At 39.3% G+C, this 285356-nt stretch overlaps 3 protein-coding genes across 12 annotated transcripts; all 3 read right to left on the bottom strand.

The window, feature by feature from the left end:
* Positions 1–45140: 45140 nt before the first annotated feature.
* LOC106547398 (poly(rC)-binding protein 3) lies at positions 45141–94574 on the bottom strand. Of its 9 annotated transcripts, XM_087716665.1 has the most exons (14): positions 94479–94563; positions 91372–91395; positions 89359–89391; positions 84867–84983; positions 83847–83978; positions 82396–82524; positions 79967–80041; positions 70010–70051; positions 61788–61853; positions 59127–59205; positions 58406–58465; positions 55465–55517; positions 48679–48848; positions 45141–46039 (listed from the first exon to the last, which is right to left on the bottom strand). In XM_087716665.1, the coding sequence occupies exons 1-14, from the start codon at positions 94545–94547 to the stop codon at positions 46003–46005; spliced, it is 1086 nt and encodes a 361-aa protein (XP_087572791.1). In that variant the 5' UTR covers positions 94548–94563; the 3' UTR covers positions 45141–46002. The 9 variants fall into 9 exon arrangements, with proteins under 9 accessions (XP_087572791.1, XP_087572788.1, XP_087572789.1 ...); XM_087716662.1 differs by lacking the exon at positions 61788–61853 and having other exon boundaries at positions 79898–80041; positions 94479–94574; XM_087716663.1 differs by lacking the exon at positions 61788–61853 and having other exon boundaries at positions 59127–59202; positions 79898–80041; positions 94479–94574.
* A 51121-nt stretch (positions 94575–145695) lies between these two features.
* LOC148045587 (prolactin-releasing peptide-like) lies at positions 145696–153587 on the bottom strand. Its single transcript, XM_087715148.1, has 3 exons — positions 153413–153587; positions 149842–149972; positions 145696–146214 (listed from the first exon to the last, which is right to left on the bottom strand). The coding sequence occupies exons 1-3, from the start codon at positions 153532–153534 to the stop codon at positions 146051–146053; spliced, it is 417 nt and encodes a 138-aa protein (XP_087571274.1). The 5' UTR covers positions 153535–153587; the 3' UTR covers positions 145696–146050.
* Positions 153588–167235: 13648 nt separating this feature from the next.
* On the bottom strand, positions 167236–250159 carry LOC106548952 (melanophilin). Of its 2 annotated transcripts, XM_087716660.1 has the most exons (15): positions 250021–250159; positions 235647–235780; positions 227349–227570; positions 225590–225726; positions 217703–217791; positions 215744–215869; positions 214868–215069; positions 208168–208310; positions 197684–197767; positions 196802–196993; positions 178596–178748; positions 177476–177568; positions 172337–172394; positions 168798–168895; positions 167236–167395 (listed from the first exon to the last, which is right to left on the bottom strand). In XM_087716660.1, the coding sequence occupies exons 2-15, from the start codon at positions 235754–235756 to the stop codon at positions 167369–167371; spliced, it is 1734 nt and encodes a 577-aa protein (XP_087572786.1). In that variant the 5' UTR covers positions 235757–235780; positions 250021–250159; the 3' UTR covers positions 167236–167368. The 2 variants fall into 2 exon arrangements, with proteins under 2 accessions (XP_087572786.1, XP_087572787.1); XM_087716661.1 differs by lacking the exon at positions 197684–197767 and having other exon boundaries at positions 250021–250158.
* Positions 250160–285356: the final 35197 nt, after the last annotated feature.

Raw genomic sequence — 285356 nt, 5'->3', positions numbered from 1 at the left:
AATTGCAAACCTGTGTAATAACAAACTATTAAATTTGAATAGTGGCTATTCAGGAACAAACATAGCTCTCCCTCCATTTGCAGAGTAGCTGTACAACATTTTGTAATGACTTAAAGACCAGTATTTGATAGATGTTTACTGATTTCATATGTTGGACTTCCATAGTTTAATATATAAGCCATGCTGGCTGAATTCACAGAACATATTAAGAGAGCATCAAGATTTACAAACTACAGTGGCTGGATTCAGATGCCAAAATCAAATTGACCATTCTATAGTTTCATTTTGCACATGAATTTACTCTTTTGCTTTTTTTAAAGAAGATAAGATAAAGAAAATAGTAATAATGGGGAAAGTCCCTTTTTTTCCTGCCATCTACTAGGCTTCCAGAGGTTTGCAAGCCAGATGTGGTAGGCTTAAATTAGTAACAAAGTAAGATACAAACAGATTTTTCTGCAACGTATTCTGACACTGTGGGGTCTTGTTTTCCATAATTATGGAAGAACTACAGAACGGGATTAAAGTCAGAGCAGAAAACTTTTGTTTCGGCATTCAGATATAGCTTTATTTTGATTTTCTTGTAGTCGATAGGTGATACAAACTCTGAGTTTCTATGCATCAGGATCAAATGGAGAGTGGAGAGACTGGAAGGTGAAGACGTTATAGCTTAGAAAAATTCCACCTGCACTTAAATGTTCATGGGTTGTGGTTATCCTAACCTAGCTATTAATTCTTTGGTCACATTTGTATGCCTGAGTGAACACTGGCTGGGGAATTCTGATACTTAAGTCCATACATCTTAAAGTTGCTGAGGTTGAGAAACAATGTCTTAGAACAGGGGGGGTCAAACTCGTGGCCTGTGCTGGGCACCTCCACCCCCATTTTAGAAAAGGGACAACAGAATTTCAACAGAGTTGGAAGGTGGCGCAGTGGTTAAATGCAGCACTGCAGGCTACTTCAGCTGACTGCAGTTCTGCAGTTCGGCTGTTCAAATCTCACCAGCTCAGGGTTGACTCAGCCTTCCATCCTTCCGAGGTGGGTAAAATGAGGACCCGGATTGTTGTTGGGGGCAATATGCTGACTCTGTAAACCGCTTAGAGAGGGCTGAAAGCCCTATGAAGCGGTATATAAGTCTAACTGCTATTGCTATTGCTATTGCTAACTTGGGATGTCTTCTAGTCTGACCCCTTGCTCAAGTAGGAGACACTACACCAGTGGTTAACCTTTTCAGCACCAAGTGCTGAAACTGAAGCACACGTGCGTGTGGGTATGTATGCCGGAGCACTGGAACCCAGAAGAGAGCAGCTCTTACACCATTTCAGACAAATAGCTGTCCAGTCTCTTTTTAAAATCCTCCAGTGATGGAGCACTCATAACTTTTAAAGGCCAGTTGTTCCACTGGTTTATTGTTCTCACTGTCGGGAAATTTCTCCTTAGTTCTAGGTTGTTTTTCTCCTTGGTTAGTTTTCAAACATTGTTTCTTGTCTTGCCTTTAGGTGCTTTGGAAAACAGGTTGACCCCCTCTTCTTTTTGGCAGTCCCTCAAACATCGGAACACTGCTATCATGTCGCCCCTAGGCCTTCTTTTTACTAGACTAGACATACCCAATTCCTGCAACTGTTCTTAATATGTTTTAGCCTTCAGCCTCTTTATCATTTTTTCACTTTTCAAGTCCTTGACTTACGACTTGTACATTGTAGTCATAAGTCAAGGGTCACCTGTATTGCTTCAAACTATCCGAAATTATCATAGAACCATAGAATGTAAGGATTGGAAAAAGACCTGGGGAAATTATTTCTTTATTTGAATTTATTAGAAAAGCTGAATTCTAATGGACTCATCTGGTCCAACCCTTGGATAATGAAGGAACCCGCTGTTATAGTATCCCTAACAGATGGCTATCTAGTTTCTGCTTAAATATAAGGATAGTTCACCTCTACTTCCCCCCCCCCCAATCTGTTTGTTGAGCATACATACTAGTAGGACATTTTTTAGATATCAAAATCTGCTTCTCTGCAATTTAGACCCCTGTGCCTAAAAGAACAAGCTATGATGTCTCTCTGCAGTCTGCTCTTCTCCAGAATAAACATAGTCAAAGCTTCCAGCTGCACCTCTCACTAACTTTCCAGATTCCTTACCAACTTGCATGCTGTCTCCTAGATACATTCCACTCTGATAGCATCCTCTCCAAAATGCACTGAACACAATATTCTAAGTGTGATTAACTATGCAGAATAGAAAGGGGCTGTGACTTGACTTAGCATTATAATTCTACTGATGCAATCCAGGATTGTGTAGTTAGTCCTCGATTTACAACCATAATTTAACACATAATTTCTGTTGCTAAGCAAGGTAGATGTTAAATGACTTTTGCTACATTTTATGACCTTTCTTGCTGCAGTTAAGTGCAGTTGTTAAATATAGTTGTTAAGTGAATCTGGTTTCCCCACTGACTGCTGGTCGGAAGGTCACAAAAGGTAATCATATTACTCTGGGACACTGCAACCATCATAAATCCATGCCAGTTGTCAAGCATCCAAATTTGATCATGTGACCATAGGGGCGCTGCAGTGCAATGGTCGGAATTATGAAAATGGTGTTCGGTCATTTTTTTCATGTCATTGTAACTTCAAATCGTCACTAAATGAATGGTTATAAGTCGAAGGCTACCTATAATGCTTTTTTTGTAGCTGAATATACTGTCAGTTCACATCCAGACTTTAACTCCCCTGCACTCTTTTTACTTGTATTGTATGCCTTGACATTGTTGAAATTCATCTTGCTGATTTCTGTCTATTATTCTAGCTTATCAAGATCTTGCTGAATCTTGATACAATTCCTACTGCATTTACTATCCTCCTTGTCTTTGGTTGGTGGTGAACAGAATGTGTGTATGCAGTTAATAAAATAATATATAAATACTTAGAAACCCATGAATTAATTAATTATTAATTTTTATTTTTATTTTATTTTATTATTATTTTCAATGTATATTCTTACCAAGATGGCAATTGCCATTTGATTAAATTTTAAGATATGCTATACAAATAATTAAGATCTGTGCCTTTGTAATGTGCTTTCACTGAATTAGTTCTTGTTAATAAGTACACTATATCCTTTTTAATGTTTATTCCAAACACAAATTAAAACAGGGGCTTTTGACTGAATATAGAAGCTCCCTGCTTCACCCCTTCTCTTCAGTGTGTGGAGTAGGTCAAGCAAGAGCAAGATCTGCTCCTCAGATAAAAGATATTGCAGGAGGAGTCTTAATACCTCTGCGGTTTGGGGCAAATCTTATCCCATGTCAACTCTGTTTTAATAAAAAGGAATTGAATTTGGACATGAGTGACTCTTGTTAGCTATTGTATATGTTGGTAGACTGAGATAGGGCAATAGGGAATGGCCAATGCACATACTGTATGTTAAGCCATGCTTGCTTATAACCATAACTGATTACATATGGTATTGCATTCTGGTATATACAGTGCCTTCAGAAAGTATTCACACCTCTGTCAATTTTGTTATGCTGCGGCCTGATTCTATAGTGGTTGAAATTCATTTTTTTCTCATTAATTCAGTACTCCATAATGACAAAGGTCCAGGACAACCATCACTGCAGCTATCCACTGATCTCCACTGATCAAACTCCAAGTGAAAGCTCACTTGGAGTTTGCAAAAAAGCACTGAAGGACTCTGAGATTGTGAGTAACAAACTCCTTAGAGGGCTTTCATGTGTTTTGCATTGAGGAGAGGCTTCCATCTAGCTACGCTTCCATAAAGCCCAGATTGGTGGATGGCTGCAGTGATGGTTGTCCTTCTGGAACTTTGTCCCACAGTGTTAGATAGGCTCCTCGTTGGGAGAGCGAGTGCGTTCAGAGAAGCGTTGTGAGAGTTGTGTTGGAAAACACACAAACCAGCATACAGAGACACTGCAGTTTAAATAGGCTTTTACTTTCATGGAAATAGAGGTATCAGAGTCCATCAAACAGTTCAAGTCATACATGGATAAGACATTCAGTCATCAATGTCTTTCAGTTAAAGGATAATCCAAATAACATAGTCTATAATCATACAAACAGTCTGGTACTCAAAGTTTGCTAGCAGTTGCAAAACTTACAATAGCTCATGGCACTTTCTAACAGCCAGCTTCCAAAACACTCAGATCAGATCAGCATCTAACAAATAGAGAGCTAACCGTCATTCTGGCTGCCTCTTATGGCAGATTGAGGAAACAGCAACCAATCACATTTTACAGTATGATTTAAAGAAACAGGTATAGCATTGTTACATGATTTATATATTGCCAACCCAATGGTTAGATTATATGCCTAATGCTCTTTGGAACTCCATCAGAGTGACCATCGGGTTCTTGGTCACTTCTCTTTCTAAGGCCCTTCACCACCCATTGTTCAGTTTGATTGAGCATCCAGCTCTTGGAAGAATCCTGGTTGTGCCAAACATCTTCCATTTCAGAATTATGGAGGCTACTTTGTTCTTAGGAATCTTCAGTGCAGCAGAAATTTTATTGTAGCCTTTCCCAGATCTGTGCCTTGCAATAATCCTGTCTCTGAGCTCTACAGGCAGTTTCTTTGACCTCATGCCTTTTGCTTTGCTACAGTATGCATTGTCAGCTGTGATGTCTTCTGTAGAGAGGTGTGTGCCTTTTCAAATCATACCCAATCAATTGACCACAGGTTGACTTCATTCCAAGTATAGAAACACATCAGCAACGATAAAGAGAAATGGGAGGCACTAGAGCTAAATTTCACATGTTGTTGCAAAGGGTCTGAATACTTTCTGAATGTACTGTATATTATATCCCACAACTTCTGGGTTTATACAATAGGTCAGGGATGGCGAACCTTTTTTCCCTCGGATGCCAAAAGCAGTGCCCACACTGATAATTAACCCCCCCCCCTGTTGTGCCCACCTGCGCATGTGTGTGAAACCCATCGCTGCCTCCCATGCATGTACACATGGCTTTTTTTTGAGGCTGGGGAGGGCGAAAACAGCCCCCCCTGCCCCCCCAGGCCCTCTGGAGGCAGAAAACAGCATGTTTCCTGACTTCTGGTGGACCCATTTTTCACCCTCCCCTGGCTCCAGAGGCTTTGTTGGAGCCTGGGGAGGGTGAAAATGGCCTCCCCTTCCCCCTCCCCAGAGGCCCACTTTCTGACTTCTGTTGTGCCTAGTAGGTCTGTTTTTTGCCCTGCCCAGGCTTCAGGAGGCTTTCCTAAAGCCTGGGGAGGGCAAAAAATGGACCAACGGGCCCATTGGAAGTTTGTTTCCAAAAAGCCGAAGCCCCAAAGCCCCAGTGTCAGCCTGGTGGCTTCCTACCAGACTCCCATCTATGAGCCAATGCCGATCCACCCAGCCTTCTTACACCCTCTGGCTGCTGCAGCTGTCCCGCAGCGTCAATCCACAGCCCCAGGCTGAACAGGAACCGAGACACCCAAGCTGCTGGCGGCAGCAGCGGGGGCCACATGAGCAGCCATGATCCCCCCCTCCCCAGCCAGCCAGCCCACCCAGCCCATTCCTCCCCGGCGCGGCGAGCTCCAGCAGACTGGACGCGGGTGCGAGGTGCCTGGCAAAAGAAAAAAAGTTCCAGCCCGCCAGCAGAGACAGGTAAAAGACCTGCCTCTGCTGGCGGGCTGCCCCTCTCTTCTCAGACAAGCTACCCTCCCTGCCTCTCCCCCTTTTCTCTCTTCTCAAACAAACTCTCTCTCAAATTGAGAGATAGTTTGTTTGAGTGAAGTAAAGAAACACACACACACACACACACAAATTACTTACAATAAAAAATTACTTACAAATTACAATAATTTTGAATTCTTCCCCCCTCCCTCTGATCCACATACCTTTTCCAGCTGTGTCACAGAGGATTTCAACTCTGCTCTTGTCTGCCATGATGAAATTGTAAAAATGTAAAAAGAAAAAGGCAAGAGCTACTGAAGCCAGGCTGGGTTAGCTGCTGCCAGAGTCCCCAATGGATGACTCTGCTTAACTGTTTTAAAAAAAGCCTCTAAAAAAGTGCCCTCTGCAGGAGAAGGTGAGAGAACCACGTGCCTCCTCTACATAAGGAATTTTTCACCTTTTAACCCTTGCTTAACTCTACTCAAGTGATCATAAAGATAGACTAAAGGAGGCACGTGGTTCTCTCGCCGCCTCCTTTCTTTTTTAGAGGCTTTTTTAAACAGTTAAGCACTAAGCAGAGTCATCCACTGTGACTCTGGCAGCAACTACCTCAGCCTTTTTCCTTTTACATTTTTTTTCTTTTCATGATGACAGTGGTGAGGCCCTGCCTCCCCTGCCTCCCTTGACTGCACGTCCCTGAATGATAGGTTTTTGGAAGATAAACTTTTTTCCCTGGAAAACCTGCAAGATTGAAATAACTTCAGCATAATCAGTATTGATTTGTCAATAATAATTTGCAAAGATATAAAGCTATAGAAACAATTTAATCAAAGAAAATGGAGCTGGAGTCTTACCTGTACCAAATCCAACATTAAAATCTAATCCATACTTATTAAGGGAGTCCATTTCCCATATTAGATTTTCCTGCTGGTTTCATACTGTACAGAGTATGCTATATTTAAAAAATAGATACTAAAATGAAATTTGAGGAAATTTCCATAATAGAATTTGAATGATTAAAACTCTATATTAAATAGTACTTATGGACCACCAACTCTTTAACCGATATATCTAGAGGTGGGATTCAAACATTTTTACTATTGCTTCTGTGGGCGTGGCTTGGTGGGAATGGCTTGGTGGGTGTGGCAGGGGAAGGATACTGTAAAATCTCCATCCCCTCCCCACTCCAGGGGAAGGATACTGTAAAATCTCAATTTCTTCCAGATCAGCTGAGACTCAGGACTCGGGGCCAGTCCGAACTACTCAAAATTTCCACTACCGGTTCTCCAGAACTGGTCAGAACCTGCTGAACACTACCTCTGGATATACCCTAAAGAAATTGGGAAAATTAAATGGTAAAACTCAAGACAGAAATATTGTCATTACAACTGAGATTTGCTTCATTTGCCTCTTTGTAAAAGTGTCCCACAAAAGAACACCCCCCCCCCAAGATTTAGCTTATGTAACTTCAGTAGGAAGCTAGATCCAGACTTGGCCCGTTTCTTAAAAAGCACATGAAAACTCAGGGATGTATGCTAGTTATCTCTAGAACATAGAATTTACAGAACACTCATTCAAGGTCAATGTAATTTAGTGTACTTTCTTTCTTTATATCCATTATTACTGCTTCAATTTCTCTCCATGTGTTTTTCTAAGGGTATTCAGCCAAGTTCTCCAACAGCCAAAGAAGCACTCTTCTTCCATTAGGGGGAGCGCTGAATCCAAGAAATACAACTTTTTTCTTATACTGTGCAAAGATCTTTGGAAAAGTACACTATGCTGTATAGCACCCAATCAAGTGGCAAGGAACCTTGTTGAATTTGAGTTTCATCTCTCTGATTCTCTCCTGCCTTCAACCCTTATTCTCATAGTTATCTAATTACAGCAGAAAAAGAAAAGAAGCTATAATTCTGTTACTCAAACTCTGGATGAAGCGAACTTACATTTATTATTTTACAACAGCTCCTTAGGTTCATTGCAGCATGAACATTAAAACATGAAAAATAACATTTAAACAGTATGGAGAGGCTTAACATTTTAGGCTTTTCCACTTTGTTAAAAAAATCTATAAGCAAGTTTGTTTTAAGCAGTATGTCCTAGTTCTAATGGCATTATTTTTGCTGGTTTTTTTTTCACCATATTTGGGAGGTTTTTTTTTTCCTTTACATCTGGTAGACATCAAGGACACATGTTTTTTTTCCTGAAGGAATCACAGCTGGGCTTGATCCCAGCTTCCTTCAGAAGGGAAGAGTTTTCTCAGAAAGAGCCACAGCCCCACTCTTGGCTATAGATCTTGGTTCTGCAGCTGGTTGCTTAAGCACACTCAGCTGCTTCAGGACAATGTTCCCCACAACTTTAACAACATTTGAAAAATGAGTCACTTCAAATACCATTTAGCTACAGAGTTCTCTATATTTTCTGCACAACATACGATTCCTTTAGATCACAGATCCTTTAGAACTTTGATCCAAAATCTTTATGCTCAAAAGTTATCTGATGAGCCATCCCAGTCGTCCCCTTGTTTGAAAAAGAGTCTTGATTTGTATTCTGCAATGGCAATAATTAAAGTATTTTCATATTACAAAATACCTTAGAATAAGAAATTATAGTGAATCTCAGCAAAATGAGTGTTATGTGTAAAAAGGAAAGATAAACCAGGAAAGAAAATTTATCTGAATGATAGTTTTCTTAATTATCCTAAAGGGGACAAAAATATCAGAATACAGCCAAACCTATATACAAACACCTAATTTTATTTAAAATGATATGGCCACTTAGTTTGGAGAAAGAGGCATTGATGCTATAATTAAAATAGGTAAATTAGCTGAAAACAGGCAAGTCAGGGAGCTGAGGTTCCCATCATTAACACTTTAGGATGCCTCTGAAGTTGGTGTATAAATTACCTCTAGAACATTTCAGAATAGATGTCAGGAGCATAATCAATTCTAAGAACATTAAAAAAAAGACCTTGCTGGATCAAATTGGAAGAGCCATCTAGTCCAAAATCCTGAGCTGTCCAGTTGCCAAATGAAGGACCAGAAGCAGGACTTGAATACAATTGTCCTTGCTCATTTGTACTTTTTCCAGCTGTGGCTACAAGGAGTCCTACACTTTGTTCTTTGATTACAGGTAATATATAGCTATCACAATTAGGAGCTATTTATAGTCTTTAAGTCCATGACAGATGATTTTTTTTCAAAAAAGATTTTTATTTTATAATATTTATACATATCAGTGTGTGAATGGTGTGATACTGGATATCATACATTTCAATACAAACAAGCATTATATTGTTACTCATAATTATTACATTTCATTCTCATTATTTCATATTGTTTACACATACCCTTACTACCTCCCTTAAATTACTAAAAAACCCTTCTTATTCTTTCATATATTTTAATATGTTGTATGTGTGTGTGTATATATATACAGATACACACACACATATATACATACATACACACACATACATACACATACACACACACACACATACATACGTACATACATACTAATATTCTCCTCTTATTTCTATCTCTATTTTAACCTTTCTCCCCTGACGCTTTAATATTCAAAGACGTTTCTTTTCTACTTCCCATCGTCAGCTGTTTTATTATTCATTCCCCTTATTTGTCTCTTCACATCTATTTATGTTAAAGTTTCATCCTTCCTTCTTTCATTAGTCAATGTCTCAATGTACACTTCTAATACCAATCACAATCATTTGAGCATTTAAAGTACAACTATTCATATTCTTTCCAATCCTCCAATTTGTGTAGTTCTACTATTAATACACATGTTTACATTAAAATATACTTTTGTTTTCTAATTGTTCATTGTTTGATTTTATCATTTCACTGCTAATTATATTTTATACATATTTTATAATACAATCATTTAAGCTCTCATTTTCCAGTTGATACTTAATTCATAATTTTTTCATAATTCCCTAATTTCACTGTTCATATCTATTTATATTAAAATATTTATAATGTTTATTGCACTACATACAAAATAATTATCCAGCCTATATAATTCTAATATTAATGCACATTATTAAGGTATAATCCTGGAAAATCATTTACTCTTTTTCCCCTTATCCATTATTTTTTGTCCACATCCAAGCTTTTAATCTTATCTTTTTTTTTGGCTTGTCTCCCAAATTCTTCTCTTAAGTCTTTTACTCCATCTACCCTACTTCTAAGTCTATAGTCTGAGTCCATGATCTAATTTTTTCTCCCCTCTCTCCCCTTTCCCACTGTCTATTTTTAAAGCTATCTGTTTTAACCCCTCTCTTTCCCCCCCCCCCAGACACCTTCCTGTTCCTCCCATTTCTTTTTTAAACCTTTTAAAGTATTTTCCCCGTGCTTTAATTCCTTAATCATTATTAATTTTGGTAATAACTCCTCCTTGTTGTCTTCTTTTTGCTGGTTTCTCAATTCTCCTTTCCCTTCTGTTTCTTCTGATGGCTCCATTCTTTCCTCATTTTCCTGGTCTTTGCTTATTGTCCCTTGTATAATATTTTCCAGTCTTTGATCTATGTGATCAAATATTTCCACCATCTCCTTATGGTGTTCCTGTATAAGGTCCTTAATATTATGAAACATTAGCTCCATTCTGTTTAGATCTCCACTCACTTTAGCCTTGCGTTGCATCTTTATTTAATAAGTCTCCTTTTTTGCCAATTGTCCAGGAATCATTGATTCAAAAACAGAGCTCTTCCAAGTCAAAAATTTTAATGTCTCATCAATGATCAGTCAAATAAATTTAAATACATCAGGGGATTATCCACATCTCCTCACGTCACTTTTGAATATTTGATAATATTCAGGTGTCTGTAAACGAAAGTTCTTATTTGATGTTCCAATCTCCAGTGGTCATAAGGTAGATACATATAATTCAGTAAATATTTTCAGTCCTTTAAATGTTTATTCTCAGGTTGCATAGTTCCCCTTTCATCAGCTGATGATGCTCTCTGCCTCAATCTGCTTCAGCCTCTCTGCTTTGTTTTTGACAAGTCCAATTTAACTATCTTACTTATTTTGAATTGTAAATCTAGTAAATGAACCATATTGATAAAAAGTTTTTGGGATCATAATTCCAGCATTTTAATATGCTTAATTCTTAATATCACAAATTTTTGCTTTGAGAGTTCAATTTTTTATTTATTTTTTAGAAACTAATGGGGAGAGCTCGGAACAGGGCCGCGGAGCTTTCGGTCCTTGCTTCCAAAAGTGCCTAAAGTACAGTCGGAAGTCCTCAGGACAGAATTAGATGTACTTAAGATAAATGTAAAATATGTCATTTAGAAGAAAACAACATTTGTACAAGTCTACAATATTGTACAGCTTAGAAGAAATGCTTATGCAAAGTATAGTGGAGCTGAGCAGGAGCTAAATGTGATTTAGGAGTAGAAAAGGAAGCTGCTTTTAAGAGTACATTTGCTAAGCCAAGTAGTGGATTTTGCTCTATTCTGCATGGCTGGACTCCAACTCTGGCCCTGTTAAGGTGATTCCTTCATATACAGTGCTGGACACACAAGGAGTGGTCAAAGCCCATGTTTTCTCAGTATTATACCCATGGGCTAAACAAAATCCACATAAAAGTTTCCATCCCATTTCAAGATTCCAGCTCAGATGAGGTCTTGGTAACCAAATGAAGCTTCTCCTCCCCCTCCTCCATCACGTTGCAACACAACTAAAAGGCTTTGAACATAGAATATAGAATAATTGCTTGCTTGAATGCATATAATGGGGCTGTCTAAACCGGGCTGCTCATTAAGGACAAATATAAATAAGAACAGCAAGAATGAGCAAAGGAGAGACTGAGTGGACTGGATTTGTTTAGTCTTCAGAAAAGATGACTGAGGGGACTTTTCAAGTATCTGCCTAAAGGCCACATCTTTGCTCGGTTAATCTGTGGTACAGTGTTAAATTATAGAAAGGCAGTTTTGGTTTAGTGCTAGGAAAAATGTCCTAATGTCAGACCAGTTTAACCATGAAACCAATTATCTAGTGAGGTGAGGCTCTCTTTGGCTGAGTGTGTTTAACAGCAACTGAACAGACATTTGTTGCAACTGATATATTTGGGATTCCTAAAATGAGCAAGTGGTTGGCATTGTGGGCATAACTAGCTCCTTTCAATTCTAGAATTCTGTGAAGAGAAAATCCTGGCTATGTGTGCTCTTTTATGGTCATTAGACAAAGTGCAGGAACCAGCTCCCCGACATTTGAAACTGAATCTTACCCTGAGAGGTTCCCCCCCCCAATCCAATGTAAAGCATTGGATGAAATATTTTTGTTGGAAACTCAAGCTTTCCACTAATAAATTACTACTCATCAAAGAGAAATCTGCTTCACATGACACACAAAGCCACATTATGGTTTGTTTAAGCTTGTTGCCTGAAGCCAGAGTAATTCTACAAGATTTCCTAATGTGAGAATGCCTGTGATGAGAACTAACCTAGATATTTTCAGGATGAATCTAACCCACAATCCGTGAACATTTTTTTTCCCTAATGGGAGACCCAGGAAGTGCAAAACTGCTGTGAATGCTACTTCAAAAAGTAAAATGTGAGGGGCGGTGTTTGACGTCGCAACGACATGACATGCAATCTTGGGTCTCCGGGATTGCTGTCGATATCTCTGTTTCTGGATGGTCCTTTTGGACCTAAACTGTTCTGAAGGAACAGTGATAGAGAAGAGCATATCCTGCTGATCTTAGGGGCATCGCAAAGCCCCTGATTGATCCAGGAGAAAGCTCTTTTTGCTAGCTACAAGAGAAGCAACCAAAATGGCTGCCAAAAGTTGGAACAAGCCTCTGAAATAGAAGCAGTACAGGATTGTGTTGAATTGGTGAGAATTTTTTTTAAAAATTTCGGGAAAACCCAAAAGAATTGGAATTTAAAATAAAATTGAAGACAGAAGAAAATAAGAATTAACTCTGATTTAAGACAATCATGTTATCTTTTCTACCTTAACTTTGTTTGTTTTCTAAGGATGAACTCTTTACAAATGCCTCTTACTTTTAAACTGGACTGGTCTCTTTTTTCCCCTTCTTCCTCTATACTTTCTCCATTTTTTGTATTCATGGATTAAAAGCTTCTTCTCTCGTAAGGCTGGGACAGAGCGTAATTTGTACACTTTTTTTTCTTTTCCTCTCTTGGACAGAGAGGCAGAAACAGATGAAAAAGAGGTAACATTGCGATCTAGTGGCTAGAGGCTTGGCAATATCTGATAAAGCTATAAGCTTTCTTTACTGAAAGACTCAGTGAAAATGTTTTGTTGATACAGGTGTTCCTTTGAAGGAAAGAGAAAGCTTTGATTTGAAAAACTCCACTGAATTTGTTTGACCTAAAAATTCTCGGATATTTTGGCAGTGTTTATAACCTGGAAAATGGCACAACATGAAGAAGAAAAGGCACTAACTTTGCAAAGAATTTTCTTAGAAATTCAAAAACTTTTTATAATTACAGAAAGAATTGAAAAAAGACTTGAAATTATAGATCAAAATACAGAAAGTATGGGGACAGCGATGAAGTTTGAGGACAAAGCTGAAAAAATAACAGAGACATATGAAAGTGATAAGAAAATTGTTGACACTGACAGCAAACTAAGAGTGGAGGGAAATGAAAAGTGTGAAATACAAAAAGGAGAAATTGATGAACCACATCTTCATTTTGGATGTCAGAAAATAGATGAAGAAAGGAGAGAAAATTTGGCAGAAATAATAAGAGTAATCTCGGCAAAAGCACAAATGATAACAAAAGTAAAGCTGATAAAAAGAGCACACAAAGGGTTTCGAATTCTTATAAGACAAGCAATGAACAACAAGTTCTTAAGAGAAGTCCACATAACACTTATCAAGAAAACATTTAGAATACAGACTTTACAAATGGCAAGAGATATTGGACTACACTATCTCTGGAAGGATACAAGATGATGAAATGAAATGTCACAATAAATTTTAGTTAAATGTAGTTAAATTTTGAGTGCTATGTACAACATAATAATAGCTATAGTCAAATGATTAATAATGATAACAAAGCATTTATATATACTAGATTGATAATATGAAATTTTACACAATACTGTAAGTGAGGATATGGAGATGATGTTGAAAAGCCTTTTTATAAAAATTAAACAATTTTATATAGAATAGAATATAAAGATGTAATAACATTGGATGATTTCAGGATGATGTAATAAAATGTCATAATATAAATTTACTTTAAATGTAATATGCTTTATGTTGAAAGGATGTAATAATAGCTGGGCTTAATGGATGTTTAATAATTATATCAATGTGTATACAAGTATATTAGACTGATGATACTAATAATGGGGAAAAATATGGAATTGAAAATCATTAGAGAATGTTATCAATGCTAAAATAATAGAATGATGTCACAATAAATTTAGTTAAATATAGTTAAATTTTGAGTGCAATGTACAACATAATAACAGCTATAGTCATATAAATGATTAATAATGATAACAAAGCATTTATATATACTAGATTATTATCCGAAGGTCATTAGCTCCTCGCAGGATCCATGCCCCAGAGATAGTGGGGTGTGAGTCTCTTCTCCTGAAGTTGGACCTAGGGGTTCAGTTAGGCTTGTTTTTGACGTACCTACCTCCCAGCTACGTCACAACAGCCCTGCCTGCACTCCTAGGGGTGGTAGCCGGGTTGGCGGTGGAGTTCCCCAGACTGATGGTACTGGGGGACTTTAACCTGCCATCCCTGGGCGAACACTCTGATGGAGCACAGGAGTTCATGGCTTCCATGACAACCATGGACTTGACCCAAGTAGTTCAGGGTCCAACCCATAGAGCGGGACACACACTCGACCTTGCATTTCTCTCGGGGCAGTGGAGATGTGATCTTGAATTAAGGGGAATAGAGATCTCACCCTTGTCATAGTCAGATCACTTCCTGCTGAGGCTTGACTTTGGGATGCTACTACCCCATTGCAGGGAGGTGGAGCCGATTAAGTGGTTCTGCCCCAGGCGCCTGATGGATCCGGAAGAATTTCAGAAGGAGCTTGGAGGGATACCTGACTCCCTTGCCCACAACCTGACAGAGGCCTTAGTCGCAGCCTGGAATGTTGCAGTGGCTGAGGCTCTGGATCGGATTGCACCTTTGTGGGCTCTCCGCGGCAGTGGATCCAGGAGGGCACCTTGGTTCACCGAGGAACTCCGGGAGATGAAGCGCCAAAAGAGATGCCTAGAGTGACGCTGTAGGGCCAGTAACTCTGAATCTGACCGAACACTCTTAAGAGCCTTTATTAGGACTTATTTAGTGGTGATACGGGTGGCAAAATGTACATATGTTTCCGCTCTTATTGCATCCGCGGAATCCCGCCCAGCCGCCCTGTTTAGGGTGACCCGCTCCCTCCTAAAAGGTGAGGAGGTGGGGAAACCCCTGCAGGGAAGAGCTGAGGAGTTTGCTCAGTTTCTGTCAGATAAAATCACTCAGATTTGGGCAGACCTGGACTCTACTTGGGCAGCACCAGCTGAGATGCCAAGGGAGATTTGCTGGGATGAGTTCAAGTTTGTCACCCCTGAGGAAGTGGACAAGGCCATGGCAGCGATGAGTGCCTCCACCTGTTTATTGGACCCGTGCCCCTCCTGGCTGGTCTCAACCAGCAGGGAGGTAACACGAGGCTGGCTCCAGATGATTACGAACACATCTTTACAGGAGGGGTCTTTCCCACCGCCACTTAAGGAAGCGGTGGTAAGGCCCCTCCTTAAGAAGCCTTCTCTGGACCCAGCTATTCTTAATAACTATCGTCCTGTCTCCAACCTTCCTTTTCTGGGAAAGGTTGTTGAGAAGGTGGTGGCGCTTCAACTCCAACGGACCTTGAATGAAGCAGATTATCTAGACTCCTTTCAGTCTGGCTTCAGGCCTGGATACAGCACAGAAACCGCTTTGATCGCACTGACCGATGATCTCTGGTGGGCCAGGGATAGAGGACATTCCTCTATCCTGGTGCTTCTTGACCTCTCAGCGGCTTTCGATACCATCGACCATGGTATCCTTCTGCAAGGATAGAGGAGGTGGGAGTGGGAGGCACCGTTCTATGGTGGTTCTCCTCTTACCTCTCTGACAGGTCGCAGTCGGTGTTGGTCGGGCGACAGAGGTCGACCCCTAGGTCCCTTAAATATGGGCTGCCACAGGGTTCGGTCTTGTCCCCCCTCCTATTTAATATCTACATGAACCCGCTGGGCGAAATCATTCGACAGCACGGGGTTAAGTATCATCAGTATGCTGATGATACACAATTATATCTCTCTGCCCCATGCCAGGCTCAGTGTAGGGGCGGACGTGATGTGCCGATGCCTGGAGGCTGTTAGGATCTGGATAGGGGTAAACAAACTCGTGCTCAATCCCGACAAGACCGAATGGCTATGGATGTTCCCCCCGAAGGACAGCCCAGATAGTCCATCCTTGATCCTGGGGGGTGAAAATTTACAGCCCTCAGAGAGGGCACGCAATTTGGGGGTCCTCCTGGATTCACAGCTGACACTGGAACACTATCTGTCGGCTGTGACCAGGGGAGTCTTTTCCCAGGTTCACCTGGTGCCTCAATTGCGGCCCTACTTGGATCAGGAGGTACTCCAGACCGTCACTCATGCCTAGTCACCTCAAGGCTGGATTACTGCAACGCGCTCTACATGGGGCTACCTGTGAAAAGCGTTCGGAGACTGCAACTAGTCCAGAATGCAGCCGCGCGAGCGATATTGGGTGTACCTAGGTACACCCATGTCACACCTATCTTCAGCGAGCTGCACTGGCTACCTATTGGTCTCCGGATGCAATTCAAGGTGTTGGTTATTACCTTTAAAGCTCTGCATGGCTTAGGACCAGCATACCTGTGAGACCGCCTACTGCCACACTCCTCCCAACGGCCGGTAAGATCCCACAGGGTGGGCCTCCTTCAGATGCTGTCAGCCAGACAATGTTGACTGGCGGCTCCCCGGAGGAGAGCCTTCTCTGTGACTGCCCCGACCCTTTAGAACGAACTACCCCCAGAAATCTGGACCTCACCCACTCTCATGGCCTTCAGAAAATCTGTCAAGACCTGGCTATTCCGGCAGGCCTGGGGCTGTTGACCTCATTGTTGCGGTCCAGCCCCGACTGAAATGAATGTATCTGTGTTGTTTTTTAACTTGTCTATTTTATTTTTATTTTATTTTGGTTTTTTTCTTCCCCTCTCTGTAAGCCGCCCGGAGTCCTCCGGGATTGGGCAGCCTATAAATAAAATTAAACTTGAAACTTAAACTTGAAACTAGATTGATAATATGAAATCTTATACAAATTGTAAATGAGGATCATGGAGATGATGTTGAAAAGCCTTTTTATAAAAGATAAACAATTCTATATAGAATAGATTATAAAGACGTAATATCATTGGATAATTTCAGGATAATGTAATAAAATGTTATAATATAAATTTACTTCAAATTTAATATGCCTTGTGTTGAAAGGATGTAATAATAGCTGGGCTTAATGGATGTTTAATAATTATAACAATTTGTATACATGTATATTAGATTGATATACTAATAATAGGGAAAAACATGGAATTGGAAACTATTAGAGAATGTTATCAATGCTAAAATGATTGACTGACTTAGAATAGGAGGAAGCATAATAACAACGTATACAAAGATACCTTGATTGTCAATATGTGAATTTTGATAAAATTCAAGTGAAGTTTACGGAAAGGACACAGAAAGACTTTGTAACCAATCGACACACTGTGTATATTTTGAAGAGGCTTTTATGTTATGTGTGTTTGTGTTTGTCTGGAAATAAAAATTTTATTTAAAAAAAAAAGTAAAATGTGACGGTGTATTTGGGGTTAATATTAAGGGGTCAGTGATCTTTCTGCATTCTACAAGGAATTCCAAGGAATTCTAATTTCAGGCTATAAGGCACTATCCAATCATGCATATTTATTACATATTTATTCTTCCTTAACTAAAAATGATAGGTGGCTTTTATTCCTTATCACACCTATTTTACATCCTTTTCTTCCACAATACCTCATCTTTACTAAATGGGTGAGATACCAACATCTACATTCAGTATTTGATTCAAGATGAATCAAACAGTTGTGACATAGTGGTTTAACAGTTGAGTCAGCCTGTAGTAGGTTTCAGTATTCATTGTGTTGGATGGGTTAATATTTTTCCAGTTAACTGATGTTGGCTTCTGATTTTATGGAAAATCTCAAAGCATCTGGTAATAATATATCTTTAATAGCTGTCTGCCTTTGTGGAAACATTTGACTTGATTTCCTTAAAAATGAGGATAGATTTTGTTTGAAGACTGCAATACAGAAAAAGGCAGTCTAAAAGTAGGTAGTATGCCAATGAACCTCCCCAGACAAACAATATATCAGTTCATATTAAGAAAGAGGTTAGATTGGGAAAAAACCCCACCTTTGCTTTTTCAAAGCTTGCAGATAAAATGTTTAAGATAGCCAACTTACGTTAGCTACAAGAAAATAGCACAGTGGTACTGTTTTTGTTTTTTTTAAAAAATCATATTTAGTAGGGACATACCCAGCTAAGATTCTTTGCTATAAAAAATTGGGAAGTGTGTGATTTCAAATATGTAATATCTTGTTTCAAACAGAGAATAATTAAAAGATGATTAAAAGTATCTGAACTAAGATGTAACATTCAATAATTTTTTTTGAACAAACTTGCAACATTTAGTACATATTAATATGTATGCTAAACTGTAGAACTGGCCATAAATAGCTTTTCAGAATTCCCCAGGAATTTAGTGAGAGAGAAATGGGGTAGATAATTTCTTTGAATTTCTCCAGAAGGACTAATTCTCCATAAATTTCTCAAGAACAGGATTTTACATTCACATTTCTGATAGCTCTTCTCCTGAAACAATTTATCTAGCAAAGTGCATCATGGTTATTTCTTTAGAATTTAATTGAAATATGAGAAATCGGAGATGAGGACCAATGAAAAGATCATTGTATGCTGAAAAATAGGATATTTATTCCTGGAAACCTTGTATTTAAATTAAGTGCAAGAGGACAAATTAGCTGTAAATATTTTTTTCATCAGAGTAAGAATTGGAAAGAGAATTTAACTGCCTAGCACTCAAAAATTCCTTTCAAAATGTTCCATGTGTTTAATTTTCTATTTATTTATTAGATGCATTAGGTACTTTACAGTGCATAATAGTTAAAACCATCATTCTAAAACATCAGAGCAGCAAAAAAAAAACCCCATACAGTAGTAATAAAAGATTTAAAAATATTACAAGAAACTGATTAAATTTCTGTTTCAAAAACTGCACAAAGTATTTTTCCCACATTCCTCCCTTTTTGTTGTTTTTTCTTCCCAATGTAGCTTTTAGCCTGAAATTGAATCCAACACAGTTTGTCATCCGTTCTGAAGTATTTTGGTTGGTCCCCACTGAATTTTCACAGTAAACTGATTAGAAAATATCCTTGATGATTTACACTGTAATCTCAAAGAGTTGGATTCTTTTCATATAGATATTTAGGCTGAAGAGCAACCAGATAGTGACTATTTCATTTGCATCTTAGTAGCATAAAACCATTTGATAATTTATTTTTATAATCAATCCTATTGTTAGTATGGGACTAGATTTAGGCAGGGTGGGCTGCTCCTGATTCGGACCAGTTTGGGCAAACTGGTAGTGGTAATTGGGCCTGGGTCGCCAAACTGGTAGTGATGGCTGGATCGCCATGCCCCCAAACTGGCTTGCTCCGACGCTCGCCCTGCCTCGCTTTTGCCACGTGCATCCACAGAACTGCCTCCTCCTGCATGCACACAGGTAAACATTTGCGCTAGCCTAGCTTCCCTCCCCACTGGCCAGCATCTCCTGAAGCTGCTGATGTTGCAGCCCCCCCGGAGCTCCAAGCGGTGGGCAGGCGAGCTGTCAGCACTTTTTAAACTGGTGGTAAAAATACTGAGGGGGATCCTTGCTGACCTTTCACCAGCCACCTGGAACTCCAAGCAGCCAGGGGGGAGGTGGGGTGGCGGTGAGTTCCAACCAGCGTGTTTGCAAACAAGGTGCAAAGCGGCTCTCAAAGAGAACAAAGAGGGTGTGGTGACCCAGAGCCGCCGCTTCTTCACAACAGCTGAAGACGGAAGAGGTACCGGCCACAAATTGCCCACCCGCATTCAAACCAGGCCACCTCCCCCCTGCAGAGACTCTCTGGAGGGGGAGGGAAGGTTTCTCCCAAAACCGACTTCTTTCCTGCCCTCCTGCAGCGTCAGTCCCTAGGGGGAGGGCACGGACTGTTCAGCACTGAGGTAGAAGCAGCTGTGGCACCAGGGAAGGCAAGGCTTCTTTGCCAGCCTCCCAGCTGGCAAAACAATTTTTTTTGCTGGTTCGGTGGGTATGGCTGGGGGGGGGGCATGTGAATGAGTGGGCATGTGCATGAGTGATGTCAAGTTGCCCATGCCCACTCAGTCACATGCCCCCCACCTAGCCACGCCCACTGAACCGATAGTAAAAAAAATTAGAACCCACCACTGGATTTAGGGCTAGTCCAGACTAAATGGACACAATAACAAAAACTTGAGAGCTTCCCAGATTTTATCTGCAATAATTGAGGGTAGGTCTGAGAACTCTGTTACAGAGTTATACCAAACTTATTCAGTTATTCCAGCCAGCATTATACACTAAGTAATAATGGCATCATAGTCAGAATTCTGACAGAAATAAGTCAGCCTTATTTTGGAGCTTCTTAGCTTCTCATTCATTTTATTCAATTCATTCAAAAACCCAGTACTCTTCGACATCTTTATAAATGATCTAAATGAGGGGATAAAAGGGGAGCCCATCAAATTTACAGACAGCATCAAGCTGGGGAAAATAGTTAACACTTTAGAAAATAGGTTCAAAATTCAGAATGATCTTGACACACTTGAACACTGGGCCCTATCCAGAAAAATACAAAAGTATGAAAAAGTATGGCCTTACACTTAGGCAAGAAAAAATAAATGCAGAAATATAGAATAGGATGTACCTGCTCAACAACAATAACTATTAGAGGGAGCTAGGAGTCCTAGTAGACAACCACTTCTTTATGAGCCAGCAATGCAGCGCTAGACATAACAGAGGAATAGTATCAAGTTTATGTGCAATGTTAGTACTAGTTTATACTTCACTAGCAAGATCATACTTGGAATATTGTGTCCAGTTCTGGTCATCACAATACAAAAAGATGTTGAGGCTCTAGAAAGAGTGCAGAGAAGAATGGCAAAGGTGACATGAAATCGCTGGGCGAGATCATTCGGAGGCACGGGATAAGATACCACCAATACGCGGATGATACTAAGTTGTATCTGTCCGCCCCGTGCCAACTCAATGAAGCGGTGGACGTGATGAACCGTGGCCTTGAAGCCGTTAGGGACTGGATGAGAGCTAACAAGCTTGTACTCAACCCGGAAAAGACCGAGTGGCTGTTGTGTTTTCCTCCCAATAATTTGGCTAGTGTTCCATCACTCAGGCTGGGGGTCCAAATATTACACCCCTCAGACAGGGTTCGCAACTTGGGAGTCCTCCTGGATCCACAGCTGACCTTTGATCATCATCTGTCGGCTGTGACCAGGGGGGCATTTGCCCAGGTTCGCCTGGTGCGCCAGTTGTGACCCTACCTGAACCGGGAGGCTCTCACAACAGTCACTCGTGCCCTTGTGACCTCTAGGCTGGAATACTGCAACGTGCTCTACATGGGGCTGCCCTTGAAGAGCATCCGGCGACTTCAGCTAGTACAGAATGCGGCCGCGCGAGTGATTGTGGGTGCACCTCGGTTCGCCCACATAACACCTATCCTCCGCGAGCTGCGCTGGCTACCTGTTGATCTCCGGGTGCGCTTCAAGGTGCTACTTACCACCTATAAAGCCCTCCATGGTAGTGGATCTGGGTACTTGAGAGACCGCCTCCTGCCAATTACCTCCCTACGACCTATTAGATCACACAGATTAGGCCTCCTCCGAGTTCCATCCGCCAGTCAGTGTCGACTGGCAACTACGCGGAGGAGAGCCTTTTCAGTAGTAGCTCCGACCCTTTGGAACGATCTCCCCGTGGAGATTCGTACCCTCACCACCCTCCAGACCTTCCGCACAGCCCTCAAGATCTGGCTATCCCGTCAGGCCTGGGGTTAAAGATTATAATCCATCCCCTCCCGAATGGTGAATGAATGTTGCTTCTATTTTAATTATGTACTGTTTTTATACGTCATTGTGTGTACCCCCTTCCCTATACGTTGTAAGCCGCCCTGAGTCCCCTCAGGGAAAAGGGCGGCCTATAAATAAATTTATACAAATTTATACAAATTAGGGGTCTAGGGGCCTGGAAGCTAAACTGTATGATGAACGGTTGCAGGAACTGGTAGGTAGTTATAATATAGTAGTCTAACAAGGAATTATAATATAGTAGTCTAACAAGGAGAAGGACTAGGGAAGACTTGGTCGCTGTCTTCCACTACTTGAGGGGCTATCACAAAGAAGAGGAGGACCCCCTATTCTCCAAACACCTGAAAGGAGGACAAAAAGTAAAGGATTGAAGATTATCAAAGAGAAACCCAATCTAGAATTAAAGAGACATTTTCTGTTATTGAGAACAATTAATCACTGGAATAGCTTGCCTCCAGAAAATAAGGGTGCTGATGGTTTTCAGAACAGATTAGACAATCCAAAGTGGTAAAGCATCTCCCTCTTGAGAGGGGATTGGACTAGAAGACTAGGAGACCTCCAAGGCCCTTCCCAACTCTGTTATTCTATGACTTCTATGACTTCTATTTGTAATATAAACTGTTTAACTATTTTAAAAATTTGTTTACTTGTACTCTTTTGGTCAGTGACCATCATGAAAATTATTCACAGAGCATGTTTTGATTCTTTTCTTTTTTTAATAGAATGTTGAAAACATTCTACAGATAGTTATTCACTTTTTTTCCTGGTCCTCTTAATGGCAAAAATGAATTTTCTTCTTACTGTAAATGATCTTCCAAGCTCCACTATCAAGAGTTGAAAATCTAGGTAGGAGTTTCAATGTGTAAAGTTTAAATCCCAACACATGGAGAGAGAGGCAAGTTGTGTTCAAGTGGGACCTCCATTTTGGCTCCACTGTTCCTCATATGAATTTGCAATTGATCATAGAAAAAGGTTCTGAGGATACCTGTAAAGAACTCTAGGTCTCATCATGATACATCCATCAAGGTTTGATTACACAAACCACTCTCAGTTGTAGAGAAGGGTATGAACCAGTAACTCAATATTCAGTGTATGGCTTATTCTGTTCTGCTTATAAGTGGTCCTAGCAGATCTCCCAAGATCTACATGTACCTATGGAATTATAGGGTATCTTGCCTTAAAGATAAGGTTCAATGTAGCTTAGGAATCAGTGAGGATTTCTTCTGATACATATTCCTAAACATATTAAATCCTTCTTAATATGATAATCAGGAACTTCATGATGATCCTGGTGTTTGTTTTCTTCACAATTATTGGGAATGTCACCATGGCTTTTTTCTGAGTTTGTTTTATACTTCTTAGTCCTCTCTGTAGCTGTAGAATTCCTTGGTGGTCCGCATCCACAAACAAAGCCTAATTCTGTTTAATTTTTTTTGAGATCAGTCAAGGTCAGTTATAATCCTGATCACAATTACATTCTGATCTCTCTCTCTCTCTCTCTCTCTCTCTCTCCCTCCCTTCCCCCTCCCTCCCTCTCTCTTTTTACTCAAACACTCCTGTTTTTAAAGATCATACTTGGCACATAGATCTAATCTCCTACCTTATTAGGAGATGCTTAAATTGGCCTAAATCTGAAATTGTCCTAATTCTATTGAGAGATATGTCAACTTGCGAAGTATTCCTGGCTTGCTCTCAAGTTGCCATAGGCAGGGGAATGGGGAATCAAGCCTCACAGCTGCATCGAGGAACTTGCATTTCAATCAAAACAAAGCACATTCCAGCTGGCTACATCAAGGTCATCTCCAGGGTTACCCACAGTGACCGGAGCAGTGACGTGCGGTGAGGTTTATGGCTGGTGAGGCACTGATGTCTGAGCATTCTCTCCTCTCCCCCAACACCCCACTGACTAAAGCACTTTCTTTCACCTGCCTGAGCTCGCGGCAGCCCACCTGAGCTCTGCCGCGAGCTCAGGCGGATGAAAGAAAGTGCTTTAGTCAGTGGGGTGTCGTGGGAGAGGAGAGAATGCCTGAGCATTGCATTTATTAAAGAAAAAAAGGAAATTTGAAGGAAAAGAGGGAGCGTGGGGTGAGGGTGGGTGCATCAGAAACGGAGAAAGAGAGGAGGAAGAGTGAGCACGACTCTGCAGTTTTAAATAGAATGACAGAGTTGAAGCCTCTAAAAAATGTGCCCTCTACTATGAGGCTGGAGAACTGCATACCTCAACTACCTCGGGATTTTTTAGGCTTTTAACCCTCGCTTAACTCTGCTCGAGCTCCTAAAAAGTCAGACTAGATGAGGCATGCAGTTCTCCTGCCTCATAGTAGAGGGCACTTTTTAGAGGCTTTTTTAAACAGGCAGTCATTCAGGGTGAGGCAGCAGCTAACTAGCCTAACCTCAGCACTCGCCTTTTCCCATTTACATTTTTTTTCCTTTTCATGATTGACAGTGGTGAGGCTGTGCCTCCCCGGCCTCCCCTGACTGCACGTCACTGGACCGGAGGGAGTGACTTCTACAACCCACAAAATGGCTTTGTTGGGGAATGTGACTGATGGCACACCTTGGGAGAGGGGGAAACAGGGTCAGAGCCAAGGTGCGAATTAAGTGAGGTCAGTTGGCTTCACTTGATTCGTGCCAATATGAAGCCCTAATAAATAACTGGATTTCTTTTGAAGCTTGGCTTGAGACTCATGATTTAATTAGGGCATTGGTTGAAACCTTGACAAGATATATAATCACTACAAAAGTCACAAAATTCTATGGTTGAGCAATTGCATTTAGAAGATGATGGGTGACATGAATGGCATTGACCCACACTTTGACTGCCCGATTATACATGTAGTTGCTCATATATGCACTTACATATATATTCTGTATCCCCACTTTTCCCTTTTCCTCATACCTAGTTTAAGTCTTCCTTAATGTTCATGATGTCATATATTTCTATAATTTTATCCAATCATGTAAAAGCATTTAAATGAAAAAAAATTGTTGGTGATTTCAGAATATCATGTAGGAAATCTTACTTTTCAGATTCTTAAATTTGCTGTTGAAGAAAAAAAAGGAGAAAAAAGAATTCTCTTCTAGGATTGGTACAAGAGCTCCGTCTAGTGGTTACTATGGTCATTTATGTTATTCATACATCAAAGAAAACCAGAGGAAATAAAAAAATACAAGCCTTTTCACATCAGAATAACTTTAATAAGTGATTTTGAAGATTTTAAATTGTTCACATGGCTGATGATTTCATTGTCCCATCAAGTAAACGATTATATGTAAGTGTTCTTCAACCCACATGCACATGGCTGTCAGATGAGGATAAAATTCCTGATAAAAGTCTAGAATGTATGTTGCTAGTTTCAAAAGATTATGGTGCCCAAGACTTTGTATGCTATTTTTTTTCAAATTATAACAATATTACCCGGCAATATCCAAATGCATTTAGATAGGTAAGTAGAAAGTATATCCACTTGCTATAGCTGCAATAGAGAAGACCATTGATAAATGCTAGAGCAAATTACAAGAGAGTCTAGATATAAGATCAAGCAATGTAAAAGAAATCCAGTATTAGATAGGGCAGGAGTTTTGAGTAATGGGGATTAAAGTAAGGAGAAGTTAAATAAGATGGGGTGGGTTGAAAGAGACTACTGCACTGGAATGACATTGGAAAAGCTAAGTGTGAATTCTGGGGACAAACTGACATGGTAAACATTTTTCTGTGCAGTCATTAAGTATCATATCCAACTCAATAGTGTAGAACTAACTATGCCTGATTTTGTTGTATATATTTACCTGTATTTATTTATAGATTCATTCAAGACTAAGTTCTTAGATTGTTGTGTCTAATGTGCCCAATTCCTTAGAAAATATGCTTATAATTACATCCTTAATTTTTCTTCCTTCCTTCCTTCCTTCCTTCCTTCCTTCCTTCCTTCCTTCCTTCCTTCCTTTCTTTCTCTCTCTCTTCCTTCCTTCCCTCCCTCCCTATATGCTGCTTGTTTTACCAGATGATACTATCCTAGTTGATATTATAGAAAAATTTGCAAGAGCAGGAGCTCATATTCAGAGGCCACATGAAATAACTATAGCATGCTTTTATTTATAGAAAACTAACATAGGATGAACCTGGTTTCTCATTAAAGTATTTCATTAAAACAGCAAAAGGAGGCTAACATTTCCTTTTTACCTACATTAATTCTCTATGTTTAAATTTGTGGCTACATATGACCCTTCCTCTGATCGCCAGGGCCTCATCTGGACATACATTCCATCATCTGATCCTTCAGTGCATTGCTTGTTCTTTTTTATTTCTTGAGCAATATGGAGACATGTCAGATATTTTGATGAATGGCTCAAATGCCGTTCTTTCTTTAGTAGTGTACAAGACAACCCACCAACTAGCTTGAAGCTATTAAGGCACTGCTGGAATAACATTAGACTTGGTGATATGGTGCTATTTTAGAGCTTGGTATACTCTCCCAAGTTCATAGCTGCACTCCTTGAAAGAACTGAAACTATTACAAATAGCAGTGAAACCTCATCACATTATAATAATGCCAGTATTAAGGGGGAAAGTACTGAAAATACGTTCAAGATGAATTTTCCACATGGACTTTAGATGAAAACTGAACTTGGCTCTGAGCATGAAGTACAGATAGTTCTACTTCGAGCAAGTAAATGGGAGGCCAACAAACTGCATATAAATTCTGCTGCCTACCAACATTGATCTTGAATCCCCTGCCGCATCTGGTCGGAAGAGAGAAGTAAATAAAGACTGGAATGTGCAACTGTTAAGTAAACCCTAGGAGAAACCTCGCCTCACCCTTCTGAAACAGAACATTGAGAATAAACCTCTGGAGATGTTGATGGCCTTCAAGCTGTCATGCTGGCTATCAGAACTTTACCTTGGCAAGGGCATACCTCTGAGGACAGTGAGGGCTTTGACTTTCAGCAGAGTTACAAATTTAGGAGCATTGCCATTTGCAGATGCTCTAGCAGTAACTTTCCTAAACATTCCAGGAACAATAATAAAGTTCCCAGGCCAGTGCTGAATCTCCTATGTGATTTCCTCAGAACTGTCAGTTCTAGCCGTGATATATAGCACTACACCCTGGAAAGTACAAGAGGTGGCAGGAATTATAAAATTAAAAGTCCTGCTAGGAAGACAATGTAAATCTCCTCATGGACTCTTCATAATATTCTTATTCTTGCTTTGATAGAACAAAATAAAAGAAATCTGAAGAATGGTCCATGTCTTTTGATCTGGAAAACTATCCTGCTGTTTCACTTTTAATCATGTATATACTTAATAAGACTTTTCCCCAACCCAGTTGACACTACATTTTCTCTTCCATGATGAATCAATCAATCAGTGCTTAATTTTCTAATTGCACAGCATATCTACTGCAATACATCAATTTAATACAATAAATACATCAGAATAATGGAATAAAAATGCAAAACCCTACAGCTATGTATGTCATATGACATTATGTTGAAAAAGACAGGCCTCTTCCTCTAAAATCCATTATAGCATGATAGATGTGCCCTTGGTTTTGCTAGCTTTTAACACTCTTAGACATGATTACTCAGAGCTAACTCAGCCTCAGTGGCATATTCAAAGGAAGAGGTCTTCTTCAGAGCAGCATCTTGTGGTCAGTGCCTGCAACACGATAAAAGTTCTAAAGATATGGTAGGGTTGCATTGCACTTGAGTTGCCCTTTTGGACACCTTACGACCTATTAGATCGCACAGATTAGGCCTCCTCTGAGTTCCATCCGCCAGTCAGTGTCAACTGGCAACTACACGGAGGAGAGCCTTTTCAGTAGTAGCTCTGACCCTTTGGAACGACCTCCCCGTGGAGATTCGCACCCTCACCACCGTCCAGACCTTCCGCACAGCCCTCAAGACCTGGCTATCCCGTCAGGCCTGGGGATAAAGATCGTAATCCGTCCCCACCCGAATGATGAATGTTGTGTACTATTTTTACTTATGTATTGTTTTATGTCTTATTGTCTTGTATTCCCCTCCCTATATATTGTAAGCCGCCCTGAGTCCCCTCAGGGAAAATGGCGGCCTATAAATAATAAAACCATAAAACCATAAAACCATAAAACATCCCTCGGAGGAAAAGCAGCCAGCTTCTCAAACAAGGAACATTGCAGGTAAAAAAAGGCGGGGTAGTTAAAGGGTTTCTCTGCAACAATATGGCTTATCATCCTTTTTTTTCTTTTCTTGCCGCTAAGGCAAATCAAACCATCTGGTATTCAACATAGCTATCATTCACTGAACACAATTAGAAAAGACTATAATAATATGCCACACATATCCTTCATACACGCATGAGGCAGACTCTGATGGGTGTCCCAAAACTTTCATTAACAGAATGGAAAGGGGACAATTTCTCTAGTGCCCTTTTGCAAAATCTGCTCTGAAAAGCCCTGCTGGATAAATTTGGGATAATAAAGTAGTCTGGAGGGGGAAACAGAAAATGGGTATTTTGTGTTCTCATACTTACTTAGATACAATTCATAATTGTTGTTCTTTTTACATTTTCATTTAAATGCTCATTTAAAAAGTATAGGTAGCATAACCCAAAAAAGTAATTCCATACTGTAAACACATTTCTTACTGAAATTGGCAACAATAATGTGCTCTAAAATATTTTTTTTTCAATAATTCATTGTGAAAAACAAAGGACTTAATTAAAACCAGAACCTTATTAAATTCAGCCAGAATTAGCATTCTTTAGCTAAAAATGGGAATTATGTCCTGGAAAGTATGCAATAACTGACCAGTGCTCACCTCTGACCATTTAAAAAAGAACACATTTCTTGCCTATTTTGACTAGCATTTCTTTTCTGTTCCTCATAGTACAATATCCAACAGGATGGACCGCTGAAAAGAAGTGGTTTTTTAATTGAAAAAAAGTTGCAAAATAGGAATGAAAATAGTTCCACCTTACTCCTTGTTGTTTGTTACCATCTTGCTATCTTCTTCAACCAGCTGACTGATTATTTCCCTGACTCTTCTCTGGTTCCACAAATAGCCAATTTGGAAAATGCTCTGGTCTGCTTAATGAACTCCTCCTCGCTTATAAATATTTTTTTAAAGCCAGCATCTGACCATGTTTAAATGAGTTAAGGATTAACATATTCTATAAGCACTGCGATCAGCAGCAGTGGATTGAATAACTAAGAAGCTCTGAACAAGGATGAATATGATACTGTGGAGGGTAGCTATTCCTTCTAGCCTCCAAGAGAAACAGAGTGCTGGAGTAGTGTCACCACAGTAGAACAAGCCTGGTGTGTGTGTGTGTGTGTGTGTGTGTTAAAATGGCATTGCTGAAGCTGAAGCTGAATATCATTTAATCTTTAGAGAGATTGATCATATTGGCCATTAGGGGAAGAAAGAACAGAAGAAATATCCAATGGATTACCTCTTGTGTTTGTTTCTGCTGTGCTTTGTCCTGACCGGAATTCTTGGGCTGGCCACTATAGCAGGCTTCCTAGAGGACAAGTATTTTCTTTCTCTTACTTTTCTTTTCTCCCATTCTGAGGACCAAAACCTCAGAGATGCAGTTACATGTAATTCGGTGGATAAACATGGTCTTTTGCATCTTAAGCATGCCTGTAAATTTGCTTAATGAGCTTGATTCTACTGAGTCACATACCATCTTCTAATTATGGATCCCAGTCAAGGTTATCTCAACCTTTTCCCTACAAACCCTCTCTTGGCTATCTCCAAACAGATCAGGTCAGCATGCATTTGTTCTGCCAGGGGAAAAAAAGAGCAGGGAACTGACAGTGTCCTAATTTTATTTTCAGCAGCTGAGATCTGTTCTAAAATGGTTATTGTCCAATTCACTGGGTTGCTACTGACAATCATGCACTTCAAGAGCAAAAGGAGCACAGGATCTTCTATTGAAATCAATCATCTACATCACAAGCAGACTACTTAAGTAGGGGGATCATGGAAGTATGCATGTGGATAAGGAAGAATGAAGTTGGGATCATCTGGCTCTTCTCTGAACTGTCAGGGAATCTGTCTGTTTGCATAGCCTACATATTTAAGCTTTGTGTAGAAATGAGATAAATGTGCCACTATCAACATCCACAAACATAATATTTATCTAATGCATTAATTCTAGGAAAGGTGTCCCTGTTATGCACAGAAGCAGGACCCCTCAATCTGTTGGCAATATCTAGCCATTTATACAATGAGTAGCAAGGAGAGTCTTCATGTAATGCAAGAAGTCTCATCACAATAAGTGCAGGATGGGTTTTTCTTGCTGCATTTTACCCAATACTTCAGAGTTGGAGCCTGCACAATATTAGAATTGGAATTCTCTGGTGCAATCCTATTGCCTCTTCTATGTATTAGCTTACAAGGCCAGAAAATGTTTGTAAATAGTAAGAACAGATGTAATGCAGTCTATAATTTGGTGGTTCAAGATTCTTAATTATCTAGACAAGTTCTTTATTTTCAGAAACTGCTTCTGTGATTCTATAATATTGTTTTAAATCAAGAAAATTATTGTTCTATCAAAAACTACCCAAAAGCTAAAGTAAGTTCTTCTCTAAAATCATATTTCATTTTAAAAAAAATTTCTAAGAAAAAAATCATAAAGCAACACTGAGATTCATGTGTTTTAGAGGATAGAGATCAGTGGTAGGTTCCTACTGTTTTAGACCGGTTTGGCCGAACTGGTGGTGGTTTGACGACCTGGGTTGTTGGAACCGGCAGGAATTCAGGCTTGCTACGCCCCTGAACCAGTCCCCTGGACAGTGCCATAGGCACCGCCATCTTGTTTTTCAGTTCTCCTCATGTGCAGAACAATTTTAATTTTATTGTGCATATGTGCGCAGCGCGCACGCACAGCACACACACCATCAAACCGGCAGTACTGCCTGACGGAACCCACCCTTGGTAGAGATAGATAAAACCGTCTAGAAGGAAACCTGCCATTCATGAAAAGTGTGTTCATCATTTCTCAACAGGCAACGTTGGGATCTTGGTGGGATCTAAAGGAGCATATACAGAAGTGCTGTCAAGCATAGAATAAATGAGGAAAGGCAAAGTTTTTCATTTTTTTTCAGGGCAGTAATTGTCCAATTTATAGCATCCTGTGCAGAAATACAGAAATACTTTTTAAGGTTTTCTTCTCCACTGGTGTCACATTTGCCACTTGTTGTGACTTTTAATTGGAGAATATCAGAAGTTTTGGTAGCATCTTTTCCAACAAATTTTACAAAAAGAGACAAACTTTTAATTAATTTTAGAAATTAAACTTAATTAATTAAAGTTAGAAAAGGTGCCACTGGACTCATTGGATTTTCTTGCCACCATACAGTAACATAGTTCTCCTCCTATAAGAATGTTTTTGAACACAGAAATACTATAGATAATCACCATGAATACACTGAACCCAGGTAATGGTTGTGACAGGAATAACAAGTTCTTCTTTCAAAATACTTTAAACTTCAATTAGGACTCAAAATATCCACAGCAACCAGCAGAAAATATTGAAAGATTCTCAGAAAATGCCTCTCTGATTCAGGAAGCTGTCCTAAAAATTATGTGGCTGTTGTTTCAGACGAAGCCTCTGTAATGATTGGCAAGCACAATGGAATTCTGAAGCTTCTACAAAATAATCAAAGTAGGACATTTGTTGGTCTTTGCTGTATTTGCCAGTTAGCACATCCAGCAATAAAATAGATCCAAAGGCTGCATGAATCCCTGCTGGTTCTGAACGATCATTTTGAAAAACATCCCCAAAGAAAGACTTTATTTGATAATAAAACTGTCAGAAAAAGTCCTCCGTCATACTGCAAGAATGTATCATATCCTTAAATATTTTGGATAGTCTTACACAGAAGTTATCACTCATTATAATGATGATAAGCCTGTTCTACTGAAATTACACAGAATAGAATAGCAAATACTGCACAGTTCATAAACTCTATTTTTTCATGCAATTATTCCTTGATTTGAAAATTTTAATAGATTGCTTCAGCATGAAATATGTGCTAGTACTGTATATGGAAGCTATGTGTGGGCTTGTTAAGATATTTTATTAAACCACAGATGTGTGAACAAATTTAGAGTACTATTTCTTAAAATCATCAAGAGGTTTCAGACAATAAATTCCTAATTAACTTTTGTTGTAAATCAAAAAGTTGGATCTTGATAGATCATCTGGCAAGTAAATAGATATTGCTTATAAAGTAGTTGTGTTCACCCTATGAAAAGAAAATCTGAGAATGTTCTAAAATTTTATGGCAGAACATAAAACTGATATTGTGTGGCATTTTACAAGATTTCAATATTTTCTTTTTTTCTGTAAAACATGCTTTTAATATCTCACAAAAATATTTTCTGCAATAGTACCATCAGCTTGTTTAAAGAAAAACAAAAAGGACTAAGCACAGAAACTCTTCAAGGAAATTAGGCATATGGCATATATTTCTGGAGTTTATGGCTGATGAAAGTATGAAAAAGATAGGGACTGTTCAGGGAGAAGAGGGGCATCTTTCTCCATATGAAAGCTGGAGAGAGTTATAGAGCAGACTTCTTGGGCAAAAAAGCACTGGCAGTCTGAGCTGAAAGCAGTGTCTATTGGGTAAGGTTAAGGGAAACAGGAAGAAGTGGCTGGGATTAGGGCAGATGGAGGAACCATTGGGACCTGTGGTGGCTGCCAAGTCAATTCAGGGCAGTGCTGTGTGATGTGAATGAAGATGGTTTGGCTAAAGGAATGGAATTGGATGATTATAAGAAAGCTAATATTAGGTGAGGATTTACAGTAGGACATGGAATTTAGAGGTAACAATGAAGATCAGAATAGTGGTAGGCAGAAAGAATTACAGTAGGAAGTGGGATTGTGCTGTTTTATTGAAACCAGCTCCCACTTTCAATCACCTGAATTCAGCTCAGGAACTTGTTTTCCAGGACCTTGGAAACCTTTGTATTATACTGACTGTTTCCAGCACTTGGCAACTGTGATTTCATAGCATGGATGCAAACTGCATTACCACTGAATTTTCAAGTGAAAACTTGAGAAAGTAAAGACTCTTGAAATGGATTATTTCAAAAGCAACCTTTAATCAGTGAGGATGGAAACTATTAGAAGCAAAGCAGCATCTGAAAACCTTTAGGCCATGCAAATGGGATTAAGCTGATAATGACCCCTCCCCTTTGTCCGAATGCAGATTCTGACCAATATACAAGTGTGAAGATGCGTCCTTAACTCTTCTGCCCTGGGAGTCAATAAAGCACATGTTCCCATGGCTATCTCTAGTTAGACATCAAAGTTATATATCCCACATGGCTACCATAAACACCCCTCCAGAGATGTTGGGACCTTCAGTCTCCCGGTGACAAGAAACCAGTCGTAAAGTTGTAAAACTCAGTTGTTTCAGATGTAACTAATGATTTAACTCCAAGGCTCCCCTCCTCCCAATTGAATGGCAGTATCACTTTTAGGGATCTGACATGCTGCTGTTCTTTAGAAAAAGAAGAGATTCACATGTGAAAAAATAGGAAAAGAAATTGCATCATGGTATTTTAACAAAGTTAGTCAGGTATTGAGAGTGAATTTTTTTCAATAGGGCAGAGGCCCTAAAGTTGTGTTTCTCTACCCATTCATTTTGGGCTGAAGGTAAATGCTTCGAAGCAACTAAGTATTGGGTTTTCCCCCTGTGGGTCCTAGAGTCCAGGATTTCCTTAATTTCAAAATGTTGTTCGCTTTCTATCATGATAGGAACAGGAGGTTTAGGTGCATGTGGTCTGAGTTGTGAGATTACTTCTCATTTGGTTAAACTAATGTGAAACACTGGATGGACTTTCCTGAGTGTCTTTGGCAGGAGTAATTCTACTGTTACTGGGTTGATAACTTTGGTGATTGGGAAAGGTCTGATGAAATGTGACCCTAATTTTTTTGATGGTTGCAACGACTTCAGGAATTTTGTCAATAGGTATACTCTATCTCCAACATGGAAGGGTTTGGGATCTACTCTTTTTTTGTCAGCTTGAGTTTTGAAAGCCTCTCTAGCTTCCTGTAATGCTAATCTAACCACTGGCCATGTGTTTCGTAGGTTGTCTATCCATTCTTTTAGTGAGGGGATGGTGGGTTCTTCTGTGGGTAGTTCAGGCATGGGGTTGAAATCCTGGCCTGTTGCTACTCTAAAAGGGGTGAACCCAGTGCTTGAGTGCACAGCGTTATTGAAGGCCACTTCTGCAAAAGGTAAAAGATCAACCCAGTTGTCCTGTTGAAAATTAATAAAATATCTTAGGTATTGTTCTAGAACCATGTTTCGATTTTCAGTTTGGCCATTGGTGCATGGATGGTGACTGGAGCTCAGTCCTTAGGTGGTGCCCAGTAAGTTTAAGAATGCCCCCCAAAATTTTGAGGTGAATTGGACCCCTCTGTCGGAGATGATTCTCTGTGGGGCTCCATGAAGGCAATAAATGTGTATCAGGAATAACTTGGTTAGACTTTTGGCAGTTGGGATCGTTTGGCACGGTATAAAATGTGTCTGTTTTGAAAACAAGTCTGTTATGACCCAAATGACAGTATTCCCTGTGCTTTCTGGTAGTTTGACAATAAAATCCATAGCTATCTCCTTCCAGGGTGCTGAGGGCTCGGCTACCTTCTGTAAGAGTCCTGGCATTTTGCCTTGGCGTCTTTTAGCTGACGCACAAATTGGACAGCTGGCTACGTAGCTCTCTATGTCCTTTTTTAGTGATGGCCACCAAAATTGTCTTTTAATTAGATGTAAAGTTTTTACAAAACCAAAGTGTCCTGCTAGTTTGGAGTCGTGGCACCTTTCCATTAAGTACAGTCTTTGGCTGGCTGGAACATACAACTTCCCTCCCACCAAAGCTAGGTTATCTTTCATCAGACAGCTGTCTTTGTGGCTCAAAAACCATTCGTCGGTGGTTAAAGCTTGGTTAAAAGTTTGGGTGGTGTCATTGTCCTTCAGAGTGTCTTGTTTTCCCTGGGATCTGGTGGTTCCTCTAGGGGTAGTTGGTTGTCTTGTATCATAGGTTTGATTACGTTTGGCTTCATACTATTGTATTGCGGTTTCTGGATAGTGCATCTGTCAGCAAATTTTCCTCCCTGGGAGGTACCTGAGCGTAAATACAAACCATTTAAAGTACTGAGCCCATTGTACTTGTTTTGGAGAGAGTTTCCTTGGGGTCTTTAGGGCTTCTAAATTTTTATGATCCATCCAGACTACAAAAGAGGTCTTACTCCCCTCTGGGGAATTCTCCATGTTAAAAGAGCCCATCGAACCGCATAAGCCTCTTTCTCCCAAATGGCCCACCTTTGCTCAGATTCATTCAATTTTTTGGATGTGTAAGCACATGGTTGTAATTGGTCTTCCTCAAGCAGGATGGCTCCTATCGCCACATCACTAGCATCTGCTTGTATGATGAATGGTTTCTCTGTGTCTGGGAGCTTTAGGATTGGTTCTGCCGAAAACAGTCGTTTAAGTTTTTCAAATGCCGCTTGGCGTTCCATTGTCCAGTTCAAAGGCTGCTTCGGTTTCAGGTTTCCCTCCCCCTTCATTTTTAATGGTGATGGAGAGAGCAATTTGGGTAAAAGCGGGGATAAACTTCCGGCAAAAGTTTGCAAATCCCAGGAAGCTTTACAACTGTTTTCATGTTCTGGGTGGTTCCCAGTCAAGTACTGATTACACTTTCAAAGGATCCATTTCTATGCCCTGGTGTGAAATGCGGTATCCTAAGTAATCAATTTTGTCTTGGTGGAATTCGCATTTGGAGAGTTTAGCATAACGTTTTGCAGAGCGAGGTTTGTTCAGAACTGCTCGGACTAGTTTTATATGTTCTGCCTTGGTCTCAGACTATAATAAAATGTCATCAATATAGACTATGCAGCCCTTATATAGATGCTCCTGCAACACTTTGTTTATTAACTGCATAAATACTGCAGAGGCTTCTTGTAGCCCAAATGGTAGCACTTTGAATTGATAGCATTCAAAAGGGGTGTTAAATGCCGTTTTCCATTCATCTCCCTCTTTAATCCTGATACGGTAGTAAGCCTCCCTTAAATCCAGCTTTGAAAAAGGATATGCTAGCACACATAGCCAAAGGGATTCTCCCTTTGGCTATGTGTGCTAGCATATCCTTCATAAGTGGGAGGGAATATACATTTGCCATACTGATTGAATTTAAATTTCTAAAATCAACACATAAGCGTTTGGAGCCATCTTTCTCTCTAAACAACACTGGGGCTGCGACTTTTGGTCAGGCTGGTTCAATGAAACCCTTTGCTAGGTTTTTTTTTTCAATGAATGCCCTCAGTTCTTCCAGCTCCCTTGGAGACATGCTATACATCTTGGGTTTAGGGAGTTTGGCTCTGGGTAGGATTTCTATCGCACAGTCAGTGGAGCGGTGGGGTGGAAGCTCATCAGATGCTTTTTCACTAAAAACCTCAGCCAAGTCCTTATATTCTTTGGGTATGCCCTGGGTTGGCATAGTGTAAGCAGGCATTGCTGTTTCTAGATGCTCTGCCCCCTCAGTTTCTTTGTCGGGATTCTCAGCAAAAGTCACGTGCATCTGCACTCTTATGGTGCCTTGCTTCCAATTAATTTTGGGGTTCCATTTTTTCAGCCATACAAGACCCAGGACTAGTGGCCATTCCATGCCAGACACCACTATAAATGTAAGCATTTTCTCGTTTCTGATTCCTATCTGTAGAGGCTCAGTGGCAAATGAAGCTGGCTCCCCTCTCCCCTGCTATTGATCCATCTAGTTGGCAAAAAGCTATGGGGCTTTTCAGTTTCCTTACATTAATCCTCAACTTCCTTACCAGGGTTGGGTTGATCAAACAGCGGGTGCACCCCGAGTCCAGTAAAGCTGAGATTTTCATCCCCCTCTCCCAGTTGGGGATAAATAGTCTCAGGGGCAAGGTAAGTGGTTTAATTGGTTTGCTTACCAGTGGTTCATCCTCTGGATCGCTTCCAGATGAGTATGGTTCCTCCTGCTGCAAAGCCGGGGTTTCCTCCTCAAAGAAGGGTGGGGTGGAAATTCTATGGTCTCCCTGCTCCTCAGGGCCATCTCCTTTCCGCGCTGGCCAGGTTTCATAGATTTCCCCCCCAATGGCTGATCTGGTTTCTTAGCCAGTGCCTGAGAACGGCATTCTGCAGCTCGGTGCCCCTCTTTTCCACACTTGAAACAGACTAAGGATTTCAGAGAAGGTGTCATTTGCGGTTTAAAAGGTTCTTGTTTCCATTGAGGTGGGGATTTCTGCCCGATACTGATTTCTGACCATGTCGATCTCTGCCTCTTCAGCAATAAGATACCACTCATGTAGATGGGTTGGGGCATCTCGGGCCACACAAGCATTGTAGAGTTCATCACTCAGCCCATCCTTGAACCAGCTTACCAGGATATCGTCTGGCCAGTTCACATGACATGCGAGGTCTCGGAATTCTTCGATATATTCTGCCACTGGCTGGCATCCCTGCTTCACAACTTTAATGCAGTCGCATACTTTGCAGGGGGGTCCTCAAACCATTGTTGCAGGGTCATCATGAACCGATCAACATCCCGCAGTTCTGGTGCATCAGCATCATGTAAAGTCACCATCCATCTGGCAGCGGCTTCTTCCAGGGCTAGAGTGACCACTCACACTCGGGCTCCTTGGGTTCGAAAATCACAGCCATATTCTTGCATGTAGGTGAGCATGTGTGCCACAAAGAATCCCAATTTTTTCGGGTTCCCATCAAATTTTACCCCCAGGAAAGGAGTTTTCCTTTCTAACTGCAGGTTTTGGAGTTGGTTCGGAGTGGCCCCCAACCCATGCGCCAACTGGGTGGAGGGTTTTCTGGGTTCCTAGCTGTTGCTGCTGTGCCGTCAGCTTGATCAGCAGGGACCAGAAGGGGGTGAGTTTCCCTGGCGTCACCCCCGTTTGCCGCCCTTCCAACGCTTCTCGGTTGCCGGTCTGGCTCCCCCCGGATGTTGAGATTTTCCAAAATTTCCATCACCAACTTTGTTGCATGCCTCTTCAGGTGCTGGCAAGGCGACATGGTGGATTTAAACGTGGATTGGTCCAGTGCGGGGAGGCAGTAGCTTCGTAGGGCAGGCCTGACTGGAGGAAGGCTGCAGTGGCTAGGCAGTGCCGTAGTTGGTCCACGTGGCACCGCCACTGTCTCCCATTTGGAAGGCTGACCCTGTAGGAACAGGGGCCAGTTACTTGGCTGATGGTGATAGGCACCCACCGAGGGTCCCCTGAAAAATTCTTGGCATACACCAGGTCCCCCTCTCCAAAATGGCGTGGAGCTCCCCCTAGGTTGCCTGTTCAAGGTGGTCTGCAGGTGCCAGCCCATCAGCAGCTCTGCAGGGCTTTTATTGGTGAGGGGGCAGGGGTTAGTTGACCCAGGAGGTAGGCCGCCATTTTGTCCGGCCAGCCTCCTCGGTCCATACGGCCTAGGGCTTCCTTGGCCAAGCAGACAGCTCACTCCGCACAGCCATTGCAAGGTGATAGGGGGCTGTGAGGGTGTGGCAGATGCCTACCCCAGCCAGAAATTCTTGGAAAGCCATGGAGGTAAATTGAGGGCCATTATCAGACACAAGGATGTCCGGCAGGCCATGAGTGGCAAAAAGGCACCGCAGTCCCCAGATGGTGGCCTTAGTGGTGGTGGATGCTGTGAGCAAGAGCTCAATCCACCAGGAGTAGGCATCCACCACCACTAAGTCGTTCTGGCCGTGGAGGGGCCCACAAAGTCCATGTGGACCCTGGACCCTGGCCCTCGTGGCAAGTCCCAGTTCCTAGGAGGTGCGGCTGGAGGGGTCAGCCGGGGACTCTTGGCATGGGGCACAATGACCGACCCAGGTCACAATGGCCTCATCCATCTTGGGCCACCAGACATAGCTGCAGACCAAAGCCTTCATGTGAGCTATGCTAGGGTGGCCCTGATGGAGGCGGTCAAGGACCTGGGTGCAGAGGGTAAGGGGAATGACCACTCGATCTCCTCCCAACAAGCACCCGCCTTGGAGGGAGAGCTCCAGTTGGCAGGTCTTGAATTAACTGGAACTCTTTAGTTAATTTGCCTAAGAGCCACCCCCTCTGCACCCAAGTGCAAACTTGGGTGAGGATGGGGTCAGCCAGGGAATGAGTGGCCACGTCGGTAGATGAAAGGGGTAGGTCCAGGGTGTCAATGGACAGGGGTGGGGTCAGACTCAAGGATAGGTAGGGGGCAGCAGAGGGCATCGGCATGCCCCATTTGCTTGCCTGGATGGTATTGCAGCGTATATGAATATGCTGCCAGGAACTCCATCCAGCGAGACATGCAGGGGGAGAGAATAGGAGGGGCAGGACAGTCACTGGCAGAAGCCCAAGCAGGGGCTTCCCCACAACTAGAATGGGCAGTTTTCCATAGAATTGGCTGTAGTCTACCCAGACAGCCATGCTACCCAGGGTAGGAATCTCAGTCACCTGGTAGTCCTTTAGGGTGGTATCCGCAGGAGATAGCTGGTTGCGAGTCACATCTGGGCAGAGGTGGTTCAGGGTGTTCCAGAACAGCAGGGATCTTGAGGATCCTGAGTCCACCTCCATCACACAGGGAGCGCCTTCGATGAGGAGAGAAATGGTGATCTTCTTAGCGTCAGCCGATGCTTTGCTGACCAATGCTGTTGGAAGGTTTTGCTTCCGATTAACGGCAAAACAATTATCTCTGGCCGGTGGAGAGCGGCATTGTGGTCGGCTGCCACTTGGGCGGTAGTCAGTTGGGGCTGGCAGCAGAAGGGTGGCTCAGCAGACATGGGCAAGGTGCCTTTTTTTATTGCAGCGGTGGCAAACTGCTGCTTTGAAAGGGCAGGCTGTGCGGGCATGGTTGCTGCCAAAGCCCAGGCATTGCCTAGCAGGTTGTCTGGCAGGAGTTTGGGTGGCCCCCCCTTCTAGGCTGTGCCCTAAGGTGATCGACCTGGTCCTCCTTGAGGTCATCCAGAGGAACCAGTTCATCGATGAGGCAGGTGCGGGGCTGAGGGGTGAACAGTTGCTGACAATGTTGCATTTTGACAGTGGACTGTTCAGAAAGCTCCGAAGCCCTGGCTTCATCCACTACCGCTTGTAGAGTGATATCCGACTGGGCTAGCAACCTCCGCTTGAGGCGGACGTTGCGGACCCCACAGACAAACTGTTCTACCAGCGAGTCATCGAGGTTGTGGAACTCACATTGGATTGCTGCAGTGTGTAGTGATTGTAGGAATTGGCTACCATTTCTGTGTCCTTTTGGATGCACTGACAGAACGCATAGCGGTGGGCAATGCACGATGGTGTTGGTGCATAGTGGTTTTCTAGTTTTGAAATCAAGGTGTCTCACAACAAGGTATGGACAGCCAGTGGTGAAATGAGAGTGGTGTTAAACATCTCTGGCCCACAAGAGCTGAGGAAAAAACTGCATTTCCTATCCTCTGGAAGCTGGTGGTAGTTATTAGCAATCAGGAAACATTTGAAACGTTCTAGGAAGTCGATCTACGACTCTGTAGCGAAACCGAAAATGAGGCAATGAAGTCATAATCACTACCAGTTGAGGAGATTTTAAAGGGAAGAGAGAGGAAAAAAACTTTTTCTTCTTCTTCTAGATGCTGTGAGAGTGAGTCGTCTTTCAGTATCCCACCTTCGTGTTAGATTCTGGACAAAAGACAAAACTCGTACAGCTGAGGTAACTGGAATGAACAATTTATTAACAGCAACGGATCAGAGCACAACTATTTACAATTCAGCACCATGCCCTGCTTGATAGCTATTTATACTCAAACTGTCAAGCAGGGCAGCCAATAGGAAGACAGCAGAAAGCCCACTCTCAGCCCGGTGCATCTTAACCAATAGGCGCAAGCCTCTGGTTGCTGGGCTGACAGTCGGCCTGTCATTCGTATGTTGAGGACTTGCGGCTGATCGCAAGCCGAGGACTTGGGACCGGTCGCAAGTCGCGGACATAACAGTTATGCTATTACAAAAATCTATGTGGCCACTCTTGGAATACAGTATTGTTTTCTGTTGTGACACTTGCATCTTAGAAAGGGAAAGGTTGCTGGGGGGGGGGGTGCAATCTCATTAACACAATAAGGTTTTGTGAGCATATAGATTATTTTGAGGGCATGTAGTTCACCATTAAAATAAGAACATATTTTTGTATTTTGTGGGGTTATTTGGACAGTAGGTTTCGGGCATATTTAGGAATGTATCCTGCCAAATTCAGGCAGATAGGCCTAAAGGAATTTTGCTAAAGAAACATTAACAAACTTTGGAACATTGAAATCAACTGTTAATATAATTTATTATTATTATACAATTGTATCACAGCGGCCAGTTGTTTCGCCGGATTTGGCATTGGTTACTAGTCAGGCCCCACCCAGTGGTCTAGGATGTTGTAACATATTTTCCTAATATGCGTGCAGATCCAAGCAGTGCGGCTTTTTGCATTTGACTGATGATGATTTTGTCAATTTTTAACTGTTTTAAATGTAATTCCAGTGCTTTTGAAATAGCACCCAGTGTGCCAATTACCACTGGAATTACCATTGCTGGTTTGTGCCATAGTCGTTGAATTTCGATTTTTAAGTCCTGGTATTTTGCAATTTTTTCTTGTTCCTTCTCGGCGACCCTGCTATCACCTGGTATTGCGATGTCTATGATTGTGACCTTATTTTTCTCAACCAGTGTGATGTCTGGTGTATTATGCGCCAGTATTTTGTCCGTTTGTATACAGAAATCCCACAAGATCTTGACCATCTGATTTTCGGTGACTTTTTCAGGCTGATGTTCCCACCAGTTTGTTGCTGTTTTAATATTATAATTTTTGCACAAATTCCAATGGATCATTTGTGCTACTGAATTGTGCCGCAATTTATAATCAGTCTGTGCGATTTTTTTACAGCAGCTGAGTATGTGATCAACAGTTTCATCAGCTTCTTTGCAAAGTCTGCATTTGGCATCATCAGAGGATTTTTTGATTTTGGCCTTAATGGCATTTGCGCATATAGCTTGTTCTTGTACGGCCAGGATTAGTGACTCTGTTTATTTCTTTAATGTTTAATGCTGTTAACCATAACCAAGTTTTTTCACTGTCCACTTTATCTTTTATTTTTTCCAGAAATTGGCCATGCAATGCTTTGTTTTGCCAACTCTCCATTCTTGATTTTATCACATCTTTTCTGTATTTTTGTTTCATCTGTTGGACCTTCAATAGATTTTTGTTCTTTACTTCAATTAATAGATGTTCTTGATTATCTTTTAAATAATCAGCAATCACATGTTTTTCTTCTTCAACTATTTGCTTCACTTGTAATAATCCTCTGCCACCTGATTTTCAGGGCAGGTACAGTCTATCAGTATCACCACGTGGATGTAAACTGTAGTGCATTGTCATTAGTTTCCTGGTTTTTCGGTCCAAAATGTCCAAATCAGCTTGTGTCCAGTTAACTATACCAGCTGTGTATCTTATAACTGGTATTGCCCAGGTATTTATGGCCTTGATTGTATTTCCAGCATTCAATTTAGATTTCAAAATTTTCCTAACTCTGTTGGTGTACTCTCCCCTGACAATAGTTTTTATTTCTCCATGCTTGATGTTATCCAACTTCAGAATGCCTAAGTATTTGTAGGCTTCATTTCCGCTGCATTTATTTAGTTGGCCATTATTATTATTATACAATTGTATCACAGCGGCCAGTTGTTTCGCCGGATTTGGCATTGGTTACTAGTCGGGCCCCACCCAGGGGCCTAGGACGTCGTAACGTATTTTCTTAATATGCGTGCAGATCCAAGCAGTGCGGCTTTTTGCATTTGACTTATGGTGATTTTGTCAATTTTTAACTGTTTTAAATGTAATTCCAGTGCTTTTGGAATAGCACCCAGTGTGCCAATTACCACTGGAATTACCACTGCTGGTTTGTGCCATAGTCGTTGAATTTCGATTTTTAAGTCCTGGTATCTTGCGATTTTTTCATGTTCCTTCTCAGCGACCCTGCTATCACCTGGTATTGCGATGTCTATGATTGTGACCTTATTTTTCTCAACCAGTGTGATATCTGGTGTATTATGCACCAGTATTTTGTCGGTTTGTATACGGAAATCCCACAAGTTCTTGACCATCTGATTTTCGGTGACTTTTTCAGGCTGATGTTCCCACCAGTTTGTTGCTGTTTTAATATTATAATTTTTGCACAAATTCCAATGGATCATTTGTGCTACTGAATTGTGCCGCAATTTATAATCAGTCTGTGCGATTTTTTTACAGCAGCTGAGTATGTGATCAACAGTTTCATCAGCTTCTTTGCAAAGTCTGCATTTGGCATCATCAGAGGATTTTTCGATTTTGGCCTTAATGGCATTTGTGCGGATAGCTTGTTCTTGCGCAGCCAGGATTAGTGACTCTGTTTCTTTCTTTAATGTACCTGTTATTAACCATAACCAAGTTTGTTCACTGTCCACTTTATCTTTTATTTTTTCCAGAAATTGGCCATGCAGTGCTTTGTTCTGCCAACTCTCCATTCTTGATTTTATCACATCTTTTCTGTATTCTTGTTTCGTCTGTTGGGCCTTCAGTAGATTTTTTTTCTTTACTTCGATTAATAGATGTTCTTGACTTTCTTTTAAATAATCAGCCAGTGCATGTTTTTCTTCTTCAACTGTTTGCTTCACTTGTAATAATCCTCTGCCACCTGATTTTTGGGGCAGGTGTAGTCTATCAGTATCACCACGTGGATGTAAACTGTAGTGCATTGTCATTAGTTTCCTGGTTTTTCGGTCCAAAAGGTCCAAATCACCTTGTGTCCAGTTAACTATACCAGCTGTGTATCTTATAACTGGTATTGCCCAGGTATTTATGGCCTTGATTGTATTTCCACCATTCAATTTAGATTTCAAAATTTTCCTAACTCTGTTGGTGTACTCTCGCCTGACAATAGTTTTTACTTCTCCATGCTTGATGCTATCCAACTGCAGAATGCCTAAGTATTTGCAGGCTTCATTTTCTTTGCATTTAATTAATTGGCCTGTTCTTGAGCTGCCAAAATAAAGCCTTCTGTTTCTTTTTTCAGTGCTCCTGATCTTAACCAGTTCCAAGTTAGCTTTTGGTCAGCTTTGCCTTCAATATTTTTCAAGTATTGGCTATGCATAGCTTTGTTTTTCCAATTTTCAGCTCGCTTCTCAATTACTTCTTTCTTATATTCAGCTTTTGACTTAGTTGTCTTTAAAAGGCCTCCTTTATTTACTTCCTTAATCATTGGTTGTTGTTGTTGTTGTTGTTGTTGTTGTTATTATTATTATTATTATTATTAAGTCATTGTTGACTCTCTGCATCACAAAGATTTTCTCCATGTCAACCTGGTCTTTCAAATCTTCTAATGGTACAGTCATTGCTATTGTAACTGAGCCCATCCACCTTATTATTAATATCTAATGACTGTGGAAAACCCCAATATTGTAAAGATACAGGTAGTCCTCGACCTCCGACCACAATAGAGCCCAAAATTTATGTTGCTAAGTGAAACATTTGTTAAGTGATTTTTGCCCCATTTTACGAGCTTTTGTGCCACAGGAATTATGTGAATCATTGCAATTGTTAAGCTACTAATGTGGTTGTTAAGTGAATCTGGATTCCCCATTGACTTTGCTTGTCAGGTCGCAAAAAAGGTGATTATATGACCATGGGACACTGCAACTGTCATAAATACATGTCAGTTGCCAAGTATCTGAATTTTGATCATATAATATGGGGATGCTACAACAGTTGTAAGTGTGAAGAATGGTCATAAGTCCCTTTCTGGTCTCTCTAAGCTGTGCTGGATGAGGAATTCTGGGAGTTGAAGTCCAAAGGACTTAAAGTCGCCACGGGTTGAGAAACACTGTTCTAAGCAGTTTATACCTAAACTAATGCTCTGTTATATGTTGAAATTCTAGAATTCTGCTATATATAGTCCTCATGTTACAAATGTAACTGTTGTAAGTTGAGGACTATGTGTACTGGGAAATTAGACAAGGATAAGTACGTTTAGAATTGTGCTTCTTGAATTTCTGGTTTGTTTGTTTGTTTGCTTAAATAGTGCCTGAAACATTTGGAGGAGAGGGGAAGAATGTCTTCATCAGATGACATTTAGTGTTGACAAAGCCCCCTGAATTCACTGTAATTTGAACACTCCCATTATAAAAAATTACTCCAATGGCAACATCTTAAACTCTCCCCAATCAAAGTGGGAAATACTGTAAATTGAGAAGATAAATGATACACAAACCCCATCAACAAAAAGCACTGAAATCAACATTAAGACTTATTATTAGCAAAGCTGCACAGACTTTATTGAATTTAAACAATGGCAAACACAGCTGGCTCACAGAAACTGGAGCGTTCCTAACCTAAGTCCAAAAGTCGGTGGGTGACTGTTTTCAGCAGTTCCTGCCACACTTTGAATTTAATTTAGTTTCATGCTCTCTGTTTTCCACATTTCAGGAAAAGGTTTTTCTCCCCCACCCCCCTTGTTGATTCTGGTAGATTATGAGAAGGGCTTCTTCTGGCTATGCCACTGCAAAGTAGCAGGAAGCACCAGGGAACCAGTGAGATTGGCTGCTAATGCTCACTGGCTCTTGCCTGCTCTGCTTAATGGGAGAAACCATGCCAGATTCAAAGGGTACTTTTAAGGATGAGCAGGAACCCATAAGGTTAGAAAGCAAGAGAATAACGACATAACTGAATATCTATTTCAAAGCAACTCTTGCCCTAAATGAGGCTCAGTCTCAGAATTACTGCAGGTACTGAAAAAAAAGCTGAGAGAGTTAAGGTAACAAGGTCCATTTAAACTCTGGCTAAGAGAATGCCTTCTCTGAAGAATTAATGAAAGAAAATCCAAGCAAAATCTATTTAGATTAATATGCACTTTACAACTGAAACACAGACTGGCCTGGAGCATAAATTAAGTTTTAAGAAGAAAACCAGGAGCGCAAAATGGAAAGACGTTTATCAACATGAGCGTGTGAGTGTGGATGTGCATGCACACATTCCTTTTTTGAAGAAAAATATCCTAAGAGTTAAAACAGGTATGTGAAGTAGTAAATATGCAGACTGTACAAGCTGAATGAAGGATAATTAACTTGATGGAGTCAGGCGATGTAGAATTAAAGATGACAAGAGACAAATTAGAGTGCGCCCATTCCAGTGACCTCAGACGTCAGCCTAGAAGAAATAAAGATACATACAGATGAAAAACAGCAGGAGTGTTTGCAGTTCATGAGGAAGGAATCACAGGATCACCATGCTCTGTCCTTCATATAGTGAGTTATTATTATGTCCATTCCCATTGTGTTCAGTGCTGTTGCCCTATCAAAAGGTCTGAAAATGCTTCTAAACACAATGGAAATGGGCAGAATCTCAATACTTCAATGACAAATAGCCAGTTACTTGGAACAGTACATATATAGTAGTCCTCCACTTACAACAGTTCATTTAGTGACCAGTTGAAGTTACAACATCCCTGAAAAAAATGACTTATGGCCATTTTTCACACTTACATTTGTTGCAGTACCCCCTTAGTCCTGTGATTATAATTTGGATGCTTGGTAACTGGTTCATATTTATAACAGATGCAGTCTCCTGGGGTCATGTGATCCCCTTTTTCAACCTTCTTACAAGCAAAGTCAAGGGGAAAGACAGATTTACCTAACAACTGGGTTACTAACTTAACAGCTGCAGTGATTCACTTAACAGCTGTGGCAAGAAAGGTCAGAAAATGGAGCAAAACTCACTTAACAAATATTTCACTTAGCAACAGAAATTTTGAACTCTATTGTGGTCGTAAGTCGAGGACTACCTATATTACATTACAATCTTAAATTATCCTAGAACCTTGGGAAAAATCCAAGAGTCAAAAGTACCAAATCCAGTCAGAACTTTCTGAGACGGTATGCTTAAAATAATAGTATTAGGCAATAATGGTTATTTATATCCCATTTAAAAACTGTAACAAGTCCTGTTTTTGCTGTGGAACAATGCTGGCCAGCATTTTTATTAGTTGCACTACTGTACAAATAAGTTCAACAGGATGAAGGACCTCAATGAATAGCACCACATTTACTGAAATTGTCCGAGCGTTGATTATTTTTGACCATGTTATCAATATTGGGGGCAATGAGAATCTTGCCTTTTTCACCTGGGTAATGTTCTACTTTATCACGCAAATTCTGTGCAATCTCCAGCTTCTGCTTAACTGAAAAACAAGCAGGCCTGATGTAGCACCATAGGACACATTCTTAATCCTTTTTTCCCTATCCAGATATACCATATATTTTTTTGCCTGTATCATGTATGCCAGCTTCTTCTCCATGGAAAATAATTAATTGATTATCTAATTATATTTAGAAAGATTATTTTATCCTGCATCTCTGCTATGACAAACAGTTTTATTTAATCTTGCTATTAGCAGATTGTCTTTATTTTTTACGTTTTTGCTTTAATACATAGAAAGATACTTGAGAGACCGCCTCCTGCCAATTACCTCCTCACGACCTATTAGATCACACAGATTAGGCCTCCTCCGAGTTCCATCCGCCAGTCAGTGTCGACTGGCAACTACGCGGAGGAGAGCCTTTTCAGTAGTAGCTCCGACCCTTTGGAACGATCTCCCCGTGGAGATTCGTACCCTCACCACCATCCAGACCTTCCGCACAGCCCTTAAGATCTGGCTATCCCGTCAGGCCTGGGGATAAAGATTGTAATCCGTCCCCACCCGAATGATGAATGAATGTTGTGTTCTATTTTAACTTATGTATTGTTTATGTCTTATTGTTTTGTATTCCCCTCCCTATAAATTGTAAGCCGCCCTGAGTCCCCTCAGGGAAAAGGGCGGCCTATAAATAATAAACCATATAAACCATATATAAAGGAAAAGATACAGAAACAAATGAAAAGCAAACACATGGGGAAAAGGAAAAGAGAAAGAAAATATAAATAAATAATAAAATAAATAAATAAAAGATCAGCTTTAAGCATAGCATTAAACCTAATCTTGACCACAAAGTAATATTGATTACTCTTTCCATTATACTGATAAGATAGCAATTAAACATAATCTAAGACTGTAAATCTGGGAAACATTTATGGTAATGGGAAATACACTTTTGGGAAGGAAAACATTGCTTAAAGCTTATTGTGTTTTGTATATGAAAGCATTTAGTTTTCAAAGTTAAATTTATGGTACTAATTCCTCAGAAATGCTTATGCTATTCTCTTAATTGCTAAGACTAGAAGCAAAAAACATGTTTAACAGATTTTTTTAAATCTACGGAATGTAGACTAGTTAATAAATTTACTATGAAAAAGAACAGCTGTTTTAACTTCAATATTAATGAATTTTTTATTTATGAAAAAATATTGTTAAAATGAAAAGAATTTGACATATCTGGCTAAGTAAAATGATGAATTAAGGAAAAATAATGACTATAAACTGGAAAAGAAGAAACAGAGAGAAATATTTGATTTAATGCAATTAATTGAATAATCTGATAATTTACTGAATTGTTGCATAACATCAATCAAAATGGTGATGCCACATTGTTACATTACTACAATACAGAGTAGTAGTTTGGCTGCCTAAGACAGGTAGCCCATGTGGTTCACATTTGCATGCTTTCCAGGTGTACCACAGGGGGCAGCTAGCTCTGCATTATTCAGCTGAAATAGGTTTCTAAAGACATTTACTTCCTGGAAATTCTGATGCAGTGGAAATGAACGTGCTATGAGTATTATAGCCACTTTGTTTAACCAATTATGAACAAGTTGATAAAAATAAGAATGAGGGTCTAAGGAGGAAATCTCACCTGGCATTGATGAGGTATTGAGCAAGGCTGATGTTAGCTGGGGTTCCTGTGATGGTGATCTGACGCTCTGATGAGCCTTCTGTGGCATTGGCGATTTTGATCTGGGCTCCAGACATCTGCCTGATTTCATTAATTTTGGTCCCTTGGCGTCCAATTATGCAGCCTATTAACTAGGAAAAGAGATATTAGGACTTTCTTAAACTAACTCTTATGGTATTAAGAATTGTGAACAACAAATAGCACAAAACTGACAAGAAATCTTAGTATTTGTTTATCTTTTGTTTTGTTACTAAGAATATGCTGTAACTATGCTCTTTCTTATAAGATAAGACAGGGCAATTTTTAAACTACTTCTTTTTTTTAGCACTACCCACTATAACTGTGGAAATATCACTAATGGAGATTGGAGCTGCACTAGCTGGAGAAAGCTATGAATTATTAAGGCGGAAATCTTCCTAGATGTTTCCTTATTTAAAATGTAATTTTTACATGAGATTCACCTGGCCAAGTATGCTTTGTTGTGATGGAATATAGCACATATAGAATATATAGCAAATATAGGTATTTCTATATATACAAACTGAAAAACTGTATATTATTATTTTTAATAATTATTCTGCCTTTTTATATGTAACTCAAAGCGGCGAACATACTGTACCTAATATTCCTGCCTCCTATGGCTGATTAGGGATTGCATTGCTCCACAATGGTAAGGTAGGACATAAAGCGAGATTTGGACATAACATGAAACGGGGTCAGACTATAAGATCTCCTGGGAGGCCCTGTCTATCCCTTCTATCTCGTTATACATTTTCTAGTCTTGAAGAAAAACAGGAAGCTTGAACTCAGGAAACTTGAATGCCAAACCACAACATCTGTGTAAGTAGATCAGGTCTTGCTTGCGAGTCAAACGTTATAGCATAACCACATGTCAGTATGTAACTAGTGCTTCCTGCATGCCAACTGCAGCCTAGACATGAAAGGGCAATACGGTATAATCTGCTTCTTTGCTTAGAAATAAGGAATTTAGCCAATAGAAATGATTTAGAACATTTCCATGTTAGCTGTTTTGAGGAAGTTATAAGAACACGCTTCTCCCTAAGAACCTCGCTCAGACATCAAATGTGGGTTTACACTGTCTGAGCCATTTGGCCAAATAAAGCTTTTCTTGATCTCTCAGTCCAAGTCTCCTGATTTTCTGCAACATTTGTGGCGAGCCAGCCAGGAGATGAGGAGCGATATTTCGCTGAGGACGGCACGGACCGACCAGTGCCCAATTGGGTCCGTCTACCTCTACCTTCAGGCGCCAACAGAGAGTGTTTCTCTGGAAGGGGACTCACGGCCCCCTTTGGCACTTGGTGGTCACCGACCGATCCAAGAACTACCACGAGATTAAGACAAGCTCATAAATAATGCCGGCTGAGAAAAGAAGATGCCTGCAGGCTAGTATTGTGGGAATTGTAGACCCACTCGGTTGAGAGTGGAAGAGGAGGCCCGACCACCCCCCTGAGCCTGGGATAGCGTCCCTTTCTAATGGAACCGGTGTATCCTAATGAGGCTCTAGAATTATGTGTGTGGTTAAGTCACTGCAGTTCCTGAAGGCAACCGTGATACTCCAGCATCCAAGGTCAGTGACAGTGTCTTAGAAATAGAACATGGGTGGTGAAGGAAGTGTTTCTCGATCGCCTGTTCAATACATGTTACTCTATACATCTTGATCTTTAAAAAAATATGCCAGCGCTTGCTGGGAGATCCAAAAAATTAGAAAAGAGAAGACACTGAACACCCCAGAACAAAGAAGAAGGAGAAGGAGAAGGAGAAAATCCAGATGAGATGCATGTAGCAATAGCAATAGCAGTTAGACTTATATACCGCTTCATAGGGCTTTCAGCCCTCTCTAAGCGGTTTACAGAGTCAGCATATTGCCCCCAACAACAATCCGGGTCCTCATTTTACCCACCTCGGAAGGATGGAAGGCTGAGTCAACCTTGAGCCGGTGAGATTTGAACCGCTGAACTGCAGAACTGCAGTCAGCTGAAGTGGCTGCAGTACTGCACTCTAACCACTGCGCCACCTCGGCTCTGCATGTTCTTTTTGCATCCATTTTTCTGAACTTACCAGTCTACTTAGGCAGACATACGAAGTCTGATGGAAATTTTATTAACCCCAGAGAAAAGAAGGCTGGTGAAGGGAACCATGAATAAGCCTTTTGCAGAAGGATCATGCAAAAGATCCAGACTGGACATGGTTACTGAAGGAACCAGATTGGGAACCTAGTCCATTCAGCTGCAAAACTATTGGATCTTAGTTTTGTTAGGACTCAAACAAAAGTTAAGAACTTAGGGAAGGTCTATCAAATTCAACAGAAACAGGATGAAAATCCAGGGGAAATCCTAGAATGCATTTATCAAACCTTTAGGCAATATACCAAATTAGATCCTGAGGCTGAAGAAAATAAGAGAATGGTAAATATGATCTTCATTGGTCAGTCTGCAGATGACATTAGAGCCAAATTACAAAAGACCAAGAGGCCCCCAGGAAAGACATCTCTAAACTTGTGGAATTAGCATACAAAGCATATAATAATTGGGCTCAAATTTCAGAGAAGAAGAAACTTTAAAATTCAAAAGGAACACATTTTTCCTCACAGAGGCTCTTAGACAGAAAGAGTGGGAGGCCAGGGGACCTGCCGGAAGAATCAATAGTTAGAATCCCACGCCTGATTAGAGGACGAGCCCTCCAGTTGGCAAAAGGAAAGACGGTTAATGTCTACACAGACAGAAAATGTATATTTAGAGTTTTACATGCTCATGGGGCTATTTGGAAAGAAAGTGCCCGTCTCTGTTGTGCACAAAACAACCTAAAGACAGGGTGGAATGGATCCCAAATTTTGCCCTATTAATTACTCTATGAATTTACAAAGTGGGGCGAAAAAGAACCCTTTGTTGGGGAGCGGGAACAGAAACAAGCGTTTGAAACCTTGAAGTAAAAATTGTCTCAAGCTTCTGTTATGGAACTTCTCAACCTCAAGAAACCTTTTAATTTGTATGTGGACTCAAAGAATAATAACCATGCCACTGCTTTTCTGATAGAGGAAGCTAATAAATCAACTTTTGGACAACCAACTAATTTATAAGTATTAAACTCTCCTCACTCATAATCCTCAAGTGACATTGAAACAGACAAATGCCCTAAATCTGGCCACCCGCTTGCCTAACTAGGGGCCTCATGGGTGAGTCAAATGGTGGGAGAATTAAACAAGCAAAAGAAATCCAATAATATTGTGTGTCCCTTAGCCCACCGTTTCTGAGCACCTCTAGTCATAATATTCAGGTGGGAGACAAGTATAGGTAAAACACTGGAAAGGAGAAGAATTTGAAACCCAAGTGGAAGGGCGTGTATATTGTGGTCAGGTGTTCTCCACTTGCAGTAAGAGTGTTGGAATCCAAGTTTTGGATTCACTGGACTCGAGTTAAGCCAGCTGCTGACGAGTCTTGGGAGGCAGACCAGGATGAAGCCCGTCCTTTAGTGGTACACTTGAAGAAGCGCCCCCCATAACTGTCCTACTGGCAATGGGCAGACTACATATGGAGCAGAAGAGGCCTTACTGGCATCACCCCTGGAAGCTGACGTCTTTACGTATGCCCGAAGATTTGGAAAAGGAAGACAACTTTCCAATTGTTAGATAGTCGAGCATACATAGCTATAACTGCATTATCAGTTGCTTTAGTGAGTGTGCTTGCCCTTATTGTGATTTGCTGTGTTGGATATTCATTCTACTGGAATCACTCCCTCCCCAGAAAGGCAGGGGATGAGTCAAAAATCATTGATTGTGACAGAGAGCATTACGAAACCACTGGAGACACTTATGTTTAAGGAAACCTGGGAGTGGGCTCTCTGTAGCGCTATATTAGTCCTAGGTCTGTGGACATTGTATGTTACAAATAGAGGTGGTTTTGTGGTACACCTAAGACTGAAATTGCCCTTTCCCAAGTCACATATAACCCTAACCTTCTTCCTGACATGGTGATTTTGTAGATTAAGGGAATTGTGATTGGGTAGGTTCTGTGTAAAGGACAATTATGAGTTTTTGTGGCTTTGGCTGTTATTGGCAAAGGGCCTGCTGAGTGATAGTATCCTGAACAGTAGTTCCCAGTGTTGTGAGAATGCCCGAGTGACCCCCCTTGCCCTTGAGGGAGGATCCGGGGATGTTGAGTACCCCAAGGTACAGGGAAGGATCAAGGCACAGGGTGTAGATACTTTGGGACAGGTCCGCTCGCACCAAAGATGCATTATTGATTGGTGGGGTTGATAGCCTGAACCTAAGCCAACCCCAAGTCCTGTAGACAAATGCCTGACAATCCTATTAAAAAGTGGGATAGAACAAAGGGGGAACGGGCCCCTGCAACAATTGAGAAAAGGGAGCTACATGTTAAAAATACTGGAATTGGGTCAAAGCCTAATTAATCAGACTGATCCTGACCTAGGTCAGAAATGCTGGATGCGCTTGTCTGCAACCCCTTCATTTTACAATGCAGTTCCAGTTGAGCCAGATCTTTGGGAAAAGACCAGGGCCACAATAGTCCTTGAGAAAGGTGACAGATGGAGAACCAAATCAGCAGAAGCCAAGTTGCAAGGTGACTTTTATAATGCACTCAAAAGGCTGGGGATGAGCCACCTCCCCATTGTTGGCCCTTTAGCCGTGGGTGTGGAAATCATAGGGTCACCCTCCTTGTGCGTCAAACATTATCAGGAACCTGGAATTCCTGTGGGGTCACTGTCAGAAGAACAATGTCCATCAGAAGTATACCTTGGCCCTAGAAAGACACTTGTGGACATAAAATTAACCCGTAGTATGTCTCCATCTGCCCACAATCTCTTCCAGCAGAAGGTCACCTTCTCGCTTCCGCCCCCCCTCCTGAAGGTCCCTGAAGCCTCCAGAGGCCTCGGGGGGGGGGGGGGAGGCTGGTTTCTCCCTCCCCAGGCTCCTATAAAGCCTCTGGATCCTGGAGAGGTGTGAAAAAAGCATGCCAAAAATGGGGGGGAGCGCCTCTCATGCGCGCATGTGCACTGGGTGTGTGTCACACATTGCATTATGGATATGGCACACCCGCGCATGAACCCCCTGCACTCCCCCCACCCTTATGGCACATGAGCCAAAAAAGGTTCGCCATCACTGTTCTAGGCTAAACCTAGAATATATAATTCTATTGTTCATGTGAGAATATCATTTCTCTATATAGATGCCCTAATTTAGAACATAGAGATGATTTCATTTTGTACATTATTTTGGCTACTGTCAATGGAACAATTGTTTATAACAGTTAAAAGTTTTAACTTTTAAAACAACTTGAAATACCTACTGGATTTATTATTAATTAGTAGAATCTTTTTTACAATCATTTTACATAGAAATAGAAAAGAACCATTCATTCTAAAACAATAAAAACTATACCTTAGAATGGAGACTTTTTATTTTCATTTCTATCATATAAAAACATCGGCCTGTTCAACCCAGTTCAGACAGAGAAGATATGTTGCACAGCCAGTCTTCTAAAGAAATCCAAGAGAGCCATTTTTGCTCTTGCCCTTGCCCCTGCCCAATGGAATATTCTTCCCCCACTTCACAGGTGGGATACGACTGGTCACCCCGGTACAGGCATATCATGCTTGCTGGGAGCACCAGGTACCGTTCCGGTATGGTGCTCCAGAGGGCCCACCCGCTCTCCTTACCGCTATTTGAGCCGATGGGGGCTTATGCGTACGGAGCGCACGGTGCCTACGCGATGCTCCGCCGAGCAGCTGGAGTGTCGCGGGTGGTAAATATGCATGTGCATGCTGCACACATTCACATGGTGGATGCCGGGCCCCGTTGCAGCGTACCAGTTGCAACGGGATCCAGAACCCACTACTGCCCCACTTTCATGGCTTTCTGAAAAGAAGTTAAAATATGGCTCTGCAGCCTCACATGGTTAGTCCAGAGGAGTGAGCAGCTATGGGACTGGCTGTGCCCTGAGAACCCTTCTTCTAACTTTGAATTAATTTTAACAAGGTTTTATCAGCCTTCTCTCTCTCTACATTTTTCAACTCAATATATTGTTTTTATATTTTAATACTTTGTTGTGTACTGTCTAGACTCTCTACCTGAGAGAAATGGGCAGTTGAGGAATATGAAAACAGGCAAACACAATTGAGCTTTTAAAATACTTAATAAGAGTACAATTTCTTCACTAGTAATTCCAAAAGAAGTACAATATATTTGATTTCTTTTTTAAACAAGTGGTTTGAGTTGCTTTGCAAGTTTGTATTTGAAATGTGGGACTATGACATTTACATGAAGACCATTCCAAAGAAAAAGAACTATTCTAATATAAGAGCACTCAGACATACAAAAGATCCTTCCATCGCAAAAGAAGTGCCATAATGGGACAGATCAGGATTGGGATGGGTGTGGAAAACAATTCACTTCTCATATGGTAGCATGGTAGGCTTTAGATATCAAAACTGAAAGGGGCAGAACTTTCAAACTGGAGTCCTTGATTTCAAGCTGTTGTTTATCAGGAATGCTAACCAAGCAAAATTTCCAAGCACCAAGAAAGTTAGCAAAAGCAGATCTTCCAAAATCATTGTTTTATTTCTCAGTTTAATAGCTTTACGTACCCACAAATGAAATTGCATGCCTAAAGTCAATGAAAGGGCTTTTTTGACACTATGTCACAATGAGAAGTCATTTTTGGCTACATACATTTATCAAATGATAAGCAGAACACAAGATGCGATACTCACATCATTGGGAATGGTGAGTTCATGAGTACTGGCCGGGGGATTGGCATCCAAACCTGAGCATATGTAAGAGAAAATGGTCATTGCTTAAGGAGAAAGTATTGCACTTTTCATGGCATTTCACCAAAATAGCAGATCTTGTGAATTTCCAGACTGCACTAAAGCCAAAGGATAAGGAAGGTCAAAGGTTTCAATAAATAACAGATGAAAAATGGAGTTCTGAAAGCATTTGCTGTAATATTTCACTAGATGACAATTGAATAGATTCTGTGATACTGGGTTCTATGAATACTAATATCCTCACCTCATTTTTTTTTTTGCCTTTTGGAATAAACAAGCTGGCCTATACTGAATTTTCAGTTTTCAGTGTTCAAAATGTCACTATTGGTTGATGAAATAAAAGATACAGCTGCTTAGAAATATTGGGGAGTACTTGTAGCTATTTAGGAGGCAAACTATGATGTAGTGGTTATTTTAAACCCCGCACACCCCAATGAATTAATATCCTCTATGCTGCTCATTGTGTATGGATGCCATTTGCAAGGGAGAGGAATACTATATTTTAAACCCAGTTCTGGTGAAATAATGGAGTTTTATAGCAAAATTACTTTGAATTATATAGCATGAATGACAGACATATTTTGCCAGTAGGGAAATGGAATTTCTTATGATCTTGAAAATTAATAGCAAGGATTATTTATATATATATATTTGCAAAGTACAAAAACAAATTATTATAGGCAGTAAATCCATAATAGCGTGAATGTTTTTACATGTTTAGATAACATATTTTTTGTACTGAAATTATAGAGATCCAAAGAGAAATGTGGACTTTAGCAAATAATTCCCACAGGAACATGTTGTAAAGTAAATGTTTCAGAATGGAAAGCAATGACCTAATAACTTGTTAATAGTTATATGCCCAAAACCTAAGTAATATTTATTTATAATATTTTCCCCATCTTTATTACTTTATAGCTAATAAAGTCACTCAGCCAAGTTTTCATGCCTATGGTGGGACTACAATTCACTGTCTAATATCTAATAAAAAGCGGTCAATCACGAAACCTAGGAATTCTTCTTTTTTAATAAGAGTCACAGAACGACAGTAGTTTGGCCAAGTATAAGAGTGAACACTATTCTAAAAACTTTGTTATGACTGTGGATAAAAATTTGTGCAACCTGTTGGGCAACCTTTAATGGAACAGTATGTACAATATATAGCTTTCTGAAATCAATACAACTCCAAGAAAAGAATGAAAATACATTCTTAATCACCCAATTTTTTTAAAAAAAAATCTGTATTTATGTAGTGACTTTCCAGTGCCTAAATTGCTTCTTGTTAGAACTTCGCATGCAATCTTAGCCATGTGAATAGATTGAGGATACAAATTTACATAAAATCTACATATGAATTAATCACAAGACTTCCAGGGTGTAGGTACATGCAGAATTTTTTTAAAAATTTAAATGAACAAGCTCTTTGTTATGAATAATTCATAATGTGCACAAATACAAATATGTGAAGAATCTTATAATGTGTACCTTATTAAAAAACAGAGGATGTGTAAGGTATATATAGTTTATGCAATATTCTGTAGTTATGAAACTTTCCAGATCAGACAATGAAGAGTTGCTAGGGAAGACTTGATATAATTCCAACTTCATGATCTCCACTGATATTGATATTAAATATTTATAAGCGTTGACAATGATAGTTTGCAGACTGCATCTCAGAGAAAGCACAGAAATTTGAAAGTACCGTATGTTCCATTAAGACTAATAAGATTTACTTCCATGGAACTGTTCTGGGATCAATCTGAATCTGTGTAATAGTGCCCAGTAACTGAATTTTCAGCATAATACACAGTACTAACCAAAAACCAAAAAGAAAGGGATGGGAAAGAAGCCATATTCTGCTTTCCACTACCTGGGAAGAAATAAGCAGGAATACGAGAGAAGAGATTCACTAAGCAATCATCCAAAAACCTGTTCAGACTGCTGAAACTTAGAAATGAAGCTTAGTAATGCTGAAGTCTGCACCCATCTACTTACAGATTTGATTTGTAAAATTTTTAACAAAGTCAATGCAATATACAGCTGTATAGGATTGTAGCTGAAAGCATTAGGATTTTATGAAGTCTTGGGGCCTGTACAAGTGAGGATCTGAATTTATTTTAAATTTATTTATTGATAGCTGAATTTATTTTCAGAGATTCCTAGTTTCAGGAGAAATTATGTGAATTGTCAGATTGATAGAAAATGAGGAGTGGTATGCTGTGGTAAATGTGTTGTTATAATAGCACAATAATATTAATGTCTTTCATTTTTAAGACTGTTATATAATAGGGATATCTTACACAATGGTACATTAAAATATTTTTATGCACAAGTTTTTTTATATGGATATTATTTTTACTTCGCTCATTATCACATCTAATAGTATCTAGTAAATGTCTTTTATTCAGCTACAAAACATACAAAAATCATTCTATGAACCAAAGCCAGGATCTAAGTATGAGCACAATGGTTTTACTTGGATTTTTAATTTGTTATGGCTTCTGCTAAATCACCGTTTCTTTTAGAAAGTGTGTGTAGAGTGCAATGGAAAATGAAATGATGCTGTTTACTCCAAACCAAAATTTGGGGATGAAAGAACAGTTTCAAAAGCTGAAGAGAGACATAAAGATGAAAAAACTAAAGTCTAAAGAGGAGCCATTTTTACAGTAACGTATCATTCTGCTGGAGAGTTATTCTGAAAAAGGGCTAGGTTGTCTTAATTGCTGGCATTTATTTATTGTCGTGTCATTACTATTGTTGTGCTGTCTTGCCTCCTGAACATCAGTAAAACTATCCCATCAATATAATCAGAACAACTGATTTATTTATCACTTTGCCAATGACAAAAAGAATTCTAAGACTGTATTTCCTGTATTTATTTTACCTGAGGATTGGCTCATCAGATTTTGAGCTTCTTCGGAGGAATGTAAGGGCAGCTTTTCTCCTGAAGAGCAAAGAAGAAATACATTTAATTTTTTTTTTTGCCTTCAAGGAGAGAAGCAATGTTACTTCATCTAGGAAGCTCAAAATATGATGAACAAAATGGCAGAAAAAGCAAGTTTTAATTCAAATCTAATGCAATGCTATTAAAATATATGTTCAGTAACATGTAAATAATATCTGCCATCCTAGTTTTCTACAGTTTTCCCCTTTTCCTAACGTTTCTGAGTTTATCAAAAATGATTTTCAGAAATCTAGTTGAGCTAAAAGTCTGGCCTATTCTTAGTTTTCCAGTGGTAAAAGCACTGGTTCAAATGCTAAGCATTCATTAGTCATCTATATATCTTTGACTCCTAGTAATATAACTTATAATATCATAAACAATCAGGGACAAGTATGAGACATTTATCTTTGCCTCTCAGTGCTGAATGCATCCTTACCCCGACTGAATGATTGTTATGACGTAGGTGTCTTAGAGTAGATAATAGCAACACATAACAAATATATGACCTGATCTTGTCTCAACTGTAGTATCTGCCTCTTGTCCCCTCTTAATATTTCCACTGCAATTATATCTCCTATTTCTAACACACCAAGCTTAGAAAAAGAGAGAACTGCATAGGTAAAAAGAGAAGGAAATCTGTAAAGGGATTTTGGGTACGTACCAGGGAAAGCAGGGGTGGTCTGTCCAAGGGGAGTAAAGGGGGTTTGCTGCATAGCCAACTGGTGGAGCTTGGTCAACTGCTGAGGGGTAGGAGGGATATTAGAACTAAGAAGGTTATTGTTATAGAATACAAGTCACACTGAAAACCAAGAACAAAATTATAGTAGTAATGTTTTTAAGAAAGAAATCAGGAAGCCATGTGGAATCATGGCAACATACAGGTTTTATAGAAGGACTTGGCCTGGGAAATTATAATTGGTCAAATTTCTGGCAGATGTGCTCAATCAGGATCTGAAACACAGCAACCTAGTTTTGGTGTTGTGTCTTTCCAGATGAAATTGAACATATGTATGTGTTCGTCACAAAACATGAACCAAGTAGAAGAATATATGGATGTGAGATTATCATCTTCCAAGGAGGTTCTACTGCATAGAGACTATCAGTGTTTCTGGAGCTGTAATCTGGAATTGGTAGAAAGTTTCATAACTGAAACTTGAAAGTTCCAGTATGTGTTTTGGCCAAAATAGGTATGTATTTCAGATCCTGTTCATCCCTTCTTGTGCTTTTAGCATTAGACTTCTAATAACTCATTCACAAAGAGGAAGCCAATTCCAATATATTTTATGCCAAATTTATACTATTATTCAAACACCAAAATAACTTGAAACCAAATATGTTTTTAAAGCCATGCTGTATAACAGCCTGAGGTAGGAGGATGATAATTACATTCTGATGTCATTACAGAAACTCCCTACAGCATAGAAGTGGCTGTGGGAAGCTCCACTAAAGCCATCCAGGTCAGCCATCTAAACTATGAGGTTCTGATCTTTTGAATTCAGAAGGGGGGGGCACCAAACCAAACTCCTGCTCTTGTAGCATATCTGAGTGAAAGGATGCAGGGAAGTCTGACATTGGTGTTATAACAGTCAGATGAAGCATTAGAACCAGAATACCTGAGAGGCTGAAGAAGTCAGGAAAGTTACAAGAAGTTTGAAAAGTAGAGCTTTTATTAGTCAACCAAGAAGGCAAGCAAAACACGAGAAACATATGGCATCATAGAACCTATGTTGTCTTGAAATATCTTAACCGGGGGGGTGGAGGGGTTAGAATCTAAAACAATTACATTTCTATATGAAGTACTCCAAAATAAAATGTTCTGTTCTTCAAAAGTGTGGCATTCATTTCTCTCTATGCAACCTTCACTATTCCTAATCACAAATTGGATAGTCTTTAGGGTAGTGTACTGGAAGCACCATGGAATTTTGGAACAAGAAGTAACTAAGATTTAGTTACTGCTTCTTAACCAGAAGATTGTCTATATAATCTTTCTGTCTTAATCAACAAATTATGGTTTTAATTTATAGTAAAGTGATGGAATATAGAACTTCTTTACTGGAAAATTAAACTATAGTTCACACATCATGCTAAGTCATAATACGGTTAGTTTACTTTAGTATAAAGTGTAAACAGAGACAGAAAGTAACACAGAGCTGCCCTTCTGATTTCAGTTATGATTGTGTACATTGGAGGGAATACACAATTATGACTAAACCCACTGTGGGTAGGATGGGAAGATTTGGCTTCGCAAAAGTCACTATCTGATATAAGTAGGAATTTTAAAAGAAAACAAATCCATGGATGATTCAATAGTGCTTCTTTCTTATGAGTGTTTTTTTTTTTGCCAACCAAATATGTTCTTCATATCTTCTTTACAGGACTGTCAAATTTGACATCACCTAATGAATATGAATTTTATTCAGCCTTCTCCTCTCCTACAAGAAACTATATGTTCCACCAGGAAATTTGATAGGACCTGATGCAGAGGTATAGAAACACAGTCAGGAAGTTGTTGGTGGTCTAGCTGAATTTTTATTCATTATATTTGAGAAATTAGAACTGGTAAAGTACCAGATGACTGGAAAATAGCAGACATTGTCCATGTCTACTAAAATGGGCAAATGGAAAAATTCAGCAAACTACAGACTACTTAATCTGATTCTAATACAAGGGAAAATCCCAGAGCAGATGGTAAAGATCTTGAAACAATTTGCCACACTAATCTTACCTCATGTTTTGAACAAGAAGCTTCCGTAATAGATTGTTAGCATGATGCAGACACAATATACAGTATCTTGACTTTAACAAAGCATTAGATAATTATTCAATGACATGCTAAACATGGACTGAATGGCATGACATTTCATAGCTGGTTCAAACTCAACCATGGCTTAAACTTAACCATGCAAGGGGTTAAATTGGTTAAGCTAGTTAAACTTAACCATGACTTAAAATTGCCAACTTAGCTAAGCATGACAATTCATTGGTGACTCAAACTTCTTCAAAGAATGTTAATCAAAGGGTCCTCATCAAATTGGAGAGAGGTATCAAATGAGGTTCATAAGGATTAATTCTCTGTCCTCTATTTTTGCTAATGATTTCAAAGATATAGAAATGCGTACCTAATTTATAGATATAAAACTTGGATGGGATAGCTAATATCCTAGAATACGGAAATAAAATTCAAAAATCTTAATACATGGACAAAAGTATGATACATCTTGATACATCTGAAAGTAACAGAGTGAAATTTAACAGACAAGTGCAAATCTCTTCATTTAGGAAACAAAATCACATACACAGATATATGATGTGGGATACCTACTTGCAAAAAAGATCTTGGATTAGTAATTGATTGCAAACTGAATTCATTGCCAAGAGTGTGATGTGGCTGCAAAGAAGGCAAATGCAATTTTAGGTTGCATCAACAGATATTTAGTTTCCAAATCACAGGAAATAACTTACTCCATTCTATTTGATTATCTCCACTTCAAATACTAAGTTTACTTCTGGGCAACATACATTAAAGATTCAGAGAAGTTGAACAGACTCCAAAAAGGTCAATGAAGAGGGTCATGGGATTAAACACTAAGGCCTACGAAGAGAAATTGAAGCTAGACATTGCTTGGACAGTGGGTTGGACTAGATGACCTATAAGACCCCTTCCAACTCTGTTAATCTGTATCTATCTTTAGAAAGGATACTTGATCACACGATGTTCTCCTGTGTTCCACAGAGCAATAGATTTCATAACAAGATGGCAGATCTTGAATCTTGATTGAACTTTAAAAAAATATTAACAGAAAGAGTATTTGATAATGGAACCAATTATCCAAGAAATTGATGGGCACCTCTTCATTGGACATTTTAAAGTGGAACCTAGGCAGTCTTCTGTCTTTGATATATTAATTTGAATTCCTAAATGAAGAGCCAGTTGGACTCAGTGGCTTAAGTGACCTATTTTTTCTTCTTCTGTTCAGTCATGTTCAATTCTCAGAGACTACCTGCTCAAGTCCCTGAGGTTTTCTTGACAAAGTTTTTCAGAAGTGGTTTGCCTTTCCCTCTTTCCTAGGGCTGAGAGAAAATAATCAGCTCAAAATCAGCCAGTTGACTTCATGCCTAAGGTGGGACTAAAACTTACAGTTTCTAGTCAGATGCTTTAATCACTAAATCAAACTGGCTCTCAAGTCACCCTTTAAAACCAGAAAAGCCTTCTTCATCAACCAAGCTAACCTACTGTGACTTTATTGCCATCAGAAGCAGTGGCTCCATGTGGATGGATTTAACAGAAGATAAAAAAATCAGATGGAAGAGAAAGAAATAGAACATCTGTATTTTATGCATTTTAAGAAGGTGAGATGTTGAATACTACATAGGCCTGAGAAGTAGACAATTGTGATCTCTGGTTACTGCAAGTCAAATACCTATTTCACAGTGTTCAGCTCAACCCCTGTAAATTTGGTATCACCAAGTAGAATTTTCTTCCACATATAGATTGCAATCAGAAATCGATTCTGACAATTGCTTCCAATTTACAACTCCTCCATTTTAACATTCATGTTTATAGATTCTTATGCACTACATTACACACTGTTCAGTATTATAATGTAATCTAATTTTTAGGACCTGGGATCCAATGGAACATTTTTTAAACCTTGAAACTGTTGTTTATTCACCATATCATACTGTGTGCTGGACCTTCAGAAATTATAAGGGCAAGTTTATCATAATAATTCCTGATGAGAGGGCTTGTCCTTTTAAATGCTCAAAACTTCAAACCCTTTCTACTTCTAAGATTTTATGGAGAAGTTATTTGGGTTTCTAAATTCCATCCAATTCCACAAAACCTAAATATGTTACAATAATTTAGTGATTTATCCATTATATGTAAGAAAAAGCAGAAACTTATGGTTCCTCTCTGGATCCAAATTGAACTGCTCATCTCCCAAAAGAAGTTTTAACAATGCATATTTTTTTCATTTCATTTATTTGTATCCCATCTTTATTATTTTACAAATAACTCAACAAAGCAAAAATATCCAACCCACCTTCCTCCTATTTTCCCCACAATGCCAACTCTATGTGGTAGGTTGGGCTGAGAGAGGGTGACTGTCACTTAGCTGGTTTCCATCTCTAAGGCAGAACGTGTCTTAACTACCAGACCAAACTGGCTCTAGTGAGTATAGTATATTGCTAATATATTGCTTAAACATCTCTTTGTATTTCAATGACGTGCAGTGAAGCTTATGGCTGGTGAGGCAAAAAGAAAAAAAGCAGCTTTTGCCCACCCCACAGCAGCTATGTCCGAAATAGAGGCGTCCCGCATCCCGGAGCTATGTCCGACTCAGCTGTGGGGTGCGGGGCACCTCTATGTCAGACAGAAGCGGTGGGGCGCTTTCTTTCAGCTTTTGCCCGCCCTGCAAGGCAAACACTTCCACCTTGCAAGTGCCAGAGCCACAGGCCACCAGGAGTACATCCCGCCCGCAGCAGAAGAGCGCCGGTTCCTGCCCAGGCTGGAGCGAGAGCCGCGGAGGTGAAAGGCGAAGAGGGGTGGGTGGGTGGTGTTCCAAGAGGCCCCCTCCCCTTTTTGCACTCCGCAAGCCAGGCCCGCAGTGGCAAGAGGCTCAGCTCCGCTTCTATTGCCCCCCCCCTGCTCCAGAGAAGCTGGCGAGTCTCCACAGCCATGGTTCCATCTCCAAGCAGCCCCGGGAGGAAATGGGCCAGCCCCACTTCCCTCCCCGGACTTTCCGGGAGCGGAGGACCCGCATTCCACTCCTCCTTCCAAGCCCCAAGTGGCCAGCCTTGGCTCCTGCCGCTTTCTTCCAGAGCTCTGGCAGGCCGCCGAGGAGGAGCCCAGACGAGGCTGGAGCAAGAGCTGCGGAGGGGGGAGCGATAGAAGCGGAGCTGAGCCTCTTGCCACTGCGGGCCTGGTTACAGAGTGCAAAAAGGGGAGGGGGCCTCTTGGAACACCCCACCCCACCCCTCTTCACATTTTGCCTCCGCGGCTTTCGCTCCAGCCTCATCCGGGCTCCTCCTTGGCGGGCCTGTTGGAGCTCTGGGAGAAAACGGTGGGAGCCGAGGCCGGCCACTCAGGGCTTGGAAGTGGGAGCGGAATGTGGGTTCTCCACTCCCGGAAAGTCCGGGGAGGGAAGTGAGGTTTCCTCCTGGGGCTGTTTGGAGAACTCCAGCATGCCCGCCAAGGAGGAGCTCGGAAAAATAAAAAAGTGCCAGTCCACGCGCCAGTACAGGCGGGTAAAACACACACACACACACACACACACGCACACGCACACGCACACACAAATTACTTACAATAAAACAAATTACAATTACTTACAGGAATTTTGAATTCCTCCCCCCTGCCCCCTGCATCGGACACACATACCTTTTCCAGCTGTGTCAGAGGATCATTTCAACTCTCCTCTTGTCCGCCATGATGAAAATGTAAAAAGAAAAAGGCAACTTAGGCAAGAGTTGCTGCTCCCAGACCAGGAGGCAGAGAACCACGTGCCTCCTTTGCATAAGGAATTTTTCGCCTTTTAACCCTTGCTTAACTCTGAGCAAGAGTTAAAAGGCGAAAAATTCCTTATGCAAAGGAGGCCCGTAGTTCTCTCCCTGCCATTTGTACTAAACAGAGTCATCCACTGTAACTCTGGCAGCAACTACCTTAGCCTTTTTCCTTTTAATTTTTCTTTTCTTTTCCTCATGACACTGGTGAGGCCCTGCCTCCCCTGACTGCACGTCCCTGTTGTATTTACACATGCTTCGGTTAGTCAGATGCACTGAACTCTGGTCGATTCAGAAAGATTTCATGGATTCCAAACTAAAATAGGCTTTACTGAAATGGAGTGAATTCAGAACTGAAATATACTGAGTTCAGAATACATTCAGAGGATCTATTATGGAACACCAGCTTTATTTTACATGAATAGACCACAATATAAAACTCAATGAACTAATCAGAACACAATAGCTCTACTTCAAACCAATCAAACCAGTCAATGTCTCTTTCGTGAATGATACTTCTCTCAGTAAATTTTTATATAAGGAAAATGAGGAAATAAATAAATAAATATTCATTTTCCAAAATAATTATTCATTTAAAATAAATTGTTTCAGATTTCTGGTTTTATTGATTTATTCATCATATTTATTTAGCTTTCCATTTCACAATCAAATGACTGGGCAGTGTGCAACAAAGTTAGAAAAGCTTTAGCTACTTGAAAGATTTGTATCAGTGTAAACATTGCTGGTTTGTGAAGTATGGGCTGCTAATTCAATTCAAATCCCACCTGTCCGCTCCAGGCTTGCCCCACCCACCCACTTCCTTTGCTGGAGCGGACGATTCAGCGGTTGAGAGAAGCCCACGTGGCATGCACTCCCTTTTCTTTGACAGCTGCTTGGTTTACAATTGGGGGCGGGGGGAGAAATCCATGCATTAGAGAGGTAGGAAAAACACATGGATTTCTCCCCCCACCAATTTGAAATCAGGCAACTGTCAAAGAGAAGGGAGTGCGTGCTGCATGGGCTTCTTCCAACAGCCGAAGAAGGAACAGTAGGGGAGGACTCGGCTGTTGGAAGAAGCCCACGCGGGACGCACTCCCTTTCCAGTCATCGCTGCCCATTGGCCTGATTCCCCAATGCAATTCATGAACCTGCTTGCCCTTATGAAAATGCGGGGGTGGTGTTTTCAGGCTTTCAATGCTTACGGCTGTAGGTAGGAAGACGGGAGCGTCTCAGGAATGAAGTCTTCGGTGCCAAGTGCCGAGTTCCCCTTCTGCCTCCATGAAAATCACCCCCAACCCACTAACTCCAGTTAAATGTGCATAGAGTAATAGGGTTAGTTTTAAATGGACAGTGTGGCTTCTTTGCTAGTCTCCCAGTTGGCAAAACAGAATTTTTCACCAACTGGAAGGGATGTGTGTGTGAGAATGAGGAGGGAAGAAAGAGAAAGAAAGAGAAAGTGAAAGAAGGATAAAGAGAGAAAGAAAGAAAGTGGGAGAGAGAGACACAAGAAAGAAAAAAGGAAGAAGGAAGGAAGGGTGGAAAAAAAGACAGAGGAAGAGACACAAGTAAGAAAGGAAGAAAGAAAGAGAGAGAGAGAGAGAGAGAGAGAGAGAGAGAGAGAGAGAGAGAGAGAGAGAGAGAGAGAGAGAGAGAGACCTTACGATCACAATTGAGCCCAACATTTTGGTTGCTAAGCAAGAGCGTTGATAAGTGAGTTTTACCATATTTTCCAAGTTGGCCATACCCACCCGGTCACACAACTGCCAAGCCACTCCCACCTGGTCACATGACTATTGAGCCACTCCCACAAAACAGGCCACACTTACAGAATAGGTTCTAAAAAAATTTGAAACCCACCACTGGATCTCCTGCTTGAGCAGGGGGTGGACTAGAAAACCAACAAGGTCCCTTCCAGCTCTGTTCTGATGAAATCTCAGTTAAGAATCCTGGAATTCTGCACATTTTTAAAAGAACCAGAAACTGGGTTGTACTGAAATACTGTAGGGGTTAAGATAACAGAATTTCAATGAATTGCATATTCTAAAATTTGAATTGGATAATTGTGTTTATAAAAAAAGTCAAGCCCCCTTTCAAGCTGTCCAATACCGACATTTTGTATTTATGCATAAACAGTTAAATCAGACAACAAAAAGTTCCAAATCTGCAGAAAGAGAATAGTGCTGTTTTCACTGATTACAATCTAAACTGAAACATATGATCAATGAAATCTTACTCTAGCAGTTGAAGTTTTTCTAAACTGATGAGATTTCTTGCATTTAGAAAGTGTTCTGTGTTGCTCTCTCTGGTTAAGGATGTGCTTTGTAAGATGGGATAACATTTCTTATTTGAGAAATAATGACATTGATTTCCATGGGCTGATCTGCTCTTTAGTATTCCACTCCAGTTCATTGTTCTCATTTGGTTTGGGACAAATTATTAAAATGTAATTATTTTTTTCCCTATAGCTATAGGTTTTGTTTTTCATATGCTGCCACAAACACGCTTGGACCACGGTATTTTCTCATTTTTATAATATGCATGAACTTCTGGGATTTTATTAAACTAGAGGAGAGAGAGACTGGATTACCTGCCTCCTTTGTAAATAATGATCAGTAGGCTCTTTTTCTGAAGAAGAGGGACCTTGAGTCATAGCTGCTTGACATATAGCAGTCAAACTCATGGGCCGTGGGCCAGATGTGTCACTCACTGGCCATGCCCACCCCCAGTTTAGCAGAGTGGGTAAAAGTCACAATATGTCACATGACAACGTGACATCACAAGTTTGATACCCGTGGCATATAGTATATATTGATTGCTTATGTGATTAACTTTGAGGTTTTAATCTCATATCATTCAGTGTTCTGTATCACCCTGAAGCCCTTGTGCAAAGTTCTTCATTATGGGCAACTATACTACTGTGTAACACCAGCAGAGAGATATAAGGATAACTAACACTTTAAAGGAAAATATTTGTAACTCATGGTTGAAATGAGGGGTCCTTGATGCTCTCTGAAACTTAGCTGTTTTCTTGCAGGTGTTTCATTACCCAAACTAGGTAACCTCATCAGTACTAGTGTGTAATCAGCACTGATAATGTTACCTACAATAGTTTGGATAATGAAATGTTTGCAAGAAAACAACCAAGCTCAGAGAGCACCAAGGAGCCCTCAACTAGCACTTTCATTTCCATATCAATTTCCCATCTGTGCATGTTGAAAGCGTGGCACGACAAAACCGCGGTCCACTAAAGCGTGCCCGATTAAAGCACGTCGCTGACGTCAGCAGCAGCGCGACAACAGCGACCGCGGAGAAAAAAGGGCGCTTTAAAAAGCGCTTTGAAAGCAAGCCGATTCACGTTAAGGTAAGGGTTAGGTTTAGGGTTAGGTTTAGGGTTAGGTTAAGGGTTACAGTTAGGTTTAGGTTAAGCGTTAGGGTTAGGTTTAGGGTTAGGTTAAGGGTTAGCGTTAGGTTTAGCGTTAGGTTAAGGGTTAGGTTTAGGGTTAGGTTTAGGGTTAGGTTAAGGGTTAGGTTTAGGGTTAGGGTTAGGTTTAGGATTAGGTTTCGGGGGGTTAGGTTTAGGTTTAGGGGTTAATTTTAGCTTTAGCGCTCACAGCGTGCTTTTTTCATCGCGCTGTGATGACGTCAGGTACGCGGTTTTGTCGAGCATGCTTTAGTCGAACGCGGTTTTGTGGTGGAACCGTTGAAAGTCCCTGCATGAGAAGTAGGATTAAGTTTGTTTGAACATGTTTCCATATTTCTTCCATATTTTTATGTATTGTATATTTATCCTATTATGTTCATTATTATAGGCAGTTGATCAGACAAACATTTTCTAAGCAATTGTTATTTATAACTACATTTTATTACATTTCTCCTAAGACATATTTCTGATCAGAGAACAGTAATTAATTTCACATTCTCAATATTTAGGCTATACATTTTCTCTCATCCATAAATACATAAGCAAGCAAGCAAACATAAAGCCTAAACATTGAAAATAGATAAAAATGAAGCTTCATTATTTTTTCTCCCTGTATAAAATTCAGTGTGAGCATCCTTTGGCAGCATAGAAATAAAACTCACTCGTAATCTTCATTTTGCAGCTGAAAGAGACAACGGAACTAATCTCATTTAGGAAAAGCAATTTCGCAAATGTTGTTTCAGTTGTTATATGTTTTGTTTTGTTTTAAGAAAGGAAGGAACATAAAGTAAGCGCTATGGTGGCACAGTGGTTAGAATGCAGTATTGCAGGCTAACTCTGCTCACATTGCCAGGAGTTTGATTCCTTCAATCCTGGCCAGCTCAAGGATGACTCATACTTCCATCCTTCTGAGGTCAGTAAAATGAGGACCTAGATTGTTGGGGGCAATATGCTGACTCTGTAAATGGCTTAGAGAGTGCTGTAAAGCACTGTAAAGCAGTATATAAGTCTTATCGCTATTGCTATTAAGAAAAATGTTTTTGTTAAAGATGTAAAACAAATAATGGTGCCCACTTCTGGTCTGGAATGATAACTAGAGAACAATAACCAACTGTTTTCCCCTCCCCAAAATTCTAAAAATAAACGATTCAGCATCAGCAGAAATTTACTCTCCTTTTTCATTATAACTAAGGAAATATAGTGTGTCTTGAGTTCTTGGCAAAAGGTTGAATATAAATTAAATAAATTAGCAATGACTGAGGAAAATAGCAAGGATTCTGGGTATAACTACATCATAAAGTAAGAAGACGCATAAACTCAGGTTGTTTATGTTACATCAGCGTTATGGCAGAAAAAATAAAAGGAAAGGCTCTTTAATGACTAATATCAGGGAACAAAAAAATTAGCAAAGGGATAGCACAGAATTTTTTTTTGATAATTTAACAACAGGCCAAGTCCTCAATAGAAATATGATTGGGTCCTAATTATTACCAATACTACACATGGCCAATTATTTTGAAAAAAGCATATTAATATTAAATATTAATATTAATATTACTCATTTGACAAAGCATGCAGGTAACATAAAATACATTTACGAATAATAAAGAGAAACTCACATCTGGATGTGGAATTGCATATTGTCCTTGAATTGTATAGGCCTGAAAAAAAAAAGCAGTATAAGACACTGACACAGTGACCAGTTGCTATAGGCTTCACTTCATGCTAGACATGTAACACTAACCAACATGTTAGGATCTTCCATAGTCTGCAATATTTGGGTCTATCTATCAAATCAGGGACATTGTTATAACACCATATTATAAAGTGGGCGTAGGCCTATAGTATATAATAAACTGGAATTTAACTGAACCCTTTAAAATATATCTACCCAATGAAGCACTTTCTAATGCTGGCAGTAATTAACTTCCTAAGCTTTTGCCTCTGGTCTACTTGGGCACATAGGAAAGTAAAACTCATGGAGGACTTACCAACCAACAGTGAAGCCAGAAACTTCACTGTGACCAGATAGTGCTTCCAAATGCCAATTACACAGCCACCCTCCCCTCTTTATTGGGTAGCCTGAGGTTTATCCCCCTCCCCCCTTTAATGCAGTCCTTTCAGCTAATTTTCCAGAGCCAGTTTTGGACGGAGAAAATGTTTGAATAATTTCTCTAAATAGATTAAAGAGTTTCCATCAAGAGTGGTCCTTGTATGAGTGAAAAGGAGTAAGTAGTTATAACCTTACCAGTCCTCTCAGTTACAATCTGTGAAATGACCTCACCTAAGTACCTGGCAGCTTAATAGAGATCTTGGGCTGGTACCTGGGAAATGACTCAACATAACTCTTGCATAGCAAGGGGAGCTGAGTTACTGGGCATTCTTTTTTCAAAAACATGTTTGTTCCCATTCAGGCCAAGTTGAAACTTTTGCAAACCAGGCTCACAAGAATATCTACTTTCTTTTCATGCAATTAAGTATTGACCTTAATTTCCCTCTTAATTCAACTTTAACTTGTTTTACAACTCCATTGAGGAAGAGGGAGAGGGTCTTTGGCACAGACTCTGCCATATTTATGCCATATTCAGATGTAAACAAAAGTCCTTTCTGAAACAGCCGTGTCCCCAATCCAATTCTCTACTCTAACTTCTACCCAGAATAAATATTTGTCTCAATTAAGCTTTGGACTGCTTATAGAAATAGTTCTTGGGTGGCATTTGTCTTAGTCAAAGGACAGGAACAGATCAGTATTTCCTTCTGGATTTTGCAGCTAAAAATAACAATTTTGATCAACCTTGCAATAAGGACTTCAGGGAAAGACCATCAGAGCTAGTTAAGGGGGACTGCACACTGATTGTGCACATCTTCCATTCTTTCTAAGAGAGCTGCTTGACTGGATTCAATTGTGCAAGCCTTGGGCAACCATCATTTCATACATTGCAAAATTGCAGTGACTGGCAATAGGCATTCAGTTGTGAGTGTAAACAATGATTGCTTTGTAATGCCCATCCATTGCAACATTGTTGTTGGCAAGCCTGGCAAACAGTAAGATCTGACATCTGACAAGATATATTGTGGACCAGAATTCCCTCTCTATATTTAGATATTATTATAGTTGGCCATGCATTTAGCCAAATATTTAGACTGAATTTGGCAAATCCTTCCCAATGATGTGGGATAAGCAGTTGTTTGATGGTATTAAAGATATTATTACAGAATGTGTCAAGTGTTCTAAGTAATGCCCTTTGCAATTGAATGATTTTGTCAATGCCAATAATGTCCAAGTGATTCTCAGGTTGGTTATTATATAACATTATATGGCTGACCACCAGACAGAATTTTACCCCAGATTGGCAACCTAACTTATAATATTATATAATTTAATATAATTATATGATTTTATATATGTTATGACAGATATGTCAGTGATCATCTAGAACGCTACATTTGATGGGTCCTAGATAGCAGGCCTTTTCTGCTGTGGCACCCGTATTGTAGCATCTTCTCGCCCCAGATATAAGGTTGGCATCATTACTCCTAAGCTTCCAAAGATCCCTCAAGGCCTGTATATTCTCTTCAGTTCTGCTCTTTAGTATAATCCCTTTCCCAATTTTAAGCAAACAACAATGCTGTGGCATCAGTTAGATTGCAAATACTGGTACCATATTTTAAGCTCCATTGTTGAATGGTGACATTGAACAGAATAGAATAACAGAGTTGGAAGGGATGTTACAGCTTTTCTAGTCTAAACATACACCATTCCAGAAAAGTGGCTGTTCAGTCTCTTCTTAAAAGTTTCTAGTGATGGAGCATCCACAACTTCTGAAGGCAAGCTGTTCCACTGGTTATTTGTTCTCACTGTCAAGAAATTTCTCCTTAGTTGAAAGTTGCTTCTCTCTTTAATTAGTTTCTATTCATTGTATCTTGTCTTGCCTTCCTGTGCTTTGGAAAATAGGTTGACCCCCTCTTCTTTGCAGTAGCCCCTGAAATCTTGGAACATTGCTATCATATTATCCCTTGTCCCTCTTTTCAGTAGACTAGACATACTCAATTGTTATTCATGTTTAATCTCCAGCCCGCTAATCATCTTTGTTGCTGTTTTCTGCATTCTTTCCCCAGTTTCAACATCTTTTTTATAATATGATGACCAAAACTGGAAGCAGTATTCTACATGTGGTCTTCCTAAGGCTTCATAAAATGGTACTAATATTTCATGAGATCTTGATTCGATCCCTCTGTTAATGCAACCTAGCATTGGCTTTTTTGGCTGCTGCCACACACTGCTGGCTCTTATTTAACAATAGTAATAGCACTTAGACTTATATACCACTTCATAGTGCTTTATAGACCTCTCTAAGTGTTTTACATAGTCTGCAAATTTCCCCCACCTGGGTCCTCATTTTAATGATCTACCAAAGAATGGATGGCTGAGTCAACCTTGAGCCAGCCAGGATCAAAGTGCTGGCAATCATCAGAGTTTGCTTGCAATACTGCATGTTCATCACTGTGCCACCACAGCTCTTTTAAGTGATTGACCACTAAGACTTCAAAATCCCTCTCACAGTTACTGCTATTGAGCCAAGTTTCACCTAATATGTAACTGTACATTTGGTTTTCCTTGCTTGAGTGAAAACCTTACTTTTCTATATATTGAATTTCAATTTTTTAGATAGGGTCCAGTGCTCAAGATCTTGAGCCTATCTTTTGGGGTGTTGACTATTCCTGCTAGTTTAGTGTCATCTGCAAACTTGATGCGTCCCCCTTCTATTCCCGCTTCTAAATTGTTTATGAAGATATTAAAGAGCAATGGGCTTAAAAAGGAACCTTGGAATACCATACTGCTTACTTCCCTCCATGTAGATATCTTCTCAGATAATGATGTAGGCCATACTTTTTCTTTTTTTGAAGATAGGAACCATATCAGCTCTTTTCTAATCTTCTGGTAGTTCCCCAGTGCTACCAAAACTTTGAAAGATATGGTTCAATGGTTCCAAAATCACATTTGCCAGTTTCTTCAAAACTCTGGAATGTAATCCATTAGGTCCCGGTGACCCAGTAGACTTGAGACCCAGGATGTGACTTCTTTATTATTTACATCCAACCATGTATTATTCTCTTTACCTCTTTTAGATCTTCTTCTATAATTACTAATTCTGTTTAATAATATTATATAATAGTTTTAACTAATGATTGTCATTCATTTACCATTTTTACTGATTTGTTTTACACCTTTCAGATTAATTTTGTGAGATGGGCAGCCCCATAAATTTGATTAATAACATAAATACATATTTTATAATTATAAAATATAATTACATAATATATAATATAATTATCATCTGGAGCAACACTTAAACACAATCAGCATTGACAAAATCATTTCATTGTTATTATTTCATCAAGGAATAACACAATGCAGAGAACAACGAACAAAAAATCACTTATTTTCTTGTTGCTCTTTGGAAATTTGAATCTCATTGAGGATCCTATGCCTTTTCCAAGTAACTTCCTAATGTGCCCAGTGAGGTAGTTTGTTAATCCATATTTGATATAGACAAATTATTCAGCTATTGTAAAGATGTGTTTAATCTGTTATATTGTCTATTGTGCCAATAACTATAGGGTTGAGTGTTTTCCTGAAGTATCTTTTTCAATAGTTAGGTTATTATTTTCTCATTATTATTACCTCTTCACAAAAAGGCTATAATGGCAATCAATGTATAGGTATGAATACTTCCATTGTAAAGAATGAGGACGTCTGGCAGAAAAACATTTTATTTCCCAAGAGTTTATGGCTGAACTAAATAGAATTTCCAGTACCTAATTTTGTATTTTCCTTATTTAGGATTTCTCAGCTCTAAAAAGATCTACAGTCAAATATTCTGTTTCTGAAACTCAAAGACAATTATTTGATAAACAACAACAAGTACAACATAATAATAATACTGTAATCTATGACCTCATAAAAAAGAACCTGCTGTGAGATTTCTTATTGCAAGATGCTTAGATTGGCTTAGATTGCAGCTGTGGTCCAATTTGTAGGGCTAGATTCTACCCAAGTCTAAGATCTTAAACATATTGCCCAGTAAATAACAATATGCCTTCTATTGTTTGGTTGATAAAAATGTGGTACTGTACTAGCACGTTTCCTTTATGCTTGTTTTACACACTTCCGATCCTTTTTGTGAAAAAGAGAGAATCACTGATGTATGTAAGGTAATAGAATACAGTAAAAAACACAACCACAGTCACAAAACCTCTAAGCTTCTAATTCTTATTAATTCTTTCCATTGAGGAACAGACATTTTTCTCTTTTAGCTTCTTCTCTTTTGGGGATTTATAAATAAAAAGTTGGCAGACTATAAAACAACTTTCTCTTTATTGAAAAATTGAAATAAAGAACCCATTATAAGCAACAGTAAATGTGCTAAAGGAAATCGTTTTTCATAAGTGATTTAAATACAGTTCCATTTAAATAGGCTAGAAAGATGAACAATCACACATAAAGGGAGAGTAAGAACAGCAAAGGAAAATGAATGAAAAATTTCGTTGAATTTCAAAATCAAACCAACTAGGTTCCTTAACTTAAGGTTCAATACTGTAACTGCAGCAAAGTGATTAGTGCTTGGGATGAGATGGAGGGATTTTCTTTCAATGCATTTGTTAGTTTTTTCATTTCACTTTTGTTTTAATACTTATATTTTATCAGTTCCCTATTAGAAGACACTGACATCAATTAAATAGGAAAAAGAATTCAGCCATATAATATAGAAAAATGTGTCACCTTGCAATTAAGCAAAGTAATTCTCCATTTCCATTTCAACATATTCAACCTTTGGGTTATATAAGATAGGGCTATTTATTTATAAATAAAGTAAATATAGATAAAAGAAGCAAGTATCTTTCACACGGGTTATGACATATGGATGAAGATTTGCACTTTTATTTTTGTGTTACTGTATTTTTTATTAGCAGAATGATTCATTTTTGGCATCTTTTCCATCCAGCACCAAAGCATATATGCTGGCTACTTGTAAAGTGAGTGGAGGTCTCATGTTCTCTTCCAATGCAGACAGTCAAATGTTTTTTTCCCCTCAAACCCTGAAATAATTTGCTACCTGAAGGAAAATGACCTATCAATTGGTTGACTTCTGTGTTTGAGCCTATAATAATCAATTCTGATGACTGTTAGAATGGCTCAGTATGTCAGTTGTTTTGTGAAACCCTAGCTATGGCATTTCTCTATTAGATGTGTGAAACTAATTCCAAAGAGTGTTGACCTAGATCAGTGGTTCCCAAACTTGGCAATTTTAAGACTTGTGGACTTCAACTCCCAGAATTCTCCAGCCAGCTCTGCTCGGTATGTCAGTTGTTTTGTGAAACCCTAGCTATGGCATTTCTCTATTAGATGTGTGAAACTAATTCCAAAGAGTGTTGGCCTAGATCAGTGGTTCCCAAACTTGGCAACTTTAAGACTTGTGGACTTCAACTCCCAGAATTCTCCAGCCAGTTCTGCTGGTCCACAAGTCTTAAAGTTGCCAAGTTTGGGAACCACTGGCCTAGATTAAAGAGTAATAATTGTCCTTCCTGCAAGATATATCTTGCTGGCTGCTGAATTGGATTTGGCTCATGCTGTGTTTTCATAGCTTGTTGGATTCTGACTTTAAGATTAAGATCCAACAAATACCAATGTATGAAAATGTCATATGAATCTCTTATATTTAAATGGTAGCAGTTTTGTTATTACTCCATTGTATATTGAATATTTATTACTGCCTTGGTGCTGTTGCAGGAGGAAGGAAAGTTGATGTTTCTGCACTTCCTCCTTTGCTTTAGTCAACTAAATGAGCCCATAACATAAAGTATTAAGTGATGGAGATCCCTAATTGTTTCCTTCTCTTGAGGCACTTCTACGTAAGGGACTTATACTTCATTTATTATAACAGTTCCTTCTGTTTTACTCTCCCTTTTGAGAAGCAAAAGCTGGACCCAAAGCTCTTTCATCAGATTCAGAGTTACGAGAAAAGGCTACCCTGGACAAATATTTCCAATTACAGTTGGTTGGGCCATTATAGCATTTTTGTTCTTCAAAATTGAACTTTAATTATTTCTTTTTAGTATATAATTGTAACAGAGGGACTGCAAAGGTATTAAATTTTTAAGTAAGCTAGGAATGGTCAATTACTGAGGAAAAGAACATGATTTAGATTGAGAAAAAAATGAGGGTGTGTGTGTTGTCAAATAATTTACTATTTAACAATCTGGCTCACCCAAGTCTCTGTCAGTTGCAAAGGAAAATAGATAGGTACAATTTTGGTGAGATGGACCTTTTCTTCCATATTGCTACCAAATCCAACTTGCCCCACACCATCATTAAAGCAGCATTTCAGAGAAGAAAATCCCAATATTATGTGTTCCTTAGCTCAATGCAGCCAGAGGCTCTGTTGTATGTTAGCTGTGGATGTATTTCAGATTGTATGTCTGTTTGTGATTCAACCATATTATTCACTTTGTTTTAAAATATTATATTTCCTGTTTTCAAGCACTAATCTTATTTGGCCACTTGAACCATCAGAACATTTTATTTAATTAAATGAGAATGTACAATTATTTGTTATGTGGAAAACCAAGATTCATCCAGATAAATGTTATTGTTTAAATTAGCTAACAATCAAGACAGGGTGATGCAAGTATTTCAAATAGACCCTAGTGCACTTGGGATGTTTTTCTGAAGTTAACACAAAAGTTAAGCAGTGAAAAAAAAAGATGTATAATTTACAGTGATAAATTTTAGAAGAAATGCTAATAACAGGAGACGTTAACTACCTGGACATGTGTTGTAAAACCATTTCAGGCAAAACTGCAGTTTCCAAAATTCTTCTATGGTCTTTCTGACTGCTTCATTGTCAAGAAAATTGAAGAAGAAACAAGAGAACTGATGATCCTAATGAACAGGGAACAGTGTTGAAGTAGGGAATAGCCATTGAAGGTGCAAAACAAGGAGAACCTTAGATAGAATGTTGATATAATCTTGCAGTTCAAGTGTTCCAGAAATAGATTGAAGCATAATCATAAATGTACACTACAAAGTTAATTTCAACAAGCTGAGAGAAATAGATTAACTAAATCTGATTGCGTTGACAGAAATCCTTAGGTCAAAGGAAATAAAGGAGGACTGGCACTGGAAATACAATAACACATCATTCCATTGAGGGGAAAAATGGGTTTAGAAAACTGTTGTGGGTGCATTGGATAATTTTGACTAAGCTAAATGTTGAAGATAAAATCTGGGAGAAAACAAAAAGGGTGTTGTAATTTCCAAGAAGTATCAGCAAGTAGTTAATATTTGCAGGAAGAAATCAAGTTTAAATTGCAACTCAGTGCAAGGCTGACTCAGTGTAATTCTGTTGTGTTAAAATAGAAATATGGAGGACAGGCACATCGTTAGAGAACTGGAGGAAGGAAAAAGGAGGACCTGAGGAATTACAGGTTAGACATCTTGATATTGAAAATTCTGGAATAGATTATTAAGCATTTTGTGAGCATTTAGGAAAGAATGAAGTGCTTGGAAGGCTAGCAGAGACCTATCAAATATTATGAGGTTCAAAAACCTGATTTCTTTTTTACTGACCATTTAGTTGATCATGGGGATATGCTGCATGTGATGTATCTTGACTTCAGCAAACATTCAACAAAGTCTCTCATGAAATTGTAGAAGAGAAGATGGCAAAATGAGGGCTAGACTATGTTGCCATTAGTAGATTACAGAACTGATTGAATAATTGTACTCAACAACTGTATATTTGTGATTTCCCATCAATTTGAAAATTAATGTCAAATGGTAATGGTAAACTGCAGGATTCAATTCTGTTCAATGTACTTGAGATCCAGTTTGGTCTATTGGTGAAGGCACCAATCTAGAAAGCAGGAGACCATGAGTTCAGGGTCCACCTTATCCATGAAAGCCAGCTGGGTGACCTTGGGACAGTCTCTATGTCTCTGCTCACCTCACCTCAAATGATAGTTGGGGGCAAAATAGGGAGAGGAAGATGTGTTGGATATATTCAACGCCTTGAGTTATTTGTAAAAAAATAAAAGCTGGATACAAATAAATTAATAAATATTTATAAATGACATGGATGACAAGTTACAAAATGATACAAATATAGAAGGGCTACCTTAGGATTAGGGTCAAAGATCTTTGACAGGCAGGAAGAGTGAGGAGAAACCAGTAAAATGAATTTCAACAAGGATAAATGCAAATTGAAGGCACAAGTATAGGATAAAGGAACTATATTGGATAGCAGTATGACTAAAAGAAACTGATTGTGTTGGCACATGACATAAAACAATGTGATGCCAAAATTGTCAATACAGTCCTTGACTGCATCAGCAGAAGTAGCATCTAAATCAAGAGAAATCATTGTTCCTCTCTATTCTCTGATAATTACATAGCATCTAGAATACTGCATCCAGTTCAGGTCACTTCATTTCAGAAAAGAAATGGGCAAACCTGAGCATATGTTGAGGAGAACAACAGAGGTAACTGAGGACCTGGAAGTAAGGAACAGTTGGAGGCACTGGTATGTTGAGCTTGCAGAAGAGAAAACTCCAGGAAGACATGATATTGAAAGGGTTGACATTTTGGGGGGAAGAGAGGGCAGATTCAGAAATAATAGATTGAAATGGCAAGATTGGACAGTAGGAAGAATTTTCTAATCTTCAACAATGAAAGTGACTGATTTGTTAGATGATGGTCTTACTTTACTGGAGATCTTTGAACAGAAGCTGCATAACCATCAATTTAGTGGTGGATTCCTGAATTGGAGGTTTGGACTTCAGTAAATGACTTCCAAGATCTCTTCCAAATCTTATGTTCTCTGATTCCATGAAGATGAGCTTCATGAGCACTGAGAAGTAAATAAATTATGTAATACTGAATGTAGAAATAAACATAAGCTTAAATTTTTTTAGGACAAGATAAACAGGAATTACTTTTCTTCTATTTGCTAGCATCTCACTAAAATACTGTGTAAAGGCCATAGTGCAAATAGATGAACATGTGACATGATTTGGTGGATATTTTGCCCCAATTCTTTTCTTAGAAAAAAGTTGACAGAACAACCATTTGCTATGTATTGAGATCTCTGAATTCAATCTGAATGTTATTTTAGAAAGTATTCTTGCCTTTCTGTGAGGTCAGCCAACTCCCAACTATATTTATGAGTAATGAATTTATGTAGAATCAGCTCACATATATCTATTGTTCTAGATCTTAGTTGGTAACATTTATTGTCTTGTGATTTAAGCGAAGACTGAGGAGAGTCTGTCTTGTGCGATCTAGATCCCTATTTCCTTTTGTTGTACCAGATGGTATTCATACTGCTTATTCAATTGCTACCCCCAGTATTTTGCAAACAAAGAGCTTTGAGTCCACTTGTCCTGGTGTAACGTGAATGGGATGACACCATGCAAGTGAAAAGGCAACAAAACCTGAGTGCACTAACAGGCAGCGGCTGGTGCTGCAGTAAAAGGCTGAGGTTGGCAGTGGAGGCTGCAAGTGGGTCGGCTCTTACCTGACCACCTGCAAAAATGACAGGGGTGGAGGCAGGCTTTGGGCGATAGGGGATGGTGGCACCTTTCGGTGGGGACTAGGAAAAGGGACAAGGAGAGGGAGAGAGAACATTAGACCACATTTCCTAAAACAATAGCAAAAAGAGTGTTAGAGGGCAACCAAACATGTACAAATAAAACCATACTGAATATGAACTGATAAAGTTAACTTTGCAAAGTTTTGTTACCAGACCAGAAACTAGAATCATTTAGTGGACCATTAATCGTGGCCAGGTGTTCACTTGCCTTGGGATTGCTGGGCACAAATTAAAGGCTCTCCTTTCCATCAATGATCTGCTTAAGACAGCAGCAGAGGGATTGTGAGATTGCAAGGTTTCCAGCCCTCTGAAGACCACTTCCAAGAACTTTCTCTGAGCCTTTAGACCAAATTATGTCTTCTATTTTTTCTGCTGCCAGGAAGCTGCTCCTTTTTATTGTAGTATTTTTGTACAATCACAAGATACATTTCAAAAACTGTTGCAAATAGTTTAGTAATATAGCTCACTCACCCACTTCATTTTTTTCCAAAGAGCCACCAATCTGGTATGAACTGTTTAGCCAAAAGGCGTGAATATGGCTTCCTGAGACTTTCATAAATTATTACCCAATTCTAATTTTTAAATAAGGGAGAAGAAAATTACTAAATGTATGATTGGAAAGTAACTAAAGTAAGTGTATTTAATGACATTTAACTAGAAATAAAATCAAATTAAGTTTTAATGCTGGCTTTATTTGCTACTTTTGGGGGCACTGCTGCCCTTAGCTACTATTCAAAAGTCAAATATGGCCCAAGAAACAATTGCACATCCCTGTGCTAAAGTTACTTATATTTGGATTAACATTTGCTCCTCCACATAGCAGTCGAATCTAACTGTGTGGACCTTATTTTTATTCTCATGTACTGCATATTAATCTGAAGAATTGTTACTTTCTTTCAAAACTTGCATATGCAATTGTTATAATTTGATTTTTCAATTCTCCTTTAATATTTAGAATGAATGTCATTTCTGATGCTGCATAAATGAAGCATCACAATTCACAATATTTGGATATTCTAAGCAGACATATCTAGCAGGAACAAAAAAGACATATCTAGCAGGAACAGAAAATAATATCAAGTGTAGCAATAGCTCTTAGACCTATATACTGCTTCATAGTGCTTTTACAGCCCTCTCTAAGCAGTTTACAGAGTCAGCATATTGCCCCCAACAATCTGGGTCCTCATTTCACCCACTTCGGAAGGATGGAAGGCTGAGCTGTTGAGATTTGAACTGCCAAACTGCAGCTAGCAGTCAGCTGAAGTAGCTTGTAGCACTGCACTCTAACCACTGCGCCAGCTTGGCTCTTAATTAAGTGTAGCAACAATTAATTTTACCAGTGAAGTTCAAGACAGTGAAATTCATGAAGGAAAATGTAAAACAGAATTCTGGAAATAATGAACCCTGGCCTGGAGCCAATGGAGCATAATGAAGTTATACATAGAAAGGTTATTTAATTACATGAAAAAATTAACATGCTGTAGATGGGTCTAGGTAGTGTCTTAGCTGAAATATTCATGAAATGTTATCTTGAAAATTTGCAATAAAAACAGATAAAGCACTTGCTTTTTTAGATACATTTGGAAAGCCCCTTTTTTATTTTAGTGAGGTTTAAACACCCTGCTATTATTGTAGCTAGAATTACTCATTAACTTCAGCTACCAGGAATCTGCTCTTGCACTGATTTCTTCAACGTTTTTTCATAAGCATGAATCCACCTCCAACTCCCACCTAATACAATATTATCAATGCACATTCTTGTTTCCAGATTTTCATTTGCTAGCATACACATTTTAATGGTTGTTCCACAGCACATCACCTAATGGTGTTGATGCTTTATTTTATTTTTGGATAAAAGTGCTCTAAAATCAAGAGAGCTTTCATCTGAAAGCAGAGGATGGAGACAAATAGAAACCATGTATTAGTCTTATGTTAGAAATATTCTTGACAACTGAAGAATACAAATCATAGCAGGAAATTAATGAATTAGAAAAATAGAAATGATATTATTAATGCACTCCTCTTTTCATTCCTGTTTTGTTGGATTTCTGAACAATATAATTTTTTCATATTAAATCTGCAAAAATGTATCTCACTGAATCTTTTATAACTAAAGTATATTTAATGACAATATAAACCAAATGGCCTAGTAGGCATTGCATGCCTGCATACTCTTGTCTCCCTGAACTACTATTTTAGCCCAAATCCTCATAGAATTACTTTCTCGTGTAGTCACCCAGAGCTGTTTTGAACCACAGATTGATTGAATGCCTGAGTAGGCGAGGACTAATAACAATCCATTTTCAGTTATTTACTTATGGTCCTTTATACTTTACCCCTGTTACAGACTGTACCTCCAGCATCACCACACAGATCTGTTTGACGCATTGGATAATTGCATCGGGGGTCCCTGAGATGGTCACTGCCCTTTCTGTAGAGTTGGGCAGCATATCCCCTGCCACCTGAACCTGAGCACCTGTGGACTGAAGAAAGGAAAAAAGCTTATTTTTTTCTGAACAGGCACTTAAACATCCGTGTGTGTGTGTGTGTGCGCGCGCGCGCGTGCGTGTGTGTGAATCCATAAGAACCAAAATGATCAGAGTAGGAACAGCGCATGAGTAAAATAAAAAATAAAACTCAGTGAAAAATTTGGCATTAAAAAGATATGAATGTAGGCATCAAGTGAGCCTCTCTCAGGATGGCATTCAACAAGCCCACCATGCCTTCTTGTTTCAGTAACCTGGGCATGGAGGCAGCTCAATGAAAGCCTTGGGTAATGAATTGAGAGGGTAAGATACTATCCTACTTCAGGAGCCTATTCCAATGCCCTTTGGATGGCTTTAGCGAACCATCCAGGCCTTTGAATTCAGCCTATAAATGGACTGATACCCAGGGCAGATTTTAATGGATTAGTAATAATGTGGTCAGATTAGCCACTCTCAGATTACTGTCAACTGCTCATTTTGGACCAATTTTATTTTCTAGACAATTTTCAACATAAAATCCAAACAGAAGATTATAAATCATAGAATAACCATTGCAATATATTTTTGTCCAGGTTTTAATTGTATATTATCTGAAATAATTAAAAATCACTCTGCTAACATGGGCTAGCCATACAGCCATCACTGCTCCTGCCCTCTGGAATGGCATTCCTCCCTCCCCCCAAGAGACAATACCCCCTTTCTTGTGGTTATGGAAGGACCTTAAGATTTGGCTGCATTTGCAGGTCTGGGATTAATATGTTTGTGGGGTTCCCATTATGTTTTCTTGTTATTATTATGGTTGTTTTTAATCCAGACCTTCCGTTTTGTTTTACATTTTTCATTGTTTTAACTATCAGTTTAAATTCACCCAAATTTTACTAGAATGGATGGCCATAACAAATTTAGATAAATAAATAAAAGTAAATTATTAGTATTGTATTTTTTGCTGGTTCCACAACAGTGTTATATAAAACAGAATGGAGCAGCTGGAGGGCAGTTATTACCAGGGAATGTCCAGTTAATTTATTTACTTTTTTTTAACATACAAGTAATATATTTATAATTGGATTATTGTCATTAATATTAACACCATTTCAACATAGCAGAGATGAACTTAAAGAGATTGTGGCCAAATGAAATTTTCTATAAGTGAAATTCTTGCCCTAAGAAGACATGAAGGTTCTCAATATGATTCCTGCTTCACTTTATGACAATTGACTTCATGAAGATTTATGAATTAGAGAGATTTAAGGACTGCCCTTTCTTTTATTTCTCATAGAAAATAATTTTCTCTGCACATAGGGAAGTCAGAGACTTACCTCTCTGATTTCTTTAATCTTGGAGCCTCCTTTGCCTATTAATGATCCACACTGGCTTGCTGGTACAACCAATCTTAATGTAACTGGTGGCTTACTTGTAGCTGTGCTGTTACTCATTGAGTTGATTATATCCTTTAGGAAGGAAGGGAGGGAGGGAGGAAGTTTGAATGGTACTTTAGTAGAATGAACCAAGCATTTTTATCACATTGTAGAACTGTGAATGAGCAAATGGAAAAATCGAATTGGTTTTCTTCTGCCTAAGTTGTTAAAACCATCAAATCTTTCATATTTAGGAAATTTGTATCTTACATTTTACAATAGTTCTTCATCTTTACCACTATTGCATATTTAGGACGATGTCAAAGGAACAGAATATGAACAAATAATTTTTGCATTAATGTTCATTAAAGAGCATAATGGCACAGTGGTTAAAGATGCTGACCTTGTCAGCTAGAAAGCTGACAGCCTGGGTTCAAGACCCAAGCACTGCATAACTTGCCCAGCTCCTGCCTACCTAGCCATTCGAAAGCAGATAAATGCAAGTAGATAAATAGGTACCACTTTGGTGGGAAGGTAACAGTGTTCCGTGTGTTCTGGCCTATAGTCATGCTGGCCACAAAACCACAGAAATGTATTTGGACAACATTGGCTCCCTTGGCTAAGAAATGGAAATGAGCACCACCCCTTAGAGTTGGACACAACTGGATAGGGGAAGTTAAAGTTGTTTTGCATTGCATTGCTAATCTCCTGAAAAAATGGCTGTATAATTCAGTGAACAAATGTTTTTCAGTCTGATATATCCATATCACAAAATGTTCTCTGGTAGGAGTATTTATTAGAATCCATGCTTGATTCTAGACAGATCCCAAACTAAACCATAATGAAATGATAGGCCTGGTGCATATGTACCGATTGTCATTTTTCCTATAATATCTTTTTTTAAAGCATTTTGAGAGGTTTTTTTTTTTTTTTACCAAGAAAGGGTCAGTAAAAACAAACATTTCTTTTGATGTTTATTACCTCTTCAAATTTATAAGCAATCATTGCAAATGCTTTGAAGATGGCATCAGTAGGGCCTGTAATGGTCACAATCCTTTCTGGACAGTTTCCTTCTGAGATATTGATTCGTGCTCCACTCTATAATGGAAAAAACCACATCTTGTCATACATATGGGGGGGGGGATGTTGAAAATATAGGATACTCAGACTTCAGTAAGATATTTGATAAAGTAGACCACAGATATTTTGGAAAAAAATGTGGGCTAGATGGTCCCATTATCAAATGGATTCATAGTTAAATGAACAACCGTAGTCAAACGTAGTCTTTAATGGGTCTATGTCCAGATGGAAGGTGGTATGCAGTGGGGCACCTCAGGTTCTGTCCTGGGCCTGTACACCTGATAAATGTCTTAAATGAAGGAATAAAATGGATGTTCATAAAATTTGCAAATTACACAAAACTAGGAGGGAAGATAGATAAATCCCATGAAGATCCTATAAAGAGTGGTCTATAGTTAGCTTAAAGAAGAAAAAACTAAGAGGAAACATGATAGCAATATTCTGATACATAAAAGGATGTCAAAGGGAAGAGAGAATAGATTTATTCTCCCTGGCACCTGAGGATAAGGTATGAATCAATAGGTGGAAATGTTACAATGCAAGATCCAAAGCTGAACTAAGACAAAAATTCCTGACTATGAATCCAATAAGAAACAGAACAGCCTATGTCTTGAAGCTGTAGATGCTCTATTACTGGAGGTTTTAAAGAAAAAACCTGGACAGCCATTTGTCCAAAATGGAATGAGATAAAATCATAGGGCTGGAAGAGACCTTGAAGGTCTTCTAATCCAACTCCCTTCCCAAGGTAGGACAAATTATTGTACAATCTTCTCTTGAAAACCTCCAGCGATGGAGCCCCACAACTCCAGGAAGCAAGCTGTTCCATTGATTGATCGTTTTCACTGTCAGGAAGTTCCTCCTGATTTCCAGGTTGAATCATCCTCTGACAAGCTTCACCCATTGCTTCTTGTCCTGTCCTAGCAGCTGGGGAGAATAAATTAATGCCTTCTTCCCTGTGATAGCCCTTCAAGTATTGGAAGACTGCTATCATGTCTCCTCTGAGCCTTGTCTTCATTAGGCTAAATACCCCTAATTCCTTTAGTTCTTCGTTGCATAATTTAGTCTCAAGACCTCTTATCATCTTTGTTGTTCTTCTCTACACTCTTTCTAGGGGTGCAGCAGCATTTTTTGTATTGTGGTGACCAGAACTGGATGCTGTGTTCAAAATGTGACCTCACCTATGCAGTACAGAGAGATACAATCACTTCTCATGATCTTGACACTACCCCTCTGTTGATGTACCCTAGAACTGTGTTGACTTTTTGGCAGTTGCAGTACACTGCTGGCTCATACTTAAGTGGTAACTAGGGCACCTAGATTCCTCTCTCAGTTACTACCGTTGATCCAAATACCTCCTATTCTATAACTGTACATTTGGTTTTTAGGATCTAGTTTTAAGATTTTAAGATATTCTATACCTATGCATTTTGTTTTAAGATTCCTGTATTAGGCAGGTGGCTGGACTAGAAGACCTATATACAGCAGATTCTTAGAAAATATATAGATTTCTTATTTTGTATTGGTTATGGATTATCAATTATATTTATATGGAAATGTTTAGAACGGCATTTAGAACAAACCAGACACTCAAAATATATGAAAATTATAATCTAACATAAACCGCATAGATTCTAACTCAAGTAGCAGCCAAACAACAATGTATAATTAGCCTTAGATTACAACTTCTTTTGACCTTATGAAAAGAACTCTGTTCAGGCACTTAGAAATTCAGAATAGCTTGGGTGGCCTTGACCAGCTTCTTAATATCTATGTAGGAAAAATTACAGAGCAGGATCTAGGTTTTCTCTAGTAGTTCAAAATGCTTATCTGTACTTTTGTCATAGGGAAGCTAATCTTCTTTCAATGCTAAAGAATATGACTGCGTGAAGAAAAAAACCCACTGGTCAACAAATTTCAAGCCTTCTCCACTCTATTTTTATGTAATGTGAACATGTCAGCTGGGCTCAATACTTCAACTAATTCAACTTTGTGCTAAAACGCATCCCAGGGTGGAGGAATTTCCTAGTGGATGCCCTCTCCCGCATGCCACAGCACAAATACACACAGGAGCAGGTAGTAGACACCATCCTCCACCCTGCCCAAACAGCAACCGAAGAGAATATCAAACAACTACAGGACTGGCAAAACTAACCTGCAAGCGATCTAACCATGAAACTCAAAACCCAAGTGCAAGCAGAGCCCTAGTTCTGTGACAACCAAAGTATCTTGATAAAAAGGGAGGGCCTAGCATGGAAGAGGACAAAACTCTACATTCCAGAGTCCCTTTGCACCTTAATCCTTCAGAGGAGCCACGATGTCAAATCAGTGAACCACTTTGGGACTTTACACTTAATAAGGAAGCAATTCTGGTGGCCCGGCATGAAGAAAGACACGGACAGTTATGTGAAAAGTTACACCATATGCGCCACTATGAAAAAGCAACCAGGAAACACCCCCCCCCCCGGACTGCTGCAACCGGTGGTAAAGCCAAGAAGACCATGGGAGAAAATCATAATTTGCCCCACCCGAGTCTCGAATGTAGAATGCATGTTGTGTTTTTACTACTTATTTTGTTTATATATTGTTTATTTTGTATTGTACCCCCTCCCTAATGGTTGTAAGCCGCCCTGAGTCCCCTCAGGGAAAAGGGCGGCCTATAAATCTTAATAAAATACCTAAAAAATAATAATAATAATGGACTTTATAGTGGAGTTGCCAAATAGCAACTCCTTGTTGGTCTTGGACTGTGATTAACTTATTCTCCAGGCAAGCACACTTCATACCCTGCAGTGGACTATCCTCAGCCCACCAGCTTGTCAAACTGTTCCTGAAGCACAGCTACTGCCTGCATGGAGTGCCATGAAGAGTCATCTCAGACTGTGATCTGGACTGTGATTGACTTATTCTCCAAGCAGGCACACTTCATACGCTGCAGCGGACTACCCTCAGCCCACCAGTGACTCAAACTGTTCCTGAAGCACAGCTACTGCCTGCATGGAGTTCCATGAAGAGTCATCTCAGACAGAGGGTTCCAGTTCATGGCTAAATTCTGGAGGGAGTTCCTGCGGTCCATTGGGTCATCCCAGAACCTTAGCTCAGTTTTTCATCCGGCCACCAATGGGGGGGGGGATGTTTGAATGCCATGGTAGAGCAGTACCTGAGGTGTTAAGTGAACTAGCAGCAGTCCAATTGGGTGGACCTCCTCCCTTTCACTGAGGTGGCATACAATAATGCTGTTCATAGTAGCATGGGACTAACTCCGTTCAAAGTAGTGAGCAGCATGGACTTTATCCCAATGCCAAAATACACAAGGGATCCCCCTCCTCAGGCAGCTTGACAGACTGGCTGCCAACACTAAAAGCAGCATGGGAAAATGTCAAGAAAGCACTGGCTAAAGCAGCACAGACCTATAAGCAACAGCTAGACAAACATCAAGCCCCACAATGGCCATTCCAGCTGGGGGAAAAGGTCTACCTCTCCATGAAGTACCTGAGGTTAAAACTCCCCAGCAAGAAGCTGAGACCCAAGTCCATGGGGCCATTCCCCATAGTGAAGATTATCAATCCGGTTATGGTGCAATTAAAATTGCCCCGACTACTAGGGAAGATGCACCTGGTATTCCATAGTAGCCTCTTAAAATACGTGGGACCACTACCCCATGAGCTCCTGGACCCAGCGGTCATAGGAGGCCAAACCCATTATGAGTTGCAACACATCCTAGACTCGAGGTGGCACAGTAGGCAGCTCTAATATCTAATTAAGTGGAAGGGCTACCCCCTATTAGAGGTGACTTGGGTAAAGAGTAGAAACATTGAAGCTGACCACCTCATAGCTAAATTCCATGAAGACAACCCAACAAAACCTGGGGGGGGGGGCTCGCACCCCTAAAATCTATACCTGTACTCAAACTAGTTTTGCTTTGCACAAGTTACCTTCAGGAAGTGAGGGAAGCCGAATGTTAACTCACAAAGCATTCCTGACCTGTTCTTGAGTTGCCATAGGCAGGGGGATAGGGAATCGAGCCTCGCAGCTGCATTGAGGAACTTGCATTTCAGTCAAAACAAAGCACATTCCAGCCAGCAAATGTCAGGGCCATCTCCACAGAGATCCACAGTGGCTGGAGGGAGTGACTTGTACAACCCGTGAAATTGCTTTGTTGGGGAATGTGACTGATGACACACCTTGGGTGGAGGGGGAAACAGGGTCAGAGCCAAGGCTCGAATTGAGGTCAGAGTTGGCTTCACTTGGTCCGTGCCGACATGATGCTCCTAATAAATAACTGGATTTCTTTTGAAGCTTGGCTTGAGACTCATGATTTAATTAGGGCATCAGTCAGAACCTTGACAATTGCATTTATTCCCATATTATTTTATACTATGGTAATGATGCTCACCTCCTCACGCATCTTTTTTACTGTCTCTCCTTTCTGCAACAAAAACAAGAAAAGAAACAGTTGTAAGAACAAACTGACTAAAATGTCATTACTCTTCACATGACACATAATACACAGATTGTTATCTTTTACATGGTATATATGTAATATTGATAAGCACTGCCCAATCAATAAAAGTGTGGAATGGAAGCAAGGTAGAATGTTGAAAAATTAAAGTGAATTTGAAAATCTTGGAACTCATAATAGTGAATATGCACAATGTATAATCAATTATGAAATATGATTCAGAATCTGAACAATTCAAGTTCTATATGATTAAAGGAATGCAAAACTTGCATACAATTATAAAAATGGAATAGTGGGCATTTTGGTGAAAATGGATATTAAGTTCACCCTGAACTTTATCTTTAGAGAGAATTAATTAAAAATATTTTAATCACTGATTTTATCACTGCAGTCACAATTGCTAAAATTATAATTTTTTTCTCCAAAATGCTGGAAATGCAATGAACATTTTGATGGGGGGGGGGGTTCCATTCACAGTAGCAATGTTGCAAAGGTCAACAATATTGGAAATTAATTCATTGTAGAATGGAACAAATCTTTAAAGTCATAATACTGTTTCAATCTGAATTTTTTTTTACTTCACCAAACCACATTTTCTTTCAAAATACAAGGAATTGGCATTATACGTGGTAATGGTTGCATTATATGATTAATTAAATTGTGTGCATATTCTTTGATATTTTGAATAACTTCATATCTAAAAAGTAGACCTTATGTACATTTCAATCTTATTTGGAAACTATTTCTGGAATACAGTTCTGTAAATGGAATTGTGTCACATACTGCACAAGAGTTTAGAATTGTTATTTCAATCTAACATACAGTTTATAAATCATTTACAATATTCTTTCAATGTACTTCTTTTCTCTGATTAATTTGTGTTAAACAAATATTTCTTACAATTCAAAAGAGATATATTTTGATTAGAAATTGAATATGAAATATCTTAGAGTACTCTAAATTGTTAATTGTGTACTGCAGTATATTAGTCAAATGAAAATTTAAATCTCCTGGTTATTCAAGAGTTTTTTATTATCTGCCATCCATATTTTATTGCTTATATTGTGGTTTTTTCATTACTATATTTTCTATAGTTTTTGCATATTATTCAGTTAGTCATGATTGGAGCCATACAAACTAGGTTCACAGAAAAATAGGCATCAATTTTATCTGTATTATTGTGGATCCAGGTGCTTTTTTTTAATGTGGAGATATGAATGAAAATAAATATTGATTATATTTTGTTTTGGGATCCTTCTAACTGGTGGAGAGATCAGGAACAATAACAGTTTGAGAGACAAAACCTAACTTATATCAAAGGAAATTGACCAACAGAAGTATTTTCATACATTGGTTAATTGGTGTGAATATTTAACTGATGTAAATATTATATTTGATTGAGCCTGATTCCTAGCGACCTCATAGACATAGCTATTTAGTTTACTTTGGAGAGTGAGTTGCTTGATATTAGGAAAAGTATTTCCTCAAAATATTTTCAAATCAGTTTCCTATATGCAATTATTCATATTGTTCCAGGCTTTTCTACAATTATTGACCCTTTGTTTATTATAGCTATGTTCTCAGCATTTCATCAGCTCCAATTTGAATATCTGCATTTTCCTTTACATTCCATCTAAATGAATGCAGATGTTGCTTGATCAGTCTGTTGCCTTCTGCTTTTAATAAGAAACCAGATTTGCAAATAGCTCAGTGGAGAAAGCAGTTTACATTTAGGGAAAGGGGAGATGGCTGAATGCATAGCTTCTACTTCACCAATTATAGCTCTCATGCTCTAATTATATACAGCTCTTATTCTCTCAAAACCAGATAGGAAGGAAGAGGGAGAGAAGACAGACTCTCGAGCCCCTTGCTGGTCACCTCCCACATGGATAGCTCTGCCCACAAACAACATATCTGAGTTTTCAAACGTAGAGTACATCACATTACCTTCCCAATGATGCTTCCAACTTCCTGTTGGAAAAAAAATGGCAACAAAGTAAGAATGTAAAAGCTTTAATTATCAGTAAATCTTATTTATTTGGTTCATAGTGTTTATTAATTTCCGATCACAATTGCATGGGTACTCAGTGCAAAATAAACAATTTCTTTATTAGCAAGAATGTAAAACAATGAATAAAAGAACCACCTTTGTAGAGTTCCAAAGATTTTAGCATAGCCAGTTTTGCCTGCACTGATAGCTTCCCTTGGACAGCTAGTTCTTGCTGTTGTGACTGTATAGCCATATTTTGAATTAAATGAAAAGTTATTACTGAATTTAATGTTGGCTAGGTAAAACCCAAAATGAAAAATGCATTAGATATTAAAAGAGAACCTCTGCCAGCCTTTGATATCAATTAACAAAGATATATGTTTGTTACTTGCATCAGTAGGGACATTCCCTCTCCATCTCTACTACAGCAAGGTTTACATATTTGCACTTTGCTAGTAGATAAGAAAAAGAAGAATTTTACCATGTAGCTTTCTCCAGAGGTGGGCTGCTACCGGTTCATACTGGTTCAGGCAAACTGGTAGTTCTGCCCAGTGGCTGGGCCTGCCTCCCTGCCCCAGTGCTTTCCCATCCTATATAATTGGTGTGTGTTTGAAGGCGCACGCAAGAGCGAAGTGCTCACATTTTCTGTTCTGGGTAAACCCGTTACATTATACAATGCCCACCTCTTACTTTCTCCCTTCCCCATTCAAGACAAACATTTTTAAAAAAAATTGAATAGCCATGCCCAAATAACTATTCTAACCCTAACAACAACCCTGTTTATTTATCAAGCTGGGTTCACACTTTTGCCCATATTTCCAGTAAGATATAATGCATGAACAGGTTTGCGGTAACAGGAATGTTAGTGAACCCACTATATCACAATTTGGCAATCTGAGGTTCATGGACACTAGCTTTAGTTCTCCTAACATATGGCATTAGCTTCTAGTATTTTAATTTCCTCCAAAATCCCTATTTAATACAGAGACTTATCCATATTGATGAATGGTGATCAGAGCAGTATTGATACAAAAGAACTCAGATGTGTTGGCTCTGTCCAAAATTTTTTTTGATACTTTATCTCTTGCTTGATATTACTGTATTCAGAAATCTTGCCTGCCTGGAGGCGGGGAAACAAAAGAACTTCTAGGAACAAAAGGCTTTTACTCCTTTTGTCTGTATCTTCATGCACAACTGAAGAGATGTGGCTGCATATCTCCATCTCCTGTACTTGGAGAAATTCCTGCAAGAAGTATCAAAATCATACTTACATTTTAAAATAATTGCTTATTTATTTATTTAACTCATCTCATGGCAGCGATTCTGGGTAGTGTGCAATACCTAACCAAAACAATCCAGAACAACAATTTCTTTGCCAACCAGAGTCATTTATTTGAGATGGGCAGCCATAGAAATTGAATAAATTAATAAACAAATCCAATTAAAAATATTTGAGGTTGCACAAATCATGATATTTACTCAAAAAACATAATGTAAACAATTGGCTAGCAGAATTTGCTCAGCCTTCCAGCTCAAATGCAGTGGAGAAGAGCCAGATCTTTAAAGCCTTACAAAAGGCTAAATGAAATCGCCCTTGCAAATAAATATAAAATGGCGAACTAGCCAATCTAACCCCCAAAATAAAACTTATTTTTTCCAACCTATATTCTCAATGATTCTCTTTTGTTCCTAGTTAATTGTTCATATAATCAAGTCCCTCTGATCCTACTTAATATAATCTCCTTTTTAATCTGTTGCTTAAACTCCCATTTTCAGAATCAGAACTTTTATTTATTTTTCTTGATTCAATTGCAGGTCAACAAAAGACTCAATTTAACCCAATTCAGACAATGGCTTGAATAGATATATAAAAATTTCTATAATTTTTAAGGTAATGCTACATAAAATCTCATGCTAGTTGTAACAATTGGTTTTCTAACCGATATTTTAGGACCTCCAGAACTTTCAATAAAAGAATAAATATCAGTAAGGGAGTACTTTCCGGAATTCCCCTGAAGACATCAACTCTTTTTAACTCTCTGTAACAGCAACCCTAGTTCTGCATTTCTGTTTCAGTCTACTCTTTATGTATTGCATATGTTCGATTTTTTTCTGCCAATTTTTCTGCCAGACTTATATGGGATGTATCTCTGGAAATTGCCTGTAATCCATCTCAGTGAGGATCTTTGTTTTATAGAGGTACTGTAAATTCCTCTGCTTTGTTAGTATGCCTTAGCTTGCTGACTTAATGTGTCCCTACTTCAAACAGATATCTCAAGATGGGACAGATTCACTTTGATTAGCCACGTCAGTGTGAGAATGGGGGCTTAGTGCATGTAAAAGTTTAGGACTTCAAAGACAGGGACATCAGTTTATACTCAGGGAAATAGTCTCCATATATGAAGACATGTCTAATTTTTGAGAACAAGAGATTTTGAAATAACAAGAGAGAACATAAACATTCATAATCAATTTGTTGCACTTATGTGTTCAACATTTTTGTTAGCAAAAGTGTTTTTACATGATTTATTACTTCATCTTATTACACTACTTTATTACTGATTTTAGTGCAAATAGTATTCAAACACTATAATGCTTCTACTCGCTTTCTGTATCCTAAACTGGATATAATCTGTACGTCATCACTGGTGAAGACTACTATTAATTTGTCCCAATAGTTATTACAAACCTATTCACATTTTAAAGAATACCAGGATGAGTAGATATTTATATGGGTCAAACAGTACAGTACAAAAATTAGGAATTTCACCTGCAGAAATCTAAATCAGTCAAGAATCAAGGAAAATGTTACCTGAAACATCAAATTGGGATCAATCCAATTTACAGTCTATGTGACTCCCATGGTTCTAGGACCATATCTGTTATATTTGCTTCTCAATGAAATAATATTCCATATTTAGAAATAATGCATTACATGTACTTTTCAAGGAATAAAAGTGTGGCATACATGAACAGTTTTTGGATTTACATATAAACAAAGTTAGCCTTCATTACTATGCTTGAATTAGAAGTGATGACATGAAAACACTTCAGTATTGCTCACCTTTCCATGCATCAATAATCTGATGGTGAGTGTCACATTCAGACCACCTTCAGAGACTTTAGATTCCATATTTTGTCTTGGAATATTGGATAATGTAGAAAGTTTGGAGACTCAAAGAAATAAAGATATATCTCCACAGGAGATCACCTGTCAGTGAAAAAACAAATGCTCCTTTTGTAGGATAAACAAATAAACAAAACAAATGTTTGTTGTCAATATTGGGTTTCTGTCTGGATGGTCTCTTGTGACGAGCCGAAGGACAGAGAATGGAAGTGTGACCTTCCTCCCATATTTGGGCATACCAGGGGTTGTGACTTTATATATATATATATAAAATCGTTATTCGATTTCTCACATGTGAAAGCATTTTGTATTATACAAGAGTTATGATTCTAACTATTCTTTGCCTCAAATCTTTTTATTGTAATTTTTAAAAGATTTTTTTTTAACCCCACCTTGATTATTTTTAAATTGACGAACATATTTAATACTCCTTCCTCTTCCTTTTTTTTCCCTCCAACAATAATCCTACATGGTGGATTGGGCTGAGAGAGAAAGAGAGACTGGCCCAAGGTCACTCACTTGCCTTTCAAGGGAGGACTAGAACTCTGTCTGTCTCCTGTTTTCTACTGCGCTGCCTTAGCTAATAGGATTATCAGTCTTTGGTAGTGGAATTTATTTTTATTTTGAAGAAAGACACCCCAATTCTGGGAAATGTTCACATGGACTATAGTATCCCTTTTTTTCTGTCTGGAAAATATAAAGCATGAAATTCAAGCTGTTATGTAAATATTTCCAATTGATTGAAAAAGTGGGTCATGTGTTAGCCAAATGCTCCCGGCTTTAAGATTTATCATTGCTATTAAATTATACACGCTTCATGCTTCAGCATGCAGGGAAGCTACATTAGCCTTTTTTCATTGTACTGGTGAAAGATAAGCATTTTTGTCAGAACTTTAATGGACATATGAGCTACATCGATACATATATAGATACAGATATAGAAATAAAAAGGCTGAAAGCCATTTTAGAAAGTATTGGTTAGTTACTTACATTTTCTAGCTTAGACTAGAGTATTCTTTGAATATTTCATTATCATGTACTTAAATTTAAAGAAATCATGAAATGGAGTATTAGACTTTTGTTAGAAAAGCCTGAAGGTCCGACTACTGGATGCACATGCTGGAAAATACTGGGATAAGAGACATATAATCAAATGTAGTTTAATTATTTTCCATCCTTCTTTAAACTATAGTTTTCTTAATTTCTGTTTGTTTATTTACATTAATTAGACCACCACAGAAAGCTCAAACACAATCAAGAAAACAAGAGCAAGGAATATTCTAAATTCACTTCTTGAATACATGTTTTCTATATAATTTATATACAAATATATTGACATCAATATTATACCTTTAAAATCCTACTAATACAGATAGTCCTAGGTTTACCACCAGTCACATAGCAAAGTTAAGATGGATCTCCTCAGAGCTACTTATGACTCAGTTTCAAAATTTTACCCACTGCCCCCTCCCCCACACCCCCTCCCCTGGCCCAGGACATGTCATCTCATTTTGCACGCTTGGCAACTGGCCCACATTTACAGCAGTTTTCAGTGTCAGACAGTCATGTGACCTCGATTTATGATTTATTAATTTTTTTGCAAGAAATTGGCATTTACCGGTACTTCTGATTTCTGGCAAAAACACCCATTGGCTGCAATGGGTGTACTTAACAACTGTGGCATTTGCCTAATGACTGCTGTAAAAAAGGTCATAAAATTGGACAATCATATGGTGACTCACTTAATGACTGCTATAACTTACAACTCTAATTCGTAGTTCAATTACAGTTTGAAATCAAAGACATGTATTGAAAAATGTTAACATGTACTAAAGCTGTTTTTAATGTAGGCAACAGAACAAAAGTTGGACATTCTACTTCAAAGGATGTTCTGACATATACTTCAGTCTTGTCTAACATGTTTATTATATGGGGATAAGGTACTTTTTAAATTAAGATGGCATCATAGCTGAATCAGTCTTTTCCATCACCTCCTGTGATATTTTTATAACTATTTTATGGCAACTAATGGAACGGATGACTATTTTATATTTTGATTTTTTCAGAAAGCACCTGTAATTATAAATTAAATCAAACTGAATGTGGCTATGAATAGGACATCTCAGCTGGAACATCATGAGAAGTCAATTAGTTTGTCTATAATTTTTACCTGATTAACTTTTACCTGTTTTACTTGGAAAGATTATTCTGGAAAAAATAAGGTCCCTAGAATTTTATTCTTCTGTGAATAATTTATGTGTAGTTGGAATTATGGCAGTAGAGGCAAAAGACCAACAGGAATTCTTGAAGATATTTTAACACACAAACAATTGTCTTTGCCTGAAGATTATTAGTAAATTTAAGATTTCTCATGAAGTTCTAGATTCTCATTTTCATATTGGTAAGTTTTTTCAGGCATTCACTGAGAATTTCCTTGGACTTTGAGAAATGACATTTTACTTTCAGTAAAAAAGTCTATTTTTGCTTTATTGCAATTGAGAAATAAAAATACTCAAGTCATTCCTTAGTATACTAAGGAAGTTCAAAAATGTAGAAAGAGGTTTAAAATAGCATTGCTTGAGACAACAATCTTCAGTAACTTGTCAAGGTTCCATCTATTTTAGAGGAAAGTAAGATTTTTTTTTAAAAAAAACCATGTTATTGTGACTTTTTCTGCCACATTTGTATTTAGACTGCTGAACATTTTTATACCTGGTTCCTAAATAAATAATTACTTGTGGCAGCTGAATGTTTTTGGCCTCATAAAAAGATTACTACAATTTCTTTTGCAATCACACTTTATTTTCTTTCTCCCCATTTCTTCCCCATCCCTTTGCTCTTTACAGGTAGTCCTCAACATGGCCACAATTGAGAGGAACTTATGTTGCTAAGTGAGGCAGGTGTTAAGTGAGCTGTTCCCAATTTCATGTCCTTTTTGCTGCTGTTGTTAAGCAGATCATATGGTCATTAGATGAATTATGCTTCTTCCACTGACTTTCTCTGGTTGAGAAAGTTGTGAATAGCAACCACATGAATCCAAGACACTGCAACCATTGTAAAAATATACCAGTTATCAAGTGCCCAAATTCTGATCACATGACGGGATGTTGCAACAATCATATATGTGACAACTTTTGTAAGTCACTTTTTCAGCACCATCATAACTTTGAATGGTTGCTAAATGAATGCTCATAAATCAAGGACTTTCTGTATTGCTTTTGTTCTAAATGTGCCCTCACTTGAATAATATACTTTAATGAATCATAATTTTTCTTCTTCTTCCTGCTGATTCATGTAATACGTACATTCATAATTACGCAAATATTAAGCACAGGGAGCATTAAATATGTACTGCAGAATCTTTGACTAGTGCTCATCAGAATGCTTAAATTTTATTTTTAACTATATTTAAAGTTTCTTATCCTACTGTTCTCACTTGTTGGGGAAGGTGGGACTGATATTTTGCTAGAGCATGAATGGATTTATTTTTCTTTCTTCTTGCTCATTGTTTTAAAATTGATAATATTCAATGACAGTCTCCTTTGTAACCTTGAGGTTTCAAACTATATGTAGACAAGTACTGACAAAAATATGAAGATCAATCAGAAATGAAATTGTACTTTTTGCAAGAGATTCATTGTCTCCTTAACCTTTACCAAAAGCTCACGTGAGAATCGTGTATGAAAATTAATAACTATAAACATGCAAAAGCAGTTCCAACTTTGATCAGAAGAAAGTCTACATTGATTATTAAAAAAGAAATATCAGATGCAGAGGTATTTTTTTTAAATAATTGTCAGACTGGATGATCAATATCTACCTCTCCTGAATTTAAATTGCTTCAACAAATTTGTAATTGTTTTTCAAATCTTCATATTGACAATATATATTAATGAGGTGATTTGAATCAGACATTAAATTCCTTTTCATACAGCAACATGCCATGACCTGTATTCTATTTTCGGATTCATAATATAGATTATGTGTCTAGATTTAATTTAATGGATATTTAATATTCTATTAATTTGTATGTTTCTTTTTTTTTGATGATGAACATTTCTTCCTTAATACTGAACGTTTGCAAGACTTTCCTTAGTTCAATAAACGTTATAAATCATCCGCATGTCAATCTTCAGGGAGCAAGTTCTTAGGCAAACTGGGCAGCAGGGAGGATATTTGTTAAGACTTTGATGTGCAAATTAATATAATTATTAAATAACAAGAGGGCAAAATAGAGTTTGCGCTTCCATAATTGCTTATAATGATCTACTGGCCTTATATCATAGGGAAGAATTATCATATCCATTTTGGAAAAGCAGTCATTCAAATTTCTTCCAATAGTTCACACGTTTTATCACTCAAATAAGGGAAACTTTTGATTCATGCTTTTCAAAATTTTCCACATATGTTCACCACCAAGTGAAACTTATCACAGCATGTTAGGTATAATCTCGCTACCCAGAAATAGGCTATACATAAACTGTGCTTTCTTTGTTTTATTTTCATTCTATATTAGCCCAAATGGAAGTGAGGTATTGATATGTGATCCTCTAAGGTTGCAAATCTAATCTAATCTGACTAACAGCAAAAGAAGAATTGTAAAACACCTGGGAATTACTTATGACAGTCAATAGGAGAGATAAAGTTTAGATTTCTAAATCTTCTAATTTAGCATTGCGTGGAACCCAGGTGCTAGATCATTCCAAGTTGAGCAGGACTATTGGCATATTCCAGGTTCCAGTTCCAGTTGGAATGGTTCCAGTTGTCTGAAGGAGCTCAATTTATTTGTATCACTGTAAATATTCAAAAGGGTTGGAAAATGTTGGAAATATGTTTTGATCTGCTCTAGGTATATTCTGAGTATGCCATTTCAAGATTTGGGTCTTATTCGGATGCATTTTAGTTAAGACATGATGTATAAGAATGGTCTCAAATGAACATTCAGGCTCTCAAGGGTTTCTTTATAGGGCTAAAAAAAAGCAAGTAGAATTGTTACTCCCTCAAATCTAGTTTGATTCTGAATTTTATCTTTAAAAAGGGCAGCCTTCTTTCAAACTTCTTATCTCATTCCAATGCAAGAAAATAAAATGGGTGGAGTTTCTTCAGCAGAAACTGAGTAGATTACTATTATAATCCCCCCAATTGAAAAGAAACCATTATATTATTCATTTTTTAAATTGCAAATAAAATTGCTATTGTTGTAGTGGAGAAAATGTTGTTTTAAATTATGTCTGTCTGGGCAGTACTGCTTTCTACTGAGCCTATTGTCAGCAGGTTGTCTGTCCTGTGAGATTTAGGTTTTTTCCATTCTAAGGCCACCGTAGAAGGGAGATGAGGTGTCAGGCCAGGAACCAGGCATTCTGAACCCATTTATCAACTTACAATTCAAGATTTATTCTGATTCATGTTTTTAATTAAACGTGGTACATGTCTTAATTAAGAGAGAAGCTAAGAAATATCCTAAAACTGAAGGATGCCTTCTATGTAAGCTTAGGGGTTAGTTAAAAATTTGTCTTTTTGTATCAGAAGTTTTTATGCTAACTCCACTTATGTATATTGGTACCCTCTCAAGCTATTTGAATCTCATATCCTTGCCAATAAATTCTGTGCCTGATCACCCATTACACATTATGGGAGACTGAAGTTTGAGTTGTATTATGATTTTATGAACACCAAATGCCATATTCCATCCTGTTAATCAATGTTTGTGTGTTTGACTAAGGTAAAAAGTAAATTCCTTTTACTTACTGATTTTCAAGTAAAGGTAATGCTTTTGTTTCAGCTCCTCAAAAGGAGAAAACGTTGGTGTGGCCTTAAAGGTACTGTCACTAATAAGCAATGTTACACTATTTAATGTTCCTTGTTGTTTTAAAATTATTATTACCCTTATTGCTGTTGTTGTGCCCTATAAGGACTCGTCTCTCTCAAAAGTCAATGTTAAGGGGAAGGGGACAAATCAAGGCAATCCCTCCGTCCTGGAAGAGGAGTGTTTATAGTACTGTATAAAGTTATCACCCAACCATCTCCCAGAAAAATGAAATATCCTAGGAAATATTGAAAAGGCAGAATATTACATTTCCCTAAATGTGAAAAGGGAGAAACATGTTTAAAGACAAAGTAACTCCCTGTAGCTTCCTGCCCATCCCCCTTTGTCAATGGGCCATTAAGATGCCCAAGCCAATACTCACCACATGGCATCTGAGAACTCAACCAAACCTGGATTCAAAACACAGACTAGAGAGTTGCCCCTGTGGCCCCATGGGAGTCTGACAACTAATCAGAATACATTTCTTACACAGGAACAGGAAACAGAGGTGGGGCTGAACAGATTATAAAAAGCCCAGCAAGCCCCTCCTCTTCTTCTCCACCCAACATTGAAGCATGTGATCACCTTTTCTGTTTAGGACTCAAGCCATGTGGTCCTGTCCACCATTTCCAAGCAGCCTCCATGTCTCCAGTGTCTTTTTCCCCACTTGGAGCCGAACCCAGAAGGACATTTCTTTCAACAGTACTATGAAAGTCATTACCAAAAAATTGGACAAGGCAAAAGGAAGATAGAGTCCCATTAAAGCAAACATCTGAAAGCTGTCCACTAGCACAATTATTATTATTGTTGCCTTTGCAAGATAGCATAAAACAGCAAACTTAGAAAAACAGAGTTATAATAATAGTAATGCAAGAGCTGTAATCATCTTAATATTGTACATATTCTTTGTACAATAATGCACAAGCATATACCACAGCAGACAAGTGAGGACATCTTTCACTTTGTATCTTATCTAGAGTCATGACATTAATCTTAATTGTATTTATTCATGAAAAGTTGTGTTATGAATTCAGAGGTTCACCCAAACAAATTCTGTAATCTGTTTTGGATCCAAGGGTTCTTGAAGTCTCGTAATAGAATCTTGTCTAATCTGTATACAATACTTTCAGCCAGAATTGGGGAACTTGATTTGGAATACACAGTGATTTGTTTTGAAAGGAATATACCTGAGTCAAACCTCGCTAGGTAGCCTATATTTGTACAATACTTAGAAATGCTACTTAAATACCAGCATGTGAAGACTGTATTTTTTTTAATAGAAAGAAAACATTGTTCATCATAAACCCTACTATAATTCAATTATTACATATAATACTACTGTAGTGATGAGTCCTAACTGCGAAGTCGTAATTTGGAATTGAGATCTGATGAACCCTAATTTCAATGCCAGAAAGCTACAACCATGCCAAACGTTCCTGGACCAAGCTAAATATGTCTCACAATGGAACTGTGTAAAAACTATTAAAGAAAAGATTTAAGAAATACCTGGACAACATATTAGTCTTAATGACAGACCAGAACAGTCAGTTCATGTGGGAGCAACTGAGAGTGAGCCATGATATGGCACTTCTATGGGACATTCTGAGCAGGGGAGCCAAGAACAGAGAAGGGGAATGTCCCTCTCCCAGATCAAGCTGTAAGGCGATAGGCATCTGAAATACATTTAGAAACTGTTTTCCTGTTCTTTGATTATAGTATGTTCTAATAGTTATAGCAATGGATTCAGGCTAAGTTCCATTGATTCCACATGACTACATATGGATTCTAGCAAATACATTTCAAAAGAAAGTATGTTTGTATGTAAGAGTATATTTTATTTTTATGACCTCCTCAGTGCCTAGAACAGCAAGAGCCTTGGGCTGCAATTCCCTCCCTCCAGCTGCCCATCGATTATTGTGAGGTCCAACAGAATGGAAATTTATCTTGAACACTGTCATGTCATACGTTTCAGATTCCCAATATTGCAACAACTTGTACTTTTGCCAGGCCTCTCCCCCATTTTGTGTTTGCCTTCAGTGAAGATAGTGCACTCGTGATTATTCCTTGTATAAAATCTGCCACAGATCATGCTGCAGATCACTGTAAAAAATCCATATTTTCTCTGCAATTTCTACATACAAAATGGAGTGTCATTTTTCCTATGCACCCCAGCAAGTGTTGCTAGGACAGCTGAACAAGTTGTATTTCATATGTAACACAATCCCTATTACCTTTATATTATCAGAACATAATTGTGCAGCCAATCAGTGGCTTCCACATCGGGGAGTCTCTCTTATTCATTCTGAAATCATTCATGGCTCTTGCTTTAATCCTAGGCAGAGCATCGATAGAATAATCAACCCCATCTTCAATCTGTTGATCTAGTCCTGTTTCTCAAATCCTCTCAGTCCAAGAGCAAAGCAATCTCGATGGCCTCATTTCATTTGCAGATTTGCCTTGTATTTAATCTTTTGAAATGTAATGTTGCATTTGAATGCATGTGCTCTGTGAAAGTAATTAAGATATAGCTCTCTATTTAATAATCCATGCCACTTATGACCACAACATAAATTTAGTCTCAATAGGTAACATAAAACATTTGGAGATTATTATCATTGTAACCTGACCTGGATGATTTGAAAATATGTCATGTGCTATTACAGTGAATGTTTTCATGTGCAATTTTTAATGTTTTAAGTTTATTTCCTTAATAATTATATTTTATTTTTAACACATCTCCTTTTCCCAATAATTTCCTTAACACAATGCACTATTTTATATTGCTTTCATTCATATGTGTATTTTATACATATATGATAAAATATATGTATGTGTATGTGTGTGTGTGTGTATATATATATATATATACACACACACACAGAGTGTGTATGTGTGTGTGTATGTCTGTATGTCTGTATGTCTGTATGTCTGTATGTATGTACCACCTGAAAACTGAATTACACACTCTCGGAAAAGAATTAACCTCCAACGGATTCCAAAGAAAAACAATTACAAACCTAATCCAAAGGGAGACTCCCCCCCCCCCAAGAACCGAGACACAGAACAGGACAACGGCATCTCCCTCCTCCCTTACATCAAAGGCACTACAGATAAAATCAGCAAAATTCTCCACAAACACAATATCAAGACAGCTTTCAACACTGACCAAAAAATAGCCAACATCTTAAGAAACCCCAAAGACAAAATCCAGCTAGAAAACCAAGGAGTCTACAAAATACCATACAAAATCTGCCCTGCAACATACATAGGACAAACGAACAGGGGAATAAATGCATGCATCACAGAACACAAGAACGCAGTAAGAAAAAAGAAAAAACTTCCTCCCTTTTCCAGCACCTTAAAGCTACAAGACATGAAATTAATTTTGAAGGAACGAAATTAATCTCCAAAACTGAACATTTCAACAAGAGAATAATTATGGAAGCTATTGAAATAGAGAAACACCCTAACACATGACCAAACGTGAGGATACCTCCCGCCTACCAGACATCTGGAAACCAGCCCTAGTTAACAAACGAGTCCCACCCACCACCCAGGCCGTTACAACACAAAACAACAACGGACACACAGCCAGCACCAATCAGCACCAATCAGCACCAATAAGCACCAATAAGCACCAATCAACACCAATCTACCAATCATGATACAATCACACAGCCAATCAATCCACTTACTGAAACAAAGCCAGCACTCCACACATCCCCACCAAGAATTATAGAAAGATGGCAGCTCTGACCACGCTTTACTCACACAAACATGAAGCCGAAAACACCAGCCTGAAGATGGCGAGTGAGACCTCGCCGAAACGTTGCCAAGACAATCTCAATCTTACATGGGAAAAGACCCGACATTTTAATAGATAAATTAGTGTACATCAAAAATGCCCGAAAAAATGATTTTTGAATGATCACTAAGTTTTTGCTCATGTATTGCCTCAAATTATCTCCTTCAAATGCAAACTAAACACATTTCTTCTATGTTTTGAAATAGCTTCCAGAACCACAATAGGAGGCAAGGCCAGTACGACTAGCACACATATTCTGTCTCCTTCCTCTTGCTATAAATTAAAGTTGTCAATAAGCCAGAGTGGTGTTAGACAAAGATTGGGCAGACCTAAGTGCTAGTCTACCCTCAGGCATACTATGTTTCCTTGTCAATTCATATGATTGTTGTTATTTAATGTCTTCATTATTTTTTACAAATAACACAAGGTGGTGAACATATTCAACACACCTTCCTTCTCCTATTTTCCCCACAACAACAATGCTATCAGGTAGATTGGGTTGAGAGAGAATGACTGGCCCAAAGTCACCCAGCTGGTTTTCATTGCTAAGGAAGGACTTGAACTCATGGTCTCCTACTTTCTTGCTTGGTGCATTAACCCACTTGACCAAACTGGCTCATCACGTTATGGGGATAAAATGAAGATACCCAATTAAGTTGTTTTAAACTTTGGAGAAAAGGTATGTACAAAACTAACAACAAGTCTTTAATATCAGAGAATGGTACAAGGCAGATCTTTGACTAGTTTGAAGTAGGAAAACAAGGCCTAATATTCTTTCTAGATTATATTGGTGAAGTGAATTTGGGGCATGTGTTTGTATTTATGACACCTAAATCGTATTGATATTTAGATAAATTCCAGATTTTAACATATCTCAGTAATCAGTATGTATCTTTTAAATATTTGGCCTTCATAGCCATCTCTGAAAGTGTCATCTATCACTTCACCTAAGTCTCAAGCTGAATTAAAATCCTAGTGAGTCTTTGAGTTTTAAAATAACCTGCTCTTTAGGAGTTATCCAAAGCACAATTAATTCTGCTTAGCTACCATTCATTTTAGAGAGCTTCATTTTGTGTAGGATTGTATATATGTTTCAATAAGACACAGAAATATGCATAAAATAAGAAAGCATGTATCGGTTGGCTGAAGAAAATCACTGTGCCATTGATTCACTGAATTATGTACCTATAGAGTAAAGAACAATGAAGATTCAGTCAACTGATAATGTAATTTTGTTTCCAGATATAATTGTGTGTGTATTTGTTACTATTTGATTTGTGTCTAAATGGAATTTTCTGTGAGCGTCTGGACAAACTACATTCACCCTGAACAAACCATTTGAACTTGTGTGTGTCTTAGAACATGGAGTAAACTGTAAGCCCTGTCTAGATAACATTTTTTTTTTGATAAAGGTGCTGGTCATGGCTAAAAGACTCACTTGATCTGCTAGAATCGGGGTTTAATTTTTTTGCTGGGAATCCATGTTTGCCATGAATTCATCTTTCATTATCAAATGCCTCCCTTTGCTTTAAGCTGCTTGCTCAGACCTGTGCCTGAGGTCTGCATACTGACCTGCATGCTGGGGCACCAGAAGAAACACCAACTAATCAATGGATATGAAATACGTGGAATGTTCCAGCAGTGCTACATCAGCAAGAAGGGGTAGAGAATGATCATTTCTGAGAGAGGTGATAAACAACTTACTCTACTAGCAATCCCGGGATCTGGAGGAAATCCTGAGATTTCATTGTTTTTTTTTTTAAGAAATCAAAAACTAAGAAACTGAAGCTCAGGAGAGTGGATGACAGGGACTATTCTCAGGAACATTTGCCTAATTCCCTTCTTGGCTGAAAGAATTCTCCTTGTCTGGACAAGGCAGTCATTCCCAGCCATCCTCAACATAGCCAACTTAAAGCAACCAGCTCTAGGGCTACTCAGAATACCCACCAACATCACTCCATATGAAAATATAAGGACTCTTATTATTAACAGTTTGTAGGCTCTGTGACCTAGAAGTGAAAATTCATCTTTGTCTAAAGACAAATTTGTGCATATGTGGGCATGGTGCATGTGGGCATATGTATTCAGAGAAGGGGGGAGAATATGGTTGTTATATCACTATTTTAATTTAAGACATAAAATGAAAATTATAATGATTTCTATTTTTTTTAACATTTTAAAAGATAGGTGTAATGCTATCTACACCAGGGAATGCTTTTAGATATTTCTAAGATACCCTACCCTTCATGCAATCCACCTCCAAAATCTGGAATGAAATGTCTGCACCCTACCTGTCAGATTAATCTCCAGAGTTCTCTATCAATGTGCACCAGTGTTTATTTATAGAGATGTTTTATAACTACATAATTTCCATATCTTCTATGTCTCTATATGCTTAAACTATACACCAAAATCATATTTAGAGTTAAAAAAACATGAATAGTAAAATGTTTGAGATTATTTTATAATTATCTGCCATATTCTGATATTGATTCTTTGGCAAAATAACTAAAATGCCATTAACTTAATTAAAATCAGGAATGAAAAAGTTTCATATTTTCCTTTGCAATTATAATGTGAATTAGTTTTAGGTGTTCCAGCAGATTTGACAATAGGATAGTTCTATTTCTATCTCTGTTCAATCTTTATTTTATTCTATTAAAAAAAATGATATTAGATGAATAAGATATGGATGCCATTTTCTGTTTGAACTTCAAGAAACCTCTCATTTTATTTCTGCACTAGCACATACAAATAAAACCCAGCATTGTTTCTAATATTTCACCCAGATATTTAACATATTCTTTAAACTGATATTTTAACCATACTGACAAGGAATTAAACTTTAATCTCAATCAATCTGAATCCAGATTAAGGCACAGGAATTTAATAGATGTTTCTCTAATTTTATAGAACCACAAGAGTATAGTTTGTTCCAAGAATCAAATAACATTCAAACAGTTTAGATATAGAATTGATTTGGGGGGGGGAATGGAATCTTTCTATTTATAATTAATGTAATGCTAAAGTTTTAATTCCAGTTATTAGGTAATAAGAACTAATAAGATTAATTAGTATTGTATTTTGTGTATCTTATAATTCTTATGTTTCACTGAAACAGGGGAATGAGCATATGCAGCTTGCATATGCATTCTCACATTTCTTTATAATATTTGGTTCAGATTAATTTGTTATATGATATTTTAATATCAACTGTCTTAACTATATTAAGGCTTTAACCGATAAAACAAATTATGATTTTGATAGTATATAAAATCTATTTATCTATCATCCTTTCCATGTTGCAATTTCCATTAAATTTGTCATTTAAGTAAAAATTAAGTTAAACTTGTCACCAATTTTAATCTTTGTTTAACATTCTTCTGATAATATAACTGCTGCATATCTAAATTTCATCTAAATTCATCTAAATTCATTTAAGATAACTATGTAACAATAAAAATGATGAGTGAAAATTAATGAAGTAAAGAAAATGTCAAAGAAAATACGTAACTGAAATTTGATATATTAATTTCCAGCACACTTCACAAAACAATTACTTGAAAATTATTTCCGTATTCATTGAAATCAACATTACCCTCATTTCAGCTTTTCAGGTAGTTTTTGTGAGATATTAAAACAAATGCCTATTATCAAACTGATGTCATAATTGTAGTTTTTGAAATGTAATTTGATTTTATCAGGCAATTTTTAAAAAGCAACTGCGCCTCCTTTAGTACTAACTGGTATGCTTTATCCCATAAAGAAGATTTAGAGAACAAGTAAAATGCTATTAATCCCCACATGTATATAGCAATATATTGTAGCTTTCTATTATGATTTTGTTTAGATTTTGTTTCATAACTTCTTATTGTTATCATTTTGATAAATGATATATAATTTACAATATGATGCTTTCTACGTTTAGGTTAACTATATTTAATCACACATGAAAACATGTTGAGAAAGTATTTTATCCCTCATTAATTTAAACATAACATATCATAATATTATTATATTGTGTGAAGGAATATAAAGGTGGGTATCCATGAACACGCAAACTATTATACCAAAATACAAGTAGAAAGAATGACATTTATTCACTTAAAGTATTTCAATTAATTCTTTCCTGTTTTCTTTTAAATATACCTTGTTTTAAATTTCCTGCCATTAAAATTTTGAAAAAAATATTTAGAATACTTTTTAGAAGAATTTAGGATTCATCTTTTCATACTCCCTAATAAGAGGCATATTTCACTCTTTTTAAGAGAGGCATCAACAACCACCATATTCTATCAAAACAGTATATGCAATCTTCTTACCTCCAAATGGAAAAGCTGCTTTAGAAATTATTTAGACTGATGTGGGTTTCAAACAGATGGTCACTCTTTTCATATTGAGAAAAGATGAAAATGTGAATGGATAAAATTATCTTGTTCAAATGTATAGAGGTCTAAAAACCTCATTGGCCTCTCGATAGGAAACATGTGACGTGAGATGAAGTGCATGTGACCTATTTTCTCCCAAATCCTTTAGGTTCTTTGAAATGAATTGTAACCAACAGTGATGTTTTTGTCATTTTGCTGACATCTTTTAAAAGCCACTGAGCAAATAACTTGCCCTTAGGCTAAGAGGCTTCAGCATATAGGAGTTTCCTATGATTGGGCAGTAGGATCCAGCAGTTAGCCAACAATGATTTCTTCCTCATTTTTAATGTTCAAATGATCAGACGATAAACATTCTAAATTTGAACTTGTATGCGAAATAGGTACAAGCTCATTGCAATAACCAAACAATTCTAGCTAAATCAAATTTTGACAGTAGTGTCAAGTAAAATGCCTAATTTTCCTGAATACGAACATGACCACCACTACCATCTTATTGGAAATACTTACTGATTTATCCGTGTGTGTCTATATCCGTGGTGGGTTTCAAAAAAATTTGGAACCTCTTCTGTAGGTGTGGCCTGCTTTCTGGGTCCACTGCTGGAACGTCTTCTAACCGGTTCGGTAGATTTGACGAACCAGTTCTACTGAACTGGTGCGAACTGGTAGGAACCCACCTCTGGTATGTGTGTGTGTGTGTGTGTGTGTGTGTGTGTGTGTGTGTGTGTATGTGTATATATATATATATGTGTGTGTGTGTGTGTGTGTGTGTGTATGACATATATACATATATACACACATACATACATATACATACATACACACAGACACACACACACAGACACACACAGACACAAACACATAAGCAGGGAATCTTGTGACATTCTGGAAGAGCATAGAGGAGCATTCTTGCATCGAGACCTGAAGCAGACTGAAGTTGTTTTCTAGCGAATTTCTGTCCTAATACATAGATGTCTAGAGCAAACTCTGTTGTTTATAGCATCAGTAATATCTGCATTTATTGGCAGGTGACTATTATTAATTATTTTCTTATACTCTTGCAGTTGAAAGTTTTGCCTTCATAGATGTGGTGGAGGAATATGGCTCAAAACAGATGAACAGAAAGTGGGAGTTATTGTACCTGACATTATGTGCATAGTGCGATTCAACTATGTGTTGATCAGTCTGGAATGGTTACTATAGTTGTGGAATTCAAGATTTTTTACTGTGAGCGTGGCTTGGTGGGCATGGCAGGGGAAGGTTACTGCAAATTCCCAATTTCCTCCAGATCAGTTGGGACCTGGGAGGCATATAATAGATGGGGGTGGGGGCAGTCAGAGGTGGTATTTACCGGTTCTCCGAACTACTCAAAATTTCCACTTCCAGTTCTCCAGAACTGGTCAGAACCTGCTGAATATCGCCTCTGGATTACTAGATATCAAGACCAGGGAACAATATTCTGCTGTTGAAAAGACAAGGCCCAGAACTGAAGATCACAAGGTGGAAGCTGACGAACCGCAGGCAGCGCGCGCGCGCGCACACACACACACACACGTGTGTCAAATATGGTGAATGAAAATATTTCATGATTCGTTAAACCACTATTTCCCAAGCAAAGCAGCCTCCAGATATTTAGACTTTAACTTCCACTGATAGCATTGGCATTGCAGGCAATTCTGGGAGTTGAAGTTTATACAATTGATTGTTGCCAATTTTAGAAAATACTGCTGCTATAAGTATATCTTTTCTAAGACATATTTTCTCTACAATTTATTTTGAGTCCTGCAACCAATAGACTGAATACCCTAATTTTTATTTTATTTTTTTCTTCACATGCTCTTGAAAGACATCTTTAAAATCCATTACAGGGATTTATGAATGTGTATTTATAAAGACATAAAACAGCAGCAAAATAAATATTGTGATTAGAGAATTTCCAAAGAATTAGTGTTAATGTTGCGATGTTTAGTACTAAAAAAATCAGAGGACCTCTATGTATCACAAAAGAAGATCTGGAACATATAAGTAAATTGTGAAAATCTGGGTGTGTCTTATACACTGAATACAGCATTTTTTGCCTGCCGAAACCCTGCCCCCTTCACCAAAATGGCCGTGCATAGCCTTTAGGCTTCCTGAGGGCTCCAGGGCACTGGGGAGGACAGAAATGACCAAAAATGGCCTGTTTTGTGCCTCCCCCATCCCCAGGAGCACTCTATAAGCCTCCTAAAGGCTATGCATGCCCTTTTTTTGACAAAAAACTGGCCCATTTTTGGCAGGTCTGCAGAGTGCAAAAACTTTTTTTTTCTAATTTGCCTCTTCAAAATATACTCAGATGAGTCTTATATTTGGATGCATCTTATACTCCAGTGCATCTTATACTCCCCAAAAATATGGTAAATTTATAAAACACAAAAATAAAGCAAACACAATGCAGTAAGGGGTTTTTCTCCCTCCTGGAAGGTCTGAGTAAAAGGTCAGCTCTTTCAAAGCTCTGCCAAAAGCAGAGTGGATGCCATCTGGATATTGGGAGTAACCTCATTCCAGGGACAATTGCTGATACAGAGAAGGTATGCTTCTTGGGTCCTGACAGATGGCTTTGTTTCATTGAATGAAAGTGGAACACCCCAACCCTGCAGGATCAAACTGGCTGGGCAGATGCTGTGGGAGACAGATCCTCCTTCAAGGCCTTATGATATCATAAGTCTGTCTCAACTTGTAATGTTGAATGAAGTTATAGCACTTGGATGAACGGTTAGAAATGGTTCTCAAGTTTGAAAATAACATAAAATTAGGGGAGATTTGCAAACATTTTGCAGGATTACATTAGAACTCAACAGGCCCTTGATAGGCAGCAACAATAGGAACAAGCTATGAGAATAAATTCTCGTAGGTGCAAAAGCAAACAGCCTGGTATCAGAATGGGTTGGCAAAATAAGGAGCAGACAAGAACTGTATATCCCACTCAAAAGATAGTCATTTTTAGTATTTTACATCATATTGGTGGGAGACACAAGAATATGAACATTAATTTCAGAAAATATAAAATGAAACATGGCAGTTCCTAGAATTCTTTAACAGATCAGCCAGTCAAAATACAGCAGGAAGGGATCTTGGAGGTCTTCTAGTCCAACCCCTGCTCAAGCAGGAAACCCTATACCATTTCAGACAGGGACTACCCAGTCTCTTCTTAAAAACCTCCGGTAGGTGTGAAACACCTACAACTTCTGAAGGCAAGCTGTTCCATTAGTTAATTGTTGTCACTGTTGGGAGGTTTCTCCTTAATTCCATATTGTTTCTCTCCTTGATTAGTTTCCATCCATTGTTTCTTCTCTTGCCTTCTGGTGCTTTGCAAAATAAGTTGACACCCTCTTCTTTGTGGCAGCCCCTCAAATACTAGAATATAGCTACAGTAGGATGTCACTTTTAGTCCTTCTTTTCACTAGACTAGCCATACCCAATCCTTCTTCATTTGTTTTAGTCTACAGGCCTTTTATCCACTTAGTTGCTCTTCTCTGTAGTTTTTTCAAAATTTCAACATATTTTTTGTCACACGGTAACCAAAACTGTATGCAGTATTTTAAGTGTGGTCTTATTAAGTTTATATAAAGTGGTACTAATACTTCATGTGGTTTTGATTCTCTGCCTTTGTACAACCAAGGATTGTATTAGGTTTTTTAGCTGCTACCACACACAGTTGGCTCATATTTAATTAATCTTCCACTAGGACTCCAAGGTCCCTCTCACAGTTACTTTTTTTGAGCCAGGTTTCGCCTAATCTGTACATGTATCTTTGGTTTTTCCTAAGTGTAAAACTTTGCTTTTCTCCACATTAAATTTTATTTTGTTGTATAGGGCTCATTGTTCAAGTCTGTCATGATCTTTTTGGATCGTGAGCTTCACTCTGGGTTGTTGCCTGTTCCTGCCGCTTAGTATCATCTACAAATTTGATGAGTTCCCCTTCTATTCCCTCATCTAAGTCATTTATGAAGATATTGATGAGTACCAGGCCTAAGACGAATCCTTGTGGTATCCCACTGCTTACTTCACTTCATGTAGATGTAATATTATTAAGGTCGACTCACTGACTACAGTTTGTCAGTCAGTTACAAATCCTATCACAATTCTTAAAATTCTTTACAACATGGTGCACTTTAGCCTGACCAGCAAGACAAACCTTGTATCTTTGTAAAATATGGCATGTTGATTGTTAAGGCATTTTCCTATCTTTTTTCTAGAAGGATAATGTTTCTTTGTGATCTTACAAAAATACCGATAAAGGTCTTTAAAAAAATGAAATGGCAAAAAAAGCAGTAAGATCAGTTTACTGCTTTACATTTACTTTTTAACCATTTCTTAAATATTTTTTCTTCATGCATTTCCTAGTCTAACACTCAGGACCTTTCAAAAGAAAAGAAAAGTGAATACTTTTCTCCAAATATTTTCTTGCCCTCCATGTTAAGAGGGTATAGAATAGATTGCTGGTGCTACTTGTGCTATTGTTATGGTTCATAACACATAAGGTGACCAGATTTTCAGATTGGTAAAGAGGGACACCTTTGACCCGGGGGGGGGGGGTTGATTAAAAATTTTATACGGAGCAACAAAAATTTTCATACCTTGCAAAAATAGTATTGTAATGTTTTTTTTATTTCAACATAACTACAATTTACAAATATAAATTGTAACTGTTGCCAAACATCCAAATTTTGATCACGTGACCATGAGGATGCTGCAACGGTCGCTAAGTGTGAAAATGGTCGCTAAGTGTGAAAAATGGTCATCAGTCACTTTTTTCAATGCCATTGTAACTTTGATCACTATATCACCTTTCTTGCCACAGTTCTTAAGTGAATAAATGCAGCTGATAAGTTAGTAACATAAGTGAATCTGGTTTCCCCATTTGACTTTGTCAAAAGATGATTATATGACCCCAGGACACTGAAACCATCATAAATACGAATCTGTTGCCAAACATCAAAATTTTGATCGCGTGACCATGAGGATGCTGCAACAGTCGCTAAGTGTGAAAATGGTCGCTAAGTGTGAAAAATGGTCATCAGTCACTTTTTTCAATGCCATTGTAACTTTGGTCACTATACCACCTTTCTTGCCACAGTTCTTGAGTGAATCTTAAGGGAAGATGTTATATCTTAAGTGAATCTTAAGTCTTAAGTGAAGATGTTATACAGTAGAACCTCTGGTCACGAACGCTTCTGAACAAAATATTCACATCCCCCCCCCCCCCCCGCTGCTGATTTCCCCTTCTGCACCATTTTTTTTGTAAGCGCCAAATTTCCAAAATTAGGTTTGATTCATGACCAAATCAGTTTGCGACCAAAGTTATGGAACAAATTATGGTTGTGACCAGAGGTTCTACTGTATTCATGCCTTTACATACTCTATATCACCTCAAAATGTTGCACAGCCTTCATAAGTTTCTAATACAGATAAAATTAAATACAACATTAAAACCATAAAAAGTAAAATTATCCTGGCTGGAAAATCCTATGCCTGTCTTGCTATTATTACTGACACACGTGCTGCATATTTGATGGCTAAAAGAAAAAAAAATATTGTTAAAGTGTGTATTATGTTCATTCCCATATCTTGTCTGCTGCGTTGATTTTGAATTCATTAAAAGAGCTTATTTTACATCAAATCCCTCTCATATTATTCTCCTATGTTCAATAAACCCTAAGAGACAGCATACTATACATGAAATTCCTGTAACTGTATATTTAGTAAATTGTGGAGCTGAGTTTATCCAATTAACTCAGTTTTTGGACTTGAGTAATCACATACAATAAAGGAAATAAAACTATTTAGAATGAAGTGTAGTTGGTTATTTGTGATTAAGGGTGTCATGCAGAAACAATTATAGTTTTGATCAGGAAAATACCCTAAAAAAACCTTTTGTTCTTTCAGGGTTTTTTTAAAATGATTTTTCCATGGCACATCACATATTGTTTTGAATAAAAAAACAGCAGCTGCACATTTTTAAAAACCTACATTATTTTAAAATGCATTAAAAAATAAAAGAAAAAAACCCAGCACACTTACCAGCAGGCAGAAATTCCAAGTCAATCCAAAATGATATAGATGTTAATACAAAGAACTGAGCAAATTGAAACTTTCCCACCATTTTGGAGTCCTCCAACCTCCGTGCCCCTCCCCTCCGGAAAATCCAGGAAGTAACACTGGCGACCTCTCTAGCCATTTCCTGCAGCTCTAAGGTACTAGATCATTTTTTTCTTATAAAATGAGGTAAACGCGACCGGCGCGGCGCGGGGGGGGTGGGGGGGAGGTCCGTTTTGTTGCTTTAACGTTTTAATATCTTCAATGAAAGTACTGAGACAGAGAGAGGGGGGGATTAGACAGGGTGTCTTTTGTCTTGCCCCGGTTAGGATTTCTTAAGCAAATCCACTGGGCTTTCAACATGAAGCCAGAAAATCGGGACTTTTTTAAAAGGCGGAGGGATGCGGGAAAAATTGTTATAAATCGTGACTGTCCCGCTGAAATCGGGTCATCTGGTCACCCTAATTACAAAGTCAGTCAGTTGTTTAGACTGGACTGGCATTTTGGTTCACCTAGTGAGTCTTTCCCAAGGATAGGCAAATGTTGTTTGATGATCTTCAAACAACATTTGCCGTTGGAGAGCCTTCTCTGTTGCTGCCCCAGCCCTTTGGAACGATCTACCCCCTGAGATCCGGACCCTCCCCACTCCCCTGGCCTTCCGTAAGTCTGTTAAGACTAGCTGTTCCGGCAGGCCTGGGGCTGTTGATCTTGACTGAACTTCAGCCCCATTATAACTGAGTGCATGTTGTGTTTTCTGTTTTTAAGTTGTACTGTCTTGTGTTTTAATCTTTTTAAATGTTTTTTAAATTGCTTTTATGTAAGCCACCCGGAGTCCTTTGGGATTGGGCAGCATACAAATCTATTAAAATTACAAATTAAATTACAAATCTTTGAAAACTTAATAAGGAAAATTGATATTGAGGTATAGGTACCTGCCAAGAACTTGGGTGAACATCACGAGCTTGCAATAGAAACCCTTGGCTGTGTCCTCTTTGTACCAACCTCTGTGTTTCTGTGTGTGTGTGTGTGTGTGTATGTGTGTGTGTGTGTGTGTGTGTGTGTGTGTGTAGTCATTCCTCTTTGCCCCTAGCAAGGTTGGTCCTGTTCATGTTGCATGAGGGACACTGCATTGTGACTAATTACTTCAGAAGGGCGTGAAGAGGAAGCAGGAAACAATGCAGAGGAGGAAATGTTCAGAAACTCTGCCTTCCCTTAGGGCATAATATCACAGAAACAAATTTACTTTCTAAATCAATACAACTAAATATTGGCTCACCTTCAAATTTATATTAAGCAGAAGGGTCAAACTGAGTTATTAATTAGATGCCAGTGGAATATTTACTTTTTTCAGGAAACTACAATTTAAGAACCCACAAAGCCCATTAGTCTTCAGTGAAACAACTACTCTCAGTGCAGATTATTTTAGTTCATTTCAGCACACCTATTTTTTTAAAACATCTACATCTAAATCAGGGGTGGGCAATGAATTTTCCTAAGGGGCACATAAGAACCTGGGACTATTGTGGAGGCAGAACCAATAGGTTGAACTTAATTCTGCTCAATATTAAATATATTGCTTTATAAAAAGCAGTTAAATTATATGACTGTGATTAGCTGCTAAGAGTAGCTTGGGAGAATACATGTTACATCTTATTTACATTTTATTTCTAATTTCTGATTGACCTCACATAGGCTGGACAGGGATAGTCAAAGAGCTGAATGTGGCCTGAGAGCTGTAAAACGGCTACAAGTCTGATCTAGATATAGATCTGGTCCATCTTAATTTTATTCTCCTTCAATAGGAGCTGTAGTGTTATCAGCAAAGTTGTTTGAATCATTTTTTTCTCATTAAAAACCAAAATAATTTCTCTGTAAGTTTTTACAGTACAAAGAACATGATAAACCATTAACCTGGTTGTCTTATGGGGTGAGTTTTAATTTTAACAGGCAGTTTGGGTAATCTTTGAATTTAATTGGAATAATATAGACACAACAGAATTTGTTTCTTAACTGCCCTTCTAAATAGTCCTATCACTGAATATAGAGATATACTGAATAGAAAATTATAAAATCAAGTTTCTCAGATTAGCAAAAATAATTTAAGTAATTTTAGAAGTTGATATTTTACTATTTGTAATTAGATTGATATGCATTTCTTAGATAAGATAGATTTTAATAAACATTTTTTCTGATACCTGAAAGATATTGGCATTAGTAGTAGTAAGATAGAAGTTTAGGCCTCAAAGGCATTATGTATCTAAATAAGGGGGCTTTCAACTAAATCTTGTGAGAATACAAAATACAGAATATCAGAAATGGAAGGTTTTCTTGTCCAACCAAAAATTGTGGGCAAAATGCCAGACCTCCAAGTAAAAATGTGCACATTGTAGAAGAAATTAATGTTATTTTGATGATGTCTATTAAAGCACTCTGAACTTTGAAGAAGCAAGTTGGGAAGAGTACTGACTCTTGAGAATGCTATGGATATCCAAGAATGGATCATCAAACAAATCAACCTACAGTTCTTAAAATAATAGGGCTGAAAGGGACCTTGGGGGTTTTGTAGTGTAACCCACTGCCCAAGGCAGGAGACCTTATACAATCCTGAACAAATAGCTGTCCAATCTCCTGAAAATCTCCAGGAATAGAGCATCCACCACTGTGGGAGGCAAGCTGTTCCATTGATTGAAACTTCTATCAGGAAATTTCTCCTTAGTTCTCAGTTGGATCTCTCTTTAATGAGCTTCCACTCATTGCTTCTTGTTTTGACCTCAGGTGCTTTGGAGAATTAGTCAACCCGCTCTTCTCTGACTGCCCCTCATGCACTGGAAGACAGCTATCATGTCACTCCTAAACTTTCTCTGCATTAAGTTCCCTTTTATTGTTCAACTTAGTCTCCTGAGTCCCAAACCTTTATCATGTTTGTTGCTCCTCTCTGCACTCTTTCTAGGACGGCAGCATCTTTTTTTCATTGTGGTGACCAGAAATGGATGCAGCATTCCAAGTGTGGCCTTACTAATAGCAATAGCAGTTAGACTTATATACCACTTCATAGGGCTTTCAGCCCTCTCTAAGCGGTTTACAGAGTCAGCATATTGCCCCCAACAACAATCCGGGTCCTCATTTTACCCACCTCGGAAGGATGGAAGGCTGAGTCAACCCTGAGCTGGTGAGATTTGAACAGCCGAACTGCTGAACTAGCAGTCAGCTGAAGTAGCCTGCAGTGCTGCATTTAACCACTGCGCCACCTCAGCTCTTAGGATTGCAAACCTAGGATTGCATTGGTCTTTGTGGCAGCTGCAGCACACTGTAGGCTCTTACTTAAGTGGTAGTTCACTAGGACATTGAGATCCCCCTCACGGCTGTTGAGCCGTGTACTGTCTATTCTATATTTGTGAATTTGGTTTCTCCTGACTAAGAGTAGGACCTTATTTGTCTCACCTCTGAACTTCTTATTGTTGGATAGGCCCAGTGCTCAAATCTGTCAAGATCCTTCTGAATTTTGAATCTATGTTTCATTATGTTAGCAATTTTCCCCAGCTTAGTGTTGTCTGCAGATTTGATGAGCTTCCCTTCTGTCCTCTCATCTAGATCATTTATGAAGATATTGAAGATCACTGGGCCCTATACACAATCTTGAGGCATGCCACTGCCTGCTTCCCTCCCTGTAGGTGGAGTTCCATTGAGTACTACATGCTGAGTACAGTTGATCAGCCAACTGTGAATCCATCTGGTGGTGATACTTTCTATTCCACATTGTTCTATCTTACCAAGAAGTAGGATGTGATCTCCTTTGTCAAATACTTTACTAAAGTTCAAGTACAGGTAGTTCTTGACTTATGACCATAATTGATCCCAAAATTTCTATTGCTAAGCGAGATATGTGTTAAGTGAGTTTTGCTCCATTGTACAACCTGTCTTATTACAATATGCTGACTCTGTAAACCGCTTAGAGAGGGCTGAAAGCCCTATGAAGCGGTATATAAGTCTAACTGCTATTGCTATTGCTATTGCTATTGCTAGTTGTTGGTGAAGCACCATAATTGTTAAGCTAGTAATATGGTTGTGAAGTGAATCTGGCTTCCCCATTGACTTTGCTTATCATAAGGTTGCAAACAGTAATCACATGATTCCAGGATACTGCAACCATCATAAATATGAACCAATTACCATCTAAATTTTGATCAGGTGACCATGAGGGTGCTGCAACAGTTGTATGTGTGAAAAGCAGTCATAAGTCATTTTTTTCAGTGTTCTAACTTGGAACAATCATTAAACAAAATGTTGTAAGTCAAGGACTACCTGATCCAAAGCATTTCCCTTATTTAATAACTTAGTCACTTTGTCAAAGAAGGGAATAAGATTTGTCTGGCATGATTTGTTTTTGATAAACCCATGTTGCTTTCCAGTAATAGCTTGAAAATTGGAAACATCTCAGGTCTTTTCCAGTTCTCTGGCAGTTCCCCCTCTGCTCCAGGAGCTCTGAAAGATTCTGTTCAGTGGTTGTGAAACCCTGGGATGTAAACTCTGGTCCTGGAGATTTAAACTCATCTAGAGTGGAGAAGTGTTCTCTTACCAAATTCTAGCCTATTTTATATTGAATTCCAACCCTGTTTTCCACAGTGCTGCTTTTGATAGGTTGGACTATTTTTTTTCCTTTTGTGTGAAGACAGATGCAAAGAAGGAATTAAGCAGTTCTACTTTTTTCCTGCTTTCTTTCACCTTCTTGCCATCTTCTCCTATTAGTAGACTGAACATTTACTTGATTTTCTTCTTGTTCCTTACATATTGAAATATACTCCTCCCCCCATTATTTTTGGCATTTGTTGCAAGTTGTAGTTCATTCTGAGCCTTAGCTTTCCTCACTCAATTCTCGCAGATTTTGGCTATTTACTGGTATTCTGTGCTAGTTATGTGCCCCTTTCTTTTTATATATATACCTCCTTTTTGTCCCTCAGTTTGTCAGAGAGTTCTTTATGCAACTATGCTGGTTTCATCTGGGACATCTTGAGGTGTAAATTTAATCTAGTTTTGTCTTGAGGCATAGATGATCACCCTAAAATTATCATGCTTTGGCTATATTATAAAGAGACCTAGGTCTCTGGAGAAGTCTATAATACTGGGAAAGGTGGAAGGAAAGTGAAAAAGAGAAAAGTGAATGGGTGCACAATTAGAAAAGCTGAAGGTCCAGGGTTAGGAAGAGATCCTTCAGGAGTTTATCTGGTTGCTAAGAATTGATAGCACACAATCAATCAATGAATCAATTAAATAAATCATATAGTGAAAAGTCAGGAAAACTAATAAAATTCATGATTTTCCATGCTTAAACACCAATGCTCAGAATATGGGAAATAAATATGTCTTTCTACAGAAATGCAATAAGATGTAATACATGTAAAAAAAAACATTAAGGGATAACTGCCATGATTAGAAAATAGCAACAAAGATGTAATGTATTAAAAAGAAACAGAAGGAATAGAAACTGGTAAGCTTGCACTGTATATTAAAAATTATCACTCTGGATCACAAATCCAAATGAATGAAATTGACAATCCTTTAGAAGGCATCTAAGTGGAAAAACAAAATTAGTAAGTGGAAGAGTGAGCAAAATACGATGCCTTACTGAAGTAACTATCAAATGCTATTAAATATCATTCCTTATCAATTATTTAACCTCCTCATGACTACATGAATATGCAATGTAGCAAAACTATTTTTTATTTTCTGATAATACTTTTCTTTTAAAATAGGAATCATGATCACAGTTAAATCGGTCCTTTGATATTTACACTGTTCTTTCAGTTTGGAAACTAGGACAAACTGTGCACAGCTATCAGTAAAATCAATTTTGAAGTCAGCTTCTTTCACTGCCAAACAAGAGAGGAAACGATGAATGCCATGTAAAACAATTCTACATTTCCCCATACTAATTCTTATTCAGTCTGATGAAAGACAATTTGCCTTTGCACATACATATAAACAACCACCAACTGATAACTTGTCTAAAACAAAAATACTATATGCAGGACTCTATCTATTTCTTGAAGTTCGTTTGTAATTTTACTTTTTGTTTACTTTTTATTTAAGGAACTTCTCCCTTAAATAAATCACTGGTCCTGAACTCTTTTACTAGTTTCCTCCATCTTGGTGGAAGACGTCTTAAAAATTGCTAAAGTAAATTTCGAGCACATTCATTTTTTTCTTTCATAGTAGAAAAGAAATTATGTTTCTGACTTGTTGGCGAGTATATATTTAGTGCACATACATTAATTGCTGAAGAATTTGTTCAATGACTTATAAAGAGCATCAAGTAAAGAGAGTCAAGTGGCATAATCCTCTAAATATTAGTAAGTAAGTAAGTAAGTAAGTAAGTAAGTAAGTAAGTAAGTAAGTAAGTAAGTGGCCTTTGAACTATGGTGCTGGAGAAGACTCCTGCGAGTCCCTTGGACTACAAGACCATCAAACTGGTCAGTCCTAGAGGAGAATTCTAGAGGAGATCAACCCTGACTGCTCTTTGGAAGGCCAGATCCTGAAGATGAAACTCAAGTACTTTGGCCACCTAATGAGAAGGAAGGAATCACTGGAGAAGAGCCTGATACTGGGAAAGATTGAGGGAAGAATAAGAAGGGGACGACAGACAATGAGGTGGCTGGATGGAGTCACCGAAGCAGTCAGTATAAGCTTAACTGGACTCCAGAGGATGGTAGAGGACAGGAAGGCTGAAGGAACGTTGTCCATGGGGTCGTGATGAGTCGGACACAACTTTGCAACTAACAACAACAAAGTAAGTGCATCAGAAAAACTTTCTGGGCTAGCCACAAGGGATAGCAAGGTACCAATGCTGGTCATAAGTGTAACTGCCCCACTCTCCCACTCTCTTCTGGACAATTGGTAACAAGAGCCTCCTTTAACAGAATCTCTGGTGGCCTGCCTTCTTATTCTTTAAGTGCAGATTTATTCAGAAGTATTTCCTGTGTGCTATACGCCTTATGAGAGTCCAAACCAACCCCCGCTATCTTTATACTTGGTATACATTCAGAGTTTAGCAAAACAGGGTTATCCTCTGCAGAAGCCATGCTGATGATTAACATTCAAAAATCATTTACTAGACTTGAGGTCATTTTAAAAATATTTCATATTTTCAAAGAGCCTTTTTTTTTTTAAAGAAAGGCTGATCTTAAGAAGTTATCTATTTTTGTTGGAAGACATATTTCTAACAAGTTTCTTTATAACACTTTGATGGATACCATTTAGTCCCAATGATATTTTGGTTTTGGTTCATGTCTTCTTAAACTTCTTGTGATGCTGCATATGTAACTCCCACCCTGAAAATGTCAATTTAGCCAATTGCCCCTCCCCTAAATTGACTGCAGTTAAGAGGGATGTGAATCACTTGTTCCACTTCCTTATTTTCCTTTAGTGCTCCTTTAATTCCAGTATTTTGGCTTTAATTCCAGTATTTCAGATCAGTATTTTATCTGATAGTTACATTTCTATTATTGGTCCTTATATTATTAGTCCAGAATACAGAATAACAAGAGTTGGAAGGGACCTTGGGGGTCTTCTATCCAATCACATGCTCCCCAGTTGCTTCCTACCGCCCAGTTACCAGGAGAACAATCTGGTATTTTGTACTTGGTACACTCAGCTGCAGCACAAAGTTATCATATTAAAAAATTATGACGTTGATCCTGATTTAGTAGCAATCTTGTGGTATCAGCATGGAAAATGGAAAATGCCTACTTGTTTGCAAAGGCAAAATGGAAGTTATTAACTGGTGGGACAGAAGGGAAGTGATCTGAGAACCGGCTGGCTCTTTGGTAAGGTGGGACTGGGAATAGAGGAACTGAAGATTACATCAATTTCAGTTGTAAAGCTGTAATTAGAAAGTTGTGGTCAACAGTTTTCCACTGTCTGAAAATCATTGTCAGATGATCTTTTTGTGTAATCCCTTTATCCTCCTTTTCTCTCTATTCTGCACTTGATGCTGAAAGTAACCTGAAAGGCTAATTAGTTTAGTTTAGTTTAGTTTCACTTTATTTGTATGCCGCCCTTTTCCCTGGGGGGACTCAGGGTGGCTCACAGTTCAAAAGGGGGGGGGGGAAGGACAAACAATTTACAACATAAAAGCACTACATCATTTAAGAACTCAACAGTCATACAATTCGAGTAGGGGTTAGAGTCTTTAACCCCAGGCCAGCCGGGATAGCCAGATTTTAAGTGCAGCGCGGAAGGTCTGGAGGGTGGTGAGGGTCCGGATCTCCACGGGGTTCTTGTTTTGCATTTTGTATCCTAAGACGAAAAAAATAAATTTATGCCAACTGAATTTGAAATGTGTGTGTGTGTGCGTGTTTGTGTGTATATACTCTCTGTTCTGAGATATTTCATCTCAAGGGTAAATGGAAATATTGCTAGCTGAAAATCAAATTCCAAAAAACAAGTTTTATTTTTTATGCTGCAACCCCTCCAGCCACCTACTCCATGTCTTGTGGCAGGTGAAAACAAAACGAGGATGGAGTGGTATTGAAATCATACTGGGCTCACATATTTGGCCACCCAGAGTCACATTTAGCAACATGTGTGGCTATAAAATAAAATAATAAAACAGTTGGCCTTTGGGGATGCTTAAAGGAAGTTCGTGGTTCCCCAACACTGAACTCCCCAACACAAATACATTAACTATATTCTCCCCCAATACCTGAGCAGAAGAAGAATGAAAGTAACATGGACAGAATAACAGAGTTGGAAGAGAATAGAATGTGTAATCCTTCAATGACCTGTGCTCCCACCCCTTCTCCTACTGTGTATTTTTACAGAGAGAGGCAATGATTGTAAGGTTCTGGTGAACAAGCTATCAGAACAGATCAGCTTTGAAGTGCAGACTTCAATTATGTCACATTCCCTCTAAGGCACAGCCAGGGCAGGAAAACCAATTCAGCTGCTGTATCCGTGATTCATATATTTACATGAGCCAAGCTGACATCTCTTCCTGACTGGGAACTTAATCAGTGCAGACACTGTCCACTTGGCTAAAAAAGTAAAAATTATAAGATAATATATTCTTCTTCTTCTTCCTCCTCCTCCTCCTCCTCCTCCTCCTCCCCCTCCCCCCCTCCTCCTCCCTTCTACACCTCAACATAGAAAGTAGGACACCATTAGAATTTAAGCAACGATCATGCTGAGAGTCAAAACTGCATATAAGAGAGGGAAGCTAGAATCAACCTTGTATAATATTATTTAGACAAGGATGATGGTTATGGAGAGCTATTAATATCGTCCAACTACTACATTCAGCATCACCTAAAATTAATTTTCAACTTTGCTGGGAATGTGCAAAACATAAATGTCAGATAAATAAATAAACCATACTTTAAACAGAGTTGGAAGGGACCTTGGAGGTCTTCTAGTCCAACCCCTGCTTAGGCAGGAAACCCTACACCACTTCAGACAAATGATTATCTAAGATCTTCTTTAAAAACTTCCAGTGTTGGAGCATTCACAACTTCTGGAGGCAAGTTGTTCCAGTAATTAATTGTTCTAACTGTCAGGAAATGTCTCCTTAGTTCTATGTCACTTCTCTCCTTGATTAGTTTCCACCCATTGCTTCTTGTCCTACCCTGCTTTGGAGAATAGTTTGACTCCCTCTTCTTTATGGCAACCCCTGAGATATTGGAACACTGCTATCATGTCTCCCCTAATCCTTCTTTTCATTAAACTAGACATACCGAGTTCCTGCAACCGTTCTTCATATGTTTTTGCCTCCAGTCCCCTAATCATCTTTTTTTGCTTTTTTCTGCACTCTTTCTAGAGTCTCAACATCTTTTTTACATTGTGACGACCAAAACGCGATGCAGTATTCTAAGTGTGGCCTTACCAAGGCATTATAAAGTGGCGTTAACATTTCACATGATCTTGATTCTATCCATCTGTTTATGCAGCCTAGAACTGTTGGCTTTTTTGGCAGCTGCTGCACACTGCTGGCTCATATTTAAATTAACTAGGACTCCAAGATCCTTGTCATAGTTACTACTATTGAGCAAGGTACCACATATACTGTCCCTGTGCATTTTGTTTTTCTTGCCTAAATGTAAAAACTTACTTTTTTCACCATTGAATTTCATTTTGTTAGATAGTGACCAATGTTCACGTCTGTCAAGATCCTTCTGTATCTTAAGCCTATCTTCTGGAGTATTGGCTATTCCTGCCATCTTGGTGTCATCTGCAAATTTGATGAGTTCCCCATTTATCCCCTCATCCAAATCATTGATGAAGATATTGAAGAGTACTGGGCCTAAACCAGAGCCTTGGGGTACTCCACTGCATACTTCACTCCATGTAGATGCAGTTCCATTGAGGACTACACGTTGATTGCGGTTGGTCAGCCAGTTATGAATCAATCTGGTGGTGATGCTGTCTAACTCACATTTTTCTACTTTATCTAATAGTAGGTTATGGTTATTTTATCAAATGCCTTACTGAAGTCCAAGTAAATTATATCGACAGCATTGCTCTGGTCCACTAATTTTGTCACTTTGTCAAACAATGCAATAAGATTAGTCTGGCATGATCTGCTTTTGACAAACCCATGTTGGGTTAAAACCAATCAACATTGCCTCTATTGCTGGTTTTCAACAAGCAATGTCAACTAGGAAGCCAACAGAAGTTTGTAAATGGCAACTACATGACATCCTTGTGTAAGAATGTATGAGGATTTGCTTAACAATGGCAGTTGGGAGTGCTGGAATAACTGCTGCTAAATGGCAGGTCAAGTGACATCACACTTTATGACCTCTTCATTAGCAGCAGCAATTCAATTCCCAATTCCCATCAATTTACCAAGGGTTACCTATACCTTGAATAATAAAATATAAGAGTTGGAAGGTACTAGTCAAATCATCCAGTATTACTAGATCTGCAAAAGATGGTCATCCAATTTCTGCTGAAACATTTCCAGTAAAATCACTTTCTCAGGCAGCCTAATCCATTATTCAACTTTATCATTAAAGGTAAAGATTCCCCTTGCACATATGTGCTAATCGTTCCCAACTCTAGGGGGCTGTGCTCATCTCCATTTCAAAGCCGAAGAGCCAACGCTGTCCGAAGATGTCTCCGTGGTCATGTAGCTGGCATGACTAAAGCATGGAACTCTGTTACCTTCCCATTAAAGGTGGTCCCTATTTTTCTACTTGCATTTTTACATGCTTTTGAACTGCTAGGTTGGCAGAAGCTACCTGCATCCTTAAAAGGATGTAATGGTGTAACGGAGTGAGCTCCCATTACTTGTTCCAGCTTTTGCCAACTTTATCATTATGCTTACCATTAAAAGTTTTTCCTGATGTCTAACCAAAATACAGTTTCTTGTATTTGAACCCATTGCTTATTATTTTGATTTCTGAAATGATTCTAAACAATTCTGTCCTGTCTTTTACCTCCTGCGACCCCCAGGCCAGCTGTGGTGGGACCAAGAAGGTGCACAAGAGTGAAGGAGGGGGAGGAGGGAAGCCTCTGCCATGGCTTGCGTTTGCAAGAGAGTGAGAAGAGACAGGGAGAGAGGAGGGGGAGGGAACGATATCGGCAGGTGAGCATCCTTGGGGAGGGCCCTCCGGCTTTCCATGAGCCTTGACCCCCAAGGTGGGTGTGCGAGGTTTGGTGGGGCCAGCTCCCTTTTCCCACTGCCCTGAGCTTCTTAAAGCTGTGGCTTAAAGCTGTGGCAGGCTCTAGGCCTGTCCCCTTTTCCGGATATCATTCCCACCCCATCAGCCCTTGTGTTAGTGAGGCTAGTGTCAGTCACGGTCAGGTCAGGCCAGTGTCTTGAGGCAGAGAGCAGGTTGCACATCTCCCCAAGTGACCGAGGCACACCCAGCACCAACAAGGGCCAGAAGAAGCTCCAGCAAGAGTGAGGTGCCGGAGAATATTGGCTGCTTCTCCATCCCCTGCCATCACCCTGACCTTCTCAGGCCAAGCAAGGAGTGACTGGGAGGGAAGGACGAGGGGCAGGGCCAGTCAGTAATGGGTCTAGGGAGCCGCAGCAGAGGGTGCAAAGTGCGGCATGCGGCTCTAGAGCTGCAGGTTGCCAACATCCAAACTATACTCTTGGCAAAACAAATGACCAAGAGTCTTTTTTGCTAGATGACTGAGTGGGACGGATGACAGTGCCACTGTGCTTCTAATATAGAAACAATAATAAATTCAAAAAAGAAAAGAAGTAAAATAGCAAAATATTTCATTCTCGGGGTGGGGGCAGTGAGCTTCTCATAATCCATTATGGCTGTGGACATAAAAAGCAATAGATCATAGACCCATGGTTTAGCTCCTCTTACTTACACCTCACTCTGTGGGGCGTGGTGGACAGGCGAGATTTTAATAATTTCTGTGATCTTACAGTAATACAAAGCTTGGGGTCACTGAACATGAACATGCAATGCCCATACACAATAGGTGGACAAAGTGATGCACGCAACATTCTAAGATAATGGCTATATTCTTACACGATGCTTAACCACATTACTGTACTTTGTTTTAATTTGACCTAACATATTGTGCAAGCTCATGCTGTGTTCAGTGCATTTGTGAAAAAGAAAATCACAGGATGCCCTTATTCTACAGTCAGGGCAGAATACCTTGATCGTTCTATGCAATCTAACAGTTTCTCCTGATGGGGAAAATGCGGTATCCTGGAAAAGGGCAGGTGGAATTTGGAGTCTGCTTTGGAGAACAAGATCCATCTCCAGTATTGAAGCAGAAAAAATATTTATTACATTGCCCTAGTTTTTTTCCATTAAGGTTTTTTTTAATGCTGGTAGAGGTTACCAATATTCAAAATATTGTGTTTATTTCCACGCTGAAGACACAATATGGGGAAAGGATTTGCCTAATTTGTCCTTGCCTTTAGTTTAAAATTCAGGGGTCCTTTGAATGAGGAGCTCGCAATCAATCATGCTGCATAAGACACGGCTGGATGCCATGGAGAAGCTTTAACGAGGCTAATTGTGAAGGAGCATGTTTAGCCCCGATGATCACTGGGTCATATCTGGCCATGTCTGTTTGGTGAATCCTGTAACTTCTGATATCTTGGAAAGGCGCTACGTAGACGTCTTCGTTCAAAACAAAAGAGAGTTGAGCCATCCCGTGCCGTTTGGAGAATCCTAGCAGGAAAACATTGTGCTTGAAGATCAATATTTAAGAACGCCGCCCCCCCCCCCCGCCCTGGACCCAGTAGTGGGCACCTCCCTGCCAGCCCTGCCACTACCCTTTTCAATATTCCATTTTAAATTACAGTGGTGTGTTCTGTGCAGTAACGTACTTAAATCGGCATTCTTTTTGTTGGCTTCAGAACGGGGCACGTGGTGTAAAGAGGGGGGAGCAAAGGCCAAGTAGGCTAATGGTGGACTGACTCCCCCCACCATCTCATCTCAGGAATTGCATCAACGTTCCTACAAATCCTGACCCAAATAAGGACATTGTATGACTGGTACATCTGAAAAGATAATGCTGGGACAACACAGCTCCGGTAATTAGACATTGGTTTATTATGTTCTTTGTCAAATGAGGCCTTTTAGAAGAGAGCAAGGGAAGCATTTTCCAGAGGTTCTACTTTTATTTGAAAGCCTGTACTGAGGATTTAGTTGGTGCCGAAAAAGGAAAGGAATTCAGAGCATCAAATGTAGGTCAGGCCTTCAGGGGAAGGGAAGAAGTGAGGGCAGTTGTGGCATAACTGGGAAACAACAGCCGCTTCACCCAGACACGCCAGGCAATCTTGTAACGCTGCTCACTGACATTTCTGCAACCTCCTAGGATTTCATATTCAGACCTGCTATCAAGTCTATTCCACAAACAGTTTAGCCTTCTTCCACTGTGCAGTCAGCACTGAGGTTGCAACTACTAGTAGAAGTATGTATCACAGCTGCAAAACAAAACAATGCTGTTAGACCAAAGAACCATCCCAGAAAACCTCTTCCTTGCCAATAACCTTCAGTTTCTTTTCCATAGAAGGATGTACTCACCAGCTAGAGCAGAAATACTCAACATACGAAAAGCAAAATAAAAATGAAGATGTATTGGGAAAAGGCATGACTAAAACAGCTGATGGAGATGGTTCTATTTTGCATGTACAAGGAGCAATACACACACAAATACATTTGTTTTGGCTCATGCTGTATGTATTGTCTTCATATGTTCTCCATGGTGTTTGAGTTATGTTTTTAAGAAAATCCATTGATATCTTTATGAAAATCCTGTTTTACTTTAAAGAAAATAAGGATTATCAAAATAGATATAAGAATTTTTATTAATCAGATTTATATAGCTACCCAGCTCACAAAATTTACTCTGGATGTTGTAACAAGGGCTTTTTTCACTGTCCATGCAATGGGAGGCTAATGCTAAATGTATACACAATAGAAAAGTCAGTAATCGGGTCTTATAAACTTGTTATGATTGCAAATATTCAAGCTGTGTTTTGCAATCAAACTACACATATTCCCGTCCTTTGAGATAAGCCAAGGTGTAATAACAATTTCTGCCAGAATTTCTTTCTGCACCTCATATCAGAGAATCAAGGCAAAGTGAGTTGAGGAATCAAGGCACATTGAGTTTCTTTCTCATGCTTCGTTCAACTTCTCAAGCTTTACTCACTTGTTCAAGTCCCTTCTTTACAGCTCTTTCATGCCTTCCCCAAGATCAGCTGTAAATTCTTTTACATCAAACTTTATTGGTGTAAAGCTTTTGACTCATAAGTTGGGTCCCCAGGACAGCTGACCCACTGCTTCCAGATGACAGACAACCAGGGATGCCTTGGTAAAATAAGAAACATCCTCTCAGGCAGCCTAGCCACCAATATGGTTATCAAGGAAGTGAGTAGAGAGGTGTGACTGGGTGACAGCTCTTTCATCTCTCTGCTGCGACAGGGCAATGGACAAACCGTCACAAGGAAAGTAAAAGGCAACAGGGTGCAAAATACTATTAAGACATGTAGACTTGCTATTTTCAGAAAAAGAAAACCCCTACCTTCTCTATCCTGTAGGATACTCAAAGGTGATACTTTTACATACTGCACATGGAACTGATAAGAAATAAATTAGCTGTGTGTTGTCTGTTTCTTGCATTTTGTCAGATGCTCAATCTTTGCTTGTTCTTTTCACTTGATTATCACTAATCTCAGCCATCTGAATGCTTTGGGGAAGGCCACATATACATTATTAGGATCCCTCAACTAGTGATAATCACCAGTGCCCTTTAAAAACACAGTATGTTAGTAGGTTTTTTGAAAATCAACGGGATTCACTTCTAACAAAACATCAGGAGAATTAGGCTGTCTGACACTAAACTACAGTTTTGAAAATTTCTGGCTGAAACCTTGCTCCGAAACCTCATAGTGTGGCTTTAGGTAGCAGCTATTTCTTAGCTTCCTGTTTACAATCCTATTGCAGTTATTGCAATTAACATGTATTTGAAATATATTCTGGGAAACAGTGATTATTAGGATTTGTAACTTTTGGAAAAATCAGGACTCAGTTATATCAAAGTTTAGTTTTCCCTTTTCTATGTTGGCCTAGAGATGGATACAACTCTCTTCTTTAAGCCATGAAGTGGGTGGTATATAGTGGGTGTTGTATAAAGAAGCTGTTTTCTCTGGGATAGGCCCACATCAGGATTTTATAATTTTTTTCTCTCCAGTCATGCAGTCTTCTAGTTATAAGAACTATTGAAGATCACAGGATACACACACATGAAGAATAACAACGAGTTGGAAGCAACCTTAAGGATCTTCTAATCCAACCCCCTATTCAAGCAGGAGACCCTGTACCATTCCAGGCAAGTGGCTGTCCAGTCTCTTTTTAAAAACCTCCAGTGATGGCGCACACATACTTTCTGGAGGCAAGCTGTTCCACTAGTTAATTGTTTTCACTGTTAGGAGGTTTCTCCTTAATTCTATGTTGCTTCTCTCCTTGATTAGTTTCCATACATTGTTTCTTATCTTGTGCTTTGGAAAGTAGATTGATCCCCTACTCCTTGTGGCAGTCCCTCGATTATTGAAACACTGCTATCATGTCACCCCTTCCTTTTTTTCACTAGACTAGACATACCCAATATCCGCAACTATTATTCATATGCTTTAGCCTCCAGCCTCCTAATCAACTTTGTTACTCTTCTCTACATTCTTTCCAGAGTCTCAACATCTGAAGGAGGAACATCTTTTTATAATATGGTGACCAAAACTGGATGCAGTATTCTAAGTGTGGTCTTACTAAGGTTTTATAAAGTGGTACTAATACATCACAGGATCTTGATTCTATCCCTTTGTTAATGCACCCTAGGATTGCATTGGTTTTTTGTTGTTGTTGCCGTACATTGCCGGCACTTATTTATGTGATTGTCCACTAGGATTCCATGATTCCTCTCACAGTTACTGCTATTGAGCCATATTTCACCTAATCTGTACTTGTACATTTGGTTTTTCTTGCTCAGAATGTAAAACCTTACTTTTTTCTACATTGAATTTCATTTTGTTAGATGTGGTCTTATACATTTATGGACGGACACACACACACACACACACACACAAACACACACACACACACACACTCATGCATACACAGGACACTGTCTTTTAGGATCAAGTAAAGGAACCACCAGTCAAGAAATACATCATAAACTAGCACTTGGTAGAGTAGACCTGAAGGCCTGGAAAAGCCATTCAAATCCCTTATTATGTTTATACTTACAAAGATCAGAATTGTGCAAGCCATGGGATTCCCTGTAACACTTTATGGAAGCAAAAGTTGGATTTTGAAGAAGCAAAATAGAAAAAAATATTGATAATTTCAAATTTTGTCATTGGAGGAAATTCTTAAGAATGCAATGACAGCCAAGAAAACAAACAAAGGGATCACTGAAGAAAATCAGCGCAGAGATGTCATTCCAAACACAAATGATCACATTCTAATTATCTACTTCAGACACCTTATGCGAAGATAATTCTCTGGAGAAGGCTCTGATGCTGGGAAGGGGGAAGGAAAGAGAAGAGAAAGACAAGCAGTAAAGCAATTGCATTCAGTTACAGTATTAATGGGTGCACCACTGGAAGATTGGAAAGACCAGATAGATTGCCATGGAGAAAATGTATCAGTGGGGTTGCTAAGAGTTGACACAACTTGGTAAACAATCAATATAGGACACTTGGTTAGGGAAGGTTGACTTCTGTACTATAAAATGTCAGCCCCAAGCAGAGATTGGCGCAAGAATGAACAAATATAGTTTGAAAATTATTCCAGCACTCATAGCTATCTGTATTTTACCTGGATGTTTCCATAACAACCATATGCAAATCCAGCTCACAAAATGAAACAGTCTCTATTGTTAAAATTGTGGAAGCAGAGTGACACCCAGTGATACAACCAACACAGTACACAGTGAACCAGTGCATGGCTTATCTCCATGTACCCTTCCCTACACCTGCTGTCAGTGGGAAGATGAAAGGAGGTAATAGGAGGAGGCATTCTTATCTCCTGTGTAAAGAGATGGCCTTAACAATGAAGTGCTTAGAATAATAAAAATAAAAGCAATTCAAAGTGTCAGTAAAGTCTGAGGAAATAAAGAGTAAAATCACAGATGTAAGACAGTGATAGAAACTAGCAGGAAAGCTCTTTGAGATGGCCTATAAGTAGGGAGAGAAAGCAGTGCCAGGAACAATAAGTAAACTTATTTTGTCATTCCTTGTTCCCTATATTCAGAGAATTATTAATGAAGCCTACAAAAGAAAACTTCAGAAATATAAACTAATTGAACGAATTAACACATGAAACTATATGAATTGAGGTTAAGATCAAAGTTAAATAAACGTATCTTAATATTTATGATACTAAATGATGTGTCCATTAAATCATAAGGAAAGAGATTTTAGTGCTTCAAGAGAAAGAGGGGGATATTCTGCTTGAGATTGATTCAAGGGAATTCTTGCTGCAATTAAATTTAAAATCTGTGATACAACTAACCATTGTTTCTCCATCTACATCACTGAAGAGGTAAAAAAGTAAAACACTTTTTGCACTATATGATAAAAGGACCTGTGTCTGTTTATTTTTGTTTGGGCGGGTAGGTACGTTTGCTTTAACCATGGTTTGGGTTGGATGAAATAGGTAATTCCATGTTTTTGACTTTGGGAAAATGCCTCCATTGACACTGTGAAACAGGACATTCTGAGGGCATGTTGGAATGTTCACAATAGCAGTTGAGAATCTCAAAAGTCTCCATAAAGGTTAACCTGAATTGAAGTTCTCAGGCAAAGGACAAGCAAAGCAATATATATAGTCTTATTCTGAAAGATGTCAAATTTTCCAAAAAGATAAAAATTGATGAATATATGTGGGAAACAGCCACAGCAGTCCTGCCTTCCTTCTTTAGGCTTCTTTACTATGCACACAATGTAATATAGAGCATTGCTTCCTTAGTTGACTCCCACTCAAATAATATTGCCAATTTATGGAATGGAGAGCAGTCTCTCTGTCTTTAAATTTTACTGTTGATATCACCAAAGATATTAGGGGTATCCAAGGGCACAGGCTGAGTTGGCAGTCTTTACATGTGTAATCAAGGATGCATAGAATCATAGGGCGGAAAGGGATCTTAGAGGTTTTCTAGTCCAACCCCCTGCCCAAGGCAGAAGTCCTTATATCATCCCAAACAAATGATTATCCAATCTTGTCTTAAAAACCCTCCAGTAATGGAGATCTCTAAGAGGCAAGCTGTTCCATTGGCTAATAGTTCTCATTATCAGGAAACTCCTCAGTTCCTGGAGCAATGAAGGCAGGCAAGCGGGCGAGCAGTGAAGGCAGGCAAGTGGGTGAGGAGTGGAGACCAACCAGGTCACAGGTGCTGCATCATAGGCACCTGTGGCCCAGATGCTCTCTGCTCCTTGCCTGCTTGCCTGCCTTTGTCGCTCAGCCAGACCACACAGTGCTCACGGCCCAGCTGCTCTCCAGCTCCTCGCTTGCTTGCCTGCCTTCACCTACCTTCGCCACTCGCCTAATAAGTTGCTTTCTCACATGTACAGGGGCAAAGTGGGGGTCTTCCTCCCCTCCATCTTTTGGGCAGTTTTAGAAAGAAAGGGCTGAGAAATTAAAGCCAAGCGCACCCTGCAGTCCCTGCCTCACCCACCCCCTACTGGCAGCTCTGGGCTGTGCAGAGGTTCGGCTTTCCTGGCTGGCCATGTCCCTTGATCGCTGCCTGTCTTTCTCTTCCTGACGTAGCTGATGGCCAAGAGGAAGGCAAGCCAAGCTGAGCTGCTGCTGCTCAGCCCCCTTCCCCAGCCCGCTTATTATCCCTCCCTGGATTCTCTGGTGGGCCATGGCTGCCAGCAGAAGGGAGCAGCCAGGGGCTGCAAGTTTGCGCTACCCAGATCGACCTTCCACCAGCTGGCCCTCTCCCACCTGCCCGGCTGATCAGGTTGTGGAAGTGCCTGGCCTCCCAGCCGTCCCCTGCCTTCTGGAGCAGCAGTGGTAGGAAACATGGGATTGTCCACCAGTGGGAAGGGACAGGGAGAAGGGGGCAGCTGCCAGCAGAGAGGGGAGAGTGCGAGGTTGGTGCTTCTTGGATGAAGGGAGCTAGGAAGTGTCTGGGTCTGATTCACCCATCCTCTCTTCCTCTTACCACCACATGTCCTCCAACCAGCATGGAGGGCAACTACTGCCTCAAGATGTGTTGCCGGTGCTTCTGCCAGTATGGCAAGGATATCGGCTTCATTAAGTTGAGGGGGCGGGTGGCTGTGTAGTCCCCAGCCATGTGCTTTTGGTTACCCACTGCCGACTGACACCCCCTTCATTGCCCAGAGTTCCATGGCAATGCCAATGACATCTCTTGGCTCTAATGGTCATGTGCAGGCTAGAGAAGTAAATCTGAAAGTGTGTGTAATGTTTTAATGTTCAGAAATTATAGTTAAATGTATGGCAGAAAGTGGACTCTGGGTGTGTTTTTCCAAGCTCATTAAGTGAGGTTGTTTGTGTGTCCTTTAGAAGAGATCTTTTTGTATGTGTGTGTGTGTGTGTGTGTGTGTGTGTGTGTGTGTGTGTGTGTGTACACACATCAGAGGTGGGTAGAAGGGTAGAAACTGGTAGAAATTGGGCCTGGTGGGTTGCCGAACTGGTAGGGCTGGTCATGCCTCTGAACCGGTCCCTGGTTGCTCACCCCACCCACCTGCCCCACCCAGTCACTCCTCACCTCCCAGGCAGCTTGCCTGCCTAAGCTGCCTTCCCAGTTCCCACATGGTGCCTGCCCTGCGCCCCAACTCAGCTGCCTCCTGCCTACAGGTAAGTCATGCTAGTCCCCCACCCCAGAGCTTGCTGCACCCCCACCTCCATCATCCCCATCGGGCTCGCTGCCTTACTTTCCCCCATCCCTTCCAGGAGTCTCCCCGCACCCTGTCTTGCTCCCAGGAGGTTTCAGGGAGGCGTGCTAGGACCATGGATGGATGGATGGATGGATGGATGGATAGAGGGAGGGAGAGAGGGAGGGAGGGAGAGAAAAAGGAAAGGAAAGAAGGACCACAAACCTGGCACTAGATGCAGCTTCAGAGGATGCTTTGAAATAGCACATCAATCCAGAGCTGGAAGGAACCACAGAGGTCATCTAGTCCAACCCCCTGCTCCAGCAGGAGAACTTATATCATCTTGGTTATTTTGGTGCCTCTAACACAGAGGAGAAATTTCCAGAAATCCCCATGCATTGCCAACCTCTCCCCCCTAATAAAAAAAACCTAGAGTAAAAACTTCATGCAGTATTAAAAAGAATAGGAAAGGGGGCTGCTGTGTATTGTTTAATGGACTGCTAAATTGGCAAATGGATGGTTACATTGGCCACACCCATGCAGTCACATGACTGCCAAGCCACTCCCACCTGGTCACATGACCACCAAGCCAGTCCCACACAATAGGCCACACTAACAGAACCGGTAGTAAAAAATTTCGAAACCCACCACTGATACACATACAGTATATATAGTACCTAATGTATTTTTGTGTGTGCCTATGCACACTCTACACCAATGGTTCCCAAAGTGGGCGGTACTACCCCCTCAGGGGTGGTGGCATGACTTAGAGGCAAGGGGGGGTCACGGGGGGGCGCTAAGAGGCAAGAAAATCATATGGGATGTATTATCAACTATGGTGGACATGCGAGATGGCGAAAAAATACTGGACCAAAATTAAAAAGTGGCTTGAAGAAATAATAGGAAATTATATATATATATATATGTTGGAAACCGGAACTGTTTCTATTGGTTATGAGTATAAAAAATTACAGTAGAGAAATACAATACCTAATTCTTCATATCACAACCACAGCCAGAATAATGTATGCCCAAAATTGGAAAAACAATGTAGTACCAAAGGAAGATGAAGTGATAAGAAAATTTTTAAAGTGTGTGGAGATGGACAAACTGACAAAAGAAATACAAGGAAAGGAGGAGTTGGAATATTATCTAATATGGAATAAATGGTATAAATGGTTAGAGGACAGAAACAAGAAGTAGGGAAATACAAAACAGCAGTTGTAGAAGTGTTAAGATATAGTGATTAGATAAGATATAGTTAAGATATGTTAAGATAGAGTAGCTAAATGATAGCAAGTATATAATGTACAATATATGTAAAGTGATATTCTGATATAAACAGTCAAGAATAAATAAATATGGAATAATATAGCCAAAAAAAGTAAAGAACAAAGGGACCACGAATGTAAGATGTGAATGTTCAGGGGTGAAAAACACCAAATGTAAAGACATACTGATATGGAACTGCTGTATGATGGATTTTTTTTATTTTCTTTTTTTGTTGTTCCTTTGTTTTAATTTATGTCTTGTTTTGTCTTTATGTTTAAAATTAAAACATATTTTAAAAAAGAACTTATATTATATCCATAAAATATATGTTTTAAAAGCAAATAAAAAACCCCAAAGGAAAATTCTGTTTTCCCTTCTCCTCTACAAGTTCATGAAGGGCAAGGGAAAGTGTCCAGCCTCCAAACTGGAATATCTGTAAGAAACAACTTTTCATCACATTAAATGCTGCCAGAAAACTTGCCAAACCTGCAATTCTGGGATTGTAGTGTTTAATGATGGTAATAAGACCTTCATTAGAATAATAACAGAATAACAGAGTTGGGAGGATCCTTGGAGGACTTCTAGTCCAACTCATGCTCAAGCAGGAGACCTTATACCATTTCAGGTTGGATCTCTCCTTGATAAGTTTCCATCTGTTACTTCTTGTCCCGCCCTCAAGTGCTGTGGAGAATAGGTTGACCCCTCCCCACTTCAATGTGACAGCCCCTCAAATATTGAAAGACCATTATCATGTCATCCCTAGTCCTTCTTTTCATTCCTGCAATTTAGGAAAACATTTCTTTATATGTTTTATTGAATTTGTTTTGCTATATTATGCTCCTGTTTGTAGCATTATATTCGAAATAACTGGCAAGTCTATCCAATAACTCTTTTATCAAGATGCAGTATAGATTATCAAAGTAAATAAGAAGAAAAAAAACTTGAGCAGTGTTATAGGAATGCAAAGAGAGTTCTCCTAAGTCAGTGTTTCTCAACCTTGGCAACTTAAAGATGTCTGGACATCTTTCCAGTCCGGCTTCAGGCCCGGTTACAGCACAGAAACCGCTTTGGTCGCATTGACCGATGATCTCTGGAGAGCCAGAGATGGAGGCCATGCGTCCATCCTGGTTCTCCTTGACCTCTCAGCGGCTTTCGATACCATCGACCATGGTATCCTTCTGCGACGACTGCGGGAGGTGGGAGTGGGAGGCACTGTTTTGCAGTGGTTCTCCTCCTACCTCTCGGACAGGTCACAGTCGGTGTTGGTGGGGGGGCAGAGATCGTCCCCGAGGCCCCTAACTTATGGGGTGCCGCAGGGTTCGGTCTTATCCCCCCTACTATTCAACATATACATGAAACCGCTGGGTGAGATCATTCGGAGGCATGGGATAAAATACCATCAATACACGGACGATACACAGTTGTATCTGTCCGCCCCGTGCCAACTCAATGAAGCGGTGGACGTGATGAACCGGGGTCTTGAGGCCGTTAAGGACTGGATGAGAGCTAACAAACTGGTACTCAACCCAGACAAGACCGAGTGGCTGTTGTGTTTTCCTCCCAACAATTTGGCCAACGTTCCATCACTCAGGCTCAGACAGGGTTCGCAACTTGGGAGTCCTCCTGGACCCACAGCTGACTTTTGACCATCATTTGTCAGCTGTGACCAGGGGGGCATTTGCCCAGGTTCGCCTGGTACGCCAGTTGCGGCCCTACCTGAATCGGGAGGCCCTCACAACAGTCACTCGAGCCCTTGTGATCTCCAGGCTGGAATACTGCAATGTGCTCTACATGGGGCTGCCCTTGAAGAGCATCCGGCGACTTCAGCTAGTCCAGAATGCGGCCGCGCGAGTGATCGTGGGCGCACCACGGTTCGCCCACATAACACCGATCCTCCGTGAGCTGCGCTGGCTACCTGTTGATCTCCGGGTGCACTTCAAGGTCCTACTTACCACCCACAAAGCGCTCCATGGTAGTGGATCTGGCTATTTGAGAGACCGCCTTCTGCCAATTACCTCCCTCCGTCCCATCAGATCACATAGAGTAGGCCTCCTCCGAATTCCATCCGCCAGTCAGTGCCGACTGGCGACTACGCGGAGGAGAGCCTTCTCAGTTGCAGCTCCGACGCTTTGGAACGATCTCCCCATGGAGATTCGCACCCTCACCACCGTCCAGACCTTCCGCACAGCCCTCAAGATCTGGCTATCCCGTCAGGCCTGGGGATAAGACCCTAACCTCGCCCCACCCGAATGCTGAATGAATGTTGTGTTTTACTGGTTAATTTTTTTTTATTCACAATTTTTTTTTCTTGTGTTTTGTCTTGCACCCCCTTCCTATTTATTGTAAGCCGCCCTGAGTCCCCTCAGGGAAAAGGGCGGCCTATAAATGTCATTAAAATGAAAAAATGAAAAAATGAAATGAAAATGGACTTCAACTCCCAGAATTCCCCAGCCAACAAATGCTGGCTGGGGAATTCTGGGAGTTGAAATCCAGACATCTTCAAGTTGCCAAAGTTGAGAAACACTGTCCTAAGTCATACTAGAAATATCTCCATACCAGCATACATGGAAGGCTGTCTAGTTGTCCCTGGGAAGGCTCCAAGCCTAAAGTAAAGCAGGAAGTTGTTTTTTGGCAGGGTTATGGAAGGACAACAAGTTGTTATTGAATTTGTTATTACTACATATTTAGATTCTGGGATGGGAGAAGCAAGGCTTTTTCCTTCAAGTGCCAAAATAGTTTGCTGAGGCTCAGTCCTGTGCACTTTGCCTTGAGACAGAAATTCACTCTGTTCCACCTTCTCCAGCACAATGTTCTGTTTTGCCCTGGCCCTCCTTATGTATGTTTTCTTTATGTGTTGGTTACATTTCACAGTATTTAGAATGGCAAAAAATCCTGGTATTCTGAAAAATTGAGGAACAAACATACGTACATATATGTATACATACATTTTATTTGGAGAACATATTCATAAGCTCCAAGGAGAATTTGTTTAAATGTACCTTTGATATGTTCAGACATGCATGCAGACAAAAGTCAAATGATAGTGAAAAAGAACTCACAAACGCAGTCCATTAAAGTACAGTGTTGCCTTTTGAAACACTTGGAAGCATTTGGCAGAGAGTACCCTTGGAATTGGCAGAATGGAGTAGAACGTGGAAACAGCAAGAGAGAAATATGTGCTTGTTATAAGAATTTGGGCTCTAGTGGATTTTACTCAGCTGATCTTTTCAATTTGTCCAGGGCAGAATCATAAGTGATCTCCTTATTTATAGCAATTTATAGATAAAATTCCTTATTTCTATTAAAAATGTGAATTACAGTCTAGAAATTTGATCAGCAAATTTGTTTTGTACTTAAGTATGGAGATTGATTTCTTAGATAAATGAAACTATCTTGACTGCTCGACTATTTAAACATTTTTGTGGTAGTCAATGCCTCCTTAGAAAGGTTCTCATAATTTTGAAAGACATTATGATGAAAGCTTTATTTTTTAAATAACATTTCCCAAAATTGTCTTGTGTTCAACTCTTCATAACTTTCAAGTGCATTGTTATAGTTTGGTTTTGGGGTTTTCTGTGGGAAAGTAATTATCTGGATGAATCATCCTGTTATTAGCAGTGATTCTGGGAAAAAAGCTGCCTAAATACAATATATACAGCAACAGGACAAGGGAAAGCATACTCTACTCTTTTTACTAGACACTCATCAATTTCTAATCCCCACTATTGGAGAAAGGCATATGCTATTGCTCTAAAGCAGTGGTTCCCAAACTTGGCAACTTTAAGACTTGTGGACTTCAACTCCCAGAATTCTCCAGCCAGCAGAGCTGGGAGTTGAAGTCCACAAATCTTAAAGTTGCCTAGTTTGGGAACCACTGCTCTAAAGTTATATTATTTCTGTCTGGAAAGTGGTGCTAAAGAAAGTGATAGACTTTTCAATTTTCTCTCTCAAGATTTTTAATGTCAGTTTGAATGGCCAGGAGCTCTTTGATGACATAAACTGAGATGTTACAAGCACGATAATGACCAGGCTCTAAATTTCACTTTTATAATTTGGTACCAGGGGAAGAGTTAAAATATCATTTGAAGTTTGTCTACATCCTCATGGGAATTAACAAGCAGAAGCCCAATCTAGAAAAAATGTACAATCTGACTGAATAATCATGAAGAAGTGGTTTAGCAATTCCTTAAAAAGCAGATTCATCTTGGAAATTTCACTTTCAGCAGAATTGGTTTTCATTTAACTATCAAATTTCTCAGTTCCAGAATGGACTAATAGAATTCATAGCACAGCGTTTGAAATGAATCTAGAAGATTTTGTAGTTGAAAATGTGACAATCAGGATTTTGTTTGGCATTTGTGAATCAGAGTATATAATGTACATTTTATTTCAGCGTTTTTTGTTTCCAGTTTGCAGATTCAATTGTTTCAGTTTGTATGTCTAGGTTCAATTTCTGACAAACAGATTATTTTCCATATAGATCTGCCTGACCATCAGGAGAGTACTGTACTGCTGTGAGTACAGTACCAAGTATCCAGGAGCTTAAATGTCAGGACTGCCTCCGTTCAGTTCCTAGGAAAGAAAACCCTTGGCTCCATAGATTCAGGGAAAATATATTTTTAATTGAGCATCAGTGGCGCAGTGGTTAGAGTGCAGTATTGCAGGCTACTTCTGCTGACTGCTGGCTGGGTGCAATTTGGCAGTTCAAAACGCACCAGGCTCATGGTTGACTCAGCCTTCCATCCTTCCGAGGTTGGTAAAATGAGGACCCAAATTGTTGGGGACAATATGCTGACTCTGTAAACTGCTTAGAGAGGACTGTAGAGCACTGTAAAGCTGTACAGTCTTAGTGTAAGTCTAAGTGCTATTGCTATTGCTATTAGGAGAGAACTGAATGCAACAAGTTTCAGGCAAGATCTGAGGCAAAAGCGAGCAAAGCAGTAAATTGAAACAAACTATAGAGCCCAACACCCCACCCCACCCCTGGTAGCCAATCAACCAGAGAAATGTTTTGAGAAAGTCTTTGATTTAAGCGCATAGTCTCTGGCTGTTGTATACCAAAGCTAGAAGAAATGACTTTGGAGAGATATGCAAAGCCCAGACTGTAGTTGCAAACCTGCAATGAAAATTTCTCCACTAACTCTTCTATCCATTTCCATGGCAGCAAGCAGCAGGCTGGCTGACATTAAGTGAATGTGCACAAAAGATAGGCTCTTATTTGTGATAGCACAATTCCAGTCTTAATTTAAATCAGTTTGGCAGTCTTTTTCTTTTCTTTGATCCAAAACTATTTCCATTTGCTTTGAATATGTGACACCTAATTTTGTATAATATTTTACATTCACTGCCACTGGCAGTTCAAAGTTGCGGTTATCTTGTATGGAAACTATGTTAGAATGTTTTTTATAGACTGAAGCTTGCCCTTTAACACCATTCTGCAGAGCATTCTTATCGAAAAACTGACTGACTTGAATTTTCCCTCTTTCTTCTATGACTGGATTAAAGACTTTCTAATAGACCAACCACAAACAGTGAGGGCTGCGCCTTTCATATCTTCCCCCCTGAAGCTCATCACTGTCTCTCCTCAGGACTGTGTTCTCAGTCCATACCTGTACTCATTGTACACATACGATTGTATATCTTTTGACCCATGCACTGTGATTATCAAGTTTGCAGATGATACTACCGTATTGGGCCTCATTACAGGTGGAGACGAAGCAGCATTCAGGGGGGAGATTCAAAAATTATTCACATGGTGCTCAGTAATCAACCTGCACTGAACATAAGCAAGACAAAGGAGATGATGCTGGACTTCCAGAAGAAGAGAGAAGAACCTGCCCCACTTTACATTGAGGGAGGTTGTGTGGAGAGAGTCCCCTCCTTCAAATTCCTAGGAATCCAGAAATGAGAAAGCAGAAAAGTGACAAACCCATTCAAACACAAACTTTAAATTTGGATTTGAAAAGTTTGCGTTTTTAAAAGAGACTAGGAGGGTGAAACAGAAACCAAAACATACTGAGGAGATTTGCTTCATTCGAGTTTCTTCCAACTAACATATCTTAACCAAATCCAATTAATGAGAGGTGGAATATAACAAGGGGGGGGGGTCAAGAAAAAGCACCATTTTCTCACTGATAACCTAACCTGCTATAAATCAGAATTTGGAAAAGCAGGAAGCGAAGAGAAACATACTGGAGATTTGCTGTATTTGAGTTTGTTTCAATTAATATATTTTGAGCAACTATAACCAATGAGAGGTGGAAGGTAACAAGGGGAAAAATAATAAAATCAAGAACTGGGACAATACGAAGCTTTTTTTTGTCAAAGGGAGAACAAAAGATCAAGATGGCTCCTGATTCTCTTCCTCTTTACATTAGCTGAATTCGCTAAATTTAAAGTGGACCAGAACTCTGAAATAAGAAATGTATAACTAACTGTAATTTTGGAACTGGACATTAAGGTAACAAGGGGGTGGGGAGAAATGTTTTCATTTTTTTTTGCTGAAGGAAGAACAAAGGATCAAGATGGCTCCCGCCTCATTTCCTCTCCACATCAGCTGAACTAGCTAAATTTAAGGTGGACTAGAATTCTGAAATAAGAACTGTATAACTAACTGTAATTTTCGAACTGGACATTATGAAAAGGTGGGAATTTGAAGAACTATGTGAAATTATAAAGAAATATGCATAAATCATTGAAATCAAGTCTAAATAGAATTTTGAAGTTAGATATTGAGAAGCAGGAAGTAAAGGAAGAAGTGAAGGAAGAAGAGGGGTGGGATAATGAAGGGGTAGAAATGGTAGAAAATAAAAAGCAGACAAAAACTTCATTGGGTTTGACAGTGGTATAGGGAAAATTGAAAAGGGGGATGTGTCCCAACAAAAGGAAATAAAAAGCAGATAAAAGATCTCACTGAGTTTGACAGTGGCATAGGGAAAACTGAAGAGGGAGGTTATGCCCCAACAAAGGGAAATATAAAAGATTTCACTGGGTTTGACAGTGGCTTGGGGAAAATTGAAGAGGGTGGACATGTCAAAATAAAGAAAAGGGAGAAGACAGGAATAGAGAAGTGGGACAAAAGACTTACTAGGAAAAAATCAGACAATTAGAAATTGTTATATGGGAAATATTAAACTGAGATATGTAGTTTACTCCTATATAGGATAATAAAACTGAGTTGCTAACTGATTGAATATGATAATGGAAAGATAATTAAATAAAGGTTAAAATATATGGAATACAGACAAATATGAAACTGTTATGTTGAGAATGTAAAGTAGAGGTATGTGATTCACTTTTATACATGATAATTAAACTGAGCTACTACTTGATTGAATATGACAATGAAAAAGCAATTAAGTATAGGTTAAAATATATGAAATATGGACACACATAGAACTCCTAAGAGGATGAACAAAGTGAGATGTGTACCGCTTGTTGTTTTATATAGTAGATTAATGGAATTGTAATGAACATTGAACAGTATGGATTGTTATTTAAAGACAATTAAGGGTAAGCTAAGTCAAGATATGGAAAAATGGAGAGGGAACATGAAATATATTTACAATGGGAAATTATTGAGATTATAAAGACAGAACTACAAAACATATATATATATATGTTTTGTTGTATTTGTGCTGATAAATAAATAAAGGGAGACTAGTATAGATCTATTTCAAGCTATTTAGCTCTCATCAGCTAGCCATACCCTTACTAGGATTTGAACCTGGGCTATATTACATACTAGGCAGACATCTTAGCCATTAGGCCACAGGCTCTTATCCGTTATCAGCGATGTAAACATTTAACAATATGACATTGGCTATGTAATAGTACACATGTGGTTATTTGTTATGAAAATGAAAAAAGTAAAAACTTTATATAAAATAAAAAAACAAATTCCTGGGAATTCATCTTAGCTAAGATCTCACCTGGGGAAACAACACAACCCAGGTGGCCAGGAAGGCCCAACAGAGACTCTGCTTCCTCAGGGTCTTGCAGAAGAACAAGGTGGAATAACAACAGATGACCTCCTTTTACCAGTCCACAATAGAAAGCGTCCTCACTTATTGCATTACGATATAGTATGCTGGCTTGACAACCGCAGATAGAAAGACATTACAGAGGGTGATGAGCACAGCACAAAACATCATGGGCTGTCCCCTGACATCACTAGATGAAATTGCTAGGATTCACTGGCTTAAAAAAGTGAGGAAAATCCTCCGGGACGACTCACACCCTGGTCAGCCTTTCTTTACTCTCCTACCATCGGGTAGGAGATATAGAAGCATAGCCAATCATAGGAACAGGCTGAAGAACAGCTTTTATCCTTGGACTGTCAGGCTTCTGAATGCAATGTAACATCATAAGTATGTAGTAGGATAGACTTGCAGGGGTGGCGCAACGTGTTCATATTGGTGCAATATATTATAATATAATGTTACCCGCATAAATCAGAGGTGGGCTGCTTCTGGTTGCCTCCATGCACCCGCCTGGACATTTCTGCACATGCGCAGAAGCGTCATGTGTGCACACCGGTAGTAAAAAATTTGGAAACCCACTACTGACATATATGTATAGAGGATTGTGTGTTGTTAGTATGATTTATTGGTTTAGGGATTTTCTTTCTTTCACTGTGAATTATTGATAGGTATTTATGTTAGGAGAGGATGCAATAAGGGAGGCTCAGCCAATCTCATTATACACGTTTCGAGTTTCGAGTTTAATAAAATTTGTATGCCGCTTACTCCCATAGGGACTCTGGGCGGCTCACAAGAAGACAAAGAACATTTAAAATTTAAGAATAGAAAATACAATTAAAATTCCACATCATCCATTCCATCTAAGCGGGGCTGGATATCAATCAACATGTTGTGCACTGACAATAAAGGTTGAATTGAATTGAATTATCTTTTAAGAATGTTAATTTTTTTTCCTACTAGTGTTGTCCAGTTCTATGATAATGAATTATTCTACTCGTTTTTAGTACAAGAATGAATTATTATTATTATTATGGTTAGTTGCCTAGATTTTAGATTGAATTTGGCATTTTTATCCACCTATTAAATCCTTCCCAAGGGCCTGAGATAGAAAGATGTTGTTTGATTATTTTATAAAGGTATTGTTGCAGGAAGTAAGCTGTTCCAAATACAGCTGCCTTTTGCTATTGACTGTGATTTTCTCAGTGCTAGTGGTGTTCAAGTGGTATTCGAGATGATTTGGAATTGCACCCAAGGCACCTATTACTATTGGTATTATCTTTGGTTTCTTTTGCCATAGTTGTTCTACTTCACCTTGCAGGTCTTTGTGTTTTGTGATTTTCTCTTATTTTTTCTCTTCTATTTTGATGTCTCCAGCTACTGCCATGTCCACTTATTATTATTTCCAGTAACTTCAAGAATTAAAGTTGTATAATTGTGTATAATAGAATAAAATGTATTTTGCGCTATAAACTCCTTGAAGGTGAGTCTTATATTTTAATAGATAAGATGACATATTAGAATGGAAGAGGAAGGATAAAAATGCAAAATGTAGCTATGCAAAGTAAATAAATAAAAATATTTACAACAATATTTGTTCATTGAGGACTTTCACTACTTGGTATAAGTACAGTAATCCAAAAATGAATTGTATGCCTTGTAATAACACAAATGTATTTGTGAAAAATATGATCTAATGAAATTATTTAGCCAAAAGACATTCTATTTGATTTGTACAATAACAATAATAAAGATTGAAGCAAGATCCAACATATTTATTAAGGTTTAGAAAGGATAGAAGATGAAGATGGATATCTGTGCACATGTGCAATATATATTACCATTGTATTAAAATATTTATGCAGCTTCATTCATCTTGCAGAGATTCACTGCTTTCTTCTACAGGGAAACAAGCTTGAAGATGCCTGTTGCCAGACTTCTGGACATTTTCTGCAGCTGCTCGTCGTCTGCCAAACCGCCCCACAGGTCGGATCCCTCGCCCAGTGTACCAGGAAGGATCAATATCCGGATCTGCCAGGCAAAACCCAGAAGACAGTGAGAATTCAGTGGAAAGGGAAAGTGTGCTGAAACAGCTGTATTGTTCCTAACATATTGTAAAACATGGAGGCACTCATTATTAGTATTAGTATTAGTGTTACAGTATTATGAAAAACGTTTCAGTTTTGGTAGGTGGGTGGGACTATTTCTATCAGATCAGTCTCATAAAATAACCTGTATAAAGATGGTTATTGTATGTAATAATAGTCATCATAATTGACAAAAAGAAAGACTTAAAAATATGGGCATTTGTTAGCCATGAGTGTGAACTGTATATTTGTTTGAGATTATTATGCAGTGTTAAAATGCAGCCATTGTCATGTCTGGAGAAAAAAAAATTCGGAGAAACAATTCCTCATTTTCTATTTTGATGCCAGATGCTCTTCACACTTGTTTTTTCAAGTGTATATCATTTGCATAATTTTACTATTGTGTTTCCCTGAAAATAAGACAGTGTCTTATTTTCTTGACCCCCTAGAATAATCACTTGGTCTTATTTTTGGGGAGGTCTTATTATTATTGAGGTGCAGGAGCTGGTGAGCATAGCAATAGCAGTAGACTTATATACCGCTTCATAGGCCTTTCAGGCCTCTCTAAGCGGTTTACAGAGAGTCAGCATATTGCCCCCAACAATCTGAGTCCTCATTTTACCCACCTCGGAAGGATGGAAGGCTGAGTCAACCCTGAGCCGGTGAGATTTGAACCGCTGACCTGCTGATCTAGCAGTAGCCTGCAGTGCTGCATTTAACCACTGCGCCACCTTGGCTCTAAGCGTGGTCACCTCATGGCTGCTGCTGTGTTGCAATATTTTTGGGGAGGGCTTATTTTTTTGGGGGGCTTATTTTAGCATATGCGCTCAAAAGCCCGATTGGGCTTATTATCTGGGGAGGTCTTATTTTCAGGAAACAGGGTAGTGTGTGGTGAACTATATTTTAAACAGTCACTAGAAATAGTATTAGCCATTTACTAGACTTTAGAACTTTGATTTTAAAAAGTTGGTCTATACCAGGAATCCCCAAACTCTTAAGCTCATTGATCCTCCCATGAAGTTTTAGATTGTTCATCAATCCCCCAACATTTATTGCATGAAATGAAGGTAATAAATACTAGTTTATCTAATAGTACTAGAAATAATAAGAACAGTACAGGTAGTTCTCAACATGACCTCAATTGGGACCAGAATTTCTGTTGCAATGGGTTAACATGTGACTTATAACCATTTTACCATGTTTGTTAAATAAATCACAATGGTTGTTAAGTGAATCACATGGTCATTAAATGAATCCAGCCTCCTCAAATGATATTTTTGTTGGAAACCAGCTGGGAAGGTCAATATCATGATCACATGATTGCAGACATTGCAATCATTTGTAATTGTAAGCCAAGTACCTGAATTGCGATCACATGACTGCAGGCTCTGCGATGGTCTGTTGTAAATCACAAGTTGTAAAGACAGGTTATAAATCATTTTTCCAAAGCTATTGTAACTTTGAACTGTCACTAAGTGAATGGTGGTAAGTTGAGGACCAGCTCTAATGGATAGTTCCATCAACTCTTGGGGGTCAATACAAATCACTCTGGGAAACAATGGTCTCAATTGTCTGTGAAAAAGGCCAAGCTGAGTGATTCACCACTAGACTTCAGGATGGAAAGAGCAGCAGCTTTAAAAAATGAATGTATCCATATTTGCATCTAGATACTGTACTCTAATGCAGTGGTCCCCAACCTTTCTGGCTCTGTGGACCACTACCAGTGGTGGAGGGGAGAGGGAATGGTTTCATGCACATGTTCACTGTTTGCACAAATGAGCTTCATCTTTCTAATCTCTAGCCTGTCTTTTGCCTGTCTGGAAATGAATCCCAATAGGATCTTCTGTTCAGGAAACTTTACACAGGTCAGCTTGGACACTAAGCAACAATTTGACAAGAAAGAGATTAGGATTAAAAATGTTTATTTCCAAAGTTGCATTTGCTAGCTAGTGTTGCTGTATTTGGAACATCAAAGTGTGTGAATTAAGAGAGGAATTAATCAATGGATCAGAGCATAGCATATTTTGAGAACATTAGTTGCCTGAATGTAATTCTGCAGAAAATAATATTATATGTATGCACAACTGCTGTTGCAGAATGGAGGTAAATCAGTGGTGGGTTCCAGCTCCTGTCGCAACCAGTATGCTGCGCACGTGGCCGGGCATCCTCGTTGGGTACTCGTGCTGCCCATGCATGGACACGCCACCATCCTGCGACACCCAGTTGCTCGGCAAAGGTCATGCAGGCGCCGCACGCTGTGTGTGCATGCACAATTGGCCCAGTTGTTTCAAAAACAGGTAAGGAACGTGGGTGGGTGGGTGTGCCAAATGAGCCACCGTACCGGTACGGTGGCCACTATTCCTGGCTACCACTGGTACGACTGTACTGAGCCATACCGCCTGGGATCCACCACTGAGGTAAATGATGAAAAAACACATGAGAGAGATATGTTTATAATATTCTGTTTGGTTGTTTTGGTCTTGTAAAGTTTAAAAACACTGTGGTGTAGGGCAAGGGTGGACAATGTTCTTTTCCCACCAGAGACAATAATTTTCTCTATTTTGTTCCCCAGCACTTGAGACTGTCAGGTGATGTGGCAACAACTTTACAAAAACAATGGTGGCAGCATAATTTTTAAGGCTTTGAATTAATAAAAGAAGTAAAAATTAATTAGAGGGAGAAAGGTGGTGGGGAGAAGGGAGATAGATGTTTTTAAAATGCCTGGAAAGTGTCTTCAACATATTTAAGGGTTTTGCTATTAGATTTCAGGAATTAGATCCCACAGACTACGCCTCCTCCAAATTCCATCAGCCGGCCAATGTCGACTGGCGACTACCTGGAGGAGGGCCTTCTCTGTGGCTGCTCCGACCCTCTGGAACGAACTCCCCGTGGAGATTCGTACCCTCACCACCCTCCAGGCCTTCCGCATAGCCCTTAAAACCTGGCTGTTCCGACAGGCCTAGGGCTAAAAACTCGCTGCCCCACTTCGAATGGTATGATTGTTGTGTTTTTTTTAACTATGTATGGTTTCTATGTTTTTTGTAACTTTGTTTTTTTCCCCCCCCCTCCCTTTGAGTTGTGAGCCGCCCTGAGTCCCTTTCAGGGAAAAGGGCGGCATACAAATAAATTAAAATGAAATGAAATGAAATGAATAAATTTTTTGAGAGTTGCAAAAGAAGACTCTAGGGAACATCTGTGGTTGATTTCCAGAGTCTGGAACAGATTAGTCTAGATTAAGTGAAAAACATTTTTTTGCAGGTAATGCATAGCAAGATGTCCAGAGTAACACATATTAGGCATATGTAGGTGGCAAAAATCTGGACAACCACTAGATCTGGATCAAATCTAATTGTTTATGCTATCTATTGGTTGTCTAGATTTTTGCTGCGAAATGCAGTTTGCCATACATTCCATTCAGAAGATCTTGAGAGGGAAATGAGACAAACCCAACATCCGTTGGGTACTATTCCAGATTCTACCTTCAGCCCATATTCAGGTTTGTATATATGCTGGACATTTTGCTCATGAAAAATAGTTCTATCCATGCAATCATCCGGCTGTGGGAACTTACTCCTGATCTCCATGAATCGTTCAAGGATTCGGCATTTAGTCTCAGGTATAAAGGCCAGCAGCAGAAGGCAAATAACTAGCAGTCTCATTCCTTTCAGGTTCTTTCCCCCACTCTTCAAAGCACTTTGATATCTGATTTTAAACAAAGAAAAAAAAAATAGGTGACCTATAGCGACAGGGAGCAAAAAGTATATTACTGGCCTCATACAAGAAAAGCATTCCTAAAAAGAAAGTTTTAGTAAAGTACAGAGTCATTGCAAAATTCTATAACAGCAAAACAAGTTTGAATGTTGAATTTCAAGAAAAAAAATACTTCCTGAAAAATTACATCTTGGTATTCAAATGTGTTTGCCACCAAAATTGCCATCAAATTGATATAAAAAACATGGTCCATTGTTTTGATTGCTTAAGTAAGTTGCTTTTTCTGCTTTGGCTTGTTTCTTTTTAGAATCATATTCTAAATATTAATCTTAAATTATTGTATTTCGATCTGAATTTACTTTGTGGTTCCTTAGAGCCAATCTAACCTTTACACTCAGGTGTGGAATTTTTAGAAATAAAACAGGGGTAGATTTTTTAAAACTTTCACCCCCTTTTTGCTGAAAATGAGCTTTTGAAGATGATTTTCATATAAAGCTTTAGGGAAAAAACAGATAATAAAAGCACACTTTATTGCACTCCACTCCACCCTAGATTCAGATTGGTAATCTTTTACTTATTACAAGCAATCTCACTGAATAGGGACAAAGATTCACTGATGCTTTTGAATTTAAAGAGATGTGTTCTTCTAATTCTCCTTTTATCAGTTCCTAGGACTTACCTTTATAGTCTTGTGCTAGCCTGTCTGGTCCAGCACACCAGAGGCCTCCCCATCTGCTGTACCAGCAGCCCATTGTTGCCATTTCCATGGTCAGCATACCCATTTTTCTATCAGCTGTGCTACCAGGCAGTTTCTTGAATCTGCTAATCAGTTTGTGAGCAACTCACAGATTGAGTTTGTGTCCTTTTGACCTTGAGGTTTCTTAGTGGTTCTTTCACAAAGACCAACATGGTATCGGACCTGGTTACTTGAGAGACCGCCTCCTGCCAGTCACCTCCCAAAGACCTATCAGATCCCACAGACTAGGCTTCCTCCGAATTCCATCTGCCGGCCAATGTCGGCTGGTGACTCCCCGGGGGAGGGCCTTCTCTGTGGCTGCTCCGGCCCTATGGAACGATCTCCCTGTTGAGATCCGGACCCTTACTACCCTTCCGGCCTTCCGCAAAGCAACTAAGACCTGGCTGTTCCAGCAGGCCTGGGGCTGTTGAATTATCCAGCCCCATCCGAGGTTACGACTGTTGTTGAATTTTAAATTGCTGTTTTCTATTTTTATTTTTGTACCCCCTCCCCTTTTTATTGTTAGCCGCCCTGAGTCTTCCGGGAATAGGGCGGCATACAAGCCAAATAAATCTAATCTAATCTAATCTAATCTAATCTAACATGAACATCCATAGAAATTTACCTTTCACCCTGGGAATGAGACCATTGGACATCCTTCTGGACTATATCCATAAGGAAATATTTTTGTTCTGCATAAAGGAACCATGTCAGCCTGGCAGCCAATAGAGCAAAAGATCAGAGGTTTAACTCATGGCTTCATTTCTTAGTTCTGGAAACCTCAAGAGTACTCTCTTCCTGGCTGCCATGCTTGTCTCCCAGCACAAACCATCTCATGATGACAAGACGCCAAGCTTGTCAACCAGCTATGCTGTCTACTTTAGAATCCATAACACCCCAGTGAGAGAACAAGAGGATACCACATCCCAGGATAACTCAACATCTTTCAGCATCTATCATGCCAAGATTGGCATAATCAAGAAACAAGTCAGAGTTAAAACAATTTAGTAATTGTTTCCTGTTTTTAAGTTGCAGTGAAACATGTTTTTGCATGTGTTCAATGCAACTTTTCAATTGGTTCTTTGCTAGATCATTTAAGGGTTGTGATTAGTCCTTTCTTTATTTCTGCTTTAAAACAAGTGAAGAGGTAATATTTCAAAGTTTTATTCCCTGGAAACCTTTGAAGATACATACATAGATGAAACTTGCCAGGTTTAGTATCCTCTAAAAATGTACTGTTTCTGCTATTCTCACCCTGTTGTGTATAAAAAATAGTAGCAATAATTCCTGTGCTTCTTATTATAGTCTATGATCAAATATTTTTTCAAGTTCAGTCTCATCCTTAAAGTAGTTTGAATTGAACCTGTGTATTACAATGTTGAAATGCAAAACCAAATCTATATCTCACCTGTCCATTTACCTATGGACCCAAGTTGGTGTAGTAATAAATAGTGGGTTTGATTTTGTCAATGATTGGTTGAATAATTTTGTCCAAGTCCTGTTTTTTTCCTGTATTTCAAAGGTTTTTTTTCATTTTCAATAGCAACCAGTTTTGCCTATGCCCATCCAGCCACGCATCTTGCTGTTTGCCTAGTGTCATCTTTGGCTGTGCCTCTCCCTCCACCCCTTGCTGTCTTTATTATATCAAACATCGAAATGTGTTTGATCACTCACTAAGGCATCTACAGCTAGACTGAATATTTTATTTTTCGTAATTTGACTGATCCCTTCTCATGTTCTTCTCTTTGTTTGCACAAGAAATATTATTTACATGTTTAATATTTTCCTGAGCTAATCACTGCCCACTATTCATAAATGTAAATATTTATTAAGCAAAAATTTCCCTATTGTTTGAACTAATTCATCCCATTTAGAAGCAAAGGTAACTGTTTTCCAAATAGGAAATAGGAAGAAATGACTGTAAATTTGTTATATATATATATATTATATCTCATGGTAATTAAAAACAGATAAAAATGAAATGCATAATATAAATTAAAGTACATTTCTACTGTCAGGAAAAACTTACAAAATTATCTCACAATTATTTAAATCTTTTTGGAGCATCATTATCTAAATTAAATAAATAAATAGCCCCTATAGTGGCTGCAGGTAAATCATTATCTCCTTTAAGAGGATGCAAAATGAATGGAAATTTGAGATCCAGTCTGTTTTATGGTGGAGTCCATTAGCAAGCTGGAGGTAAGCTGGTTTCTTTAAACATTAGTTTCCAAATTGGAAAGCTGGGATAATATGATCTACACTTATTACTTACTGAATAAGTTGCCTTTTGAAGGCAGACAGATTGTGTGTCTGAAATAAGCACACTGGAAATTGTTTCATCTACAATGTTCTTTATAAGGAATGCCACTACCAGTATTTGTTTAAAAACCAATGGAATTGGAAAACAGAAAATTACTACATTAGTAGAATACAATAGCAAACAATTAGTAAGAGTTAAATGAACTTGCTTATAAAGCACACAAAAAATACAAACACACACAAACCCTAAAAAACTAGACAATGCAGTGGGGAAAATGGATCTGGAAGATGATTTTATTTAGCATTTCCTCCAGTAACTTGAATGGGCTACTGAGAACATGCACGCCATGCTTTGTTTTGCCTTCCTTATTCTCACCTTTCTCAAAAGCAGACATTCATAGAGCTGGCAGACTGCAATGAAGGCAATACTCACTTGTCTGTCAAGAGGACTGGAGAGTGGCACATCCAGTGGTCAGGCTCAGTGCAAGCTGGTGGTCCTTTCCCCCCTTTTATGTCTTCCTTTTGTATATGCATGGCAGCCTCTGACATCAGCATTGGGACAGGGCATCTCAACAGGCTCTCCCCTCCTCCCTTTACAACTTCAGCTCTTTTCCTTCAAGTCAAGGAAGGAGATTTATCTTATTTTGAATTACTTTCCTCCTTTAAGCAAATGAGGTAAAGAACTGGGAAACTAGATTGGCTGTATGCCTTCACTGAGATTTTACAAGTTTGAGATATTCTGAAAGATCATTTTGACTATCAAAAGACAATATTGATATTTATTTTATTTTTACAGTCATCTATTTCAATCCAATGTCTCTGGGGCTTGTACAATTCTAAAACAATTAAAAACATTTAATTTTTTAATCTCAAATTTTCAACCTCCCTCCCTTTCTTTTGACTCTGCATCTGACTTAATTTAATCTATGAGCCTCTAATGTTGATCTGTTTGTATTTTATGTCAATTTACATTGTATAAATAAAAATAAGTTAAATAAAATGCCACATTTTGCTCTGGATTTTGAAATGTCTAGTTCTGATTGAACTGTGTTTCCTGGACACTTGGTCACATCTGTGTCAGAGGCACATAGAGGAGCATTCAGTGACATTGATCCTAACAGGCACAGGATGCGTGGTAGGATTATGGACAGCTTTCCCCCATTTGATTTTCAGCTCTGCATATCTGGACCTCAGAGCTGTTCTTTTGGATGGAAGATGCATATACAAGAGTCCAGAGTCACTTTTCTTCCTAGGGGTTTTGGTCTGGGAGGTAGATGTACAATGTGCATCCTCCAACTATAGTGGGGACATTTGATATCCTAGAAATTGAAAACTTATTATGGTTCAACTGTCACTAATGGAACACAATAATAGAAATACTGTCAACCCTGGATCCATCTTTGAGTGTCTTCAGGGTTGCAACTGCAAATGAGTAGAGATAGCTGGGGGAATATGTAGCCAAAATAATATTCTTCTGAGAACCAAGGATACTCTCACCAGCACCTGGAGGGGCGTGGATGGGAGGCGTCTTGGATGGGGAGAGAGACCTGATTGGGGCATGTGAGCCGAGGTGGCGCAGTGGTTAGGGTGCAGTGCTGCAGGCCACTTCAGCTGACTGCTATCTGCAGTTCGGCAGTTCAAATCCCACTAGGCTCAAGGTTGACTCAGCCTTCTATCCTTCCGAGGTGGGTGAAATGAGGACCCGGATTGTTGGGGGCGATATGCTGACTCTGTAAACCGCTTAGAGAGGGCTGAAAGCCCTATGAAGCGGTATATAAGTCTAACTGCTATATTGCTATTGCTATGTGATGGGGGGAAGAACTTTGGATTTTGAACTGGGTGGGGAAAACCTGGGGAACTTCAGAGTTGGGTTTTCACCAGCTGTGCCAATATGACATGCCTAATAAATCTACACTTTGAGGAACCCTGCCTTGGAGTTTTGATTTCATACTCGGAACCCTGACAAATACATTCTGGCTTCTGTTCCAATGTAATACAGGATTCCACATACGCCTTATCTTCAACCTGAGAAACTCCTTTTGTTCTTCAAATGGGGAATTTACTCCTTTCAAATTGCATCCCTGTTCACCCAGCATGGTGGGTTATATGAAGGGGCCATAAGTCTCCTTCTTCCTGTTTGTTGTGTCGGTGGATTGTATATGTGCATAACTAAATACATGGGTATTCTAAATTTCCCTAATCATAAAAGACATCAATATATCTCCTTGGTTTCCAGTGTTCGCCTTTTATAGTATAAAAAAAAAATCTCTTTTTTTTTAAAAAAAGTAAAAGGCTAGTTTGTCAGTAATTAGGCAAGTAAACCGTTTGGTCAATATGAAAATGACATTTACATTTCTGTTCTACCCTAAAATAACAGCAGATACAGTGTGTACAATAAGTGAAAATCATGCCCATTCATCTGCACTAACATCGACTCCTCCTGTTACCTTTGCAGCTGCAGAGAATTGCATGTAAATATCCAGAAATACCAAGAAAATGGCCAGCTACCCATTATCTTATGGATTCCCTTACAGAGGACTTTCTGTGATGAGGTTAAAACCTGGCTTTGCCAGCAGGCCTGGGGGTGATGAGTTCCCTCCCCTCTCGACATGTATGGTTGTGCGACTGTTGCTTATTTTTATTATTTGTATTTCGTTTTGATGTTCCCCTTTCCCTTTTTGGATTGTTCGCCGCCCTGAGTCCTCCCGGAGAAGGGCGGCATATAAATAATAAATTCCATTCCATTCCATTCCATTCCAGGTGCTAGAACCGTAGGTTAGAACTTTCAATGAAATTCCTATTCAGTTTTATGGTTCACTGATTTGCCTTGGACAAACTAGCTTATAAACCTTATAGTACAGTGGTGGGTTTCAAAAATTTTTTGAACCTACTCTGTGGGTGTGGCCTCCTTTGTGGGAGTGGCTTGCCAGCCATGTGACCTGGTGGGAGTGGCTTGCCGGCCATGTGTTTTCTCCCTCTCTGTCCCTTTTTTCTTTCATCTCTTTTTTTCTTTCTTTTTTTCTTTCTTTCTTCCTTTCTCTTTCTCTCTCTGTGAGTCTGTCTGTCTGTGTCTTTGCTTCTCCCTCCCTCCCTCTGTGTCTCTCTATGTGATTCTCTGTGTCTGTCTGTCTCTCTCTCTCTGTGTATCTCTCTCCTCCCTCCCTCCGTGTCTGTCTCTCATTCCATCTCTCTGTGCCTCTGTCTGTCTGTATCACACACACACACACACACACACACATAAACAGTCACACACACACACATACTGTGGTCACCTTGTTGAGTGTTCCAATCACATTTGAAACACTCAACAACTGGCTTGTATTCATGGTTTTTTGCAGCATTCTGCAGACATGGGAACAAAACATATGGTTAAAAGTACCTGGCAGCGGCGTTCTTCCCTGGGGGGGCTCCGCAGAACATCCCAAGACCAATGGCTCTGGGATGAGGGACGGAATCTTCACCGGGGACCAGTAAAGCTTCATCCACCAGAGGCAGCAGGACCAAAGCTCCTCTCCCAACTGGCTCTTCCTCCCTCTGAGGGCAAGGGACCCAGGTGCCCCGCTGCCTCTGGCTTCCTTCTGAGAGTCTCCACTCTCCGGGGCTATAATTGTGCAGGCTGTGCGTGCATGCTTATGTTTTCCACGGGGGTGACGGATGGGCTCCGGAATAGCTCCATGCCTTGGAAAACATAGGCGCGCGCGGGTAGCGGGGCAGCCAGGACAAGGGAGTGCAACCCATGCGGCTTGTTCAAACATCAAAAGAAGGGACAGGAGAGGAGTTTGGCTGTTTGAAAAGCCCCGCTTGGAACTCCTCTCCTGTTCCTTCTTTTGCTGTCTGTACATGCAGTGCGGGTCGCACTCCCTTGTCCTTCATAGCCAGCTCGATTCCAATTGGGTGGGGATCCATGGAGAGGGATGGAAAAAATCGATTTCTTCCCCCCTCCCCCAATTGGAAACGAGCTGGCTGTGAAAGAAAAGGGAGCGCAACCCGCATGGCTTGCTCAAACAGCAAAAGAAAGGGACAGGAGTTCCAAGCGGGGCTTTTCAAACAGCCGAAATACTCTCCTGTCCCTTTCTTTTGCTGTTTGAACAAGACATGCGGGTTGCGCTTCCTTTTCTTTCATAGCCAGCTCGTTTCCAATTGGGGAAGGGGGGAAGAAATCATTTTTTTCCATCCCTCTCCATGGATCCCCACCCCAATTGGAAACGAGCTGGCTATGAAAGAATGCAATATTACAGGCTAACTCTGCCTATGACCTGGAGTTCAATCCTGATGAGATTCGAGGTTGACTCAGCCTTCCATCCTTCTGAGATCAGTAAAATGAGGATCCTGTTTGTTGAGGGCAATATGCTAACATTGTAATTCACACAGAGTTCTGTAAAGCACTATGGAATGGTATATAAGTCTAAATGTTATTGCTGTTAAGTGTGGATATAAGTGTAAACGTTCGTGGCACGACAAAACTGCGCTCGTCAAAATAGCGGTGATAAAACCACATTGCTAAAGCCGCGACATCATCACCGCCGCGACAACAGCGTGACAACAGAAGGGCGCTTTAAAACAGCGCGGCAGAAAGCCGATTTAAATTAAGGTAAGGGTTAGGATTAGGTTTAGGGGTTTGCTTTAGGGTTAGGTTTAGGTTTAGGTTTAGGTTTAGGGTACTGAGTGCTTCGGAAGGCGCGGATTTGCCCTCCGCGATTATGTCATCGTGGTAGGATCGCGTTTTTCCTTAGCGCTTCAGACGGCGTGGATTTGCCCTCCGCACTTATGTCGGTGCGGATAAGGGCTTCGCGGTTTTGTGGTGGAACCGTAAACAATCAATCAATCCAACAAACAAACATTACGGTACTAAGTCTTTCACTGTTTCACTAGAGCTTTTTTTTAGCAGTGATGCTCTAAGTATCACAAAAGTGGATAAGAGGCACACCACCATGAAAAATGATTCCGCCCCATAGCATTTTAAGTCTTGCCCTTCCTGAGCCTAGCCTTGCAGAGCTGAATTGGGGAGAGGGTATGTAAGCAGAACTGTGATATCAAAAGTCCTGAACATGTAAGGATTCAACAAGCAGTCAAGCAAATACAGTCTTTCTGGATGTTGGAAACAGAGTTGAAAGGAAGTGACCAATGTGGACGGACCAATTCAGATTCACTTGATCTAAGAATTGCCTTTTGGTATTCAGGAATCATTCGCCACCTTTGACTATATTCCATTTATTAGTGTAAACAATAGGAATACTTACATTCATTTGAAAATGCCATTATTCGGTCTTTGGGATTCAAAAATAATTCAGCATCCACATCAGGATAGGACACTGCCCAGTAAGGCAAAGCAGTTAAAGCACAGGCTTGCAGCTTTGAACATTTAGAATTGAGCATTTTTTTAAAAAGAAAAACAAAAGATATCCTATTCTTTCTGTGGAGTTTTTGAGCAATTAGCATTAATAAAGCAGTGAAGGAACATAACTTTAGGGCCAGCAGATTTTTGGAAGGACAAGTACTGTGATCAGGATGTAGGATAAAAAGCAGTCCAGAATCTTGTAGGTGATAATTCATTACATAATCTTCTGTTTCTGCATTTCTACATCTCTATTAATCACTAGATTTGGAAGATCCAGGAAAGCTATTTTAATGTAATATCTTGTGGGAAGCTAGAGCTATTAATCACAAATCAGCATCTTATCTGTTCTAGCTGGGAGAACACGGTCAGACAAACAGAGGCGAGCCAGGACTTCAAGTCAGCTAACAGTTTATTTCTAACAGGTTGCCAAACGCGGCACTTCATATTTCATGCGTTTTAGCCAACTGGCAACAGCTGAGCCCTGTTTCACAGCTCTTTATATACTCCAGCTGTCAAACAGGTAACCAATCAGAAACAAGGACACGCCCCTCTAGCCAAACGGACCAGAGAGGAAACTGTAGTACACAACACTCCTTCACACTTAGAATGCGCATGTGTAGTGGCTTGGCTGCCACCGGACCCGCCCAGACCTTCTCAGGACACCTTCCGCTGGTGGGACTGGAATAGTGCCGGCCCTGGCTGGAGACTTGGCTCTCTCAGAGTCCGGCGCCGCTGGAGCCTCACGGGGAACCACTGGTAAGTCTTTTGGTGGACTTTTAATTAATTTCTCTAGCTCCTCTAGGGAGATAGCCCGGGGCCTTGTGGCCTGTTCCTGACTCTCGGCTTCCTGCCTGTCGGGTAGGCCCTGTGACTGCTTCGCCAAATTGACATCCCCTTGTCTATTTCTCAGCTGGTTTATATGGCGCTTCCAAACCCTGCCATCCTCTACCTCTACCAGGTACGAGCAGAGACCAGTTATTTTCTGGACTATGCTGGGGAGCCATAGCGGATGGCCTGAGTAGTTTCTTGCATATACTGGCGTGTTGGTGGTGAATCCCTTGAGTTGACTGTGTGAATCTAAAGGCCGATCTGGAGCATATTCAGGGTGCAGTCTATCTAGTGTTGTCCTAATGCGCCGTCCCATTAAAAGTTCAGCTGGGCTCTTGTTTGTAGTAGTACAAGTGGTAGCATGCTGCCACAGTAGATACCTATCTATGTCCTCCTGCCAGTTTAAGGGGCCAAACCTGGCGAGAGCCTCTTTCGCTGAACGGACCGCGCGTTCAGCCAGACCATTAGCCGCTGGGTTGAACGAGGCAACAAAGGCATGGCAGAACCCCAACCGGGCAAAGAACGAGGCAAGCACTGCAGCAGTAAACTGGGGCCCATTGTCAGAGACCACTAAGTCTGGTAACCCATGGGTCGCAAATACCTGGCGTAGTACCTTAATGATGGCAGGGGCAGTTGATGCAGACAATAAACACAATTCAACCCATTTAGAGAAAGCATCAACAATGACAATAAACATTTGGCCCTTAACCGGACCAGCCAAGGCCATATGAATTCTGGACCACGGAGCCCTCGGTTGCTCCCAATTCTGAATGGGTGCTTTGGGACAAGCCGGTCGGGTTTCCTGGCACTGTGGACAGCCAGCCAGCCACCGAGCAATGTCCTGATCCATACCCGGCCACCAAGCATAGCTCCGGCCAAGTGCCTTCATCTGGACAATGCCCGGGTGACCGTCAGCACTGCTTCCTGGAGGGAGGCCAGAATCACCACTCTGCTGCCCCACAGAAGGCAATCTTGCTGCAAAGAAAGTTCATGTTGCCTGGTGGAGAAAGGTTGCCATTCAGTGCCCAGTGGGTGAGAAGGCCAACCCTGTTCAGTCCATCTGAGCACATTGGCGAGCACCTTGTCCCGGCTGGTATGTCTGGCCACATCAGCTGTGGTAATCGGTAACTGCATGTCATCGATCAGCAACACTATAGAGGAAGGCGCCGGGTCCTTGACCGCAATAGGCAATGGGCATCTGCTTAAAGCATCCACGTGGCTGATGTGCTTGCCAGGTCTGTAATGTAACGTATAGTCATAGGCAGCCAAAAATACAGTCCATCTGGTGAACCTGGGGGACAGAATCTGGAGCGTCTGCTTGTCGCCTGCAATGATGCCCAGTAAGGGCTTGTGATCTGTCACAATGTGAAAATGACGGCCGTAGAGATAGGAGTGAAACCGCTTCACTCCAGCCACTATAGCCAACACCTCCCTGTCCAATTGGCTATAGTTCCGTTCGGGCAAAGACAGCATTCAGGAAAAAAATGCTACTGGAGCCTCCAGTCCGGATGGCAGCCGATGGCTCAGGACCGCCCCAACCCCATATGGGGAAGCATCACAGGCCAACACTACAGGGAGGTTTTCATCATACTGCAATAGAACACTATCGGACGTGAGGAATTTCTTAATAGTCTCAAAAGCAGCTGCCTCATGACGTCCCCAAACCCACTTCGCCGAACGGTCTAAGAGTCTGTGCAGGGGTTCTACAATAGAAGCCTTATGTGGCAGGAAAATGTTATAAAAATTCAATAGCCCCAGGAAAGCTTGCAGTTCAGCTTTTGAGGTAGGCGTTGGGGCGTGACTGATAGCCTGTACTTTCTCAGGGGTAGGATGAATCCCTGTCTTATCTATTAAAAATCCTAAAAATTCGACTTGGGGAACCGCGACCCGGCCCTTGGATGTCTTAAGTTTCAAGCCGACGTCATGGAAATGACTAAGTAGAGACCACAGGCGGGCCAGGAGAGAGGTTAGGGAGCGGGCAGACACCAGGACGTCGTCAAAATAAGGGACGATGCCCGGTATGCCCTTTAACAGCCTTTCCATTAAATTTTGAGAGAGTCCAGGTGCCACACTGATTCCAAATTGGAGCCGGTTACCCTTGAACGCACCCCTATGCGTGACTATAGTCTGTGCTTCAGCAGTTGCCTCGTCCACAGGTAACTGCTGATATGCCTGTGCTAGGTCTAACTTTGCAAATATGGTCCCCTGTTCCAGAGAGTGCAGCAGATGCTGCACCACGGGCACTGGGTATGCGCTCTGCTGCAATGCTCTGTTTAATGTGCACTTAAAATCAGCACAGATCCTCACAGATCCATCACTCTTCACTGGCGTCACTATCAGAGTTTCCCAACGAGCATGGTCTATGGGTTCTAGCACCCCTTGGGCCAGTAATTTATCAATTTCTGCATCCACTTTAGGTTTTAATGCAAAAGGTACCCGCTGCGGCTTCAGCCTCTGCAGCGGAACCTGTGGGTCTAAAGCGAATGAAATGGGAGTACCAGTGTACTTCCCCAAACCCTCCCCGAAAACTTTGGGGAATTCCTTAATTAACAAATCCAAGTACATAGTACTCTGGATTTGATCAATGCCTGTTATGCCAAGTCCCAAAGCCTCAAACCATTCCAATCCTAATAAACTTGGCCGGGGGCCTTTCACCACAATCAGAGGTAACTTTTTGTTGAACTGCTTAAATACAACTTACAGAGATATTTACCCAGCACTGGAATGGGATTTCCTTGGAAATCCTTTAATCTTAACAGACAAGGCTCCAAACTTTTCTTGCTAAAGCCGGAATAATCCTCTTAACTGTTGCCCAAGAAACTATTGATACAGCTGATCCTGTGTCAACCTCCATCTGACAGGGTCTGCCCTCCAAGTGGACCGTAAGGAAAAATTTCCCTTTCAGACCATGGACAATCTGGTCCACTTCAGCTTCTTCCCTATCCTCATTTACAGCAAAACAGGAATCCCTTTTCCTGAAACTCTGGCCCCTGGTAAATTTGCGGTTTTTTCTGTAGCCCTGACTGGTGCTAGGGAAACTGCCTTCCTGCGCATTTGTGCAAGGAGCAGCCACCCTGCAGACTCTTGCTAAATGATCCCTTTTTCCACAACGGAGACAAATGGTATTTTTAAACCAGCACTCCATTCTATCGTGCCTACCTCCACACCCTGGGCAGGTAGTTTGGGGCAAAACCTTACCCTGTCGACCTCTGGCCTGTTCCCCCTTCAGGCAATGTACTTCATCATTTCCAATAATCCCTTCAACAGGGAAAATGTCTTCATGATGCACCTCAGTGGCTTTTTCTCCGGCTTGTGGTCTACAGAACCTCTGGATCTCTTCTGTGGATTTTGTTGACAGCTCTACTGCCCTAGCTTCATCTAAAGCTGTTTGTAAATCTAACTCAGGTTTGGCCAGTAGATGGCGCTGAATACAGAGGTCTCTAACCCCACCCCACCCCTACAAGCTGATCTGTAATGGACTCATCCAAATCTTTAAAACAACAATGGAGGGCCACAGCTCTTAAGGCAGCCACATATTAATTAATTCTCTCCCTCACGCTGAAACCTTCTGTAAAAGGCAAACTGGCGTGAAGTGCGAGAAACTGATGGAGCATAATGATTTTTTAACTTTGTCATCAAAACATCTCATGTCACATCGAGGACTGTGTGTGGAGCCACTAGCGATTCCGCAAGGTTAAACATCTCCGTGCTACACAGATTTAAAAAACACGATTTCTTTCTCTGTTCAGTTAGGTTAGTAAAGCCGTTGGCTTCTAAAAAACACTCAAATCGGGAAATATAAGAGTCCCAAGTCTGCGTGGCCAGGTTAAAACTGGCTAATGTATTCATTGAAGCCATTCTGAGGTAACTTTTTTCTCCCCTTTGGCTTAACCCCAAATCGGTCTTCGTAGTAGAAGTGACTCGCTTCTGAGGGAATTCAGCTCTAATGACTTCGCTCTTTGATTAGTGACTTTCTCAGCTCTGCCTGGGCTCAGCCACAGAGGAATCCCATCCTCGTCACCAATGTTCTAGATGGGAGAATGCGGTCAGACAAACAGAGGCGAGCCAGGACTTCAAGTCACCTAACAGTTATTTCAAACAGGTTGCCAAACGTGGCATTTCACATTTCATGCGTTTTAGCTAACTGGCAACAGCTGAGCCCTGTTTCACAGCTCTTTATATACCCCAGCTGTCAAACAGGTAACCAATCAGAAACAAGGACACGCCCCTCTAGCCAAACAGACCAGAGAGGAAACTGTAGTACACAACACTATCCCTATTACCTGATGTTTTCTTTCTATGAAAAAATTCATAACAGGAGGTTCACAACAATATTAAGTACAAGTGATAATGATAGCAACCACTCTCCAAAGCAAATTGGAAAACTGCAGAAATTCTATCTTCACTTTGTGGGGCTTCTAACCAGAGCCACTTCATTTTGGAAATGATCTAAATCTCTTTGAAATTATCTCCTTCACTGTTCTCATTTAACCTGTTATGAAATAGATGAACATCTAATAAATGATGTATTTCTATATTTTTATTTTCATTTGCATTTGGTGTTATACAATCTTATTGTAATGGCTCCTCTCCTAACTTGAGAAAGTAAAGACTCTTGAAACGGATTATTTCAAAAGGAATCTTTAACCAGTCAGGATGGAAACTATTAGAAGTAAAGCAGCATCTCAAACCCTTTAGGCAATGCAAATGGGATTAAGCTGATAATGACCTCTCCCCTTTGTCTGAATGCAGATTCTAACCAATACACAAGTGTGAAGATGTTTCCTTAACTCTTCTGCCCTAAGAGTCAATAAAACACATGTTCCCATGGCTATCTCTAGTTAGACATTAAAGTAAGTTATCCCACATGGCTCTCATAAACATCCCCCCCCCCCCAGATATTGGGACCTTCAGTCTTCCGGTGACAGGAAACCAGTTGTAAAGTTGTAAAACTCAGTTGTTACAGACACGCTAGTGATTTTACTCTGAGGTTCCCCTCCTCCCAATTGAATGGCAGTATCACTTTTAGGGATCTGGTTAAGGTCCTTTCCATGGGCTGCTGGCTTTAATGCTCCCCAAGCGTAAGATTTTCCCAGTGTTCAGCAAGGGGCCTTACCCCTCCCTCCATTAGCTGCTCACATTCACATTCTATAGGAAAGCAACAAACTCCTATACCTTGGGGAATAGAGTGATGGTGGCAAGCTTCACATGACAGGAGGGAAGAAGTGCTAAGAACTTAGAGGAAGGAATTCCCCACCCCCACCCCGGAAATCTACTCTACAGTTTCAGAGAAAATGCTGGAAAAGCTCTCTAACATTTGCCCTCATCAAGGACTGAGCTAATTGGCTGTGCTTTCCACATCCCAAAGAAATGGACCTGAGGCAGCATTTATCTCAAGGCTTTAGCTAGCTAATCAGACAATCAGAGTGGTAAAAAAGCCCTTCTCTCTCAAGCGAGGAAGGGAAACAATACATTTTGCTGCGGAGAACACAAACCATCCATTTATAATGCAGGCTACCTGGCTATATTTCTGAATCAAGATAAAAGCTGATGCGTAAGATGTACAGAGTGAGTATAATGTCTGCCTAAAGGGACGCATTAGGTGGGGTTACCCAATCCTTTTTGTTAAGGGGTCCAATAGCTATGATTGCTTTGGACTGAAGTTCTGCCTATATGTATGGATGTGGAGTGTGGGTTTCTTTTCCTTCAGAATCCCTTGTCCCAGAATTGCTTTATTTGAGAAAACATAGCCCTTAAAAAAGAATGAAACTGCACATAACATAGATTTCTCTTCCTGATTGCATCAATGAAATTAATTTACATTAACTGGAAGAGATCTGGACACATAACGGTTGATGAGAACATAGTAATGAAAGATAGCTTACAGGAGGCATTAAAAGTTCAAGATACTAAAAAGTCACAGCTGTAACTGGAAAATTCCTTCTAATTTGGTTATTTACTGAAAATAATTCAGCAAAGATTTATTAGCACTGAAAACTAGAAATTTTGGTCTGAACTCAAGATTCTTTCTCAGCTTGGAAAAAACATTAATCAGATAAACAGATATAGGAACTCACATTTTCAGTTTCTTTGGGTGTCTTTAGCTGTATTAATAAAATAGGTATGTATTGTAACTAATTGTCAAAGGCATAAATATCAGGGCCATCAACACTTTAGATTTGATTTCAAAAGGCTACGTGGCCAAAGGCATAATTATAGCACCTCTCTGCAACAGTTTAAAGCACACATGTGATTAAAAAAAAAACTATGGCTTTTAGTTGCAGAAAGTTGCTGTATTTGCATTCCCATGTGCTCCAAAACACATTGGGAATCATATTTGAAGCACTGCACAGCCCTAAATAAACATGTTGCAGATATAGTTTGGATACAATTATATTAGAGTCAAAATGATGCCTCTTGGTCACATTGGAATAAAGACGCTCAACTACTTGTGGTAAAAGATGCCTGAACTTTGCATTTCTATCATGAAACAAATTCTAAGAATACTGAACAGTAATGACTTCACAGTTTCAATGACTGCTTGATATAAGATCACTGTTGCTAACAAGAGTTCAAGTTTTTTATTTCAGAGAATTCAGTAATATCTTGATTTTCTAAAGGTCTGTGCTCATACATGACACCTCATACATTGTATATGAAACTCACCATTATAAATATTTGGTACACACCACTTGCATAGAAATTCAAATTTTAGAGTTTGAAACCATAATTCTAGATTTAAAATATAATATGAAGAGAGAAGAGAGGTGGGAGGCACCGAAACATCCCCATGATGTTTCATAAGGATGAACGACCATGGGGTTACTGCAGCCACTATAACTTTGAAAAAGGGTTATATATAGTGTCATGGGGTGTCGTAACTTTGAAAGTTCATTGTGGCCTGTCGTATCTCAAGGACTATCTGTAATATGTTGCCCTGAAATGGGTGAAGGATCCTCAGTCCTAGGACAAGCTTTTAACCTGGGCAAATCTACTGTGTATAAAACGATGAAAAATACTAGCAAAAATTGTAATGCATTCTATTCCTCGGTTTGCCATGAAATCCAGCTATAAGAAAGATGTATGCTTCCATTGCACATTGAAAGAAAACACTTAAGTAATGTGGTACTTAAGAAGAAGGCTTTACATATTTATGAGAACATTTGTCTGTGCATGTCAGCCCCACTAGATAAGCCAAACCAGGAAATCAACTTCACAGAATGGCTAGAACTATTTTTTATTGAAATTGGCTGTAGTAGCAGAATCTTGCAAGTCTGATTGCATTATGCCTCCTCCTTGAATTAAGAAGATACAGCATCTGCCTGAGCCATTTTCCAATGCTATCTTGTTCTGGACTTTAAAAATGCTTTAGCCCCCTTTTCCAAGGCAACAGATCCTACAAATCTCTGACAAGTTCATCTTCCTTACTCATGCATTTTGGATTATAAAATTTGACACCATACTCAACAATCCTCCCCCCTGGACTCCTGGTTCAGTTCTCACTCTTTATGCAAGGTTTTAGGGACACATAACCCTAGCATAAAATGAGGGAAGTCTATAGTTATCATGGCATAAATTTCCCGGATTTAAAATCCAGTGGTCAACAGAATTATGTTTGTACTAGACAAAATTGTTTCCCTCTATTTATTAGGCCAATTAATTAGTCTTACAAAGTCTTTCTGAATATTTTTTTTAACAAATAGAACATGAAGGTTTAATTCAAAAAGTGCAAGCTACCTCCAGAAATTGTTGGCTTTTCTACATTGTAAAGTAAATCAAACCCTTCTCCTTACCATCCAATGATTTAGTAATAGCAACATGACATGAATCTTGGGCAATTCCAAGCAAAAAAATACAATACAAAATGTATATATGGGTCTCATAAAGCTAATGGGCTTAGTGGCCTAGAAAACAACTCTTCAATTCACCTGGTCATATATATATTAAAGAGTGGATGAGAAAGAAAAATGCTTGAGCCAAAGTTCTCTTTAAAATATGTAAAGAAGCTGAGAAAGGGATTCCATAACATACATTGAGACCTACTGCTCTGCTGGAGAAGCTAGAGTTCAAATGTCATAGGATTCTTCCTCAGAGATGTAATTTGTTCAGATGTAATTTGTTCCATTTTCTTCTTTCATAGAACAAGTAAAAGAGAGAAAAGCAACAAAAATCAAAACTTGAGCCAGGATTTTGCAGTATTGATCTTAGAAGGTTCCATTGTTTTCAAGAACGATGGGTCATCACAGGTTTCTGTAAAGTATCAAAACACCAATGTGAACCTTTGGAGTTTTACTTACTTAAAACATGTTCATCTTCCATTCAGCTCTGGGTGGATCCCAATCAAAATCAGCAAGTAACAATCACACATAAAAATTGCTGGACTGAGATTGTGCATACATTTTCCCCATGTCATTTACAGACTTAAAAGTTTAGGAGTTTCAGTGCAGATTGAGCACAACTGCTGCTAGATGCTCCTATGGCTCATAGCAATCACTGTTTGCCTATTGACTGGCTTCAGAACAATGTAAAATGTCATGAAACCAAAGAAAGTGAGGCTAACATTTTCTAGCTGCAGATGTCTCGTGGAAAAAAAGAGATGATTGCTGCTCGCCTCTAAAATATTCCAAAGAACTGCCAGAGTAATGACAGGAGAAAAAAGATGATAAGGAGATTTCAGAGATTCTTACATACAGTATATGTATTATGTTGGAAGAAAAAGACATTAGGGTAAGATGAAAGAATATGTTTATCTGTAGGAATTAATCCAATAGTGGTTGTCTTATCTGTAACATTTTAAAAATATTCATCAATAATAAAAGACATTAGAAAGATTTGGGATCATTGCTTTGGATTATAATTCAAGAGTATTTTCAACCCAGACTTTTTCTCAGGAAGTAAGACTAACTCACTCATTTATTCCACAAAGGCCAGCTGACATGCCGCCCCCACCAGTGCACTCCCCCCCCCGCAATTCACAGAATCCAGGGTCAACTAGTTTTGTTATGATTTGTCATGTTTCCAATTTCAAATGTGAACTGTGTAGGCCTACTGAAAGGTACACATGTTTTAAAAAATAAGAGTGCTCCCTGGTGCAAATATACTGCCCCAGAAAAACACAACGGAAAAAGCAGGAGCAGGAATATTTTTGTGACTGGGAGAACAGCATCTTGCTGAGAGCGAGAGAGTGAGAACAAGCGAGAGATGTGAAATTGCCAATCAAGTAGGCTAGCTCTACCATAGCTAGTTCCTTTTATATTTCAATTTTAAAATAGGAAATCAGCCAATAGATAAAATTATTGTTGATACAGTTATCTGGTTGCATGAATTACTTGGGATTGTATGATTATAAAATTACATATGATTATTATAACATATAATATTATAATAAGATCATATGACTGATTACTCTGATGCAAAAGCATGCTATACTGCTATCAGCTGTTATTCCATTTGTCTGATTCTGGATTCTGTCTAATTTACATGTTTTCATATTAGTAACAGCCTCCTCTTTATAAACTACCACATATCTTTCTCCTACAAAAACAGTGGCCTTCTATTGGAATTTGGCTTTTAAAGGTAATGGACTCCTCTATTTATCTTCTCCATCTATTCAGTCGGGAGGAAAGCCATGAAGTAAATTCTGAATACTTGCCGCGAAGATCTCATCTGTTTTTCTGTTTCTTCCATTTGGATTTCGTTGGGTCAGTGATCCTCTGTAATAGGAGTTCCGAGCAAAGGATTCAGCATTGCCTTGAAAAGGTAAAGAAAATAATATGGATGGCTAGATGCTGCAATAAAATTATTCGTGTTTAGCTAGTATTAAAAGATAAGAATGCTTCTGATGTAGGAAGGAAGGCCACTGAGCAGCTGACTGCCCCATTCTGCATCCAGCATCTGCATTGAAGGGTCCCATCAGGCCAAAGGGAGGGCCATACAAAACAGACTGAAAGAGGGCTCTGCAAAGAGCATTTAAGATGAGTGATAAAAATGTACCTATCCACAAAATATTTAAACTTACGACAACCCTGAAAGAAGTCGGCTGGGCTATTTAGGGCTATATATAGGGCTATTTCTCATTGTGCATATTATTAACCAGGAACTTCAGATGCCAAGAAGTCTTAGGCGGATCCACCCGATGTTTCATTGTAGCCTGTTAAAACACTTACATGATTCTAAACTGAGGCCGGTTGGGGTGCTCCCTCTGCCCCCAGTCCTCATAAAGAGGAAGAGCATTACGAAATTAAGGACATTCCTGGATTCTAGACCCCATAGAAGGAAATTGCAGTACCTTGTGCAGGAAAGGCTAACCCATAGCAGATGCAGAGTGGATAGCAGCAGCAGATGTTAAGAGTAGCTAGGCTGGTAAAAGAGCTTTCATTCTAGATACCCTAACTGGCCAAAGTTAAATGAATACTTTGTACAATGGGGGGATTGCTCATGATTATGTATGTTTACATGTGTTACAGATGTATCCCTTTTCCTGGGGGTTGGCATGTCAAGAATGTCTTTCATCCAGTTACTTCTTCGCTCTCTTCTTGACAACAATTAGGAGGGGAGTGGTTGGAATTTCTGGGGTGGGGGAGAATGGAATGCCAACTCTAACCCGTTTGAAGAACATGAGACCCTGCTGCCACCAAGATCAGATTGTTCTCATAACAAGAGGAACTTGATTGGACCTCATAATGAACTGAGCAAGATGGCCAACAGGGAAAATCAAGTTTAACTATGTGAGTTTTCACATGGGAATTTTAGAGTTAGTTTCACTACTACTGTGCCAATATAGTGTATTCAATAATGTTTCCTTTTTGGGAAGAACAATGACCCAAGAATTCCTGATTTGGACTCACTAGCTGGACAGCTGGTGGTCAGGGGGTTGAGTTTTGGAAAACGAAAGAATGCTGTTTGCTTTGCACAGGCTTTTTCAGATTTTGCCTTGCTCTCCTGCAATCACTTTTTCTCAGCAAAAGTTCTTTTGATTCAACTTGATGAATTCAAGAGTCCTGATTAGCTGAGGCAGGTCCTTATAATTATATATAATAATCTATGAGGTTGTCTTTTATATATAGGTAGTCCTCATTTAACACCACAGCTGGGACAAGGTGATTTGGTCAAGTGAAGCAGTTGCTGAATGAAACTGCAAGTGTGATTATGATTTTCTTCAGCTATCCTTTCCGGGCCTGCAAAGATTATAAATGTGAATTCTGACTGCAAAGTTACTTTTTCATCCCTGTCATTACTGCAAATGTTGCTGAAAGAGTATTTGTATAACTTTCTACTTAAATATTAATATCCGTTGAAAATACACCTGGAAGAACAAAAAGTCCTCACTTAATGACCACTTGATTAACGACCAAAATTATAACAGCACTGAATTAAATTATGATTGTTGCAGAGTCCCTGTAGTCACGTGATTCAAATTTGGGCACTTGGAAGCCTGCCCACATTTATGATCACAGAGGTTGCTTGACTCCCCCTCGCCAACTCTACTCTTTCAGTTGCCCTGCATTCTACCACTGCCATCTACCCCCTGCTGCTCCCCACCAGCCCCCAAGTGTTTTTTCTCCCACTGATGTTGAGGCCATGCAAAGGTCCAGCAGCGTCTTCTGCCAGTCGGGCCTCAGCAACAGGAGGAAGAAAACAGCAGAGGTCAGTTGGGGGCAGCAGATTGAGACAGGGGTGAGTGGCAGCAGAGCGGAGGATAACTGAAATAAAAGAATTGTCTTCAAGACCCTTTCAGCATGATGCAGAAACTCTGGCAGAGTAATAGCTGGATATGTATGAAAATGACATTGTGAAATTGATCCATACATTCCAGGTATGCACATATGCAGAAAGTAACTCTGCTTTTAATCAAGTACCGTATTTTCACGACCATAAGCCGCACCGGATTGTAAGCCGCAGTATCAGTTAATGTTAATTTTGTAAACTTTTTTCACATATAAAGCGCACCGGGTTATAAGCCGCGCTCAGAGACCCGGCTCCCCTTGGTTCCTCATCGAATCACGTGCGCAGGTTGCAACTGGAACTCCGTCTGCCCGAGTTGGGGCATTTTCTGGCTTGGGACGCTCCGGCGGTTTCTTCGGGAGGCAGCCCGCCGGCTTCGGCGAAGGCTGGGACGGAGAGCGCGGCGACCGTGGAGCATGTGCAAAGTACTTTCGCCTCCACGCCGGCCCCCCTCACCGCGCGCCGGCCTTCGGGGATGAAGGGGCAGGACTTCCCGGGCGGAAGGCATGCCTGGCTCTGCGGCTCCAGCCCCGGCACCTTTCGGCCGAGCCTCTCCCGCCAGGCGGCCGCCTTCCTCCGCTGAGCGGCCCCGCGCAGCCACGCCACCCCGGGAGATCGCCAGCGCGGGGGCCTGGGGCGCCGCGGCCAGGTCACTCTGTCCTCTCCGCCTCCCGCGCCTTGCCCGCCCAGGATGCTGACCTACTGCCATGCCATGCCCCGCGCCCGCCACTGGCCCGCTCCTGCGCCTCCGCTGCCGCCCTGCTCGGAGTCCTCTGGCTGCACGCCTGCTGCGGCATGCCCCATGTCATCCGCATCGGTGAGCCAGGCGGGGGGGATGGGGGCGGGCAGGGCGCCCGGGTTGCGGTCCCCGAGGCGGGCGGGTGGGCGCACGTGGCAGGCGTCAGCTAGCGGGACATTTCTGGCGCGGGAGGCTTCGGGCTCCGCTGCTCTCCCGGCTCTTGCCCGGCCGGCGTGGTGTGCTTGGAAGACCGGCGCCGCACCGGCCACCCGCGCGCCCTTGACCGGCAGCGCAGAGCCGGCTGGGGCGCGGAGCGGAGTTAGGCAGGGCGACTGCCGGGGCGGATGGGGTGCTCGGCGCCGGCAAATCCTGAAGGGCTGCGCCGGTCTGCCGTCCCTTCTTGCGGGGGTGACGGAACAGCCCAGTCTATAGGGGCTGGGAGTTGGGTGGCTCTCTGCTCCGACTCAGAAAGTAGCGAGGTTGAAGGGAGAGACCCGAGGGACGTGTGCATGCTTGCGAGCTTCAAGTTTGAGCGTCGGGAGGGAGAGATTTTCGATCTTTTTTCACACATAAAGCGCACCGGGTTATAAGCCGCACTGCCGGTTTTTGATAAAATTTTAGGATTTTAAGTGCGGCTTATAGTCGTGAAAATACGGTAACTATTATTAAGCAGAGGCTGCCAATCAACTGAGCATTTTCCTCCTTGCATAAATGAGCAAAGGTCTTACTTGTAGTTTCATGGGAAATACTGAATTTCTTCCTCAACACATGGGGCACAGACATGACCTAAAAAGAATAAAATTCTGTTAACATGGAAATAAGGGTTGGCTGTATTTTCCCTCATTGCAACTTTCTTCATCAGAACAGCATTTTGGCCAACAAATAAATGTCAGTCCGCTCATTTATTTTGTGGATAATTCAACTATTTGGCTGATGTACTCATTTCCCTGGATTAATTCATTAAATAAATGAAGTTCAGTAAAATATTTCTTCTATTTGGATTTGATTTTTTTTAAAGAAGCTGAACATCCTGTTTCTCCCCACAACTCTCCAACTGTACAGCATTTAACTAATTGTTTGCATCAAAATATCATTTGCAATATGCAGTCATTAATGTCATACCAGAAAGGCCAAGAGAAATATTTATGAGGACTACAGGATCATGTCTACCACTAAGCACCATCAATAAGTATCGAAAGAGAGGTTTTAAAAGTATTTGAATTTCTAGAACATTTGTAGATCCCAGCTTCAGAGATTTGTTTCTGCTTCTCCAGCTTTAGTATCATGTAGAAGTATGTACACATTTAAAACAGGCAAGATTTTTGCTTTGATCTTTTGTGAATTTTATTTGGTAAATGTTATTTTTCCATCTATATTTTAAGTATGTAGTCTTAATTAAGTACGGTCTATTGGCATACATGATCAGCATTTTCACTACTATCATTGGCTGCTGGTGATGTTGGAAAAATCATGCAATGGAATTTTTTAAATGGCAAAAGCTATGGTTATCTGAGTTTAAAACTTTATGATGATATTTTCAAAATTAACTAGGCAATCATTGTAGATTTCAGAGCAAGTAGAATATTTTTTTCAAAAAAATAATAATCTTGGAAGAAATGTGCTTGTCTCTTGTCTTGAAGTCATCCAAGATTAGATTTTAAAATTGGGGAAAATCTTCTTTGGCTAAATGTCAATGAGCACCTAAATTATAGTTTCCATCGTTGCCATTTCTTGCACATACTTTCCAATCACCTGGTGATACTGTATCAGGAAAGTTTGAGTCCTCTATAGCAAGGGTCTCCAACCTTGGCAACTTTAAGACATGTGGAGTTCAATTCCCAGAATTCCTCAGCCAGCAATGCTGGCTAAGGAATTCTGGGAATTAAAGTCCACAAGTCTTAAAGTTGCCAACGTTGGAGACTCCTGCTCTATAGAATTAATTGGACCCTTTATCTAATCTCTTTACTTTCCAATTTTCTCTGCTGTTCAATTCAGTGACAAATTTTTACTAATGGACTTTATTTAGTAGCTAGCTGGATACCCGGGCTCTGCTACGAAATTATGTGATTGGGCTTGCTAAACCCACATTTACACCTTGAAAATTAATGAGTAGTTATAATCGGACGCTCCTCTCCTCTCCCTCAGGTTTGCCTCATAGAAGCCTCTCCTCTCCTATTCCCCTTCTCTCCCTCAGGCTGGCCATATGGATCTTCTCCTACCCCCTTCTTTCCCTCAGGCTGGCCCCATTGATCCTCTCCTATCCCCCTTCTCTCCCTCAGGTTTGTCCCACAGAAGTCTCTCCTATCCTCCTTCTCTCCCTCTAAGGCTGGCCCCATTGATCCTCTCCTATCTTATCTCCTTCTCTCCTTCAGGCTTGCCCCACAGAGGCCTCTCCTATCTTATCCCCTTCTCTCCCTCAGTCTAACTCCTTAGCATCAGATTCAGAGCATTTTTCAGGTGGGGAGGGAGAAGTAGAATGTCTAACTCCTTAGCATCAGAGCATGTTAATAATAATATAATAAATGCTAATGATCTGATGGTCATTTTGAAAAACCATTTCTTAGCGAGCACCTAGAAACCATTTCTTGCACATACTTTCCAATCACCTGGTGATACTATATCAGGAAAGTTTGAGTCCTCTATAGCAGGAACATATGTGACAAATTTCAAGTGTGTAGGCTTTACGGTTCTGGAGATTTCGTGATGCTGTGTGAGTGGTATTTCGCTTTTATATATATAGATTGCTACAGTACATTATATGTAATGGTTTAAGATTCATGGATCAGAAATGATCCATTTTGGAGTTATTAGCAGTAACATTATTGTGCTCTTTAAAAAGTGCTTCAGATCAATTTATGCTAACTGATTTTATTTTTACCCATGAAACCTTCCATCTGCCAGGACTCTTCTCCATCTCCTTTGCCTTTAAGTACAGGTTACTCAGTGGTTTGAATTCCTCCTTCTGCTCCAATCTCTCCTGAATTCATAGTGTTGTCATTCCCCAGGGCATATATATGTTTGCTGTAAATTCTTCACAGCATTAGAAACAGTATTCAGAATATCTAAACTCTCAAATGAGATCCAAGAAAATGTATCCAAAATCCTACCTCTGACCAAAGCAACACAAAAGCAGAATGATCTTAAAGCAAACTGCCCTTCTCTAGCTATAAAAAATATTACAGAAGGACCAAAAACCAGCAGACACAGGCTGAATGACAGTTCTCATGGATAGAATACAACAGATTTAAAAAAGCCTAACGAACTATTGAACAACAAAGATGCTTACATCTCTCTGGAAGTAAACATGCAGACACCTAGAAAAGAAGCAACATCAAATACCCCTAAAAAAGTTGCACCATAAAGTGCTTCTGTGATAGGTATAAAAATACTCCAAACCTCCCTAAGAAAAAAAAAGTGAATGTTGATAATAGGAGATTCAATTTTCATGGGAACAGAACCAGCTGCCTGTAGAACAGACAGTTAACTCAGAAAGTTATGTTGTCTCCCTAGAGCAAAAAATCAAAGATGTGGCTGAGAACCTAACCAAAATAATAAAACTCACATATTACTACCCTTTTCTACTACTACATGTAGGGATGAATGACAAAAAAACCTTGAAAACAATAGTGAGTGATTACAAGCAGCTAGGCAAGAAAGTTAGAGAGTTAGGTGCACAAGTAGTTTTTTCATCTGTACTGTCAATGGAAGGTCAACATCCAGTAAGAGAAAGGAGGATTCTAGAAGTGAACCACTGGCTAAAGGGTTGGTGTCACAAAAAAACCTTTGGATTCCTGGACCATGGTCTGCACTATATCCATGATGGCCTTTTGGCAAGGGATGGCCTGTACCTCACAAAGACTGGGAAGAATGTTTTTAGAAAATGACTAGCTCAACTTACCAGGTGGGCTTTAAACTAAAATTGGGGAGGGGGTGTGACCAATCTTTAGAATCTCCAGGAACTAATTTCACCACCCCCCCCGAAAGTCAAATAAAGAGGCAAGGAGGGATGGGAAGGAAGACAAACTCAAACACCAAATAGGAATAGTAGGAAGCATATCCAGAGTCGGACATAAAGATCTAAAGTGCCTACATACAAATGCACAAAATTTGGAGAACAAACAGGGTGAACTCAAATTATTAATATATGAAGGTAGATGTGATATAGTTGCAATTACAGAAACTTGGTGGGATGAAACCCATGACTAGAACATACTGATAGGATACAAATTGTTAAAAAAACCAGACCCCATAAAAGAGGAGATGGCATTGCACTGCATGTAAAGGACCACTGTATTGCTACAGAAATGCACGAAGCCAAAGACGAAAACCTCCTAGAATGCATATGGGTCAATATAAAAGAAAAAAAGAATGATATTGCCATGACAGGCCACCCAACTAAGCAGAAAACATAGATGTACTTTTTGCTAACCAATTAACAAATATATGTAGGAAACACACTACAATACTATTTGGGGAAAGGGGGGAGACTTCAATTACCCTGACATCAACTGGAAGACTAATTTAGCACTGTGAGAAATTGAATAGGTTCCTGACTAACCTTAGATGACAACCTTGTTGTCCAAAAGGTAGAGGAGGGAACTAGAGAGACAGCCATACTGGACTTCATTCTTATGAACAGAGAAGAAATGATAGAGCTGAAACTGCAGGAACCTTGAGTGAGAGTGACCATGTGAAACTGGAATTCAACATAATGCAAACACAAGCAATAGAACATAAAGAAAGCAGAGTCTTAGATTTTAAAAGAGCTAAGAGAACTTGGGAAAGATTCCTTGGATGAAAATCTTAAAGGGGAAAACAACTTAAGAAGGTTGGGAAAAATATGATCATAAAATCCCAGTCCAGCATAGTACCACTGAAAAGAAAAGCAAGAAATCCAAGAAGAAGCCATCATGGTTGCACAAAGATCTCCCTGATAAATTGAAAGACAAAAAGGACAAGTACAAAAAAATGAAAAGAGGGGCACATAACTAAGGCAGAATATCAGCAGATAGCCAGAATCTGTAAAGATGAAACAGATCATGCTAAATCAATCTTATTTCATTCTTCAACATAGTGACTAAATTAGTGAACCAGTGAAATAGTGTGAATATAGTATACTTAGTCTTCTGCAAGGCATTCAACAAAGTAGACAACAATATACTTCTTGGTACTGGTAAGTTGGAAAAAAATGGGATAGATAGCATCACCATCAGATGGATTTGTAATTGGCTGAGAAACTATACTCAACAAGTAGTCCTTAATGGTACTATGTCTATATGGAGGGAAGTAAGCAGTGGGATATCACAAATATGAAGTGAAATTATTTACAACATAGAATGCGCTGACTGTGAAAGTTACTGTATAGGACAAACAGGCAAGGGATTATAGAACACACTTAGTTGGCAGCCAGAAGACATGCTGGAAATTTTTTACTGGATACATGGACCAATTTAACCACCAAGTTGACTATAGCCATTTTAGATCAAGTGAAATCCAAAAATATAAGGGAGTTCCTAGAGGCCTGGCATTCTAACAGATCAGATACACAGAAAAAAAAGAGCTAGTCTACAAACTATTAAAAAGGCAAATTAAAGACCAAGAAAGAGCAGAGTCTGGGGCATTCTTCCTTTATTATATCCTCAACATATAGATACCAGATAACAAACACAGAAATAATAAAATAATACAATCAACAAATGAGATTTGCTGCCTATTAAGAGTAATTAGAATTCCAACTTTGCTTAGGGGGGCAGTATTCGTATCTCCTCAACTTTTTATAATTATAAACTTGAATTCAGAGACCATACAATTTCATTAAGGCACATCATTGCTTTTTTGTTGTTGTTGTAAAATTCAGGTATGCTCACCTGGATGCTTCTTTTTTCCTTAGGCCTTTCCACTGGTTTAACTCTCAACCCAGCAGCACTCAGTGCAGCGATTCGAGATTCTATATCAGACACCTTTATAGGAAGTAGCACATTATTCCATCATAAAGGCAACTGGACTTTTTCCTAGCATACAGCCAATACATGGTTATACTATATATACACACGCGGAGAGGCAAACATCTATCCCTAATTTAAGTCAGTGCAGCAATAGCACTATTTCATTTGGCATTCAACATGCTAATGAACTGGAATCTGGTGATAACCGTCTTCAATTATTTAAGTGCTATAGATAATAATAAATGGAACAAGCATGTCATGCTTTATGTAACGTGACTATAGCTTTCCAAACTTTCTCAGGCTTTTTTTAACAGCCTGCACCCTGATTTCACTACAGTGTACAAGTCAAGTCCTAGCAGTGAAAAAGAAAATGTACTTTTCTCTGAACCAATTATTCTCTGCCTTCATTGATTCCCAGATTTTTGAGGCAAAATTACTTTGCCTTAGCTGTGCTGAGATAGCCTGCAGAATAAAGTTTAGGTAAGATCAATTCCTAATGTGACTTATCTTCTCTCTTAATTAAGAGAAATATATTAAGAAAGGAAAGTGATTATATGTTATTTTTCTGGGTTTAAGAAATTGCATTTTATTTTAATCTCCTTTTATAATCTTAGACCAAAGTTGTTTCTATTCTATTAATAAATGCCTTCTTTTTATCGAGTCATTGTAAAAAACACTTTAGTCAATTTATACAAAAATATATGGCTATCTACCGGTAGCCCAGGAAAGTCCAATAAGGTTGTATGATATATCCCAATTAACCCATTCAACATTGTTTACTATGTATTAGGTAGATGAGAGTTATCTGAAACACTGATAGAATATTAGTGATCAGAAAGATTGTAGCTATCATTTATCTGAACAATGTAAAGAAATATAGTTTTTTAGGCTCATGAAAAGGTTTAGGTAGGCACATTTCAACTATGGTTAAAATATTTAAAACTATTCTATGGGTTCAGTTTCTGTATGGGGTAATTTTCTGGGGAATTCTTGCTTAGAAATCAACCCAAGCAGCCTTTAAGAAAAGACAACAGGGATTTACCTCAGTCTCTCTGTGTTGTACTTCAGCCACAGGAAAAGCCACTTTGTCTTCCAACTCTGCCAGTTCTGAATCTGTTGTTGCACTGTGATGGGTTTGGTCCTCCAACTCTCTTCGTCTTTTCTGCAATCTATAGATGTTCTCCATAGTAGGCACCTGTAATCAGCAGTACTAGTTATTTTCCAGCTAGATTATTGTCAATGATTTCTCTAAACTCTAGAGCAGGGGTGTCAAATTCGTGGCGTCACATGACATATTAGGACTCCCCCCCCCCCTTTGCTAAACCGGGCATTTATTAGGAAATGAAATGAAAATAAAATTGTCAGCACCATATCACTGTTCCCAAAATCAACTCTATAATTACATTTGGAATAATGTGGAGTAGGCTAATTTTAAGGTTGTAAGAAAGCCAAAAAGAAAAATGGCTTCTTAGTTAGAAAAAAGTAATGGTAGTGAACTGTGTATGACAGTAATTCAAAAGTTGAACAGAAATGGAAAGTTAACCTAATTAATTCCAACATCACATATAAAAATAAACTTGTGGCAATTAACTTGTGTCATCCCATTTTCCAATTTCAGATAGAAACAACCAGACCTAATTGGACTTCTCAACACATTTACTAAACTATGAATATTACAAAAAGTCCACAGCTGAGGGGTGCAATAATTTGGAAAGAGTGGGTCATTAAGAAAAGCTCTGGATTGAACACAAATTTCAACCGAACCCACTAGTAGGTTCCAAAATAGTGACTTCTCTGCATTTGCAGCAAAAAAGTCCCATCCTTTGAGGTGAGGCACCTGGTCAAAACACAGCTTCACCAAATGCTTCATGTAGCAGAGTGCCATGTCTCTGCACTCGAGAATTAGTCTGAGGCATATTATCTCTACTGTGTCAAGTTCAGCCTTCAGACATAGCACTATCACATCCCATAAAGAATAGCAATAGCAATAGCACTCATAGCACAATAGGACTTATATACCACTTCACAGTGCTTTGCAATACTATCTAAACAGTTTAGAGTCAGCACATTGCCTTCATCAATCTGGGTCCTCATAATGCTATGAAACATTTAAAAGAGTTGGGAATCTGAGGAAAGGGGGCAATGAAAGCAATCCTAGTCCCCAAGGAGTTGTTATTAGCCTTAAGCCAGCCTAGGGGAAAGGCTAGGTAGAGGGGTATTTTCACTTTCTAGCATATTTAATCATTTTCTATTATTTACTTATAAAAGTATTTCTGGATGTTGGGCTTATCAGACTATTACAAATGCTATCATTGAAACTATTTTAAAGCAACGTTTTAATGTCAGACTGCAACACAATACCTGCCTTCCCCATATCTAGTTTGGGAATAGTAGTATTTGCATTAAAACATTTAAACAAATAGGGAGGTAAGTATTTTTGAACTGCAGATGAGGTCCTATTAGCTTAATGGAATGGTAAACTTTTGTTTAGAAATACGTAACAGGTTTTCTGCTAAGACAGCAGTGCTTTAAGCAGATTCTACCCTCCTGAAGTGCATTCTGCAAAATGTTCTGAGATTTCTAAACCTGCCCATTAGGGCAAAGAAATTGTAGACAATTCATTCATCTAAATGGAAGTTGATTAAGAATTTGACCAGGTCATTTTCTTCAGAAAGAAATATACCAGGTATTTTAACCAAAGCTATAAAACTATTCCTAGCTGTAATACCCATTTGAACATCCATGAATTATGTTTGATTCAGAAGGTAGTTCCAAACTATAGTCCTCAGCTTTCAGAAGGAACGAAATCCTATTCAGAACAGGCCGTTCCCCCAATTGTGACAATGTTTCACTGTTGATAAAAGAACCTGTCTTTGTGTGAATTGCACTGTGCTTTGTTAAACCATAGGTAATCTGAGCCACACTCCGCATTGTGTAGAGGATTTCTTCATCAACTTGTCATATATTTTTTTAAAGTGTGCACATGTGTGTCTATGTGACTAAACAGATCATAGTGAAGAGTTTCATGAGGATTGCCCAATCAAATACTATGAGACAAGGAATTGATGTGATTTGTTTGAGACTAAATGCCCTTTGCTAGGCCCTTTCCCTTTTCCCTATTCCTGACCTTTGCAGGAATATTGAGAGCTGTAATAGAATTTGTGAAATCTTCATAAGATTTTATTCAGGAAAAATTCCTGCCCGTCATTGCATACTAATTCTATTGTAGTTATGATCCTACTACCAATTGGATTTGAGAAAGTTCACATTTTAAAAAATGCAACTGTCTTTTTTGCAATAATTAAACAGAAGTGTAAAATAAAGGGGGCTAACACCTTTTTCAAATCTGTGGCTCACACTTCATCAGCATTCCAAATAACATCCAAAATTAAATCAGAGTCCAAGGCAAAGTTCTGCTCAAAGTTCCAATTTATTAAGAGAGCTGACATATCTGGGGGAAACCCGAATCTAGAGCTTCTTCCGTTTTTTTCCCCAAGTTAAAGTTCAAGATCTTGCCCCCACACCCACAAGTCCATTACAAGGCCCAATCTTCCACCGCCCTGCTGGCAGTTCCACCCATCCAGTTCCGGCCAGGTGCAGAGGTACCAAAATAAAGGATGACCTTGGCACTCTAGAAAGGAATTTTATTTTGGCTACATAACATTCTACTCTGCACTATCCCCCCTCCCATTTTCCCACTATAGAAACAGAATAGTAGAATAGAAGTGTGGTAGGCCAAAGATCCAAAAGGAACATGGCTACAGGCCTGACACACTTCTCATTTGAATGTCATATTGGAAGTAGCACCTGAAAAATGAACAGAGCCAGAGCAAACTTAGATAACTATTATTACATTTCATTTACATCATGTGATTATGCTCATTGGTTTGGGAATCACTCCCACAATTGTAACCACAGTATTTGCACTAAATGATCTGTATTTTTACATCTGAAACTTTAAAAAGTCATCTCCTATAAGTATATGCCTGGGTACTCACGAAGAACAGTTATTAATAGTTCTTTTTTCAAAACAAATAAAAATGTAAATATTTATATTTCAGTATATTATTAATTTCTCTGATATCACAGAAAAAATAATTTTCTTTAGAAATTACTTTTCTTTCTTGCCTTTGAGTATAATCAAATCCTATCAAACAGAAAAAAAGGCTTATAATTATTTGTTAATTTCTAGTTAGCAGAAATAGGATGAAAACTTTTTGATTTCCAACTAAGATTTGGGTGGCTACCAAATTGCTTTGAAGTGAAGCAGAGTATTTTTCAAGTTGCTGTATTGGGAACAGAATTGAATCTTATGGCAAATGTGAATCTCAACTCATCCTACACTGCAACAATTTACATATCCCAGAATATCTGGTAAGAAACCTATTGTCAACTTGTAAAGCATTGCCATGACTATTATCAGGTTGGCATTCGAAGGATTCCATGCATACCTTCGGCCAGAGTTGGATCTCATATTTCTAGAACCTAGTTTATGAATATGATCTATGATGCATACAGAAAGGTGGAGATAGAGGGGTAAAGTTCAAATGCAATTAGGTCATCTTCTGGCAACTTCACATCTATGTGATAGACTTTATTATATCTATGCTGCACAGGATGGGATAAACGTTGAGAATTGTTTGAATAAGACAACCTAGTAAATTCAAAAGATTAAAGCTTATTTTTCATTAGTATTTTCCCCTCCAATTCTCCAAATCTGCTGATACTAATACTTCCAACTTATTTATTAGTTGTATCAGTTGTAACTTATACTTCAGTGACAACTTGTGGGGCCAGGGGAGACAGAGTTGTGCTTTCATACATTTCTTTCTAATACTTCCTAGGTTTGAGGCACCTGCTTCCTATTTCTCAAGCTCCGTAGAAGATCGATTCATCATCCAACATCTTCATCCTTTCAAGAAGATATTCAGGGATTTCTACATTGTTGTTAATGGGTCTCAAGTGCTTTGGCTGTATGCCACAAAAAGCCCTGGCTAGTGACCTCTAGATTTTATGCTCAACTAGAGTTACTTTGTGTGCAGGAAAGGGAAATGGGAAGCAGGAAGGTGTGTGGTTGCTTTAATTAAAGGGTTTGTTATCCATGGAGGACTCTTAACCTGAGGAAGACTAACACCCAGATAATACATTGATCCTGGATAATGCTTCTGCAGAATACAGCAGGGACAAAGGCACTACCTCAAAGCACAAGTGAAAAGCTCTCATTAGGGTAATGGCTTATGTGTGACAAGCACTTTTTGTCCCAGAAGCAGAAGATATGAAGGGACTGTTCATGGTGACTATCATATTTAGTACAGTACATTTTATTTGGGTCGGTCTGCTCTTGAGAAAGCCAGTTGGTCTCAGGAAGGAGATGTCCAAGGCGGTGGGGGAATGGAACTGGGAAAGTATATGAGAATTCACACATTCCACATATAACACTTTTAGACTTTAAACTCAACACTGAAGTATTGTATTTGTGTAAGTATTGGTATAAAATATGAGATTTTATTTCATAAGGTAGTATCATGTGTTTGCCTTAATATATTGAATTAACAGTATATGTTAAAATTTATATTGTATCTCAAATAGTTTCTGGCTATTTGAATTTGAAATCAAGCATTTCCCCCAAAAATTCAAATTCATCTTATTACACATTTAGACAGTGCCATGAATACATAATTGGTGGGTGAGAAGGATAGGAGTAAGCCTTGCCTCACATTGCCTTTCTTCTGAACTGGGCTGGAACAGTCCCAACAGATTAATTTTTGGAATAAGGAAATAAATATTTTTGGACCAACAAAATCACCATTGTTTTGTGAAAATGCTTTTCAGAACAACTCGCTTAATGCACCATGTGATGATTCATTACATAAAAAGCTTTCTGCAGAGGGGGCTTTCATATCAAACCTATGCTCCTGCCTACCTGACAGGAAAAGCCTTGTTAAAGAAGACAATTAAGAGGAATGATCTTGCCTACAGCCTATGACCCCATCAGAATTAAGACGGGGCAGTAGAACTTGCTTTTATCTGGTTTTGTATATATAGTTTATTTTTAAGGGAGTTGAAATCATAGATCAGGGGTGTCAAACTCAAGGCCCAGGGGCTGGCTCCAGCTTGCAGAGTGCTTAGACTGCGAGGCTACCCTGAAAACATCAAAAGACTGGCCCGTGGTGCCTGTGCCAACAAAAATGGAGCTCAGAAGGGTCACGGGCAGCCCTCCCAAGCTGTTTTCACTGGTAGAGGGTTGTAGAAGCCGTTGCAGCTGAAAATGGAGCTTGGGGGCCCATTTTTGCTTGCAGAACACTCGTACCACCCACCCCCCCACAACACAAGTGACATCAAGCTGCCAGACACCCTGGTCATGTCTCCCTGTCCCCCCTCTGAGGTCAAACACAACCTTGATGGGGCCCTCAATGAAATTGAGTTTGACAGCCCGGTCATAGATCATCTGGTGACCTTGATAGCCAAAGTTTGTTTAAATAAATAGGGACCATCCTCTCATCACTTGGCAACTAGATATTGAAAGTAAGCAATCAAAACAAGAAGGAAAAGTGAAGGCGGGGCTGACGTCGACACGCATGCAATCTTGGAGCTCCAGGATTGCTGTCGATATCTCTGCTGTTGGACGGTCCTTTTTGGACCTAAACCGTCCTGTAGAGATGGAGATAGAGAAGGGCATGTCCTGCTGATCTCAGGGGCATCGCAAAGCCCCTGATCGATCCAGGAGAAACTCTTTTTTCTGGCTACAAGAGAAGCAGCTATTGAAGCTGCAAAAGGTTGGGACAGATGCCTGAAACAGAAGCAGAGCAGGAGAGTGTGTCAAAATGGTGAGAAAAACTTTAATATTAGAGAAGAGAATACCCAAAAAGACTTAGTTAAATTAAAATCGAAGACAGAAGAAAGCAAGCGGCGAATCAAGTTTGGATTAAAACTATTGTGTTATCTTTTTCTCTTTAATTTCATTTCTTTTTATGGATGGAATTTTTACAAATGCCTCTTACTTTTAAATTGGACTGGTCTTTTTTTTCCCCTTCTTCTATTTTTCCCATTTTTTGTATTTGTGGATTAAAAATCTCTTCCCTCTCAAGGCTCAGCTGGATCATAACTTTTAAGCATTTTTTTCTCTTCCTGAGCTCGAAACTTAAAGAGAGAGGTAAAAGCAGAGAAAAGTAACACTGCCACCTAGAGGCTTGGTAACATCTGATATCTCAAGGCTATTGGCTTTATTTACTGAAAGGGACAGTGGGAAAACACGTTTTCTTTATACAGGTGCTCTCTGGAGTAAAGAGAAAGCCTTGACTTGAAAGATTACATTGAATTTGTCTGAAACCTAGCAAAATGCCTTGGATGTCTTAGTGGCAGTGTTTACAATCTGGAAAAATGGTGCAGCATGAAGAAGAAAAGGAATTAACATTGCAAATAATTATGCTCGAAATTCAAAAAGTACTAATAAGCACAGAGAGAATTGAAGAGACTTGAGATTATAGAACAAAATACAGAAAGAAGGGAGGGAAGAGTTGAGTATACTTACAAAATAATGATGAAATTTGAGGACAGAGTTCAAAAAATTGCAGAAAAATATGAACAAGGTGATAAGAAAATTGTTGATATTGACAGCAAACTGAGAGTGGAGGGAAATGATGAAATACTGAAAGAGGAGAAAATTTGGCAGAAACAATTATAGTAATTTTGGCAGAAGCACTAGTGAGAACTAAAGGCAAGCTGATGGAAGGAACAGATGGAGGATTTCGAGTCTTTACAAGATATGCAATGAACAACAAGTTGCCACATAAGTCCACATAAGACTTATCAAGAAAACACTTAGAATACAGATTCTACAAATGGCAAGAGATATTGGACTGCACTACTATTGGAAGGATACAGGATGATGAAATGAAATGCCACAATAAAATTAAGTTAAACTTAGTTAAACTTTGATTATTATGTATAAGACAAAGTAATAATAGTTATAGTCAAATAAATGATTAACAATGATAATAATGCATTTATATATACTAACTTGATAATATATAATTTTATATAAACTGCATGTGAGGACTATGGAGATGATGTTGGAAAGCTTTTTTTTTTTTATAAACGATAAACAATTCTATATAGCGTAGAATATAAAGATGTAATACTGGATGATGTAAGGATGATGTAAGGAAATGCCATAATATAAAATTACTTTAAATTTAGTATGCTTCACATAAAAAGGATGTAATAATAGCTATACTCAATGAATGTTTAATAATCATAATTGTATACATATTAGATTGATGATACGAATAATGGAATGGAATGTGCTGAAACAAGTAAGTTGACATATGAAATTAGAGACCAAGAAGATAAACAATTTTATAGGATATGGGATTTATTTTACCAAGTAGTTAGATTAAAAAAAAAACCATGGAATTGAAAATTATTAGAGAATGTTACCAATACTAAAATAATAGAATGATTTAGGATAGGATATAAAAATACTTTATTATTGGATATATTGAAGATGATATGAATTATTATAAAATAAATGAACCCATATTTAGAATATCTCGCTTAAAATGAAGAAACAATAGTGATAGTCAAACAAATGAAGTACTATAATAATAATGTATACAAATATATTTGATTGACAATATGTGACTTTATATAAAGTTTAAATGATGATTATGGAAAGGATACACAAAAACCTTGTAACCAATTGACACACTGTACGTAACTGAAGATGTTTTTATGTTACATGTCTTGTTTGTCTGTTTTAAAAATAAAAATAAAATTATTAAAAAAAACAAGAAGGGAAAGGATCATTGGGGAGTAGAAGACATTATGATCCATCAGTACATGACAAGTTAGACAGCAAAAGTAAATGCACTGCTATTGGTGAACTACCTATAACTTATAACTGGTCACTTAACAACCATTTGAAATTAAGACGGGCCCAGAACATGTGTGTAAAGCACTTCTAGCCATTGTAAAATGTCATGCCGTATCCTCCCTGTGATCACATTACTGCATTTTGATGGTTTGGCAATTGGCTTGCCTTTACAACTGGTTGTAGTGATCATGTGACTGCAATTTGTGACCTTTTTTGCCAGTTTCGGGCAAAATCCTCCCATTCAGAAGAATGGGTTCAGGTCTGCCTAACTGGGAATTATATCATCAGGCAACAAGCTTAATGTGAATTAAAGAATGGATAACATTAAGGAATTCTAGATTACTGATAGTAGAAGTACACGATTTATTGTTGGAATGAGTAAATTGACGTTTGAAATTAGAGAACAAGAAGATGAACAATTTTATAAGGTATGCGATTTGTTCTTATCAGTGGTTAGAAAAAAAACACATGGAAATGAAAAATGTTAGATAATTTTTTATGCTGTAAAAATAATAAGAATGATATAGGTGATATTATAAAGGCATATTATTATTAAATAGACTAAGAATGATGCAATGGAATGTTGGTATATATATGAACCCAATACCTAGAAATTTTTTTAAAAAAATGAAGGAATAACAATTATAACTGAACAAATGATGTACCATGGTAATAATATATCTATGTATATTTTGATGGATAATTTGTGATTTTAAATACAACTGAAAGTGGTGATTATGGAAAGAATGCACAAAAGCCTGTAACCAAATGACATGCTATATGTAATTGATGAAGGTTTTATGTTTTATGTTCTGTTTGTCTTTGTTTAAAAATAAACAACTTTTACAAAAAAAAAAAGAATGCGTTCGCACTTACAACCAGATTCACTTAAATACTGTGGTGATTTGGTTAACAACTGCTGCAAAAAAGCCATAAAACTGCATCCAATCACATAAGTGTCTCAACTTATGATCATGAAATCCAGTCCCAATTATGGTTGTAGGTTGAGGACTACCTGTAGAGACAGTAATAGAGAAACCATATTTGCCCCAATTTGACCATATGTAATGTAAATCAATGTAAAGGTAAAAAAAACCAACATTCTCATCTTCCATGCATAAATCCTCTTCCTTTTGTATATTCTTGTATTTTAATAAAGAAAATGTATAACTGGTCCAAATCTAGCTTCTGCAGTTAGTTACAAAACAGATAATATGATTACATGAAAACTAGTTCTATCAGGAATAGAATTTTCACTGAAGAATTGGACATAGGAGGCTTCTTCTGTTACATCATATTGTTGCTTCTTCAGCTCCTTAAAGTTACCACACAGAGGTTTTTAATCAATTCCATTGCCTGAGATACTAAGAACTGAAGACGGAGATACTAAGGACTCTACTTCGATCAATGCAAATGCTAGGGTACACACTGGTTCAGGAGACTGACTGCCTTTGAAAAGGGGTTATAGTAATACTTATCTTCTTCATCTATTTTATGATTGTGATTATTGAAATATCAAAGTTACAAGCTCCATAATTTTTCAGGCTAAAAATGTATCCATTTTCAGATTTGAAACATACATCAAGTTCCTAGTTTGTAGATTAATGGGCAAATGCCAACAGGAATCAATAAACTGGAATGCTATATTTTTATTTAATAAATGCTGGCAAATAAGAAGAATAAATATAACATCAAAGGGTTCGCTGAAATCAAATACCATCCCAAGATGCACATTGCTAAATATGGAGTTCATTTTATGCACCGTGACAGAGTAACATAAATGCATATGCTACTAAAACTTTTGCGTCTGCTTGACCTTCAACTGGGCAAAATGGGGCATCGTTGGCTCAAATCTGCCAAATTAAAGAAGGAGTCTAAAATCCATGACTTCATGGGATTGATATTTCACAAAACTATGGTCACTTCAGTACTCCCATGCTACCACAGACATGTGATTTCCAATGCTCCGTCAGCTTCCTATAATGAAAGTCAATTGGGAAGTTGGCAGGAAATCAAAAGCACCAGGGTGGCAAGCAGGTAAATGGCTGCAAGTGGGGGAGGGAGGGAGATGTGTGGGAGGTGGCACATAGGCTGGTTGTACAAGAGGTGGCACTTAGGTTGGGGAGAGTAATGGGGGAAGGTGAGAGATGCTACATTGGGTCAGGGAAGTTGCCTGGGGTGCAAGAGACTTCATGGCAGGTGCTGTGTGGATTTGGAAGGCTGCTGAGCAGTGTTGTGTGGGTTGGGAGGAGTGCACAGGAGTGAGAATGAATGTGCAAGGGTGGTGCCAACGTGGGCATGCGGGGTTGCAGCATGGCTTGGGGAGTGTGTGTGATAATCTTAAGGAGAACAGTGACGACTGGGAAGACAAATAATTATCTCTTAAAGGAAGAGCCAACAGGTCATGGTTTCTGGGGCTGCAAGTGGGGTTCTAAAAAAACCACCTTTATTATTATTTTAAAATAAGCTTTAAGTAGTTATTTGTTACCTGCCTAAATTTGTTCTGCAACACAGTTAAATCCTCATAGCAACAAAGAACAATATTTTAGATGTATGGATTGTCCTTCACAGAGAATAGAGGTTCATTTATGTATGGGATTTATAGGCTCCTCCAAGCTGCTAAAACTCTGGGTGGGGTACTTTTCTGATTACGGACAGTGTTTGGGAAAAGTGACTACCATGAACACATAACAGGCCTAACTTTATCTTCAGGAGAAAAAAATGGTACTTTGCTAAAACTTAGGGTGTCTTAAGTGCCTGCTTCCTTCTCGTACAACCCAGAAAACAGTCATTTGAAAGCATGCTGACACCATCCACTCTGACCAGCTCATGTCAGTGACAGACTCTCCCATTTTTCCAAAAGCAGCACAGGAGCATTCATCACTCCAGTTTCAGTGTTACCAGTATGCAAATCTGCATATTACTTGTTCTTTTAGGAAACCATGTGTCAGAATGTGAACTGTGATCAGATTGAAAAACACACACACTTTCTATTTCAGGTTTTTTTTAAAAACAACAACAAACAAGTCCACAATTAATGGCAAGGATGGGTTCTTGGGTTCAGCATAAACTTGTGCTCTTCAGTCTTGATGTGATTTCTGATGGGGTTCACTGTGCTTTAACTTGTGGCTGCTCATTCAATGAAGATAACTAGTTGTGTGGTCCAGCTAGCTTTTTAAGAATCACGTTCCTCCAATGATCAATATGACGCTGAACTGACAGATGCTTCGCATCTATACTACAAGATAACTGTGTGGATTTAGCTTTGATGAAAAGGATTTAAATGTTATTATCTTTATATAGCTAATTGAAACATCAATTGCAAATAATGATCAGTGTTCAAAGGCATGCTCTGCTACTCTGTAGCATTTTAAAGTAATTGTCTTACATCTTGGAAGATACTATTTATTGATATTTTGTACAATAATACTAGCAAATATTAGCAAATTTGGATTTTAAATATTTACTTTGGAATGAAAAGAACCTGTGGAAATTGGCAGCACTGTTGACCTCCTATTCTTGGGACTTTCTATTGGAATGGAGAGATGGTAAGAATACAGAATAGAGTTGGAAGAGATCTTGGAGGTCTTCTAGTCCATTTAGTGTCATCTGCAGATTTGATGAGTTTCCCTTCTATTTCCTCATCTAAGTCATTTATGAAGATAATGAAGAGTACTGGGTCTAAGACAGAACTCTGTGGTATCCAATTCCTTCCTTCCTTCCATATAGATGTAGTACTATTAAAGACTGCTCATTGAGTACAGTTTGTAAGCCACAAATATATGTAAGTGACAAATCTATCTAGTGGTAATGCTGTTTATCTCAAATTTTTCTAGCTTACCAAGAAGTAGGTTGTGGTCTACTTTATTGAATGAAATGGAATCCAAATATATTATCTCCACAGCATTTCGCTGGTACATATTTAGTCATTTTGTCAAAGAATAAAATAAGATTTGTTTGGCATGATCTGTTTTTGGCAAGCCCATGTTGGCTTCTGAGTATAATTTTCCTTGCTTCTAGATGTTCGAAAATCTGTTTTTTGATTATCTTTTCCAGGATCTTCCCAAGTATTGATGTCAGGCTGACTGGTCCGTAGTCTCTTGCATTTGTTTTTTCTCTTTTTTGAAGATGGAAACTACATCAGCTCTTTTCCAGTCCTCAGATAATTTCCCAGTGCAAGAAGAAGAGCCTTTCTGCTACTCTCAATGATTTTCCTTCTGGCTGTAATCTCTGTACTCATGAGGCAAGTGGAAGAACTAAAGTTCACAAAGACATGCTGATAAACGAACAAATTGATGTGTCCAGAAAACAATGAAAACCAAACTACAGGAAATGGAATGATAGCATTTACTTAATGAGTGCCAGTAAAGTAACTGTCAGGTTCCGAAGGGATAATGAAACTAGCCAAACAAAGAAATGGTTTGAAATGCAGTTTGTATTCTTCCTTCGGCACGAGCGACCCTGTGCTTTCCACCACTTTTTATAGCTACACTGGAAATTAAGATAAGCCGCACCCTTGTGACCCAGAGCGAAATCACCCGGCAATTAATCATGGATTGTTAGCATGAATTTCTTCAGTTTGTGTAGGTGGGACAGTGAGTCTTGGCAGCTGGCCCAGTCTTCTCCCCTGAATGGCAGCTCCAGGCCATCAACAAGAGAATTCAAGTCAGAGTGTCTTATTTGAAGCATACTACCTTCACTTTTATGTTCATTTAGTTTGCTGAATTTTTAAAACCATGTCTTAGAATTTGCTTTGTTCTGCATATCTCCACTAGACTTCTATGTATTATTTTGTAATATAGTCAGTCAGCAGGAGTTTAACAATGCCTTCGATATAATCATTAATAGATTGATGAGCCTGGCTTAACAACTGTTTTCTAGTTGCTTTGCCTTCTTTCCATATCTTGAGATTCTGGGTGAATTCAGGAAGGCCAGAACAGTTTATATCCATTCTTCAGAACCTTTTCATGTCTAGTTTTCATAGAGCACATGTTTCAGGGCTACAGCCCACCTGTTCATAAACCAAGTCCTTTGAAGGAGACAGAAACAAAGATAAAGATACAGAAGTCCATCTTGCTTTTGCAATTTGAAGAGCCTCTACTGGGATGAATGATCAAAGTTAATAAGTTGTTGAAAGCTGTGTCTATTGTAAGACTGTAATTACTGAGAAGACTATATAGGCTGTAACAGTTGCTGCTGAAAGCCTTAACTGCCAGTATAGTTGGCTTTTTATTCAATGCTCCAAAATGATTGCCTTTCTCTTTCACTGTCCATATTCACATCAGTTTACAACTGCAATGGGAATAAAGCATGATTAATGAACTAAGGGAAGATGTAAAAGTCACAATACAATAATCACAGAAAAGTTTTAAGAATTCCTTTAAGTTAACGTGGAACAATGTTATGTCATCAATGTAAGATGTCTAAATGAATGAATGTCACATCCTTGTCAAGACTGGCCATAATCTTGAGCATAAGACAAATCAGAGAGAAGGAAAATATTAATGAACTGCTAGTGCAGACAGACTTTTTAATCATCTATGTATTCAGAAATGAGTCACAGACTCTGAACCATAGACTCTGAGCTAAATTCAGATTAGCATTTTGAATTGCCTGACATATTTTCCCCCTTTCCTCTCCTTCAAGAGTCCTAAAGAACTGGAATGCAGCAATGATGTGAGTGCTGTGCAGCAGAACCTGCTTTAACTTCTAAGGCAGGGATGTTAAACTCAAGGCTCATGGGCTGGATTTAGCCCACGATGTGGTCGGATCCGGCCCTTGGGGCTCTCCTGGAAAATGTAAGGGGCCGACCTGCATTGCTTCGCCCCGGTCTACCCATGCAACGAGGAAACATGCCAACATTTGGGGAGTGTCGCCAAGCTGGTCACGCCTACCCAGCTGGCCACACCCAGTGAGTGGCATCAAGCTGGCTAGGCCCCTCCAGGCCTCCCAAGGTCAATTACAGCCTTGATGTGGCCCTCAATGAAATTGAGTTTGACACCTCTGTTCTAAGGGATTTATACGTTTAAAAATAACAACAAATTTCTTATCATATTTCCACAAGACAGAGGTGTAATGTAAAATATCTCTAGAAGAAAAATGTTTCTTCTACCTAGTGGCAGGGTAGACAATAGCCTTTCCTTAATGGATAGCCTAAGCCAAGACCAATTTCTATATGCTAAAGCTGTTAATTAGAAACATCAGCAATAGGGAGAAAGACCATTAGAACTCAAAAGCATACATATATATTTTGTTAATAGATTATTTCAAAAAGATGAGCATATACTGAAAGGCTAGGAAGTAATAAAGATAGAGACTCTTCCATCCTACAATTAAATCTGATTCTACTGTAATCAGAAACAAATGTTGCCAAAGTGCCAAGTGCCACAGATTCCTGGAATCAAAGATGAAAATACCTCATTAATTGTGGCTTGAAGTAGTAATAGTAAATAATGTTGCTTTGGCAAATCCTGACTAATGGGTAAAGCAAGGCAATTGACTAGCATTTTAAAAATTATGCTGCAGAAGGGTTACTATGTATTATTGCTTTGGTTTTACACAATCCTGTTCATTTTGATTCCAGAAAGTTAACTGGGTTGAAAGCAGTGTGTTTTGAAGTTCCACTCTTAGACTGCAATGAATGAACAATTTCACAGCTAAAGAAGTAAAGGGAAATAATTGAAAAGACATTCCCTGAGCATTTTTGGCTGCTATTCAATTTTACAAAGTAAAGAGCAGGATCATGGATTTCCCAATGATAAATTGGAACACAGGAATTAGATTTAAAAACTATATTGTATACATGGTGATTAAAATAAAATGGATTTTTGGAATGTCTGATGGGAAATTATAGTAGGCTGCTGGCTAGACAGCACCCACAGCTGTGAACTCTGACTAGAATGCATATATTACTCAGCACAATCTTCCTGAATCAGAGAAGATGAGATAAATTATGTGTGCTATGGACCGTAGTTTCTTCAGGGCTAACTGAAGAAATGGAAAAGATTTTGCAGTCATTCCAAGAGCTGAGATGCTGGGAAACCTATAACTGCATTAGAGCAGAAATGGACATTAAAACCTTGCTTTTCCCCACTTCTTAATAATTCCAGGAAGTAATTAATTACAGATGAAGAAATACTTCTTCTGCAGCAAAGATAAATTTTTGCAGTGAGTTAAACCTTTTTATGAGATTACAAAAACAACAAACAACCCAACAAGGGCAATTTAGATTTAAGAACTATTTGCAAAAAATTAAGAATAGATACAAGAAAGTTTTCAAAACAATATTTTAGTTCTTGAAATATTGAATAGAGACACAAATTATAGACATAAAGATGTAAAGAGTCATAAGAGAACTTTTGTGGATGAATTTTGGAAAACTCTGTAAAAGGAATTGAATTTTTAATGAGAAAGCTAGAAAAATTTGGGGCATTAGTTGGTATTAAGATTAATTTTAAAAAAGCCAAAGTAGTTAACAAAAATATGAAGATAAAAAATTAAATAAAATTAATAAAATGGATTTTTTAAGATTTAAAAGATAAAATATTTGAATATAACTATCACAAATATAAACACTATATTATTTCAAAATAACTATATTAAGCACTTAATAAAGTTAAAAAATATACCATATTTTTCAGACTATAAGATGCATTGGTGTATAAGACGTACCAACATTTCCATGCTCTTTTAGGGGGGGAAAGGTGCATCTTATACTCCGAAAAATATGGTATGTCAAGATGGGACTGATTACAATTGTCACTATTGGGGAAATGTGTATGGCAGGTGGGAAAACCCAAATTAAATATAAAGTTAAACGCATACAGATACAAAGGAAATGTGGGTCTAACAGATTTGAAATTATATTTTGCTATCTGATGTGCAGTTTGGATAAAAGAGTGTGTATTAAGGAATAGAAGTTATTGGAGTTAAGGACATGATTTAAGATTTGGGTGTAAGGATATTTATTATATGACAAAGCTAAGATGAATGTAGATAAAAATCATTATGTCAGGCAGGCCATTTTCAGAGTATGGAATAAATAAAAAGTGAAAGAATGTATGATAAAAATGAGCTAAAAACTTCAGTTAAAATATATAAATGGAACAATGGGAAATATATGACTGAAAGGTTTGAACATTGTGCTTTGAAGGTGCTTTGAATCTTTGCTGGAAATGTGAACAACATGAAAGGAAATTTTATTATGTTTGATGGACATGTAAAAAGGCCAAACCTTTTTTTGATACGTATATAAATATGGCAGGAATATATTTTCTGCCTGGAAGGCTCCTAGGGTGGAGTTGAAAGGCAAAAGGGAAGCAGCATGCTCCCTCCCATATTTGGCCATACCAGGTGTTTTGACATAACACTTAATTATTTCCTTGGCTCAGCTGATAAGGGAGGAGAGCTTGTGGCTTAGAGGCTAGTACAACTGCCTAACATGTAAAAACAGCCCAGGTTCGAATCCCAGTAGGGGTGTGGCTAGCTGATGAGAACTAAATAGCTTGAAATAGATCTATACTAGTCTCCCTTTATTTATTTATCAGCACAAATGCAACATATGCCATATTTTTTGGAGTATAAGACGCACCAAGGTTTTGAAGAGACAATTTTTTTAAAAAAGTAGGTAGGTAGACTGAGGGATAGAGAGGGAAAGAAAGAGAGAGAAATACAGTAGGTAGGTAGGGAAAGAGAGTAAGAGTAGTTAGGTAGATAGGTAGATAAAGGGATAGAGAGAGAAATAAAGATAGATAAATACAGTAGGTAGGTAGGGAGAGAGAGTGAGTGTGTAGGTAGGTAGGTAGAGGGATAGAGAGAGAGAAATAGAGAGAGGAATACAGTAGATAGGTAGGGAGAGAAAGAGAGTAGGTAGGTAGGTAGATGTTTCCAGGTATATTTATCCATGTGCTGGAGAAGGAAATTGCTGACAATCTGCAGCACCTAAGACTTTGTTTCTGCTGACACAGCACTTGATCAATGTAATTCTCATCAATCAGTTAAAGAGTTTTCTAAAAGGAAAAAAAAAGTTTTTGCACTCTGCAAACCTCCCAAAAATGGCCTGTTTTTCGTGAAAATGGGCATTTTTTAAAGGCATGAATAGCCTGGGGGGGGGCTTGCAGAGTGCTCGGGGGGGGGGCAAAATGAGCAGAAAAACAGCCCATTTTTTGTGAAAGGGGGGCTGTTTTTGTAAAAAAAATATTGCATGCATACCCTTATGGAGGCTTATAGAGTGCTGCTGGGGACTGGGGGGAGGGGCAAAAGCCCCATTTTTCGCTCATTTCTGCCCTCCCCAGCCCCCAGGAGCTCTCTGAAAGCCTCCATAAGGGTATTTTGGTAAAGGGGGTGGGGCTTCTGGAGGCAAAAAATGCTGTATTCGATGTATAAGATGCACCCAGATTTTCAGCCTCTTTTTTGAGGAAAAGGGGTGCGTCTTATACTCTGAAAAATATGGTATGTGTGTGTGTGTATGTATACATACACACAAACACACACACAAATATATATGAAAACTGCAATAAGGCGAATATATGCTCAAAAGTAGAAATGTCTACCTACGATGGAGCAATGATTGGTTAAGTTGATGGAGTTGATGGAATTTGCAAAGATGGTTAAATTAACTTCCTTTGATAGAAAAAGACATTATCTACATCTATGATTGAATGAAAACTCCTTATAGACTATTTGCAGAAAAAATGGACTTATGACTTGTAGTTTTCACGGGAAAAAGGAGATAACAGGAAAAAGGGGTTTGGTTTTTTTTTGTAATCATAGACTAAATATAATTTTGTAATCAAACATATATTTGTAGCAGAGGAAACTGGAAGCTTATTTCTGTTTCTTTTTATTCTTTCTACATTTTTGTTTTCTCATTTTTCTTCTCTCTCTTTTCTTTCTTTCTTCTATTTTGCATTAATTTGTGTTAATTTTTATGTTTTTTAAAACTTTTAATAAAATGTATTATAACAAATAAAAATTAAATGGAATTTTTCAATTGTTAGTAATATTATAAAAAATCCACACTGAGATTGCCAGAGTTAGCTGAATTATACAATCAAAGCAAGCTGGTTACTCTTCAAGCAAAACACATAAACTCGAACACATTACAAAAAGGCTTAACATCAACCATAGACACAAGAGGGTTGAGCCCTATTCCTCAAAGTTAAGCTTGTGAGATCTAATCTACAAAGAGAGCCCTATGTTCAGCAAGAATATCTTTTTTGGTCCACACATTCTCACTGAACACATAGATGTCTTTGTGGATGAAGTGTCAAAGAGTGGGATTTTACAGGAAAATAGGTCACATTACAAGGTGGTTGCCTGAACAGAGCTTTGTTGAAAGGAGAATAAAGACCATATGAAACAGAGGACAATACCTTCTTCGCATCAGGAGGAAGGTCATCATTGGATGAATCGATTTCTGGTTTGGATTCTTCAGTCTTCTTTCCTGCATTTTCTTCATCAGTAGAAACAGCTTTTTCAGTTATGCTACTTGTTAATTCTTCTAATTTTCTCTTCAGTTCCTTCTCTTCTGTGCTATGATCAATGTAGGGATCAATAGCTAGAGGCTAGTGAAACAAAAACAAGTCATTCTCAATCATATGTTCTAACTGGCTTATTCTAAGTCTACATACATATGAGTAAACAGATGAACATCTTTTTAACATGGGATTAAGGAAACCTAAATCTCACCATGTAGTAGGAATTAACTGATCAATTTACTGTTTGGATTATTGTCTTAACTACACAAGATATTGAGACATCCATTCCAATGAGCAGCAAAAATGCCCAATGAGGTCTAGTAATGTACAATATTTCTCTATCATCTACTTTAAATGAAAGATCCATAATGAGGCAGAAAATCTTACTGGGTTAAGCACCTATTTACATTTGGAACCTCTTGTTCCACATCCCTGGCAATGTGTTCTATTTATACTATAAAAACATCTTACTTCACTAGTTTAAAAAATGAACTCCCCCTTTTTTGAAAGAATTAGTTAAGCCTGTGAGCAGCACTGAGGAATGTTGGCCCTGGAATGTTGGCCTTCAGAGGAAGAAGGAACTAGACAATTGCCCTGAGGCTTCTGCACTAATCAAGTGGGCAAGGTGTTGAAGCACTGATAGGAATAAAGAGCAGCTTGGCATCTAGGTCTATTAAAGAGCAGCCCAGAATCAGACCTGCTGTCAAATCAGGCTGCTTGAGCATAGCTGAGTAAATAGCAACCTGGGCGTATGTATAACTCTGTTTTTGATTTTACCTTCTCAGAATGAACTAGGATCTTTTCCTCAAGGCAGCTGAGCATACTTTCAATAACAGAGATGCGTTTGTTCAGTTCAAGTATCTAAGAGAGAAGAACGAAGATAGCAAAGGACAGAGCCCATCACCACAATTTTTCTTAGCAGTTAAAGGAGAAATAAATAAATACGTAGCAATACTAGCTCTCATAACCTTGATGGACTAAAGGTCACGATTTTATTGAATAGAAAAGAAACATTTTGGAAAATGCTGGAATACTACAATAATAATTAACAATAACAGAATGTAACCATTAGATAAATGTCAAGGAGGAAGGCTGTATATATTGAATATACACATTTAAATGTATTTCCCATTTTGGTTTTTTTTTGCACATGACCTCTTAATTAAGAGCTCTCCTTTGCAAGATAGAAATAACATGCTCTTTTGTCAGGTAACAAGCCAGCTTTGCATCTTGTGTCTTGCTCTACAAACACCAATAAACAACTTTTGATATTTAGCTGACACTACTGGCAACATCCATTAAGGCTATGTTTACACACTTTTAATGTTAAATAATAATTATTTATAAAGCTGAAATTTTCCAAGGTCTTAGGTCAAGCTAATCGCGCACCAGGATCTCAGGTCTTCACACAGATTTATAAAATGGAAGGTTAACAGATTTAATTTTAAAATAAAACATGAATGAAGAAAGAGGTTTGTCTTTTTTTCCTCTTTTCTGGTCAAAGGGCCTTGATGAACATCTGGAGTGCAAAATTGCCTGTGGTGCTTTTAGCTAGATGAGGAACATGGTGAATAATACGGTTACATACACCTAAACACTAATAACATTATGAGGACTAACAACATTACAAGGAGCAGGAACAATAGAATTATAGACTTACCTCAACCCAATTCATTAAATCTTAGCAGCTATATTTCTGCAGCTAAAAACAAGATTGTTTTTTCCTCATAAATCTAAATTATGAGGTCCATTAAGCATATAATAGAAGCTTGATTCTGACTGAAACACTTTCTCCAGAGTCATTTGTATCACTGGTCAAATAAATTCATCAAAAGGTCATATACTTTGTAAGTACCATCTTAGAGCTTTTCATATTTCAATGCAATGATGTTCATGTCAAAAACATGTTCTCATTCAGTTGGCTATTTAAACCAATTAATGCTTAAAATATATGATAACTAATCTCAAGAAATATTTAAGCCATAGAATACAAAAATGAATTATAATTTTTTTGCTCAATTTTTATTAAAACAAGATTTTCCTCAAAGTTGCTTCATATCTCTAGGTAGAGAATTCCTCCCCCTTTTTCTTTCCTAGGAGAAATGATTTCCTAATCTGATTAAACAAAGCACGTGAATGATTAATAACCAATCTTTATGAGCTATTGTATTGTAACTGGCGGAGGAAATATTTTTTTTTCTCAAAAGGCTCCATTTTTTCTAGTCTAAAGTCATGCTCCTATTCAAGATGATTATAAAGCTGACATTTTCCAAGGTCTTAGGTCAAGCTAATCGTGCACCAGGATCTCCCCATAGTAAGTCACATGGCGAAAACTACACACACTTTAAAATTAATGGCTTTCACCAAATGAGCATTTCTATGAAATCCATGGACTTGCAGGGAAAAAGAAGAAAATAAAATGAAATAAGGTTTGTTTTTATGACTAGAAAAGAGCAAAGATGGAATTTGGTGGATGGAATCAAAGATGGAATCAAAGATCCGTTAGTTAGTTAATTGAAGGTCAGTGCTCCAAGGAAGAACCTGGGAAGGAAGGGGAAAGGAAAGACAACACCAGGATCCTGACTGACCAAAACAGCCACTAAGGCTGTTTTGCTCAGGACCTTTCACGCCAGCAAGGCGCTCTAACTAGGGTGGGAAGTGACTCATCCCACAGGACTTCGAGAAATGCAGTTCAGAACTGACATTCTCCAAAGTATCCTGTGGGCATGTCACTGATGGGACATACCAAAGCTTGGTGTCCATGAGAGGGAATCAATGGGCCTGAGCCCCTCAAGTGTCCAGCACTCCCTGGAGTACCCTCCTACCAAAAGAAGACTCAATTGAAGCGTAAGCATCCAGCCAGTAGTGCCTGATGAAAGGTGAGGCGAGGGCAAAGCCCAGGTGGCCGCCCTACAAATATCCTTGATGGGCACCTGAGTCGACCAGGCCGCAGAAGTGGCCGCACTCCTAGTGGAGTGTGCTGTGATGCCAGCCAGCACCGGAAGCCTGCATGCCTCATATGCCCTAGTGATGGCTAACTTAATCCACCTGCTGATGGTAGCTGGAGACACCCTTGCCCCAAAGGTAGAGGGCTGGAAGGAGTCGAAGATCGCCTCTGACCTCCGGAAAGAAGAGGTGCGTTTCAGATAGATATGTAGCACCTTCTTATATCCAGGTGATGCCAGGAACGTTCCTCTCCTTGGAGGGCGCCAGACAGAAGTCTGGGAGAACCACCTCCTGAGCCCTATGGAAGGGAGAGTTAATCTTGGGCAAGAACGGAGGGTCAAGCCTAAGAACGACCCTGTTGTCATGAAATGTGCACAGGTCAGCCCTAGATGACAGAGCGCTGAGTCAGAAATGCTCCTGGCAGAGATAATAGTCACCAGGAACACAACCTTAAGGGTGAGAAACTGAAGGCTCACTGTCCTCAAAGGCTTGAAGAGAGCCTCATTCAGCGCCTGAAGAACCATGGGCCGGTCCTATGTGGGGAACCAATGAACCACGGGGGGCCTAAGATTAGCCGCCTCCCTGAAGAAACCTCTTAATAACTGGGTGTTGCGCTAGGAAATTAGAGCCTCCCGCGAGGACTGTTGCCACTGCCACAACCTGCCTCCTGAGGGTGTTGTGGGAAAGGCCCTTCTTGAGTCCATCCTGGAGGAACTCCAGCACTAGCGATGCCAAAGCCGTCGCCGGTTCCACCTGTGTGGACCGGCACCCGGACACAAAGGAGGACCAAGTCACATTGTAAATGTGAGTGGTACATTGCCTCCATGATGCCTCGATGGTCCTTATCACTCTGGACGAGAAATTGGCCACCCTCAACTGTTCCCGCTCAAGCGGCAAGCAGTCAATTGAAACCAATGGGGCTCCGGATGACCCAGGGCCCCCGATACAGAGCCACCTCCACCCTGGAATCCTCCAATGGGGGGACATGGACAGGTCTATGAGATCCACGAACCAAGGCCGGGGGGGGGGGGCAATAGGAAGTTACTATGATCACCTCTGCCCCCTCCGCCACCAGCTTCCTCAGGATCCTGGGAATGAGGGGAAGGGGGGGAAGGCATAGAGGAGTCCCCCTGGCCATCTGCATTGCAGGGCGTCAATAGCCTCCACTCCCCAAGCTGGGAACTGAGAGATGAACCTCTGGACCTGTGCGTTCGACGGTGTGGCAAACAGGTCCATGACCGGCCTGCTGAACCTCTGGCAAATCTCGGCGAAGACTCTGCGATGCAGCTGCCATTTCCTGTCGTCCACAATTGCCCTGCTGAGCCAGTTGGCTTGCTGGTTGTCCACAACTGATGCCATTGTAGCTCCCTGGCATGGAGATGGACCCATGGAACTATCGCGATGCATGAAATGCACTTGCCCAGAAGACGAGAGAAGAGAACTACGGGAACAGAATGTGCCCTGTGAATCTGCTGAGTTATGCTGTTCCTATGGTCTTGTAATAGGAACACCTCACTCTCCACTGTGTCAATGATAAATGGTGAAGCCTAGTAGTGGGTTCCAGATGACTCTTCTCGAAGTTGATTGAGAATCCCAGAGTCTATAACATCCTAATCGTGAGCCCAAGATCCCTCTTGGCCATGCTCGGTGGCGCTGCCTGAACGAGAGTATAGTCCAGGTAGCATTGTAGGCGGACCGGAACAGACTGAAGATGGCCTGCAACTACAGTCAGCAATTAGTAAAGGTTCGAGGTGCTGACACCAGCCCTGTACTGATAATGGACCCCGATGGTCAGGTGCAATTATGATGTGTATCTGGGTAGCCACTGTGAGCTTCTTGATGTCTTGCAGAAGCCTCACCTCTGATGATGAGGCTCTCTCTTGCATCTGAGTGAGCCAAAGAAAAGTTGTCCTATTGAAGAAGGAAGCAGTGGCCGCTGCCTTGATAGCCCAGGTTGCAGCCTGGAAGGTCTTGGGCAGGGTCAGTTCCACCCTCTTATCTTCCGCCTTGAGGTTGTTGGTGATGTTACCCCCCACAAGGGATGAAGAGGATGCCAGCACGGCTACAGGAGCATCCACCATAGGCATCTGCAAAGCTTGGGAAAAACTGGCCTCAAAGCTATAAAAATGACGGTCATCTCCCCCCCCCCTCTGGAATGGGAAAAGCCCCAGGTTTGACCCATTGATTCTTTTTTTTAAAGTTTTTTTATTTTTTATTTTCAAAACAAACACAACACATAAAATCTTCCTTTTTTTATATACTGTAGAAAGTGTATCAGTTGGTTACAAAAGACTTTCGTGCATCTCTTCGACAGTCATCAAGCATAATTCATATTAACTGAAGTATTTTAACTCAGATATTTATACATGTTACCGTCATCATACCTCCATTTTCATTTGACTATAGTTGTTTAAACGTCCCATCATAAAATATACCAAGATTTATTACATAACCACATACTGGCATTTCATTTACTATTTCTAAAATCCTCCAATGACACTAAATCCTTATGTCCTATTCTAGAAAAACAGCCATAATATTTAATAACAAAGTTTTCTATCCTCCTTTCCAAATCACTGTTTACAATTTACATCCCATTTTCTTATGTTGTACCCATACATACATACACACAGACACAGACACACGCACAAGTTATTATCATTATCCCTCCTTTATTTGACTATATCCTGCATCATATCATTTTCCCCTAGTAATCAAGACTGAATCTAACTTAATTCTTTTATTATTATTATTATTATTATTATTATTATTATTATTATTATTATTATTAATAATAATAATAATAACCTTTATATATAATCCAAAAGGGTTTCTAATCTTCCTTTCATGGATACCATTCAATAATCATATCCAGTTATTACTTATCATAACACTACACATTATTACATTACAACACTATACATTATTATCATTGTTAATTATTTATTTAACTATATTTATTATCACTAAATTTCGCTATGTTTAGCTAGTTTTAAATTACACTCTTCCATCTATCAACCTTTCCAGTAACAAAACAGTGTCATATCTTCTGCCATTTGTGGCATAATCATCTCCTTAATCAACTTTGTATTGACTCCTCTTAGCAACTCTTTGCTTATAAAATCTCTCATGTAATTTTGATGTCCTTCTTCTGTTTCCTTAATCAGCTTATTTTTGATTGTCAGGGGTGTTATCAAAACTATTGCTAATAAGATTTCTCCCTTTAAATCCATAAATTATATTATTTTTTCCTCTTCTGTATCTTCCCATCTGGGGTAGGTTTCCCCTTCATTTAATTCCTCTTTCAGTATTCCACTCTTTCCATTTTCAGAAACAAACCAATCACCATAAATATCAGCAATTTTAATTTCTTTATATTCATTTTCCTCTTCAATTTTTTGGACTTTAATCGCCACTTTTTCCATTTGATGAACATCTTCAACTTCTCCATCATATTTTGCTGTTAGATGCACTAAGTAATCCAACTTCTTCTCTATCCTCTCACTTGTATTTGATAATTTCTGTATTTCTAAGAATATCTTTTGCAGATTTAAAACTTCTTTCTGGTGTTGAAATTGCCCCATGATTTCCAGCTGACAAACACTGCTGCTTTAGCTTAGAAGATTTTAACAGAATTAAGCATCACAATAACATTTCAGCTTTCTCTGGTTAAAAATCTACTTCAAAGGAACATCTGTGTCTTCTTCTTCTTCTTCTTCTTCTTCCTCTTCCTCTCTATAAACAAGCTGTGAGTCCTTGAAGTGCCAAGCCAGGATAATCAGTGAAAAAAGTATTTCATTTCCAATATACAAACCTCTAGCCTCTGAGTAGCAATGTTACAATGTTACCATTTCTTTGTTTCTTTTTGTATTTCAAGTTTAAAAAAAGGTCTGATTCTTAAATGAGTTAGAAAAACACCCACAGTAATGAAAGAGGAGAATTTTAGTCCATAGATTACAGAGAATAGTCAAAGAAAAAAAAAAATAGAAGGAAACTTAATCCATTCGTTTTAAAAGGCTTGCATAAATTCCATCCGTAAAGATAGCATTTAAAAGGTAGGATAACCCACTGTTCAAAACCAGTCCAAATTTAATTACGCCGTTTATTTCTTCTGTTCTCCAATTTAAATTAATTTTAAGGTTTTTTTATAGGCAGTCACTTTTAAAACAGTAAAAATTCCTCACCAACTGAAAACACTTTCTCTTTCTATATCCTCCCATTTTGGAGCCGCCCTGACTTCATCAGCCATTTGGCTGGATTTTTTGTCACCGGCTTGAAGAGCTTCTGTTGGATCAATCAGACACTTTGCAATGTCCCTGTGATCAGCAAGATGTATTCTTCCTGTTCACCATCTCTGCGGGACAGTTTAGGTCTGTTTGGACTACCCAGGGGCAAAAGTATTGACTGCGATCTCAGAGCATTGAGATAGCACGTTATGTCATCGCGACTTCAGCTCCTCCTCCATTGATTCTTGAGCACTTCAAGAAACATTGGTGGGGGGGGGGGAGTTGGAATTTCCTACTTCTCCACCTGTGGCTTGTGGAATTGACCTTTAGGTCGGGTACTTGTTGAAGAAGCAGCAGGAGTCTCAGTAGTGGGAGGGATACCCCCAGGTCAGCAGTGGCCTTGGCCTTGCGCATAAGTGACCCGAACAAAGAAGGGGGAAAAGTCTGGGTATCACAGAGGCCTCTGGAAGAGGAGAATCCTCATCCTCAGAAAAATCAACATCCTTCTGATCCGCCTCATCTGAGCAAGACCCTTCACTAGCCATTGAAGGGGAACCCGGTCGTTGCTCCTGAGCCATCGAGGTTCTGGGTTAGTTTGGATGACCTTGTGGGGTACCACAAGACGAACTCCACCTAGAAGGCTGGGATTTCTGCTGCATCCCTGCTGCAATGCCTTGAGCAATAGCCTGGGCAATAACATTCTGAAAATTCTCTGGGATGTCTGGGAACATTGGTGAAAGGATGGGAGGCTCCACATCTGACCTAGTGATGGCTGACTGGGGAGCCAATCCTGGCCTACTAGATCCAGCAGCCTGCCGGCCAAAAGGGTCTGCCAGATGACCTCCTGAATCTTCAGGTGAAAGAGACGGAGACAGGGAGATATCTCTCCTGGGAGAACCTGGAGACCTAGAAGGGGACCCAGCCACCGGTGATCTTCAGGAGCGAATGAGACCTGGAAGATGAAGAGCTGATGCTATCTCTAGCCCTCCTTGCAGCAGTCTTGGTGGTCCTCTTCCCAACTGTTTGCTCCTTCTGAGCACCTTCCTTCCTGGAGGACTTGGAGGTGCTCTTCCGGCCTGGGCCCTCTCCCAACCGAAGAGACAGTTCCCCTCAAATTCCCTCACCGAGATCAGAAGTCTCCGGAGAGCCTGGAGCAGCCACTCCAGTTTGCCTCGTGGCGTCTGCATCTCACCTGATCCCCCGCCTATGCAAGTACTCACAGCAGTCCTTTTGTTCTACTAGCCCTTTCCAGCTGGCTAGGGCTTCTTGCGAGCGTCCCGACCAGGCCATGCCTCGTGCATGTGGCCAAGGTGGAGCCCCGATCTGTGGCTTCATCTCCTCCGTGCGCTGCGCAGCAGGAGGCCATCTCCGATGCATGGAGAAGCTTTGCCTTTCCCATGCCCCTCCGGCACTCACAGTGGCCCTGAACAGTGCTGGTGGCGAATTGAGAAGAGTGCCGATCCTCACACTCCAGCCACATGTGTCTCCTTGGAAGCCGCCACCTCTCCAAGATGGCGGCCGCCAACCACGCAGTCCAAATCTCCAGGAGCTCTGCCTCAAAAGCACCTTTGATGAACCGGCAGAGCTCCAACAATCCCCCGATGCAATGGGGTTACACTGCCACCAGGCGCCTCTTGTTGCGCGGCTTCAACCCCCCCCCCCCCCAAACAACCATCATGATTTGAGTTGTCTCTGTCCCTGAGTTGCCAGGGGTCTCGAAGGCTCCAAAGCTCCTGGGAAAAGCCCTGCTTATGCCCAGCAACAATCACATAGGAGAAACAATAGGGAAAGAGATGGGAGAAGTTAGGATAGGAAAATTCTCAAACAAGAAGTTCAATCAGAAGAGTCAAACAAAAACAGTACTCTTACGGGCCGAGACTAAGATTAAACTGGAGCCATGCAGAAGAAGTAGAGGGGAGTGGCCTCAACTTTCTCAGTCTCTGGGCGGATTGGACATGAGAATAACCATCAGTGACTCCTCTCACAGGCTACTTCAGAGAATATGAGTTGTGTTGGTTCCAAGGCATTGTGATAGCATTTACTTAAATGTATAATGACTCCAAAAATTAATTTACAAACATACTCTGCATCTCATTTCTAATAAGGGTTGTATTCAGAATGAAAGCAGATTATTTTCTTTTATTTCAATAAAATACTAAATTTATTTTGTATCTTGTAGTTTTATTGATCAATTAAATCTATGTTCAATTAAATTTATTGCAGATTTATATCTATCTATCTATCATCTGTCTGTCTGTCTGTCTGTCTGTCTGTCTGTCTCTCTCTCTCTCTCTCTATCTATCTATCTATCTATCACTCAGATCTATATACTGCTTTACAGCCCTCTCTAAGCAGTTTACAAAATCAGCATATTGCCCCCAACAATTTGGGTCCTCATTTTACCCACCTCAGAAGGATGGAAGGCTGAGTCAACCTTGAGCCTGGTGAGATTTGAACTGTCAAATTGCAGGCAGTCAGCAGAAGTAGCCTGCAGTACTGCACTCTAACCATTGTGCCACCGTGGCTCTTCATATATATATATATTGTCATTAAAATTCAACAAATATCTGCATATCAAAGAATGAGATTAACATTAAGAATCATGAAAGAGGTTATAGCTTGTAGCCATTTCAATCTATGAACTGTATTCTTTGCCTCTGAATATATAAAAGTTTTGTCATCCGAGTGATAAATAAAAGCACCAGAAATTATTTAATTCATTATGTGGTTGAGAAACATACTTTTGTTAACATGTTCTGTAAAATAAGGCTTGGACTCAACCAATGAATTTTTATATTGATAGTATTCGAGCTATGACCATTTGTTCAGTGATAGTTCAAAGTTACAACACCAACCAAATGATGGTTATGACTGGTCCTTGGAGTTCTATCCATCCACCAACTTCATGGTCATGTGATCATAGTCTGGGCTTTTGGCAACCAGTTCATATTTATGATCAGTTGCAGCATCAGAACAGATGCAAATTATTGCCGTTTGCAGCCTTCTTTGTTGGCTTCTCCAGAAATCAGTAAAGAAGCTGGCAGGGAAGGCCACGAATCTGCTATAAATCAAGAGTTACCTTTATTTCCACATTTTTCCATACATGAAAAATATTATAACATAATATTGAATAAGTGTTCTGAGGAAACAATCATGGTCTTGGTAATAAATATGGTTGTTGGCAAAGTAATATCTGTACATATTAAATTTTGTCTGTATTTCTCCAAGAAATAGATGTCACTTTATTTCACGGTTATGGTTAGCTTCCCTTTCAATTTTTGAGCCCAGATACTACTTTCACTACTTTTACAATTATTGTACAGGTGTTCTTCAACTTACAACTGTTAAATGAGCCTAGAATTTTGTTCTGTAAGTCGTTGTGGTTGATGTTGAGGTATCACGTGTAATTTTTTGATCATTTTTGTGGTGGCTGTTAAACAAATAGATTTTCCTCGATAGGTTTTTTTTTGTCAGAAACTGGAAGTGAATGCCAGAAACTGACAAAAAAAAGATGGGAAGCTGCAAATGGCCATAAAAGTGAGTTGCCAAGGGCCCAAAACGTGACCATGGCGTATCTTTGTGCAGCCTTAGCAACTTTGAACAGTTGCTAAGCAACCTGTCAAAAGTCAAGGTGTACTTGTATTTGCACTGAGCTGGCACTCATAGTTAATAAAATTGGGTTTATTATGTAATACTGAGCAACTGATTGATTTTTGTGCTTTGTCTTTCACCTTCAACTAGGGTTCCTTAAATCTTTTCCATTTCCAGTCACTAAACTAGTATTCATCGACTTTGCTTAACAAGTGTGGCAAAAAGAGATAATGAAACTGGGCACAACTCACTTAACAACTACCTTGCTTACCAATGGAAATGCTGATCCCAATTGTGGTTTTAACTTGAGGACTACCTGTATACTGCTATCTGTAATTGTTTTGTTCTACTATTCCCTATTTTCTTCACCTTGGTGTCCTTTCATTTTGATTTGAGTCTTATCATAGTTTTCAAAACAAATCTCCAAAAGAGAAAAATATAGCATAGAAGCATAGAAGCTACCCAATATCAATTTACCTGATTTCCAGAATGACTTACATTTTCTTGTGAGGATGCTCTGCTCCTGTGTTTTGTGTTCTGTGGTTGATAGATGAAAGTTTCTTGAGCCGCCTTTTCGTCTTCATCAGAAGTATCCACCTTAGCTGAGCACTGGAGTTGGAGTTGCACATTCCATGGACTGTCTTTAGGAACAGAAGAGGGTTGGACAATTGGTGATCAGATCAATAATTAACAGATTCACCAGTAACATTTTCTGTTTTCACAAGAATTTACAATACAATAGCAGAGTTGGAAAGGACCTTGGTGGTCTTCTAGTCCAACCCCCTGCCTAGGCAGGAAATCCTATACCGTTCCAGACAAATGGCTATCCAACATCTTCTTAAAGACTTCCAGTGTTGGGACATTCACAATTTCTGGAGGCAAGCTGTTCCACTGATTAATTGTTCTAACTATCAGGAAATTTCTCCTCAATTCTAAGTTGCTTCTCTCCTTGATTAGTTTCCACCCATTGCTTCTTGTTCTACCCTTAGGTGTTCTACCCTTGGAGAATAGTTTGACTCCCTTTTCTTTGTGGCAACCCCTGAGATATTGGAACACTGCTATCATGTCTCCCTTAGTCCTTCTTTTCATTAAACTAGACATACCCAGTTCCTGCAACCGTTCATGTTTTAGTCTCCAGTCCCCTAATCATCTTTGTTGCTCTTCTCTGCACTCTTTCTAGAGTCTCCACATCTTTTCTACATCACGGCAACCAAAACTGAATGCAGTATTCCAAGTGTGGCCTTACCAAGGCATTATAAAGTGGTATTAACAATTCACGTGATCTTGATTCTATCCCTGTTTATGTAGCCTAGAACTCTGTTGGCTTTTTTGGCAACTGCTGCACACTGCTGGCTCATATTTAAATGGTTGTCCACTAGAACTCCAAGATCCCTCTCACAGTTACTATTATTGAGCAAGGTACCACCTACACTGTACCTGTGCATTTCATTTTTCTTGCCTAAATGTAGAACCTTACTCTTTTCACCATTGAATTTCATTTTATTAGATAGTGCCCAATGTTCAAGTTTGTCAAGATCCTTCTGTATCTTAAGCCTGTCTTCTGGTGTGTTGGCTATTCCTGCCAGCTTGGTGTCATCTGCAAATTTGATGAGTTCCCCATTTAGTCCCTCATCCAAATCATTGATGAAGATATTGAAGAGTACGGGGCCTAAAACAGAGCCTTGGGATACTCCACTGTATACTTCTCTCCATGTAGATGCAGTTCCATTGAGGACTACACGTTGAGTGCGGTTGGTCAGCCAGTTACGAATCCATCTGGTGGTGATGCTGTCTAACCCACATTCTTCTACTTTATCTAGTAGTAGGTTATGATCTACCTTATCAAATGCCATACTAAAGTCCAAGTAAACTATATCGACGGCATTCCTCTGGTCCACTAATTTTGTCACTTTGTCAAAAAATGCAATAAGATTACTCTGGCATGATCTGTTTTTGACAAACCCATGTTGGCTTTTGGCTATTACTTTGTTTACTTCTAGGTGTTCGCTAATTCGTTGCTTATCTTTTCTAGTATCTTTCCCGGTATTGAGGTCAGGCTGATAGGTCTATAGTTTCCTGGATCTATTTTTTTTCCCTTTTTTGAAGATGGGAACCACATCAGCTCTTTTCCAGTCCTCTGGCAGTTCCCCGGTGCTCCAGGATCTCTGAAAGATATAGTTCAGTGGTTCTCAGAACCACTGAGAGATCTCATCTGCTAGTTCCTTCAGAACCCTGGGGTGTAATCTGTCTGGTCCTGGTGATTTGAACTCGTCTAGGGTAGACGGGTGCTCACTTACCACTTTCTTCCTTATTTCAATTTGTGTTCCTAATCTGATTTTTGTGGTGCTGTTTTTGATAGGTTGGACTGTTTTTTCCCTTTGTGTAAAGACAGATGCAAAAAATGAGTTAAATAATTTTGCTTTCTTCCTGTTGCTTGTCACCTTCTTGCCACTGTCTCCCAGCAATGGACCAATTGTTTCCTTAACTTTTTTCTTGTTTTTAACATGTTGGAAGCTTTTTTTGTTATTTTTTACTTTTGTGTCAAGCCTTTCTTCATTGTGAGCCTTAGCTTTCCTTACTTCATTTTTACAGGCTCAGGCTATTTGCTGATATTCTGCCTTAGTTATGTCCCCCTTTCCACTTTTGATACTTATCTTTTTTGTCTTTCAAATTGTCAGATAATTCTTTATACAGCCATGTTGGTTTCTTTTGGGAGTGTTATTTTTCTTCTTCATTGGTATTGTGCTAGACTGGGCCTTTGTAATCTCATTTTTCAAAATTTCCCAAACTTCTTGAGTTGCTTTCCCCTTGAGGATTCTCATCCATGGAATTCTTCCCAAGCTCCAAGTTTATTGAAATTAGCTCTCTTAAAGTCCAAGACTCTAGTTTGACTTTCTTCTACTACTTGTGATTGCATAATGTTGAATTCCAATATTGCATGGTCACTTGTCTCCAGGGTTCCTATGGCTTCAACACCTTCTATCATTTCCTCTCTGTTAGTGAGAATTAAGTCCAATATGGCTGATCCCCTTATTCCCTTCTCTACTTTTTGGGAAACAAAGTTGTCTGCTAGGTTCGTTAGGAACCTGTTGGATCTTCCACTTGGTGCAGAGTTTGTTTCCCAGTCGATGTCAGGGTAGTTAAAATCTCCCATTATTATTGTGGTGTGCTTCCTACATACCTTATTAGCTGACTAGCAAAAAGTTCATCTACTTCCTCTGCTTGGTTGGGTGGCCTGTAGTATAGACCTATGGCAATATCATTTCCCCCCCAACCTTTCATATTGACCCAAATTTTAGGCAAAAGAGGGGAATGAAGACAATAGAGAAAAATCAGCAAATACACTTTATGGTATTACAGGGCGCACATAAGATTTAAATTATTCTTGAACTGGTATTGTAAGCCCTTCAAGATTCAGGTTCTTTTTTCAACAGGGACAACTCAAACCATGATGCAAATTAAGAAAAATATATATGCACATGTAACAGAAAACCAGTTGAGTGAATTCAAGCCAGTCCCTTTTCCTCAATCCTAAACCACTTCCAAAAATCTTGCCAAGAAATCTGCAGGCACTTGGCCTGGGCAATTGCCAGGAGTCAACAGTGGTTTTAAGGCACCAAAAGGGGAAAAACAATTCTCTGCAAACAAGCAATTTAGAAGAAATGTTCATTACAGATGCTAAGATTCAGAGAAATACGTTTTTTAGCTATAAATTTTAATTGGAGTACCATTAATAAAGGCAGTGTTGTAAAATTTCCAAGACTGTTTTCTGTAAAGAAGTGATAAAAGATGTACGACTACAGATCTGAATTTGCTGGGTGATCTATGCCTGATTACCTGAGCCATATTTTTTCCTTCCCACTCTTGCAGAACTTTTCCCCTTGCAGTGATTGCTTAAATAAGCTATCTCTTGTTAAACTGCTTTTCTTCCCAGCCCAGGGCTCACTTAAAAGGTACCAAAGGGCAGGATAACAAGCTCAGCTCTGTGACCTTACTTGATCAGCTGTCCCTGTGTTCTGAAACTGTCATGACCCTAATCAATTTCATTCTAAATACTTTCTTTGGCTTCCTAGCTGCTCAAGGGTCAAGCTTGCCAGTAAGCTAAACCAACAATTGACGCTAAGGTTTTCCTTTCAATGTGTACTCACTATTGTGTGTTTACTTACTATCTTGTAATCTCTTCTCTCCAATGAGTTCCTACTTTCTCCACACCCCTTTTCCACCTGGCCCGACCTCTGAAAGACTGAAGCATCACCAGTAGTGAGAACCCAACATCAAAATGCAGAAGCTCCTTCCTTTTAGAAAAATCTCTTAAGACTTTTCCTCATTCCCTTCTTCCCTCTCTCCTTTCCTTCTCCCCTTTTCCTCCCATAAGACACTGAGCTCTGCAATTATTTCCCAAATTTCAAATGCTCAATATTATTTGGTAATCAGCTAAGTTAAGAAGCAAAAGAGTTAAATTTGTGATTCTTAAACTTTAGGTCTTTGTTCAGAGGTTGTAGTCTGTGGTCTTGTTTGAGAGTAAAAAACAGATGTAAATCAAATAAATGCAAGCTACCAGTATTTAGCAGGAGATATTCATGAAAAGAAGAAGTGACTGATAAGTCCAGCTGCTAACTGGGGTAATTCAAAAGGGCAATTTCAGAGTGTGGCCCAGTGATGGACATCAGTGGTAAATATAGGTAGCCTGATCAATAATGTATTCAGAGATTGAAGTAATTATATATGGGAAGATATCCCCAGAACTCAGGGCTAACTGACAAGCCCATAGTAGGTGTATAATACTTAGGAGTGGGATTCCAAGAAGGCAGAACCAATTGACAGGTATTGTTATCTTGCAGCAACATAGGCCACAAGCAAATTTAATAAATAATTAAGTTATTATGGATATCACAAAGGATAAGAAAAAGTGAGGGAGGGGCATTATACTCTAGAATAGTAAAAAAAAAAAATCTGCATTTTGTTCCTACCAGTTCTTATGGTTTGTATGATGAAAGAGAATTTGCTTCAGAAATACTCTGAGGGGGAAAAATAGTTTTAGTTCCTTGGTGGAATCTGGGGTTGTTATTTAATTATAGAGTGGTCAGGATGTGTATACGTATACGTGAATATTTTATCTTTTATCACTTCCTATTTGCTTGCAGGCTCCCCAGATTCCTATGGTTAAGTTAAATTCAAATGGAAGAAATTGTAGAACAGTTTTAACAGCAACAATATTTTTACCACTATCAGAATTTTTCGTTCAATAACTTCTTTCTCAGAAGAAATTAGGAGCAATCCCCCATCTAATTTCTATGCTCATAAACTTGGAGAATTTTGAATGGCCATTTCTGCTTAGCTCTCTGTGTGTGGGGCTCTGCAGTGATTCATTTGCATGTTTGAAAACATGCACCTTGAAGTATCATGCAAATAAAGCCATATCTATTTTGAGCTCCAGTCTTAAGGTTACTTTGAATATATGATACTATCTTTTATTGAGTGTGACCAGTGATCCATCTAAGGTGGGTCCAGACACATAAACTAGAATCTATTTTATTTAGCATGCAAAACTTAATTTTTTGAGCTGTAGCTTCTTCCTTCCCTGTTCTACTTCTCAAATATCCTATGATATGAGACAAGAATTTACAGCAGATTGACATGAACTGTCCAAGCAATCTGTTTGGGCCAGGATCTCCAAATACTTTACCTTGATATGAGTTATCTCATATATTTTTACAATCTCTGTAGCTAAATTGGAAAGCTTTTGTTAAAAATGGGAGGTTCTGGAACTTTGCCTCTTTATTCCCTAATCCAGGTCTGAGGCTAGTTTTCATCATTTTAGTCATCCAAATCACCTGTAAGTTAAAAAAAACCTATAGCAAATTAAAAAGACATTATTTGCAACCCGAGGAAAAGCAGATGGCTGATCACTGCTCATGCACTTTCCAGTGTTTGTCACCTTGTTATAAGAAACAACATTAGGGATAACTTGGTTTCTGATAATTTCATTTCCTAGATATTTATAGTACTGATAAAAAATGAACCCTCTGACACAACAAAGACGTGGAACATAACTAGATTGTACCTATTATACAGAAAATTTAATTCTCTAAAATTCTGCAATGTAGTAACCAGTGTGAAAATAAGAAAATATTTCTGCCCTGTTCTATGATGATGAGAGGTACATCAAAGCAATTATATTTCACCATCTGCCTTTGTCACGAATCTGGATGCATTCAGATTCAGGCATTCGTTTCCTATGTCCAATGGGCTGACTAAGACTGTTTTCAGCAGGAAAGCCTGCTATAGATCTGGAAAACGTGGGAACAGAATTTTCCCAACAGTATTACAGAATAGCTGATAGGAACGGAAGCAGTAACAAGCTCATCATTTCTGAAAACATGCAGTACATGAATAAAGCTAGAAGTGTGAAAAACAAATGTCTCTCAGCCTGGGAAGAATTTGTACTCCTTTGCAAACAGAACACCAACATTTTTTAGTTGGATCATATTAATTTTTTAAAATTCTTTTCATGAATTCGATGTGGCATATATAACATTCCCTCTTCTTATCTGTTCCTGTAACCATAACCCTGGACAATAGGCTGAGCTAAAAAATAATGAGTTGTAATATTTGTTGTGACATGAAGAGCTGCATTGGTGGCTGTAGGTAGTTCATTTATTTCCCTTCCCAAAAATACTCTCAGTCAAATTAATCTGACAACTAAATGGATCACTTATAATTGTAATTTTGAAACCAAATGTATTCGTAGTTTTCACGGGTATAGATATGCTGGTCTTGTTGTATTTGGGTCTTTTCCCGTGTAAGATTGAGATTGTCTTGGCAACGTTTTGGCGAGGTTTCATTTAGCATTTCCACTTTTGAGTCTTGAAGAAATATTTTCTCTCTATGGTTTTGGCCAACTGTTCTAATATAACAGAGAATACTTTAAGTTCCAATATAAAAATACCTAGAATTTTAAAACTTCAATTTCATTTACATGACAGTTTTTATTTTGCTGGAAAGATTGTGAGAAAACTGTTAATGATGGGACAACTTTTTGTGAATTATGAAAGAAATATAAAATCACTGCATGTATGCAAAAGATGATATATTTCTGAAAGTTTGAGCTGTCCCAAAAATACAGGATTCATTGTTAGGTAAACACTGCCTCTAACACTGGCAATTTAAAATTGTCTCTAATGCAAGAAGCACCTACCAGCCTTGGGGATTGTTTCCAGGTTTTTGGTATGTGAGTTGCCTATAAACTGGACTTCCGTGCTGAATTCCTGTTCTGGAAGAGCCGTGTGCTTTCCTTGCTCTTGTAAGATATGATGGAAAACTGCAGCCAAGTCTGCTTCTGCTACCATGGAGTCCTTCTGCATGGAGACTTCCTCATCATGTGGAAAATCTTCAGTGATCTAAGAAGAATCATCTGTTGGTATTAATAAGCAGGCTACATATTCTCTCATTTGCACACTTACAATTGTTCTTTTCCAACAACTTCTTAATCCAAGTGCATTAATCCAAGAGCTTTAATCAGTTGTGGTATAATACGCCCTGTGTGCCAAAAACATGCGAATACATTTTCATGGGGCATAGACAGGGTAGAACCTGGTCAAAGTCAAAGACTACATTAAAACTGAAAGTTGACTCTTAAGCCACATTTCTTAATATCTGACAGAAATTCAACCCGTCTACCTACATTCTGAAAATGTAGGAAAACTGAACTCATCCAAGATGCCAAAGGTAGCAAACTCTGATGTAAGAAGCTACAATCCCAAGCTATGTTCTCTCATCATGAAAGAATCTAAAAAGGTTTTTTGCCCAGTTTATTGCGTTAAGATGGTCATTCCAGGAGGTGCTGCAGATACAGTTTCTGCTGAGAGACTCACACTACTAAGTACATGGAACGTTTTGATTTTTTCTGAAAAAAGCAAAGAGCCCCAGGCATCTCAGTTTTTCAATAGTCTTAGTTTAAATATATTGCTCACATTTAGGCTACACATTAGACTAACAAAGTTCAATGAATAGAAAAGAAACTGAAAGAACAGAAGAGGATCATAGATTCATACCACCACCAGATCCCTAATACCTGAACGTCTTCTTTCCCAAGACATGGAGAAAACTGGACAGATTGACGACGAGATTGGGAAGAATATTCTGAGTCGGTTTCAAAATCAAAGGAATGTACAGAAAGTAGGCGCTTTTGTTTGCGCATCTTAGGAAGCACAAAAAGCAAAAGATTTAAATTTTCACTGCAAATACAAGATATTACATTTCACATGATCTTCAATAAAGGATAACATCCATCCTGATATTTACTGTATGATAGTAATAGCACTCTAGGCTAGAAATGCTTCAGCCAATATATTCCATTTTCATCAGGCCTCTGCATGTAGTCATACCTGGTGATTTTATCTCAAGTCAAGAGGTTAAATTGCAAGAAGCATTGCTTAAACCTGGGAATATCAAGACTGTAGGTGAGAAATCAAAAAGTACTGTGTTTTCCCGAAAATATGACATGTCCTGAAAATAACGCCAAGCCACATTTTTCGGGTGGGCAAAAATATAAGCCCTCCCCCCAAAATAAGCCTTATGGAAAACTCCTCCTCCAGCCAGGCATAGTGCCACTCACCAACCTAGCGGTATCCTGAAGTTGCCAAGCCGTGGCAACAGTGGGGGGGAGGCGCTCACGTTGCTTGGCGCCTTCGGGATACTGCTAGGTTGGTGAGTGGCACTGTGCCCAGCTGGAGAGGGGGGTTGCCGGGCAGCTGCTCTCTTGTGAGCAGGCTCCCAAAGAGCCAGGCACAGCCTCGGGCGAACGGCTGTGTTTCGCTGTCGCAGCAGCGCACTATAGCAGCCATGAAGCGACCACGCTCATGAGCAGCCACCTGACAAACCCCCTTTCCAGCTGGGCACAGCGTCATTCACTGACCTAGGGATATTGTCAGCTCCCGCAGCTTGGCGCCTGTGAATTGCCAGTGAATGGCGTTCTGCACGGCTGGAGAGGGGGGTTGCGCAAGAGCTGTGCCTCCCAGCCTCACGATGCCCTTGCCCAACTCTCTCTGCCGAGCCAGGGCACCTCTGCTGCCACCCACCACCGCTGTCCCAGCACAGTTTTTTCTTCGGCTTTCAAACCACAAAAGTAGGATGCTGAGTCTTCCGGCAGTGGCCGCTCTGGAAGTACGCTCTATGGTTGTGGGTCAGCTGCCGGCAGAGCGTACACCCAGAGTGTACAACCATAGAGCGTACACCCAGAGCGGCCATTGCCGGAAGACTCGGTTTGGAAGCCGCAGAAAAAGCCATGCTGGGATGGTGGTAGTGGGCGGCGGCAGCGGAGGTGCCCTGGTTCTGCAGGGAGAGCTGGGCAAGGGCATCGTGAGGCTGGGAGGCGTGCGAGCGGAACAGTCGCTCGTGCAACCCTCCTCTCCAGCTGTGCAGAGCGCCATTCACTGGCATTTCAAAGGCGCCAAGCCACGGGAGCCGGTAAACAGGCGCTCAAGCGGCTTGGCGATACCCCTAGGTCAGTGAATGGCACTGTGCCCAGCTGGAAAGGGAATTTGCGGGGTGGCTGCTCATGAGTGTGGTCACTTCATGGCTGCTGCTGTTCGCCCCTGAGGCTGTGCCCGGCTCTTTGGGAGCCCACTCGCAAGAGAGCAGCTGCCCGGCAACCCCAAAACAATAAGCCCTTCCTTTGATAATAAGGCCCAAGCCATATTTTGTTGGCCAAAAGAAAATAAGACCCTGTCTTATTTTCGGGGAAACACAGTATCTTGAAAGAAGACAGTGGAAAATATTCCTTCCTTGAGAACTCAGACATGCATGAGGCATGAGCACATTTCTGGAAATGTATCGAAGTTACCAGAACTTTTGTCTGGACTGTTCAAAACCAAGAGAGATTTGTGTCAGAAAGCTACAGTAACCAAAGCACCTTTCCTCAGATAAACTCGGAGAAGGGGGCACAGTGAGGAAAAGGATGATATGATTTAATAATGAAGTTCCACATTATGTAAAACACGAATGGAAAAAAAATTACATGAATTATCCTTACCCTGGCATAAGACTCAGATTCTGCTCCATCCACATCATCACTTGTTTCCCCCTCCTCATTCTCGTTATTCCTGTACAAGTGATCATCACCTGGATAAGAAAGACACATGCTTATATGCAAACAAATATATGTTGATCAGATGCCTACCAGAGAGGCTACAGCTCAGTTACAGACCAATTTTACATTCCAAAAGATGTCAGATTCAATTGTTGCCATCCTCTTTTATCAGAAAAAAACAGGATATTCCTCAAGGTGATTATATCTATAATTTCCTGACCACTTATAGTAATCCACAAGAGACCACAGAATTCCATTTAGAAGTTTCTCCAGGGCTCAATTGGAGTCAGTCTATCTACTTTAAGACAATAGCCAAATCCAAAATGAGGTTCAGAAATTGGGCTGTTGTTTGTTCCCTTGGCAAGTATGGAACAACATAAACAGCTCTAAATTTTATCTTATAATAGACTTGGATTTTTTCCACACACATTAAAGTGCATGAGGGAATGCATCCTGCCAAGATTCATTGAAACATGTTTAGGAATTTTAAACTATACTTCTGTGATTTTTGATTGTTTGAAAAGAAAATGCCTATACGTAGGTTGTTTGAGGACATAATTTGAACACATTTTCAATCATAGAGTTCTCTGGAAAACCATTGTAGCCAGTTTCAGATCAATGAATAAAAGATTTCTGGCTGAACAGAAGGATCTCCAAGAAAGAGAACTGATTCCCAAATAATATGATGGTGTTCGTTGGGGGCAGGGAGGAATGAGAAATTAAGAGAAAGGAAGAGATTTAATGAAAACTCTGAATGGAAAAAAGGGAGAAAAATGAAATGAATCATTTGCTGAACTAAACTGAACTAAACTGCAAGGAAAATGAAGCAATTAATAATAAAAACAAGACAACTTAAAACACAAATCAGATCTCAGAACCAATAGGTAATGGTGCAATAATAGCTTAACAACATGTTTATGATGATACAATTAAGAAATTAGGAACAAAGGCCTGGAGCAATCTGAATAAAGGAATCAAAACACTGAATGGAACGGCCCTTTGGTCCAATTCTCAAATGGTCCCCACCCCACCCCGAAGCTATTTTCTTAAAAAAGCATTTTCCTTTCGGAGTTCCCCAAAGCTGTAAAATCCTATTTTGCATTAGCAAGCTACTGAACAAACATCTTGGAAGTGACCAATGGCAAACCACTTCTGCATCATGCCAAAATAAATGTTAGGCAATGTTACAATTTTTGTCCCACTTCTGCTCAGGACATCAACATCTGATGTCCATTTCTAGGGGTTTGGGGTTTTTCGTTTCTTTGTTTTGAATGGATGAATTCCTGCCTACAATATGGACTCAATGTCTGAAATCTGAAATAGTAAGAGACTCAATTTTCAAGATTCTTTCAAAACTACAACACTATTTTAGCATCTTAAAAAAATTGTATGTTTTTCATGAGCATGAAAAAAGCAACTTACTGGTGACATCTGGCAAACTATGTACTCTGTCACGCAGACCTAGAATAAAAGAAATTAAGCTATCTTAAATGAGTAAACATGATGTAGGATCAAAGCTAATTACATTTATCAGAGTTTATAGCTAGTCAACAAAAAGCAATAGAAAATAGCAGCCCTTTTCCATATCTGTGAAATGGCGTACAAGCCATTAAAGGAATGAACTAAATAGTTAACAATAATTGTGCACACTTGGAATGTGATAGGGACATCACTGCATTCCACTGATTGTCCCTGCACTATGAAATGTGTGCAAGAATGAGAGTGATACCCCCTAGACACACTCATGTAATTGTGCCAGCCTTTCTCAAAGCCTGTTGATTTAGCACAAACATAATGCACCCAATAAATTATTAGAATGACAAAAGGACAGAGTATCTGAGTTTTTCAAACTTGAATCTGTGAGGGACCTACATCTGATGGTCCCAGGAGGCAGGGCTTGATGCCGACCTTATGGAATATTTTCCCTCCAAATTTTGGTTTCCTTCATCACTGTTAATATGCAAGAAGGCCCTTAAGGTTTGGCTTTGACACCAGATTTGGAGATCCTAGGAAATCAGTGACAAGTTATAGTAGTTTCCTTAATATGGGTGAAATGTGGTTTTCATATTTCCCCCCGTTTGTGGTTTGTATGCTTCACTTTTTGATGATTTTTAAATAATAATTGTTTATATTTTATATTTATATTTTATAATGATGTTATAATGAATGCTTTTATATTGTGATTTTATTTATGTTTGGATGTTGCAGAGTCACTTCTGGTGAGATTGGCAGCTTTATAAAGACAGACAGACTGACTTTAAGATGTTGGGACTTTCAGAATTTCCCAGTAAGTATGTAAATCCAAATCAGAATATTCTCTTGAATTTTAGCTGAATTTCCTCAAGATTTCCAAAAGTTAGTTCTCAGGCAGATTGCAGCTAAATTTTCATTCAGATTGTAATAAAATTTCTCAACACACCTATCTTATGGCTACAATAGATATAATTTTTTCACCTATTTCAACCATATAGACCAGGGGTAGTCAACCTTTTTATACCTACCGCCCACTTTTGTATCTGTTAGTAGTAAAATTTTCTAACCGCCCACCGGTTAGAAATAATATTCCGACTCTTCTTTGTCTTTTAATTTTAGTGTTAATTTGTCCATCTCTGCACAATCCAAAAATTTTTATATCACTAATTCGTCTGAGGGGATATTATTTTGTTTTCAGCATTGGGCAAACGCTATTCTAGCTGTGGTCAGCAGATGTGCTAATCTGTCTGTCTATCTAACCATTTTCAATAGTGTATTGGGATGTGTCGTGGCTTCCATAGTGGAAAGCCATGTCAGTATTTTCATGTAGTATTTTTCTCTAATTTTATTCCAGATCTGTATCAGTGCATCTCTAATATAGTGTCTATGAAAGTATTTTTGTTTCTTTTTACCCTCTTCCCATAGGAAAAAGTGCCACCCCATTTGCAAATCGTGGCCCTCTAATGTTAGTATTCTTTTATTTTTTAAATTTATCCAATCCCTGATCCATGTTAATGCTGCTGCTTTGTAATAAAGCTCCCAGTCAGGGAGTCCCATACCATCTCTGCTTCTGTCATCCTGTAGAACTTTCAACTTTATCCTGTCTTCCTTCCCTTGCCATATAAATTTTAATATAATCTTGTTCAATTCAATTAAATTTTTTTTTCTAATTTTATGTGAATTTTTTTGAAATAAGTATAATAGTCTCGGTAATACATTCATTTTTATCGCTGTTATTTTCCCTAATAATGATAATTGTAGTTTCCCCTATAATTCTAGATCTTTTTTTATTTGTTGCACTAATTTTGTATAATTATTTTCTTTTAAAGTTGAGTACTTTGCAGTTAGCCATATTCGAAGATGTTTAACATTCTTTGTCACTTGCAGTCCTATTATTCTTTCTAATTCTTTATTTTGTTCTTCCTTCAAATTTTTAGTTATTTTAGTCTTTTCTCTATTAATCTTTAACCCTGCTACATCTCCATATTTTTCTAATTCTCGCATTAAACTATTTCCTGTTTCTAGTGGATCTTCTATAATGAATACCAAATCATCTGCAAAGAACTGAATTTTAAACTCCTCTCTTTTAATTTTAGTTCCTCTTATCTCCAAATTTTGTTATTAGCAGACTTTCAAGCATCAGGATAAATAGCAGAGATGATAGTGAGCAACCCTGCCTTACTCCTTTCATTATTTTAAAGGTCTCTGTACTTTCCCCATTTAATAATATATTGCCCTTTGGGTAGAGTATATCGTTTCTATTAATCTTTCAAATTGGTCCCCTAATTTCATATTCATAATTTGTTGCATCATGAATTCCCAATTTAAATTATCAAATGCCTTCTGTGCATCCAGAAAAACAAGTGCCACTTGTTTCTCTGGATGCGCCTCATAGTACTTTAAAATATTTGCTACTATACTGGTATTATTCCTAACTTGTCTTGTTGGGAGAAATCCATTTTGGTCTGGATGTATATAGTCATTTAATAGTTTTTTCAATCTCTCCGCTATTATTGTTGTGAATATTTTATAGTCGGCATTTAACAATGAGATTGGCCTATAGTTTTGAATCTATTTTTTATCTGCACCTTCTTTAAATATTAATGTAATATGTGCTTCCCTCCAGGAATCTGGTATTTTTGCTTTCATCAGTGCTCATTATGCATCTCCAACATCAAGGGTTCTATCAATTTGTTCAATTCATCTATTATTTTATACCATTCTACTGGAAATCCATCTGGGCCTCGCATTTTATTATTTTTCTGTTTTTGGATCGCCTGTTTCAATTCTAGTTTCGTTATTTTTTTTGACAACATTTATTTCATGTCTTCTGTATTGATGGTGTTTCTTCTCCATTCAGATATTCTTTTGTTTTTCATCTGCTTGTTCTCCTTTATATGGATTCTCAAAGTACTTGTATGCAATCTTTTTCTTTCCTTCCATTGTATGTTGTAATTCACCAGTTTCCTCTTGAATATGATATATTAATCTTTTTTCTCTCTCTTTTCTCAATCTGTATGATAACCACCTCCCCGGTTGAATTGCTTGCTCAAAAAAGTTTTGTTTTGTTAGTTTTAGGCCCTTTACCATTTCTTCTTGGTCTGATATATTTAATTTATCTTTTGCTAACATCCAATCCTTTCTAATTTTGTCATTCTGTGGCTTATTTTGTAAATCTATTTCTAAATTTTTAATTTCTTTTTGCCGAATACGCTATAATAATTCCGTGGGAATAAGCTTTCATAAATTTTGTATAGATGTCTGTTCTTTTGTGTTTTCCTTAAGGAATAACTCCAATTCGTTTCTACATTTTTGAATAATTTTTTTTTTCAATATTTGCAAATTTAACATTTATCTTCGTCTAGGTTTTTTTTCCTTCCCGGTTGTGATCCGCCCACGTATTTGGTAATATTTCAATTTTATGCATTTCAACACCAATTTCCCCATTCATCCATGCCATATCAATCTGTGACCAGGATTGATGTGGATTGGAGTAAAAGGTAATTATTTTTTTCTGATTCCATTTTTCTCCAAATATCTATTAAATTTAGCTCCTCCATCATCTCAAAGCAAGTTATTGGTAATACCTTTTTATCTTTAATTTTTTTGACACTTATGTAATCTTTTTTACTGTCCACTATGGCATTATAATCTCCTATTATACAAATATTCCTCAATTCAATTTCTCTAATTTTTTCATGTAGTTTTTTAAATAAAAGTCCTTCTGATTTTCATTTGGGTCATATATTGCTACCAGTAGTACTGATTTTTGGTTTATCCCTATCATTAATATTCTTCCTTTTTGGGTCTGCATAAATTAAATTTGTCTTTATCCCATCTTTAACATATATCGCTATCCCTTTTCTTCTGCTGATGCTGTATATAATTTTCCTAATTTAGGACATTCCAGGTATTTTATATCTTGTTTTTTAATGTGTGTTTCCTGTAAGCATATTATATCTGCCTTTTGTTTTGTTAATTTTGCCCATATACGCTTTCTTTTTGTTGGCAAATTTAAACCATTAATATTTACTGACAATAATTGAATTTGTTCTTTCACCCTCCTAATTCTCTGCCTGTCTTGTTTTTGGTCTCACTTCCTTCTCTCTCTGTTGCTCTTTCTCCTCCCTACTACTTTCTCCTTGTTCTCCTTCTGTTATTCTCTGTTGTTGTTCTTCCTGGCTTCTATATTCCAACTCCTCCTTACTGCTCTGTTCCTCTTCCGGGCCTACTAGTTGCTCATATAAATCTTGTGCCTTCTCCAGATTGTCAACTTTAATCCTTTTCTCCTGCCAAGTTACCAGCATCCCTTCAGGTACCAACCACCTAAATAGTATATCTCGTTTAATCAGTTGTGTCGCCAGAAATCGATAGTCTCTCTGTTGCTCCCTCACTCTTCGCAGGATTTGTATCTTTTTTCCTTTGTACACCATCAGCTTGTCTCTTGTTATTCTATAAATTATATCTCTCACTTTTTCCTCGCGAATCTAATATGTACTTCTCTAGGCAATCGGTGTCTTCTGGCATAATTAGTGCTTACCCTGTATATATCATCCAATTCATTTAGGATCTCATGCTTGTCTCTTTGTAACATCTCTGCTATGAATTCTGATATATAGATAGATAGATAGATATATAGATATATAGATATATAGATATATAGATAGATAGATAGATAGATAGATAGATAGATAGATGATAGATAGATATAGATATAGATAATTATAATTTCATTTTAGAGTTTCTAAGAAACATAAATATATAAAACTACATATAGTAAAATAAATAGTGTCTGAAAAAACAGAATATCCATGAAGCTTATCTGTGGCATGAGGGGTGGTGAATACAACAAGCAAGTATCAAACAATAAATAGGATGTTCACTAAACACAAATAAGTAGCTTTGAGAAAACTCTGGCTATACTGAAGAATGTGTTAAAGGGAAGAAATTGGAAGTTAATGTGTCCCAAGAAACCAGCAGAAAATCAGTGCATTTTGACTAAGAGAATGAAAATGAAATTCTAAATTGGACCCAAAGAGCCATAACTGGAAAGAAAATAACCACAAGCAAAGTTCAATAAATGCTTGTACACAGACATATGACAATTCTTTTGTGGCTATTTAAACAAAAAAGGATACAAATCCTTAAGGCTTTTACAGAAGCAGATATTTTTATAGTATGAAGTATATCATATGAAGAATATATTTACTCAAATCCAACTCCATAATACTAGGCTGTTTACACCAGTGTTATATTCCTACAACCCTCTCGCCCAGTTTAAGCCCTGATTATCTGTAAAACAACGTGACATTTTCAGTTCTAAAACTATACCAGTGTTCTAAAAACATACATATTATCAAATGGGCTGTGCAATTCTTTGCTTTCAAGTGCACAGACTTATCTTAAATTTCTTAAGTTAAGAATACATTCCCCTGGGATTGTGCAGCTTCAATGATGGAGCTATACATGTCCCGTCACATTGTCTGAAGCATTTTCTTCCCTTGCCAACTGAAGCACCCTATACAGGACTACTATATTTACAAGATGCTTCCTTTCAATAAAAAGCATAGCATAATGACAACTTCTTACATTTTGCAATATTGTTGTTTAGAAACTCCTGCTTATCAATCAAGTATATTTTTGTTACAATTTTCAGTTGTATTATTTCTGGTAATTATTCTGTGGTCATTGAGAAAAAAAGGATGGTAGAAATCAATGATTTTTTAGAACAGAATATTCCTAGTTTTACTAATCTAAAGTATAGGTAAGAGTAAACACTGGAGCTCATAATTAGACACTTTCAATTATTATATTGGAGGCAGTATGACTGTGCCACAAAACTTTATTTGAAGCAATCAAGAAAGTGATATTATATAGTCATTATTACATTATCTCTCCATATATTATTATTATATCTCCTGGCACAACATACCAAGTTTGAATGCTGGAAAATATGAAAGACCATTAAATACTTAGTTGGTATTTTCACTGTTACAAACAACTTATTCTTTCAATTTTTTCATATTATTATCTTTAGAATAGTGGGTCTTTTTACTTTCAGATGGATATCCCTAATTTTAAAATGAAATACTTACCAAATAACTCATTCCAACTCACTATTTCCAAACCATTTCCCAGTAGTGATTAACTTTCTAAAATAAAGTTAATGGGGATCAAACCAGCTGGAAAACCACATTCTTTGGCCTGAGAGTAATGTAATATGTGGAAATAGACTGCAGTTATTCAGAGATAATTATAGTGATGTGCTATTTAATTCGGTATCCCGTGATTTATAGAATCTTCCAAGCTCTCTAAAGAAAGTTACTGAGAAGATCTCAGTAAGACCATTGCTCATACCAAGCGAAGTAGAATTTGTTTTTGGTCCATGAGACATCCTTCCATAGAGACATCGCATCACCTTAGCACTCCCAAAATGCTTGAAACGAGTTCTGACATGTTCATAATACCATTCCAATGATCCAGTTTTGACAATCCTGTCCAAGAGATGAGAGACGGTACACATGTTAGCCAGGATGAATTCTTCCAAATCTTCTATCAGTTAAAATATCGTGACTGGTTTCAGTGAGGGAGACTGAAAATATTCTAGAAAATGATAATGCTTTCAAATGTAACTAATAAACCTGAGGACTGTCAATACATTACTTATATTCAGGGTAGTCATCTAAATAGAAAAAACAGGGTCCTGCTGTTCTTGAATTTGTTTCAACACCAATGTAACCCGCAAGCCAACCCAAAGTTGTCTTAAAAGGCAGATGGTGACATAAAAAGTAATTAATAAATTAATTAAATACAATTTACATATTGACTGTTCTCATTTTAAGAGGGAACTCTTTAAACAACCAGTTACTCACATTTTTCTTAACTTTTGACTCAAAGTATCAAGATTAAGGGTTTTTTTATACAATGCATTAATTATCTGTGTATGAATAATGCAAACATAAGGCTGCATTTTCTCAAAATTATTCTAGGTAAAGAGAATTGCCTTTAGGTTTGAAGTAAGATAATGTGATATTGAGTCAGAAAGTAAGAGCCATTGTTCAGAAAAGTTCTAAACAATATCCCACATTTGGTATTGTTTAGATATGGAATAGTCCCTAACTGATGAGGATTATTCATATTATCTGTGTGTTTCTATAAGATTATATGAATAATACTCTTCAATTAAGGACTATCAAGGCAATGATGTTGCTGAAGAAATTAGGGTAAATCTGATTAGTTACTTAGTATTGCCAGTTTTTGATGGCCTAGGAAGTAAGGAACAAAAAGAAAATGGCTGCTAAAGTATAGCAGAAGAGGCAGATAAAACAGAAGTATTGGCCATAAATAACAGTGGAAAATCCATAAAAAATAGGATTTTTAAAAAGATTTTAAAACTTTTATTGCTTTAGCATTTTAAAAGACAAAACAAGGACAAGGCACAGCTCTTATCTTTGCACATTTAACTTTGAAAAATATGTCATTATACATATATTTTAAAACATTTTTAACATAGTGTTAAATATTTGCCAATCTAGAAAGTGGATCAAACTCTCATATTCTAAGAATGGGGGTGAGGGGGGAAGCTGCTTCAAGCTTATCCAGAAGACATGTGTTGTGTCCTCTGGATAATTATAGTTTAAGCGTCTCCTTCTTTTAATAATGGAAGATGTCAGTATTAGTATCTCTCTCTCTCTCCCTGCCTCCCCGCCACCCAATCTATTCCTTCCTCTAATTTCTACTCTCATAGATGTCCACAGAGAGAAGGGATAACAAGTGATGAAACATACTTTATAACAGCATGACACAAATTTTATATAATTGCATTCAGCATTGGATCACAAGGTTAAAAGGATACAGTTTGTAATTCATCACCATGCAGGCTTTATATTTTTTCTCTCATCAGGACTAGTTCTCAGTTCTGGATATACAGCATTACTAACGGGAGGTAAATTCAAATGAACCAAAACTAAACACAATATTCTTTGTAAGACTTGCTAAGTCATGAAAGCTATGCTTCACATGAGAAATTAAAAAGTTTCAGAAAGTTACCACTTAATGTCTAGTCAGAACTGTAATAAAGAAAGGAGATCACAAAACTCTTGTCTAGCCCACTTACCTAACTAGGCGGCATGGATCACACATCCAACCTTTGTCCTTTTTGTTGTACTGGCTGCAACTTTTGCATATGTACAACTGACAGTCCAAACACTGGCGTTTGCTGTTTAATAGAAACTTAAAGGGCTGCAGGCAATGGATACAGAGTCTTTCGTTGAGGTGGGATTGACTGGACAATAGCTCCCGCTTAGTGCTTTCTTTTTCAATTTTGCATTTTAGATCCCTTTGGGGGGGGAAAAACAAACAAAACACCATCATCTGTTTATCACACACCACTCACAGTCATATATAAGCATGAATTTCTGAAAACTGCAAGCCCTCCAGAGTGTGCAAATGTTAGAAACGATCAGTCCAACTAAAGGCTCCAGGAGAACTCAGGGGAGATGACATTGACAACTCATGACATCAAGGACCATCTCCAACCCACCATCCAAGCACATTCCCTCCCGTCAACATTAACATTTCTATGTTATGATTCAGGCACTGTTTCCCAACTCTTCTCTACCTGGGCCTTCCACTGCCAGATGACATAGAACGTCAGGTCTTCTAATCCTGCTCTGTTGGCTGTATCTTCACTTTTGCAAGGCTGAATAGGAAGGATGCAACAGCATTTTCTGGAGCATGACCATATACTTGGTAATGAAAAGAAACCCTGAAACCATATTCAGCCAATATTCATTATTTTTGTTTCCCACTTTTGCTTGGGAGCAGGAGGTTAGATTGGAGACAGATATCTGTTGTTTCCTAATCAGAATTATAGAAAAATTATTTGAAATGATATGGATGGGAGGCCATTGTCACACAGTCATCAAGATTGGAGTCTGGTGCAAAGAAGTAAATTTATCAACTTGGATAATGCTCTTAAAAAACTCTAAAGTCTTCTATGATTCTGGATGAAACTGACCCAGGCTGCATTTAAGGAAGATAATGGAATGAAATAATCTAGTACAGGGGTGTCAAACTGGCGGCCCACGGGCCAGATGCATCAAGTGCAGGCCATGCCCACCCGGGCTCAAAGGCAAAAAAATGTCATGATCACGTGATGCGACTGATTTTGAGACCTGTGATCTAGTACTTTCCTTACTTCTCTCTTCCAAAATACAAATCTGTGGATCCTGCTGGATCTTTAACTGTTTTTGATAGTACTGACTACAATGAGACAACGCAGCAAGGCCCGATGGGCAGGGCCAGCTTATTGCAGTCAGTTTGCCACCACCAAGTTGCTTCTGCCAACTTGCCACTCCCAAGTCACCACAGGGCAACTCACACAGTTAACTCACCACGGGGACAACTCGCTGTGGGCAGCTGGAGGCAGAGCTGGGCAAGTGACTGAGGGAGCAGAAGGGAAGAGCACAGAGTGGCAGCAGGTGATATGGGGATGAAAAAGGCCACTACTCTGTCCATCATTTGCTTGCTTGCCTGGCTCTCCCTCCGGCTGTCCACAGTGAATTGTCCCTGCAGCAAATTGACAACGTGGAGTTGTCCTACGGCAATTTGGCAGTGATGAGTTGGCAGAGGAGACTTGGTGGTGACACGTTGGCAGAGGTAAGCTGATCCTGCTGAGCTGGCCAGGCCGAATTATCCCATTGTAGTCAGTACTATCAGAAACACTTAGTGTTCTGTTGGAAGTGGCAACTAGCTGCAGTGAGCCAGCCATGTCAAGTTGTTCTGGACCCTAAAATATCATTTTTGGATTGGCTTTGTCATTTGGGGGCACAACATAGTAATGCGGTGGTTTCCCTCCCACCTATGAGCCATTTTCAGAAGACAGAATCTTCCTTTCTTGCCTTCATGACAGTTGAACTTTTATGTTCATGCTGTTTAACCTTTAAATAAAGCCACTGACTGAATCTGATTTCTTGGACAGAGATTACACTAATTGGGTTATTATTATTCTGTGGTATCAACTGAATAAAGAGACTTCCCCTAAAATATTCACAGAATCCTACAACATAATCATTCCAAGCACACTCTCCACATTTCTTATAGTAAGAACACTCTAAAATTTTCTTACTGTTTCTCCAAATACGATATCCCTAATGATTTAATAGTTATATCTATCTAGTTTTTTTCTGTAAGAAAACAAGAATGGTTTCCTTCTGAATTTTTTTTTAATAATGTACAAGCCTGGCATTGACTAGTCATCCACAAAGTTGTAGCCAGGTTCAAATTAACTTTTTAAGGTTTACAAAGGTTGGGCAGATACCACCGAGCTGTGCATGTAAAGCTGAACTCTTAAAATCACAGAGAATCTCCATAGATGTAATTCTGCATAATTTTGAATTACTTTTAAAGTTTGGCTTCAGTTCACTAGAAGGGAAAGGGAGACTAATCCAGATAGATGAGTGTTTCTCAATTATGGCAATTTTAAAATATGTGGATTTTAATTCCTGTCTCCTAGGGAATTCTGGGAGTTGAAGTCCATGCTTCTTAAAATTGTTAAGAGTAAGAAACTCTTAGACAGAAGAAGCCACTGAAACAATCCCTCCACTTGGTCTGAGATTTACGTTTGCTTTTTAACTTGTTAGATGTCAACTCTGTGGCTTAGCACATCAAAAAATGTGGGAACAAGAGACTACATTTGGGTATTACTTTGAAATGACATTCATTATTTAGCTTAGTCATCTAGACTAAATGAGAGAAAAAATGGGTTTCCCATGGAACATGATTACTATCTACATCATACTCTAAAACCACAGAAGTATAAAGCAGACATCCTCTGAATAAATCTGGTGAATCTATCTTTTGTGATATTTCCCTGTAAAACAAATATTTAGAAGTTCATATTTTTTATTGATGTCATTATTGCCCTATGTGATAAACTATCATCATCATCATCATCATCATCTTTGTCTTATTTACTAAGTTGGTGGATAGCTAAGGGTAAAAAAAATATAGCTTCCTAGGTCATATTAGCAGAAGTCAGGTTCAAATTAGGGGCTTCCTCTTGATGGTTCTTAATTGCTGAATAAGAATATGCCTGAGTCACAAAATTTGAATGCTACTTAAGACCCACTAAGAGTAACATGGATAGCTCTGTTTCTTTCTGATAGTGGTTTAGGCATCTGAAGAGTATTTTCAGCACAAATCCAGTAGAAAGGTTTTGCACAGTAGATGTCAGGCATGAAAGAGCAAGTCCACATATGAAGGTTCAATTAAACTGATTTATTGTTGAAAGCTTATGTACAGAAATCTACTCAACTAACAATCAGCATCTACTTAGAATTAAATAAGGGTCAACAGCACTTAAGCGATGACGGCTTTAAATCTTCCTTTCCTGCCCTGGGCTGAAGTCAAAATCTTTGCCCCGTAAAGGAATATGGAATAGTACCTTCAGTTTGTAGGAACTAAAAGTATATTACAATCAACATCTCACATAAATGAACACTTTTAAGCTGGATTTTACCAGCACAGATCCGCCAGGTTGTCTGATAGACTTCTGCTTGCTTTCAGCACAGCTAGAAATACACAGCATCTTTTGTTTGCCTTTGAGGCGAAGATTAAAGAATGTAGTATTTGCACTGTAGGACAGGTCCTTGATGGCTTATTTCCAGGTGGGTAGGACTGGAAAGTATAACTGGAAAATTTTCATATACATAGTTAATGTTGCTCCTGTGGTATACTATCCAGCAACAGTGCACTGAGATGTTTGCTTTTTCTGTTTTCGCAAATGTCTGGAGGTATGACCAAATAAGCAAACACATTGTGTACACAGACAAAAAAGGAGATTAAATTAGGGGCTCAGCAAGTCAAATATAGAAGTTAAGCATGTGTATATATGAAAAATATCAGTGCCTAAATAGCTGATATTTTGAAACTGTTTTGTCTATGGATATCTGCACAATAAAGTAATCTTAGGTTTCTACAGTACATTTGTTTACATAATGAGCAGCTTGGGAGAGTAAGCATGCAAGAGTTAAATGTGAATAATTTCATAAATGCTGAACTTTAACTTGATTATCAGTTTAATTTTAAAATGTAAGTTTTCCATGTAGTAAGATAACATCTATCAAATCATTTGCATTTACTTTTTACAACATAAAAGAACCCAATGAAAAAAAGAGAGCTCTGCTTTGAGGAGGTTATATTCTGTTTTATTATAGTATAAGAAATAACTTAATTGAGTAACTCGAGAAAGCTCCTACTATCTGTCTACTCATGAAACCCAGTTCATTTTATGGTAGTGATTTAACTGGCTCCATAATTAGATGGTAGGAAAAGACCTTCTGCATCTTAAGTAAACATGATGGGAACCACCACATTTATTTATTCATTACATCTACCCAATTCTGGTAGATCAGGGCATCTTGCTTCTATGTAGGGGAATCTGGTACTTCACATCTCACATTTCATCATTATTTTTGTCTCACTTTATCAAGCTTATAGCTACAATTAGGATGGTTAAGGTATATGGCCTAGGACCGTGATGGCAACAGGTGACACACAGAGCCATTTGTTAGGGCATGCAAAGAGTTGCCCGGTCAGCTCAGACTTCGGCCTTCTTTTAAGGCTTTATTGAAGCCTCCGGAGTGCAAAAAATCGGCCCTATGGGAAAACCAGAAGTTTAGGAACAGACTTCTGGTTTGCTTGTAGGGCCATTTTTTGCCCGCCGGAGCCTTCAGGAGGCTCCGGAGGGTGAAAAATGGCCATACGGCCAAACCAGGTCATTTCACTTCCCTGAACCTCTGGAGAGCCTCTGGGGGGAGGCTGTTTTCTCCTTCCCCAGGCTCCTAGAAAGCCTTTGGAACCTGGGGAGGGCGAAAAAGGTGCGCCAAAAGGGGAGTTGTGTTGGTTGCGCGCACATGAGTGCTGTGATCGTGCATATAGCATTATGGGTGTGGACATGCCTGTGCACAACTCCCCTGTGCTCCCACTTTTGGCACGTGATCCAAAAAAGTTTAGCCAACACTGGCCTAGGACCTGGTCACCGGTTGCCTGTTGTTGGTAACAATCTAATCAGCCAATTTAATCCTGCAAGATTGGTATCCTATGGGTTACTCTGATTAACAATGTCATCTATTGGGACCCTGAAAGCCCACCTTCTCTATAAACAGCACCTACCCTGTGAGAGATTTCCCGAGATCTGGCAGCAATCACTAATTCACTAAAACCATTAATTTGGCAAGGAAAAGGAAGACCCCCCCCTCACTTCAACCCATTAGCCAACTTTATTGCTTTTATTGTAATTTTTGTTTGATTGTTGTGATGGCATACAAATTTAATAAATTCTTATTACCCAATAGTCTCTTGAAATTTCAGCACAATTGATACTTGTTCTCAAATTCAGATTAAGTTACATTAAGGTTAAGGCAACTAAGTACATCTTGCCTAATGAAGAGAAGGATTAGAGGTGACATGATTAACTATCTTCCAGTACACGAGGGTCTGTCACAGAGATGAGGGGGTTGACTTATTCTCAAAAGAGCCGAGGTGGCGCAGTGGTTAGGGTGCAGTACTGCAGGCCACTTCAGCTGACTGTGATCTGCAGTTCAGCGGTTCAAATCTCGCCGGCTGAAGGTCGACTCAGCCTTCCATGGTGGGTGAAATGAGGACCCAGACTGTGGGGGCAATTTGCTGACTCAATTTGCTAAAAAATCTGTAAACCGCTTAGAGAGGGCTGAAAGCCCTATGAAGTGGTGTGTAAGTCTAATAAATAATAAATAAATAAATAAATAAACAAACAAACAAATAAAAAAATAAAAGTACTTGAGGAGCTAAGAAGAAATTTTCTGACAGCAATTAACCAATGGAATAACTTGTCTCCCAGAGTTTTGTGTGTTCCATCACTGGAAGTTTTCAAGAAAAGATTGTACAACCATTTGTCTGGGACAGTATAAGATCTCCTAACTTGAACAGAGGGTCAGACTAAAAGACTTCCAAGGTCCCTTCCAGTCCTAGGATTTTATGATTCTATGATTTCATATTCTAATATATATCATTATTGGAGCAGCAATACAGAAATTGCAACAGGTAGCAGTTATCTAAAGACAAAAAAAGACAGAAGAGACCTAATTTGGAAAGGAACAAGACAAAAGCAAAGATACAGATGATAAGTGGGAAAGCTAAATTTTGGAACTGGGTTGAATCTGAATGCACAAATCATTATTCCTGCCAAGAAAATGTTCTTCTTCGCCTGATGCATTTAGCTATGCCATTTGTTGGAAGGCCTGGATTATTTGCAAGTCTCTTGTTATTTGTAGCCTCTAAATGCTTATAAATAATTAAGAGGGGATCTGGCTGCAATCACTAATTCAGGCTGGATACAGCATACTCTGAGTAGAAAAGTCCTCATAAGGTATTTAGAAATCTCAGTTATCAGAACTAGTTTTTGGTGGAAATCTAGTCTATTTTTGGCCCAGCTGAAGTGATACTTATTTCCTAAAACAGCGATCCCCAACCTTTGTGACGGTGGCCCAGCTGGGGAGGAGAGAACTCCTGGGCCATATGAGTGGTGGGCCAGTACACAGAAGCACAGCTCCACTCACACAAGATATAAGGGAAACCTTTGAGGTCTTCGGGGCTGTGGTCTTGTATTCCTTCAGACTCACTGAGGCTGCCTGACACTCCAAAAGCAGATTGGGTGTCCTGCCCAGGACAGCCTTGGCGAGTCAGCAAAGCTGAGCAGGGTACACTCATCCTACTCAGCCTCTGCTCTCAACACTCTGCTTCTGGAGTATTGGGAGCAGGTGACTTGGCAGCCCAGCAGGGGGAGGGGAACCAGTCTGTGAGAGTGGCGGGCCAGCCCACACCTCCATTCACACAAGAGAGAAGCCTTTGGGATGCCACTTGCACAAGTGGGGCTGTGTCGAAGCTTGGGAGGGACTGCAAGTGCTGCCAACTGGCAAGTAGACGTGAGTGGGGCTATATGTGCGCCAGGCCACCACTTACGCAGCCCAATTGCGAATAGGCCACGGCCTAGCAGTGGGCCATGGTTTACAGGTTGGGGGCCCTTGTCCTAAAACATAGTTATTTCTGTTCAGAGTGTTGAAAACAATATCTTCTCTCACAAAAATGATCACTACCAGAGCTTGTTTAAGAAGCAAGGAAGATCCTGAATGTAGGAGCCAAGACATTTGGCCAACAGTTAAAAGGATTCTATTTCAGCAGATTTTTGAATTATTTTAATTTTGTACTCTACATGTTGCACTGGTATTAACTCTTGGCTTTTTAATACTAAACTGTGACATTGTTGTTATGATTTTATTGCCTATATTTATTCTACACAGTAAGCTATATTGATTGCTATGGTACTTGAGACAAACAAAAATAAATCAATAAATTGACTGAATTACATACAGGATCTAGGGTCTATAATTCAGGTTGCTGCTTTTCTCAAAAAATGTGAGGAAGAGCAGAAGCCTAGCTTAACACTGAAAGTCAGTGGATAGTAGAAGCAAAAGGGGCAGCTTTCCAGGGTCCCAAACAATTCTAGATAGATAGAATAACCCATCTGTTTTTTAGAAAGGCCTATGAGACCTAGTACAAAAATCTATTCTGAATTATTCTGCAATGTGAACATACAAAGTCAAAATTGCCTAGGGAGATTTAGAATGATTAAACTACAATGATTTCTCATTTTTTTGCCAAATGTTTCTCTTCCTGAACCACACAGAGAATACAGTCTGCTCACCATGGACATAGGAAAATATTATTTTTCTGATTATGGATACTGTAGAGTTATTAATACAAATGTATACATTAAGGAGCCTCCCATTTTGATGAGTCATTTCCAGTCTCTTCCCACAAAATAAATAAAACCTTTAACAAGGCTGAATTGGGCTTTCTTGTCTCCTCAATATTTATCCCTTTTATTTCCCATACTGACGTTAGATTTTCAAGACAAAGCCCAGCACTCAAAAGCATATATTTTGTGATATATGGCAATGTGTCCTGTCTAGCCAAAGCCTCTATCAAATCAAACAACACTTTCACACATCAAACCTTACTATAAGTCATTCAAATTTTTCTCCACTCTCCCTCATATTCTTCTTTTATGGGTTCAGAAAACAATCAAACATATCAAAAAAGCAATGGCTGTTAGAGGTGTTTCTAGCATCCCAACTTCATGGTGTGTGTGTGTGTCTGTGTCTGTGTGTGTGTGTACAAACAAACAGAGAGCAGCTTATTAAATGAGCAATATTATAAATATGAATAAATCATTTGCAATGATAATATTTGGATTATATTCCTTAATATTATTTTTATATGGTTCAATATTAAAAAACAGCTTGAAAGCAATGCATATTAAACACCCACTTTGCATTTTCATCTGACAAGTCACTATGTTTTCAATACTCACTTTAAACGCTCTTCCTCTTTTTTGCGCAGATCAAAGTCCCGCTGAACTACTTCCCAGACATGTTCAACTTCTTCATCTGTTAACCTGGAAAGGTCGAGCTTCTTTCCCATTTTCAGAAAGGAAAATGCCTAAAACTGAAAGAAAAGACAAATGTAATCAAATTGGACATACCTACGATTATATTTTGAGATACTTGGGTTTTTTCCAAGGCACATTTAGTGTCAGCTCTACTTGGTTCGGCTTGCCGTCTCACAGGTATCCTACTGTCTAGCAAATGGAGAGCTAACAGAATTTTGACAATAAAATTCAGCATGGAAACTCAAGTATGAGACACCTAAGAAATTTCCAATTAAGGTAACAACACAAAAGACAAAAGAGAAAATAACTGCAGTTAAGATGTATAAAATTGTGGAGCATTTTTTTTCTTATCTTGAAAGAAAGTATGCATATTCAGGAAATATAAACCCATTATAAGTACTCAAAAATGAATACAGTAAATATACCTCAGGATAGAGGTCTTTAAGATTGAGATACAAATAGTCCTCCACTTATAACAATTCATTTAGTGACAATTCAAAGTTACGATGGCACTGAAAAAAGTGACTTATGACAGTTGCAGCAACCCATGGCCATGTGATCAAAATTCAGATGCTTGGCAAATGACTCATATTTATGACACTTGCAATGGCCCAGGCTTATGTGATCACCTTTTGTGAACTTCTGACAAGCAAAGTCAATGAGGAAGCCAGATTCACTTAACACCGTGTAACTAACAGCTGCAGTGATTCACTTAACAACTGTTAAGAAAGGTCTTAACTAATGTCTTGCTTAGCAACATAAATTTTGGGCTCAATTATGGTCTTAAGTCGAGGACTACCTGTATATGAGGTGACAAAAAAGAGCAAAACAGAGGTACAGTCTCAATGAATTAGAATGAGAAACAGATTCAGAAGAAATTTTACCAACTGGAACTCAAAGCTTTTAGTTAGTTAAAGAAGAAACAAAGGGGAGTAACTAGACCCCTGCTGAATGTGAAATGAGTTGGTGTTACATTCCAGAGGAGAGGGAACAAAAATTTTGATGGTCAGTAACAGAATAACAGAGTTGGAAGGAACCTTGGAGATCATCTAGTCCAACCCTCTGCTCAAGTAGGAGGCCCTATATCTGGGATGGCGAACCTATGGCATGCATGCCACAGATGGCACATGGAGCCATTTGTCCGGGCATGTGAGGCGTTGCCCTGTCAGCTGGCCAGCGCACATGCGCGTGCTGGCCAACTGAGTTCAGCCTTTTTTTTTGAGGCCATTTTTCGCCCTCCCCAGGCTCCAGAGGCTTTTTAGGAGCCTGAGGAGGACAAAAACAGCCTCCCCCCCCCCCCCCCGGAGGCCCTCCGGAGGCTTCAGGAGCTTCCCTGAAGCCTCCGGAGTGCAAAAAAACAACCCTATGGGCAAACCGGATGTTTGGGAACGGAGGCTTCCCTAAAGGCTCTGGAGGGCAAAAACCGACCATACGAGCAAACCAGAAGTCACTTTCAGTTTGTCTGTAGGGCCGTTTTTTGTCCTCTGGAGCCTTCAGGGAAACCTCTTGAACGTCCCTGAAGGCTCTGGAGGGCTAAAACCAGCCCTATGAACAAACCAGAAGTCTGTTCCAGGGGAGGCTGTTTTCGCCCTTCCCAGGCTCCTATAAAGCATCTGGAGCTTGGGGAGGGCAAAAAAAGCATGCAAAAAATGGGTGGAAAGCACTGGTCATTCATGCATGTGCATTTGGGGTCGCACATTGCATTATGGGTGTGGCATGCCCATGCGCAACCCCCCTGCGCTCCCCTTTTGGCATGCGAGCCAAAAAAGGTTTGCCATCACCGCCCTATATCATTCCAGACAAGTGGTTGTCCAGTCTCTTGATGACTCTTTTCTATGACTCGTCTATGAAGAACAGAAATAAATATTTGCTGGTTGGGCTTGGAAGTACACTGTTTTCTGGGAGTATAGATCAAGGATATGACAGAAAAGCTGCAAAGACATCTAAAGTCTACAGACTTGGAGTCTTTTCTGGTTATCTTTTGAATATCAGGAGGAAAGCTGATAAATAGGAGCTCAGATGTCTTCACTCATCCTTCTAGTCCAAGAAAGAGAACTGAAAAGGAAAAAAAACAGAATGCTGCAGATGAATGATTAGCTACAGAAATGGTACGGAAAGGCAAGATGTCAGTTTCTGGGACCAAGGCCTGTATTACCAGGTTGATGGATGGATGGCTAGCATATGGTGCACTTCTCAGAGACACTGGAGTTAACGAAAACAGTTTCTTCAATAATGAATGCTGTATGGGATGGAAATTAAACTTAAAATAAGGACTTGTGAACTACCAAAGGAAGTGAAAAGAGAAACTATAGTAGTATCTATTAAACATTCTATGAAAAATTAGGAAGGCATATTCTTTGTCTTTATATAATAATGCTCAGAGTATAGAAAATGCTGAAATAGATCAAATGTGTTCCAAATCTCATCATAGGAAAACAAATATGATTTCTTAGATACAGGTTTTGGGATAACTGAAATTCAACAGTTGAAGGATATATAGCTTGTTCAAAAGAAACAAAAAACTTTGGAACACAGTGATAATCTTTGACTATCTTCACTGGAAGCTTTCAAAAAGAGATTGGACAGCCATCTGTGAGAAATGGTGTAATGGGTAGGTGGGGTGTTGGACTAGATGACCTACGAGGTATCTTCCAACTCTGTTAATCTATTATCTGAAATGATATCACATAGAATACGTCCAATAACTGTTCACTATGATGGAATATTAGATTTAATATTAAATATTATGAAAATATTGCTGAAGGTAAGAGTAGCTCTACCCAAAGGCCAAAGGCCAAGCATGGGCTATTTAGCATGATAAGGAACAAATTCCCCTAATTCCTCTAGAACTGTTTTCAAATATTTTATATCTGCGAATTGATATCAACCAACCTATAGATTTTTTAAAAATAGATCACTGTTCAGTGAATATGGCTTTCCCATTGACTATGCTTGTCAGGTCCAAAAAGTGATCCCATAACCCTGGGACACTGCAACCATCATACACAAGCCAGTTGCCAAACATCTGAATTTTGATTATGTGACCATGGGGATGTGACAATAGTTGTAAGTGTACCTTCAAACAGTCACTAAATGAACTGTAATTTCTTTTGCCAAAGTCTTTGTAATTTATTTGAAACAATAGCAAGAGTATTTCCCACAAAAGGGGGCTCCTGTCACAAAATATTCAAATAAAAAATGGCTAAATAAACATCATACTTTGACTGCACATTTTATTGAATTCTCTCCTAAAATAACCAAATTGATACATTAAAAAAAATTGAGGTTAGAAGCTCAGAAGTCTCCCCCCCCCCCTTAATGGATCTTTCATAAATATTGTTAGGAAGTTATGAACTTAAGACCAGTCACTTGGCCATAAATTCAAAGTTGCAATGCACATATCAGGAGGGTATTAACAATCCAAATTTAAAATTCCAATGGTTACCCCACCACAGTCACATGATCACACTTTGGACACTCGACAACCACATTTACACTTATATTTGTTTCTACTACCATACACAGTCAATGACTGCAGTTTATGATGGCTTTGCAAAAAACTGGCATTTCTGTTTTTCAGGAAAACTGGCCCATAGCTTAACAACTACAACAAAAATTCCATGGTTAAATGGTGAATTCCATTTTTCTGAATAAAACCAAATAGAAAATACAGACATTTGCTATTGTCCAGTGCTGAAGATCAAAATGATCGCTCCAAAGTAAATCAGGCTGACTCCAAAGCTGTCAGTCAGTTTCTTGCATTACATCAATACATTTTCACAGCAAAGAGAACCAGTTTGGTCTAGTGCGGTGATGGCAAACCGGTGGCACGCAGAGCCCTCTCCACGGGCACACCAGCTGTCGCCCCAGCCCAGCTCCACCAGGCATGCGTGCAAGCCTCCCGCCGACCAGCTGCTCTTTGGGTCTCTGCCCTGCATGCGCGAGGCCTGTTGGTGTATATGGGGGAGGCGCATGTGAATGCGCAGGGGTGGATGCATGCTTGGGGGGGGTGCTTGCATTAATTCTGCATGGTGCTCCACGCCCCATTTTGGTTTCCAGGTTGGTGAAGGAGGCCTTCTAGGCCCAGGGATCCCACATGAGGGCCCCCCGTACCCCATTTTGGGCCTGGAAAGCCTCCTGCATCAACCTGGAAGCCAGAAATGGGTGAGAGGGGGCAGGGTGCATGTGCAGGGTGCATGCAAACATGCATGGGGTTCATGCACTCATGTGCGGGGATCGCACGTGCATTACATTATGGATGCGGATGTGCAATTTTGGCACGTGACGACCAAAAGGTTAGCCATTACTGGCCTAGTGGTTAAGGCACCAGATTTGAGAGATTGCATGAAATCTCTCTTAGGCATGAAAACCAGCTAGATAACTTGGGGCTAGTCATTCTCTCAGCCCAACCTACCTCACAGGTTTGTGTGGAAGGCTATGTTGGAAGGAAAATATCAGAAGGAAATTATTTTGGATATGTTCACCACCTTCGATTATTTATAAACGTAATAAAGGAAAGATACAAACCATCAAATAAATAATCATTATGACTTGTAATTCCATTGTCTGTATTTACAGACAATATACTATATACCAGGAGTTTGCCTAATTCAATGAGCATTTCTGGACCTGAACACTACATGGAGTACCATATTTTTTCGGAATATAAGCTGCACCTTTTTCCCTCAAAAAAGAGGCTGAAAATCTGGGTACATCTTATACACTGAATACAGCATTTTTTGCCTCCCGAAACCTCACTCCCTTCATCAAAATGGCTGTGCATAGCTTTTAGGCGGCTTCCAGGGGGTTCCTGGGGGCTGGGGAGGGCGAAAAACAGGCTCCCCCAGCAGCACTCTGGAAGCCTTCTTAAGGCTATGGATGCCCTTTTTTTTGGACAAAAAACAGGCCAATTTTTGCTTGTTTTTGCCCCCCCCCCCTTTCCAGGAGCACTCTACAAGCCTCCTAAAGGCTATTCATGCCCTTTAAAAAAATGGGCCCGTTTTCACGAAAAATGGGCTGTTTTGGAGAGGTCTGCAGAAGGCAAAAACTTTTTTTTTTTAATTTGCCTCTTCAAAATCTTGGTGCGTCTTATACTCCAGTGCGTCATATACTCCAAAAAATACGGTAACTAAATAGCAATTATTTGTCATAGAACAGAACTTTCCTCACAAGAGAAAACCTCATTTAATATGTTGCAGATTTTCCTTTGCATCTTTTAACACCTCTCAGATTCTAAATGTTCCACAATGATATTCTATTTGCCAGAAGTGATTTAACATTTTGGTTTTGTTTGAAGTGTATGGCGGGCCGGGGGGGGGGGGGGATTTAGAAGGAATTTGTAGGGAAAACTAGGACCTCAAGCTTCCAAACAACGCAGAAGTGTCTAACCTCTGATCCCCTAGGGTAGGCCTGTGAAACTGGTGGCCCATGGGCTGGATGTGTCATGTGTAGGCCACACCCACCCCAGCTCCAAAAACCCATGCCCTAGGGCCTTCCCATCACAAAAGGTAAGAATTAATTAATAATGGATAAGAGAAGTTATGTCAAGGGTCCAAATCCCACAAAACATATTAAATATGATTTTTAGTGGTACATCTGTCATGCATTATTTAGCATATGTGGGCACTACACTATTATTTGCAGGTTCTTGTAATATAAACTCTACACAGTATTCCCAAGAATGGCATTTTAGAGATTTATTGGATCATTTTATATCCAATAAAAACATTGTCATGACTATCAACTGACGTTTTATCCATTCTTTTTAAGGAAAAGATTAATCCAAAGTTTATTTATACATCTGACTGACCTTGGGATTAGATTAGTATTATATTCTTTTTCAATGTTTATTTTCACTGGATCTGTATATAGAAAGATGGCTTAAATATCCATTTATAAATGGATGCAACAGAAGGAGATCAATGGTCATCTCTGCTCAGATGCATAATTCAATGCAATGAAACCCACAAACCTTGCCAACAATTGCCAAGTCATCCCATAACTATATAGTTACTCACTTCTATTTAGTCTAGACTCTAGTGTAAGTGAAGACTTAATCACTTAACTCTTTCTTGCAGTGAGCATTTCTTTTGTCCCAAGCAGTTTCTACACTCACATGAACCGTGTTCAGGATAGATCCTTGCAATGTTTAGTAAAGCACGGACATATTGAAACTGTGCCAACTAGGCCTGGGTCTATGATTCCCTTCATCTTACTTGATTTCTCTGCTGGTCAAAAGCGAATAGAAGAAATGAGTTCATGCCACTGACACTTCAACTCAAAATGGTAAAGATTTCCTCTGTCCAGTTAGGTAGTTACAGGTAGCCTGATTGCACTAGGATAGGAGACCATGAAAAAATCTAGCAGTTCAGTCACTCAAGAGAGAAGCCTTTGGGGCTCCACAAGTCAATGAAGAAAAACAAAATCCACAACACACAGGAAGGAAATGGCAAACCATTTCCATTTTGTTCCCAAGAAAACTACTTGAAAGTGTCTCTAGAGCTGAGTTCCACTTGCAGCATATAATCAAAACAAAATGTTAGTGAGACCAGAAGCTGACGTCGTGGTGACACGATGGTCAATCTCGGGGCTCTGAGAACGCTGCCAAAATTCCAGCCACAGGACGGTCCAACTGGACGTAAACCGTCCCGAAGAGACAGTGATAGGAAGGGGCATATCCTGCCGATCCCAGAGACACCTGCAAAGTCTCTGGTGATCCAGGAATAGCCCTTTTGTCAGTGGCTAGGAAGCAGCCATTAAGGCTGGTGAAACTGCTGACAGCTTTGAAAGTGAAAGTGCAGGAGAGAGCATGTCGTTCATGGTGAGATTTTTACCTTTTTTCTGATTTATGAGAATACCCCAATGAAGAGAACTAACCTACAATAAAGACTGATGAGAGAGAACAAGCGGCGAATATAAGGCTACAGTCAAAGTGAAAGTTTTTACTTTTTTTTCTCCTTTTTATTGTTAGAAGCCTGACTGGACTTTCTATTCAGCGTAGTGTTAAATGGAGTGGGCTTTTTTCTTTTCCGTTTTTCTGCTTTTTACTTTTGGGACTGTTTGATAAATAAATCCTACTGTTCCACTGTTTAAGAATCTTTTTTTATATACAGTGGTTTAAAGTTCCTTGTACTATTTTCTTTTTTCTCATTTGGCTTTTTATTCTTTTTTTCTTTTCTCTTAATAAGGCGGAGAATGCAATACGGAGAGGGAAAATTTTGGATAAGTAACCTAGAGGCTTTGAAACTTTGTTTCTATTTTTTGTTTTTTGTTTGAATGAATGTTTGGAAAAGGTTGCTCTCCAAGGTTACTGGCTCAGCCAGGACTGATAGGAGAAGAGTTATTTACATAGGTGCTCACTCTGAAATTTTCAATTCTTGAAATTCTGCCTGGAGAGAATAGATAACAACTGTAGGGGGAAGTCTGGAGTGTTCGCATTTTATAAAAAATTTGAATTTGTTTTTCTTTTGCTTAGAGAGCTTTAACTTTACAAGAAAACTTGAAACTATTTTTTCTTTTTTTTTTTGCTGGTCACAGTGTTTACTTTTTTTTGCTGTGAAGTTGGTTGTTTTCAATTTTTGATTTTTTTTTTCAATTGGATTATGGCATAGAAAAGATTGAAGATTTTTATTCTCTTTTATGTTTTTTTCTTTTTCCCATCTCACATTTTTGATAGTAGATCTACCCACTGTCTTTGTCTTGCCTTCTTGTTTTACTCTTGGCTTTTTCTCCAAAGAATCTTCTTCCATTTTTTTCCAGCCTTTTTGTTTTCTTTTTCTTTTACCTTTTTTCTTTTTTTACCTTGGACCACCACATGGTCACTTTGGATTATAATTGATTTTTTATACCAAGTGGATTATAATGCAGAAAAATCTGGAGATGAGTAAAATAATATCCACCGGCTCTGCAACAACAACACCCTCCTCTTTACCAGCAGGAGGACAAAGATCAATACAGACAATGTTGCAACAGGAAAAAGAAAAGGGAGAGAAGGCAGTTACCTTAGAGATTATTGTGCAAGGAATTCAGAATTTGCAAGTAAAAACAGATGCCATCAAAAAGAGAACAGAAAACATGGGAAAAAGAATTGAGACAATAGAACAACGAATGGAGAACATGGAACAAAAAGCAGTTAAAACTGATGAAAAAATTGATAGCAATACAACAAATGGTGATGAAATATGAAGATAGACTACAAAAAATTGAAGAAAAGGGTGACCAAAGAGAGAAGAAAATTGGTGAGATTGATAACAGACTGAGTGTGGTCGAAAAAGATAATATTGGAATATGGAAAGGTCAGAATTTTTTCTAAGATTCCAAAACATAGAAGAAGAAAAAGATGAAAACCTGCTACAAATAATGGTAGAAATTTTGACAAATGTCCTCGAGTTAACCCGAGAAGATAGCTGATGCTATAGATGAAGCATTTCAAGTTTATACAAGATATGCAGCGAGAAATGACCTGACAAGGAAAGCTCATATAAGATTTACCAAGAAAGCAATTAGGATGCAAATACTTCAAAAAGGAAGAGATGGAAAACTGGAGTACAAAGGCAAGGAGATTGTAATTTTGAAGCAAATACCAAGAAAGTGAGAGAATCGAGAAGAGAATATCAATTTTTGACTAAAATTCAAAAAAGGTGTTAATTATAGATGGTTGATATCAGAAGGTTTAATGTTTGTATGGCAAGGACAAAGATACAGAATAGATTCGATTGAAAAAGCAGAAGCATTTTTCGAAGAACATCTCAGAGGGAAGGCTAAGGAGACTGGACATAAAATTTGGTGGCAGAATCATGAGTGGTGTCTTTAGCCTCGACTGAAAAAAAAGGAGCAGTAGGTGGGATCAAAATAGAAGAAAGTGCTGTATGGATATTAGAGATATGGATATATCTATATGGATATTAGAGAGCTATGAGAACCTAGAGCCACCAGAGCAATAAATCCTATGTATAAAACATAAATATGGAAAAGAAGAAAAAGATCTCAATTAACATAAATGGACTTATTTCAGCAAATAAAAGTAGGATAATATTTCACAAACTAGGGAAACTAAAATTGGATATAATTTGTCTACAAGAAGTGCAGATTCAAAAGCAACATGAATACTTATTAAGGCAACCAAAGAGAAATGTTTACTTCATTGGCAACCCGTAAGAAAAGAGGAGTGATACTTTACATCAAAGATACAATCCCAGTGGAACAAATTTATACAGATGATGATGGAAGAATTTTGATGGTGGAAATTACAAACAATAATAAGAAAATGCTCCTAACAGCAATCTATGCACCTAATGGTAAGCAAGATGAATTTTACAGAAAACTATTTGTATGATGGGAGATTTTAACGGAATTGTAGATAAGAATATGGACTATAACTCACAAAAAACAACAAAGTCAAATAGAAAGATACTCCCTAAATCCCTTTTTAAAATGATCGATGAGACAGGTTTAAAGGATGTTTGGAGAGGGAGAAATCCTATTAAAAAACAATATACTTTTTATTCAAACAGACATTTATCTTATTCTAGAATCGATATGATATGGGTAGAGACTGAATCGGCCTACAACATACAGAAAATTGAGATTGAAACAAGTACTTGGCCAGACCACAACCCAATGATAATTAAATGGAAAAGACACAGAAAAAGATCTAGGTGGACATTAAACAACACTATATTAAAAGAGAAAGACTGCACAGAAAATTGAAAAGGAATTGGCCTTTTTCTTTAAAGAAAATAGAATAGAGGCAACATCAATGAAGAACCTCTGGGACACAATGAAGGCCTATACCAGAGGCCTGATAATTGACTATACAAGAAAGAGAAATATAAAGAAAAGACAAACACTTAAAGGACTTGACAATGAATAGAAGGGTCTTGAAAAAGAACTACAGAATTCCCCACAAAAGAAGGACATTAAAGTAAGAATGGATACGATTAAACATAAAATTGGGTTAATGGAAAAAGAGGAATTAGCCCTAAAAAATTAGGGGTGCAAAACAGAATTACTTTTAAAATGCTAATAAACCAGGCAGATGGTTGGCATACAAACTTAGAAAAGAGGGAGACTCAAAGAAGATACTGCAGTTAATGGATGATCAAGGATAAACCTGTTATGGGAATGAAGAGAAGAAAAAATATATACAAGATTACTACTGTAAACTATATGATCATGAGAATACAGAAGAGGCAGGAGTGAAATAATACTTACAGGAAGCCAACTTACCCCAGATACCCAAAGAAACTGTAACAATGCTAGACAGCAAAATAACTATGATGGAGCTAACCAAAGCACTTAAAAAACGAAAGAACGGGAAGGCCCTGGGCCCGGATGGGCTACCAGCGGACCTTTATAAGACCCTGCAGAAATCGTTGTCTCTTCCATTATTAGAAGTTATGAATGAGATGATGTCAGAGACAAGAATACCCAAATAATGGTCAGAAGCATATATTACACTTTTACCAAAAGAGGCTGATTTACTACAAATTAAGAATTACAGACCAATCTCCCTGTTAAATTCAGATTATAAATTGTTTGCTTCAATATTGGCAGAACAACTTAAAAAATACTTAAGTAGTTTCATTCACTTTGATCAAAATGGATTTCTACCAAAGAGACAAATTAAAGATAATATGAGGATAATCTTATATACTTTGGAATATTATGAGGCATATCCTGAAAAACAATTGACATTGATGTTTTTGAATGCTCAGAAGGCATTTGACAACGTGAATTGGCGCTTTATGCTGTTACAACTGGAAGAGATGAGACCTTGGGAGAAGGGCGGCATATAAATCGAATAAACCTCAAACCTATATATTATAATTAAACAGCTAAGATAATGATAAATGGGAGATTTGACAGAGTCTATTGAAATAAAGAAAGGGACGAGACAAGGCTGCCCATTATCGCCATTACTTTTTGTCTTAACATTAGAAGTTTTAAATAGAAATGTCAGAGAAGGAAAAGAAATAAAAGAAATGAAAATCAAAAAGGAAGAATACAAGCTCTTCATTCTAGAGGATTCATTAGAAACAGCATCTAAATTGATAGGAAGAATAGAAGAATATGGAAAAGTGGCAGGATTAACAATAAATAAAGACAAAACGAAGATCTTGACAAAGAATATGCCAACAAGACATAAAGAAGAGTTGGCGGAAATCTTAGAGATGCAAGTTACGAACAAGGTTAAATATTTGGGGATATATTTAACAGCAAGATGCAGCACTCTTAAAGACAACAACTACTATAAACTCAAACAACAGATTGTGATGGATTTGAAAAATGGGAAAATCTACCACTTTCGATAATAGGGAGAATATCTAAAATGAACATTCTACCTAGAATTTTATATCTGTTCCAGACGATTCCAATTAGACTAGGAAAATAATATTTTGATGACTTAAATAAAATAGTGTTGAAGTACATATGGCAGGGGGGAAAGCAAGAATAAATCTAAAATTGTTACAAGATACAAGAACAAGAGGATTGGGCCTGCCCAATTGGGAACTATATCATCAGGCAGCAAGTTTGACGTGGGTTAAAGAATAGATAACACTAATTATTGATTATTAATTTTTAATTATTATTAATTATTGATTATTGACCCTTGAAAGACATGATCTATTGTTGGGATGACATGCATTTTTATAGTACAAGGGAACTAAAACACAGGGGTATTTTAGAAGACATAGCAGTAGACTTATATACCGCTTCATAGGCCTTTCAGGCCTCTCTAAGCGGTTTACAGAGAGTCAGCATATTGCCCCCAACAATCTGGGTCCTCATTTTACCCACCTCGGAAGGATGGAAGGCTGAGTCAACCCTGAGCCGGTGAGATTTGAACCGCTGACCTGCTGATCTAGCAGTAGCCTGCAGTGCTGCATTTAACCACTGCGCCACCTTGGCTCTTAAGACATTACCTATGGAAGGCTTTGCTACTAAATTGGGAGAAGATTAAAAGACAATATTATTTTAAAATTCCAGTCTGGCTATCAACTATTGAAGCCTTTTCATGCGCAATGATATACAAAAAGGAACAAACAGATATGGTGAAATATTGAATGCAGAGGGTGTACTTAAATCTATGCAAGAACTGGAAAAGGAAGCTATAAAGATGAACTGGTTTTCATATGTGCAAATACAATCTAGTTATGACAAGGACTGTAAAGAGGAAGGTTTTTATGATAAAACGACTGAGTTAGATAAAATTTTGATGGGTACTGATGAAAAAGTAATTAAAAAAATTTATGGACACTTACTAGAGGTTAAGTTAGAAGAACAATGTAAAGGAAATATAATAGCTTGGGGAAAAATTTTTGGCCATGGGATTTGATTTAGCGCATGGGCAGAAATTGTGGTCTCAAAATTACAAAATGACAATGTCAACATCATATAAAGAAAATTTGTATAAGATGTTTTACAGGTGGCATCTACCCCCCCCCAAGAGAATAGCAAGAATGTTCAAGAATAAATCAGAAAAGTGTGGGAAATGTTATCAGACACCTGGTTCATATTACCATATGTGGTGGACAGAAGCTAAAAGATGTTGGATTAAGATCCACACGTGGTTGGAGAAAATGACACAAAAACATATAGACTTTAAACCAGATACTTTTTTATTGGGAATTATACCAGAAATATATAATAGAGACTTTAAATATTTGATTGTAAATGTTTTAACCACAGCTAGAATTGTATTTTTAAGAAATTGAAAAAATGAGAAAATACTAATTCAGGAGGAAATTATTCTAAAAATTATGGAATGTGCGGAAATGAGTAAATCGACATTTGAAATTAGTGAACAAGAAGAACAATTTTACAAGGTTTGGGATTTGTTTTATCAATAGGTAAAAAATCATGGTAATGGAAAAAGTGGGAGAACTTTTTATATTTTAAGAATAATAGAATGATATATGCAATACTATAAGGGTTTAGCACTGTTAAACAGATTAGAACGATGTAATGGAATGATGCTGTATGTATGATTTCAATATATAGAATATCAATAGTTAGGCTTATATACCGCTTCATAGGGCTTTCAGCCCTCTCTAAGCGGTTTACAGAGTCAGCATATTGCCCCCAACAACAATCTGGGTCCTCATTTTACCCACCTCGGAAGGATGGAAGGCTGAGTCAACCTTGAGCCTGGTGGGATTTGAACAGCCAAACTGCTGAACTGCAGTGCTGCATTTAACCACTGCGCCACCTCGGCTCTGGGTCTATGAAACATTTATGAATATTTTGTTTAAAATGTAGGAATAATAATTGGAGTTGAACTATTGATGCAAAATGATGCTGAATGTATGGATTCAATATTTAGAATATCTTGTTTAAAATTAAGGAATAATAATTACAGTTGAAAAATTGACATATAACAATAATATACTTATGTTTATCTAATGAACAATTTGTGATTCGATATATAATTGTAAGCGGTGACCATGGAAAGGACGCACAAAATCATGTAACCAAATGACACACTATATGAAATGGAAGGCTGTATGTGTCTTGTTTCTGTTTGTTTAAAAATTAAAAAAATGTTAGTGAATTTTAGTAAAATAATTTACTTTTAATTAGTTTTACTATGATAGTAAAAAGTACTGGATCTGCAGGCCATTTGCTCAGACTTATTGGATTTGGACCAATTTGCAAACACTTATTAGGTCTCAATTTTCTATTTGCCATTAAGTATTTCTGGCAGGCTAATATATTTGCAAGATCAGTTTTCTTGATTAATTTGTAAATAAGCAGGGTGGGCCTGCTGATGGCCTTTCCAAGCACTCTGGCCAGTTTTTCAGATAAAGCACTTGAGAAAGATTTGTTTTCATGCTTTGCATTGATTAATCAGGAAATATTAGAAATGGCTAATACAATGAACATTTAGTAATAGTTAATATATGTTTTTCGTTTCCGGAAAAGAAAATGAGCAGAAACATTCTTTCACATGATCTCCTGGATAGTCTTTCCAATACTCCCGTTTAGCTGAAATCTACTATGTAAAGGGGGATAATCCTTTTTCTGATCCTAAAATCACAGAACAATGCTGGTTACCAAATGTAATACTGCAGTTGGTGCGAGGATTTCAGAGTTAGCCTCGGTTCCCGAGGAAAAAAGACACAACGAGTGCAGGGCCTCTACCTACAAAGGTTCCTTGCCCGTCACCTACTTCCAGTCACAGAGCCTTACCTTTACTCGATCCTCCGCATCTAGGCTCCTGCTCGCTCAGTTCTACTGGGCAAACGTCTTTAACAAACAGCATTTTAACTTGACACGGACTGATTCTCTTTCTTACCTGGTGCTACTCTCTGTTGGCTGCGTATTGGCCAGACCTCTGTCTCTTTCCTGCTGTAAATCCCGCGAAAACACGCACAAAACAAAATCTCTATCACATGCTTTCCACACTAGACTTCTTCTCTTCTAGCCTGTAGCTCCCCAGAACAAACCTCTAATCAGGCACAGCGATCACATGGTCCGATTAGCACTTGACTCCGCGTGAACTTCCTGCAGAGCTGCCTCTTTGTCTAGAGAAGGCGGCAGGAGGGCCTTGCTCTGTGGTTCATCAGCTGCCCGGCATTGTACGTCCCCCTCCCCCCAATTCCAATGAGCATGGCTAGCTGGCAAGTAATTTTGCACAAAACGATTGTGAAGGTTGCAGAGGTTGTATGTATGATCCAAACTGGATTTTTGCTTAATGCTTTGCAAAAGAAAGAAGGAACGTTTTGTTGTTTTACTAGAAGAGAACTAGGGTGAGCCTATCAAAGGCCATGGGTCATGATGGTTACTGAAGCTTTCTATTCAGAGACGATGCAGTTCTGAATATAAATTGGTGGACCAAAACAACAGAGGAGACTCTTCATGCCCTGCTTTAGTTTTTGGAAGTATCCAATTGCCCCACATTGGAAACAGGATGCTAGATCAGATGAATCCTGAACTTTTCTTTGCACCAAGTTCTGTCCTTTAAAATATAAATACAGCAAGGCAACTGAAGCCAGTTGCCAGATTGTTCCGACATAAGTGGCACACTGCACATCTTTGGATGTAAAGGTATGGGAAATTACCTTCCCAATATTATTCTGCAACGTTCTTTTGAACAAGTAAATGTGTACAAGATAATTAATTCAGACATTCCATTGATTTAGAATGAAATCAGATCCTGCACTTCAAATCAGGAGGGAACAGGGAATTCCCAATACTTTAAACTGGCTATTCCTTAGGTCTTTTGAAGAGTCAAGGCAGAGTAGCAGAGGACTTTTAAATTAGTTTTTTTCCCCTTTAAAAATGTGCTTGAGGCTGGGCAACAGAAGAAGAACAAACATTTATTTATAGTATTCATTGCTAAAGAATGTGGAATTAATTGTCTGTAAGCTGTGGGCTTCCTTGTGTAGGAAGTTATAACCCAGCCCTCTCCCAGAAAAATGAAATATCCTACTGTAGGAAGTTATCACCCAGTCCTCTCCCAGAAAAAATGAAATAACCCAGGAAATATTGAAAAGGCAGAATATTTCTCTGGATGTGAAAAGGAGGAAACATGTTTTAAAAGACAGAATAGCTGCCTGCAGCTTCCTACCCATCCACCCTTTCTCAATGAGCCATTAAAGCTTGAGCTAGTCTACTTTTCATAATAAAGAGTTCTCCCCTTCAGCTCCAGAATGATGGGATTAAGGCATGATAATATTGGCCCTTTACCCAACTCGTCACATGGCATCTAAGAACTCAACCAAACCTGGATTCAAAACACAGCCTAGAGAGTTGCCACTGCATGGCCCCATGGGAGTCTGACAACCAATAAGAATACAAGCTCAAGATCAAAGGTCAGAGGGGGCATAAAACCAGGGACTCAGCTTCTCTTCCGCCCTTCTCCACCAACATTGAAGCATGTGATCACCTTTTCTGTTCAGGACTCAAGCCATGTGGTCCTGTCCACCATTAAAACCATCTTTCCAAGCAGCCTCCATGTCTCCAGTGCCTTTTTCCCCACGTGGAGCCGAACCCAGAAGGACAATTCTTCCAACACTTGACAATAGTATTTCTTTTTTTATCCATCCTTGATCAAATGCAACATACAAATTGATGGAATGACTTTATGCTAGAAGCACTTGGCTTCAGAAGAGGAAATTCTGTGTAAGTAGTACACCGAATTTCTTCGATATCACTCTCATATTCATTATGGGCAAAGCTTGTTTGGAACATATTAATGCAGATTTTTGCAACATATGGAGAATATGTTGAACAGTAGAACAGTTGGGTTTTAGTTAATTCTTCAGTCACAAACAACACTGAGCCAGCCTACATAAATATATCATGTAGGAGGCTCCCAAGGGCATCTGGTTTAATACCCTGCTCTGTGCAGATAACTAAGATGAGCACCTACTGAGACCAGTTTTGGCTGGAAATTCTCCATTGAGAGAGCTTAGCAGTTTTTACATCATTTCTTTGGCCAAATGACTCAGTATCAAGAGGCTTTCTGTAATGTTAAATTAAACTTCCTGTAACCTGAGCCTGTAAGACTTGTTCTTGACTTCTAGGTACAGAAGGCAAATAGGAATACATCCCCGTAGTACAGTCTTGTAGATAATATAGAGTGCTGGAATGTTTATTTTATTCGTTTCTCTTCCACACTAAACCTACTCTGTACCTTCGCCCTTCCCTCTTACAGTGTTTTATATAATATAGTAGTAGAATATTTTCATTTACTTATTTTTAAGTTAAGCCTAAGAGAGATGATAGCAAGTTATTAGATGAGCAGCCCTGAGGACCCTCTCCACTCAGTAGATATTAGGTACACTATAATCAACCTATTGAATACCACCCTCTTAACCAGTCACTCATTTCTCTTCTCACATCATTCCACACAAGCAACATTTTTTCTTCCTTGACAGGGCCTCTAAATCTTGCCTAAGGAGAAACTGTCCTTATGTACACCTTATCTCACTGTTCTGGATAAAGTATTTTAACTATCTGTGAACAATTAGGTGTGAGAAGGTTAACAAAGAAGAGAGGGGCACCAGAGGGAAGGACAAGGAGTTGTGGGTGCTTCGTCACTGGAGGTTTTTAAGAAAAGACTGAATAGCAATTTGTCTCAAATAGTATATTAATTTTGGGGTTCCATTTTTTTCAGCCATGCAAGACCCAAAACTAGTGGCCATTCCGTGCCAGGCGCCACTATAAATGTAAACATTTCCTCGTGGCTTCTGATGCCTATCTGTAGAGGCTCAGTGGCAAATGAAGCTGGCTCCCCCCCTGCTATTGACCCATCTAATTGGCAAAAAGCTATGGGGCTCTTCAGCTTCCTTACATTAATCTTCAACTTCCTTACCAGGGTTGGGCTGATCAAACAGCGGGTGCACCCCGAGTCCACTAAAGCAGAGATTTTTATCCTCTCCCAGTTGGGGGTAAACAGTCTTAGGGGAAGGGTAAGCAGTTTAATTGATTTGCTTACCAGTGGTTCATCCTCTGGATCACTTCCGGATGAGTATTGTTCCTCCTGCTGAGAAGCCGGGGTTTCCTCCTCAAAGAGGGGAGGGGTGGAGATCTTACAATCTCCCTACTCCTCAGGGCTATTTCCTTCCCACGCTGACCAGGTTTCGTGGATTTCCCTATGCTCTGGTTTCCTAGCCAGTGCTTGAGAATGGCATTCTGCAGCTCGATGCCCTCTTTTCCACACTTGAAACAGGCTGAGGGTTTCGGAGAAGGTGTCGTTTGTGGATTGAAAGGCTCTTGCTTCCATTGGGGTAGGGATTTTGTCCACATTCGCCCCGTTTGTTACTGGTTCCTAGCCATGTCGATCTCTGCCTCTTCAGCAGTGGGATATCATTAATGTAGGTGGTTTTGTATCCCTCAGGCCACGCATGAACTGTAGAGGTCATCACTCAGCCCGCCCTTGAACCAGATTACCAGGTTGCTGCCCTTCCAATGCCTCTTTGTTGCCGTTCTGGTTCCACCCGGATGTTGAGATTTTCCAAAATCCCCATCACCAACTGGGTTACATATCTCTTCAGATGATCCTCTCTCAGTGAGGCTTCATTTAGCTCCTCCTGGTCAAAGGGACCTTCTAACTCCAATTTCCACCCTGGTTTTCGGCTACCTCGGGTAAGAGTGACTCCCCTGGTTCTCCCATCCAAGCCGTCTTTCGTCCCGATGCAGATTGACCAGTGGGGCTTTTTGGGGTCCTCAGGCTCACCTCATCTTCTCCGACAGGGTACATGGAGCAGGTCTCTGGTTTGGGGTGGTGGTGGTTGACGTCTCCCTCCAGCAGTCAATTTCCCCTTGTTTGCTGTTATGCTCAGACATAGTTTGCAGGGTCCCCTCGGTAGAGCAAATGTTGTCTCTCCTGCTTGACCGTTTTGCAGATATTGCTTTATCAGTTGAATTGTAGTCTGATTGATATATCTGATAGGTTTCACACATCTGAAGAAGATTAGAAAATCTAAGCAATGTATGAAATATAAACCACACCCACCTGAATTTAATGCTTAATGTAACAAAGGGAGATTCCTGTTTGTTTTTTAAATAACTGTTGCAGAACATTTTGGGAGAATGAAAAGTAACTGCAAAAAAGATAACCAAAATTCTTTTTGGATCTTACAACCTGGCAGTTCTTGTTTTTGCCAGTTCACAAATACATGTATGTTTGAAGATAAATGCGCTCTTCAATTAATGGAATAGAAGCATTTAGATGTTCATGTGATTTGAACAAGCTTCTCTTTGTATTTAATAATTTATCATTACTCATAAATGGAATCAAATTCATTATGCTTTGATTTAGCAAAGAGTCCCATGATCTAAAACCAAATTAGACAGACATGAGAAAACTATTATCTGAATACCAAACATTTATGACTTTCTTTTCTTTTCTCCCCAGCTTTAGAGCATTCTCACAATAGGGATTCTACTTTGGGAAATGCTAGGTATGGTATATGCCTAGACAATGATAGTTGTTTAGACATAAATATCTGTGACGCATTTAGTTACTGGCTGACAAATGCATTCTGATAACTGACTATCCTCTGTGCTTTTCAACCAGAAAGATCAGGTGCCAACTAAATGATGGTTCTCTGTAAAAAACAAAACATGTAAACATATCCTTTAATCAAGGCTTTAATCAAGTATTCTCAACCTTGGCAACTTTAAGGTGCTGGGAGTTGAAGTCCACAATCTTAAATTTGACAAGTTTGAAAAACATTGTCTTAAGTGATCTGAAAATAGTCAGTATGGACTAAACCAGTGATGGCATGTGCGCACAGTCCCCCTCCCCATGCTCCATTTTGGGCCTAGTAGGCCTCCCTGCAGCCTCCTGGGAGCAAAGCAGGGGTGGGTTTCTCGCCCCGTTCCAACTGGTTCGGTTGGAACGGGGCCAGCGGCGCCCTCGTGCGTCCACGCATGCGTACTAGCGTCTGCGCGACGCTCCAGCTGCTCCTGGAGGATCGCGCAGACGCTGTATGCATCCTGCGCATGCGTGGAAGCGCAGAACTCGTCAAAACAGGGTAAGGACCGCGGGCGGGCGGGCGCACCCTTCGCCATTCCCAGAAGTTACTTACTTCCGGATTCGCCGACCAACCAGTTCGTAGGGACCGCCGCGAACCGGTTGAAACCCACCCCTGGAGCAAAGATGTGCTGCAGAGAGGGCTATGCCGCACCCCCTCTCCCCGTGCCCCATTTTGGACCTAATAGGCTTCCCTGCAGCCTCCTGAGAGCACCTTTAGTTTGACACCCCTGCTTTAGTCTATATTTTAAACACTGGATGTTCCAAACTCTCAAAACAACCACCCAATTTACTTTGTAGCTACTAGCATTTAAGATGCAATTATTGTCTTTAAATGTCTTCAGCCACTAAGACGGGGTTGTTGATAGACCTTTCTTCCATTAATCTTTTTATTGTTAACTTTTAAAGTAATTTGTGGAGACAATGTGGAGAAAAGCAAAGTTTTACATTTAGGCATGAAAAATCAAAGGTGTAAGTAAGACCTGGCTCACAAATACTAACTATGAGAGGGACCTTGGAGTCCTAGTGGATGATCACTTGAATGTGTATGCAACAATGTGCGCAGCCACCGCCAAAAAGCTAATACAATTCTGGGTTGTATAAACAGAGGCCTACAATCAAGATCATGTGAAGTATTAGTGCCACTTTATAAACCCTAGTAAGACCACAGCTGGTATGCTGCAACCAATTTTGGTCACCATACAACAAAAAACATCTTGAGACCTTGGAAAAGGTTCAGAGAAAAGCAACTAAGCAATTAAGATGATCAAAGGCCTGGAGACTAAAACATATGAAGATCGGTTGCAAGATTTGGGTTTTTTGTAGATTTTGTAGATTGAAGGCGGACAGAAGACGCGAGAGCCAGGACTACCAAACAAGCAAAAGGTTTATTGCAGAACGGAACAGATGACAGTGATTCAAAAGAACAGAATCTGCGCCAAGGTATTTATATGCGGTTTGTAAAACGGGGAACCAATAGGGAGCCGGGTACTGTCCAGCAACTGCTGACGTAGTACCTTGGCCAATCAGAATGTGTTAGCTGGCTAGCAACAGGCTATGCTGCGTCCCAGCCAATAAGGGCGCAGCATAGGCTGTTGCTGGCCCTTTAGGAATATTCTACAGACTACTCTAAAGAAAAGAAGAATTAGGGGTGACATGTTAGCAGTATTCCAGTATTTGAGAGGCTGTCACAAATAGAAGCGCATCAATTTATTTTCCAAAGCACCAGAAGGCAGGACAAGAAACAATGGTTGGAAATTAATCAAAGAGAGAAGCAATCTGGAATTAAGGAGAAACTTCCTAACAGTGAGGACAATTAACCAATAGAACAGCTTGCCTTCAGAAATCGCGGGTGCTTCATCACTGAAGGTTTTTAAGAAGAGATTAGGCCGGGGGTGTCAAACTTAATTTCTTTGAGGGCTGCATCAGCATTGTGATTGTTCTCAGAGATCTGGGTGGGTGTGGCCAGGTGGGCTTGGCCAGTTTGATGTCACTTGTGTTGGGAGATGCCAGTGGGGGATTGAGCAGGGCTGTGGGGGATAGAGGGGTCTCTTGCAGAAGGGGACAGGACCAGGGCGGATCTGCTCCACCACAGGAACAAAGACATACAAGGGTTGGGGTGAGGCAGCCCAGCTAGTCTCCACCATCACCATGCTACAGCCCCTGCATGGTCAGCCCCCATCACCAAACCTCATCCTCCAGCAAGCCTGCCACCCATCCCCTGCCTGCCCCACTCGCAAAGGCCCTGGCAAATGGGAAAGGCAGGGAGCCCCTATCCTCAAGAGGCAGCTGGGGCTCTCTAGCCTTCACAGCACAGGTGGGTCCAAACCCCAAGACCGCTGGGCTGATGCTCCAAGCAGCAGGCAATGGTATGCGATTCGGCCTGCCGATGTACTGGCAGCCATGTGACCTTGTCAGATGCGCTGGGTTGCTGTGCAGCTGCCTGCTCCATCTCAGCTGCGTGGGGCAAAGCCAGCACTTCCAACATGCAGGATCACAGGTATTCTCTGTTGTGTCCTCCCGACGCAGCCGGCAGTCGCAGCCAGAGCCAATCAGAAGCCTCGGGCTCTGGCTGCGACTGCCGGCTGCATTGGGAGGACGCAACACTCCTTTCCCTCAGATTGCGCATGCGTACTCATTTCAGTAAAGAGGTCAGTGCGCATGCACTGGGAATGCCTGGGCAGAGGAGTGTCCGTCGTCATCGGAGAAGGAGGTCTGTTGCTGTGACGCAGCAGAGCTGAAGGCCGGGCCCCCGGACAAGCGTCAATGTTCAAAAGCAAGTGTCCGTCCCGGACGGCAGCGGATGGTATGAGGCGGCACGGAGCAGGGAAGGAGGCTTGAGACTGGTGAGCTATGGTTGGCCGCGGTTGCACAGGCTGGGCAGCCGACGGGCAAGCAAGCCCTGGCTGCAGTGATTGAGATGACGCCGTGGCCGGCTGGGGTGGCATCATGGGTGTTCGGCGGCGCAGCTGATTTATATGGTGCCGCCATAGTCTTCCATCATTGAGCTGGACCCTATAAGAGCAGAGCCAAGTTTGATCTGTTATGACCCCCGGTAGCCACCTAGGGTCTCCAGCATAATTTTGCACGAAGACCCCCTCACCCACCAGAAAGGACCTAGGGGGTGGGGGAAGGGGCAGGCGGTGGGGGCGAAGGAGAGGTACAAACATTCAAGGGTCATATGTAGGCTCCGGCCCATGAGGCTCTCAGCTGGACACTTGCCGGAGGCCTGGCAGGGAGTGGAATGTTGCGCCTGAGGTACGTCTGGAGGCGGGTTGGCCATGGCAGGTGGGAGAGACAGGCAAGGCCCTCCTTGGCCGGGTGCACGGTGCGCCCAGCCATGCCATTGCCAGCGGGGTGGTAGGGTGCCACCAGGGCATGGCGGATGCCCAGGCTAGCCAGATAGGAGTGGAAGGGAGCAGAGGCAAATTGAGGACCGTTGTTGGAGATGATGACATCAGGGATGCCATGGGTGGTAAAAAGAGCATTGAGAATTTGGATGGTGGCGCCGGACATGGTGGACTGCATGGGGAAGAGGTCAACCCACTTAGACAGAGCGTCCACCACGAGGAGGAAGGTGCGGCTGTGTCTCTTCTTTGTGCAGGCCATTCATTGGAGTCAGTGATACTGAAGACTGGCAAGGACAGTCATCTTCCTTCTGTAAGTAGCTCTTTTACTGTTTTGTGTACTTATTTTAATCTTATTGTAGTTTATCCATTGGGGCAAAGAATTCAGTGACATCGTCTTGGCCACTCCACCCAGTCACATAGGCAGCAAGCCACTCCCACCCGGTCACATGGGTGGCAAGCCACTCCCACAAAGCAGGCCAAACCTACAGAAGAGGTTCCAAAATTTTTTGATACCCACCACTGGAGCAGGAGCAGTGTTGGAATGGAGTGTTGGAACCGGGTGAGTGATTGGCCAACTCACAGGCAAAAGAAAAATTGAGTTTGGACTTTAAAAGGGTCCCAGAGCTGAATTAGTGGCTAATTGGCATTTGGGAAATTCCATGGAGGAAGAAGGATAAAACAGAGGTTAAAATACTAAAGCCCTAGAAGATTCTTGCTTTTATAATTGGATTTTGAGAAACTAAAAGTAATATAAGGAAGAAACCTGGGGAAATTTTTTATGTGGATTTAAAGTGGTTTTGAAGTTTGGACAATCAGCTGGTTTGAGTGTATTGTGGATTCGAGAGAGCCATCAGCTGGTGGGAAGACAATACTACAATACTTAGTGAAAGACAAAAGGAAAAGTGCAGCTGACTACCGGAAAAGATAATTTGGAACTGTGAGAACTATTAAGGAGTGTTTGTTTTTCTACATTGATTGGTTTTGATTTTCTAAGGCCATGGAAGATAATAAACTCTTGACTTGGATTGGACTAAACTAATACTAGAATTTGACATTAAAATCTGGAAATAAAAGGGAAAAAAAGGATTGTAAGGACTTTAAGTTCTAATCAATTGTTATACACCCTAAAAGTCTTAAAATTAATTAGATTTGTTAAATTGGCAATATGGAGCCTTGGATGTATGATGAGACCAGAAAATAGACCAGAAAATAGGAGAGAAGCGGGTAAAAGAGAGCATAAATGAAGAACAAGAAAGTAACATTGAAGAAAAAGGAACTGAAAATAAAAAAACACCAGATGATTTCACTGAGATTTACAGTGGCACAAAAAGGGTAAACGGGGGAATGTCCCACAAAAAGGAGTCAATCAAACAGCAAAGAGGGAAATAGTGAGAAGAGACTAGGAAAAATCCTGGGGAAAACTAGTTGAATAATAAAATTAAAAGTGAGAAAAAGGATTCAGAAGAAAAGACACAATAATTATAAAAATAAAATAAAACTAAAAAGAGGAAGCTAGGAGAATGGGAGAAAAGAAGAAAATTAATAAGAAGTGGAATTTTTGAGAGACCAAGAGAAAATGGTTAGAGGAAGAGTAAGGGAAACAAGGAACATATTAGTAGTTTAAAGGGAACTGTATTAATATGGTTAATGGTGAGTAGTTAATTAAGATGTAAGGGAATTATATCAACATTATTAATTGTGGATAATTAAATAAGTTAAATGTTTTTTATGTAAAAATTGATTTTGATGATGTGCGAATTTGAGAAACATATTTAGTGATGGTGATGCTATTGTAAGAGATTAGAAATTAAGAGCGATTAGTGATATTGTTTATATGTATACTACGAAGAAAATAAGGTTAAGATACAAAATATGGAAAGAGAATAATATGGCTGAAATTGGAAACAGAGATGGATTATGTATATGAGAAGATGTAAAAGCAAAGACATGGACAACACTTTGTTCATAAAAGATGTAAACATTTGTAACAAAAATTAAAAATCTTTTTTAAAAAAAGGCCATTTGCCCTGAGAATGGAATGTTACCAGTTTCACACCTCAGAGTTTCTCAAAACATCTAATCAGCATCACATTGGCTGGCTGGGGGACTGGTCATGGGGGAAGGGATTAGGAATTGGAAAGAATAGCTTTGTATTTGGCGCGGAAACACCAGATTCCACCAGACTTTGTTGCAACCAATTTCTTTCAGTAAAAGTTCCTTTGTTTCAACTAAATGGAGTCATAAGTCCTACTTTCTTGAGAGAGCAAACTGGGTATTGGTTCAGAACAGGGGTAGGTTCCAGCTGGCGCTACTGCCAGTTCGCTCGTGTGCACACTTTGCGCTCATGCACAGTCCAATACAAATTGTTCTGCGCATGCGCAGAATTGACAAACAAGATGGCGACGGCGGCAACTGGGGAACCGGTCTGAACTGGTAAGAACCCACCACTGCTCCAGGAAGAGGTTTGATAAATAATAGGAGAACAGATCCTTTTTCCTTGTGGCATCAACTTTCTGGAATACCTTCCTTGAGGCATACCTACATTTTATTTTACCCAGATCTTTGAAGAAACCTTCAGAAAAGACTGAACTAAGGGTTATTTACCCCGCTGCCAATAAACTGGTTTTTGCATTTGTTTTTTGCTCTGGTTTTTTGTTGTTTAAATCTGTTTTATTAGTCATTTTGAGTTTCCAATAAAATGTTTATTTTAACACAAGTATGAAATAATTAGTAGGGAAAAATATATCATGCCTTAATATAAGTGTTCCTAGCAAAGTCACCTAAGGAGAATCCAATTTCTGTTTCCAAATGTGTGGGTAGCTGATCATTCATCTTCCTACGTTTCTATTTATCTGGCCTGTCTCTGGAAACAAGCTGCTTTTTGGCTGACACAGTTTTCCCGTTGCTCAGTTTGCTGTAACTGCTATGCTTCTGGCTGAAGATGAGCAAGGTTACTTAGCAATAAGATATAAATGTAACAAATACAATAACTAGCAAAGAAATACATTTTTATTAGTTTTTTCCTTTATTGCAGAATCTGATAAATTCAGATATTTATTTAGATATAACAACAACAACAACAACAAGTATCTAATATATATCAATGTTTCTCAACCCTGACCACTTTAAAATATCTAGACTTAATAATTCATAGGGTTAAATTATTTGGTGCTTTGGAATTAGCAATAAATCTCTAGTGTTCTGGAGGTCAAAGATAGGCAGGTCAGTATGGAATGCAGAGTTGCTCTGCTGGTTCTGCAGGATTTGCAGGTGGCAGTGAGAGTTCTCTTGGCTTGGGACATTCTGAGACAGGAAGGGCAGGAAGGCCAGTTATGTTTTGGACTGTCAAAACAAAATCAACCCCCTTCTGAAAAAAGGGAAAAAACTGATCATGCTAATTTCTGTTCTCTAAGCATGTGTTTTTAAATATAAAATGCATTTATCTTCAGAATGAAGTGGCAAAAAATGAGAAAAAAACAGTATGGGGAAAAACAACAATCTTCCTACCAAATTAATATAAATACAGTGCAGTACAAATTTAGTATGAATACATTTGCAGGAAACAACCAGTGGCTTCAATTCTTTCCTTTTCATGCAAAATTTAATCCAATTAATAAAATCTTACTTAAGATTTCTTGTCACTTAATACAAGAAAACTGGAAAAAAAAATCTTGCATAGATTTAATTGGGCCAAGGATGTCAAACTCAAGGCCTGCAGGTTGGACGCAGCCCGAGGTGGCGCAGTGGTTAGGGTGCAGTACTGCAGCCACTTCAGCTGACTGCTAGTTCTGCAGCTCAGCGGTTCAAATCTCACCGGCTCATGATTGACTCAGCCTTCCATCCTTCCAAGGTGGGTAAACTGAGGACCCAGATTGTGGGGGCAATATGCCGACTCTGTAAACTGCTTAGAGAGGGCTGAAAGCCCTATGAAGCAGTATATAAGTCTAACTGCTATTGCTATTGCTCTCTGACCCATAGGGCTGTCCTGGAAGCAGTGAATAACAGGCCCGTGGTGCCTCGCCCTGGCCCAGGCTGACTCGACGCCGACCTACAACCTGGTAACAGCCATCTTGACTGGAACATGGCCAGCCTTAGATCTGCAGAGTCGCACTAGAGCCAGCGAGGGACCTCCCCTGCCCCACCCCCTGGCTGCATGCAAGGGGACGGGGAGTACGCAGGGGGCCTGGTGTCCCTGGGGACTGTTTTGCACCGCAGGCATGCACCATGTTTCCTTTCACCCAGGATCCCAATACTTGCTGCCTCTTCTGCGCCCACCCAGGTGGTGGCAGTCCGATGGGTTGGATCTAAGGCCAGGTCCAGGAACCAATGTCGACCATGGCAGAGGTATTCAGCAGGTTCTGACCAGTTCTGGAGAACCAGCAGCAGAAATTTTGAGTAGTTCAGAGAACTGGTAAATACCTTCTCTGACTGGCCCGGCCCTCATTTATTCTCTGCCTCTCGAGTCCCAGCTGATCGGGAGGAAATGTGGATTTTGCAGTAACATTCCCCTTGAGTGGGGAAGGAATGGAGATTTTACAATATCCTTCCCCTGCCACACCCCACCAAGCCATGCTCATCAAGCCATGCCATGCCGCACCCACCAAGCCATGCCCACAGAACTAGTAGTAAATTTTTTTGAATCCCACCACTGGTCTATGGCCCAGGTTCGCTGCTCGCTCAATGAAGCCTTCAACCTGCAGCCATCATGGCTACAATGGAGCACAGCAGCCAAGCACATCTGACAAGGCTGCATGGCCACTTGGCACATCTGGCAGGCCAGATTGCATGCCTCTGCCTGCTCCTTGGAACTTCAGCCCAGTGGTCCAGGGGCTTGAACCCACCTGGACTGTGCAGGTTGCAGAGTCCCAGCTGCTTCTTGAGGATGGGGGCTCCCCGCCTTTCCCATTTTCTTGGGTCATCATAAGTGGGTCGAGTGGGTAGGATGAGGTTTGATGGTAGGGGCTGAGCATGTAGAGGCCATAGCATGGCGATGATGGTGACTGGCTGGGCTGCCTAACAGCAACTCCTCTGTCTTTGTTCCTGTGGTGGATCAGGCCCCGGCACCTGGCCTGGTCCCACCTGCTGGAGTCCCCTCTATCCACCCCAACCCTGCCTGATCCCCCAAAGGTGCTTTCTGACACAGGTGATGTTGAGCTGGCCATATCCACACTGGCCATGCCCACCTATTTGGCATGTCCACCCGGCCCCCAGAGGGTAATCACAATGCTGATGTGGCCTTAAATGAAATTGAGATTGACGGCCCTGTATTAGGCTTTTTTTCAGGTTTATTTTTAAGGCACTCCTGTATGTGTCTTTGTAGATCTTCTGGGTTTTGTGAGAAAAGAACATCATGTCCAAATCTAATGATTTAAATAGGAACAATTGATTTCTATTCCATTTTTTGCCTAGTGTAGTTTGTGAAATACTTCTTCAAGGCAGGCTGAGAAAAGGATAGATGATACTGTTTCATCTTATCGTAAACCTCATTCTGTTGATTTCCACTTTAAGATCATTAAGGCAAATTGTGCCATTGCTTTTTCATATATTAATTGTAGTAAGTTTATGCTAGCAGTGTCTATGAATACTGAGTCAAACGTGTTTTTATGAAAGAAAGCTACTGGTGTACTCATTGTGCCTTTCAATGGCTTGCTGAACAACCTGGATATGATCCATTGGGTTGTAGCCATTTTGGAACTCTCTCTGCTCCTTTGGCTGTACATAATTTAATGTTCTCAATATGTCCATAGATCCATATTGGGATACTGCCATTCTGGAGGAGGCTTGGGTGAGGGGTGAAATCAACTTACCTTCACTACTGGTTTGCAAATGTGAGTGCGAGCATTTTTTTACTACTGGTATGGGCGAACTGATAGCATTTTTTACTATGTATTTGGTGAACCAGTCCAAACCGGTAGCATTTCACCCCGGCCTGGGTGCGTTCTTTAGTTTATAGTGCGTTCTTTTTCCTAGTGCCTATTTATCCTGTACTTTGATTTACCTTTGGGGTAATCTAAGGGGGGAGGGCCATTGTTTTGTCTCAGTTCTGGAGCCTCCAGCAAGAGACACCTGGGAACAACTTCTTATTACCTTCTCAGCCTGTGATTCGCAAAACAACTTTGCACCTGTGGATTGGCTTATTCAACACCAGACTGAGGGGAGTGGTTGCTAATTGCTTTAACCTAGCAGAATTGCATGGGAATCTTCAGATCTTGCTTCCTTTGTCTTGCTATCTCTTTCCTTCAATAAAAGGTTCCTTTTGAAATGCTAATTCTCAAGAGTTCTACTTTCTTGAACCTCTGTTCAAGGAGAGGCAAACCCTTACATAAAATAGGATTTGCAAAAGTGGCCAACCTGGAGAAGCATTCTTTCTACTGAGGGGACCCCGCAAACCATGTCTGAGCAAACCGGCGAGCAATGAGAGGGAGAGTGCTGGGGTGAAACCTCTACCACCACCCAGCCGGACGCAAACTCCGAATGTCCTATTGAGGAGGAGATCCCATGAAACTGAGATGGTCGATTGGAGTGGGAAAGAAAGACAGATGGGATGGAAGAACCAGGTTGGAAACATGAGCTGGAAACCCTGTGAGACCAGGAGAACCTGGGTGAGGACCGGGCCAGGCATGGCTGATTGAAAATATATGCCATGTGTTTCGTGATGGAGGCTATTGAGAGCCTGAGAGCCCAGAGGAAATTAGACCATCATGAAAGAGGAGGCGAGGCAGCAGCAGCCACTGCTAGTGGAGCCAGATCTGCCAGGTCCAGCAGCCATGGACCAGCAGATGGGCAGAGGGAGCATCAGCTACCCTGGCGAACCCACCATATGCAGTACTGGGTCCCTCAAACATCCAGGGCAAGGCAAGAGCACCACAGTTGGAAAGGAAGACAATCCCCAGGAGTAAAGTGTGATGGCAATCTGCAGCAGTTGGGCTTTTTCCTAGTGTACATCCTCCTGTACATTCAGAAATAGGGGTGGGATTTCCAAACCCAGGGCACTAGGGTACGAATTGTTAAGCTGGCCTTGGAAGTGGTGGTAGCCAGGTGACCCTCCACAATGTTGATGCCCTAGAGGTGCGGAACTTGGACCACTTCATGATGGCCCTCTGCCACCATTTCAAGGATCCTCTAGCAGAATGGAAGGCCCATGACTGTATCAGAACCATGAAGCAGGGCTACTGCCCAGTGGTCAAATACCCAGAGGAATTCTGAGACCTTGCCTGCCAACTAGACTGGCCAGAAGACATCCTGATGAGCTGGTTCAAAGACAGGTTGAATGATGATCTCTATCATGCCTGCCTGGCCCACAGAGCCCCAAACTGCTTCCATGGTATATCTTAGCCAAAGAGGTGGAGATCTATCTGTGTGAAAAATGGTCATCAGTCACTTTTTTCAATGCCATTGTAACTTTGGTCACTATACTACCTTTCTTGCCACAGTTCTTAAGTGAATCTTAAGTGAAGATGTTATATCTTAAGTGAATCTTAAGTCTTGAGTGAAGATGTTATACAGTAGAACCTCTGGTCACGAACGCTTCTGACCAAAATATTCACATTCTCCCCCTCCCCCCCGCTGCTGATTTCCCCTTCTGCACCATTTTTTTGTAAGCACCAAATTTCCAAAATTAGGTTTGATTCATGACCAAATCAGTTTGTGACCAATGTTATGGAACGAATTATGGTTGTGACCAGAGGTTCTACTGTATTCATGCCTTTACATACTCTATATCAGTGGTCCCCAACCTTTTTATCGCCGCGGACCAGTCAGCCTTTGATAATTTTACCGTGGCCCGCTGAGCGCGCGCAGGGGTGGGGGGGCGTTGTTCGCGACGACACATTGATTGTTTATATATCAGATTGTTTTGATTAAACAACTTTTATTTTATTGTATTTAAACATGCCTTACAAAATAAAATACAATTACATAAATATAAAGTGCTTTAATATGCCCCCCCCCACCCGGACAGACTTATGTTCCTCAAAGACCATCCTGAACCCTCAACCCGGACCAACCTTTCTGCCCGCCCTCCCCCTCCCCACCACATTCGGCGGGCAAAGAACAGAGCGCGCGCGCGCGAATGCCGTGGAGAGAGAGAATATATATAAATATATATAAATATATAACTGTTTGGGAGTAAAAGCGGGGAGGCGCACCCAGCCGGGTGGGGGGGGGAGGAGGAGGAAGGAGGGTGGGAAGGAAGCTGGCAAGCGAAGAACAGAAAGTAATTAGCAAGGATTAAAACGACCTGCCGGAAAAAGGAGAGGGGAAAAAAAAAACACCAGATCTGACGGCTAGTGCAGCCTCCACCGGAGGGGCTGCAGAAACACACACTGCCAGTCCTGTCCTTCCTTTCCAACCAGTCTCTCTCCGCGCGCGCATACACACACACACACACACCACACAAACACACACCCGCCGGCAGATATGCACGCACACACACTTTTTTTTTTTTTGCAATTGGCAGAACTACGGTTTTCTTTCTTTTAAAAATAATAATTAAATGGAGGTGGGGGGTGTGTGGAGAGAAAGGGAGAGAAGCGGACACATAAAACCGAGCCGCACTCGTGAACCACAGCATGCATCTGGGTGACAAAATTGCAGGGAGAAAGCAGGAAAAGCCGAGGAGAGAGCAAAAAAAGAAAAGAGCCAGACCAAGCGCCGCAGGGCGGGAAGGAAGGCGATGATGATTGGGGGAGGTTTGAAAAAGCAGATCCAAGCGCAAAAGTTACTGAGTCATTTCAGCGGGGGCCGGAACAGTTTTCTTGACTCCCTCACTCTCTCCCTCTCTCTCACTCTCTCACTCTCTCTTTCCCTGGCGATGGATCGGTGCGGGAGGGGGGGGAGAGAAGGGAGGAGACGGCGAGGGAGGGAGGGAGAGAGAGCCGAGGGTGGGACCAAAGGGGGGGGGAGAGAAATGCATTTAAGAGGAGCGGATTTAAAAGAGCGATCATGGCCCCCGGTCGCTGCGCGGCCCGGTGCCAGGTACTCCACGGCCCGGCACCGGTCCGCGGACCGGGGGTTGGGGATCACTGCTCTATATCACCTCAAAATGTTGCACAGCCTTCAAAAGTTTCTAATACAGATAAAATTAAATACAACATCAAAACCATAAAAAAGTAAAATTAACCTGGCTGGAAAATCCTATGCCTGTCTTGCTTTTATTACTGACACACTTGCTGCAGTATTTGATGGCTAAAAGAAAAAAAATATTGTTAAAGTGTGTATTATGTTCACTCCCATGTCTTGTCTGCTGCGTTGATTTTGAATTGATTAAAAGAGCTTATTTTACATCAAATCCCTCTCATATTATTCTCCTATGTTCAATAAACACTAAGAGACAGCATACTATACATGAAATTCCTGTAACTGTATATTTAGTAAATTGTGGAGCTGAGTTTATCCAATTAACTCAGTTTTTGGACTTGAGTAATCACATACAATAAAGGAAATAAAACTATTTAGAATGAAGTGTAGTTGGCTATGAGCCAAGGTGGCGCAGTGGTTAAATGCAGCACTGCAGGCTACTGCTAGATCAGCAGGTCAGCGGTTCAAATCTCACCGGCTCAGGGTTGACTCAGCCTTCCATCCTTCCGAGGTGGGTAAAATGAGGACCCAGATTGTTGGGGGCAATATGCTGACTCTCTGTAAACCGCTTAGAGAGGCCTGAAAGGCCTATGAAGCGGTATATAAGTCTACTGCTATTGCTATATTGCTATTTGTGATTAAGAGTGTCATGCAGAAACAATTATAGTTTTGATCAGGAAAATACCCTAAAAAAAACCTTTTGTTCTTTCAGGGTTTTTTAAAATGATTTTTCCATGGCACATCACATATTGTTTTGAATAAAAAAACAGCAGCTGCACATTTTTAAAAACCTACATTATTTTAAAATGCATTAAAAAATAAAAGAAAAAAAACCAGCACACTTACCAGCAGGCAGAAACTCCAAAGAAACTTTCCCACCATTTTGGAGCAGTCCTCCAACCTCCGTGCCCCTCCCCTCTGGAAAATCCAGGAAGTAACACTGGTGACCTCTCTAGCCATTTCCTGCAGCTCTATGGTACTAGATCATTTTTTTCTTATAAAATGAGGTGAACGCGATCGGTGCGCGGGGTGGGAGGTCCGTTTTGTTGCTTTAACGTTTTAATATCTTCAATGAAAGTACTGAGACAGAGAGAGAGGGGGATTAGACAGGATGTCTTTTGTCTTGCCCCGGTTAGGATTTCTTAAGCAAATCCACTCGGCTTTCAACATGAAGCCAGAAAATTGGGACTTTTTTAAAAGGCAGAGGGACATGGGAAAAATTGTTATAAAGCATGCTTGTCACGCTGAAATCGGTACGTCTGGTCACCCTACCCATTTTGGATGCAGTTAAGTGCAGGATGTGCATGGAGGCTTGGGGAGGGTGAAAAATGGGCCTACCAGACATTCAGGAAGGCCGGAAACGAATCTGTTTCTGGCCACCAGAGCCTGGGGAGGGCAAAAATGCCCCCTCCTGCCATGGTGCAGGAGGCTGATTAGGCCACGGCCACCATGGCCACGGCCATACAGCAACCCCTTGCTAAAAAATTTGAAGCCCACCCCCTGGATGGCAGTTGATGGAATTAACCTCCATGGAGGGCAAATCCACTATGACTACCATGAATCCATCCTTTTGAAGAGTAACTAAGTCAGACGATAGAAAACATCAAGAATTGGGTCAGTCTGAATGGACAATAATAATCCAAAAGAAAGCCCTGACTGAACCTGGCCTTTGCAATAGATCAGAGCTGTCTGAAATGGCATAGATTTGCTTTGACAAAGTAATTTAACAATAAAATGGAATAATAGAATACTTTATTTGGCCAAGTATGGTTAGGCACACAAAGAATTTGTTCTCTGGTACAGAAGCACTCTATGTACTTGCAAATAAAATAATAATACTGGAGCACCACTTGAATGCCATCAGCTTTGACAAATTCAATATCAGTCGATTGTAAAAGGTAGCTTTACTTGGAACAGCTTGCATCCTGCATCGATATCTGTAACACCATCAAACATCCACACCTGCCTATCCCAAATCCTTGGGAAGGACTCATTCAGTAGACAAAAATGCCAAATCCACTCTGAACTGTAAAACAAACCATAATAATATGGTATGGCTGACTGTCCCTCATACCCAAAAAGACTCGAAGCTGTAATTTCTGCCAAAGATGCTTCAACAAAGTACTGAGTGTAGGGTCTAAATATTTAGCCAATGTGATATTTCAGTTTTTTTATTTTTAATAAATTTACAGACATTTCTAAAATTCTATTTTCATTTTATCATGATGGGGTACTGAGTGTAGATTTATGAGGGAAAAAATGAATTTCAACAACTGTAGAATCAGGCTGCAGCATAACAAAATTGAAAAAAGTGAAGGGAGTCTGAACACTTTCTGAATGCACTGTATACATAATATATTATCATTATTTTAGCCATTGTCTATACACTGCAAGATGAATACCTCTTCACAGTGGTGGACTGCTGCTGGTTTAACAAGTGGTTTGGTGAGCATATGCTTTGCGCTCGAGCATGTCTAAAGCGCTTGCACACAGCACTGAAAATTTAGAAGTTTAGCTGTTTACCTTCCAAGTCAGCAACGGTAAATAGAAGAGTGATTGGGGGGGGGGGATCAGCTGGGCCGCATGATTGAGATGAGCCAGAAAGCAGGAAATAAAGAACAGGCTAGGGCGACGGCAGGTGGGCTGGGCCAATTGATCGTTGGTGCTACCAGTTCACCTGAAGCAGTCCGAACCGGCTGAATACTTCTCTTCTGCATATTTCCAACCATGGAAACCATGGATCTATTTGGGCCCTAGAGGTGACTTAAGCTCATTTACTGAAGGAAAGGCAATGCAAACCCTTTCAGGTCTGTACGAAAGGAGAAAGCTCCTATCTTAGCTCTTTCCCAGTGGTGGCTGAAATCTTGCTAACTTGCTTTCACTAAAGCTTGGAAGTTGCTGAGCACTGTGGAAGGATTCTATCAGCCTCCTTCCATGCTATTACTGAACCTATAAAAAAATGGTCCATTTTCTGTCATTGATCACCACCTAATGTGAGGTAGTTAAAAAAATCAAATATCTTGGGGTCAATATTTTAGCCTCAAACGGGAAACTATATAAGCATAATTAGAACAAGAGCCAAGGTGGCGCAGTGGTTAAATGCAGCACTGCAGGCTACTGCTAGATCAGCAGGTCAGCGGTTCAAATCTCACTGGCTCAGGGTTGACTCAGCCTTCCATCCTTCCGAGGTGGGTAAAATGAGGACCCAGATTGTTGGGGGCAATATGCTGACTCTCTGTAAACCGCTTAGAGAGGCCTGAAAGGCCTATGAAGCGGTATATAAGTCCACTGCTATTGCTATATATATATTATGAACCACTTTGGCGGAGTATACAGATAGAGATGAAAAAATGGGAGAAATTGCACTTATCTTTGCTGGGTAAGATAGCGGCAGTGAAAATGAACATTTTACCAAAAATTTTATTTCTTTTTCAAATGCTACCTATACTTTAAAAAGATGCAAATCTTTTAGAATGGCAGAAGGGTATCAACAAATTTGTATGGGCTGGAAAGAAGCCGAGGGTAAAGATGAAAATAATGCAAGATGTACGCGAGAGAGGAGGCTTGAAATTACCTAACCTAAAATTATATTATGATGCAGTGGCACTATCCGCAATTAGTGATTGGACCCATTTAACCAATGATAGAATACTGAATATCGAGGGACATGATCTGGTATATGGTTGGCATGCTTACTTGTTATTCAACAAAAAATTGGATAAGAATTTTAAAAGTCATATATTAAGAAATGCTTTATTGCGGGTCTGGAAAAAATATCAATATAAACTAAATGATAAGTTACCCATGTGGGCAATTCCTAGACATGCAATTGAAAATATGAATATAGAACAAAAACACGATAGAACCACTTACAGACAACTTCCCACTTTGGTAAGGGGGTTCTACAACTAAAATCTTTAGAGGTATTGAAAGAGGAGAAGGTAGTTCAAACATGGATCCAGTATGGCCAATTACAGGCCAGGTGGAAAATAGACCAAAAAACTGGTTTTATCCAAGTTGAGGATAATTTGTTTAAACAAATAAGAGATCAAAGCTTAATGCATATAAAGAGGATATATAATGTACTAATACAGATGGATTCGGAAACGGAACTGGTTAAAGATTGTATGATAAAGTGGGCTCAGAATATTGAAGAACCAATAATGTTGGACACGTGGGAAAGAATATGGGTAAGAAATGTGAAATTTACACAAGCAGAAAACCTGAGAGAAAATTTTTATAAGATGTTGATGGCATTTAGATCCTAAAAAGCTGGCTTCTATGTATCCGAATGTACAGCCTAAATGTTGGAGATGTGGTTCTCTCGATGCTACATATTTTCATATATGGTGGACTTGTCAAAAGGTTAAGGCATTTTGGATAAAAATGTGGTGGATCATGCAAAATATCTTTAAAAGAAGGATAAAGTTTACTCCTAAGTTATTTTTACTAGGTATATATACTGACTTTACAGCGGTAGAGACCAACTTGGTTCTGCACCTAATAACAGCAGCAAGACTGTTGGTGGCGCAATACTGAAAGAAGGAAGACTTGCCTACAACTCAAGAATGGACATTGAAAGTTACAAACCTAGCCGAGATGGCTAAAATATCGGCATATCTTAAAGACCATTAAAATGAGAGATATAAACAAGACTGGAAAAAATGGATTGACTATACACAAAACAAATATGGGACTAAGAAATTCCAGATAGCCTATGCTTAAGATTAGGAATAATCTAAACTGCTCAAAGTTTGTGCAACAGGAAGAAGCTGAGTTCAATGCAGAGATGTTATTGACTTTCTTTTTTTTAATTTCCTTTGTCAATATATTTTAGACTGTGTTTGTTAAAAATCTACACCATGTACGGGCTCTGGGAAGTCGGGGAGGGGGAAGGGAGGTGGGGTCTTAGGGTGGAGGGGGGGAGGGGGGATATATAGTATGTGTTAGATTTTAAAGTAACATGATTGCACTTGTATACTGTTGCTCTTTAATTCCAGTGTAAAAATAGGGCAAGCTGAATATATTAATATATAGTAGAAATACACCGAAGGGAGGAGTAGAGGGATAGAAGAAAGAGGGGTAAAGAGGGTGGGAGAGAGGATTGGAGGGAGGGTGAGAAGGAAGGGAGGGAGTGTATTGGGAGAGAGGTGTGGTAGAGGGGGAGGGGAAGTAGGGTAGAGGGGAATGATGGTGGGAAGATGGAAAGTTGGAGGGGGGGCGAAAGAAAGGGTGTATGGAGGGTCGAAGTGGTACATTGGGTTTCTATTTTGGGGGGTATTATTGACAAGAGGAATGGCTGTGTTTATTGTTTAATGTTATATGGCCCCGGTTCTGTACAGTATATATGTGACTGTACAAAAATGAAAATGGAAAATTAAACACATTTACAAAATGAAAAAAAAAAAAGTGCCCTCTACAGGAGGAGGTGGGAGAATCACGTGCCTCATTTAGTCTGACTTTATGATCACTCAAGCAGAGTTAAGCAAGGGTTAAAAGCCGAAAAATTCCTTAGAGGCTTTTTTAAACAGTTAAGCAGAGTCATCCATTGGGGACTCTGGCAGCAGCTAACTCAGTCTGACCTCAGCAGCTCCTGCCTTTTTCCTTTTATATTTTTACATTTTCATCATGGCAGACAAGAGCAGAGTTGAAATCCTCTGTGAAACAGCTGGAAAAGGTATGTGGGTCGGAGGGAGAGGTAATAATTCAAAATTAATGTAATTTGTAAGTAATTGTATTATTGTAAGTAATTTGTGTGTGTGTTTTACCTGCCTCTGCTGGTGGGCTAGCACATTTTTTTTATGTCGGACATAGCGGCAGGGCTTTTGGACATAGCGGCAGGGCTTTTGGCTGCCCCGGTGCTATGCGGGACACTTCTATGTTGGACATAGCGGCAGGGTGGCTTTTGCCCGCTTTCAAGAAAGAAAAAAGTGCCAGCCCACCAGCAGTGGCAGGTAAAAGTCCTGCCTCTGCTGGCGGGCTTCCCTGCCTCTGCTGGTGGGCTCCCCGGTGCTATGTCCAACATAGAGGCGGGACGCCTCTATGTCAGACATAGCAGCAGGGTGACTTTTGTCCGCTTTCTTTCTTTTTGCCTCACAAGCCATAAACCTCACCGCATGTCACTGATAGAAAGATATTCCTTTTTAGGTGTTAGCAGATACCCAGTTATATTATGTTCAATGGAGGGATCAGGGATTCTTAATTTCAAGGCTCCATCAGCATCTATCAAGACAAATATTATTCCTGACAGCCTTTAGTGGCATTTATTCAGGGGTGAAATCCTCCCGGTTTGGGCCAGTTCGCCCGAACCGGTAAAGACAATAGGCCATGATTGTCCGAACCAGGGGTAAAAATCCTAAGCCGCCAGGCTAACTATCAACTTTCCCCCCAGACTCCAGCTTGCTTACCTTCGCTCTTTGGCCAAATCCTGAACTGCTGGTGGCAGAATGCCTGCCTTGCTGTTTGCCTGTTGTTTCTGAAATCCCTCGGCCACAGCCTGCAATCCATCTCATTGGCTAGCAACTGAATCTGCCTGCCTGCCTGCCTGCCTTGTGCCTTCAATTGAGTAAGTTGTTGTTGTCGTTTTTTTTTACTTTTAAAAGAATGTTACTTGGGTTTTTTTTAGGATTTTTTTTTAGGAAATAATAGCCATTTAAAATTTATAAAGTTTTAGTTTGCTTTTATATTTTTTGATTTGTACAGCTTTCTGAGATTTTGTGTGTTTCTGTGGTGTTTCACACTCACTACACAAAGACACAAAATCACACCAAGCTGTATGTGACATTTTGTGCTTGTGATAGTTGGTTTTGTGAGTTCTCTGTGACTGTGAGTTTCCTGCTTGTTGTTGCAAGGGACATTTTGTGTGCTTTTACATTGTGTCAGAGTTGCATAATGGCATTGTGTTTTTGTTAAGTGTGAAAGTTGTTTTTTAAGCTCTTTGTGGCTCTGTAAGTTTCCTGCTTGTGGCACGGCTCCTTTTGTGTGACGTGCAGCTGCTTCTGCATTGTGTTGCTTTTGTGTTGTTTTTGTGTTAAAATTTGTCTTTTGGGTTTTTGTGTTTTGTGTGCTTTCTCATTGCTCCCATCACTGGTCCTCAGCTAGCAAAGTTCATTTTCTTCCTTTTACAGTAGCAGCCTTTACCAGAAAGGATGAAAAGGCAACAAACTTTGGTCAGTTTCTTGGCCAAGAAACCAAAACTGCCACAACAACCATCAGATAATATCTTTTTGTAGGTCATTATTATCGTTGGTGTGTCGAAGACAACACTTGTATTGCTCTTTTGTAAGTATTACATAAGTATTCATTATTCTTATTTAAGTATTAAATGCATGAAATAATTGGTATATTTTCTTTTTGTAAGTCATAAGGGCAAAAAAGTGATGTCAACTTGGCCATGCCCATCTGGTCACATGACCACTAAACCATGACCACCAAGCCACACCCACCCAGCCATGCCCACAGAACCGGTAGGGGAAATTTTTAGATTTCACCACTGCATTTATTCAACTGAGAAGTCATCATCGATGGATGAATTAGCTGAATTGGACTCAAATGTTCTGTACTTGAAAAAGGTGGCACTAGGGTCTTTTCTGTAATTTGCCTAATAAATTAGAAACTAGATTTCTATTTACATCAACTTTTATAAATAAAAATGTCCCAGAAAGACACTAAACCCAACTTTTGGAGGATGTAGAGTGGGATAATAATAGTTATGAAGGGTTTCCTTCCATCTATCTTTTTGCTGTTTAATGTTACTAATTTATGTTCAAATAATTGTAAATAAAACAATAGTGCAATGCAAGTATTAAGACATTTCTACCCAGCTGAAATTCAGCCTTATTTTACTGGACCAAGTATTTCTTGATTCTTAGGAGAATAGATCCCCTCCCTCCAAAGGGAGGGGCTATATATTGCGGGGGGGGGGGGATACTACAAACTATAAAAGGTGTACTTTTGCCTGAATTATATGCAAATAGTATAAATAACTACCAACCAAAGAGGTCAAAAGTTGTTCCTTTAAAAACTATTATATTTGCATGTTTCCAACCCAAATGGACTTAGCTTTTTCTTTTGAAACCAGGATTTCTTTGTAGTAGTTTTCTTAACCCAAATGCAGCTCTGCTTTGTCTCATTGAACAAAAAAGCAACAACAAATTTGCCAAAAAGAGGCATTTATTTTACTATACGTTGTGTAATACTCCATTAAAATAGGAGAAACTGCACATGGCTTTTTCCTAATAGTGTAATCAGGCAAGGGGGGGATTAATGTGAGTCCAAGAAGCCAAATGAAAAACATCTGTCTTTGGTCCCTAGGTTTTCTTGAATAGGCCAAGTTCTTAGGACAGCTGCTCAGAGCTTGAGGCATTTACTTCATAAAAATGACTATGAGAAATCTAGCTTTTCAAATATCTTTAAACCCACTTCTCCTTCCTCTGACATACATACTGTACACTGTTTGCTCTTTTTGCAGCTGTTTTAATTCAAGGGTCAAAAAAGAGATCTACATACCAGATGGAAATCATCACCCATTTTATTTTCTATACACTCATAGAATTGCTTCACACAAGTATTACAGCAACACGGAATGCTTAGTTGACCCCAAATGGGTATGTCATTCCCACGATACAGTCTATAAGTCATGTTTAAATTATAGTTACAGTTTTTCTGTCACAATTTGTATGTATATCCAGTTGAAATGTAAAACTACCCAAGTGTCCCCAAAGCTGCTTTCCTTCCTGAAAGGGATTCCAGTGAATTCACTGACATGTTTATATTGCTATATAGCAGGGGTATCAAACTTGTGTCGTCACTGTGGCATCACGACATATTGTGACTTTCCCCCCCTTTGCTAGACCTGGTGGGGGAGGGACCAGCATGTGATGCATCTGACCTGTGGGCCACAAGTTTGACACTCCTTCTATATTCAGTAGCTTTGCAAGCCCTTACTTTCATTTCTACCCTCTAAAAAGAAAAACCTTCTTGTAAGATGCTGAAAACTTCAGCTGTTCATTGATTAATCAACCTAAAATGCAGGGCTTGTTCCGTGGGGAGGGGGTGGGGTTAAGGGAGATAATTTACATACAATTGTAGTGGTTCTACATTTCATTTAGCAGAATTGGAAATATGTTGTAAAATTCATACTTAATTATGAACTAATTTTCTTTTAATATTAGAAACCAGATTTCCACTTCATTGCGATGGTGAATCTTCATTTCCATGTACATCTGAGGAAAGATCAATGCAATTCAAAATTAATAAAAACAATTTTGCAATTTATTATTTCAGTTAGTTTATCTGGACTATTTAACATACAGAGAAAAAAGGATCTAGTAAATATAAAATTGATTCTCTGTCTCTCTATATGAGGATATCACCCTATACAGGTCAGATTTTGCAAATATAGTAAAACTATTGGAAATAGCTAGATTTTATATTTCATGACTGTTGAAAGAAATGTCCTTCTGGATTCGGCTCCAAGTGCGGAAAAAGACACTGGAGACATGGAAGCTGTTTGGAAAGATGGTTTTAATGGTGGACAGGACCACATGGCTTGAGTCATAAACAGAAAAGGTGATCACATGTTTCAGTGTTGGTGGAGAAAAGAGAAGGGAGGCTGAGATGCTGAGTCCCTGGTTTTATGCCCTCTCTGGCCTTTGATCTTGATCTTGTAATCTGATTGGTTGTCAGACTCCCATCGGGCCATGCAGGGGCAACTCTCTAGGCTGCGTTTTGAATCCAGGTTTGGTTGAGTTCCCAGATGCCATGTGGGAAGTTGGGTAAAGGGCCAATATTATCATGCCTTAATCCCATCTCCCTGGAGCTGAAGGGGAGAACTCTTTATTAGTATATAAAGGGACTAGCTTGGCCATCTTAAGGGCCCATTGACAAAGTGGGTGGGGGCAGGAAGCTGCAGGGAGCTATTCTCTCTTTAAAACATGTTTTTTTCCTTTTCACATCCAGGGAAATATAATATTCTGCCATTTCAATATTTCCAAGGATATTTCATTTTTCTGGGAGAGGGCTGGGTGATAACTTTCCACAGACTTAAATGGGATTAGAAAGATATTCTTTCTCATTGCCTCATAAATACCATAATATCATTTGCATTTATTCTAATAATTAGGTTGTTAGAACCAGAATAGAAATAGACATTCCATCTGTTTTATGATGAGAAAAGCTCAGCCTTTCAAAGTTTTTAGAAAACTTGCAACAGTTAAAACTGAATTCCCTGAAATGCTTGCCAATATTTGGTAATTTGAATGCCTTATTTCTCCACAAAAAAACCCAATGAAGTATCTGTTGTTTAATAATTCAGTTGGCAACAGACTATTTCAAGAGTTAATTTTTGGAAGAAAGCGGGGCTTAGCAGTGAGAAGATGGAGTTTTAGGCTACTCCTGAAATTCCTCTATACCAAAGGATTTTTGGACGGGTTCTTTGAACCCCAGCTGTCCCGAAGACGACAGTGGAGGTGGGGAGGGACCCAGGACCCCAGAGATAATCGCAAATCTCTGGGGGAGGGTATTAACTCCCCGTGCCAATTCCTTTTTGGATTAGCTGTGTGCTAACTGAAACTGCAGGTCGCCCCTAAGAATGGAAGAAGTGATATCATCTGGTAAGCTGATTTTATTATCCAAGAGAGATTGTTCCTGTTATAAATTAAGCTAATTGAAAACCAAACAATAAGAAGATCAGCGGCGAATTAGCTTTTCTAATGGATTTATGATTGGTGGTTACTTTACCTCTTAAATGCTTCAAGAAACTCCGCGATATTCTCCCCCCTCTGAATCTCCCTAAGTGGATCGTAAATCTCCTACTAACTAGCCCGTTACGATTCGACATTTTTATTACTTTACTATCCAGCTCTGTTTACAACTAGATAAGATTGACAGCCGGTAAGAGACTAAAAAAAAAAAAAAAGTAAAAAGTGCTTTGAAGCCTCTGGGGAAAAAAAAAAAGAGCCTTTATTTTAACTACGACACATCATGGCGTCCCAAGATACCTCCAAGACTTCATTTCAGACTCTTTTCTCTGCGTGTAGAGAACTTTTTCATTCTTACCAAAGATTGGAAAGAAAACTGGATCAATTTATTCTAAAATATGAAGCTAAAACTGAGAACGTTGAATGCTTAAATGTTCCTGAAACACAAACGGAAAATGTGAGAAATGGTGTCTGGTCTATCTCAGAGGAAGAGAAGAAGGGGGAAGCCATAAAGACGACTCATTTAAAGAGACAGTGTGCAGAAGGAATGGAGAATCCACCCTTGAGAATTAAAGTTAAATTGGGAAGCTTTATAAGCCAAGAACAACTTTATTACTTCATCACTGACATTCAGAATCCAAAGGTGCCGAAATATTTTTGTTTGGACTTGCTTATGGAAACATTTGGTAAATTTATTCAACGAATGGCTACTGGACGGAGGAAACCTTGTGGCTGGAGGGACACAGGCTGACAGATGGGACAATAAAATTTAAAATTAGCTAGATCGGATTACTTTAATTTGTAATAGATATAGCTGAATAATGACTGATATGGATAGCAATATATATAATCTGGAACTGGCTGATAGATTGTTGAATACAATTGAAAACTAGTTAAACCTAATTGCTTTTCTGTGTAACAAATATTGTTGAATAATAATTGATATTGATAGCAATGTATATAATGTGGAGTTGACATGATAATTAACAATTGGATATGAGAAAATACTTTTAGATTACACATAAAGAGTATTAACTATAATAATTAGCACTATTAAAAAATTAAATAGAATTCATACAATCAAATGTTAATTAATACTGGGAAAATGTTATGATATATGATATAATTGAATATTATGGATGTTTAGCTAAAATAGAATCTAGATTGGATTACTTCAATTTGTAATAGATATAGCTGAATAATGATTGACATAGATAGCAATATATATAATTTGGAATTGGTTGATAGATTGATGAATATAACTGAAAATTAGCTAAATCTAATTGCTTTTTTGTGTAACAGATATTGCTGAATAATAATTGATATTAATAGTAATGTATATAATGTGGAGTCGATATGATAACTAACAATTGGATATGAGAAAATACCTTTAGGGTATACATAAAGAGTACTTACTATAATAATTAGCACTATTAAAAAATTAAATAAAATCCATATAATTAAATGTTAATCAATATTGGGAAAATGTTAGGATATATGATATAATTGAATATTATGGATGTTTAGTTAAAATAGAATATGAGGATTTGATGATGATAGAGGATTTTACAAATAAGTAAATGAACTGCCAGCATGTGTTATGGACTAATTCCTTAGCATAACTAAGGATGAAGGATGTTTAAATAATTATAATAATTAAAACCGGAGGTATAATGATGTTGATATGGCAAATATTCGAGTTAAGATACTTGAATTAATAGGAGTCAATCGAAGAGAAGCACCAAAACATGTTGTAACCAGTTGATATACTTCTTATTTTTTCATAATAGATACCTGTGTTTTGTTTTGTTTTTCTGATTGTTGTCTTTGTTTTTTTTCTGTATTATCTGTAATTGATTGATATATTAAGAAAGATGTTGTACCAGTTTTTAAACTAAAACTAAAAAAACATTTAATTAAAAAAAAAAAGAGTTAATTTTGATTTAAACCAGGTTTTTTTCTGTCTTTTTTACTTTATCTGATGACCAGTGTAATCTATCAAACCTAAAGAAGGTTATATAATGCTTTACTCAATGGAATTAACCCAGTTTCAATGTTAAGATGAAATCATAAGCTTTTCTGACTGGTCAGCAAATAATAGAAGAATCTGAAAGTAGCATATAAACATTCCTAAGAACTTGATGATGAGAGACAAAGATGTGCCTGTCCAGATTATATGAAAACAGGAAATGTAGCACAGCTCTATGCTTCTATGTAAGCAGTACACAATGTTTATATAACAGCGTAGATAAATCACATAAAGAATGTAATCTGGGAGAAGATTCATTACTGCATTGCTCTTTCCATGGACCACTAGAATATTTTCTTGCTTATAATCTGGAGAGTTCAGTTTTAATGGAGATCAGGAACTTTCATCAAATTCAGATGAATCCAAAACAAAAGTTTCAGGCTAATTTAAAAACAACCAGGAGTTACCCAAATAAATGTGTATATGAATGAATCCATCTCAAACTTTATGAGTGATCCAGTGGGACCCAAAATGCATCTGCAGAAATGGACACATTTCCCCCAGTCTTTACAGGGAAATTTCTAGGGCATCAAAAATTATTTAGAGATTGATAACCTGTTGCAATACGTGCAGGCATACATTAGCTATGCTGAAACGCGTATAGAATAGAAGCAATGATTAACCATATGATTAGATCAGTAAGACCAACTGTTTAACCCTTAACACTAAATAGATCAGCAATCACAGACTCTTAATTACAAGCTTGATTAAATCAGGGGTTACAACTGTTTAACTCTCAAACATTAATTAAGGATTGGAAGTTTATATGATGATAAAAGGTTTATTGACTATGAGCATTCCTTAGGTCTACATGGAGGTAAATGAGTTACCATATACTGTAAACTTGCACAATCATGATTGGTCCCCATTGGCTATGTGAATCCACCCCTCCCTTGTGTATACTAAATAAAAAAGGACCCCCGAACTCCGTTCTGGGTCGGTTTCGTCCCGAAGGAAATTCGTGTCCGAGTCTTCTTTCCTCATTCCTTCATGAACCACGCGCGGAGAAATCGCAATAACCTTAGCTTTGAAGTAGTAATAGCTGTTGTCCAGGAGAAAAAGAAGACCTAAAATCTGTATAAGTATTATATTTTTTAGGGGAGGGGGGACTTTGTTTTATAAAATAGCGATAAGCTCTCAAATTTCTAAGATCTTTGAAGAAGTTCAGAAAAAACACTATACTATGCTAGTCCTATTCTAGCACAGAAATGAATTTTCTGGAGGCATTTAGGACCCTTGCCTTGAGGGAAAGCAAAAACCTGCATGCTTACTTGGTTCTTGCTCCCAATTTAGAAGGGGGCAGTCTTCCATATCTAGCCCTCTGGAAATTAGGTGCAAGACATGGGGAAGATTTTATGATTGGCTAGAGAAAGGAAGCTAGAAAAGAAAGTTAGGCGAAGATACAGAACCCAGACGATGCACTATCAAATGAAAAGGGGGGGGGGAGACGGGGAAAAGAAAAGAAAATATTAAATATACAAGTATATATTCAAGAGTGAGATATAAAGTGGGGGGAACATAGGATAGATTAGAGAAGGTAAGGGAATAAGAAATGGTACTAAATTATATTTGGGTTTGTGGAAATACCATCCCAAGAAAACATAAACTGAGATTTGAAAGAGACACCTATAACAACAGAAAAAGAAAGGGAGAGAGGAGGAGAGAATGAGAGGAAGAGGGGGGAAAAAAGAAAGAGTTAAGGAGAGGAGGGTGGAAGGGAGAGAAAGAGAAGCTGAGAGGGTAGGAAGGGGAAGAGTAGGAGTAGGAGAGAGGTAAGGGAAGAAGGAAGGGGAAGAAGAGGAGAAAGGAAGGAAGTAGAGAAGGGAAGGAGGGAGAAATGAAAGGGAAAATAAGGTGGTGTTACAACAGGTGGAAGGGAGAGTAAATAAAGCAACCCAAACTGTATATTATAACCTATTAAATGGAATAACAAATGTATAAGAAAGACAAATGTAAAGAAGAATAACAATTATGTGAATGTATACTTAAAATGGTATGTAAGAGAATAAAAAATAAAAAAATGGAAAAAAAGCAAGGGATGTTTTCATAATTGTTCCATATTCTCCTGAATTTTAATGCAGAAATAAAGGAAGATTCTGCTCAGTGAAGACATTGAATCTATTTTTTCCTGGAAAAATAGACTCCATAATGGGTAAGAATCATATTTCTTGTTTGTAATGATCAGGAGTTATTAAATATACATAGCCCAACATTTTTTCTGTAGTTCCCAAGTTGTCAGTGTAGGAAGGAGCTTTTCCTTTTTCAGGAGGTAGAGTATTTTTCCAGAGGTAGTGTATTCTCTATTATAGTCACTTAACAGAAGGGCAATATCTTGGCATGAGGCTAGTATATTTGTTTCTGTCCTCTCAAATGATGAGTTGTCTTTCCTGACAACTGCCATTGGAATGGTGTGAGAGGAAAGTGGAGATGCACTTGTTGGCAATGTCTAAACTGTAAGGATTCCTCCATCCAGCACTATTGCCTGCCATGGATGGAAGGAGAAACCAGCAGAAGCACTAAATAATAAGAAGAGTCTACTATTTCCCAAACAGGCTTTCGCCTTCCAGGATGTGGAGAGCAATGGAAGCAGGCAGTTGTCCCATGATGAGTAGGATGGTTGGATAAACTTTTCTGATTCAGAAATATCCATCTATCACTACTCAGCTGAATTATTTTAGCTACATTGCCTTCCTAAGCAAATATTTTCATGTTTGTGTTACCAGTGGCAATGCAATGCTTCCTGAGGGAAAGAAAAAAATAGTGAAAAGAAAAGAAATGACAACTAGCTTGCATCGAACTAGTTTTTACATTTTTTACATTTTTCTTTTCAATCACTAGGCAGAAATGGAGTGGGTGGGAGCCAAATTAAAATGGGACCCTCTTTCCTTTTATTTTTGGTGGTTTAAAATGTGATGGACTGCATTGGTTTACAGCTTCTGGGAGCAGAACTAACATATATTTCCAATATCCACAACAACTCTGTTATAAAATCCTCAGTGTGTTTATTAGCTCATGAGTTTAGTCTGTAGCTGCACAGTGAGAAGTCTCAGTGAGACTTCCATGTCACGTTGCTGTTATTTTGAAACCCATTACTTTTATGCAACTATAGTAGGCATGTTCCCCACCTCTTTTTTCATTAAAGTCATGAGGAGGCAAAGCACTTGGCTTATTCAAAAGAGAGGGAGGAGGGAGGGAGGGGGAGGGAGAGAGGTGGGAGAGAAGGAGATGAACATGAGGAAATCTACATAATGAGCAGGTTTGGAAGGAGTATCATTTTCTTCCTTCATGTAGCCTATTCATATACCCATTCACCCCAACAATGATTACTTGGAATTTTATAAATGGAATGATTTAGAATGTCAGTTGAAGGATGAAAATTAAGCCCCTTTTCTAATCCAGTGTATTTGTATGGAGTAGAGAAAAAGGAATTCTCAGCCATTATTGATTATGACTGAATTATCTATGAAAACAGTGGAACCTACCAGAAACTTAGTGTGATAGCATCACCCTGTGGAGAAATTTTACCGTGCTATCATGTCATGGAAGACAAGAAAGAAATCATGTGTACTAATGGCTAGTGAGCCATTACTGGGTCTGCCATTGACAATTTATGCAATAGATTCATCTTGAGGCACATTTTACATTTTTAGTAACGTATCACAGCTTTGCTGAGAATTTGTCAATCTACTACGTACAGTACATTGACATACTTTACTTATTGCGTATATTTTATCTGGAGAATACTTTTGGCTAAGATGTTTGTCCAGATGTTTCACGTTGACATTTTTATTTCTTCAGAATGAAAAGAGGACATTAATGATATGGAACTGAAATATATAGATCAGCTGAGAAATTGAGAGCATGTCGTTAGAGAAGATGCAGCCATAAAAGGAACAACCGTACAGGATGTACTCTACTGCCTACATACTGCACGTCAATTTAGTCTTCCCAAAAGGAATTCACATAAGCAATATTTTGTTGCTCTAATGCAGCATATTTTCCTGCTTCCAGAAAAAAAAAACTTGCCTGTTTCCAATTACTTCATTTACTAGAAGTAAAATAACCATGAGAAGAAAATGACATAACTGAAATGTGCAGAAGGAGGCCTATTATACTGTGTGTAAAACCAGAATAGAAGATTTATATTTAAATAAAAACATACATTTTACCACTCAAAATATAAATATGAAGTTTTTATTATTTTGCTTACTCAATCTGATTTTTATCAAAAAGCTGATAGCATGTTTGTGGGAATAATCTTTTGGAGCAATGACTTTAATTTGTTATTCTATATGCAAAAACACAAGGTTAAAAATCGGAGTTCTCCCAACCCCCCCCCAACTTATATACTAAAGAAAACCATTCTTACATATACATATCTAGTTACATCATTATTAATATTTATTAATATTTAACTCTACTGCACATTAAAAAATAAATGGGATATTAAAGGTACAAGCTGGTGCTATGTTTGCAATCCAGGTATTGCCAATCTGTTTGGGGATTCAAGTTTGGATTTTCCCAACCTATTATTTATATAATTGGGCCAGAATTGGTTTGTTGCAGCCTCTTCCATGTTTACTTTCTTAATATAGTAAATAAGTGCATTTATGTTGCAAGCAACCCAGGGGTGGGTTGCTGCCGGCATTACTGCCAGTTTGGTGTGTGCGCAACTGCTTCGTGTGCATGCACAGTTGCCCATAAATAGGTCTGCGCATGCGCAGAACATTAAAAATTGAAAAAACAACCTATGCTGCGCTGACCAGGGAACTGGTTTGGAGGTATGGCAGGCCTGAGTCGCTGCTGGTTCCGAACTGGTAGGAACCCACCTCTGAAACCACCTCAATGAGTGCTCATTTTAACCCATTTTAAAAATTGAATGATATTCAGAGTACAAGGTAGGTGGTTATAGTAGGATTCTCAGTCTGTGCCTGGCCATAAAAAGGCACTAAATAGTGTTTGACAATTGACAGACAATTGGCTGAAGAGTTTCAAAAGTTTCACAATATTTATTTCCTGATCAAAATAAGCATATTCAAAATGCAAGCTTAATTTTTTAATAATAATATGAATGATGAAATACAAGCGTAATTCCAGAAAAGAATAGTTTAAGAAATCTGACAAAAATTATTTTAGGGAAGCAATGACTGCCATACAAATTAAATAGAGTTGATGTTAACCAAGAACTGAAAAACAAATCAAGATGTGCCTCGTAACATGCCTAAAGCCATTCTTCATTTGGATCCTGTCTTCGCCTCTGTTGAGTCTCATATATGAAGATATTGGCTAAAACTAAAGCTAAAATTAGATATTGGGAGCAGGGCCCTTGTTCAGTCCATCTTTGTTGGACTGAATAGACTTGTTTTCTCTTTCTTACAAGAACTAGGGTGCTTTTATCTTAGCAAGATTAGCATCCCCTAAGGTTTTGGAAGGAAGATATCCCTCCATTTTCTTCCTCTGAAATTTATGTCCTTGTTTGGATGAAACCAT

This window comes from Thamnophis sirtalis, unplaced genomic scaffold (genome assembly GCF_051295495.1).
Source record: "Thamnophis sirtalis isolate CommonGarterSnake01/CBP01778 unplaced genomic scaffold, rThaSir2_p1.2 scaffold_5, whole genome shotgun sequence".
Classification (NCBI taxonomy): Eukaryota; Metazoa; Chordata; class Lepidosauria; order Squamata; family Natricidae; genus Thamnophis; species Thamnophis sirtalis.
The sequence above is the reverse complement of the archived record's forward strand: the minus strand, read 5'-3'. Positions and strand labels throughout refer to the sequence as shown.

Bases quoted from the DNA above. Each gene is read 5' to 3' on its own strand.
- LOC106547398 (XM_087716664.1), bottom strand. From the start codon at position 94,547: ATGGAATCTAAAGTCTCTGAAGGTGGTCTGAATGTGACACTCACCATC. The intron at 58,466-59,126 runs GTACGTACCCAA...TTTGCTCTTCAG, and splicing joins GACCACCCCTGCTTTCCCTG to GAGAAAAGCTGCCCTTACAT. The intron at 55,518-58,405 runs GTAAAATAAATA...ACATATGCTCAG, and splicing joins TCTGATGAGCCAATCCTCAG to GTTTGGATGCCAATCCCCCG.
- LOC148045587 (XM_087715148.1), bottom strand. From the start codon at position 153,534: ATGCTGATGTCAGAGGCTGCCATGCATATACAAAAGGAAGACATAAAA. The intron at 149,973-153,412 runs GTGAGTATTGCC...GTTTAAAATCAG, and splicing joins CCAGTCCTCTTGACAGACAA to ATATCAAAGTGCTTTGAAGA. The intron at 146,215-149,841 runs GTAAGTTCCCAC...TTTGCCTGGCAG, and splicing joins ACGATTCATGGAGATCAGGA to ATCCGGATATTGATCCTTCC.
- LOC106548952 (XM_087716660.1), bottom strand. From the start codon at position 235,756: ATGGGAAAGAAGCTCGACCTTTCCAGGTTAACAGATGAAGAAGTTGAA. The intron at 196,994-197,683 runs GTAAAATCAAAA...TTGTTTCACTAG, and splicing joins TCCTAGTTCATTCTGAGAAG to CCTCTAGCTATTGATCCCTA. The intron at 168,896-172,336 runs GTAAGACCTTTG...TACCTTTTCAAG, and splicing joins TATTTCCCATGAAACTACAA to GCAATGCTGAATCCTTTGCT.